Here is a 217,158-nt window from a genome sequence, read left to right as displayed (position 1 = left end):
TCGCCACGCCCGTCAACCCCGCAGCGTCGTCACGCGCGGGCCCCGCCCTCCTCCGCTTCCCCTCGGCCGCCGCCGCCGCCGTGCGCGCGCGAAGGGGGCGGGGCCTCGCCGCGCGTGCTGTCACGTGCTCCGCGCCCGTCACGTGGTGGCGGCGTCCCCCCGGGAATGGTGGGGGAAAAAGGGAGGAAAAGGGAGGGAAAGGGGGAAAAGGGCGGCGGCTTCCGCCTGCCGAGAACCGGGACGGGCACCGGCAGCGGGAATGGGCCTCCCCTCCCGCCACTGCGTCATGGCCGCCGCCCCCCCTCCCCTCCTCACGCACTGCGAGCAGCGCCCCCTGGCTGCCGGTGCGTGTGAGGGGAACCGACCCGTGCGTCATTAATTAGTGACGCTCCTAATTAAACAGAGAACGTGTGTCCCCAGGGCGGGACAAAAGCGGTGCCTGGAGTCGCTGTCGGGGTCAGGGCGTGACAAAAACCGGGATAAAGCGGTTCCAAGACAGTCACTTAATAAAAATGCGGTGGGCGAAGGGAAGACGTGTTTGTCAGAGTCACTTCAATGACGTTTAATCAAACTTCCCCGGGAAAAGTTGCATTTGTATCTTGTATATTGTCCTGCCTTTCGAGGCTTTTCAGGATACGGGGCTCAGCTTTTTCCAGTGCTAGCGACCGAATAAACTTTATAAAAACAGGGCAGAACACTCGCATGGATTCTCGTGGGATTCCGGGCGGGAGGAGCCTCAGATCCTTCAGGGAAGAGTCATTTCCCTTGGGCCTCACACACCTGAGCAAAGCAAACAGGACGCTGATCATCAGGGAAATCAGGCAAATCCAAAGAAAAGGCTGGAAAACACCATTCCTACAGGGGATGAGGTTGTGGTGGCTGGGGAGCATCATTAGGGTTACTTAGGACTAATTAGCCCAATCAGCACAGGTTGAGCCTTGGAGCTGATACCCACAGGGCTCAGCATCATCTCCCCAGGCCATAGGCAAGGAAAAAAATCGTCCAGGAAAATCTGGACTCGAAGGAAAAATCCTGAATTTTTGGTTAAATAATCTGGGGTGAGAAATGGTGGTTTTGGGACAGCACATCTGGGGCCCGCTGTGCCCACCAAAGGGAAGCAGAAGCATTCCTGCTATTTTTTTCAGCTCCCAAATATTATTATCCCAAATGAAAGTTGCATTTCAAGAGCGGAAGAACCTCTCTCTGCAAATTCCAACCTCAGGAAGTCTGAAAGATGCCGGAGCAGCTGCTCTGGGTAGGGAAAAAGTCTCCTTTAGTCAACTGGAATGGCAGCCAGAGGTTGAGAAAGGCAAAGAGCCGAACTTAAACTTTTCCAGGGCTGGAAGGGAGAAACCAGCTCACCCTGGCCTCGGGAATTAGGAAAATGTTGTCAGTTTGGGATGGTGCCGCAAGGAAAAGCCTCGGGAGTGTGGTCCAGGCGCCCGTCTCCAGCTGTGTTATCCGGAGAAAGCAGCAGATGGAAACTATTCTGCCCTGTCAGGAGCTTGTCCTCTCCCAAATTCCTGGTGTTCAGCTCCCAGATTTTGTTATCATCCCAAAACGGGGTCATGGCCTGTTGGAGGAACATGTCCAGCCAGGCAGGGAAAGCAGCAGCCATGCTTCTAGAAAAGCATTTTCTAGAAAAACATTTTCTCCTAATTTTGGGGGATATTTTTGAAGCACTCTGGAGTTTTCCCTTCCCTCCCCCAGCACAACACTGGGATGCATTTCCCTGCCCAGCTCCACGTCCCGCCAGAGCTCCTGCCAATCCAAACATCCTCCATCCGCCGACAACAGCCCTGAATGTCCCTTCTTGTTCTGCTGGAGAGATCCAACCCCTTCCCAGGCTCCTATACCCCCCAAAAATCCAGGAGCTCAATCCCTCAGAAGAGACAGATCCATCTTGGGAAGTCTCTTTCCCTGGGACAAGGAGTGGGAATGGTTTTAGCGGGTGCCTCTCAGCAGGATATAATGGAGGGAGGGTTCCCAGGGGAAAGGATGCTCAGGGATGAGGATTCCCAGGGTGAGGATTCCTTGGAGGGAAGGATGCTGCAGGCTGGAAATGCTCAGGGATGAGGATGCTCCAGTGGGAATGAGCCCCCTGCTATCAGCCAGCCCCTCCCAAACAAAACAAAGCAGGAAAATAAAACCATGGATAACGGGTTCTTGCTCTCCCACACCCCAATTCCCCTTGGACTGCTCCGGGTGAGAATTCCCCCATCCACACATCCATCAGGTGCTTCACTCCAGTGACATCCTTTACATCATCCTTTAATTGTACTAAATCCAGTGGGATGAGGGAACATGCAGAACATGCACAAGCAGGAGGGTGAATCCTCCTGGGAAAAGCTGAATCCCAGCTCTTCCCAGCATTCCTATGCCAGGATGGAGGCTCTGACTGATGGAGCAGGGAATATTCCCACTTCCACGCGCAGCTAAGCTCTGCTATGAAGAGGATCCATGGGGGATCCCCATTTGAGAGGTTTAAGGAGCAGGGATAGCCCTGGAATTCCTCCTTTGCCCCATTTGCCAAGGAGGGCACCCAGGTGGGTGTTCATGGAGTGTTCCAGCCCTGATCAATCCCAGGGGATTGAGGCACCAGGCCTCAATCCCTACAGGCTGCCAGGGGGATTCTCAGCATGCAGAGGGAAGTGGAAGTGTGTTTTTAGGGAGCAGGACCGGGCGCAACAAGGGAGGGGAGCAGGAAAGGCCATGAGCCTCCCTCTTCCCACACACTTGGCTTCACCGCTTCCTAAAGGAAAAAACGGGAATTCAGAGAAAATCAGGGCTGCGGTTTCCATCTGCTGTTGCAGGACATCATCTCTCTGGAGCTGGGATGAGGATGAGCTTGTCCACCTCATTTGGTGGCATAAATCCACATGGGAAGAAGAACTTTGGGACAGAGCTGAGAAGGCCGGACATCTGCAGAGCAGCTCCAACCCGGACATTCCCCATGATCCACGGGATGCTGAGCAGGGAGCAGGACCCACCCCTAGAACTCATAAGCCGAGACAAAGAGGGTGATTTTGGACAGGTGCTTGGCCTGGAACGCCCTGTCCAGGTACTCGGCCATGTCCACGTCCACGTGGACGGTGCGGGGCCCGCGCAGGCTCTGCAGCAGCAGCAGCTCCCCGGTGTGCCGGTCCGAGCGCTGCACCACGAAGTGCCCACGCTCGTTGCCGCCCGCGATGCCGAAGCGCAGGCTGTCGGGGCCCGGCCGGCCCGGCGCCGCCGCCGTGGCCATGCGGAACAGCGGCGCCGGCGTCTGCAGCCCGGAGGGAAGGGGCAGGTAGTGGAAGGAGATGGTTTTGGGCGCCTGGTGGCACGAGCGGCTCTCCATGGGGCACGGGTTGCGCTCGCACTGGCTGTGGAAGGAAAAGCAAGGAGAGGTTTTTGGGGATGCGGCATCCATGCCCACCTCGTCGGCGTTGGATCCATAGGGATGCCGTGCCATGGATCCATAGAGATGCCGTGCTGTGGATCCATAAGGATGCCATGCATGGATTTTATGCCCCGCACTTACAAGGGGGAGGTTTTGGTTTTGGATTTTGTGCCCCACACTTACAAGGGGGAGGTTTGGATTTTGTACCTTGCACTTACAAGAGGAAGGTTTTGGATTTTGTGCCACACACTTACAAAGGGGAGGTTTTGGATTTTGTGCCCCGCACTTACAAGGGGGAGGTATTGGATTTTGTGCCACACACTTGCAAGGGGGAGGTTTTGGATTCTGTGTCCTGCACTTACAAGGAGGAGGTTTGGATTTTGTGCTCTGCACTTACAAGGGGGAGGTTTTGGATTTAGTGCCCACACTTACAAGGGGGAGGTTTTGGATTTTGTGCCCCACACTTACAAGGGGGAGGTTTTGGATTTAGTGCCCACACTTACAAGGGGAAGTTTTGGATTTTGTGCCCCGCACTTATAAGGGGGAGGTTTTGGATTTTGTGCCACACACTTACAAAGGAGAGGTATTGGATTTTGTGCCCCGCACTTACAAGGGGAAGGGTTTGGAATCTGTGTCCTGCACTTACAAGGAGGAGGTTTGGATTTTGTGCCCTGCACTGACAAGTGGGAGGTTTTGGATTTTGTGCTCTGCACTTACAAGGGGAAGGTTTTGATTTTGTGCTCTGCACTTACAAGGGGAAGGTTTTGGATTTTGTGCCCCACACTTACAAGGGGGAGGTTTTGGGTTTTGTGCCCCACACTTACAAGGGGGAAGTTTTGACGTAGGAGACGTTGCCGGCGGCCGGGGGACACTGGGGGGTGACGCACTGGAATCCCCCCCCGGTGTTGATGCAGGTGCTCCCGCTTGTGCAGTTATCCTGGGATAGGGAGCACTCGTCAATATCTGGAAAACAGGGGGGGGAAGCGGCGTCAGGGCCTGGCAGCCCCCAACTGAGCTCAGCTTTCCATCAGAAGATAGGCAAAAACACATTGAAACAGGTTAAATGTGACCCAAAAAATACAGAAGCATCCCAGAATTCCATCCCTTCTCCCCAGGCTCTGCCCCAGGCCAGCATGGGTTAAGAGCAGCCCTCTGCCAGCAGGAAGGCAGCTGCTTTTCCAAACTTTCTGCTTGATTGTTTGGAAACACCGGTCCCTTTTTATTTACTGAGCACCCGTGGGACGCCTGGCAGGAGCTGGAATGCAGAGGATTTGCTGGGAGCATTAGTGAGATGCCATGCAGCACAGGAAAACCAGGGAGGAATGGGGAAATAGGGATTTTCTCACCCTGAACTGCAGCAATCAACACTTCAGGGCACAAAAAATTCCCTGTTTTTCAGGAGGCTTTCGGCAGTTTTGGCCTCCCACCATTCCTACCCGCTGCCTTCCACCTGCACCCCAATTCCCTTGGATTGGGGGAGATGCTGCCACCCTCTGAACTGATCATGGAATTCTGGAAGTTTAACATTACTTTTGGCTCTTCCCAGGAATTCCCTGCTCCAGGAACATTCCCCACAGCCACAGTGGGGTTGTCTTCAAGGAGGTGCAGACCCAAAGTGTTGCTCCATCATCCAGAGAGGTAAAGGAGAGGGGAGAGGGAAAAGGAGAGGAGGAGAGGGAGAGGAGCAGCCATGCTTCCAGAGAAGCATTTTATTTTCATTTTTAGGGATTCTTTTGAAGCACTCTGGTGGAGTTTTGCCTTCCCCAGCACAACCCTGGGATTCTTTTCCCCACCCAGCTCCGCATCCAGCTGGAGCTCCTGCCAATCCAAACATCCTCCATCCGCTGCCATCCTGCAAAGCATCCCTCCATCATCCCCCTCCCCTCTACACCAGCCTTTCCCTTGGATATGGAGAAAAAAGTGGGGGAAAATGGCAGAGCACTTGGGACCGAGTGGATTCCAGCCTCCTCACCTTCGCAGCTCTTGCCGTCGCCCAGCAGGACGTATCCAGCAGGGCAGGAGCAGCGGAAGGAGCCGGGAATGTTGACACAGGCGTGGGCACAGAGCCGGGGTCCCCCATGCTGCCGGTACACCTCGCACTCGTTGAGGTCTGCGGGGACAGGGATTCACCGGGATCTCGCTCCATACTCCTGGGAAAACCCATGGAGCGAGCGAGGGCCGGAGGAGCGGGCATGATGCGGGTTGGGAAGGGCCGATGGCAGATTCCCGGGAATGGGAGCGCGGCTCGCGGGCTGTGACCGGCGGTGTCCCGCAGAGGGCGACACTGGGCCCGGCCTGAGCTCAGCCATCCATGGATGGGATGGAGGCCTTGGAGCCTCCCGAAGGAGCTTGGAGCATCAGCCGGTCACTGGGGATATTCCAGAACCAGCTGGGCACAATCCCGTGCTGTGTGCTCGGGGATGGTGGGGCCGAGCCACTGTGCTCCCTCCCGATGTGATTCCGTGACCCTGGAGCCCCGCAGCGCTGCCGTGTCCCGGCTCACCCTGGCAGATCCCGTTGGAGGCCGTGCCGCTCATGTGGAAGCCGGGATCGCAGCTGCACTGCTGGGTCTGGGCGACCTGGGCACAGCGGGGCTGCCGGCTGAAGGCCGGGTCGTCTGTCACGCTCCAGGTGGGAGGAGCTGCGGGAAAACGGCGGGATGGGGAGCTGGGATGAGCTGGGGGATGAAATGCTCCCATTTATGCCCCAGCAAGGGTCACCCACCAGTCTGAGCCTGGTACTGGCAGGTGGTTCCGGTCCACTGCGGGGGACAGAGGCATTTGAAGTGGTTGAGACCCTCCAGGCACGTCCCACCGTTCTGGCAGGGGCTGCTCGAGCACTCTCTGATCTCTGCGGGAAAAGCAGGCACGTTCTGTGTCATCTCCTTTTGGGAAGCAAGGCTCAGGAATGCTGCACACACCGGGATGCTTTGGTACCCTACACCAGGCACGTCATAGCCATGATACCATTTCCCCTCATCTCTCCTGCTGAGCTGCTCCAGCTGTAATTCCCAGTTTTCCTTAAAACAGAAAAATCCCAAAACCATCGCTGGAACTTTATGGGGGAGCCGAGATCCCTCCCCACTTTGAGCACCCCGTTATCCCCCCCATGTTTATACAAATCCACTTTTCCAAGGCACATCCCAGGGCGGGCAACGAGCAGTACCTGCACAGCGGGCCTCCTGCCCTGTCCAGCTGCCGTTGGCCTGGCATATCCGTGTGCTGGAGCCCAGGAGCTGGAATCCTGGGTCACAGGCAAAGTGAACCTCGTGATCCACCAAATATTTGCTGCCGAACTTCCTCCCATCCGCAGGGGCTTGGAGGGCAGGACAGGCGGCTGCGAGGTCATGGGAAAGGGATGAGTTTGGAGAGGGCCCTATCATTCCAAGGCGCCCTTTACCTGCAGTTTCCCTGGAATGCTGTCCCAGGGACTCACCGGCGGGCGGCTCGGGGGCGGCCTTGGCCAGGGAGGCGTGGATGGTGCTCAGGCGGCTCCTGACAGCGCGCAGCCCCTCGGAGAACCGCGTCTCCTGCCCCTTGAGCAGCTGCTGCATCTGCCGGATGGCAGCCAGGAGCTGCTGCCTGCTGAGGCAGCTCTGCGGGACACAGGGATGGGGACAGGGATGGGGACCTCCCTGTGCTGCCTCTCCTCCCAGGAGCCAATCTGCTGCCCGTGGGAGGAGGCTGGCGCGGGAGCTCCGCAGCATCCGATGTTCCCTGAGCGCCCTGACTTTGTGTTTTCCCCCAGATCCAGGAGTTTTTTCCACCTAGGCCTGCGCTCCAGGCAGGGCTGGGATCGCTTTGTGGGAGAGATGCTATAACTCATGTTTCATCCTGCAGGAGCTCCAGCCCTGTCCCACTTCCACATGACAAAAGAAGAGGAAAACAGCTGTCTTGTGAGCTCTGCCGGGGCCAGGAACGCTGGTGGGACTCCTGCCTGCAAACCGATCGCTCCCACGGGACTGACTCATGCCGGAGACGGGCACCGTTATTATGGGATTCCTGCGGAATTGACTTCAAACCGAGGAAAAAAGAGCAAAGCCGTTCCCAGAGCTCAGAAATGTGGGGAGAGAGCGCACAGGGACCAGGCTGGGGGCTATGGAATTCCGGGAAAGCCAGCGGAGGTGGTGGGCTCTGCCCCACCTGGTCGAAGGGATTTCTCCCCCCCTTTCCACAACCGCCCTGTGGAATGATTCCCGTTTCCAAAGAGCTGCTGAGGGTTGAGAGAGGACAAACACAGCAGCGCAAGCAAGGCTCTCGGTGTCCTCTGCTTCCCCGGGAGCGGGTCCGGGGGTCCCGGGCTGCCGGGGGGGATGAGCCGGGCTGTGCTGGCAGCTCTGGGATACCCCGAGCCCAGAGGAAGGGAGGCAAAAGCAAATAGATGCTGGCGCGACGCTGGCTTTAATAAACAGCTCTTTGTTAGGGCTGGGTTTAGCTCCGAGAGCCAGCGCGAGCTCCGGCGGGATGCTGAGCCATCGGAAAGCTGGAAAATCCCCCCCCCCAAAAGCCCCAAACGGGGATTCTTTGCTCGGGGGCAGCTTCAGGTGTGGGGTAAGAAGGGCGAAAAGAGCCCAGAAGCAGCGAAAAGAGCTCATGTGCAGTTTAAGCGCGGCTTGGGGCTCTGCCCACCTGTTTGCCGGGGCAGGAGCGCGGGCAGCGCTGCGGGGCTCTCGGGCAGCGCGGAGCGAGCGGGAAGCGCAGAGGAGCCCCCAAAGCCCCTCCCGGGTCCCGGTCCCCGCTCACCTGGGCGGCCGGCGCGGCCGGGGGCGGCAGCAGCAGCGGCAGCAGCAGCAGCAGCGGCGGGAGGCGGCCCCGCGCCCCCCGCGCCCCCCGCGGCCCCGCCATGGTGCGGTGCGGCCCCGCCGCTCTCGGCACCGGCTGCCCCGCGCTCTCCCCGCCCCGCCCGCGCCGCCCCCGCGCTGCCCCGTGCCGGGGACGCGGCGCTTCCCCGCCCCGGCGCCGGGCCGGCCCCGCGCATCCCTCCCCCGGGACACCGGCCGGGCATCCATCCCCCGGGACACCGCCCGGGCATCCCTCCCCCGGGACACCGGCCGGGCTCCCTGTGCATCCCTCCCCCGGGACACCGGCCGGGCATCCCTCCCCCGGGACACCGGCCGGGCATCCATCCCCCGGGACACCGGCCGGGCATCCATCCCCCGGGACACCGGCCGGGCATCCCTCCCCCGGGACACCGGCTGGGCATCCATCCCCTGGGACACCGGCTGGGCATCCATCCCCCGGGACACTGGCTGGGCATCCCTCCCCCGGGACACCGTCCGGGCTCCCTGTGCATCCACCCCCCGGGAGACACCGGCCGGGCATCCATCCGCCGCGGCTGGGGTGCCGGAGGGTGACTTTTCCCCCAGCAAAGCTCTTTCTGGTGCTGCCAGGACAAGCGGGAGCCCCTGTCAGCCCCCCGCTCCAGCGGTGCCAGGACCAGCCTTTCCCAGCCCTGCACCCCCTCCCCAGCTCAGCACCCCGTTTTCCAGCTCCTGCACCCCATCTCAGTCACTGCATTCCTTTCCCCAGCCCCAAAATGCCTTCCCCAGCTCCTGCAACCCTCCGCCCCCAGTTCGGTACCCCCTTCAACAACTCCTGCACCCCCTCCCCAGCCTGGTCCCCCCATTCCCAGCCCGATCTCCCCCAAGGAGAGGCAAGAGGTGCTGGGTCTGGCTCTGGTTGTTGCCGAGCAGCCCCAGCTATGGAAGCAGCAGAATTCCCCCCGAAAGAAGGGGCAGCAAGGAAGGGCCAGGCCATGTCTGGGGGCCTCCAGCCCTTCCAGGAGCCCCTCAGGCTCCTGTTTCCCTGGTGTTGCAGCAGGAGCGATGGGATGGATGGAAACCCATCAGGGAGAAGGGAATGTGGGAGCACCCGCTGCTCCCATTGGAGCTCCCATTGCTGTTTTCCATGGGGATCTCTTGCAGTGTGAAATCCCCCAGCAGGCTGTAGAGCTGGAGCACTCACCATCCAGGGGGATGCCCATCCCACAAACCTTAACACGGGATGGAAAAGGGGGAAAACACCAGGCCCTGCAAGGCCAGCTGCCCCCTCAGCACCATCCACCCCACCCTGCTCTGCTCCTCCTGGAGAAGATGAATAACTACAGCAAAATAATTCCGCTGTCAATTCCAAACCCCTGGGACTTCAGCCCAGGAAAAAGCTCCTGGGGAGAGCCAGCCTCCACCAGGCAAACCGTGCAGGAGATAATAAATAAAAGAGACGAGTGTTTATTAAAATATTCCCTCTGTGTCCTGGCTGTGGTGCCGCTCACACCATTCCCGGCGGCGCTTCCGAGTCCTGCCCGGGCCGCTCCGACGCCGGCAGAGTGCTGGCCTGGCTCCATCGGCTCCCGGGCTCCAGCGCCTGGCAGGGCAGCAGCGGCACGTAGGGCTCCTCCACGGGGCCAGCCAGCTGCTCCTCCACAATGTACCTGCTGTCCCACAGCTCGCTGGGATGCACGTCCACAGCCACCAGCGCCGCCTCAGCCCCGGGGGAGCCGGGCTCCGACGCCTCCCCGGCGTCCAAGTCCGAGTCCACCTGCGGGAAGCCGGAATCCTGCGTGGAGTCCGGGCTCTGCTCGGGAAGGCCGGTGTTGATGTAGATGATGTCCCCGCATGCCTTGGAGCTGGGCAGGTTTTCCAGCAGCTTTTCCAGCTGGACTTTGAGCTGGGAGAAGGTGGGGCGAGTGGCAGGGTCGGCTCTCCAGCATTCAGACATTATTTCATACCTGGAAATCGGGAGAGGAGTGTGGTTAACAGAGGATCCCAGAATGGTTTGGTTTGTAAGGGACCTTAAAGCTCATCCAGTCCCTGCAGGGGCACCTTCCACCATCCCAGGTAGCTCCAAGCTGTCCTTGAACAGGGATGGAGCAGCCACAGCTTCTCTGGGCAGCCTGCACTCCTCTGGATTAGGGGAGGCATGGGGGTTGATTCCCAGTTTTCCTCCAAGCTGGGCAAGCCTTGAAATTCCCATGAAATCAAAGTGAAACCAACTCCCTCTGCTCAGGCTGCTTCCCAAGGGCATGGATTTATCAGCCCAAGCTGTTAGAAATGTGAGAAGTTTCTTCCAGTGCAGCCCTGGGATCTGTTCCCTGGGAACATCCCAGCTCTGTGTGTGGGATGCCCAGTCCTTCCCTTGGCAGGTGCCTGCTCCCAGGCTGTATGTCAGGGAGCCCTGGAAGCTCCCAGCATGGCCCTGCCAGCCTCTCTGCCCTCCAGCAGGCTGGATTCGTAGAGGTTCCTGCACTGCTTCCTTCAGGAACAGGCCATGGAGAGAAGCCTTTTAGGAAATGTACAACTCTGGTTATTCAGATGGGATTCAAAGCTCTCAGCCATGGGGGGTTAAACATTATCAGCTCTAGCAGCACTGGAGAAAAACTGAGCAAAGAAGCTTGGGAGAAAGGCCTTTGCTGAGCTGCTCAGAAATCCAAAGGTTTGTGTACTCTGCATTTTCCCTTTCCAGAGGGACACAGATTTATAGATTTGAGGCAAGGAAGGGACCTAGAGGGAGTTTTGTGGAACAAAGAGGAGCTTCACCAGCCAGGACCTTTTTGGCCAAAACAAATCCAAAGATAAATAAAATACCAAAAAGTCCTATCACTGACTGCTCCTGGTGACTTTGCCAGCCCTACAAACCCATTATTTCCCCTGAGGATATTTGTTGGGATTTTTGCCTGGAGTTCAGCAGATGCTGGCACATGCTCTGCTCCAGGCTCCAGCTTTCCTTAGGCATGTTGAGCAAACATTAAGGGGTTTGTTTCTAGGAAAATCCATTTTCCCAGCTGGGATCCCAGGACTCACAGCTCATCCAGGCAATCCTCAGGCTTCTTCAGGCGCTGCCCATGGTAGAGGTACTCGTAGATTTCGTGGTTCTGCACCCCTGGGTACGGCGTCATCCCGCGCGTGGCAATCTCCCACATGGTGACGCCAAATGCCCACTGCCGGCACAAAGGGAAAAGGGCTGAAGGGACACTTCCAGGAGGAATGAATGGAATGAAGCTTTTCATGAGGAAAGGTCACTGCCTGGCATCCAGGGACAACAGGCAGAGCTGTGGTGCTCCCAAAACTGGAATGACCAGGATGGAAACGAGGGGCCTACTCAAGGAACCGACTGCGCTCGCTCTGGCAGCCCCCTGCACTTCCAGGGAATGACACCAACAGGAGCACGGCATGGCTCAGCCCAGGGGACTGTCCCTCCAGGCACGGGGACCTACCACATCACTCTTGGTGGTGTAGACACGGTCAGCCAGGGACTCGAGGGCGATCCACTTGACGGGCATCTTGGCGATGCGGCCCTGCCGGTAGTAATCGCCGCTGTAGATCTTCTTGGAGAGCCCAAAGTCTGCCACGCACACCGTCATGTCATCCCGCAGCCTGGGGCAAAACAGGGATCAGCACAGCCCCAGGGATGAGCACACAGACCCCAGGCTGAGCTCTGGGTCTCAGAACCAAGGGAACTTTCATGGAAAGGAGCAGAGTTGTGCTGTAAATCCGCAGGGTTCATCCCGCAGGATGGGGCAGAGGAAAACACTCACATGCAGTTTCGAGCTGCCAAGTCCCTGTGCAGGAAGTTCCGACTGCTCAGGTATTCCATGCCCAGGGCGATGTCCACCATGAACTTCACCAGGGTCTGCAGGGGCACAAACTGGGGAGGGAAGGTGGGGGTTACACAGTGCTGACTCAAAAGGCTTCCCTATCCAGGGCTGCCATCCCAATGGATGAGCCCACGGCAGCAGACGAGCTCTCATCCCTCAGACCCTGCCATTCATTGACCAACGAGCCTGCAGGAGCTGCAGAAGGGGATTCCCTTCCCACCTCGATCCCACCCCATTCCTCTGCTCCTGGTGCTCCCTACCTGGGGGGCCATTTCCAGCCGGGAACGGAGCAGGAAGCTGTGCAGGTCTCCGTACTTCATGAACGGCAGGATCACCATGGGCTTGGGCACCTGCAGGGAGCTCAGCTCGATGCACACCCCTGGGAAACATGGACACCTCACACAGTGCCCTGGGAAAAGGATCCACCCAAATCCCAGCTGGAGGGTGGGAAGGGGGAGCCCATACCGAGGAGCTTGATGACATTGGGATGGTCAAAGTCCTTCATGCACGCTGCCTCACTGAGGAACTCTTCAATCTCCCTTTGGGAAAAGTTATCCACTGGGAAGCAGAGAGAAAGAAAGAGCTTTAGAACCCCAAAATGCTGCCAGGATGCTGTTCCTGAGAGAGGTACTGGGAATGTTGGTATCCAGTGGGGCAGAGAGACAACTTACACTTCATGGTCTTCACAGCCACCTTCTGTGGGGGCCCTTCGGGCTGGCTGAGCCGTCCCTCCATCACGGATCCAAACTCCCCTGCACCACGGGAAAGAAGGAATCCCTTTATCCAAAGCACCACCTTTCAGGGCATCACCAGATTCCTAAGATCTGGAATGCTCCAAGATGGAGCCAAAAGGCTCGTTCCTCATCAGTGACAGGAGGAGGACAAGCTGGGCTCATGGAGGGTTCCCTGCCCATGGCAGGAGGTTGGAATGAGATGAGTTTTACTCAAAGGGCTCGTTCCTCATCAGTGACAGGAGGAAGACAAGCTGGGCTCATGGAAGGTTCTCTGCCCATGGCAGGAGGTTGGAATTCAATGAGTTTTACTCACCCTCTCCCAGGACCTTCCCCAGGCTCAGGGCATTTCTGTCCACGACAACATCCTGCAGCTTCTGCTGCAGCTCCCTGCTGACACCCAGGCTTCCCACTGCAAGAGAGGGGGACAGGAGGAGCTCAGGCACGTCCTGCCTGCTGCCATTTGCCCCTCCAGCTCCTTCCAGAGGGTAAAAACGTGTCCTTACGGGTCAGTTCCACGGCTCTCCTGCAGTAGGACTTCTTGGCTGTGTAGCTCACTATAAGCTCCGAGTCGCTCCTGCTGAAAGCATTCCTAAGGGAACACAAACACATCTGCTGTGGCTGCTTCAGCTGGATGAAGGAATCAGCATGGCAGGGGAAGGAGCCCAGGGGATGCACAGGAAAAGGAGAAATGCATGTTCCATTTCCTTTTTCCTGGATCAGCACCATCGCCTGCAATGTCTGAGCAAAACAGCAGCTCCACAAACACCACTGGACCATCAAGGAGTGAGTCACAGAGGTTTTGGGGAGGAAATAGGATACTCATTTCCTACTCAAGGAGCAGGAATGCTGCTGGAGCCCTGCAGAGTCCAGCTTTGGGAAACAAAACCAGGGCAGGATGCTCCAGAACTGGGAAAGCAGGGAAAGAGTGACAACAACCAGTTAGGAAAGGGATCCTTACTCGGTACCAGTTCCCAAACTGGGAGCATGGGGCAGTTAAACAGCACTTGGGAAGTCACGAGGATGAGTGAGGAGTGTTGGGTTACTGCAGGAGATAACAGCCCTTTGTCTGTGTTTTTAAACAATGCTGGGCCATTGAACCCAGGCGTGGGATGAGGCAGGAGGGTTTCTCCAGGACATGGGATATGATGGAATCATGGAATCGTGGAGTTGAAAGGAACCCACAAGGATCATCCAGTCCAGCTCCTGGCCCTGCACAGACACCCCAACAATCCCACCCAGTGCATCGTCCAAATGCTCCTGGGAACATTGTCCAAATGCTCCTGGAGCTCTGGCAGCCTTGGAGCTGTGACCATTCCCTGGGGAGCCTGTTCAGTTCCCTCTGGGGGAAGGATCTTTTCCTCAAATCCAGCCTAACCTCTCCTGATACAGCTCCAGCCACTCCCTTGGGTCCAGGTCACCCTCTGGTGACCAGTGACACCCTCTGCTCTCTCATTTCCGTGCCAAAACATCTCCCCCACCAAGTTGCACAAGTTCACTTCCCTTTAAAAATAGGAATGATGAGCAAAAGGTGAACTGCTGAGCTAAGGAAGGGAGGGGAAGGAAAAACCCACTTAAAAAATGTCATTTGTGGTAACAACATCAGTCCTGGAGACAGAATCCTTGTCCCCAAATCCAGCACAGGCTGCTGGCCCCACACCCCTTGGGAGCCACCCTGTTTTCCATCCCCTTACCCATATTTTGTCTCCACACATCGTTTGTGGATGACCACGGACAAGCACAGGATGATTCCAACAGCAATTGTCCCGCAGATAAATCCCAGGGCCACGACAAAGGAGTCGGCATTCCCGGAGGCTGGAGTCGAAGAGGGGGCTGAGGTTATTAATCCTAAGAAAATATCCTGTTATAATGGAGCCGGTGAAAGAGTCAGCCTGCACCACCTGGGGCTTGGGGCAGGAATTCCCAGGGGTTTTCAGCAGAGCCCAAAGGGTTACACGGGAATGAGGAAAAAAGGGAATGAGGGGTGAGGCTGTCCTGCTCCCCAGTCAGCATCCTTGGCTGACACGGAAAGCATCCGAAGGAGTGATGCTGAACGGCCTCATGGAAAGCACACCCTGGGCTATTCCCAGCATCCAGCCCTGCATCTCCTTACCACTGGCAGGGATGAAGATCTCCTTGGGACTGCTGAAAGGTCCCACTCCCCCCTTGGTGACAGCGGCCACACGGACGGAGCAGGTGGCATTGGTGGCCACCACGGGCAGCACGGCCACGCTGCCGTTCAGCCGGACCTTGTCGGACACGATCTGCTGGAGAGAGGAAGGAGAAGAACATCCTGGGCTGGGGAAGGCAGGGAAACCTGGGGATTTACTGAGCACTGTCCCCTTGGCAACCTTTGGAGCTGCTCTGCTTTCCCAGCTCAGAGGAAGTGCAGCGCCCGGCTATTGAGAGAGAAGAATGGCCCTGTGTGCGAGGGCCGGATGGGATCGGGAGCGGGGCTGAGCGGCGCTTCCCGTTCAATCTGAGCATTCCTGGCCCTCTCTGCCTCACAACAGCAGCAGCCAGAGCCAGAAAAGAGGCAGGGAAGGAGCTGGCTAGGAAGGAAAAGGCTCTGGTGACATGGATTGTGACTCTCAGCCTTTGTTGTGGCCAGTTTGGCTACTGGAGCCCTGTGAGCACCCACAGGATCCGTGTGCTCCTGGTAGGATTGTCCAAGTGCTCTAGAAATAGATCCTAAGCTCACAAACCACTCCTTCTGTGGCTTTTGTGTCCAGCTTATTACAGTCCCGTGTATTTTATGCATATTTTTATGTATTTTTTTATCTATTTCCTTGGCTGGTACCATGGCAGGAGTCAGCATGGCTTAGTAAAAACATAGGAGCCTTTCCCTGCAAATTCCATCCTTTCCTGGTCGTTTCCAGCTGAGAAAGTGCTGCTGCTGCTCCCTGCCGATTTCCAGCTGCAAAACAGCTGCCCAGCTGCAGCCAAAACATCTGGCAGGCTGCTGTGCCCAGCAGTGCCTGGCTCCCTCCTGAACATCCCACAAAAAAAAAGCAGGAGCTGAGGGGGATCAGTGGGTGAGGAAATGGAGCTGAGGGGGATCAGTGGGTGAGGAGAGAGATGAGGAGAGGGATTCAGAGCTTCTCAGAGGGAACCAGTTTCTGTTCCCTGTCCCAAAAAAGCCACGGAAACAGATGTGAAACACCCATGCCCTGGGAATGCGTGGGCACCTAGTGGCAGTGACAGGAGCTGGGACCTGTTGTCACCTCTGCTCCCACATTCCTGCCTTCCTCCTCCTTGTAGCCACATGGGATCCTTTCCCTACCACCAGCCTGAAACTGGGATCTTTCCCTGTCCTAAAGGGCTCTGCTGTATCATCTGAGGACAAGCCCAGACTGTGAGCACAAAGCTGGGCTGACCTGCCAAATTTAATGGGATTTTATGAGTTTTGTGGTAGTTGAGGAATTTCTTCCCGTCCCAACTCAGGCAGCCTTGGCTTCAGCAAGGACTGCTGGTTAAGGAGGAAAACAAACCAACTTTTGGGAATTTTCTGGTTGTTGAGAGGCCTGTAGGTGGCCCTGTGACACCAAAATCCAGCTTCTTCCCGACTTTATCCTGCAAAAACTGGTGGTTATTTTGGGGCAGTCCAGATTTAGCCTGTGCAGGGCCACAACTCAGGGATGGAATTTTCATGGAATAATTCACACAGAATCATTTAGGTTGGAAAAGACCTCTGAGATTATCAGGTCCAACCTTAGAAGGAGCTTTTTGAGAAGTCAGAACTCCAGTCTCGTGTCTCAGACTCACGGAAAAAATGAGAACTGGAAAAAAATTCACTCCATAAGCTGGAAAAATGGACAAAAATTAGCAAACAACAACAGCAACAATAAATCTCTCAGGGCTTAAAGGGCAAGGCCTGGGCTTGGCCTTTTGCTGGAGAGAGACAGCTCCTGTCAGCACTTTTTTTCCGAGTCACAAGACCATGATTTTGTTTCCCTGGCTTCATTCAGGCTGGATCTATATGGGGGAGCAAAAGGAGAACAGAAAGTGCAGCATCTGACAAAAAAAGGGCATGAGTCACTGTTTCCAGCTGGGGTCACTCTGCCAGCCTGGCACAGAGGAGCCCAAACCACAGCTGGATCCATTCCTGCTCTTATCCACAGGCTCTGCATGGGATCTTTTGCCCAGAGCCCGGGCCAACCTTGCCCTAGCAAATTCCTGCAGCTGCTTCCCAAATCCTAGAAAAGGCAAGCACGGTGTGCCAGGTGATTTCATGCACTCACAGAGAGGCCTTTGGGCCAAAGAGTTCCTCGAGCTCTGAAATTCTGTGCTGTGGGTTAAGGAAGGGAAAAACCCCTTCTGAGTAAGGAACAGCTCAAAATCCAGGGAATGCAAGGCCAGGAGTGGATTGAAGCCCACATGAAAGCCCAAGACAGCAAAGAACTCCAAAAGAATCTGTGGAAGCACCAAAACCCATCTGGACATCCCTGCCGGGAATTTTTCCAGGATTTTAGCCATTCTTCCCCACTTCCTGGTGACTCACCATGCCCTCAGAGTTGTGCCAGCTGTACCAGATGTGGTAGCCCTGGAGCTCCCCATGGATCCTCTCCAGGGGTGGCTTCACCCAGTGGATCTCCAGCGAGGAGCTGGATTCGTTGAAGGACACCGTGATGTTCAGGGGTGGCGTGGTCGGAGCTGTGGGAATCAATGGGAAAGGAGTGAGGGAAGCTGCAGGAATGGGTGCAGAGATGTGGGAATCAATGGGAAAGGAGCTGAGGGAAGCTGGGAGAAGGGGTGCAGAGATGTGGGAATCAATGGGAAAGGAGCTGGAAGAACTGGGAGAAGGGGTGCAGAGATGTGGGAATCAAAGGAGCTGAGGGAAGCTGGGAGAACTGGGAGAAGGGTGCAGAGATGTGGGAATCAATGGGAAAAGGAGGTGAGGGAGAAATGGTGCAGAGATGTGGGAATCAATGGGAAAGGAGTGAGGGAAGCTGGGAGAATGGGTGCAGAAATGTGGGAATCAATGGGAAAGGAGGTGAGGAAAGCTGGAAGAGATGTGGGAATCAATGGGAAAGGAGCTGAGGGAAGCTGGGAGAAATGGTGCAGAGATGTGGGAATCAATGGGAAAGGAGCTCAGGGAAGCTGGGAGAATAGGTGCAGAGATGTGGGAATCTGATGGAAAACGAGCTGGAGCTCAACCAGAAAGCCCATGAAAAAGGGAGAAGTTTCCTTTCCCACCCTGGGAGCAACCAGGACTCGGGAGGTGCCTCTCCTCCAGAGGGATTGAGGCAGGGAAACCCTTCTCAGCCCTCACTCCCCATTTCCTACCTCCCTCTGTGGTGCTGGCCGTTATCCAGGGGCTGAATGCCGACCAGCCCACCTCATTCCCGCAGGAAACACGGATGCTGTACTCCTCCATGGGCTCCAGCTGCTGGATGTGGTACACGTGGGGAGGCACCGAGGCGTGGAAGGCCTGAAGGGAGACGTTGCCTCTTGGAACGACTTCCTTGACCTTTAATTGGAAAATCAGCCCACAAACAGGGATTAGTCAGCAACAACCTGCAGCGAGAGATGTTGGAAAACAGGATCCAGAGCCCTGCCTCCCATCTGAACTCTGCGGGAAAAGCTCCTGCAGGGAAAGCTCATGGCAGGACATTCACAGGGCACAGGGAGAGGGCTCCAGCACATGTGGAGCTGGGAACATTCCAAGGATGTTGGGAAGGAGGGAGGAATGATTTGGAATTTCTTGTGGCATGGAGCAAAAGGAGGCCTGAATAGAACAACCCAGCAACACATTCCAAATAAACAAAATACAGCTCCTTTTTTTGTGCAGCACATCATTGGAAAACAGGATTTATCTCCATGGGATGTAACGGGACTATTCCCAATCCTTGTCACATTTAGCAGCATGGATGAATTCAACATCCCAAAAACAAGTCCTGCTTTTCACAGAAAGACAAATTTATGGATGTGGAGTCCCCATGGAGCTGCCCACAGAGCCACTGCAGCTTTCTAGGAAGCATCTCATTTTGTAGGAAGCACTTCCTGGATTGGGACAGAGGGGGGAAAGAGGGAAGTGCAAGAACAAGGAGACCCCAATCCATGTGGCCAGAGCTGTGCACTTCTCTGAAAAACCCCCATCCATTATTTTGGGATGGCAGGACACCCATCCTTGTGCTCAATCTAAAGAGTCCCCCATGGTATCCCAGGATGGTCCCAGCATCTGTTTTACAGCCAAAATATAAAGGAACAGCCCTCATTCTCAGGTTTTCATGGAGAAATTCCCAGAAATGCTCCAAGTAGTTCTCTGGAAGACTCTGCAAGCCTGGGCTTGCTGCTGTCCTGGTCACACACTTCCCAGCCAAGCAGCATTCTCAAAGTCAGGATTTGGAGGGACAGGTTTCCCTCAGCTTCCCATTCCTTACAAATAATGGGAAGGGTTGCCTGTCTCCTGAAAAAGTCAGGGAATGCCACCTCCATCCCCAAGCTGTCACAAGATGCTCTGAGAGAGGCGAGCAGCGACCACAGGAACACACACAATGCTTCCAGGACCAAACTCCTGAGCATCCAGCCCAATCCTCAATTGTCTTCTGAGAATAACCCACCAAATCCATGGATTCTGGGAGGAAATCAGGATGTTTGCAGGCTGTAGCAGTTGGAACTGGCAGGTGGGCCAGCTGCAGCCCTCGGGAATGAGTCACTGGCTCGGTGGGCCCGGGGATTATCCAAGGGGACAGCAGCAAAAGGGCTGAGTCACTGCTGTGTTTTTGCCAGAAACCCTCTCCTGTTTTCCACTTTCAAAGGCTATTTCCTACAGACACACCATGAATGTTAAGTCATAGGAAATTCCTTGGCTCTCCACCCCGCTTCCCAAGCTCCGGCTGGAAGGCAGCAGCAGGACATGGTGCTAATATTAGCCCTGGTACCTTTCTTCCCTGAAATTCCTTTCACTTTTACCTGGCTTCAAAGGTCTCCTCTCTCCATGTGTTATCCCAGCTGGAGTGGAGATTTTTCCAGGACAAAAATCATATCCATGAGACAGCAAAGCCAGCCACGTGCAGCAGGGTGGGAAATGCCTGCAGGCTCTACCCATGGATGTGATGTTCCCTGAGTTCTCCAGGAATACAGGCAATCCCCCAGCTCCTTCCCAGGAGTGGGGAGCTGAGGGAAACCTGCCCCTCCAAATCCTGACTTTGGGAATGCTGCTTGGTTGGGAAGGGTTTGACCAGGTGCATAAAACACATGGCAACCTGACTGTGTTGCCCAATGGAAAGGGGTTCCAGGAGAGCCAGAGAGGGACTGGAGTGACAGGACAAGGGAGAATGACTTCCCACTGCCAGAGGGCTGGGATAGATGGAATATTGGGAAGAAAATGCTCCCTGTGAGGCTATGGCAAAGCTGCCCAAAGAGGCTGTGGCTGCGCCATCCCTGGAAGTGCCCAAGACCAGGTTGTAGCAACCTGGGATAGTGGAAGGTGTCGGAAGGGAGCTGGAACTGGATGATCTTTAAGGTCCTTCCAACATGAAATCTGTGCAGCTCATGCCAAACACCACCAACTTCCACCTGCCTCGGAGCATCCGTGTGGGGGAGCTGCAGGGATATGGGAATTCTGGATGCTTACCTGGACACTGCAGTTGTTCAAGGCAGAGAAGGCGTCAAAGCCTGGCACCCAGGATATCCTGATTCCATGGGCTGTCCTGTTGAGGACCTGCACACTGACAGGAGCTGATGGGATTCCTGCAGGGAGAAGCCAAGGGCAGTCAGTCAGCTGGAAGCCCAAACACAAACCTGGCACGGTGGCTTTTCCCTGGAGCTCCCAGGGCTCAGTGTGTGACCCCACATCCGAATTCTGCGGATGTGCTGGACCACCAATTAGGGAAGCACAAAAATGTCACTTTCAGAACTATTTTGGCCATTTCTATATTTGTGACCACTCTGGGCAGCTTAAAGACCATGATTTATTTTGGGGAACACCCTCCTTACGTTGCTGGAGCGGCTCCCATCAGGAATGTCAGCAATTTCCACTGTTTCCTATGGAAAATTCCTATGGAGCACCGCCCTGGTTATGAAGGAAGGAAAGGAGCGATGCAGCCCTTCCGAATCCTGCTTTGAAGCTGACAGTTTTGCTTTCAAATTTAGATTTTGGCTCTCCCTCCCCCATCCCAGTGCTGGGATGACCAAACCAGGATGACCATGTTACAACCAGATCCTGCTGGATTTTAATTGCAGGATTGGAGGGATCTCCCTCAGCTTGTGAAGGATGAGTGCTGGGATGTGTGGGATTGCACAGGGGTTTAACAGGGAATGGGAGCTGACCTTTGATGTTGACCTGGCCGGGGCTGGATGCAGTCAGGCCTTTGCTGTTGTGGGCCTCGCAGCTGAACAGCGCCGACTTGTTGAGTCCTGCCGGAAAACACAATCCCGTTCCCTGGATATCCCAAAAACATCCCAATCCCACCACCAAACACTCAAGGTTTTAGCCTGTTTTCACTTCCCTGTGTGACACTTTTGGTGCCAGTGCCCGGGGGTGACCCCAGGCTCCAGCTGTCCCACTCCGGGGGCACACGTGTGCCATCCCTGCCGGACACAGCAGGGACGGGATGTCCCCGCGGAAACCTTGCACAAGCTCCTGAGCAAGGGGCTGTTCTCCCTCCAAAAGGGGAAAGGCAGAAAGCAGAAGAGCCCCTGCCACGGCCTGGTCAGATGATTTAGTGCTGGTCAAGGATTGCTCAAATCCCGCAGCTGATGGCAGGGAAGGACCACTGGAAATACCCGAGGGCGGATTCTCCCGGCTGGGTGAGGTGACCCCGGGTTTGGGATGCCTGTCCCGTGCCAAGGTGGACGTGGGGAGTGCTGGCTCATCCCAGCAGGGTGCCAGGGCTCCTGGGCCAGGAGAAGCTCTGCTCCAATGACCCATCCTGGCGGGTGCCAGGCGGATGTGAGGACATCCAAGAGGAATGAGTCACTCCTTCCGGCTTTCACTGCCCTTTAAAGGCCGCCTGCCGCTGGGTGCCAAGACCAGGCAATTATAGCCCAGCTCTTAATTAACCACCAGCCTCCTCCTCGTCAGCAAAGCAAGAAGTACCCCTTCTTTTGCCTCTGCAGCAAAGACAGAGTGGGGGTTTATGGGACACCAAGGATTTTTCTCCCTGTGTCCCAGCAGCTGTCATGGACATACAGCACAGGGAATATCCCAAACTCTTCAGAAAGTGGGGACCAACATTCCAGCAGCCCAGGAGAGCAGCCAGGTTCCTGTTGGCACAGCCAGAGGCTGGCGGAAAAATCTGCTGCTTGCTCAGGAAAGAGTTGGTTGAGTTGAAATCAAGGAAGGGATTTCTGGCAGCAGCCAGAGGGGGTCAGATGGGGCTTCCTGCTCCAGAGGGGCCCCAGGACTGTGCATGGCATGGGAACAGCCCCTCCTGGCAGGGAGCAGCTCTGGGACACATTCCCAGCTGTGGTGTCCTACAGCAGGGACACTCCATGGCAGGGACACTCCCAGCTCACCTGGCACAGTCAGGACCGACGGGGAGATCTGGGGTTCGTGGTAGACCTCGATGTTGTTCCGGAACCAGCGGATCTCCACAGGCTCTGGAGGCCCCACAGCGTGGCACGTCAGGTTGAAGGGGCTGTTCCTGGTGACATTCAGCTGCTCGGGCTGATGGATGAAGTGCGGGAGACCTGCACGGACACAGGGAAGCAAAGGATTCCCCAATTCTGACTCCTGGTCACTCAGCCAGGACACAACTCCAGAGCTGCTCCAGCTCACCTTCCAGCAGCACCAGGATGGGGTCAGACACCACCTCCACGCCCGAGATGTTGAGTTTGCAGACGTAGGAGCCGTTATCCGAGCGCTGGGCGCCGAGGATGCTGCCGGACACAAGGGACACCACCTCAGGGATTGCGGCTTCCCACCTTCCCTGGGAGCCAGCCGTCATCCCCACCTGCCCCAGCAGCACTCACCTGAAGGTGGAGGTCATGGCCACCTCCTCCTCAACAACGATCTCAAAGTGGCTGCTGGCGATGCGATCCAGCACGTGCAGCTCCCTCCCGTCCTTCCAGAGGGAAATTCCCGGGGCATCGGGCCGCAGCAGCTCCTGAGGCACTCGGATGGAGCAGTTGAAGGTGACGTCCTTGTGCTCGTTGATGACCACGCGTGGCACCGTGGGGTTGAAGCTGAGCTGTCCAGCAGAGCTGCCTGGAGGCTCCTCCCCGGTGCTCCAGAGCAGGCTCCGCTGGGAACGCCGGGAATGTGCCAACAGGAATGGCCTCACACCTCCTTCCCCATCAGCATCCTCTGCAAGGCAACACCTGAGGCTTGTCACCACCACCAGCAAGTCTGGGAGACCTCGCAGCAAAACAACCCCAAGAATAATCAAAGGCAGCTCATTTCCATTTCCCAAAATGTCGTCCCAGGATTCTGTACAGGTAGCAGCTCTAAAAAAGTCCTTTTTAAAACAAACAGCAGCAGCCCAAGCTAGAGAAAACACTCAGCCACGTTTCTTTGGGGAGAGGCAGGAGCTATTCCTGCTGTGTTACACCCCCGGGACTGGAACATAAAAGGATGCCTGGGCAGCAGGAATTTGGGACTTTACGGGACTTTACTCGGCAAACCCCTTGCGGGGCCTCATCTGAAGCATTTTCAGCTGGGGCAGAGGAAGAGCTCCCGGCTGGAATTTTGCTGATTTTAGGCTCTGCCAGGAGCCTGTCCCTTCCCAGGACAGGGAGAGCGGGACACGCTCTGAGTCAACTTTCTCTAAGTGCCTCCACTCACTGCCTTTCCCAGGAAAAGAGCTGCAGACAGATGAAGAAATGCCTTTGGACAGTGTATAGGAGCCAGCTGCTGCTCAGTGCTGCTCTCCCAGGGTCTTCTCCCACATTTTTTTCCCAAGGGAAAGCTCTTTTTGAGGATTTCATACCCCCACCTCCAAGTCACCAAATGGCATTTTCCCCCTCCTCCAAGCACTTCCCACCCAGCCACGGCTGAGAAGAAGAGCAGCTCCACTTCAAGCAATTCTCTTCCAAAAATGTGTGTGTTTTTGAGATCACATCTAGGGGATCCAGCACGTGGAGGCTGGTTTTTCTGGACCATTTCTGAGCTTCCTGAGGCATTCCCAGCTATCAGCAATCCCGAGCCGAGTGGTAAATCTCCCTTTCAGTGAGGAAAGGCATTGTGCCAGACAGGAATTTCAACTAAATTAATTCCCTTTTCCAAGAAAGAAAAGCCAAACAACCACTCACAGTTTAAAAGATAAAGAAAGCACAGTTCTTATTGAACCTGATCTCAGCTGAGTTTGTTTTTGGGCAGGTTTTAGCCCTCAAACATCAAACAACAAGTTTTTACAGCTACGTCATCACTGTTGTGAGTAATGGTGCACGAGCCTGGTGTGCTTTTCCCAGAGCCAAGAAACACAGCCCAATTTTGAGGTTGGATATATCCCTTTGCTAAATCTCTTCCTATTTTTAACCCTCAAGAAATGCTGCTTGAGGACAGAATGCCAGCAGGGTTTTTAAATCCAGAGAGAAGGGGGAGGCTCTCTCTGCCTCTCCCGCAGCACAATGGGTTTCCCTTTCAGAAAAAAACAAAACAAAACACAAAAAGAGCTGCAGCTTTTCCAACCTGCGTCCCTGAGCCTCCCAAAGCAGCACAAACAGAGCCCATGTGACTGCTGCAAAGCTGCAGGGACAGCCATGGATGTGCAGCCACGTCTCCAGAGCTCCCAAAGGATCTGCCAAACACAAACAAGCAGCGACCCCAAATTCCCTTCCCTCCCCTGCTCCTCCCGGAGGTCACAGAGGCTGGAGCTGCTCCCTGCCTGGCACAATCCAGGCTCCAAGTGCTATTTTCATGCTCCATTTGAAGGGGTCTGGCTCTGGCCAGAGCAGCTCCTCCGGCACAGACCCCTGGCTGGGGAGGACATGGATTTGTGCTGTGTCCTGGGACGCTTTCTGCTTCCCCGGGCTGCTCCAAGCTTAAAGGCAAAGAGCAAGGAGGATCTCAGCCTTGTTTTCACGCTAATTAAGTGGGAAGAGGTGTTTGCTGGCCGGGGAATGAAATACTTTCCTCTCTGACTCACGAGAGTTCAGGAATTCCTCATCTCCAGCACCGCCTTTGGATACCCCACAAGTCTGGGATGGGGATGTCCTTCCAGCAGCTTGGAAGGGACTCGCCCTGTGTGACAGGAGAGCTCTTGCTTGAGCCCAGAGCAGCTAGGCTGGCTCTAAAACCCCGGGCTAAAGCCAGGGAGTTGCAAGCCTGGCGTGCCTGTGTGGGTGCAGGAGCAACTCCCGTCCCAACCACAGCCAGGCCTGAGGCAAAACCTGGCGTGGAAATCAAACCACTCGCAAGGGCACTGCTGCTCTCCTGAACACCTGGAACTGCAGCAAAACTCCAGGGCCAGCACAGGCAGAGCTTGCTGCACAGGTCCTCTGTGCCTTTCTCCCTGGAGGGAGAGGAATTTTAGCAGGAAAATCGGGGAGAATACTTCATTAGGAATGAAGTAACCACGACTGAAACAAGGTCTTTACTGCAGTCATGATGCATCCAGGTCTGCCAAAACACTGGCTGCATCCCCAGCCCTGGAATTCCCACTGCTGGGAGTAATTCACCTGCTGACAAGAGCTTCTGCTCACTGAGCAGGAGGAATGAATGAGGAGCCCCTGCCTGTGGGGAATCCAACCTCCCATCCCCTGGGAGCTGTGGTAGACCTGGAAGTGTCAGGTTAACGTTGGACTCAATGATCTTTTCCAAGCCAAACAATTCTGTGATTGTAAGAAATTAATTTTCCCCGAGGCCACACCTGAATCCAAAGAAATCTTCCTTATTCAAACACCTTTTGTACAAACCAGCCCAGGATTCCCGGTTACATCCACAGAGGGTTCTCCTCACTGCAGGCTCCTGCTGTGACAATCAGGACTTTAACTCCTCCCTGCCCAAAGCAAACACTCACATTCCTTTCTTCCCTGCTAAATTCCATCAGCACAGCGACTCCGAGACCCCCCAGCAACCCTGAGGTCACCCAGCAGCTCCCAAAGGTCAGGCAGTCCTGATCACAGGATTTTTGAAAGTTCAAAAACTACTTTATCTCCTCATTTCTTTCTCCAAATGGAGTTGAAAATCCACCAAACTGCCTGCACTGCAAAGCACCACAAACCGTGGTGATTCCCGAGGATTTTCCTCAGCATCACTACGTAGCTGGCTCAAGACTAACGGGGCAAATCCCACCCCGATCTGCCACAATTTGTGGTCCCTGCCTGTCGCGGTGTCCCCGGCAAGCAGAGGCACATCAGGCAGTGAAGTACTGGGGCAGGACCAGGCTGTGGAGGCAGAGCTTTGTCCTGGGACAGCCAGATTGTGTGCCAGGACATCCAAATCACGTCCCAGAGGAGCCAGACCCTGTTCTCCCGGACAACAAAATCCTGTGTGGCAGGACAGCAAGACCGTGGGTCCGAGGACAGACAAACCGCGTGTCCCGGGACAGCCAGACGCTGTGTCGCAGGACAGCCAGACTGCGTGTCCCGGGACAGCCGAACCCCGCGTACCACAGCAGCCAGACCCGCTCCGGGTTGCGATCGGCCAGAATCCCCTCGGGACATCCCTGCGCAGCTTCTCCCCGGCACCCACCGGCCGCCCGTGCTGTCCCCGCCACAGCCGGCCCGGAGCAGCCCCCGCGGGCAAGGCGCTCCCCGGCCAAGCTCCGCTCGTCTCCCCCGTCCCGGTGCCCTCCCCGGTCCCCTCCGTGCCCCTGCGGACTCACCGGCCGCTCCGCGGGGCGGGCGCAGGGCCGCCAGCAGCGCCCACAGCAGCGCCCAGCGCCCGCCGCCCATCGCCCGCCGGCACCGCCAGCGCCGCCGCCGCGCTCCAACACCGACACCGGACCGGCACCGCTCCGCCACCGGGACCGGGCAGGACTGGCAGCGGCCCCGGGAACGGGACACTCTCGCTCGGGGGCCGCCGGCGCCGCCGCTCCGCCCCGGGCCGGCCCCGTCCCGCCTCCCGGCGGGGGAGGGCGCGGGCAGCAGCGGCGCGGCCGGGCCGAGAGCGCTCCCCCCGGACTGCGGAGCCAGCACTGAGCCCTGTCCCCAAGGGCCGCACGGCTCTTACACCCCTGCGCGGTGGGGAGTCGCCATTTCTCTGCGCAGCGGTGCCAGGGCTGGACAGTCTGGACAGTCCTTTCTGTGAAGGAATTTTCCCAATGTCCAGCCTAAACCTCTCCTGCCACAGCTTGAGGCAGACTCCTCTTGTCCCGCCACTTGTTACCCCGGAGCAGAGACCGACTCTCACCGTGCTACAACTTCCTCTGCCCCATTCCGACTCTCACCTACAATGGGGCTTGGAGCAACTTGGGATAGTGGAAGGTGTCCCTGCCCGTGGTGGGGAATGGGATGAGTTTTAAAGTCCTTCCAACCCAAAGCATTCCATGATTCAGACACTTATAGAGAGTGACAAGGTCCCCCCTGAATCTCTTTGTCTCCAGGCTAAGCCCCGCAGCTCCCTCAGCTGCTCCTGGTGCTCCAGACCCTTCCCCATCTCCATTCCCATCTCTGGATACACTCCAGCCCCTCCAAGTCTTTCTTTTCATGCAGGGCCCAAAATTGCCCTCTGGGATCTCCCCATATTGCCCTCTGGCCTGTCCAGCATGGGAATGCTGAGCTGAAGGCACGGCTCCTTCCCCCCTGGCCCACACCAGCAGGACAAGAGGGGACAGGGACAAAAACAAGAAAAGGAGGAAGACCCAGGTGAAACAAACATGAGCTGTTAACACAAGGCAAACTGAACACATCTCCTGTGGCATGGGAAGGAAACAAGGGAGTTCTGGATATTCAGACCCGGCCCCAACACTGGCCTTGCATGGGGACATTTGGGACCAAGGTGGATCAAGGCCATGGGTGTTCCCCCCTCCACGGGAAGGGACTGGGATTTGGGGAACGAGCATCCTGAGGGTGTGGCTGAAAGGCATTGGAATTTCTCTGCTCCAACCTCTCTGCTCCCTGAACCTGTGACACGAGTCACTGCCTGCTGCACTCTTCCCAAAGAATAGAACCATTCCTAATCCACTTTGAAGCCTTTTCCATCTGGGAAGAAAAACCTCCGACAAATCACTCCCAGACTTCTTTGACTTGCAAAGCTGCTTATTCACTGCACATTCCCAGGCTTTGGTGGCAGGGATTGAATTTTCCTCCCAGCTTCCCACATCTTGAAGCCATCAGCAGCCAAGGAAGGGCTCCTGGAGTTGGAGGCCCTGAGGAAAGGGGAGAAGGAAAACTCACTAAAACTGCTGCAAGAAGTTGGAGCATCTTCCATGCAGATCCAGCAGCACTGCTTTTCCTTCAGATGTTGGGTATTCCTTCCCTGTGGATCTAGCATCTCCCAGGGAGCAGGACGAGACCAGGGACAGACATTTGTCCCATGCCTGTCATTTGTGGTCAGCATTTGCCACACGAGTGCACTTTGATCTGGCTGCATTCCTCACTGCTCCTGCTGGCTTTGCAATTTTTGGGAACAAAGCAATGGAAAAGCCTTTGGATTCTGTGGGCTGCAGAGTGGAAATGCATCAGGATGCAGTTGTCCCACTAACACGGGGTGAGGAAGAGAAGCAGTTTGTGCAAAAGAGGAATTAAAGAAATAAACAAGAGCACACAGGACCATAAAGAGGATTTCAGCAGCTCCCCAAAATCCCCTGATTTGGGTCATTTCTTTGCAGCAGGTTGGGTTCTGCTCCAGCTCCAGAGGGCTTGTTGCACAACCTGACGTGAGGAAGAGGCTGGTGCATGGAGAGGGAGGAAAAAGTCAGAGGGGAGAAATCAGAGGAGAAGCTCTCAGGTGAGGTTTGTGATAGGAAAGGCCTGGAAGCAGCTGGCAGGAGCCAGTCTCACCCTTTGGCACTTGGATACCTCGCTGCCATCCTCCTGCTCCTCATGGCATATGGAACACTGGAGTGGCCTTTTTTGGAGCAGGTGACAGATTTCCAGCCTCACAGCCCAAACTCAACAGTTGTTGGGGGGTATCCACACAAACCACTCATGGTTTTTGGCCCCTGACTCACCAGATCTCCCCAAGCAGCATCCCCCATTCCCGCTGCCCAGCTTTGGGAATCAGGTGGCATTTGGCCCTAAGAACACCTCCTGGGACAGCAGGAGAGGGAAAAGGGCAACTGATGTCAAAGGAAGGAGAGGAAAACCTTTCCTGGACACAAAGCCTGCCTGCCTGAGCAGCAGGACTGGCCCTGAACCAGCTAAACCAGTCGCTATCCAAGGTTATCCGATCCATCAGCAGCAAGGTGTCTATCTGCTGTGTCCTGCCCCAGAGGGAGAGATCCTTATCCTCACAGCTTCTCCTCCCACAGGATCCCTCTCTGCAGGGATCCCCAGCTCTCCCTTGGCAGGATCCCAGCAATGCAGGTGCCTGAGTCTGGCCCCTTTTCTGCAGTTTCACTTCAGAGCATCGACTCTGTTTCCTCACCAGACTTTTGGGAGACCTCAGAGTCAACAGAACCTTTGGGAAATCAGATTGTTTAGCAGAAATGGCACTTGGCAATCAGACTGGTGGGTTTTTGTCTGCTGAGGGTTTTCCCCCCCTGGCTATTTCTGTGTTTTTATTTTCATTTTGCTAAATCATTCCTTTATTTCTGCTTCCTCTTTGGGCCTATTTTTATTTCAGTTTGCAGGGGCTCCTGTTCTCTCAAATGGCAAACTCCTTTGGCAACACGTCCTTAGCTGAGGGCAGCTGGCCCGTTTGTGCTCAGTGCTAAACCCCAGGCACAGGATGCAGCTCCCAAACAATTTGCAGGGGAAAACTGAACATTTTGTGATGCCTCTAAAATGCTTTTTTCTTGCTGTGCCTGCTCTGGGCACTGGGACACGCTGCAGCTCTTACCGGGCACATCCTGTCCCTTGGCTCAGCTGGTTCTTCCCAGAACAATTTCTCCTGCTCTGCAAATCACTTTGCAGAAACAAAGGTTGGACATTGGCTTTTCCCACCCTGCTTCTCCTTTCTCAGAAGTGCTTCTGTCCCAGTTTAAACCAAAGAACCCCAAAGCCCAGTTTCAAGTATGTTTTCGATTCATCCACAGCTTCTCCCTTCTTTATTATTGTGAAATTCACGTCATGAAAATAAATAATTTGCCCTTTCAGTTCCCATTGAGCTACTCCATTCAGGTTTTAGAGGAGGGTTTGATGGGATATTGGGGAGAAGTCCTTCCCTGTGAGGGTGAGGAGGTCCTGGCATATCTTGTCCAGAGATTCTGTGGCTGTCTCATCCCTGGAAGTGTCCAAGGCCAGGATGGATGGGGCACAAATCCTATGACAACAGAAAGGGTTGTAAAGAGGCTGCCAGGGAAGTGGTGGAATCATCATCCCTGGAATTGCTCAAAAAAACCTGTGGATGTGGCACTTGAGGACGTGGTTTAGTGGTGAACATGGTGGTGGTGATGCCTGACGGTTGGACTTGATGATCTGAAAGGTCTTTCCCAAGCTTAACTCCCATCCAGGAGGGAGAGGGGATGGCACAACCTCCCTCCACTCCAGACAGAACAGCCCCTCCTGTGTGCCAGAAGCCAGGATTTTAGCTGGGATAAGTCAGCAGAGCCCAGACTCACACAGATTTATGCTAATCCATGTCACGAGCACATGGAATGTTGGGAACAGGGCTGTACCTATGCCCAGGGGTGGCTGCAGAAGCCCCATCAGTCCCACAAAGTAGTTTCTTAAGCACCATATCAGAGAATTCCAGAATCCCAGAATGTTTTGGGTCGTAAAGGACCTTAAAGATGGTCCAGCCTCACCTCTTGCCATGGGCAGGGACACCTTCCACTATCCCAGGGTGCTCCAAGCCCTGTCAGCTTGGCCTGGAACACTCCCAGGCATGGGGCATTCTCTGGGATAATGTTCACAGCTCAAACACAGACAGCCATGGAGCCAAAGGGTTATTGTTGGGAATAATGGACAAGGATCCTTGGTGGCAAATGCCAGGGAAATGAATAAGATGTGACTGGAGAAGGAGCCATGCAGAAGTAGGGCAGGGCTGTTCTGGAACAAACACCCTTGTTCCAGTTCACGGGGACACAACAACAACAACAACGACGACAACAACAACAAAATGAGAATGTCAGCACAGAATTCTTTCTTCCTTTATTTTGGAGCCCCTTCAGGCACTGAAAGGGGTTCTAAGATCTCCCTGGATCTCTCTTAGATCTCCTCCTTCTCTTTGTCAGTTCTGATGCAGATTGACCCAAAGATTGGATACATCTTCACCCCACCTCCTCTCTGAAAAGGAGTTTAGGAAACAAGAGGGCTCGTTCTCAATCTCCTTTACCCTTTCCTCCCTTTTACACCCCTGGCTTCCATCACAATCCCCCTACATGGATTCTGATTATTCTTTATCCTGGGATGATTTGGGTGGGAAGGAACTTTAAACATGACCCAGTTCCTTGCCATGCACTGGGAAACTTTCAACTATCCCAAGTCACTCCAACCTGGCCTGGAACACTTCTGGAGATGGAGCAGCCACAGCTTCTCTGGGCAACTCTTCCAGTGCCTCGCCACCCTCACAGGGAAGAATTACTTTCCAACTTTCCAACATCCCGTCTAAACATATTTAAAGACAGTCTAGCACAGCCCCAGGCTGCGAGCTGGGCGATCCATGACGGAAGCGGCCACGGGAGGACAGCAGTCACCAACCACCACCAACAGCGCTCGGCGGGACTGTGGCACTTTGAAATGGCAATTTTGGGGGGAAATCTCCCCTCGGGATGCGCCGAGAGGCGCAGGATTCCCGCCAGGACACACCGGGAGCAGCCGCGTTCCCCCGGCAGCGCCGCGGGCGCCCCGTGAGGCGCGGCCATGGCGGCGCGGGCGCGCGCGGGGCAGGGCGGGAGCGCCAAGATGGCCGCGCCCGCGTGAGGGGCCGCCGGTGCCGCTCCCCGCGCGTCCCGGTGCCCGCGGGAGCCGCCGGAGCGTCCCGGAAATAATGTGGATATCGGGGCCCCATGTCGGACCACTGTGACGAGAGGGCGACGATGATTGCGGCCGGCGACCTGCAGGAGTTCGCGCCGCGGGGCCGCGAGCAGAGCCGGAGGCACCCGAGCGCCCTGAGCCTGCAGCTACGGCGGCTGCAGCCCGCGCCGGAGCTCTGCTCCTCCGACGGCGCCGCGGGGCTCGTGGGCTCCCTCCGAGAGGTCACCATCCACGACCGGCACCGGGTACGGGCCTGGCTGAGCCGGGGGTTGGGAGGGAAGGGAACTTAAAGCCCGTGCGGTTCCCGCCCGCCGCCGTGGGCTGGGGCAGCTTCCAGCAGAGAGGGTTGCTCCAAGCTTCTCCAGGCTGGCCTTGACTTCCAGGGATATGGGGCAGCCTGTGCCAGGGCCTCAGCACCCTCCCAGGGGAGAATTCCTTCCCAGTGCCCCATCTAACCCTGCCTCTGGCAGCAGGAAGCCATTTCCCCTTGTCTTGTCAGTGTAGACTCGTGTCCAAGTCCCACTCCAGCTCTCTTGGAGCCCCTTTGGGGTTTTAAGGTCTCCTTGGAGGCTTCTCCAGGTGAACATCCCCGGCTCTGATGGAGATCGAGCCTAAGATTGGATCCATCCATATCCCAGCTCCTCTCTGAGAAGGAGTTTGGGAAGCAAGGGGGTTCACTCGAAATCTCAGAACTCTACAAAGGGTCTCCCTTACCCATTCCTCCCTTGCTTCCATCAAAATAAATCCAAATGGATCCTGATTATCCTTTACCATGGAATGCCAGGTTTTTTTGGGTTGGAAGGGATCTTATGGATCACCTCATTTCACCCCCTGCCATGATCAGGGACACCTTCCACTATCCCAGGGTGCTCCAAGCCCCGTCCATCCTGGCCTGGGACACTTCCAGGGACGGAGCAGCCACAACTTCTCTGTGCCAAACTCATCACATCCATGGCTCTTGTGGCTTTCCCTTGACAAACCTCTGTTTTCCAGGAAAGCTGGCAGCTGAGAAAGGGCATCAGTGATGTTGGGGAGGAGGTGGACTACGACGAGGAGCTGTACGTGGCCAGCAACGTGGTCATCTGGAGCAAGGGCAGCAGAAGCCAAGCGTCCGCCGTGTACAAGGCATTCACCGTCGACAGCCCCGTCCTGCAGGTACAGAAATGTGGGAGAGGGGCACTGAGAGAATGCACAAACCCTTTCCAGACAGGGAACACAGGAAGGTGATATTGTGTGGGAGCAGCTCGTTCTGGAGAATTAATGATGTTGTGTTGGGTTTCAGGCCTTGTGGTGTGACTTCATTATCCCCCAGGAAAAGTCGGAAAAAGCTGATGGTGAGTGTCCTGCTTCTTGTGCTGCTGGGCAAATGCTCAGAGCTCGGCTCCCTTGGCTTGGAATCATGGAATTGTTTAGGTTGGGAAAGCCCTCAGAGACCGCCCAGTCCAGCTGTTGCCAAAACCACATCCCCAAGTGCCACATCCATGTGACTTTTATAGCCCTGTGCCTGTGTCAGGGCTGGATACTCTTTGGGGGAAGAGATTTTCCCAATATCCACCCTGAATCTCTCCTGGTGCAGCTTGGGGCTGTTTCTTGTCATCCTGTCCCTTGTTCCCTGGAAGCAGAGCCTGGCCCCCACCTGGCTGCAGCCTCCTGTCAGGGAGTTGTGCAGAGCCAGAAGGTCTCCCCTGAGCCTTCTGTTCTCCAGGCTGAGCTTTCTCAGCCAGTCCTTGTTTTCCAGCCCCTTCCCAGCTCCATTCCTTTCTCTGGACACACTCCAGGAGCTCATTCACCACCACTTGAAATGTCAGAATTTACTTTTTGTGTATAAGGGATGTCTGAAACAGAGTAAAACTTCACTGTGTAATTGTTTTGTTCCTTCCTTTCCAGTGCCAGGCAGTGAGGAAACACTGGAGAAATGTATCTGCATTTTGCAGAATTCCTGCATAAACGTGCACAGCATGGAGGGGAAGGATTACATCGCTGCTCTGCCTTTCCAGGTAACTTCTGCCACGCTTTTTGTCCACAACTGTAACATTTTTATCCACATTTATGTTTCCCTGCTCTGCATAAAAACCCTGGACATCTTATTTTCCTATAAGACATCATCAACACACCACATGGTTGATTTTTTTTATCCCACCATAAATCCATTTTTTTTTTATAGGTTGCAAGTGTGTGGCCAAGCAAGTATGGGTTGTTATTTGAGCGCAGCAGTTCTTCCCATGAGGTGCCTCCAAGTCCACCCAGGTATGGGATGAGGAATGTGGGTGGTTTCCTGTTGGATAATCTAATAAGGAATGGAGGAGTTGGAGGGCAGTGGTGAAAGATCCGTGTGTTTCTGATGGGAAAAGGTAAAATTGGGTGGAAGAGGAGGAAGTTGTGTTTGGGCTGTTCCTGGAAGTGTTCAAGGACAGCTTGGATGGGGCTTGGAGCAACCTGGGATAGTGGAAGTGTCCCTGCCCATGGCAGGGGGGGAAATGGGATCATTTTAAGATCCCTTCCTACCCAAACCATTCTGGGATTTTATTGATGTGCTTCTTCCAGTCTTTTTATCCCATCCCAGTGACTCTGAATGAGCACACTCAAAGCTGAGTGTTAAAAACTGTTTGGGAGTGCTGGTCCTGGGAATAGGATCTGGGAAGCACCAGCCTGATTCCATTGAGGTTTGTCCTAGGAATTGATTCCAGGCTGTCATGGACAGCTGGGAGAGCCACTGAGGCATTGCCATTGAGACATTTTCTCTCAGCTGCAGGATCCCATTTCCTCTTTGGTGGGGATCCCATCCCATTCCCTGTAGGCTGAGGCTCCCAGCCCCTGTGGAAGCCCTCTGTGGATCCCAAAGGAAGCAGTTGGACAATGCACTAATGAGTAGCTTTCATCCCCTCTTTTGGGTTTTCCCCTGGGATTCTCTAGTCCTCAGAAGAGCTGGGATTAGGAACAGAGATCCTGAAAAAGTCCACTCAGTGAATCCAGCAAGCTTTTTGAGATGGGATCTGTGTGCCTGCTGTCACATTCCAGGCTCTGATTTGTGTGCCTTTCCCTAGGGAGCCTCTGCCGACGATGTTCAGCATGCTGCACCCCCTGGATGAGATCGCCCCTCTGGTCTGCAAGTCTGGAGGTACATTGGATGTCACTGGAGTCCCTCGGGGTGGCAGCAAATCCCAGTGTGTCCCTGTAGCAAAAAATTGCGGGAAGAGTCACTTCCAAGCATGCAGTTAGAGTGGCTGCATGAGCAGGGAGGCTGCCCAGGGGAGAAACCCAGAGTGTGGAAGGGAGAGAGTGTGGGAGATGCTCACAGTATCATTGTGGGGCTGATCTTTTGGGATGAATCCCTGTTTTCCAGGAGTGTTCGGGTCGTCCCGGGTGCAGTACGTGGCTGACCACACGCTGAGGATCGTGTTCCTCAGCGCTGACCCTTCCATTGTGATGACCTACGACACTGTGCAGAGCTTACACACAGTCTGGGCCCTCAGGAGAGTCAAGCCAGAGGTACACATTCCCTGGGGAATGAAGATCCCTGGAAAACAGCTCTGTTCATTTCTGTGCCCTTATGTGTGTTAGGAATGGCTGGGATTTGGGATTTGTTTCATTTATAAAAGTAAGATATCTAATGAGGCCGGTTCTTTTGGTTTTTAAGAAAATTTTTCCATAGATTTGCCTGGAGCAGGGGGATCATGGGGTGGTGATGGTCATGGATTATATTATTAACATATTATTCCATACATTGGACCAGAAGGCTTAGGAAAAGTGGAAAGTCACTTAGTGCCATGAAAACTTTGACAGTGAGGGTTGTGAGGCCCTGGCAGAGTTTCCCAGAGAATCTGTGGCTGCTCCATTCCTGGAAATGTCCCAGGTTGGACACGGCTTGGGATAGGGGAGGGTGTTCCCATGGCAGAGGGTGGAACTGGCTGGGCACTAAGGTCTTTTCCAACCAAATCCTCTGATTTTGTGAAAAAAAAAAAAAAAAAACAAAAAAAACCCCAAACATTGGAGCAGTTTCTGTGGGAGTAGAGGAGCAGGGTTAATGGGATTAACTCAGTAGGCTGAGCATGAATTTGTAACACGTAACTGATGGGAGAAGCTGTTGGAAAAGCCTCTCCCTGGCTACCCTTGCCCACATGCCATCGATTTTCCTTCCAGGAGCAGAGCCTGGTGCTGAAATTCCCAGATCAGGGGGGCACCCCCCAGCACATGGCCACCAGCAGCTCCCTGACCGCTCATCTCCGCAGCCTCTCCAAAGGAGACTCCCCTGGGGGCTCTCCTTTCCAGAACTACTCCTCCATCCACAGCCAGAGCAGATCCAGCTCCTCTCCCAACCTGCAATCCCGCTCTCCCACCATCTCCAACATGGCAGCTTTGAGGTGAGCACCCACAGCAAATCCCAAAGGATGGCACCCATGGAATAGCATGGACACGTTTTGCTCTTGATCTTTCCGTGCAAGGCTCTGGTGCCTCTTTTGTTGCAGCGCCTGAAATGTCCCTTGGAATGCCCTTCCTGTGCCATTATCCCAGTAGTACAGGAGGGTGGTGCCTGTGCCAGAGCCATGGAGTCTGCTCTGTCATGGATCAAGGAATGCCTGCAGGGTATTTGAATCCCAGGATGTTTAGGGCTGGCTTCTCTAGAGAAATTGGAGGGAAGAGTTTGGGAGGGATTTTTGATGGAATGGACCATCTGAAATCTTTTGAAATCTCATCTGTTGGATTTGGACAGAGATGCCTGGAAAATAATTAAAGAATCATTTTCTTGTGCTAGAAAACTAAAGGACATCATCAATGAGCTTTTTCCTGCTTTAGCGTTTGGTTGGGTTTTAAAGTCAGTGGATGGGCCCCCTGGGATTCTCCCTGATTTTGAGAATCCACTTTTTGGCCATATGACTGATTCTATCCCAATTTCAAAGATCCACTTTTTGACTGCATCAATATCTGATTTTTCCGTGAGTTTGAAGATCTCCTTCTCATCCATACCCTTTCTCTGCCTGCAGCCGTTCCCATTCCCCAGCCCTGGGAGTCCATTCCTTCTCTGGAGTGCACAGGTTCAACTTTTCCAGCAGTGCCCAGTCCCCAAGGAGACCTAGCGTTACCCATTCCCCAAATTCCATTGCCAACGACTCCTTCCTCGTGCCGGAGACGGAGCCGATCGTTCCTGAGCTCTGCATCGACCACCTGTGGACAGAAACAGTCCCAAGCATGAGGTCAGCTGGTTTTCTTGGGATAAGAGTTGGGAAGCAGGAATTTAAGTGAAATCACTGCTTATTTGAGTGGTTTTTCTTCATTTGGAGCCATCTTGGAGTCTTCATGGACTTGCACTCCGTGATTTTTTTGGGAAATGATGTTCCCTTAGTGCCTGGCTCCCTTGCAGAGAACTGAGCACTCAGACCAGTTTTTCCTGGTGTGTTATTCTAGGCTTTCTGAATGTTTCATGGAGTCTCCAAAGCAAAGCAGGTTCTAACCTGGTCCTTGTGCCTCTTTTCCAGAGAGAAGAATTCCCAGGCATCCAAAGTGTTCATTTCCACTGACCTTTGTGGGCAGAAATTCCTGTGCTTTTTAGTGGAATCCCAGCTCCAGCTGAGGTGAGCATTCCTTGGGGACAGGTGAACCAGGAGAAGCACTCCAGAAATTCCCAGCTGGAATCCATACATCAGGGGTTTTAATTAACTAGAAAATTAAAAATAAGTTGATTTAGTTTGTGCAAAGCAGGGAAAAGGATGAAGGAACCACAAAACCCACAGAAAATTCACTGCACTGTTGGAAGTCTGTGGTTTTTTTCTGTAACAGCAGCCAAGACAAATCTTTTATGTTTCCTGTTCTCCCTAATCCCTAGGTGTGTAAAATTCCAAGAGAGCAACGATAAATCACTGCTGATCTTTGGATCTGTCACCAATATTCCAGCAAAGGATGCAGCTCCAGTGGAGGTATTGTTACCTGTGGAATGTCCTTGTCATGCAGCTGGTGCCTTCTTAATTAAGCACAAGGAGCTGAATGTGCTGCTTGATTATTCCAGGGAATTGACACACTGCTGGTTCTGGAAGGCAGTGGGAATCTGGTGCTTTATTCCGGAGTGGTTCGGGTAAGCGACGCCTTTTCCATCCCTAATTTATGAGCATGCTGGAAAGGGGAGCTCTGAAGCATCCATAGCATTAATGGGGCAGTTAAATAATTTTTGTGAGGGTTATTTTTAGAGAAAAACTTAACTTTTTGTTTCCCTTTTCCACCAAAAAGGTAGGAAAGGTTTTTATTCCTGGGCTTCCTGCTCCATCCCTGACAATGTCCAACCCAATGCCTCGGCCAAGCACTCCCTTGGATAGTGTCAGTACTCCATCCAAGCCTTTGAACAAGCATCTGGGGCCCCTGGAAGAGGTAACAAATAAGGAAATATTCCCTTTTTTTGTAATGATCAATGTTTTTTTATCTTCTAAGGTGACTTTTGCAATTGAATCTTTCCTGCTGGTTCTGTAAATCCTCTGAATAAACTGTGTTTAAAGAAGATTTCTGTGGTGCTGCCCTGTTTATTTATTTCTGTTTGCCATAAAACTTCCAAGGCAGGGATTGGAAAGTTTTATAGTAATTTCCAAGATTCTTGTTAGTACCTCAAACCTAACAATTCTAGCTGTTCTTTGCTCAGATCCACTTTAATTCTGAATTCCACTTCAATTTGAACTCTAAACTGGGCTCATTTTTCCCACTTTCCAGAGCGTGATTTTGTCACCAGTTCCGGAATTAAGGGATTCTTCCAAGCTCCACGACTCCCCCTACGTTGAGGACTGCACTTTCCAGCAGCTTGGGACTTTCATCCAAGCTCTGAGGGATCCTGTCCACAACAGAGTAACTTTAGTAGGTATTTCCCTGTCATTTGGGGCAACGCTTTTCATAACAAAGATTATTTCAAGATCATTCCAAGATTTCCAGTGTTTCATAGAGCTGGCGTCTGAATTCCACATCTTAATGTAGCAAAAGCCGGGATTTGGGAATATCTTTACCCACTAAGGAGTTCTGAATTGATAGAAAATTGTTCTGCCTGCACTTGATGCATTTCCTGATTTATTTCCACTTTTGTTGGATTTTCCAGGAGCTCAGCAATAACACCATGGTTCGGATCAGTATTCCTGAAATCGCCACCTCGGAATTAGGTAGGATTCCAAAGCCTTGGGTGGCTTTTGCTTTGCTTGGGGAAGGGCTGAGGTGCCAGTTCAGACATGGCTGGTTTCAGTAATGAGCAAAAAAAGGAGTATTTTTCCTTATTTTTGTTCCAAATTGGAGGATTTGTGCTCATCTCAGGGAAGAGCTGTTGGAGTTTTGTGGCTTTATTTTGAGTTGAAAGCAGGTCCAACCAGAGGAACCTGTGGAGAATTCCACCACTGGTGAAGCAAATCCCAGGAAACCAGAGCTGATGGATGGTTTCCTTCTTTTCCAACAGTGAAAAGATGCCTGCAGGGGCTGAAAGCCATCCTGCCCAAGGAAACAGCTGTGCAGATGTTGGTGAAGTGGTACAACGCCTACAACGCCCCGGGAGGGCCCAGCTACCACTCAGAGTGGAATTTATTTGTCACCTGTCTCATGAACATGATGGGGTACAACACTGAGAGGCTCTGCTGGACACGGAATGTGAGTAAATCCATTCTTCACTTCTAATTTTCAGGCCTGTTTTACTCTGTCTTTGTCATGAGGTACATTTACAGGGTGCTTATTATAAAAATAAATGATGAAGATTTGATTCCACCTCAACATGTAACACTGCTGTATTAAATTTGGTTAATCTCATCCATATTAAATCAATTCTGAGTTTAAACACAGGTCACAACTCAGATTGTTGTTTCCTAAAGAGGATTTTGTATTTCTGGGGTTTGTTCAGCAAATCCAGAAGTACCTCAAGCCACATCATGTCCTACTTGGCTTGAGTTCAGATGTTGTGATTCACCTAGGAAACCTTGGTTCCAAAGAAATCGCAAGAAACCCTGGTTCCTAAGAAATCACAAAGAAACCTCTTTATTTAACTTTTCTATTTATTTCTTCTATTTTTATTTCTTTTTCTTTAATTTGTTGCAGCTTGATTTTGAAGGATCACTCTCCCCAGTCATTGCTCCAAAGAAGGCAAGGCCATCAGAAACTGGGTCAGATGAGGTAAGAAATGGTTCCCTCTGTTATATTTGGATTGGTTTTTAGGGAAAAAATTCCTCTGTAACAGTGCTTTGGAATTACCTTTCTGGAAATTATTTTCACCATGGATCCTCCGTCTTTCTTTCTGTTTCTTTGCTCTAGGACTGGGAATATCTCCTGGGCTCTGACTACCACAGGAATTTCGAGTCTCACCCCATTGCCAAAGCTCTGCGCCTGGACCCTCTGGAAGTTTCAGCTTCCAGGGATGACTTTTCCCAGAACCTCAGTTTGGATTCCTCCACCCTCCTTTTCTCCCACATTCCTGCCATTTTCTTTGTTCTCCACCTCATCTATGAGGAGCTCAAACTGAACAGTCTGATGGGAGAAGGACTCCGCTCCCTCGTGGTTCTCCTGGTTCAGCTGGCCAGGTATTCCCACTGGAAAATTGTTTCTTTTGATGGGATTGCCCAAATTTGAGCAAACTTGCCCTGTATTTGAAGGAAAAGAATATTTAAAACCTTTCCTGTTTGTTCCGTGGCTCCAGATTCTCCCCCAGTAGCAGCAACTGCCCAAAGGTGGCATCTAGGAGGTTGGAATGGTTTTTTCCCAGTCTGTGACTCCCCTCTGTCTCATTCCAGGGATTTGAAACTGGAAGCTTACATGGATTATTACTACAGGGACTACCCAGCCCTTGTCAAAACTTCCAGGCAGACCTGCATAATTGACCAGGGTGAGTTTAAGCCTTTGGCTATTCTGTGATACTTGGGTATTCCCTTTGTTTTTAACATGATCCTCATTCTGGAGGACTATCCCCTACGTATTCCTTTGAGATAATTCTCCTTCCTTAAATAGATGCCTTGAGTTTTCCTTCCTGTCATAAAATCGCATCTGACACGAGGGATCTGTGACATTTTGTGGGGAGGTGCTGGATTTTTGTTTTTGAAGGAAACGCTGGAGGAGTTGGGAATGGTGAGGAATTCTTGTGCCTTTTCCCTGAGCTCATGGTCTTTGCTGTTCATCTTAAGTCCAAACAGGTTTCATGCTCCATCCTTCCTTTTTTTCTGCTGAGCCTCCAAGTATCTTCCAGTGGCTGAGTTCCTGCCTGAAGGGAGAGGGAGTGCAGCCTTATCCCTACTTACCAGGGATCTGTGAGAGGAGCAAACTGGTGGTCCTGGTGAGTACTGGGGGACAGGGAATACAGGGAATGTGCCTTGTTCTGTCAGCACTGCCCTGTGGGCAGGGCTTGCTCCAGCTGCTGAATTTCCTGGGAGTGAAACATCCCTAAAGGAGGGTGAAATAATAGAGGGATTCATTTACTGGATGTATTGGAGCTGAGCAGCTTCACCACTTCTGTGTTTTTCTGTGGTTTGTGCAAAGTAATAATGGAACTTGGAATTATCTATATTTGGGGAATGAGAATTCCCCAGTTTTCTCCTTGGGCATGCCTCAACATCAGTATTTAGTCCTGTGAGTGCTGATGGTATCTCCTGGTCAACATCACTTCCTGAGTCATTGATGGGAAAACCCTTCCAACTGGGAGCAGAGGTGTCAAGCCTGAGGTGCCTAAGGAGAAAAACAGGGAAGAAAAGCCAGGATCTATTTTCCTCCTCTCTCTGCCTGATCTGTCCTTGTAGAGCTCCGAGTTAAAAGATCTTCATAAAGCCGACAAAGTCATTTTACCTGGATATGATTTTTCCCAGAATTTTCAAAATGTAGTGACTGATCCCTTGGATTTTGCTGGCTGGACCCAACAGCTTTTCATTTGGAACCTTCACAAAATAGCCAAGATGTGGAGGAGACCAAGTGGAAAATGTGTGTGTCCTGCAAGAGAAATGAAATATGAGAAACACAAGAAGGATAACTGGGAACACGTTTTTCTGTTGGGAAGATATTTATCTTTTATCTCTGAAGCAATGAGGGAAAATTCAGTGCATTGTTTCGGGGTGGATTTTTTTCCCCCCCAAAATTTAAAGCTTCAAAGTTTGTTGTTGTTCAGTTGTTTCAGTCTCCTTTTCCCCACAATACACCTGCACCATTTCTGAGGTAGCATTCCAGTTACTTCCTGCCTGTTTTTCTGGGAAGCAAAGGAATATCTGGAATATAACCCCAAATATATCAGGAATATAACCCCAAAATGATGGTTTTTTGGTGTCTCTCCTCCCCAGAGTGTGGCTCTGTACATCCTTGGGGATGAGAGTGCTGTGCTGAATGAAGCCTCCCATTATTTGTACAAAATCACATCAGGTAAGGATGCTTTCACTCCATCCTGGGAGTGCCTTGAGCTTGGAAAACATTGAATTAACACAGCCTTGTCTTTCCTAGGCCAACGGAAGCAGCAGATGGAGCAGGATGACAATTGGTATGGAAACTTTTTTGGTGTTGTTCTATTGAGTTAGTGACTTCCTGCTGACTTCTGGATGAGCTTTTATTGGCTTCTCCTTAATTTTCCAGGTGCAATTTCAAATCCAGCACTTCTGTTTCCAGCCTGGCTGAAAAATTGGTCCTTTGGATGACCAGTGTTGGTAAGAGCGGATCAACAACACTCCCAAATAACCACGTGCTTGGATAACGGGAAACACTCTTTTGTCTGGGATTGATAACACTTATTTAGGGGTTTTTTTTTTCCTCCTTAATTTTAAGGTTTCACCTTGAGGGATCTGGAATCTCTTCCCTTTGGCGTGGCCCTTCCCATCCGGGATGCCATCTACCAGTGCCGGGAGCAGCCGTCCTCGGACTGGCCGGAAGCCGTGTGCCTCCTCATCGGCCGCCAGGATTTGTCCAAGCAGGCCTGGGAAGGGAGCCTGCAGAAGGGAAAATCCGTGAGTATGGCCACAAAGGGATTTCCCAATCCCAGGGTTTGGGCACAGCAGGCAGCTCAGGGATTTCCAGCTTAATTCCCAAACTGAGGGCGACAAAATGGAGGATTTACACGTACAAGGGTTTTGGTGTGAAAAGCAACATCCAGCAGGGATGGGTAATCATGGATAGCTGGGAAAAAACTCAAGATAAATCACATTTTTAAATTTAGACAAAAGTTTTACCTCCAGAGCTGTTGGATTTTTCCTCCTCCTCCCATTCTTTGATGCTTTCTCAGAGGCTCTGCCATCAAGCCATGACAGAAGGAGAAGGAAGTGAGTATTTGTCAGAGGCTCATTGTGTTGGCATGGCTGGCATCCTCCTTTCCGCTAGAAGAGCTGGATTTGGAAATACACTTGCCACATTTCTCTTTTTTTCCCCAAAAAAGGTTTTAGTTATTTGTATCCTGAGGTAAAATGATTTAAAAAAACAGTGTGATGTTTTTCTCTTCAACATTTTCTTCTGATAGTGGCTATCACCAGCATCCCAAGGAATTGTATCTCACTGAAAGCCCTTTGTTGAAAACCAAAATTGTTCTTTAGGCTGACATAAAACTCTATCATGGCAGAAGATTGGAGCCTTTTCCAAAGTCAGGAATTGGAATTGAAATCTGAAGTTCACCTTGCTCAAGATCCTGTTTTGCTGTCTCAGCTTTGGAAGGGACAATAAAGTTATTCCAGTTCTCTGCAGCAAAGGCTTTATGACTAATTGCATATAAAAACTGTAATTAATTTGGCAGAAACGTTAATTAACTCCAGGTCAGACCCCACCTGCCACCACACGAAAAATCCTTTTTGTTTGCTGCTGGTGGAAGCTGTGCCCAACCGAAACCCTCACGAATCATCGAAAATGATGATAAATTTGATTTTATCACTGACTTTATAACAATGCCTCGAATTGATGTGACCTTAAAAGGCCAAAGTGAGCTTCAAACCCCAAATTGTTTGTCATTTCTCAGGAGGGCAGGGTGGAGTTTCCTGTTTCAGAACGGACGCTGCAGCTCTGGGTGGTGCAGTTGTGTGTTGAGATTAAGTGTGGATTTACCAGAAGAAATTGGGTTTCATTCATCAGCTCTTCACTTACTTGCCTTCCTGGGGCCACACGTTCCCTGAGAACCATGGGAAGATCTGTTCCCTTTGGGTCCTCTCATCACTTGTGTGATGTGAGCAAACAGGAGAGCAGAGTTTTAGAAAAGCATTTCTTAAATCTCACATAGGAAAAGGGTTTTCCAAGAGTGCTCCTAAGCTTTGGTGCTTTTCTGGTCGTGTGTAGAAGTTCCAAAACCATTCTGGTGCTGTGATGAATCCCAAGTCTTCTGATAGTGAGGAATTTTGGGATTTTCTGCTGTGCAGGCTGCTTTAATGGGTAATTAGCTTTTCAAGGTAGTTGTGGAGGGAATCCAAATTGATGTGTGAAAACATCAACACTTTGAAAAATAACACATGGTTTGGAGCAGAATCTTCAGAACAGCAGCTGAGATTGGACTCATCACAAATTGGGATCATCACAGACTGGGCTGATGGAGTAGGCAGGGAAAGGAAAACCCTTTCCTACAATTGCTCCAAAACAAGGAAAGATTTTGAAAGGGCAAGAACTTCATCACACGTCACCTCCTCAATGCATTTGAGGTGTCATATCCTCTTGTCTTTAGTTATTTATCCCATTTGGTTGTGCAAAACGACTTGATTTCCATCTTTGGAAATCCTCCAGGCCTTTAAATTCCTGTGAGGAACATGGGAATGCTGTGACCCTCCATCAGTGTGTCCATCCCTTCTGTGTACAGACCCATCACATTGTGCTGGCTGAGTTCAGGCTGTGGTGCCTTCCTGGCACTTTTTCCCCCCTGGAATTGTCTCTTCCCTTTCCCTTGCAGTCCGTGGGCACGGTGCCGTCCTCGGACATTCCGTCGGCAGCCGAGTCGGAGGAGGATGAGGATGGCATGAACGACATGAACGAGGAGGTGATGTCCCTGATCTGGAGCGAGGACCTGCGGGTGCAGGAGGTGAGGAGGCTCCTGCAGAGCGCCCGGCCCGTCCGCGTCAACGTGGTGCAGATGCCAGAGGCCAGTGACCACGAGTACATCGAGGAGAAGGAAAACAGGTAGGGAGTCCTGGAAGCATGGAATGGCTTGGCTTGGGTTGGGTCTGGAAGGACCTTAAAGCTCATCTCATTCCAAGCGTGGCCATGGATACCTTCCACTATCTCTGATTGCTCCAAGCCCCATCCAATGTGGCCTTGGAAATTTCTTCATTTCCAGCTGTTTCTATTTCCCAGTATTTCGTTCAGCTGAAAGGTTGTGGGGATATTTTTGGAGGCTCAGAATCTAATTACAAGAAAAACCCATAATCCAAGTCTTTGGAGTTCCATTCCAAAGCACTGTTGGAATAGGGGGTTCTTGGGAAGGGCAAACAGCACACTGAGGTCAGTTGGGTTTGAAGGGATTTTGTAGCAGTTTGTTCTGCCCAAAAAATGTGAAATATAAGCAGGACCTATTTTGTAGAGACCAAACCATCCATGCCCTGCCCAAAGCTGGAGAACCCTTTATGACAGGCTGGTCTTCAGACAGGGGACCTTGGAATTCCGCAGAAAGCACATTCACTGTCCCATGCCGTTCCTTTGAAACCTGTGTCCAGTGGCCTTGATTATCCCTGTCCTGCTTTATTCAATTTGGGGGGAGTTAAAAACCTCTTCTTTAAAAACCAAATTGAAAAGCAAACCTGAGAACACCATTATCATGCAGCATTCATGGTTCTGAATCTGACCTAGGGAGCTGAGTAATCTAAGGAGTTTAGAAAGTGTTTCCAGACTAAGTCATAGAGAATTGTGGTCGGCATTCTTGGAAGCACCTTATCACCTCTGTACATGAGTTATTACTCGGTGTTATCACCACTCATAGCAGGATCCCACAGGGCAACCACTTTTACTTGACTTTTTCCCCTCACCTCGCTTCCAGCACAGCTGGGAAGTGTCTGTGGAATGGATTTATTGAACCGGCTTTAAGGGAAAAATAGTGCCAGCAGCAGCAGCTAAAAGGTATCTTGGAGATGAACCTTGTAAGGACCAAAGATTTGGTTCAAAAGGAGAAGGAAGGAGCCACAGTGAGGGGAAAATGGTTCTGTCCAGTGCCTGTTGTTTGTAGGTGTTTATATTTGGGAAATTTTTCCATGTCATTTTTGGATTCACCTCCCCACCAGGTTGCTGCAGCTGTGCCAACGAACCATGGCACTCCCAGTTGGACGAGGAATGTTCACCCTGTTCTCCTACCATCCTGTGCCAACGGAGCAGCTGCCCATCCCTAAGCTGAACCTCACTGGTACGTTGGTCAGGGCTTCCTTCCCAGTCCATCCCAGAGCAGGATGGGCTTTCTTCCAGCTGTTATCCCATTATAGTAATTTTTACAGCATCTTCTCCACCAAGAATTTCACGGCTCAGGTGTGGGTTTTGTGAGGAAGCAGCTCCTTTGGGCTTTGAATCTGCCACCTGGAATGGTGGAAGATCCTGCTGGAATGGTCAGGGCCAGTGTTATCAAACACTGAAACCTTTTATTAGGTGCAGAAGGAGAGAGAAGTGGAAAAATGGCCTAAGCAGTGCTGGGGTCATACAGGATCCTGCAAAGGGCTGTCCTGACATTCCTGAACAGAGCTGTTCAGAGCTGTTCCCTCACTTGGCCCTGGATGAAGAGCTTGGCTTTTCCTGACCCTGTTACCCCCTCTCCCATGGCAGGCCGTGCCCCTCCGAGGAACACCACTGTGGATCTGAACAGCGGGAACATCGATGTTCCCCCCAACATGGCCTGCTGGGCCAGCTTCCACAACGGCGTGGCCGCCGGCCTGAAGATCGCTCCCGCTTCCCAGATCGACTCCGCCTGGATCGTCTACAACAAGCCCAAAATTGCCGAGCTGGCCAACGAGTACGCCGGCTTCCTCATGGCCCTGGGCCTCAGCGGGCACCTCACCAAGCTGGCCACCCTCAACATCCACGACTACCTGACCAAGGTGAGGAATTCTGGCGCATCCAAGAGGCAGATCCCAGTGGGATTGGATTCTTTAGGCAAAACAAGGAAGGTTGCTTTGAACTGCTGCTGCATTGGGAGTTTCCTGGTGTGGGAGAATGTCTGAGTTGCTTCGTTATGGTTGGGGTTCATGGTTTGGGTTGGGTTGGAAGGATCCTTTCTCAATATGAGGAAGGACTGCTTTCCAAGAAGTGATGGAGAGCTGGCTGTCCAGGGAGGGCATGGAGCCTCTGAATAAACTCCATTCCAAACCCACCTGGATGCCTTCCTGTGTCACCTGCTCTGAGTGAGCAGAGGGGATGGACTGGATGATCTCCAGAGGTCACTCCCAATCCTAATTTCCACAGAATGAGTAACCTCCATTTCCATCCTGCAGTGTTACCACCAGACCTCTCCACCCTGCACTCGGCTCATTGGGATAGGCCAGTGGAACACTGGGACAGGGGTTTTTCCATTCCTCACTGGGAATGTGCCTCACTGCTCCTTGTCCCCTTGCCCAGGGCCACGAGATGACGAGCATCGGGCTCCTGCTCGGCGTCTCCGCTGCCAAGCTGGGCACCATGGACATGTCCATCACCCGCCTGCTGAGCATCCACATCCCTGCCCTGCTGCCTCCCACCTCCACGGAGCTGGATGTGCCCCACAACGTCCAGGTGGCTGCCGTGGTTGGGATAGGCCTGGTCTACCAGGGCACTGCCCACAGGCACACTGCTGAGGTGCTGCTGGCTGAGATAGGTGGGTGCCAACACTGGAAAAACAGGATGAGGGCTGGGATGGTCGCCGTGTGCCCCAGGGAGTTGGGATTGTAACCTTGGCACCTTTTCCCACCACATTTTCTTCCCATTTTTTCAAACCTCATGGTCCCTCTTGGGAGCTTGTGCACCATAAAAAGGAAAGTCACTGGACTTAGGAAAAGAAACATGGCAGCTTTGTTACTGTTCCTACTTATTCCACCTGGAAATTTGGTGTCCTAAATTCCCCTGTTTGAAATTTTAAGGGTTTTTAACCACTAGGCCTTAAGAACTGATGTGAGCAGCAGATTTGTGATCTCACTTGTGCTCTCATTCTGAGTTAATTTGTAACAGCTTTTCTCCATGTTTACATGGGACTATACTTGGAGACTGTGTGGTTTATTAAACAGGGAATGGGATAAATTTTAAGGGGAAATCGTTGTGTTTCTAGAAATTGGATATGTGCAATCCTTTTTTAGCAATAGCATTTGGATTGGTTCAGGATTATAAAGTATCCTCAGTTAAACTTGGCATTTTCACCATGGCTCTGAACTCCAACCATAACATTTAGGAGGGAGTTGCTATTTGGGAGTGGATGGATGAACTGGCAGCTCCTTGTCATTCCAATGAGGACTTCCCTAAGGAGGGACAGATCATTTTTTCTCCTTTCACTAGGAATTAAGCAATAAGCTGGAATTTTCAAAGGTGAATTTTGCTGGTTTGGTTTCTCCAGGGCGTCCCCCCGGCCCAGAAATGGAATATTGCACAGACAGAGAGTCCTATTCCCTGGCATCAGGGCTGGCCTTGGGAATGGTGTGCCTTGGGGTAAGTCAGGAGACTCATTATCCACTGGGATGGCATTCCAAGAGCTGTTCTATCCTTGGCTCCCTGCTGCCTGTGGGTTTTTCTCCTAGAGGAAGGCACTTCCATGTTTTCCTTCTTTCCCTTCCTTAGCATGGCAGTAACCTGATTGGGATGTCAGACCTCAATGTTCCCGAGCAGCTCTACCAGTACATGGTGGGGGGACACAGGAGATTCCAGGCAGGAATGCACAGGGAGAAGCACAAATCTCCCAGTTACCAAATCAAGGTACGTGGTGCCAGTGCTGCCTCATTTAAGTTGGAATTCTGGGAGGTGTCTCCATGACTTTGGGAGCATCATTCCCTTCCAAGTGAACCTGTGGGAAGTGTTCCCTGTGTTTTCCCAGGAAGGAGACACCATCAACGTGGATGTGACGTGTCCAGGTGCCACCCTTGCCCTTGCCATGATCTACCTGAAGACCAACAACAGGTATTGATTGACCAGGGAATTCCTGCAGGGTTAAACTGCCCTGGTGTTGGCTCTGCTGAGGTTTGGAATTGTTGGAATGTGACCTGGAAACCCTTTTCTTTTGCCATGCCCTGCAGATCCATTGCTGACTGGCTCAAAGCACCAGACACCATGTATCTGCTGGACTTTGTCAAACCAGAATTCCTTTTGTTGAGGGTAAGATTTCCCTTGGGTTCCTTCCTCAGTCTATTTAAATGATGTTTAGGAATTCCAGCCCAACATGCCCATCATCCAGAACCCTTTGCTTCCCAGCCAAATTCACCCCTTCCAAGAATTCCTCCTTGTAGTGTGGCAGCTTCCTTATCATGGAGACAGAATTTGGGGAGAAATAGATGAATGACACAATTTATGGGGAATGTTACATTAAATTTTAGGTGTATTTTTATAGCTTTTCCCAATTCCACAGATACATTTTCTCCCTTTTTCCAGACCCTGGCTCGATGCCTGATTTTGTGGGATGACATCCTGCCCAATTCCAAGTGGGTCAACAGCAATGTGCCTCAGGTGGGTGTTTGTTTATGTGTGGTGTGTTTGCTTCTCAATTTCACACCTCCCTGGATTGTTTTCTGTATGGGTATTTCCATTGTCATGCCAGGAGCACAAGGAAATGAGCATTAACATGACACAGGTGACTGTCCCCTGGGATCTATGGATTAGGAGCACCAGGGACTGGAAAGGAGATGATTGAGATGGGATTATTCCAGACGCAAAATGATATCAGGGAAAGAAGGGATTCAACTTTTCCCTGCATTGCCAGGTCCAAAACTGCTGCATGGAGTTGAGCATTAGGAGTAACTTCCCAGCAGTGGAATCAGTGATATTCCAAGATATTGTATGGAATTTTTAAGAGCTCAATACATATGAGAACTACAGGATGGTGATGGTCTCTGTTGGGGGAAGAAACGGCTTTTCCTTCCCTTATACCTGTTTGGTATCACTTACGAACTCTTGGTGGCCAAAGTTTCAATGAGCCATCAGTTTTCCCTTGGATTTATTTTCCTTCCTTGCTTTTTACAGATCATAAGAGAGAACATTATCTCTCTTCATGCAACAGAGCTGCCTTCCTCTGAAGACCTGAGCTTGGAAACGCTGGCGTGAGTAACATCCCAAAAATCTCCTCCCAGGGAATTTTACTGTCCTGTAAAGGAGAGTTTTGTTATATGGGATATCCTATAAAGGATGAGTCTTCCCTTTTATTTTTAAGGGATGAAGGGGTTTGTGCTGTGTATTCAGATGAGGAGAAGAGGAGCATTTAGTCATTTCCCGTTTGTGTTGTTCCTTAGGCAAGCTCACGTCTACATCATTGCCGGAGCGTGTTTATCCCTGGGATTTCGTTTTGCCGGCTCGGAAAATCTGGCAGCATTTCAGTGCCTGGTAAGAGGAGGGTTATTTGATTCCATTCACTTCCCAGGGAGCTGTCACTCACCTTTTGGATCCATATTCACTGGCCATTCCTTTTCTTTCTAGTACAAATATGCCACGGATTTCCTGAAGTGCTTGTCGGCTCCAACGGCGTCCATAGTAAGTTTTTCCGATCAAAAAGATGGCTTTGTGGGACCCTCAGCAAAAGTTCAATGGGAACAAACCCAGCCCTTTTAATTTCCTGGATTACACATGATCTATAGGATGTGGCAGAGCTGCAAATCATTGAAGGACTTTGCTGGCTCTCCCTCCTTCTGGGGAATGTGGTTTTCAAGCTCTGGGGTAGAAAGTGGTGGATCATCCCACCTGGAATGTGCTGTTGGCCATGGAATTGTGATGAAACCTCTCTGTTGTGCTTGAAGACAGGTCACTACAACCTGGAAACGTGCCTGAGTGTCCTTCTCCTGGCCTTGGCCATGGTGATGGCTGGCTCTGGGAACCTCAAAGTGCTCCAGCTTTGCCGTTTCATGCACAAGAAGACGGGGGGAGAGATGAACTATGGCTTCCACCTGGCTCACCACATGGCTTTGGGGCTCCTCTTCCTGGGAGGAGGACGGTAATGGGCCTTTTCCAAAGGCAGATCTCTGCCCTTATTTCCATTTCCTCTATTTCTCTGTTTTTATTATATGGATGCATAAAGGCGTCTCCTGTTGGCAGAGAGAGTCTTGTTGTCTTTGTGCACTTTTGGAAATTCCTTTCCTTGTCCCACCAAATTATTTTGGCCTCCTGTGTTTTTTAGAAGGAAAACTAAAGGACGATATTGGTTTTTTCCTACAGATATTCCCTGAGCACTTCCAACTCCTCCATTGCTGCTCTTCTCTGTGCTCTGTACCCTCACTTCCCTGTTCACAGCACGGACAATCGGTAAGGCTTTCGTGGGGATCCCATTTCCTTCAGCTGAACCATCTTCCTACAAAAGACAAATGATGGACTTTTACCAAAAATCAATTTTTAGAGGTTTTCCATTAAAAAAAATGTGGGAAATGGAAGAAGTAAGTGACAGTGGTAGGGATCTTTGGGTAGTGAGGAAACACCAGCTCTGCTGTGATGAGGCTGCTCCAGTTTGCTCAGCTGGAAAAATTTTTGTAGAAGATCTGTCCATTTATGACCCTTAATTACTTTTGGTTCTGCTCCATTAAGCCCTGTTACATTAATTAACCAATACCACGGCTACACGAGCTGTATTTGGGTGTGGAGCAGGAATTGGGTGTCTGGGATCATTCCTAGCCCGTGCTGAGCTCCTGGTTCCCACCCCAGGTACCACCTGCAGGCTCTGCGTCACCTGTACGTGCTGGCGGCCGAGCCCAGGCTCCTCACTCCCGTGGACGTGGACACCAACTCCCCCTGCTACGCCCTCATAGAGGTCACCTACAAGGTAACGTGCCTGGGAGGCCCTGAGGAGCTGTGGGATGGCCAAACACTCGGATTTATCCCAGTTTTCATTGGAGTGGCCTCCAGTCTTGGGTTTGGTTTCAGGCTGTGGTGGAGACGAGGTGGATTCTGCACAAATGAGTGAAGGGTTGGGCTGAACCCACTCACACCTCAGGTGTGCTTTGGTGGCACCTGGAGAGCAGAAGGGAGGACAGGGAGAGTCACCAGAGTCTTCAAGGGTGTCCTGACTGACCCAGGTTCTTCTTCCTCTTCAGAAGAATTTCCAAAGGCTCAGAGGTGGCTGGAAGCATTTGTGGTGTTCTAAGCCTTCTCCTAATTCTGAGATGAGCAACTTGGTGTTTCTCCTTAGCGCTTCCATCAGGTGTCCTTCAGGGAAGAGTCCTTTCTGTGGGATTTATTTTTATGGGAGAAGCTCAGAACTGATTTCTTGGAACTTTTAGGGGGAAGAAGTGCATCTCTGAGATTCTGACAAAGAGTTCTCCATGTTCCCATTACAGCTTGTTTCCCAAACCTTCACGTTTCAGCCTTGCCCAGCATTAGGTGTTGGTCCCTCCATCCATGGAAAATACAGCTTGGGTAGTCTGTGTTTCCTGACATGAGTCCTGTGTTTACTTAGGAACAGAACCCCCTGCCTGCTGCCAGGGCAATTGTTCCCCACAAGGTTCCCTTTTCCTTCCTTTTCCCATGGAAATGAGCTTTTCCAACCCATGGCTGTCGTGATGTTTTGCAGGGCACGCAGTGGTACGGGGAGGCCACCGAGGAGCTGATGGCACCCACGCTTCTCCCAGAGCTCCACTTACTGAAGCAGGTAGAGGAAATCTCTGTTTTAATGGAAAATCACCTGGATTTTGTGTCACAAATCTCAAGAGCTGAGATCTGATGGGTTTTGATTCCTTAGCCTGACTCTGGATGACATTGTCCCATTATGATTCCAAAGACAATTCTCTGTCTTGATCAAGATCTTCCAAGATCTGATGCAGCAGGGAATTCCCTGTAGGAGACACAAACCTCCTCCTGAATTTTCTGTGTGGGCAACACTATAAACCAGCCCTGAAAAAAAAAAGTAAAAGCCTCTTAATTCAATGATTCTGGTTATATTTAGTAATAAAATGTTTCTATTGACAGATCAGAGTGAAGGGCCCCCGGTACTGGGAATTATTAATAGATTTAAGCAAGGGAACGACTCATCTCCAGTAAGTGTTTTTAACGCTCAACTGAATCATGACCTCGTAGTAATCGTATTTCATGTTTTTTTTAAACCCTCCCACAGCTCTGGGTTTCATCAAGTCACTGTTGTGAATCTGACAACACTTTAGGGGTAAAGGAAGAAACTTCAGAGTTGGGTTTCACCCATTGAGGTGAATAATTCATGCAAAAAAACAGGTCGGGGAAAACCTGATAGTAAAACCCGCAGAGACTGGCAGTGGGATGGAGGCACCAGAGAGCAGCTACTACTCATGGTTTTGGTTTGGTTTTGAGTGGTGGTGATATCACATTTCCCAGACTGTTGGGGACTGTTACAAAGCCCTGTGAAGTGCTTTTTCTTGTGTCACCCCATGTCACAAAAGTGCCACCCGCCCTCGTGACGCACTCGAAAGGTGGCGGGCAGCTGTGGGAACCAGAGATTTTATCGGAACACAGGATCTGGGGTGGGGGTGTGGAAATCATTCTCATCTTTGCACTCCCCAGTGAGGGGTGGGAGAAACCAGCTCAATCTTTGCTCAGCAGTGGGGTGCTTTTAGGTCATTTACTTGCCATTGATCAATCCCAGAATCATTTAGGTTGGAGAAGACCTCCAAGATAATGAGTCTAATCGTTGATTGCCCCCTTGTCAAGTGGAAGGATTAAATTAAGCTCAGTCCGTTAGTACAGCATAGGTTGGGAGGGATTTAAGGATCACCCAGTGCCACCCTGCCATGGGTAGGGACACCTTCCACTACCCCAGGTTGCTCCAAGCCCCATCCAACCTGGCCTGGAACACTTCTATGGATGGGGCAGCCAGAGCTTCTCTGGGAAACCTGTGCCAGGGCCTCCCCACCCACCCTCACAGGGAAGATTTCCTTCCCAATATCCAGCCTGAATTTCCTCCTGATTCCATAAATCAGCCCCATTGTGCCATTCCAGGTCGATCCTTTCCAAGGGTGGCATCCTGTACGTGAAGCTCCGGGCTGGGCAGCTCTCCTACAAGGAGGATCCCATGGGATGGCGCAGCCTCCTGGCACAGACCGTCACCCACCGCAGCTCCGAAGCGCGCGCCTTCAAGGTACTGCTCCCAGGGTGCTTCCTGCCAGGAACGCTGCTGAGGGAGGGAATTTTGGTGGCTTTCACAGGAATTCTTGTGTAGGTGCATCTGCATGGGCAGACATGAGTGTTGGACACGTCCTGCCCATGAAGTGCTTGATCATGGAATCATTTAGGGCGGAAAAGTCCTCCAAGGTCATGGAGTCCAACCTTTACATGATTAAATCCAAATTTTAGATCATGGAATCCAGCCTTCAGATCGTGGAATCCAACTTTTAGATTGCATCCAGCCTTTAGATCATTGAATCAAAATTTTAGATCACTGAGTCCAGACTTTCAATCATCTAGTCTAGCCTTTAAATTGAGTCCAGCTTTTAGATCGTTGAGTCCAACCTTTAGACATTGATTCCAACCTTTGGCGTGGGTTCCAGTTTTCTCCCCTGTGTTCTGGACGCTTTGGAAATCAGTTGTTGCTACCTTTGTGCACAAATTCAAAAAGTTCACTTTAGGAATGTGTTTTAATCCCTTATTTTTTTTTTCCAGCCAGAAGCAATTTCCGCTTTCACTTCCGATCCCGCTCTCTTTTCCTTCGCCGATTATTTTTGCAAACCAACTATGGACATGGGCCAGGTAGGATGTGTTGGTGTGGACCAGCACTTACTCCATGGATAAAAAGTCGGGAAAACCTGCCTTAAACTCTAGAGCAGAATTTAGCCCTGCAACCAGCAGGAGCAGGGAATATCCTGCAGGATGTACGAGGATGATCCTCTGATTCCTGTTGGTTGATATCGGGATTTTTTGTCCCATTCCTTGAGGAATGTGTTTAACAAACCCAGAGAGCCATGAAGCATTTAGGGGAAGTCACAGAAGGTGCTTTATATGGAATTTCTTTAAAAATTATTTAAGGGAAGGCATAAAACCCAGTTTAATTATCCCAAGGATGAAGTCAAGTGGTATCACTAATTATCCCAAATTCCTGTGATGCCACTGCATGGATTAACTTCAGTCAATTAATTCCAGGCAGGGACCTGGAATAAATTGTGCCTGACGCCTGTCTTTCTTCAGAAACAGGAAATCCTGGATCTTTTCTCCTCCATCCTCTACGAGTGTGTGACCCAGGAGAATCCGGAGATGCTGCCCACCTACATTGCCATCGACCAGGTAGAAAACTCCTGTTCCTGTTGGAAACAACACTTTTCTCCACTTTTTGGGGGGCACACAGTGGCCATTCCTCACTTTTCCAGAAGAGTGAGGGCAGGGGTTGAGGAGTCATTTACTTGTTTCATTCCTGCTCCAATTCCCACTGCCAGGCCGTGAGGAGGCTGGAAAGGAGGGAAATGTCCGAGACCTTTGAGCTGTGGCAGATGAAGCTGGTGCTGGAATTCTTCAGCTCCCGGAGCCACCGGGAGAGGATGAGCAGGAATCCAACCCGAGGGCTCTTCATGAACTCGGAATTCCTGCCAGTGATGAAGTGCACCATAGATAACACCTTGGATCAGTGGCTTCAAGGTAAGGAGGAATTTCAATCCAAGAATCCTGAAATGGTTTGGGTGGGAAGGGACCTTAAAGACCATCTCATTCCATCCCCTGTGGCTCACCTGGTTCTTGTCTTGTTGATTGTTCTTGTCTTGTCCATGTTGATTGTTGCCTCAAAAGTGTGGAAAACTGATGAGGGAAGGGAGGGCATTTTCAGTGCAGTGTGGAACATTCTCTGGAGAATTGTTTTTGCCTGGAGTGATGGGAGTTTTTAGCAGGGAAGGTGATGTTTCCCAGGGAAAATTCCTTCCTCATCTTGCACAGGGAGAATTTTCCCAGAGCAAAAGCAAACAGTTACCACAGCAGGGTGGCCATGGCAGAAGGAAGGAGGTGGGAAAACAACCTCCCAGCCCACCTTCTGTGGGGAATGGAGACTTCAGTGGGATCTATCTGTGGAAATCCTGCTTCCCAAATGTCACCAAGGGTATTCCTTGTGCCTTGCAGCCGGAGGGGACGTGTCCCTGCATTCCTACCTGAGCGGGCAGGCTCCAGAGGAATCCCAGCTGAGCATGCTGGCGTGCTTCCTGATCTACCACTCTGTGCCCACACCAGGGCAGCTGGCAGCTGGAGGCCTGGAAGGTGAGTCTGGAACTGGGATTTGGGGAAATCCTGGATCCTTCACTGGGCAGCTTCTCCTTGCTCTCCAGCAGCCTGAGAATACACCAGTCCTGAGGTTACTGAGGGAAAAGAAAGGCAGCTGGACCTTAGTTTTGGGAGCTCTGTTCCTTGCTTAGGGCTGGGGCAGAAATGTCACCATATCCATGAGGGATCAGGGGCCTATCCCAGGAATCCTGTGCTGGCCTCAAATTCCTGTGTCTGGGCATGGAAGATTCCAGTTACCTGTTACAAATCCCTTTCTGGCTGTTCTTTTCCTCTGTGTTCTCCTTCTTCCTGGATTTGGGATCTCTTTTCAAAGAGATTTGAGGTCTCCTGTAGAATTTCACTTTCCAACCAGCACACAACAGACAGATCCATGGGATGACACCTCCAGAGCTCTCTGGAGCTTCCCCCTCCAATTTTGTGCAAATCTTTGCTCATTTTTACACCCTTTTCCTTTGCTTTGGATGTTTTTAGGGAGCAGGAACTTCTCGGAGCTGCTGCTGAAGCTGAGGAGGCTGCACGTGCCCGTGCGGGCGCTGCTGCGCCTGGCCCCGCTGCTCCTCGGGAATCCCCAGGCCATGGTGCTGTAGTCCCACCAGGCTTCCCAAAAATCTCCCTCTTTTTGTACCTTCCCAAACAGCAGACTCGCCCCCAGCTGTGGCAACCACGACCAGGAGTTATTTATAAATTGTTATGAGGAATTAAAAAAAAAAAAAGAGCTATAAAAGTGAGGTCATAATAAATTTACTTTTGTAACGAAGGTTTGTTTGCAGATGTGTGGTTTCTGTGGGGGATTTGGGAAAGACCTTGGCTGGGAATGGTGCTTTTCCTTGGCTGTATAACTCCTTTGCTTGTGGTGGATCTTATTTCCGGACAGTGGAAATAATTCCTGGTTTAAACACTTTGTGTTCCCTTCCTTCATGTGCATCCCCCTGGATGAACTTGGAGCAGGGCTCATTCCTTGTTGGTTCTGGGCAGAGCAGATCCTTAATTTGTCACCAAACACATGGAATTACTCCATAAAAAGCAGCCAGAAGTTGAGGGATTATTCAGGCAGAGCCAAAGGCTTGGATTCTGATTGTTGTTGTTCCAAATTTAATCCTGTTCTGTGGGATTTGTGCCAGTTCCTCCCTGTTTTTCTCCCAAATCCTCAAGGATTTTGCAAAGGGTCAAATGGAGGGAGGAGGACAACCAAGAGTGATTAAAAATAGAGCAAAAGCAGGAAAATTATGCAAACCTGATTCTTACAAAAAAACAATTTATTGTGTATTAACTGAGGTTTTCCAATTGCTTGAGGTGTCCTGAAGGAGGTGGAGCCCGTGCCAAATTCCAACCCTCATCCTTTTTTTTTTTTAAGCTGTTCAGAAACTTCTCTAATTTAATAAAAACAGTTTAATTAATTTAATTTGTCACACCTCCTCCACAAGCACATTTAAGTAATTTATCACACCTCCACAAGCACAAGCACCCAAATTCAATGGACCCTTGAATAGATGGGAAATCAGAGGAGCCAGGAGGTCTCATGGGACAATCCTGGATGTTCCTTCCCCTAGGAACTGGGTGCAGCTCAGGGAAGTTCCTTCTAAACTGAGGAAATGGCAAGCATGAAGTGCTAATTTTCCAGAGGGAATGACAGTGGGATATCATGGCATCCTGGAATGGTTTGGGTTGGAAAGGACCTTAAAGACCAGCGGCAGGGACACCTTCCTTAAAGCCCCATCCAACGCTGGCCTCAAACACTTCCAGGGATGGGGAATTAAATTCCCCACAAGTTTTCCAAGGACAAACACTTTTTTGCCTCCTCAAGCCTCTACCCCAGCCCCAGAATGAACCTCCGGGTTTATCTCAGCTGGACAAAGAGGCAAAAATCCAAATGCTGGATTTGGGGTGGAAAGCTAAGGTGTCCTAAACCCTCTGGCTGTCCCGATGGATCCATGGGGTTTATCCCGCATTCCCAGGGTGATGCTGCCTTGTGGCCGAGCAGGCTGCAAGGCGACGATTCATTTCACCACGGATACGATGAAAAATGACAACACGAAACCGATCATCTCCAGCAACTCCCCGCCGGGACCCCGGCGCTTCGGGATGCTCCCGGTTTCCGCCGGATGCGGGAACAGCCCCATTCCCCATTCCCGGCGTCTGGCGATGGGGAGAGGCGAGCTGTGGGCGGGGGTGGGCGCGGGAGGCTCTGGCGAGGAGCTCTGGGGCTTCCTGTTTCCTTCCGAGCGCGATTTGAAAGCAGCGGCTCCGTGAGCTGGACCAATGATCGGGGCACAGCGCGCCCGGGCCGCCCGCGCCCGTTACGGCCCCGCCGCGGCGCCGCCCGGCTCCAGCGGGAACACCGGGAACGCCGGGAACACACACCGGGAACACACACCGGGAACACGCCGCCCACTAAGGTAAGGCGCTGCTCCCTTCGCCTGCTGCCAGGAATTGCGAGGCGGGGGAAAAACAATCCATGGAAGCAGCGGGGTAGGTTTGGGATGTGGCGCGGGGTGCATCGCCCCGCAGGGATCTGCTGGGAGGGATTTAGGGATGCTCCGGGAGCCACAATGGGGGAAGCAGCGCTGCTCGGGCACGGAGAAGGGGGAGGTGGGATGTGAAGGTTCTCCTGCACCCGGGTAACTCCATTCTCCATCCCTGGAAGTGTCCCAGGAAAGGTTGGACAGGGCTTGGAGCATCCTTGGCGAGGGGAAGGTGGCCCTGCCCATGGCAAGGGGTGGAAAGGGATGGGCTCTATGGGACATTCCCACCCCAGTCATTCCGTGATAACGGTGATAATGGCACAGCTGGGAGCGGAGTTTGGGCTCCGCTGGCGTCATGCTGCCCCCACAGTGCTTAGTCACCTTTTGGGGTGTTTTGTGCCGCCTCCTCCCGCTCGTTCTGCGCTCTCCTTTGGGATTTGCCTGGGGAAGGCAGCAGCGAGATCCCCTCCTGCCTCTCCCGCTCTCCCGCCACCCGATACATCCCAAACTGCGGCTCCCTGTGTCCCGTGGGCTGTCCCGGAGCTGAGGGGCTCTGCCAGGGCTCAGCATTCCCGAGCTCCCTCCTTTTCCTGCTCTGGCTCCGCTTTCGCCCTCGGGATCATCCGGCGGCAGCACATTCCCTCTCCACGGGGGAATTATCCTCCTGATCCTTCTTTAGTCCTGGGATGTCCCGCGGTGGCTGCGGGCAGAGCGCGGCTCCTCCAGCCCAGCCCATCCCATGGATCGCGGTGCTTTTCCCGCTGCATCATTCCCGGGAAGTTCCCACACAGCTGGGACGCGGTGCTGTTCCAGCCCGGCCCCATCGCCGCCTTCCCCACCGAGTTCCCTTTGGGTTTTTTGGCTGGGCCTCGCAACTTTTCGGCAACAGTGACCTCTGTCGGCATCGCCACCGCGGCCCCGCTGTCACCCGCCTGCATCCCGCAACTCCACCGCAATTCCCACCTCGGGCACGGACGGGACGCGGTAATTTGGGACCGATCCCGCCGTTCCAGCCGCTGCGGGATCCCACGGAGGCGGCTGCGAGGCCCGGGCACCGCTTACCGAAAGGTGTCCCCGGGACAACCCCGGAGCCGGGAACCCGAAAATCCCGGGTTTACTGGGCGGCCAAACCTCCGTGACTCATGTCAGCCCCGGTGACTAATCCCGGGAGCGCTCTCTGCCCGGGCTCGGCTCCATCCCCGTCCTCACCAGCGTTCGATAGCAATAAAAATAAAAAATCCAGGTGAGGTTATGGGAGAGAAGGGATGAGTGGAAGCTGCCAGGTTGGTTTGGGCATCCCCTCAGCTCCTCCATCCATCCTGTGCGCTCTCAGAGAGGCTTTCCCTGCCAGGAAACACTTCCCAGCCCCTTTGGAGCGGCCCTTTGGAGCACGGATCAGCGGCTGCAGGTGGCGGCGAATTTTGGGAGGGCTGTGGGGCCGTGGCGGCGGCCGGGGAGTGACTCAGAGGCGCTTTGGGGCTCTGTGGTTTTGCTTTCATGGTTTTGCTGTGACTTAGCAACTTGTTTGTGCGCTCTGCGGGAAGGCAGGTGCCGGCATGCCCGGCAAAGCAGCCGGATCCCGTGGGATCCCAGATATCCCAAGGGATCCTTTGGGGTGCTGCGTTGCCCAGGTGGATGTGGCTGAACCCTACAGGTGATGCAGGCAGTGGTGTGACATGATTCTTTTGGGATCTGCATCCTCCACAGATATTGCATCCCACTGGGAAAATCCAGCAGGAGCAGTTCTCACCCCTTTCTCTTTAGAAGGAAAATGGGATTTTTGACGATGATTCTGGCATTCCCTACAGCTCACAGTCTCTCTGGGGGTTTCTGGAGAGTTGGATCTGGAAGCTGGGCTGGCATTTTCCAGGGAGATGCTAATGACTGCCAGCACATTTTCCTGTTTTGTTGCAATATTGGGGAGAATAAAATGTGGAAAGGGAGCAGGCTGAATGTAGAAAGTACTCCCAATCCTCATGTTTCTCCTTCCCATAGGTTGCTTGTGATGGGATTTCTTCCAGGCAGGGCATTTCCCACCGGCTTGTGCTGTGCTGGGAGGAGCTCCAGGGATGTTGGTGGGAAGAGGAGGAAGAATGTTGGATGTTGGACAAAGAGGAGGAATTTTCCATCCATCTCCCAGTTTTTTGGGGGGAGTAGCCAAGCTTTTGGTGCCACTGTAGCCAGTGTGGTGCTCCGATGCCTCCAGAATTCCACAGTTCCTGAGTTCATTTGGAGGTTTGTGATCCCTGGAGTCTCAGGCAAGGGAGCTGGATGGGAAATGGGTGAAAGCCACAGATGAGGACAAAAAGGGATGGTTTTGGGTGGTTTTCCTCCTTCAGCTAAGCCAGGCCATCGCTGATCCCATGTCAGCTCCCTCAGGCATTGCTGGGTTTTTCCTTGCGCTGCAGTGATGGTGCTGGAAGGGTTAAAGCCACCAGCAAGTCCTGAAGACAGGGATTGAGGTTGGAATGCTCAGCTGGACCATGGCATGGCCATGGAGCACTCAGTGCCAACCCCTCTGCATCCGAGCTGCCTCTCCGGTGCCATAAATCCGAGTGTGATTAGCGTGGATTTGGAAAAGGCTGATTAAAGGTTCCCCGAGCTTTCCTTTCCCCTTGTCACCCCCTGGGGCTCCCCCTCTGCACTCTGTCACTGCTCCCAGGGCTGCCGGTGCCCCTGAGTCATCTCCAAACTCCAGCTGTCTCCAGCAGCACGGCCCTGCCCCAAGCAGACCGTGGGGCGCGTTGTTTTCCCAAAATACATCAGCTCCAAAGCACATGGAACAGAAACTTAGTGGGAAAAACCCAAAGTGGGGACAGCAGCAGGGTGACAGCCACCCCCGTGCTGCAGGAGAGGGGGAAAAGGGCCCTGAGCTGGGAGGGAGAGGGCTTGGAGTGGGGTGAGCATCTCCGGAGCTGTTCCCTGGGGAATGGGGATGGTTTCCATCCCTCCCATGCAGCCAGAGCCTTTCCTGGGGGATTTGCTGGGAGGTCACGGCTTCTTTTAGATGGCAATGGGGGAAAAATGGGGCTTTCCAGGCTGGAAGAATATCCAAGGTGCTTGAGAGCTCAGGGATGCCTTCCCTGGGTGAAAGAGCCTCCCACTCCCATCCTGGGATTTCTCATCCCCTTCCCAAGCTCCTCAGCCAGCAGTCCCCATGGATTTGGCTCCAGGCCCTGGGAAACGAGACCTTTCCCAGCAAAAGCTCTTTCTGATGAGAAAAAACTCCCTGATCCTCTCCCGATGGGGGAAGTGGGAGAGCCCCTGGGCCATGGGAAAATCTTCCTCCCCACATCCTGGCGGGAGGGACGGGGCCATAAAAACCCTCGGCACATCCCGGGCTGGGAGTGCGGCGAGGAGAGGCCAGGTAGGACGGGGCATGGATTTGGTCTGCTCTGGGATCCACGGAGGGATCCCATGGCAGGGGATCCAGGGGTGGCCTCGGGAATTGGGGTGTGGGGAATTTGCTCCTGTGCCTGGGAATTAGGGGGCTCTGAGCAGAGGGAAAGTGAGACTGGAATTAGTGGAATTCTTACAGTTTTCCCTGGCTGATGGATTTTTTATCTGTTCTTTGCTCTGCCTGCACAATTCCTGCAGCCCAGGGAAGGATGCTGGAGCCAAGGTTGCTGCTCTCATCCCAGCATCCCCCCACTATTCCCATTAATCCTCAATATCAAAGGATTCATTCCAGCAGCAACTGTGCTAGATGGGACTGGAGTTTCCCAGGGAAACTGATCCTCACCCCTTGCCATCAAACGACTGTGGAAGGAGAAGTGTGGGAAGCACAGGGGTGAATCCCTGTGGTGGAGCATCCTGCCTGTGATCCCAGGGGCACAAAGCCATGGATCATTCCCACCCTGCAGCCCAAAACCCACCGGCATAATCCTGGGAGCAAAGAGGCAGAAATCCTGCTCTTCTCCTGCTTCCAGCATTCCCAGTGCTGCTTCCTCCGTAGGTGATTCCCTGCTTCTGGAACAGAAGAAGCACCAGAGGTTTTTGAAGCAGCATAAACTAAAAAAAGCCTTTATTCCTTATTTTTCCCCAGGGAATCAGCAGAAGCATGGGATTAAGACTGGAAAGGGGGATCTTGTCCCCTTCCCAGTTATTTAATGGTGGGAAACAAGTGCAGTCAGCACTTTGGGATTTTTCCACCCACTGCCATGAAAACATACCCAGTTCTGGATGTTCCCTCTTCCCGTCTCAGATGCTCCAGAGGATGTGGGGAAGGAGCCGTGCATCCGGTGAGTGCCTCCATGGGATGGATAAATGTCTCTGTGGGAAGGGCAGGGAGTGGCTTTGGGATGAGTTTTTGGGATGAGAGTGCCGAGCTGAGGGGCCCAGCCTGGGAATGCCAGGCGCGCGATCGGTGTCGCGCTGCCGGAGCAAGGCTCTGGGTGCCACCAGCACTTCCAACAGCACCAGTTCAGCTCCTGGGCTGGAAACCGGGCTGTGGGGAGCTGAGCAGTTCCTGGAACTGCAGCCCCACGTCATGGAGGGGTTGGGTAATTCGGTGGCCGAGGAGGAAGGGAAAACCCCACGGAGCAGCAGTGCCGGGAGGCTCCGGCAGAAAATGAGTCAGCAGCGACTGGGTGGCTGCCAGGGCTGGGGATGCTGGGGCTCCTGGGGCTGCTTCTGTGGGGGCTGCTGGGTGTGCTGGGGCTGGTTCTGGTTGTGCTGGGTGTGCTGGGGCTGGTTCTGGTTGTGCTGGGGCTGGTTCTGGTTGTGCTGGGTTTGCTGGTGCTGCTGGTGGTGCTGGTGATGCTGGTGCTGGTTGTACTGGTGATGCTGGTGCTGTGGTGCTGCTGGTTCTGGTTTTACTGCTGGTGCTGGTGGTGCTGGTGTTGATCTTGGAATTCCTCATCTCCCAGCTGCTCCTCTCCCCCTCCCTGTGCCCATTCCCAGGACTTTTAGGCAGCTGATCTTTTCTCTTGCCGGCCATTCCCAGGAATCCCATACAAGGATTTTGCCCAGCACCCAGATCCAATCCAGGTCCCCCTGGAGCCCGTTCCTGTGGTGTTGTGATGCCAAGGGCACCCAGGCCATGTTTTTTAGGGATTTGGGGCTTTCCAGATGTTTGGGATCTATTTTCTTTAGAAAATATTAGCCAAACTTTTAGGACTACTTCCTAGCACAAAAGTGCCTCTTCCCAGGCTCTCGGAGCTCTTCCACACTTTCCCACGGCATTAAAATCAGGGAGGGGAATTTAAGTCAGGAAAGACAATTAAAATCCAGCAGGACAATTAATTAAAATCTGTCAGGGCATAAAATCTATCAGGGCAATTAGTTAAAATCCAGCAGCTCCCAACATTCCCCTGCTTTTTATATTTGAATAAATCCTCTATTTGTATATTCATTTAAAAATTAAATTTATGTAAATATATCTCTACTTATATGTAAATGTATTTTTCTATATTTATATATTGCATACAAAGACATTTATTTCTGTTCAAATAAAATTATTAAATGTATTCTCACACATAAACGGTTTGTATGTTTATTGAATAATATGCTGATTAATACATCAAAATATTTGTTTATTAAATAAAGTTAAAATATAAAAATATATTTAGTAAATTTAATTTAATAACAGTGTGATAGAATAGAATTAATGTAATGTGATAAATATAATGAAAATAATATAATTCATATAATAGCAATTATATTCTTAATGATATAAATAAGGCCAAGTGAGGGGTTAATTAAAAAAAAAGTGAAAAAAGAATTATTTTAAAAGGATTATTTTTATAATGGGAAAGGATTGGGAATAAATGGAAGCATTGGGAGTAAATGCAAGGATTGGGAATAAATGCAAAGGTTGGGAATAAATGGAAGCACCCACAGATTTAATGGCTAGTGCTGAGAGAATCATGGCAGGTGGGTTTCTTTGTATTGAATTTTCCAGATTAATTCCTAGAGGCAAATCCCAGTCTCTGGGAAAGGCCTGTGTGATTTTCCAGCAGGATTTTTTGATATTGAATTTTTCAGCTTAAATCTCAGAGGCAAATTCCCAACCCCTGGGGAAATCCTGCACGATTTTCTAGGTGGGACATTTTTAAGCCAACTGTTACCATTTTCCTGGGATAAAACCCCTTCCCCCTCGGGTCAGAGTGATCCCTCTCAAGCATCCACTGAGAAATTATGATGGAGCAAAATCAGATCAGCCACAAATTCCCTTTTCTCCCTTATTTTGCCATTCAGCTGCCCAAGGGATGCTCAGGGAGCAGTGTGGGCAGGAGGGCAGCCCAGAAGTGCTGGAAATTTGACTGGTAGAATATCCCGAGTTGAAATGGACACACAAAGGTTATCAAAGTTCAATTCCTGGTGTTGAACTTCCCAAAAAATCTCTTTTCTTCACCCGTGGTAAACGGAGTGGAAAAAGCCTGAGGATTTTGGGGGCTCTCAAGTGTTCCACTCTCCCCAAGCAGATTTGCCTCGATTTTCCTTCTCTGCAAATATTCCCAGCCTGTTTGTCCCCAGCACGGGGAAATGGATGAGCCAAACCCCAAATTTCTCCCCTGTCCCCCCCTTTTGCCGCCTTTGGCTCAGGTTTGAGATCAGTGACGTGGGGAAGGAGGGGGGAAGGAGGGGGGGGGAGACGAAAATAGCGACGTGGAAATTCAGCCCAGCTCGAGATTTGCACTGAAATCGTTTGAAATGACACATTCCGTGCCTTGCTGAGGCTGCCCCGTGCTCAGCCCGGGGTGTGCACGGCTCGGGAAAGGGAGCAGCATCCCGGCAGGGCTTGGAGGGCGCTTTTGGTCATCGCTTCTCGGCACTAAATAGAGGAAGAATGAGTTTCAAACGAAGCGTGTTTTGTTTTGTCACAGGAAGTGGAGAGAGCTTTGGGAGAGCCCTGAGACATTGACTTGAAATTCTGTATTTTCGCGTTTTCCCGGCCCAGCCGGTGGCGTGGATCGGTGCCTGGGGAAATCCGGGGGATAACGGGATGGGATGAGCGGGGAGACGCGACCCCCCCATTCCCAGTTATCCCGAGTGGGGAGATGTGGGGCCGGAGGGGTTTGTGGGCTGAGGGCAGCCCTTCCTGAGGGAGCTGCAGGCTGCTGCTCCCGCTCGGGGGAGCCCGAAATTGTGCCGTGTTTTGGGCACGGGCCGGGCTGCCGGGGGTGTCCCGGCCCCGGGAATCCGTTTGGAGCCGCTGCCCGGGATCCCGGGGGCTCCCTCCCGCCGGCAGCCGCAGCGCCAGGAAAAGGAGCCGCGTTTCACAAAGGCTCAGTGCTCCCCCGGCCGGGCAGCCCGGGCCGGGCCCCTGTTGCCCTGGAAAAGCCCGAAATTGGTTTTTCCCCGTGCCCGGGGCCGCTCGGCGCGGCGCTTCCCCCGGCGGCGCTCCGGGACAGCCGCGGCTGCTGCGGCATCACCGAGCCCGGCCCGGCGGGGGCACGGCCCCGATCCCTCCCCTGCAGCTCCGAGCCCCAAAAAACCCCTGGGGTATCCCCCCTGCTCCTCCCGATCTGCTGCTGCTGCTGGCCAGCATCGCCTCCCACACCGAGCGTGGCGCGCCCCGGGGTGACTCTGCTTGAATTTCAGCCAAATCGCCGAATTCCCGCTTGCTCCTGCGGTATTAATTTGCTTTTTGGTTTCGCTATTAATGTTGAAGGGCTGCGAGGTCGGCGGCGTTGGCTTTCGGTGGTAATTGACAGCCCCACTGATTTAATTCACGCTCTGCTCCCCAAAAGCGGGGCTCACCCCGGGGCGTTTGGGGTATTTGGGGGTGTTTGGGATGGGGTGGTGCCCGCTGGTGTGAAAATGCTGGGAAATGCCGTTTGGAATCAGGAAGAATCCAGTGGGTCAGGCAGGGCTGAGTTTGGCTTCTCCTGCGAGGGGGAGATGGAATTAATTCCAATTAAACTGAGGGGGTGGGCAGGGGCAGGTTTGGTGTCGCCCAGCACTGCCCTGGGGCTCGTCCCTGCCTCGGGGGCACAGATTTGGGCAAACGCTGATTTTGGGGTTAAATCTGCCCTTTTTCTCGTTGTGCTGTGGTTCTGCTGTGCCTGTCCTCGCCACTGTACTGCAAGCACTTTTGGGAACACGTTGTCTGCTTGAAACATGTCAGAATCGGCCACAAATTGCAGATGAGACTGATAACAAAAGCCAACAACAGAAAATAGGTAGAAAAACAACACGGTGGAGGCTGAGACCACTGAAGGGCTTTTTTGTGTGTTTTTTTAACCAGCTCTCTCACGATGGAAGTGAAAACACATGAAAAGAGAAATGTCTTTTGTTCTCCCACTCGAATTAAGATGCTCCAGCACCAAACCAGGGTTGAACCCTGTGGCCAGAGCTGCTGCCCAGTCCAGGGACTCACAAATCAGCATTTTGGCACCTATGAGGTTGCTTGGATGTGTTTTGGGGGAAGTTTATGGTATTTTTTAACCTTAAAACATGTGCCCTGCAGCACGTGGGTAACACAGCTCATTTTCTCGACCCAGGCTGCTCTACCTGAACGTCTCTGCTCGAATAAATCAGGCTCCAGCTCAGAAATTAGGATGAGGTTTTTGTTTTCGTTCTACTTATTTCGTCTTTGTTTTTATAAATAAATACAAATCACTCAAACTGAAACTCGATGGCTTTGGTGATAATCAAAGAGCAGCCCTGGGGAAATTTTTCTTCATTACCATGTTCTTTCACAGCCCACACTTGGGGTTTCGGGAGGAAAACTTCTTAACCTTTGCAGAGCAGCAGCACCCGACACTTTTTGAAGTCCCGGCACGCTCAGACATCGCGGAGCTGCTTTGGCATCACCTTTATTTCAGGGCCATGTGGGGAGCAGAAATTATCTCAGCCCCCAGCCTTTTTCTCCCCTCAGTTCGCCCCTTTTCCCTCCTTCAAAAAACATTTAAAAATAAACCCCCAAGAAAATGTTGGACTCCCCCCTCGCAGGTCTTGGGTTCTGTTGTTGTTTTTTCGGTTCTGTGGGGCAGCTCTGTTCTCTACCACCTTTGTACAACATGTTTTAGTATTTGCAGCTCACTTCCTGTATGAGGTTACCTTGTTTATCATAAAACCCCTATTTTTAAACCCATTTCTGCCAATAACTCATTTGAATGGCAATAGCGGGCGCGTGTGACTGTCCCCTCTGCCCCTGGCTGACAGGGGGACTCTGGTGGCTCCAGGAGGGACAGGCTTTGGAATGTGGGCCTAGGGCATCCCGTGGCTCTTCCCTCAAATCTCAGGGGGATTATTTGTGTGAAAATCACCAGGATTCCTGAAAATCCTGACTTTTTCAGCGTGGGGTCACACGTGGTGTGAGGATGTGGATAGGCAGAGCTGCAGCGCTCACCATCCCTTCCATCCTTAGGGAATGGCCTTGTTGCCATCTTCCAACTTGATTTCCATTAATTACCAGCCAGGAGAAGTGTGGGATTGTCAAAGCAGGGTTGGCTCGGCCCTCTCTGCCCATAATTGAGGTGTGGGTTAATGAGCAGCCTGCCAGGCCGGGAAACACTGGATACCTGTGTGTGCTCCTGGGAAAAGGGATGGAGGAGCCTGTCACAAACCCAGCCAGGAGAAATCCATCAAATCCAGGAACAACAGGCCCTGTTATCCCCACAAGGGCTGTGTGAGGCCCCCGGAGCTTCACAGGACCAGCTTGTGTTGGAACAGCAGTGTCTCCATCATGGGTAACCTCATTGTCTGCCTTTCCTTGGGTTGCAGGGCTTAATTTTTCAAAATTCCACAGAAAAGAGGTTTGGGGTGCTCAGGAAGGGTGGCAGGAAGGTCTCCTTGATCCAGCCATCCCTGAACTTATCTTACACCCTATAAAAACCCTGCTAGAACACTTTTAAGATCCCTTTACTGCTTTTAGGAACCTCCCTGGTATCCAACACTTCTGTCTGCTCCAGGTGTGACCCCAGCAGAGCTCGAGCATCCAAGGAGCTGCCAGAAAGGCAGAAAAGCTGCTGGAAAGAGTGAGCTTTGTTGCAATATGAAAATCAAATGCAAAGCTCTGGGGGTATTTTTAGCTGGTTTAGGCTGCACAGGTGTTTGAAAGGTCAGTGGCGAGTCATTGGAAAAAAAATTTCTATTTATTTCTGTGTGTGGGGAGAGCCTGGTGTCGCTCCCGTGGCTCTGGATGACTGGAATCATCCTCAGCTTGGGTTGCTTGGCATTCCTGAGGCAGGCAGGGGTGTGGGAGTGCAGGAATGTCCCAGTTTTGTGTGTCCCCACCAGCATGAGCACATGGCAGCCATGAGTGTCCAGCTCTGACAGACACAGGGAGCTGTGGCTTTTTCTATGAATAAAATCTGGGAGTTTGCTCCTTTTCAAGGAATGAAGGCCTCCTTTTAAAACAATTGTGTGGGGGCCTTTATGAGCTCCTAGAATTTAAGAGCATGGAAAGGGCCTGGCTGGTGATGTGGCTTGGTGGGCCTGGGCCATGGCCAATGTGGCTGAGGCCAACCTGAGTTTGGTGGAACTGTGACCACTTTGGGCTTGGCCACGACAAACAGGCCACAACCACCTTGTCTGAGCCAGGAACACCTTGGGCTTGGCCTTGGCCAACCTAAACCATGACCCCCTTGGATTTGGCCATCTCCAGTGTGGGCTGAGGCCAGCCTGAGTTTGGTGGACCATTTTGGGCTTGGCCATGACCAACAGGCCACGACCCCCTTGCCTGGGCCAGGAACACCTCCAAGGTGGCCATGAACCCTTCGGACTTGGCCTAGCTGGACCGTGACCACCTTGGATTTGGCCACATCCAATGTGGGCTGAGGCCAACCTGAGTTTGGTGGGCTGTTTTAGGCTTGGGCACGACCAACAGGCCACAATCACCTTGTTTGGGTCAGGAACACCTTGGACTTGGATTTGGCCAACCTAAACTGTGACCACCTTGGATTTGCCCGTGTCCAGCGTGGGCTGTGGCTGTCCTGAGCCTGGCCATGGCCAAACTGGGCTGGTGACACCTCCAAGGTGACTATGAACCCCTTGGACTTGGCCTAGCTGGACTGTGACCACCTTGGATTTGGCCATGTCCAGTGTGGGCTGAGGCCAGCCTGAGTTTGTTGAACCATTTTGGGCTTGGGCACAACCAACAGGCCACGACCACCTTGTCTGGGCCGGGAACACCTTGGACTTGGATTTGGCCAACCTAAACTGTGACCACCTTGGATTTGGCCACAGCCAGCAGGGGCTATGGCCAGCATGAGCCTGGCCATGGCCAAGCTGGGCTGGGAACAACTCCAAGGTGGCCATGACCCCCTTAGACTAGGCCTTGGCCAGGCTGGGCCTGGCACGTGCCGAGGGCAGATCCCAGAGAGGGGCTTCACTACCCTCCTGTGGCGTCACCAAGGTCACCAGGTTCAGGCAGGACATGAGCTCCTCCCAACCTGAGTGACAGCAGGGCCACCTCCATGAGCTCCCAAATCCCAACAGGAGCGCAGAGGCACCAGGAGAGCAGAGCCAGCAGCTGCCACAGGCTCGGCTGGGCAATTAAACCTTTTTTTTGTGAGTTAAAGAAGCCCCCTAAAATAGCACCTGAAACCAATAAACTTCCCTTTCAGGAACTTCTGTAATTTGAAACACACTCAAGAACAAAACAAAAAAAAAAATCCAGAATTTTTTTAGGTTGTTTATCAAGTAGGACTTGGTGGGGTTGTTTTTAAAACCCTTCCATGTGGTGACTGCTGAGGAATAATATTCCTTCCTGAGGGATAGGAAGGCCTGGAGGGACAAATGGGATGGAGGGTCCAGGCAGAAGAAAGGTGGGATGGGAATTTTTAGGAGCAGATTTTAAACTACGAAATAAAAACTGCCATGTGAAATAATAAAAGGGAAAAAATAGTGAGGCTCCATAACAAAAAATAATGCTAATAAATGCATTAAATAAAATAAAAATAAAAGAAGATACAAAGCATAAAATAACCCCCAAAACTTCTTCAATGCCAGTGAAAACCAGCTGGGGACAAGCATTGCATGGAACGTGCCCATCAGCTGGGCTTGAGCCCACAACCACATAAATGTGAGGAAAAGCAAAGAAATTCCAAGGAATCCCCAAATAACTTCCAGCTGGAGCAGACTTTGGGGTTGGGAACACTCAAGGCAGCACCTGACAAAGCAAATTCATTCAAGAGCTGCATTTTGGGTGGCCTGAAGCATCTTGGAGCTCCAGGACCAAAATGGAGAGGGGAACACCAGGTCTGGAGGGAGAATGGGGGAAATTGGTGATAAAGCCACAAATATCCTCTTAGGAGAACCTCAATCCCCACAAAGAACGATCACTCGGGACAAATAGTTGGAAGTTTTTATTCATATAAAACTCATATTAAAGAACATAAAAGATTCTTAAAAACAAAACCAAAAAACAACCCCCAAAAAACAAGGCTCTTGCAATTATTTACAGCAGTATTGCACAAGTAAAGTGGCAATTACCCTGTCCAAAATTCATCAGTGCAAAACACAAGGAAGGCAGGGAAATTGCAGTCAAAAATGCTACATTAGCTGGGTCCTGCGACACGATTTAGTGATTCACGTGATCCCATGGGATGGCTGCTCCAGGAAAACCTGGCTGAAGCAATCCCGGGGGGTGGAGGAACCAAATTCCAAATTCCCACTGAATTTCACTAATGCTGAAGTCTTTGATGTGCCTAAATCACTCCTGGGAAGTGGAGACTTAGGCACTTGGAGAAAAATAAGATTAAAATCTTGTTATCCACACCACGATGGCTTTGGAAGGGGATCCAACACTTCTGGCAGGGAGGAAACCGAATCTTCACAGGAACTTAAATAAGCAGGAAATAAATATACAACATTTCTACAAGTTACAGCATTAAACAGTAGAGTGCATTAATTACACAGGGAAAAAAAAAGAAAAACAAAAAAACAAAAAAAAAAGGACCTACAGTATTTACCAATTCCACTCTAAAAAAGTGTAGGAAAAAACAGGAACTTTTTTAAAAATTTTTTTTAGGTTTTTTAAAAGTATTTCTAAGCTGTACAAAACTTACAGGAGAGAAAGGAGAAGGAGTACATTGCACACAGATATTTGGCTCAGATGATGAAAATAATACGGTACTCTACTCTAATAAATATTTGAGTATTTACAGTTTGGTGCAAAAGAGGAGAAGCAAGAACAGGAACAATCTGGTTTCCAAGGAAAACTCTTCATCCTTTTGGTGCAACACAGAGCACAGGCTACACTTAAACATGACCCAGAGCAGGCAGCCAACGTGGCTGAAAGGAGCAAAAATCCCTATTTTATATCATTCTACTGTTTTGAGGCTTTTTTGGGGGCTTTTTCTCACTAAACCTCACAATGCCACAGGAATCCTATTTTTTAAGGGTTCCTTTTCCTATGATTTTTGGCTGGGAACTCCTCCTGTGGAGAAGGCCCTGGGAGACTTTGCCAATTTTTTTTTCCTTAAAATGAATCTGTTTTTTGTCTCCATGGGAGGACAGGGTAAAGTGCTCTTTGGTGATTCTTTGGTGTACTCCAAGGGACACATTCTGGGATGCCCAAAGCTGGGAGATCCCAAAGCACCATTTCATCCACCAGCAACGATGGAACTCAACTGGGAGGAAAAAAAAAAAATCTCACTGGGTCTCCCTCCCTCTGCTGCTGAGTTTTATCATTTTAATTTTACCAGTGGAATTCCATGGGAAATCCCTGATGGTAGGTCTGGCTGGGGCAGCAAAGCCACGGAGAGCCAAAGCCAGAGGTAAATCCCAAGGGATGAGGAGCAGGATCTGCCCTGGCCAAGCCCCCTCGATATTTGAACCGCTCGCTCTCCACCAGTGCAAAGTTTCCCCCCAAAGGGCTCCAAAATGCCCTTCCCAAAACACCCCCTGCTCCTGCAACCGCTGCTCACCTTGCACTTCCAAGGAAAAAAAGGGAATAAAATTGGCAATCGAGGTTAAAACCAGCTCCATGATCCTCCAGGAGCAGGAGGGGAGGCCCTGCCCCACCAGGCAGAGAGCTCCCACTGGGGTCTGTCCATTGTTAATTAACACTAATTATCATCCATGGCACTCAGCAGCTTCTCCCTGTGGGAAGAACCGCTCCAAGGAGGGGGGGGCTTGGGATGGGCTTTTCCTTCTTGTCTTTTCCTATGCTGCTGGTGAGACCAGAAACAAGCCCGCAGCTTTTGGGGAGCACCTGCACCAGCCTGAGGGAAGGGGATGTTTGTGCATAGATATGGGATGGCTGGAGCAGCCAATCCCCCAAAAACATCTGCTGGGAAGGGGAACACCCACGGATCCATGGCTCCAGGGGGGAAAGGGGAAGAGGCCCTGGGACATGGAGCACCTGGGAACTTCTCTGGGAGGACACAGAGCAGTCAGATCCCCTTGGAAAGTCCTGGATAGATCCATGTCGGGCTGGCATCCTTCCATCTGCATCTGGGGGCTCATCCCCGTCCGAACACGGAGAGGATCCCAGGAAAACACAATCTTGGACACCTCTTTTGACAGCCACGACTCCCAACAGGTCCTGCTGCCGTCGCCTCCGGCTGCGGCGTTCCGGGAGCTGCTCCCTGCCTCCGGAAGGGTTTATTGCTGGATTACTCAGTTCCCCACATCTGATAGCAGACACTACAGAAGAGTTTTCACACATTTTATAGAAAGAATTTCTTTTTAAAAAAAGGCAACCTGGTGGCTTGGGGTTTGGTTGGTTGGTTGGTTGTGATGGTTTGGACCCTGGAGTTTGACAGCGAAGTCTTGAAATTCAGAGTGGATCAAAAAAATAGAGATATCAAAAAAAAAAAATTAAAAAATCAGTCAGCAGGAAATAGGCTGATTTGCATTATGCAAATGAAGTTGGATTTGGGATAGCATTAGGTATTTACAGGTAAAAGAAGTGCTGATATTAAATCCCTCTGCCCTTTTTTTCCAGCCTTTTTTGGGAGGCAAAGGGAGAGGGGAGGAATCCGAGCCTCTGCAAGGCAAACTCCGAGGGCTCTGCCCATCAGCTGGCTCAGGTTTCCCTCATTCCTGCCATGGGGCTCATGCCACAGAATTCCAGGAACGATGACAAAACACGATTCCACATTTTCGCTGAGACTCTTTTGGGGGGAAAAAAAAGGCAAAAAAAATGAATAAAAAGAGTGGAGAGAAACAGTGAGTAAACACCACTCTGCCATAAAAACGCCACGCTCAGAATGGGATGTCCACCCTCATCCTGCCACGTGTCCTGGGGGAGAGGCAGGGTGGGAGCCCCACATCCATCCATGAGTCCGTCCTTCCCGGGCTTTCCCAGCGAGGAATTCAGTCCTGGCAGCTCGGGATGCGCCGGGCGCTCTCACTGGAGCCTCCAGATGCGGCTGATGATGTAACGCAGCAGGCGCAGGATCATGACCTGGGGGTTCCCCAACTGGTGATCCAAGAAACCCTGAAAGACAAGGGAGGGAAAAAAAAAAGAGAAAAACCAAACGAAGTGGTGATTTTAAATCCCACCATGAAGCCCCCCATTCTGTATAAATGGAAAATATTCCAGAGGCACAAAGTGTTCAACACTTAGCAGCCAGCGGAGCGTGGGGCTCATGACAGTATCAAGGGACGCCCCCTCTTCCAGGAAAAGCCCAGGACCCACGAGCCTTGCTGGGACAAGGAGTGTCTGGATGACGAATTGCCCCATTTCCCGGTGTCTTGTCCGAGGAACGGTGCCGGGGGGAGGCCCCACCCTGGGGAACGTGACAGGGAAGGCGCCGGCACCGCGCCGGGACCCGTCCGACAGCCCCGACCTGCCCGGCGAGTGCGGCTCTGGCACTGCTGCAGTTCCCCATTTCTAACCTCAGGCTGAAAGGGCAAACCTCAGAGCCAGGCAGGGCCGGCAGGCACGAGCCCTTACACCCTCCCCTCCGGAGCCCAGACAGCTCAGGAGCAGCCAGAATGCTTCCAGAAGGAAAAGGGACCTTTCCACCAAGTGCCTCAGGGATGATAATTAAACAATGGCTGAAAAGCTCTGAAACCTCCCCGGTTTTGCGTGCAGGGAGTGAGAATTTGTCACATGCTGGCTGCACCAGGTACAAAGTGTTTTTAGGGTCACGCATGACGTCTCCTGCTCGTGTCACCTGAGCAGGCAGGACGTGTCCTCTGCGTTCCAGTCCTCGCCCCGGGCCAGCCCTGGTTGGAATTGCAGCCACAGCACTGGGAACAGCCTCGTGCAACCCTGGGGGATGCTCCCTGCACCTCACCCTGCTGCTGCCTGGGAAACATCCCCATTCCCATTAAATTCACCCCCTTATCCACCACAGGGTTGTGGGGAACAGCAGGATGTGCCCAGAGACTTCCAGCACCAAAGGAGCCAGGATAATGCAGGAAGGATGTTCCTGGTCCTCACAAAGTGCTCCAAATTTAATGCACAGCTCTGGGAGGCAGGCAGGAGGTGGGAGATGGGTAATCCAGCACTGAACAGGCTCCCCAGGGAATGGTCACAGCCCCAAGGCTGCCAGAGTTCAAGGAATATGTGGACAATGCTCTCAGGCACAGGGTGGGATTGCTGGGGCTGTGCAGGGCAAGGAGTTCGCACTTGGATTATCCTTGTGGGTCTGTTCCAGCTCAGGATATTCCAGGGCACTCTGCATTTCTCCCAGCTCCTCTGGATCTGCCTGCTGCTACCAGGTGCCTCCAGCTTTCTGGACAGCCTGATCCCTCCCTTTCATGGAAAAGATGTCCTTTCATCCCAAAAAGCAGCCACTTTGCATCACAAGGGATCAGCCTGGGTGGGGGAAGTCTGAAGATGCACATTCTGGATTTTGGATTCTGGACTGGGGTATCAGCTTATCACCATTTTGTTGCAGGTCAGGAATGCCAGGACATGTGGGAAAAGTGGAGCAGGTGGAGATGATGTGGAAAAAGCAGGATCACAGCAGCCTGATCCCCCTTTTGTGGGAAAGCCAACCCTGGGAGCAGTGAGAAAGCACTGCAGGAGTTATTGGGGAGCTGAAGAGGATGGATCAGGATCCAGCAGCCAGTATTCCATCACCAACACTGCTCCTGGCCCCTCTTCCCACACCCACTCCGCCTGAGTGGATGGAGCAGAACCCACAAGCAGGGACATGCAGGAGCTCATCCTGGCGAGCCCAGCTTGCTTCACCCCCTGGGCTGGGCTGCCTTGGGATTGGGATTGGGCTCCTCTGGGGCATTACTGCATCGACTCGGGTTGCAACATCCCAAGGTGAGCGAGTTCATGGGCTTATAAAAGCTCTGTCAAAACAGTCTTTGCCAGAGAAGTAAGTTCTAGGACCGAGTCTCTTCTTTGCAGCAGCTGGGATTTTGGAGCTGGGCTGGGAATCCCACTGTAAGCTTCCCTAAAAGCGATGGTGCCGGGCAGTGCATCCCCCAAACTTTCCCTGCCTCTTCCTTTCTAAAAGTTTCCTCATCACCATCTGGTCCAGGCCCAACCCAACACCTCTTCCCCAAAACCCTTGTGCAAACCTGGTGCCCTAAAGCTTCCAGCCCCCATTTCAAGGTTCTTTTCAATTGCTTTAAAGGTTATTTTTCATTGATTTGAGGCCGCCGCCGCCGCTGATTTGCCTGGTCCAGGCCACCCCCCGCCCGCGCAGCCTTTTCTCGTCTGAGTGAGCGAAATGCTCGCCGCAGAGAGAGTTTCCAGAAATGATTCAGCCCTCCCCTTCGAGAGACACGGGAGGTGAAGAGGGGAAAGTTACCCTGCGTGGACAATAGGAGGCATTGAACTCGTCGCCGATGCGCCGCAGCTCCTGCGCGATCCAGATCTCCGGCTGCACCTCCTCGGCTGGAGAGTGGGATTGCCACCGGGAAGCTGCAGGGGATGGAACAGGAGAGTTAGGAACACAGGAAGAACAACAAATTGTACAGAATTTACTACATAAAACTCTCTAGCAACCCATCAGCTCTTGCCATCTTATGCCTATTTTTTATTACTATCATATTTAAACTCTCTTAAATCCCAGGGGCGCATGTGGGGGCTCACTGCGTACAACAAACAGGCTTTTATTCCTGGTTATTTCTGTATTATTATTACTACTATTAGGCTTTTATTTATTTGTTGTACACTTTCCATGGGAGCATCTCCAAACTTCGGTCCTTCTTAAACAGAGATAAGAGACAAGATGCCACTCTCCAATTTCCTTCCCTCACCAAAGCTCCTCTTCCCCCTTTTTTTTCCTTCAGCAGCAACTCCTTCCCTAACCTTAAAAACCCTCTGCCTCATTCAATTTCCACATTTCTTCCCCAAATCATCTTCAAGTGCCCAACAAGGAAAACCAATGGGTTTGTCACAGGGAGGAGAAAGCCACAGTTGGATTTACGTGTGGAGAAGAAACCACACTTCCAGCAAATCCAAGAGCTGGCTTGAAAGAGAAAAGAAAGAGTTATTGTGTTTATTATACTGCAAGATACTGTAATTATTTAGGTCCCCATCTTAAAAAGTTTTAAATATGTGATAAATCCTCCAAAGAGCCAGGGGGGGGGGAAAAGAAACAGGACCACGTTTGATACCCAGCACCACCTTATCCCCCCTTTCTTAAAGTTCAGGATCCAAGTGGGAACTGCAGACTTAAGGAATATTTAAAAATTAAAAAAAAAAAAAAAAAAAAGAAAAAAAAGAAGAAATAACCTAAAAAAATAAAACAACCAAAAAACCAAAAAATACTGCACAAAACAAAGCAGTGTTTTGGCACAACAGCTTCGGAGGAATCACAAGGGAACAGGAATAGCTTCCAATCTTCCAAACATTCAAAGGATTAGTAGGGCAGTTAGAGAGAGACAAAAAAAAAAAAAAAAAAAAAAAAAAAAAAGAAAGAAAGAAATTAAATAAAAGCCTGGCTCCAACCTGATTGGAAAATGCGTTTCCGAGCCAAGGCGCGCCGCTTGGCCGGCCGGGGGCTGTGTTGCTGTGTTTTGTTTTCGCGCTGTAGTAGCAGCGCCCGCCGCCCGCCCCGAGCGCGTCCCCGCCGGCCCCGGGCGCGCCACGCGCGGCGCTGCGATCCCGGCGGGAGCGGCCGGGGCGGAGCCGCTTCCCAAATCCCTCCCCGAAAAACAACAACACGCGGCCAGCCCGGGCAGGAAGCGGCCAGCAGCGCCGGGGACGGGAGGAGCACCACGCGAGGGAGCCGCTGCTGTCGCCGCTCCATCCTTCCCCTGTGCCATCCTCCCGCCCGCCCGCCCCAGGGACTCGGGCTCGGCTCGGTGGCTGAGAGCGAAATCGGGCTGAGGTTTTCGGAAAGGACTTTCTGCAGCGAAAGGGGCCAGTCATAACCGGGTCTCCGAACCAGTCACGGGCGCTTTCGGGGGCGGGGGGACACAGTCATAGCGGGAGCCACCACCGAGGGTGACAGCCCCGGGCACCGGGACGTCACCGACGGGAAGCCGCGCCTGGCTCCGGCCCCAGGGATGCTCCAGCATGGAATTGCTGCGGTTCCGGCTCGGAAGGGCAAAGAAAGCAACCCCGAAGTGCAACGTCAGCTCCTGGGTTAGGTATCCAATCCCTCAGTGAAGGAAATCTTGGAGAGCCGGGAGAAAACAGCAGCGATTCCAACACAAGAGCATCAGGACATCACCAGCAGATTCCCAGCTCAAGGTTTTCCCCTTAAATCCAACTATTTGGAATCTCCTTTGAGAGCAACAGGTTTATACTGCTCCTCTCCTCATGGGAATACACACCAGGATCAAACCAGCACTGGGAAAAGCCATTTCCAGAGCACCTGCTCCAGCCACATTCCCAAAATCCGCATGCAAACAAACACATTGCCTTCAGACCAAAAATCCAATGGAAGGAAAGGAAGGAAAGACATGAAATACCACGAACAGAGTCACCCAACCCCTCCAGAAAGCGTGAGTTTGTCTTGGGTGACTTACGCTCCCAGCTGGGAATTCCCCATCCCTGCCAACCTCTTCCCCCAGAACAAACAAATCAACTCACCCTTGCTCCTATCTCTCCCAACCCAAAAGCATCATCCTGGATATCCAGGCTGGCACTGCAGCCCTTGTTCCCTTCTATCCCAGAGCATCCCCTCGCTGCTTTTGTCTCGTTTCCCAAAAGAAACAGCTTTGGAGGCAGCTGGATGTGTCCCTGGACTGTCAGAAAGGCGGCACAGCCCAAAGCATCACTTCCCAAAACCTCCACACCAACAGCTCCTCCTTACACAACCCAGGGCATTCCCAAGGGCTGCCTCCACCTTCATTTGCCCTCATCAAAACCTTTGGGGAAGGTTTTGCAAGATTTAGAGAGGGACTTTTGAGGCAGAGCATGAGCTTGCCGTGCTGGAGCAGCCTTGGAGCAGCACTGCCCAGGGGAGAGGCCGGGAGCATCCGTCGTTCCTGCTCACAGGAAACGCCTGCTTATTTTAAAAAAAATAATTATTATTATTATTATTATTGCTTATGCTTCCGAGAGAAACTCTCCACCTTGTGAGCCTCTGCTCACAACAGATAAAATCAGTGGGTAAAAGCACAACAAAAATATCTCCTTTGCTTCCTTCCCAAGGGACTGACCCGCTTCCATGTGGAAAACTCCACGGCACGCATCCAGCTGGACACTGCCAAGGCACAGGGATTGAGGAGGAGGTGTGCAGGGCAAAGTCATGGATATTTCACAAGGAGAGCTGCATGGGATGTCACAGCCTGGGAGCTGCAGGCCTGGATGGGGATAAAACAGCTCTGTAGCTCCATGTTCCCAGCTTAATCCGTTCAGGAGTATCCAAGAGTCCCAGTGAAACAGCACTGAGGATTTTCCATTTGCTTATAGCTGTTTAGGATGATGCCCCTAGCAACACTCACAGAGCAAAGGCTCCAATAAAACAGCTGATGAGAGCACAGGAATTTGGGAAAAAAAAAAAAAAAAAAAAACAGGGAAAAGGGAAAACTTCCATTTCTTCCCAGATAAAAGAAACTGAAGCCTTGGCTCTCCCGGCGAGGAATTCAGGGAGCATCCCTGCCCAGCCGTGCCAGGGCAAGGTTGTGAAACACGAATTAAGCTGTAATTACTGCAATAATGTCACAAAATCTATCCTAAGGGCACGTTACAGCCAGGCCTCCGCAGCCAGAGCCAGGAGGGAGCAAAAACACCACCAACCAAAAAAGACTGTGTTGAGATCCCAAAAAAAGCTCGGAGCTGGTGTTTGTTATCCCCATGCCTCGCTCCCACCGTGCCCTGGTGCGAGTTCAAAGGTTTCCTCCAATTCACCAGGGAATTCATCAGGAGAGGGGAATGCTGGACACTCGTGCAAGCTCCCGCGGGCGGGTTTTCCCTGCTGGAGAGGCTTCACCTGGCAAAGCCAGTCGCAAACACGCCCCCGCCCGCCTCCGGGCCGCTTCCCAGCGGGATTTCGGGATGCAGGACCCCAGCACCTCTGCCACCGATCCATGGGAGAGCCGGAGCGGCACACGAGCCAGGAGCCACTTGCTTGCTTGGCAAAACACCCTGGGACAGCGAGCCCCGAGCAGAAAACTGGACTCAACAACTCTTGTCCCCTCCTCCCCTGGCAGCGGCTGACCGAGCCCGGAAAAGAATAAACATCATAGTAATAAAAACCCCGGCGCTGGACGCGCGGGAGTTCCCCGGCGCTGTGTTTGCCCGGCCAGCTTCCACAAATCCCAGAGCGCCGGGAGAGCCTCCAGCCCTACTCCAACGGCACGGCTGCTCCCAAAACCCACGGGCTGGGTGGGATGTGGGAGCTGCTGCAGGTGCCTGGCGTGGATACCCGCGTTCTCCATCCTTCCAAGGGAAGCCAAAGGGCAGGACCCCTCATGCACCTCTCAGCAACCCCCTGGCACCGTGTGCTCACAGCTTTACACACTCCTAACTTTACTCTGGCACCTGTGCACAAACCCCAGCACTTCACACACCCCACGAGAATCCGTGTTTTCCGCGGTGCTGAGGAAAGACGAGCCAGGTGAGGAGGGGAAGGCGAGGAAAGCCAAGCCAGGTGAAGGGTCGGAAAAGCGGTCCCGCACTTTCAGCCTAGCCCTGACCCGTGTATTCACCCTCCACACATTTCCCCGGCACTTCACTTTCACATCATCGCACGCCCCCACAGCAACTCGGCTCTGAGGGAAGCCACGCCAGGTGAGGAGGGGGAGCGAGGAAAGCCACGCCAAGTGAGGAGGGGGAGCGAGGGCAGCGGAGTCCGGCGGGGAGGAGAGGCGAGGAGGAGGAGGATGGGGAGCCGCGCCCCGGAGCTTACCCATGGCGCTGAGGCAGTGGCTGAGCGCCTGGCAGGGCGGGCTGGGGGTCTGCGTGGCCTTGTCGCAGCCCAGGGGCGCGGGGCTGCGCTCGGCTTCGAACGAGAAGTACCCGCTGGAGGAGCGCGGCAGCAGCGGCGACCTCCGCACGAAGATGAAGAGCGGCGAGCGGGTGGCGAAGGGGCCGGGGCTGGCGGGCGGGCCCCGCGCCGCGGACACCGCGCCGGCCCCGGGCAGGGCGGCGGGAGCGCCGGGGCGCAGCTGCGCGCCCGGGCCCGGCCCCTCCGCCGCCGGCAGCCGCCCGCCCTCGCCGTCGCGTCGCGCCTTCACCTCGGGGGGCTGCTTGGCCATCGGGGCTGCCTGCGGGGAGCGGAGCGCGGTGAGCGGCCGAGCGCGCCCAGGCCGGCCCGGCCCCCGCCCGCCCGCCCCATTGTTCTGCCGAGCGCGCCCCCGCCCCGGCCCGGGCCCGGCCCCCGCCCCGCGCCCCCGGCCCCGCTCACGGTGCTGCCGCCGCTGGAGCGGCCCCGGCCGCGGCTGCGCTCGGGTGTGCGCGGGAGCGGCCCCGGCCCCGCTCCGCCCCGTGTTTACAGCCCCAGCACCGCCCCGGCCTCCCCCGGCCCGGCACCGCCCCGGCCCCGGCACCGCCCCGGCCTCGGCGCCGCCCTGAGCCCGCCCCGGTCCCGGCCCCGGCCCCCGCCCCGCCCGCGGGGAGCGCCCGGGCTCGGGCACTGCCTCACACACGCTCGGGGAGTGATAAACACGGCCCGGGGCACGGCGCGGCCTTACACACGCACACGTGCACCGCCAGCCTCACACACACATCGCACACAAACACTCACACACACACATATCCCACACAAACACAGCCCGGGGCACGGCGCGGCCTTGCACACGCACACGTGCACCGCCAGCCTCTCACACAAACACACACACACCGCGCACAAACACAAATCCCGCACGAACACACATTGCACACAAACACAGCCAGAGCGCTGCGTTCTGATACTTTCGCCCTTCCCACCCTGCAGCACACACTCACACCGTGCACACACAGTACACACCCCGCAGGGTTCACCCCTGCACGTACCCCGTGTACTGTGGCTGCTCCCCTTACCTGCACACCCCTTACACGCCCCAGGCACTCCTTGTTACACCCCATGTGTGCACACACTTCACACCCGGGTGCTTGCTCTTCACACACATTTTACACACACACACCCCTGCTGCAGGGCATCTCCTGCACCCCACAACCCCTCCTGCTGCACCCCTTGCACACTTGTGTGCACACACACCCAGCACTGGTGCATCCCTCGAGCAGCAGCAGCAGCATCTCCAGCCTGTGGAGAAACACAGCTGTGGAGAGGAAAGGCCATGGGAAGGAAGAAGGACCATGGGGTGGAAGAAGCCTTATGGAGAGGAAGAACCCGGCCCATGCAGCAGAGGGGCTGAGCGCTGCTGCTGGAGCAGATTCCGGGATATCACAGGTCCCCCATCCCACCCCAGTGTCTCTCACCTCAGCCAGGGATGGTCCCACACACTGCTGGAGCTTCCCTGGCTGCTCCAGCTCTGTTCCCATCCCCTTCACGCCTCTCCAAGGCGAGGGGAAGGAAAAGTGTCTGCAGGTGTTTGAGTGGGCAAAAATAATTAGGGAAACTTGCTAGGAGGGCACATTAGGGAAAAACTTGAAGACAGGGACCAGCAGCAGAAAGGAAGGGCTCAAAATGTCAGGCAATCACATTTCCACACCAAAAAAGTGAGGGAGAAGCAGCACTGAAAATCAAGCTTGTTCTCTTTTCCCAGCTCTCCAGCCGTGGTACCCAGAGCGCTCCACAAGGCCCTGCTTCCCTCACGCTTCCCTTGGATCCAGGAGCCACCCGAGGCTTTTCCCCACGTCTGGGGCCTGCAGAGCATCCTGTGCTGGTGGGGCAGAGCGAGGGGCACACTCTGGAGGCACCTGGGCTGCCGGGACACGGGGCCAGCCAGCAGATGTTGAGTCTATTTTCTCCTCCTGGGTCGTTTTCGTTTCTGCGTGGGCGGCTCACGCGAGCAGAAAGGGGATGGGGAGCAGCCCGGCCTTTCCAGCACCCTGCCTTGAGCTGGCGCTTCTGCTCCTGCCCTCGGGATTCTGGAGAGCCAGGACAGGCACCAAGTGCATTTTCCCACCGTGAATCACGGCTCCAGCCTCACGTAAGAAATCCGTTTCGACGTTATCCTTGTTCCTCTTGTCGTGAGCCATCTCGGAGGAATTTGCACCAAAGCCCATCCCAAAGTCCTTCATTTTCGGCACTGTGGGCACAGGTTGAGGGAGGGGGAGTTGAAGCCTGCCCCTCAGGCCCTGCAGCATCCATTCCCAGCTCCCTGGGAATGCTGTTTGGGACTGCCTCATCCCAGCCCTCCTTGGCACCCATTAGCATCCATGTGCAGGGAGCTTTCCCATGTCCCACATGGAAATGAGGGAGAAAGGACAAGGATGGAGGAGGGTGGTGGGGGTCCCATGGTGCAGCAGCACTGCAGTTGTGGCATCTCCCACCCCGCCTTCCCTCTGTGCCATCACAGAATCACTTGGGTTGGAAATGACCTCCCAGATGATGGAGCCCAGCCCAATCCCAGCAGGTTGGGAAGCAGACTGGGAGGAGGCTGGAGCAAAGATGATGGAGCCTGGCTGGAGGGAACAGGCTCCTCACAGTGCCCTGAAAACCCCCAGGGAAAACCACCCCCAAGCCCTCCACCCCAGCCAACAGGTGTTCACCAAACCCATTCTGACCTGAACAAAGTAGCAACGGAAAAAAATGACACCTTGTTCTCCTTCTCCTGCACCCATCATGATAAATGTTACTTCACTCGTGCTGCCAGATAAAATCAGGTTTGAGCCTCAAGCACGAGGCTTTGTGTGAGCCAGTCTTGGAGCCTGACCTTTACAGAGCTCCCAGTTTCAAACACCAACCCAAAATCAAACCCTGTGTCATCAGCGTGGGGGTGCTCGTACAGCAAAGGTTGGATTGAGATAAGAACAGGTGGGTTTTGTTAAAAAAATGTGTATTTTAGTTAAAGAAACCCCCAAACCCTCTCTGGGGGATCCCCACACATGCACAGTGCTGACAGTGATGTGGGGGTGAATCAAGTGACAAGAATGGTCCTGTTGTGATCTGAGTGGTCCCTGGGCTGAGCACAGGGGAGACACTTGGATTCCCTGCTGCCACCAGTGAATTTGGCACATGTTAATGTATATTTAAATTTATTTATTGTTCCTAATGGGGCAAGTGACATTGCTGTGGGTGACCCCAAGGAGGGAGACCAGCCCTGCTGCTTCATTAGCGTGCACCTGACTAATTACTGAGGTGGCTGCAGCTTTCAACAACCTCACACTTTATCCCTGTTAATGCCTTCACAGCCAAAATTAAGGATTTTGGCCAGGAATTGCAGGGAGGTTGCAGCAGAAAGGGCTTGGCCGGGGCTGAGTGGTGATGGGCCAGAACCAGCAAGGGATGGAGAAGCTGGAGGAGAGCCTCAGAGCCCAGGGGGGGCCCTGGCTCGATGGGAGAGGATGAACGATGAGCAAAACCTGGGTTTTCTGCAGAAGAAAGGGCAGAGGCACCCACCCACGCGCCAGGAAATCTCTCCTCTCCCGTGTGGGTGGTGGAGGCCCCGAGATGGGTTATCTCTAAAGGGCGACTCTGGGGATGCCTCGAGATCTGCAGCGGCGTGGAGCCGGCGCGTGCCGGCGAGGAAGCAGCGCCCTGCCAGCCGGGCCCTCCCGGGCTCCACTCTTGGGACTTTCAGCAACTTGGTTTAAATAAAATAAAATACAACAGCAGAGCCTCCACCCCGCCTCATCGCCCCACTGATCCGTTTTTACCCCTTGTGGGGTGGTTTTAACCTTTCTCCTCCCTGCCTCTCATGGGGTGATGGTGGGACGGGGGCAGGAGCAGGTGGCTGGGACAGGGGGCTGGTTTTAAGGGTGTTTAATGTGAAATAACAGCATTTATTAAGAGCAGAGCTGCAGCTAAAAGCTCCATCGTGCTCATAATGTTCTGAAAAGTGCTCCTCCACATATCCCTCTGCATTATATGAGGAACTAAAAATATATAATTTACAATATACATCTAAAAACTTAAGCCTGGCAGAGATTTTGGCCTGGCCGGAGAACAGCTGGCTCCAGCTCAGCTCGTAAAAAAAATGCAACTAAGGGGAGACAGGGAACAAAAAAAGCCACCCCAGCATCCAGTGTTTATGTTTCCACCAGCTCTGAGGTTGCTCCAGCTGATCTGCCTCCTGGTGCAACTCACTCCAGCTGAGTCAGGAACCAGCTGCTTCGGATCAAAGCCCAAGGCTTTTCCACGTGCCACAGGAAGCAGGCTGCTTCCAAGGGGAATCTGAGAGGTTCTGCCATCAGGGCAGGGAGAGGAGCCCCAGCTGGAGGGAGAGCAGCAATGCCTAGAACACATCTCAGCTCCTCCTGACCATCCCAGATCTACCAGGTGCTCAGGCTCACCATGGTTTTCCAGCTGAACAATTTGAGCAGAGGAAAAACACCCCTGAAACAGAAGTAGGAGGAGGGAGAATAGGAAAGGCTGCTGTCTCCCTCCTGTGGGGAGATGCAAAAATCAAATTAATGCCCTCTCCTACCTCGTGGGGGTTGTGCTGCTAAAATATTCCTTTTAAAGGAACACTTTCTTCCCAAAATTCTGCTGTTACAGTCAAACAAGAGACATTTGTCTTCTGAGTTTCCCCTGAGCTTGAATAATGATGTAGAGAGAGGTCAGAAGTGGAGGTGCCAAGGGTGGGTTCAGTCCTGTCCAACTTACATCTGACCTGCAAACCTCCATTTCCTCCATCTTAGAAATTCCTAAGGACAGGCAGAGCAGAAAGAGCCCAATCCAAGTACACCCATTGCCTCCCAAACCAATCAACTACTCAATTTAGCTTTTTCTTGCCCCCAAAAAAGGCACAGAAAAATGCAAGCCATCATTGCTGAAGTCAACCCCAAACCCGTTTATTATTTGAAACCAAGTTATTACAAAAATATTCCACACCCATAAAACCCCAAGTCCTTGGAAACTGGGCAAACTCAACCCTTATTTCCGTGAGCGTTTGTGCTCGAGGAGCAACACAACAAGTCTGTTCCGAAGGAACTTGATTTCCTTAGCGTAGGACCTGCAAAATAAATCCTTGAACTTCTGGCGCAGGGCTCGGAGGGAAGGCAGGTTGTGGCAGCTGGGAATGTTCAGCAGGCTCTCAAAGAACTCCTTCCACAGCTCAGCGTTGGCAAGCCTGCAAAAAGGGACAAAAATCATCAAAAAAAGGCACTAAATTCTGCTGTTAAAATACTCATTTTTACTCTGCTCCCAGTTAGGAAAGGTGTGACAGAACCTGACCTCAGAGCAATGTGGTACTAACGTGGGTTTCTAGGAAATCTGGGCAAAGATTTGGGGGATATTTAGGACACCCACCTCCTGAAGGTTCCATCAGGCTTCCAGACCCCGTTGTCTTCCTTGAGGCGCATGTAGGACCCGAAGAGCAGGCAGTACACGGTGGCTGCGATCCCAAAGTAGTCTGTCTAAACCAAAACCACACCAGTCTTGTGTCAAAAACACACCCAGAGCACTGAAAATGAGCTGAAAACACCCCGTGGAAGAGGAGAGGCTCTAACTCTGGTACCAGGGTCCAGTTGTTTGGTGTGCAGTAATTGCTGAGATTCCAGGCCGTCCCTTACCTGGTAGTTCCATGGTTTGTTTGTCAGCATTTCCACGCACTGGAACCCAGATGTTTCACACCTGGCAGTGAAGGCTGTTCCCTCAGGGAAGAGCTTCATGTCGATGCTCTGTCCCAGGTCAATGAGGGTCAGGCCGTGGCAGAGCCCGTCGATGTCACACGTGTCATTGTCCAGGAACCTTCAACCAGGACAAGAAACACCCCCTGAGTGTCTCCATGCTCCTCCCACGTGTTGACACCTGGTGACAACAGGACACACTTGCCTTTCTCCCAGGATGAAATTGTCAGGCTTGATATCCCCGTGGATGATGTGGCAGCTGTGCAACTCCTCCACCATGTGAAGGATTTTGACAGCGAAGTAGATGACGAGGGCTTGGGGCATCACCTTCTCCGGGAGCTTCTTGTAAAGGTTGACGGCATTCTGGAAGCCAGGGACACACAGCATGGGTTAAGCCACAACACACATCCCCAAAGGAGGTGAAAATCAGGAGGAGGAAAGGCTCTGTGAGGGCAGAGCAGAAGCTGCTGGCACTCACGAGCAGCGTTCCGTAGTTGTGGAGCTCCCCCACCAAGACGCTGCCGTTGGGGAAGAAATGGGCGGAATAGAAGCGGATGTAGAGGTGGTGCAGGCTGGGGCTCAGCCTCTGCTCCAGCTGGGTTGCAATGTAGAACTCCCAGGGGTTGGCTGGTTTCTGGACCTGGAAGAAAGGAGGGGGTTTTCCTGGGAAAACCTGGGAGCGGTAAAAGCTGGGGTTCCTCTCAGGTTGGGCTTTTAGTGGCAGATCAGGCATCCTCCCTCTTGAACTTATCCCAAAATGGTTTGGTTGAAAGATGATCCAGTCCCATCTTCCATCCCCTGCCACAGGACACCTTCCACTGTCCCAGGTTGCTCCAGGCCCTGTCCATCCTGGCCTTGGACACTTCCAGGGATCCAGGAGCAGCCACAGCTTCTCTGGGCAGCCTGTGCCAGGGCCTGCCCACCCTCACAATAATTAACCTCAGCTGATAAACTCCTCATGATTAATCCTCTCAAATCTAGACTTCAACCCCATGCCACAATTCCACACACTCCTTGTGAATCCCTGATGCTCCAAAGAAAGCATAAATCACCTTTGTCTCCTGAAAAAGTTTCACTTCAGGGGTTAAAGAGGAGTTTAGTTTTTCCTGAAGGGCTAAATGTTGGAGAGGAGATCCACAAAAAGGTGCCAAGGCAGATCTGACATGGAAAGGCCAAGGATGTGTGTGAATCCACCCAGGGGGAGGGTCAGACTCCAGGATTATTCCAGGAGAGCTGCTGTGGCCCAACACCACTGACCTTGAATATCACTTTCTGGTTTTTCTGAGGGTTACTGGCATCCAGGATGGAAGCTTGATACACTTGGGCAAAAGCTCCTTCTCCAACCAAGCAGTCCACATGGAATGAGCTGGAACCTTTAAAAGATTAACATTAAATCCTGCTTGCCAACTCCACAGAGGAAAAACAGGAGAAAAAAAAAGAGAAAAGTACCAGCTCATATGAATGGTTTAATCCTAGATCTAGTCTTTCCCTACAAATCTCTTCCTGCTAGGAACAGGAGAGAGCAGGAGCGCTAGACGTGCCACACACTCGACCCCAGTGTTTCTATTTTTGCCTGACCCCCTGGAAGCAGTCAAATTCCAAAGGGCATGCCCTGAAAAGTAAACACCAATGTTTAAGTCCCACAGGGATGTTGCAATCCCTGTCCTACAGCTTTTGTTGACATGGGCCCGCTGCTCCTCCACACAAAGCTGGAGAGCTGTGGCCCAGTTTGCAGGGAGAACTGGGAAAAATGCCTCATCCAAAAGGCTCGTGCTACAAAAGGCAAACAAAGCAACCCCAGGCCTAATTACCAACCTGAGGCTGAGATAAGCTGGAGATACACACACTCAAGGAAGCTGAATTCCCACACACTTCCAAGAGGTTCTCCTGGAAAAAGCTTCAAGAAATGCTTGGCAGTGATGAGTTGGAAGGAGCTCTTACCCAGTGAGAGTTCAGCCTTCACTTGGATGAAGGGAAGGGGAGATTTCCACTCAAAGTAGTTGGCGCAGGTGTGGAGCGGCTCTGGGAGCTCCGACAAGAATTTGCCAATCAATTCCTTGTCCCAGGGGTTCTCAACAAGGACTTCATGGAAAAAGGGAAAGTGTTTAAGCTCTGGCTGTCATTCCAAGGAGGTAACACAGTCTTGGGCTTGAGAGAGCATCATCGATTTAAAGAAAATAAACCAAAACCCCCAGGAGGGATAAGGATACGTGAAGTATTCCTTGGTATGTGAAGTATTCCTTGATCTTTTGCACCTGCCCAGAAATCCAGAGTTCCCCAAAATGCTCTCTGGAGTATCCATGGCAATGTGCAATCCAGGTCCAGCCCACACTCATCCCTGCTCACATCCCTCACAGGAATCATGGAATTGCTCCCTCCAGTGCACAGAGCACAGCCCTTGGAATGCAGGGAGGAGAACCAGGGGATGCTGTGTACCTGCAGGCCTCCCGTTCCACGCTGTCCTGTCCTGCCCAGCTCCACAGAGCATCTCCTGGGAAGGTCTCTCCACCCCAGGGCAGGAGGAATGTCCAGTTCTGCTCTGAGCAGCTGCAGCAATTCCCTGGATCCCAGTCCCTTGTTTCAGGACGTTACCACGAAGCCCTCTCTGTTCTGGGACGTGTTCGAGAACAGGGCTGTGGATTTAAACAAAATATCAGTAATTATTAATAATGTTATAATAACTATATTATATGTAGTTATATAAAATTTATATAATATACTAACATTTATATTCTATAAATTATAAATCATTTGTATTATATATATTATATTAATATATTATTAATATATATTGTATCGTATTATATATATTCTATTCCATTCCATTCCTTCTGCCTTGGGGGTTTGGCACCTTTAGGGAGCAAAAATGTGTCAAATGCCACCATGGCCAACGTGGAGGTGAATAAAATGGAATTTTTAAAGGAAAATTAGATTTGATCCAGTCACTTTACCCATCCCCTAATAATTCTCAGGTTCACCAAGAGAAGAAAACAGCGGATTTTTGGCCAGTTAATTTTTAATTTCCATGGGGCAGAACTTAAATCTTGTAAGGATTTTGGGGGCATGGTCACGAAACCCAGGTCCATTTATCCCCAGAGTGCTGGGCAGAGGCAGGCTGATACAGTGGAAAACCTTGGGACACTTACATTGCAGCAGCATACCTTAACTTCTTGGGCCTTGGCTGCCTGTGCAGTTCTCCAGAGAATTCCAAATTCATCTGGGGCAAATTTTCCTTACAGGCTGAGCAAAGGGAGCAAGAACAAGAGCAAATCAATGTTTATTTCCCCAAAAGCAGGAATATTTGGAGTATTCTCACCCAGCAGCTCTGAAAGCTGCTGCCTCAAAAACCAGAGCACAACAAAGCCTCATTTCAAATATCCAAGTTAAAATAACACCTGGATTTCTCCAGGGAGCAGATCCCAATACTTATAAAGGGGCAGGAGCAGCATAAAGGTGCTCCCAGATGTGATTCAGCCAATGTTTGGATATTCCCAACCCCTTGGAATTGTTCACAGCAGCAGCAGCTGGACACACAAAGCCTCTCTTGTCCCTCACCACCTCCTCTTATCCCAATTAAAAATCCTTGGAGAGCTTATGAGCTGCTGTTCCACAGGGAATGTGGATTCAGGAATGGCAGCCACACCTGGGTGGGATTTGGATTTGGGCAGAAATGGAGTCACGAGGCACCAAATTCAACGTTTTCCCCACAAAACATTCCTTATTTTACCTCTGTCCTGCAAAGGGGGCTGGGAAGGAGCTGCCAGGTAATTGAAGGGTGTGGACATGAGCTGGGCAGCTCGGGCAAAATCCCTGGTGTCGTCTGGACTGGGAGCCAGGGCTTTGTTGCTGCAGGGGCCATTCCACACCGTGTAATCATCCCGCAGGAATTCCGTGGTCCCTGTTTCTTCCTAGGCAGGAAAAACAACAAAAATCAAAGATTGAAAATGAAATCATCAAAATTATCCTGAAATATAAACAAAATCCCATGTTTCCATAGGTTTAGACTAGGTCTGAATGTTGGTAATAGTCAAAGCCACAGCAAAATGTCAGACCACCAGAGATTGCTGGGGGAGCCTGGAAAAGCCAATCCCATGGGAAGGGATCTCTTCTATCCAAGTTTTATCCATCTCCTTGGCTATGGAAGCTGCAAGGTGGCTGCAGGAAGATGAAATGCCTCTTTTTCCCCCCAAACTGATGCCAAGTCCACACATTTGAGAAGTGGAATTCTCCACCAATTTTATGTCAATCAACAATTAAAAACGCTCAAGAAATGGGAAGAAGTATCCAGCCTCCAGCAGGCATCATTCCTAGGAATATTATGGGGTTGGGACAGAGCAGAGGTGAATCCACCCACCCTGGTAACCCTCCCAAGTGCATAATCCACTTCCAAGGCTGATCCCTGCAGGATCCCCACTCACTTCTGCTGCACAGTCAGTCATGGGATGTTCTCCGAAAGTTCTGGGCTCTTCTGGTTTGTTCTTGTGCTGTGGGATCCTGAAAAGTGACCCAAAGAGTTCAGAACAGCTTTTCCCCAGGAGCTTTCCCAGGCACACTGGTCACAACAAAGGTTGGTTTGCTTTAATGTGAATTTTTAATTTTATATTAAGAGCCCCATTTGCAGCAACTTGGAGAAGCTGCAGCAGCTCAGAGTTATACCCAAGTTTGCAGGGAATGGAAGCACTGTCCAAGCACTGTCCAAACAGGGAAGTTGTGCAATCCCAGAGCAGCTTTTCTCCTGCCACTCCACCAGTTGTGCCATCCTGGCACAGCCACAGCAAAGTCCCATGGAATGGGATCCATTTTTCCCATAATTTTTAGGGAGCTGAGCTCAGCTGCTCCTTTTTCCCTCCTTACCCTCCATTCTCCTTCTCCTCCTCATCCTCAAAGATGGCAAAGGCAGGAGTGGCAGGGACAGCAATGCTCGTTTTCAAACCTCCACCAGGCTCTGAAATTAAAAGATAACCCCTGTTATCTTCACCCCATAAAGATTATTTACACAGCCACCTTCTCCCCCTCTCCAGGCACGTGGTGCTCAGGGCTCCATCCAGCTGCACCTGCACAATTCCCACCCAAATCACCTTTCCTACAAACTCTTGGAAAGAAGATTTTTCCAGCCCAGCCCCAGGTGTGAAATCTCTCTCTGCTCACTCTTGTAAAGCCCCTGGGTTTCAGACTGGCTCAACTCTCACAGCAAGGGCTGGTGGGAGGTGCCAATGGGAAATAAGGGATGGAATTCCATGGAAAATAAAGAGCACGCACCACTTTTTCTGCAAAAGGCTTCAAATTGTTCCTCACTGTCTTCCAGGGCAGATGGCTCAGGCAAGAAGGGTGTTTGGAACATATCCATGAGAACACCTAAGAAAGGAAGAAATAATAAAGGAATAAATAATGAAGGAATAACACTCCCAGAAAAAGAAAGAAATTTTCAGAGGTTCTTCCATTGTGTAGCAGCCAAATCAAATGCCAATTAACTCTAACAGCCTTAAATGCCAATTAATAATATTCTTATAAATTATCAACAGTCAATAACCAATTATTCCTCCCTCTTGCATTTAAAACCAGACACAGGAAGGGCCAATTTGGCCAACACACACTTGGTCATGGCGCTTTTTATTCCCTGTCCAAGGGGAGATTCCAAGTTTCCTAAGAGAGCAAGTTCTCCTTTAATTTTTCAGATTTTTGGAAAACTTAGATATTTGTAGGACTAATGAATGCCACAGGCTTTTTGGGTTTATTTTCTTTTCATTTTTATTCAGCTCAGCACCAAGCAGAGCTGACTGTGAATTGTAAATTAATGTGGTTTGGGTCTTCACCTCCCAAACAGGATTCCCTGAAAAAGCAGCTCAGACAACACACTCCCAAAGAAGCCTGGCAGTGATTTATCCAGGAACTGATGGGAATTGTGGGATGTTGTTAAAACATCAATTTCTGGTCAGAGGTTTTGGGTCACCCAGATAATCCCAACAGACAATTAATGACGTAATGCTATTTTCCTCTTTGTTTGGTGGACATGCCCATCCCTGAGCAGCTCCCTTGGCTGGAAAAGGCTCCACTAATGTTTCCAGGGATGATCCCAGGGATTTCAGGGGAGGGAAAACATCATTCCAGCCCTTACCCAAGGCTTCCTTTGTGTGGACCGTGGGCGATGGCTGCACCTTGAAGGGCGTTGTCATCCCCATTGCTCCTCCCAGCGAGGTGTTGGGGGTGGCCTGGGAAACATTCCCATAGGCAAAGGAGGAATTCCCAGCTCTGCAGGCTGGAAAACACAAGGGCAAGATCATTCCTGGGATTGTTTATGAGCATTCCAGAAAAACGTTGGTGAGGGAAGTAAACAAAAGGAGCGGCAGCGACGCAGGATTTGGGGAGAGATTTTGGCTTGTTCAGAGATTTGCGTGGCAGAGTCCCAAGGGAGGCTGCCCTGGGGGGCAAGAGGGACCTGGGACAGCTGGGTGGCTTCCAAGGAATCCATCTGCCATTCCCAGGAATGCTTTATCCTGACACAGAAAGTGAAGCAGGACAAACAGCGATTCCCAGCCATGCTCCAAAAGGAGCTGCTCAGAACATGGGAACAGGGGCTGGATCCATGTTCCATGGAAGGGATAGGATAGAGAAACTCTGGACAGACATGCAGGGATGGAGGCTGGGAAGTCAAGAAACTTTGCCAGGGTTGGAATTGGTGTCCACACACAGTTGATGATTCCCAGCTGGGAACAGCCACACCAATCTCCATCCAAAGGCTCCTTTACCTTCCTTCACATCCACAGCAGGAGTTAATCCAGTGCATCCTTTGTTAGGAGACCTTCAGAAGAAAGTCACAACATTACCTTGGAATAAAAGCTATTTAAATCCCCTTTTAATCTCTGTTTCAATGAAGTGAGAGGTCCCTTAATAAAGATCACCCTGGAAAGTTTCTCCTACAGCTGCCAATAACCTGGGAGGCAGCAGAGTCCTTTAAAAATGTTTAAATGCATTAAAAGCTCTCGTTGGACACAGTTTGCCTCCAAGGAATTCCAGAACATGAGTGAACAATCTGTTCCCACCTTGGCCAAGTCCACTGAGCCACCCTTGCTTTGCCAGCCTGGGTTTCTCCCTCTGCCCCCCCATTTTGTGGCCAAGTCCCACAGCAACAGTGCAAGAGAGCAATACCAGCACTTTTTATCTTTCTCTGGAGACCTTGGAGTGGGATCTGCAGGAGCAAAGCACATCCTGGGGTTTATTCCAGGCATTACACACCAAATTCCCTCTTACTGCAATTAAGTAAACCTGTACAATTAAACCACAGGGTAAAGGGAATTAAACGTGGCTATGAGGACCAAGTTTGATTTAAGTCTAATAAACAATGGCTTCAGGTCAGGTATTTTTTCCAGAAGGGAAAGAAAGGCTCATTTTTAGCTAATTCTCACAACTCAGAGGAGGAGCCTGTTCACACTCACAGTTCTCCCGCGCTCCGAGGGTCAGGACCAGCCCGTTCCTGGGCTGGAGCAGCACTGAAGGCAGGGTGCAGCAAACTCTTCTGGAGCTCCCCAAGCCCTGCCCGAGCTCCAGCTGGGTCCTTGTGCTGTGGTGTTTCCCGAGGTCCAGCTGGGTCCTTGTCCTGTGGTGTTTCCCATGGGGAGGTTTTTGGGATGTGGTTTCCGAGGGGCTTCGCCGGCCGCAGGGCAGGAGCGGTGGCTGGTGGTGCCTGGAATTGGGGCTGCTCAGGCACCAGAGCTGGGTCCTTTGGCACATCCAGCCCTGCAGCAGGGGCCATCCAGCTCCCTGGGATGGGAGATGTGCTGGGCCTCGCAGGTGGGGGCACCTTTGGGGATAAGAAGTGTTCTGTGACACCCAGATTCCCCCCACATGCAGCCATTCCCATTTTCTCTGCCAGCTCCACGTGACCAGAATGTAATAGAACCTTTAGGTTCCCCCAAATACAGCCATTCCAATTTTTCCTGTTAGCTTCACATGCCCAGAACCTGAGAGAACTTCTAGCTGCATCTCAAACTCAACTGTGGAGAAGCAAAGCCACAGTTCAGGGTAAAACCTTTAAAATTCGGGTGCTGCAAGTTATGCCAGGTTTCCACGCTGGTATTGCAGCCTCAGCCTCCAGGCTGGAGAAAGACCCTATCCCACAGTGCTGTCTTAGGAAAACATATCAAACATACTTTTACTCCTTTTTTTTTCCCCCCCTCTCCTCTTTCCTTTTTGTAATAAGCTCTGAATAAAGCCCAGAGCCAGAACCTGGTGCCTGCCTGGGTCAGTGACACGCACTGGATGAGCTGAGCCCATCCCAGTTTGAAGGATGCATTCCCTGGAAGAATTCAGCTCATTTTGGGGCTCTGGAAGAAGCCTGCAGGCTCCTCCTGGAGCTGGTGGAAGCTGTGGCTCAGCTTTGTGACACCCTGAGGGGGGTTTATCCCATCCAGGAGGATTGGGCAGCTCAGGGTCACACCTTGCTCTGCGTGGAGCAGCAGATCCCAGCTGATGGGGCTCTGGTGGGGCTTCCTACCAGGGAAAAACCAACCCTGGCTCCTACAGCATGGCTGGATTTTGTGGGGAGAGCCTTCCTGTCCATCCCAGAGCCACTCACCACGCTCTGGCCTGGCTCAGCTGCTGGCTCCAGCCTCGTTTCCTCCAGGCTCCTGGAGAGTTGGGTGAGCTGGTCCAGCTTCTGCTGCAGCGCCTGGAGCTCCAGGACTGCCGACTCCTTCTTCCTCATGGAGTCCTTCTGCTCCTCCTCTAGGGATTAAACAGTGACACTAAATGAATATGTGTGCTCTGCATGACCCCAAACAATGAGATTAAATGAAAATATGAGGCGCTGATGGCTCACTGTGCCTCCTCAGGAGAGAGGCACAAATGTGGCACTGACAGGAGAAGCCCAAGCCATGAGCTTGGCCAACAAAGAGCCATTTGGAGAGCTGGGAAAAGGAGGATACCCAGTGCCTGCTGCCTCCTGAGGAGCTCATATTTCCTGAAGTATCTCTTGGCCCTGAGCTCCTCGAAGGAGAGCTCTGAGCCCGGGCACAGGAGCAGGTTCTTGTCGTACATGGGCACCTGCTCCCACCCGGCGGCGCCCGACGGCGGCTTCGGAGCAACCTCGGACTTGGAGATGTAGGTGATGTAGTTCCTGGCAGGGAGAGGAGAAAAGGGCCAGGATTGGGGGGTTTGTCCCAGCTGAGAGCTTGTTTCCTCACTGTGGGGGCTTTGAAAGGGACACCCAGCCACTTACACTTCTTTCCCAGCAGCACAGGGTTGAGAACCAGCAGCGTCCAGACCCTAAAGCAGGGAAATAAAACACAAAAAAATAAAATAAAACTAAGTTCAAGCAGCACAGCTGGGACAGAATCCACTGCTTATATTATTCCCGTGATTCTGGGGATATGTCAGGCCACTGGGTGTGTCCCAGTGCTTCCCAGACGAGACATTCCTATGGAGAGGTTTTCCTGCTGCAAGCATCACAGCAGCAATATCCTCTCCACATCAGTTTTGAGATGCACCAGACACAGCCAGTCTGCCCCGTTCAGCCAAGCTCACCAACCCAAACTCTACATGAAACATCTCCCCCAAATAATTCATAACGATTTACCTGAGTTTTGCAGGGATTAGGACTTGAGACACCTTTTGGAGGAGCCATTTGATTTGCAACATGGGAAGGCTGAAGTGGTTTTAGAACAGCAGCATCTGGGACAGGAAATATAATGCAAGTATTTTCTAGTCATTAATGAGTAAAAATTGTTTGCTCCTTTGTGAATTTAGATTAACTTGAAGCACTAGAAAATTAATAACTTGTTTTGAATACATTGCCCTTAAGAATTTTTCACATAAAGAGGGAAAATAAAGTGATTTCTATGGGGAATTTGGTTTTTTCACTCACTGAGGTAAAAAATTCATTTAGAGGAGCTACAGATCAAACAGGACTCTTCATCCTCACCTTGCAAAGGAGGATTCTGAGGATCATAACTCTGCAGGGAGCTAAAGTGAAAAAAAACCCTCAGTTATTACCATGAAACCACCTGTCCCTCACCCTTCCCACCTCTCAGCAATGTTGGACTTCCTTGTACAATCATGCCATGAAATGCAACACTGAAAAGCTAGATTTTTACTGGATATGGACACCTCCACAGCTGCAAAACTAAAAAAGCCTTCAAGAGGCAGCAGGAGAACAGACTTGGGTATTGGTTTTATGTTTTATATTACATTTTACTTTTGGCTTTTTGCATTTAGCTTCCCAGAATTAAAGGCTTAACTCCAAGGATCTGCTTCACTCTGGGATGTGTTTTTTTTTTTAATACACATCCCAGAACATCCAATAAATATTCAGCAGCAAAGAAACGTTATTAAGTTTAAACCTCCCTTTACCAAAAGTAAGAACACTGAAAAAAGAAAATATTTAAAAAATAAAAATATGGTTAATTATGAGCAATTATGAGCACTGAGTAAATGAGCAGAAGAGTTACCAGTGGAGCTGCTGCAGGTTCTCGCGGGGCTGTGCCTGGTTCAGGAGCCCTTTTTGGAGCACGGCCGCTGCTCCCTGCACGTTTCCGTCCTGGAGCAGCAGCCGAGCCCAGGCCAGGTAGAAATCCGAGCTCCTGGCCCCGATGCCCTGCCCGTGCAGGTACTCAAAGTACTGGCCCGGGGAGGAGATGAACTCTGCCTGCACGACAACAATTTCTGAGTCACCATAACGGGAAAGTATCAGAGAAGTTCAGGCAAACCTCTCCAAACTACACAGCTTAAAAACCACACTCTTCGTTCTTTCTGATCCCCTTGCCTCCTCCCAAAGCTCTCCGCAGTGCCAGACCGCGGGGTGGGTGAATCGGGATAATTTAATTTAATTTAACTCCCAGAGAAGCGCAGCCGTACCCACCAGCTTGAGGCAGTATCTGACGAACCGCGGGTCCTGCTGGTACCGCCGGTCGCTCACGAACAGCTCCACCAGCCGCTCCAGGAGCCCCGGCCAGCGGCTCTGCCTCTCTGGGAGCGGGAGGCATCCCTCTGCCCACTGCAGGTACCTGGAACGATCCCAGGATCAGCTCCGGCCCGGGAAGGGGCAGATCCCGAACCGAGGATGGGAAACACCCGAACCGGGGATGGGGAAACACCCGAACCAGGCCCAGCGCTCACCTGTCCCAGGGCTCCAGAGGGTCGGGCCCTCGGTAATTCCGGATCTGAGCCTCGTAATTCCTGCAGGGAAATCCCGCGTCAGGCCGGCATCAGGGAGGCTGGGAAGGGCCCGGGGCGAGCGGAGGCTCTGCCGCCCCCATGGCGCCGCTTGGCCACGGCACCCGCAGCCCCCGGTCCCGTTCCCCATCCCGTTATCCCATTCCCCGTCCCGCTGTCCCGTTTTCTCTTTCCCCGCTCACCGCCCGGGCTCGTCCATGCCCAACCGCTCCCGCCGATTCAAACTGGCCGCGCGCGGCCCCGCACCGCCTCCCCATTGGCCAGCCCTCGGCCCGCACTGCATCCCCATTGGCCAGCCCTCGGCCCGCACTGCATCCCCATTGGCCAGCCCTCGGCCCGCACTGCATCCCCATTGGCCGCTGGCCCCATCAATCACGCAGGAAACACCGCCCCCCCGGGTGCAGTTCCCGCCGCGGCCGCTGGACGGCGCCCTGGGGCCAGGCCCAAGGGAAATGGGAGGGAGGAAAAAAAAGAAAAAGGGGGAAAAAAAAAAGAAGGGAAAAATGAGGAATTGGGAAAAGGGAAAGGGCTGGGCCAGCCCTGGGAGCAAGGAGCAGCCCCCACTCCTCTCCCTCCTCCTCATTTCCCACCTCCAAGCCCCGCAGGTTATCATGGAGCAGCCGCAACCCTCTCCCATCATTAACTTGGAGATATTCCATCGTTTTTCCAAACTGCTGAATTTATTGTACTAAAGAGCTGCTTCATTCAGCGTACACCGCTCCAGAGCTGCATATAAAAGTGCTGCGATACAATTCCAGTTACAAAAGTAGTTATTTCATAACATGCTGCCTGCGGCACCGTCCCAGCCCGGGGACTCCGACTCCTGCCCGCATTCATTCCAGAGGTTTATATGAGACTTTACATGAGATAAAGCTCCTGCACAGGACAGAGCTGTTTGTTCCCACCGTGTGACCCGGGCCGCACGCATGGGAGCGGCCAGGGAGCGCCTGGACAGCCGGGAATGAGCTCCATTCCCTGATCCCCCCTCAGGCCGCGCTCTCGGAACTCGGGCTCCTGGGAACGGCCGAGCTGGGGGACAAGTTCAGGATCTCCTCAAAGGAAGGGCCTTCGTCCTCCAGGGGTATCTCTGCCTCAAACATGCGCTGGAGCAGAGCATCCACTGTCCTGTATCCTGGTGGGACAAAAGAATGCCCTGTGAGCACCAGATGTGCCCCTCTGGATGCCTTAAAACAGGCAAGAAAATCCCCCAAATCACACTCCCTGCTGCTCCATCCCATGTACTTTAAGTACCCCAAGCCCTTCTTGAAGGTAAGGCCATTATTTGGGATTTTAAGCCCCTCTATTCCCACACAGTGGAGAGCTGAGGTACAGCAGGAAAGCCAGGAGAAGGAGGGAATAGTCACCGAGCCAGAAGAAAGGATCCAAGGCAGCAGGAATGCAAAGCCCACAGAGGAAGGAGAAAGGCAAACAGGGGTCTTGGCACAGCAGGATCTCATCCAGCAGGGCAGTGTCTCCAGAGGGAGGCTACTGAGGACAAGGAACACAGAAGGGCTGAGGTAGGACAGGAGAAATACAGAAGTAAAAACAAACAACAAACATCACACATCCACAGCTGTCCCAAAGTTTCCAGGTGGGGTTTAGCTCCTTTGTAGCCCCAAGGGAGCAGCAGGGATTGGGAGCTTCCCCAGGAACAGCTGGGAGATTTGGGCCTGGACACCCTGGAGGGTCACACTTACGTTTGGAGGCAATTTTGAACACCAGCCCTTTGCTCTGTGCCTTGGCTCCACCTTCCCCCTCGAGCTCCTGCTCTGCACTCTCCATGTTGTCGAGGAGCTGCTCCTGCTGGAGCTCATCCCTGCACAGCAAGGGCCAGGAATTACCCTGGGAAGGGGCCACATCCCACCCTGGGAGCCCGCAGTGATGGGCTCTCAGTGGGGCAGGACAAGCACCAGCCATGGGGTTATTTTCCAGCATCTCTCCTGTCCTCTGGGCTGGAATTCCAGCAGAGCCAACACCAGTGGCCTTCTACTGGCACCTAAGCCAGCAGAGGAGCCAGAACTTCAAGACAGGGAAGAGGAATCTCCATTTTTCAGAAAGATGAGCCAGAACTTTGTGACAAGGAAGGGGAATGTCAGCTCACACCTCGACACAGAGAGTGATTTTCCCCCATCAGTGGTGCCAAACAGGCCACATCCAGCTTGGGTACATCTGGGGCCTTACTCTTGAACTCCCATTCCCAGCTCCTGGATTTTCTGCTCGATGGCAGTTTCCACTTCACTCTTCTCCAGGGAGTACTCCACAAAGAAAGCTTCCAGGATGAACGACACGAAGATGCTGCAAGAAACAACGAGCAGAACTGAGACAGCATTTCCTCCCTGGCTGTCCCAGCATGCCCAGGCTCATTCCCCAGTGCTCCATCCCCTCCAGGTCAGAGCAGCACCCAGTGGTGTCACCATGATATTTTCTGAAAAATCCCTTTGCCAGGGTTTTTCTCCTGAGAAGCCTTAGAGGAAAAGAAAACCAATGATTATCTGCTGCTGTGGAATGCAACAGGTGATTGGTCTCATGTGGTTGTTTCTAATTAATGGCCAATCACAGCCCAGCTGGCTCAGACTCTTTGAGAGTCACCAGCTTTTATTATAATTACATTCCTTTCCTTGTAAGCCTTCTGATGAAATCCTTTCTTCTATTCTTTAGTGTAGTTTTAATGTATAATTTTCTTTTAATATAATATATATAATAAAATAATAAATCAGCCTTCTGAAACATGAAGTCAAGATTCTCATCTCTTCCCTCGTCCTGGCACCCCTGTGAACACCACCACACAGTGGGGACAAGAGTGCAGCAGATCCCTCTAAACCCATCCCACCCATCTCCAGGGGGTGACCCCAGCAGTGCCCTGACAGGGCAGATCCCCTTTTCCCCTAAAGCAGAGGAAATCACCCAAAAAAAACGTACTTGACAATGATTATCACCATCACAATGTGGAAGGCGATGAAGTAGAGCTTGGCAGGCTGAGCTGTCACGTTGGCAAATCCATTGGCAAAGAGTGGAGTGGGAGTCAAGGCAAAAGAGCAAAGGAGGAGCTGAGGGGGGAGCCAGAAGCCCAGCCAATGTCCCAAGGGAATTTCCAGCTGGGAATGTGGCCCACAAAGGATATCATGCCACTGGTTGACCACAGTGAGCTCCATGAGGACGATGAAGGACGAGGCGAAGTTGTTGAAATTGTTCTTGCAGTACTTGCCACGGGCAAACAAGGAATCCTTGAGAGCTGGATTCCCACACTCCAGGGCGTGAGGAGCACTGGAGCTGGCTGGGAAGTACTGGATTTTCCCGTGGAATAGCTCCATGCCAATGATAGCAAACACACAATACACAACCTGGGGAGAGAAACCCCATCACCTGCTTCTCCAGTAAGCTGCAAGCCCCAGGGCAAGCTCAGCACCCCAGCAGGTTTCCCCGTTTCCACAGGCACAGCAAGGGGCTGGAGGGCAGCACAGACTCCAAGAGCCCCAAGCCACCCAACAGCAATCACCAAGCAGGAATAATCAGCCAAGAACTACAAATACACGGATAGGAAATATCCCCAAATCACAACAAAAGCTCATTTTAGGAAATCATTTGAAATCCACGTTTCTCATTCAGCCTCTTGCCCAAACCATGATTTGATTCCTCATGATGCAAAGCCCAGGCTGCCAGAACACCCCATGGATCCAAGGAGGATGTCCTGATCCAGGAAAAAGCAGGAATGCAGCGCTTTGCTTGCACAATGGCCACGACTCAAACAGGTACTTACAGTTCCAAGGGCCTGCCATCCAGGGAATTGCATTTATCCCCTTGGAAACAGCATGAGCGTGAGATTTATGACACACTTCTGTGAAACTGGAGTGCTTTGAGCCAAGACATCAGGATTTCTTACCAGAGTGAGCCCACCAAAGGTCAGCATGGTCGGGACGATGTTTATCAGGGTGTTCATGATCACCTGGAACCTGCAGAGAGCCCACAATGGTTACTGTCACACCCTGGCCACCCACACCCCCACGTCCCCAGAGAGGCTCCTGCAGCCCCTGGGATCCTCCCAAGGCCTTGGGAAGCTCTGAGGGGTGGCCATGGTCAGTGTGGGCACACAGAGCACCAACCCCTCCCCAAAATCCAGCTCCCACTTCCCTCCTCACCTCTGGATGCTGTCAACAATCCGGATCAGCCTGAGCACTCTCAGGATGAACACAATGTCCAGGATCTGCTGGCTGTTGTACTTCATGGCTGAAAAACAGAACAAAGACATTTATTTTTTGTTATGAAAATAAAGCAGGGAGGTGTTTAGATAAAGTTCTTTCATTTGTTACGATTGTGTCCTTGTTAAACACTATGACAGGGAGCTAAAAAAAAAAAAAGAAAAGAGAAAAAAAGAGGAAGACTGGGTTAGTTCTTAGAAACCCTCCAGAAATTCCTTGTCTGGTCACAAAGCCTCTCAAGGCAGAAGGCTGGGGAGGACACCAGGGTTCCCAAGGCATGCAGGCTGCCCAAGCTGCACTTACTGGACTTGAGGGTGGCATTGAGAATCGTTGCAGTCAGGGCAGCAAAGATGATGAGAGTATCAAACCTGGCATGAGGGAAGGCACTGCTGTTAGATTTGGGGGGACAGGGAAAGGAGTGGGGTTTAATCAAGGAGTGACCCCTGCTCCTCTCATCAGGGCCAGCTCAGGCTATGGGCACACGGGAGAGCTTTGTCACAACATCCTCTGATTCACCTTAAACACAACCTGGCACAGGAGTTCGGAGCCTTTCAGTCCTTGAGGAGCTGAGCACAGCACTCACCACACTCCACACAAACCTCCAGCCCACTCACCAGTTCCAGAACTGGGTTTTGCCAAAGAACTCCCTGGGTTCATAGGTGTAGACCTTCAGGAGGATCTCGATGACATACAGAGCAAGGAACACCCACTCTGCATAGGAAATGTAGGGGCTCTCCTCATCCAGAGCAATGAAGACAGCGTTTATCAGGATGATGGCATCAAAAGTCCAAACAAAAGCCCTGCAAGAACCAAGAGAGATCAGTCTGCACCTCCCAGGAAGGCCAAAGCCACACAGTTATTTCAGAAGCTCTTTGCCTCCTCTCTCAAAAATCCTTTACCCATCAGTTCTCCTCAAACCTGAGAATCTGAGGGAGTCACTGGACAGTTTAGTTTTGCCCTTGAAGTCCAACACAGAATTTGGTTAACAGGGGAAGTGATTTTTCCCCACCTACTCAGCACTGGTGAGGCCACACTTGGAGGTACTGGGGGAGGAACCAGGGTGAGCTGGGCTCCCCAGCACTGCAGAGGCCTGAGCACACAGAGCTGGTGCAGCAAAGGTCACAGAGCTGACAGAATGACAGCACAGTGCAATGGGATGTTGGGAGAGCTGGGCTAGTCCAGCCTGACAGGGAGAAGGGTCAGGAGCAGCTCCTGTGCATAAATACCTGATGGGAAGGTGCAGGGAAGATGGAGCCAGACTCTTCTCAGTGATATCCAGTGGAAGCACAAGAGGAAAGGGGCACAAGTTGAAATTCAGGAACTTCCATTTAAACAAAGAAGTTGCTTGGGCTTTTTTTTTTTTTTAACCAGGGGTGATCAAGCACTGGAAGGGGTTGCAGAGAGGTTATGGAGCCTCCATCCTTTGGGGATACTCTAGACCCAGCTAGGACAGCCCTGAGTACCCTCCTGTGGCTGACCTTGCTTGGAGCAGGGTCTTCCACTAGATGTTCCTTGCAACCTCAGCTATTCTGGGATCCTGGGAAGGCTCAGAGGGGAAAGAGAGCTCTAGGGAACTCGCAGAGCTGATGAGGCAGCAGGACAGAGCTCTGCAGCAGACACTGCTGAGCTAGGAGCAGATCTGAGTGCGCGGCAGGGCACAAAGCAGAGCCTGATGTCAGCAAAACCCAGCTCGGGCAGCGGGGCCTCGCCCACAGCCACAGCTGGTTCCTCCACACTGAGCAGGAGCAGCAGCAGAGCGCTGAGGGTCTGTCAGCACATCCAGGGGAGCCCTGGGCCGTGTCAGAGCTCACCTGTGCCTGACGAGGCCGCGCAGGAGCCGGCTGGGCGCGGATCCGTACAGCGCCGGCGCCCAGCGCGCCAGGGGGTGCCTGCGGATCTTCAGCGTCACCACCTGGATGTTGAGCAGGTCTGCCAGCTGCACGAAGGACTTCTTGTCTGCAGCAGTCAGAGGGTCAGTGTCAGCCTGAGCTCATGGCAAGCAAACAGTGCCTGCTAAAGGCACATCTGAGCCCATGGGAGCAGCTGCTGTCTGGGCTCCTCGGTCTCTGCTCCCAGCAAAGCCAATCCCAGAGTGGTGTCCACCACAATGGGCTGGACTTGGAATTCAAGCGGCTTCTCCGCCCCATTCCTGGGGAATTGGCTCGAGCCATGGGCCAACAACTGCCACAGAAGGATTCAGAACAAGGAGAGTGACCCATCTCTCTGGATATTCCCGCTCCAGAGGACTGTGTGGGAGCCACATTGCATCGGATAACAAGGGAGGCTTTCCACATCCTCTGCTGAGAGCAGGAGGGCCCACATCCCATGGAGAGCCTGGCCTGATGTCAAATGGCCATGAAGAGCCAGTCACAGTGTGTGGGACATGGGCTATAGCACAGGCAGCAAGAACAACCTTTAGGGACTCCAGGAATCTGGAGGGAAACAGGAAGAGGGGCCCAGAGACCTCATTCCTGGAGGGGCTCAAGGAATGACTGGAAATGGCACTCAGTGCTCTGGGCTGGGGAACAGGCACAGGTTGGACTCCAAGGTGGAGTCTTTTCCAACCTCAATGACTGTGATTCTGAGTCCCTCTGGGGCCGTTACAGATCAAAACTCCCAATGCCAAACCCCTGGAAGGATCAGGCTCCTGGCTCCTCCCCAGTCCCCACTGCTCACCTACAAACCCTTTCTGCTCGTCATCCGAGATGCGGAGCAGCAGCTCCCGGTGGGAATTGCTGGTGTCAGGAGCCACCAGCTTCACCAGCTGCTTCCAGTGACCCTCCCGGACCACGAACTGCTCTCCCTCCTCTTCCTTCAGCAGGTTGAAGGCCTCGATCATCTTGCGGCGCTTCATGTAGGCGAGTTTGCGGATCTCGTTCTGGAGAGAGCGCTGGGAGTCAGTCCCAGGCGCCTTTCCCCCTTCCTTAACAAAAAACTCATTTGCACAGCACAGAAATGCAAGAAGAGACCCAGAGGAATGGCACTGGACACAAAGCACAGTTAATGTACGTAGGCGTGAGGGTGAGAATTGGTGTTTAACAGGCAGCTGTGGGTTCTCCACACCGAGCTCTGGAAGGATCAGCAGATTGCTGGATGCTGGGACAGCACTGAAAAACCGGAAGGAAAGACAAAGGGTAGTGTGAAACAGGAAGGAGGTGACAAAAATCACGGGATCTGCATGGCCACAGAAGCAAAGAGGATGTGTCCACACATGCTTCCCATCCACAAGTGAATCCTGCTGAGAGCAGGGCTGGGGATCACCTTCTGCACATGACTGTGAGCAGAGGGACATCCAGCACTCTGCTTCCTGAGAAAGATCCAATTCCCTCATGGGAGCACCCAGGAATTCCCAGCTCTCCTCCTTTGATCACAAGTCCCAAACTGCCCCTACAAAAATTCTGATTTACTCAGACCTCCCATTTCCAATTCACTTGCTCTCAGAGCACAGGCAAAGATGCTGTGCAAAAACAGTTCCCTGCATGGAGACAGCATTCCTGAGCTAGGACTAAGCCTCCAAGATAATGCAGAATGTGCTTCTTATCAGCGGGAAACACCATAGAATGTTTCAATCAATGCCAACAGCAGAACTCCCAATAATCCCATGATAGGAGAAGTGGGACTGTGCTTGTTGTTTGCAAGAAGCTCTTTCCCCTTCTCAAAGCTTTCCAAGGGAAAGACAGAGGTTCCTGACAGAGAACAGCAGGAAGGCCACAAGCCCCTCCAGGCATTACCTTCAGGTGCTTTTTGTAGTTGTTGTAGACCACAGCCAGGAAGAGAGACATGAAGATGTAAGTGTTGACGATGACGAAGGCGATGAAGAACAGGGCGTACCAGGAGCTGAAGTCAAACGCTGGCATCCTAGAGAAGGGAAGAGGGATTGCTGCTTGCCAGACTGACAAAAGTGAGCCCGTGAGAAAACAGACTACCACGTGGATTTCCAAGTGCTGTTTTGGACTGCCAGATCAAACTCATCAGACAAAAGCTAAAAACTGCATTAGTTCAGTTAGAGAACGCTTTTCTTCTGCTGGGTTTTCATCCTGGTTTGTCAGGCCCTGACTGAAGGGTTGCAGAAGACAGCACAGAGATGAAATCTCTGCCAGTGCAGCCAAATTTAAGAGCACACATGAGGCAATGCCTCAGCCAGATGCTATTTTTTGGCCTCAGACCCTTGCTGTGCTCACATCTGCTTTTCCACTTGCTCTAGGATGAGCAGCATTTTATTTCTCAGTTTAAATTCCCAGGGTCACTGTACCATCACAGTTGTGCTGAAGATATTTCCAGCACATGGATGACCAAGCCCTTCCTCCCTGCCCTACTCCTAACAGCATTTCCCAGCACAAACTACAATGGGAACCCAGAAGAGAAAGGGATGAAAAGCCCAACACCCACAGAATTTTAACTCTGCTGTGCAAATTAGAGGCTGCACAGAGAGCCCTGAGAGCACAGTGATAGAAAGAGATCTGATCATCCACACGTGACATCCATACATGACATCCGGGCTGTTTGCTGTGGTCACCAGCACGTAGAGGTCAAACACAATCTCCAGGTAGTTTCTGAAGTAGGGGAGGCCTTCTGCTGTCTGGAGATTCCTGGGAGGAAGAGGAGAGCCTGGAGTTAAGCACTGGGACCACATGTCCCTTGCATTCCCTAGGAATTGCCTGGAGTGTGCCCAGAGTACCCCAGGAGCAAAGGAATTACCCACACCTCTCTCCAAACAGCTTCAGGGCCATGAGGGAGAACATGAGGAGGCTGAACATGAAGAGCAGGAAGACGTAGGTGATCTCGGGCAGCGTGTTGCGGATGCTGCGGAACGCCCTCCGGATCTGCCGGGACAAGGGAATGTTCAGAGGCAACGTGGCACCCCTTTTCCCCCAGCCCACCTGGATCAAACCCCTGAAATGGGGTGCAAGAGACCCAGGCCTTTCCTCCTTGCTCCTCAGGGGGGATCCTAGAAGGAAAGGCCTCAGCTACGAATCACAGTGAGCTCAGGAGCCAAGGGACAGAGGGCCCCAGGGCACCGCCGAGATGCTCTTGCTGCAAGGAACCACTCAGGGACAGAAATCCATCGCTCCAGGCCACAAAACACAGGCTCTGAGCCCAAATGCTGAGCTGCTCCCTCCCCCAGGCCTCCACATCACAGTGTATTCATTTGTAAGTCAGGCCCAGACCAGTCTTGGGCAGCAGGACAAAGATCTCTCCATGCTGAGGGGAATCAGAGTCCAAACCCAGACTACAGCAATTGTTTACCCAGGAGACTTCCAGCAATCAGTAACCTGGTCCCTGACTCAGGGAGAAACACAGGGGTTTTTCCTGTGATACTGTGTGAATCCACCCTTTTGCCCACCTCAAATTATTGCTTCAGGCCACTTCTGAAACAAACCTTCTCTCACAGGATCCTAAATTCTGCCTGAGGGTTTCTCCTCCCCAGCAGAGAGCCCTGGGCCATGGCAGAGCTCACCTGTTCCAGGGCTCATAGAACCTTTCTGCTAAATCCCCTGGATTGTGGAAAGCAGCAGGCTGTCTGAAAAAACCAGGACCCTGGACATGCCACCAGACCTTTTCTTTACCTGGCGGCTCTCTGCGAAATTGATGAGGAAGATGGGCCTCACAATCCTTGACCACCGGATGCTCCTCACACCATACAGCCTGAGGACCCCATATATGCCCAGGTCTGTCAGGGATAGCTGTGGGAGAAAGAAGGAAAGCTCCCAGAATTAATGCTGGAATGTGTCTAGACAGTGAAATGTTCATTGATAGAGGAGAGGTGACACATGACAGGTTTGTGAGATCTGGTTGGCTAGGCCATGGCTTGTGTATGCCACGTCTGGGATCCCAGGAAAGCAACATGAGGGGGGAGGGGAAATCCATCTCCTGAGGGCCCAACTCACCAGGATTGCCACCATGATGCAGATGTTCTTGGTGTCCTTCCAGAAGACGTTGTGCAGGGTGACTTTGGCAAAGTGTGTCAGGCGGCCGAGGAACACCAGCAGGCACAACACCTCCAGCACTGACGTGGCCTGCAGAGAGAGCAGGGCTCAGCCAGCACAACCAGGAGCTGCAATATTCCTTTTTGCACAATAAAAAACAGGCAGAGCAGTATTTTCAGACTTCCTTTTGCAGAATTCCCTGCCACAGGCAGGTTAAAGCCAGCAAGTCTGTGTTTGCTTAGGATTCAAGGAGTGCATCTTTCACAATCACACTGGTGCAGGACAAATTAAAAGGCTACAGAAAAGTCTGGCCTGAAGTAAAACTTGGCTTCTACTTTCATGCATGAGGACTGGACTTGAATCCCAAAGAAGGCTGGAATTGGTCTCTGAGAGGGAGACCAGCAATATGACTTTAACCACAGTCACATGGGCCATTGCTGGTGGCCACAATGGCTCCTACAGTCCCTGGCCAGCTCCTGTGCCTTTTTTGTCCCCATTTCAGACAGATCACAGAATTATGAAGTCACAGAATCACTTGGGTTGAAGGGGACCATAAAGATGATCCCATTCCACCCCCTGCCATGGGAAGGGATACCTTCCACTATCCCAGGTTGCTCCAAGCTCTGTCCAGCCTGGCCTGGAACACTTCCAGGGATGGGGCAGCCACAGCTTCTCTGGGAAACCCATGCCAGGGCTTCACCACCCTCACAGGGGACAATTTATTTCCGATATCCCATCTAATCCTGCCCTCTAGCAATGGGAAGCCATTCCCCCTTATCCCGGCACTCCATGCCCTTGGACTCTTTCTCCGTCTTTCTTGTTGGTCATTTCAAGTACTGGAAGAGTCAATTAGGTCACTCTGAAGTTTCTCCAGGCTGAACAACCCCAATTCTCTCAGTTTTTCCTCACAGCAGAGCTGTTCCACCCCTCTGATCAACTTGGTGACCTTCTCTGGACTCACTCCAACTTTCCACATCCTTCCTGTGCTGGGGACCTAGAGCTGGATGCAGGACTTCAGGTGAGGTCTCACCAGAGCAGAGGATCAAAGACACCCACAAAAACATCTCCATCCACTGTCTCTTGGCACCTCTGACAACCACTTTGAAGCAACAGTCCCTTGCTGGCTCCAGCAGCTGCATTGGCTGCTCCTACACCACAAACTCACCAGGAAGGGGAGAGGATACACAGCAGGTTCCTCAAACAGGGCAAGGGACAGGTTGAGGAAGATGAAGAAGTAGGTGGCTGTTCGCATCATCCAGTGGTTGTAGAGGTGATAGAGCCTGGAGGAAGAAGGCACAGGCACCGTAAATAAAGGCTACAGGGCACTTCCCCAGGGCATCACCAAATGTGTCCTGGAAGAACAGCACTTGCTGTCCCAAACAAACATTACTGCCAGCAAGGAATTTGGCAATTTGCTTCCAAATCAGTCTTAGAGCTGATGGATATGGTACTGCCTTCCAGAGCAGGGTTAATAACAGAATATTTACTATAGCGAACAAAAAACATTTAACTTGATTCTGCCACTTCGGCACCTTCCACACAGCTGAGAGCTGACCAAGCCTCCCACACCCTTCATTGCCCCAGAGGCTTGGAAGACTTTACGTTAGTTTTATTTTCTCCCCTCCAGCAAACCACAACTTTTTAATGTCAATTCCCCATCCACAACATACAGATGTGCTGAGCTCCGTTTTCAGCATTTCAGCTTAAGTCCAGTTTTTAGCACCCCACCCATCCACCCCTCTCAGCCCCCCTGACTTTTCCGGGCTGTTGCTGTTTGCCCACGGATGCCGCTGGCTCTCCGCAGGTGCGGTCGGGGCGGGGGCGCATCCCTGCTTACCTGACAGCCTCCGGAGAGGTCTTGAAAGGAATATTCCTGTTGTACTGCGCGTCGGACACGAACGCCGCTGCCAGCAGCAGATCCTGGGGGAAACACAGGACAGCGAGTGAGGAGCTGCGGGGGACTCCGCGGGGTTATTGAGGGGAAGGAGAAGAGGGAGAAAGGAGGCAGAGTGCCTGGAGGCGAGCCGCTACCTGCGCTGCCGCCTCGGCCATGGCGCGGGCGGACGCGGCGCCTCCCCGGCCCCGCCGCCTTTAACGGGGCCGGTCCCGCCCCCGCGGCGGCGGAAGCGGGAGGCGGCGCCGGGCCCGGCGGAGCGGGAGCGGCCCGGGATGGTGCTGGAGGCGCTGCGGCCGCGGGTGGTGCGCTGGGCGCTGCTGGCCGCCTTCGCCGCCGGGGTGGCCGTGGGCTGGCAGGCGGGCCGGGCGCGCCGCCGCTTCCTGCGCTGGCGGCAGCGATACCTCCAGCGCCGCCTCGCCGCCGCGCAGGAGAAGCTGGAAGCGGCCTGAGTCCGGCATGGCCTGGCAGCGGGCTCCGAGCGGATCCTCCGATGGGTTCGGCTCCTCCGGAGCTCCCGTGAGCGCTGCCTGAGCCGCTGGGAACGGGGGAAGCGCTGCTGGGGGAGGTCAACGTCCCCGGCAGGGATAGGCGGCTGGACAGCATCCGTGGAATAGCGGCAAGGAGAGCATCCGTGGAATGGCAAGGCTTCTGGGGAAGGACATCATCCGTGGAATAGCAGTGCTGCCAGAGAGAACAGTATCCATGGAATGGCAGGACTTGTCTTCCTCCCTTCACAAAGCAAGATGACGAACTGTGTCAGACTAACCTAAGAACTGAGGATATGCAAGCAGCGATCCCAGGCCTGGAATGGACTGTTCAGGGAGGTTTCGAGTCCCTATCCCTGGAGGTGCCCAAGGAACAACTGGACGTGGCACTCGGTGCTCTAGGCTGGGTGACCAGGTGGGGATCGGTCACGGGTTGCACTCGGTGATCTCGGAGGTCATTTCTAAGCTCAGCGATTCCATGATTCTTGGATTTCCATATTCCACAGAAGGGTTGTCTGCACTTGTCCGGCTCTAAGCCTGCCGCTCTGCCCTTGCCAGGAAGCGCTGCCAACACAATAAACTAGCAAAAGTCATCGCATGGTGCTCCTAGGTGTTTATTTCTGGAATAAATGTGAAAACGTGCCTTATGGGCACATGTAACAAGTCCCATTATGGGTGTGCATGGGGACAATTAAGTGGTGAAAGAGCTCATGCTTTGGCTGGGCGAATGAACAAGTGAAATAATAAAGGAGTAAGAATTCCTCCTGGCACTTTGGATAAGGAATTGCGAAGGTAGCTGTAGCAAGTTCCTTCTTCCCATTGCTAGAGAGTGCCAGGAGATGGGAGTGCTGGGGGATTCATTGCAGGCTGCTAGTTTTCGGACGTACTATGGAGTTCTCAGATCTATGGGGGGGGGAGGGGGGTGGGGGGAAGCACTGCCCAGAGCCCCTTTAGGCTTGGTCTTGATCTTGGACCTCCTTCCCAAACATAACGATCCTGCCATCAGACTGGGGGGTCTCCAGAGGTGCCTTCCCCACCTATTCTGTGATTCCGTGGCTTGGATCACAAATCGTTTGTCCCCAGATGGGCCCCGCCGGGGCTGCTGGGGGTGCGAGGGACCTTCCCGAGCTCGGGGCTGCGGGGGCCGGGCCGTGGAGCGCTCCGGCCCCGCCCCGGGCCCGTCATCCGGCGGCGCCGGGGCTGCCCCGTTGCCCGGCGACGATGTCGGAGCGGCGGGCGCGGGGGCCGCTGCAGCGAGTGCAGCGCCGGAGCCGGGAGCTGCGGGCACAGGTACCGGGGCTGCACCGGGGCCGTACCGGGTTTGTACCGGGGCTGCACCGGGGGTGTACTGGGGCCGGTCCCGGGGATGCACCAGGGTTGTACCGGTGCCGGTGCCATACCGGGTGTCTTGCCCCATACCGGGTGTCTCACCCCACACCGGGGGTCTCGTCCCCCCTGGCCCTGACCGCCCCGTCCCCTGTTGCAGGTGGAGGCGCTGCGGGCGGAGAGCGAGGCCGCAGCCCCCGGGCAGCGGGAGCGCCTTCGGCTGAGGTGAGGGGATCCCGACCCCCATCCCGCAGCCCCTATCCCGAGCCCCCATCCCGAACCTCATCCCGATCCCCATTCCAAACCCCATCCCGACCCTCCATCCCGAGCCCCCATCCCGCGCCCAATCAATCCCTCGATCCCAGCGCCCCGGCACTGCTCTCACCCTCTCCTCTGGCGCCCTCAGCAGTGTTCGCTCCCTCCATGCCCTTTCTCTCCTAATCGTACAGTTTTCTCCTTGCCCTTCCCGCTCCTGTTGTCCAGGCTGGCTCTTTCCCAGCCCTCTGGGGCTGAGGACGGTCTGGAGAAGGGAAGGCTGAGATGGGACTTCACCAATCCATATAAATATTTCCAAGGTGATGGTGCCAGGCTCTTTCCGGTGTTCCCAACAGCAGGATGAGGAGCAATAGCCATAAATTAAAACACAAATCCAGCGTGAGGGTGGCAGAGAATTGGAAGAGCTGCCCAGGGAGGGTGTGGAGTCTCCCTCCCCTCTCTGGAAAGATCCCAAACCCAGCTGGATGCATCCCTGTGTCACCTGCTCTGGGTGATCCTGCCCCCTGAGCAGTGGGGTTGGACTGGATGAGATCCAGAGGTCCATCCCAGTTCCAGCGATTCTGGGATTCTGGCAATTGCTGCTAGTTGGGCTTGGATTTCTCAACCTGAAGGGACACACAGCACCTAAAATGACACCTTTCAGCCAGCAGGTGTGGTTTGGGTCAGAATTTTAAGAAAATAGCATCTGCCTGTCTTGCTCTCAATGCAGATGTACAGAGCTGAAGGAATTGGTGGAGGAGAATACAAAGGCTCTCCATGCTTTGAAAAAAGTAAGTATGGAGATTAATTTGTGGTTTCCTCCAAAATTCACCATGGAAAGTGTTTAAAAAAAATCAGTGTTCCATTTTAGATGCCTCACAAGAGCAGTGCCCAGCACTGCACAATCCCTGCCTGTCATCTCTCCAATTTATATTTTTTATATCCATTATAATTTAAAAACTCAGTGCTTTATTTTGTCCAAGTCCCGTGTGAAAACAGAGAATTTCATCTTGGCAGAGTGAAAGGGTAAGAAAATTGTCACTGAAGAGGGTGTGACAGCAGCCCAGGAAGGGGAAAACTTGTAAGGCATGTCTGGAAAACTTAATTTATAGAGGGACTTTGATTCTTTGAGCAATTTATTGGGGAACTTTGATTGTTTGGGACATTTGTTGGGTTCTCTGTCAGGCTGATGAGCCTGCGCCGGTGGGGAATTACAGCCAGAGGAAGGAAGAGGAAGAAAAGCTGTTGCTGAGACTCTCCCAGCAGCTGCAGAAACTCCTTCTTGTCTTGGATCAGGATAATGTGACAAGAAATTATCCAGGGTGAGTAGCTTAAACATACAAATGCTACTGTTTTTTTAAAGGATGGCTGGAATGGACCTTGAAAAATCATTATCTCACCCCCTTAATTAGCTGAAAAATAACAGAAGGATAAAAAAGTGCTCAGGAATGAAGTCATTTATGACTTGTTGGGATTTTCTCAGGGTGCTGGATATTCCATGGCTGGAATATAAGGTTTGGAGGAGTTTCTTCAGGACAGAGAGCAAAACAGAGGAAGTGCTGTTTCTGAATATTGTCCTTGCAGAGGCTTGACAGCATTTCAGAAAGTTTGGTGGGAATGATACTGAAAAACAGTTTGATTTGTTTTGGGTAGGGGTGAGGAACACCAGAAAGGCCCTCATGCAGAAGAGGGAAATGAAGAAGAGGAGGAGAGTGAAGATGAAGAAAGTGAGGAGGAAGACACTGAAGAAGAAGAAGAAGATGAGGAGAAGTTGTTGGATGATCCAAATGTTAGAGAATGTGTTGCTGTTGGGAACTTTGATGCCCAGCAGGAAGGGGATCTCACATTTGTGGTAAATATCTCTCTGCAAAGGGTTTTTACTGCAGATCACTCTGAGTTAAGCAGTAACCATAATGAAATCCTGTGCTTTTGGGATTCAGCCAGCTGTGGGATTTGGGGAGAAACTGGAGTTAGGTCCTTTTTCATTTAAATGTTTGCCTGTTTTTTTGTCTCTGTCTCTTTTTCCAATGCCAAAGAAAGGTGAAATCCTGCTCATACATGACAAGAAGGAGGATGGATGGTGGGTAGCTGAAAATTCCAAGGGGGAGAGAGGCCTCGTTCCCAGGACCTACCTTGCGGTGGGTGTGCTGCAACCTCTGTCCTCACCTCTGCTATTTTGTGTAGATTAATGATCTATAATCAATGATCTGGCCACAATGCCATGTGTTGTTTGGAAATAAAGCCAGGTATTTGGAAATAACCCCATGGTTTTGTCCATGGGGCTGGAGGTATCCATCAAAAGCAGCATTTCTGTGCCTTGGGAAGTTGTGGCAGAGAAGTTTCCTGAATATCAAAGTCAGAATCTTTGTCACTTAAAGATCAACTCTGAAGACTCCAAGCTGCTGTGATTTGGGGTTTTAATAATTTATCTGAAATGGGAGTCCATGTAAATGTGGGAAAATTTTCTTCATCACAGGGTGAAAATCTCCTTTTCTAAACTTACTTAATTTATTCTAAACTGACATTAATACGGGCTGTGGTTGGAGAAAGCATTTTAAAGAACAGAACTGGGAACAAATCAAGCCTTTTGCCATTTTTAATGTGAATTCCAGGTTCCTAAGGAAGAGGAAGAAAGCCAGGAGGAGTCAGAAGAACACATAGAAGTGGTGGATGAAACAGCAGATGGAGCTGAAATTAAAAAAAGGTAAATGGAATGCCTCAGATACGGTTGTGAAGCTGCTGCCCTTTGGAGACAGAGCAACATTAAGTGGCTAAATTTTTGTTCAAGTGAGGATTTACTATAAATCCCTCTATTTTCTTCCAGAACAGATTCCCACTGGAGTGCTGTCCGAGCCATTGTAGAGGTAGGTGCCCCTCCTACAGGGCAGCTTCACCTGCCATAATCTTCATTATTTTGTAGAAAATCCGTGCCTTTTCCCAAACAGTGTGCCTCATATCAAAGACCATTGTTCTTAATTAACATCTGTGTTTTGGGAGTTTTTGGTAGCAAGAAATGCCACAAAAATGCTTCAGAAGAGGTGACTGATACCCCAAGTTTCTGGTTGTAAACAGAGCTGTAATTTAGGATGAATTTTGCTGGTAAATATCAGGACCAGTAATTTCTTTTCTCCTTTGTTTTTGCTAGAATGACACAGTGGAGGTGCTGACCACCACAGGGGCAGTTCCTGCAGGGTTTCGCCCATCCATGCTGTTCCAGCTCCTGGAGGAAGGTAGGGATCTCACCTGGCAGGATTCTCAGGTCTCTGTGATGGCTTTCTCACCCTGTCACCAGCCTGCTGGACCCCAATCCGTACTGCTCCATCTTAATTAATTGGCTAACTGGCTATGTTTGGCCCATTAAAAAATGTATAAAAGATTTTTTTCCCCTTAAATTTCAGTTTATCAATGTGAAATCCCGACAAATTTCCTCGTGATTTCAGAGAGTTTCCTCTTTGGCAGTTTGTTCCTGTTGACTTTGCAGGAAATTCTGATTTTTTTTATTTTATTTTAATCTTCCCTTTTTCTCAAAGGTCTTTTCTAGTCTCTTCACCAAATACATTAAGATATCTCATGTTTTGTTAGTCTTTCTGTTTAAAGCTGTTTAATCTCTTTTTAAAATTAAGTTATTGTGCTTTTGAGATGAAGTACTTCAGAACACTCACAAATAGCAGACAGTGCTCATGACAGATAATTCCATAGTTTTGTTTAGTCAAACATTCAACTGGACATGAATTTTGGGTGTTGTCCTTTTGGGCACAATAAAGATAATTTGAAAAATGAAGAGTTTTTAAATTTACTCTTGTTGTAGGTGAAGAATTTCGAGCAAGTTACTACTTGCAACCCAAGCTTACTCCATCCCAGCTGGCTTTCAAAGACTTGGTGTGGAACTCTGAGAGAAATACTGTGAGCATTGCTGCTAAGGGGAACACAAACTCTATTTGCCTTCTTTCCTTTTGGCTGGTGATTATGTCTTAATTTGCACCACTTCTGGTGCAAATATTTCTTCTGCTGGGACCTTCTGTCTGTCTCTAAAAGATCCTTGGGGCAGAGCTAAAGGCTTGTGAAGAAATCCTGCTGCGGCCTCTCACTGGGTTTGTGGTTGGGAGAATAACCTCAATCCACAAACACAAGATGAGACCACGTGCAGAAGGGCCTGTAGGTTTAATCCTCCTTCTGCTGTGTTTCAGATCCATCCTAGAGCCACCAGAGTGTCCCTGATTGTCACTTTATGCAGCTGCAAGATGATCCCTCCCCCTGGGAGCGGCGTGCGCGTCCTCAGCCGGCACATCCGGCTCTGCCTCTTCGATGGCAGCCGGGTAAGGAGCGTGTCTGCTTCCCAAAAAGGGACTGCAGGAGGTTTGGAGCTTCCAGCATCCTTCAGGTTCTGCTTCCTCTCTGTCTCAGAGACACACACACCTCCCAAGCTGCTTAATTTATGCTCAGATGAGTCTGGTTTGAGCCCACTCACCCAGAAGAATGGAACTGAATGATAAACAGGCCAGACTGCATTGATGAGCATTGGGCATGGCCAGGCAAGCCAAGCTTCCCACCCAAGGTGCTCCACAAGGCACTTGGACCCCTCCCTTTTTCTGCCTTTGGTTTCTCCCCTCTGCTTTCCTCTCGTGGTAAATCAGGTGCAGCCTCAGGATGCCCCAGAGCAGAGTGAGGTGAGGCAGGAGCTGCTCCTGACTCAGGGTGACAGTCACACCCTGCCCCTGGGGCTGTGCTGGGTGGCCTGGGAGGGGCTGGGTGGGAGCTCCAGTTCTCTGAGTCCCTAATTTCGGGTCCCCCACCTGCCATTGTGCCTCCTGGCTCCTTTGTGTTCCTGGCAATGAATGTTTCCTGGGCTGATCTGTCTCCTGGGATGGGCCTGGAGCAGCTGGGTCAGGGGCAGATTCCTCCATGTGCCCTCAATCCTCTGTTCCTTTGGGTGTGTGCAGAGCAGCTTTTTGTAAAAACAAAACCCTGATTATCCAGCAGTTTTCTTCCAGTTGTCTTGGTTGTGTGCAGTGTTGGATCCATCTGGGATAACCCTGCACTTTCTGAAAGGGCTTTCCAGAAAAACTGACCTTAGCTTTTTTCCCCACTTTAGGTGCTGAGTAACATTCACACAGTGAGAGCCACGTGGCTGCCTAAAAGTCCTCAAACTTGGACCTTTTCTCCAAGGGTAGGTGACACAGCCCCTGGCTGTTTACAGCTTCTTCCTTCAGTGTCACTAAGTGTTCTTTGGTGGCACAGTTATGCTCCATGGAAAGACAATAAGGGGAGCAAGGTTTTGACTGGAATTTGTTCTCTCCTCATTTTTATATGGATTGGGATTGGGTCTGAGATCTTGTGTTGAGTGAGGGATGTCCTTGATGGCCTTTAAAAATCAAGATTTTTTTTATAAGTATATTAACTTTTTTTTTTCTCCTCCTTCTTTCTGTACCAGGTGATGGGCATCTTACCCAGCTTGCTTGATGGTGACTGTTTTGTCAGGTCCAGCTCCCTGTCTGCGGACATTGGGATCTTGTTTGAGCTTGGCATCACGTACAAGTGCAATGTGAGTGTGGGGAGGTGCAGTGGAAATCCTTCCAAGGGCAGGTTTATGAAGGGAACCAGCTGGTCCCAGTCAGAGAATTGGACTAGAGAATATCTCTCATTAGAGAACAGGATTGGAGAATAGGATTACCTGGAAGGAGCCTACAGGAAAGATGGAGAGGGACTTTTCACAATCTCATGTAATGATAGGAGATGGGGGAATGACTTCCCACTATCAGAGGGCAGGGATAGATGGGATATTGGGAAAGAATTCTTCTCTGTGAGGGTGGGGAGGCTGTGGTTTGCCCAGAGCAGCTGTGGCTGCCCCTGGATCCCTGCAAGTGTCCAAGGCCAGGTTGGACAGGGCTTGGAGCAACCAGGGATAGTGGAAGATGTCCCTGCCCATGGCAGGGGGTGGAACAAGATGATCCTTAAAGTCCCTTCCAACCCAAACCATTCTGGGATTCTCTGATGGGACAATATCCCTAATTAGAGAATAAAAATCCCCCTGGCTCATGGACATGAGTGTCCCTGTACCAACACTGAAATAATTTATGCCAAAGATCCCATGCCATGGGATTACAATGGACCCCTTCTCCCCTCACTCCTGCAGTTTTCCATCTCTGTGATTTATTTCAGACTAATGTCCTGTACAGTTGGAAAACTAAAGTTTTAACTGTTTCAGCAGCATGGGCAGTGGTCTCCAGCTCCAGTTTACACAGATAGAGCCTGTCCATCTGGGATATGCTGCTGGAAAGCACAACAGGTAGTAAGACAATAGATGGTAAAGCCAGAAAAACGACCCTCAGAGAAGGCAGGCTGTGATTTTTGAACACACAAAGGTGAAAGAGGAAAATGGGATAACTACAACAATTTTCATGTGGTTACTGTAATTAATTGTGGTTCAGTCACTCATTCTGGGTCAGCTGCTGAAATAATTTACATTTCTCTTTTTTTTTCTAGTCAACAGGTGAAAGAGGAGAGCTAAGCTGTGGCTGGGCCTTTCTGAAGCTTTTCACTTCCAGTGGGATTCCTATTCCTTCCAAGTGTGTTTGTTGCCTTTTCCTGCTCTCCCTGTATTTACACACAGATGTAATTTATACATCTGGTTTAGACTGAGAGTAAAGCCCATCTTTCATAATTACACACTGCTGGGGCAGGGGGCATCCAGCCCAATCCTTTGGGATTCTGGCTCTTCTTTGCTGCATTATCCCTTTCGCGGGTGGAAATTGGGAGACTGAAATAATTGGAAATTATTGTGAATGAATCTCTCACTGCTCTTGGAATTATGATTTATGATTAGTGGGTCCAGACATCTGAAAGAATAATGAAGTGTGTATATTTTTATTTTATTAAATGTAGAAAACTTTCTGTTTATTGACAGAAATAATTCATTGTACCTCAGACTTTCAAGACTTTGTTTTTGCCAAATATTGGTAGACACACACACATATATATATATTTATATATATAGTGTGTATGTATTCTGAATTTATCTGGGTTACAGCTCAAAAAAATACCCACAGGACACCTCTACTGTTCTAGAACTCTCTAAATCTCTTCTAAGTCTCATATTTTAAATATTGTTCTATTATTTCATTAAGTAAGATGGTATTACAGATTCAATTTCATGCTTGTTTCAGCAGTGACTTACTCTTGGCAGAACTGGGGTTACATTATTCTTTAACAAATTTTAAATCTGAAAGATTTTAATTGTTGAAGTGATGATTCCTCAAAACCATTGTAGAGAAACAATTGCTAAATTCCATGCAAGAAAAATATTTGGGCTGTGGAAAAGAAACAATGTTGTTAATGGCTTTTAAAAGAATTGACCTCCCAGTACAATTAAATTTCAAAAATAGTTGAATTCCTAATATCATACAGGCTTCAAATTTATCTTTATTGGCAGGATGCATGAGCTGGTCCTGAGTGGTGGAACTCCCTATGAGAGAGGCGTTGAGGTTGACCCATCAATATCGAGGAGAGGTCTGGCTTCTTTTCAATATAATATAACATAATAATGTGATTGATGCTGCATCTCATTCACAACAGTCCCCACAGCCTGGCTTGGGTTTGTGTCTTCTATTTTTGCATGCATTTCATTATTTATCTTCTTTTGCCTTGGCTGTGGGGAGCTGAGTGCTACCAGGCTTACTAAACTCGAAAGAGTTCTCAACCCACAGAAATGCCCATTTTTGTAATATAATTGTTACTGTTGTTTCAAACTGACTGTGTGAACCTGGGCTCTCTTCCTGCAGCAGGCTCTGGGGTTTTTCAGCAGTTTATGAGCCTCAGGAAGCAGCCTGTGCTTCTGGTGAAGGTGAAGTCACCGAGTGTGCACTCAAAAGACATCCTGAAGTGAGTCCTCGTGCTTCCATAAAATGAAAAAATATTCTAGATAGCCCAGAGGAGTCTGCAGTGTTTGCAGTGAACACCTCAGCTGCTGTCCCTTATTTTCCCAACAGTTTTCTCCCTGAAACATTAGTTGGGGGCATGTGCTACATCCATCTCCTGGTGTTTTATCGGCAAATCCTTGGAGATGCCCTCCTGAAGGACAGGATGAGCATGCAGAGCACAGGTGAGCACTGCAGGAAGATCAGGTTCATCCAGAGAATGGTTCTTGCCAGGTCTCCCTTTGGTAAGAGATGTTTTTGGCACCCAGGCTAAGTTATCATCTTTATTTTTAGTTTTTAATTATTATTTACTTACTGACAGTAGGGAGAGACAAAGTTGGAGAATTCTGGATTTAGAACTCAGTGTCTTGCCCTGATTATTCAACAGAACTAATGATAGTTCATAGCCTTCTCCATTTTAAAACCAACTTGAAATAAGGAAAATTTACATTTCTTAACTGTACTACATATGAATTTATATAGGTGTAAGGTGCCACACTTACCTGATTTGATCTGAATAATTTATGACAGTAGATCAGGCTGATGACCTCTCCTGGAGTTAAATTGCATCCCTTTGGATTCAGACTCCGTGTGAAGCCATTGCAAGGCTTTATCCCAGGAGTTGTTCTGGTAGCTGTGCAACAAAAGAAAATTTCTGTTATTTCAAAATCCACAATCACTTTGGGAATAAACAAGTGACAATGTCTGTGCTCCTTCCCAGAAGTCATCAGTCCTGGCTCTCTTCCCCGAAATGTTTGGGCATTAGTAAATGCTTCATGTTTACCAAACTTACCATCAGCTTCAAGGTGAAGGGACAAGTGTACATTCAATATTTGAAATCACATGATAAAGAATACACTTCAGCCAAAACCCTGCTCTCCGTCACTTGGAATCTTATCCACAGTCTCATTAATTAAAATAATCACAGGAGCAGAGTGATTTCTCATGGAAGTGACCCAAAAAGCACACCAGGACACCTGTGCAGTGGGATATGTGTATTTCCATTGGGAAAATTCACTGTGCACTTGGTCCTTGGTTCTCCTAAAATGCCACACCAGGCTGAGGTAGAACCCAAGTGTGTTTATCCATAACATCCAAACTAAGCAGCACAATTGCAGCTGTGTGTAAAAAAGGCAGGTGCAGAAATGAGGGAAAACATCTCTGGCAGGTAAATCAGGAAGGGTTCATGTTTACTGATGTTCCCAATAAAGAGCACTGGGGCTTGTGTGTCCCCTCTCCTGCTTTAACTCTCTCAGCTACTGAGGATTGGCTGCAGTCAGAACAGTTTTTAGGGAGTTCTACCTTCCCTGCTCTGGAGAACTGTCACAGCTCATTTTCCCTTTGGAATAACCTGACAGGAGGGGATGTGCTGAATACCTGCATGTGCCAATACTTTGCAAACTGATTCTTCCTTAGCCTTGAATGTGTTTGTTTTCTGTTTCAGACTTAATCTGTAATCCTGTGCTAGCTACTTTCCCTCAACTCCTGGATCAGCCTGACCTGATGGATGCACTTCGGGTATGTTACCTTGTCAGCATTTCCAGGCTGAATTTGAGTTTTTCTTTTCTCCTGGGAGAAAAGTTCTCCAGCCTTGCTCTGATTTTTCATTTAATTTTAGAGTGCCTGGGCAGAGAAAGAAAGAACATTGAAGAGAATTGAGAAGGTAACAAACCACAGGTTTTTCTTTCCATATATTCAGGGTAATTCCATCTAGCTGCTCCCTGCCAGTGCAATTGCTGCTTAGCTTTTCCTCTCACCATACAGCTATTTAGAAAACAGATATATGTAAATGCAGTTCTTAACATTTCTCACCCAGATTTATAACAGTAAACCAGGAGCAGGAGGAAAATTAAATTAACTTGTAACTTTATTTCAGTGTTGTTAGGGGTTACCTGTTAGAGATTGGTACCCAGAGTGGCTCCCTGTCAAGATGTGCTTCTAACAGTCACGGATACAAAAAGGGGCTGTGTATGCCCACAAAATCATCTTCCCTTCTCCAAACTCTGAGCTTCAGTCCTCCCACAATCTGCCTGGGAAAAGACCCCCTAAATTCCTGAGATCTCCCTACCCCAGAGAGTTGTGATCCATGTTTTGGCACAAAGACTGCTGGAGAATTTACCTGGTTGTCCCCAGGCTCACCCTGACCTTGTCCTACATCCTGTCCCCTGGACGGAGAGCAGCTGCAGGAACTGAATGAGAAAGCCATTGCCTCTCAGTGCTGGATTTCCTGGAAGCAGCAGTGGGATATTTCATTCCTGTGCATGCTGCTGAATTGATGCACAAGGATGGCTCCCCGTTTACGCAGAACAAACACCCGCTGAGTCAGAGCAGCTTTGTCAGGGCCATTCATCCAAGAGGAGAGCAGATCTGCTCATAGAATTGGCAACTCCCGTGGCTCCCAGAAGCATCCAGTTCTACCTGACTGGCATGTGCCACTCCCAGGAGAGGATTGCTGAGGGCTCACCCCTGGTGTGGCTCCGTGAGGCTGAGCTGTGAAACGCTCCCTGCCAGGCACAGCGCTCCTGGGGCTGGGACACTGTGGACTTGGATCTTTCCCATGGGTTTGATAATTGACCAGGCTGATCCTTTGTCTCTGGGTTTTCCAAGCTGATCTTCACAGGGGAGCACACAGGTCACACCGTGCACACAGAGTGGGACAGCAGTGCCCAGGGGCAGCATCAGCTCTGGCTCCAAGGAGCGGGATCAGAGCCATGCTCCACCTAGGACAGCTGGGAAATGAGAGGAGTTTGGGTTTCCAGAGCAGGGAGGATGTGGCATTGCTTTTAAGGAATATAAGTACCCCACAGCAAGGGGCTCTCAGTGCCTGTAGTTTGTGGGAAGGCTGGCAGAGTTCAGGTTTGTGGATATACTGGAGGCTTATCCAAGATAACGGATGCATGTTTAGGAAGGTCAGATCTCTTCCCATTGTTTTCCTAGGAACTGGGAATGAGTTGTTTGGGGTTTTTTCCCATGTACAATACTTTGGAAAGTGCTTGACAACACCACATGTTGGCACTGAGGTATTTTCACCACTCTTGTCTGCAGAGAGATCAAGAATTCCTGAAGGCTGCATTTGTCCTGGTGTACCACGACTCTGTGTTCCCTCTGCTCTGCTCCACGTCCCTCCCCAGCTACAGATGGGCTGAGGAGGAGGTGGAATTGTCTCGCTGGAAGGTGATCCATGACTTCCTGAAGAGGAGCCAGGAGAAAGATGGTGCCCTGGAGTACCTGCTGTCATCGGAAAACACCCACAGAGCCTTTGACATCTCAGAGCTGGCCTATGATTTCTTAGGAGAAGTGAGGGAAAACAATCCTGGAGAATGAAAAATTCAGGCTCTCTAAGGACATGGTAAAAATAAAATTAAATTCTTACCAAAGAATTACCAATTCAGCAGGAGCTGAATTGTAATGGATATTTTAGCACAATTAAGATTTTGAGAGAGATTAAAATTATTTTATCTGTTTATCTACTGGAAATTGTATTTTAAGTTTTTAACTTTGCAGCGTTAAACAAGGCTCTGGTTGCCTGTTACTACCTGTTGTAGCCATGTCAGGTGTCATACTTTGCCAAAGCTGAGGTAGCCCTTTCCTCCTCTCATGCAGCTTCCAATTAATTTCCAGTGTTGTTTTAATCAGGGTGAACAAAAGGCTCTTTGTCCCAGTCCCCCAGCAGCCTGGGAGCAGGGAAGGGAAAGAGCAGAGATCTCTAAGAATGCTGCTGAGCAAGGCCAGCCAGCTTAGGGGAAGAATCCTCTCTTGCCCAACCAGTGACCAGCAGGTTGCTCCGTTTTTAGGCTGTTTGCCTGTTCCTCTCCCCCACTCAGGAGAAGGCTGGGTTCCTCCCAGGAATGTGCCAACACAAATAGCAGCAGGTGGGAATCCTGGAATGCTGTGTTTCCCCAGGATTGTTTCCTCTGCTGACCCCTGAGCACCTTGTGACCACAGGCTCTGTGTGCTGCCCATTCCCACAGGGAAGTGATTAATCCACTTTCTCTTCAGTGCTGGAGCATCTGGAGCTTCCTGCAGGGCGATGGGGACATTGCCACCGAGTCACACCTGGATTCAAGCCCAGGCCAGGCTCAGTTTTGTCTGGCAAGATATGAAACAAGATTTTTGAAAATGTCCACTGCATGGAGCCAAAAACCAGCTCCCACTGGAGTATCTGTAAACTGGAGCCTCCAGAAATACCACAGGACACTTCCCCCAGCCTAGGAAGCGCTCAGAGACATGGATTTGATCTTTGCTCTGTGTTGTGCAAGAGCTTGGCATAGAAGCCAAGTTCCTGGGGCATCACCTGTCTCGCCTAGCAGAGCTGGGATAACTCACTGGGACAGTGTCTTCCTGCTGCTGTAGTCCATTGCCCTGGTTAATGGGGTCAGTCTGTCCTCTCTGGGCCACCAGGCAGAAGTGCCACCCCCAGCCTTTCATCCCACCCCTTATCTGGGAGTTCTGGGGCCAGGCAGAGTGCACTGGATGAGACAGCAAGCGCTTCCCGAATACAAACTGCATTTGCCGGGAGGCAGAAATTCCTGCAGCTCCCCTTCACACCTTACTGGGCACTCGGGAGCACATTGCCAAACCCTCCTGGCGTGTTTGTAAAATTTACCTGCCAGTTTCTGAAGGCTGGATGTGCCTGGAGGGTGTGGAGGTGTCTGACGTGACCGCGGAGCAGAAACCTGAACAGAAAGGGGAGGAGGCTACAACAGTGGAAGCTAAAATATTTCAGGATTGGAAGCGTGCCAAGAGAACTGTTCGCAGGAAACATTTCTGTGCCGGCAAGGTGTAGGAAGTTTTTTCCTTCCCTCTCTAGTTAATGACCTTGCCCTGGCGCCCGGCGGGGTGGGGTCCCGTGTGTCCCATCGCGGCTGGCCGGGGGATGCACCAAGCGGCGCGGCCTCGGGCGGTGCCAGGGCTCGGCGGGCCGGGCCCGGGGCAGCGGCGCGGTGCCAGCCCGGGCCGGTTCCTGCGCTTACGTCCCGCGGGCGTGTCCCTTAAATCCCGCACGGGAGCGGCGCGGGGCAGGCGAGCGCCGGCGGAGCCGAGCGGAGCGGAGCGCTGTCGGCGGGGCAGAGATGGCCTCGGTGGGTCCCTCCGCAGCCTCCGCGCAGCCCGCCCTGCCCTCCGGACCCGCCGTCTTCAAAACCATCCCCTACGCCTTCATCCTGCCCGAGATCGTGAGTATGCCTCGCCGCGCCGCCTCACGGAGCCCGCTCCGGGCTAAAATCCCCCGAAGACATCCTGAAGGCATCCTGACTGGGGAGTGACAGCTTGGCTTTGAGCTTATGCTGAATGCACAAAGTATTCCTGAAGGGGATTTTAGGAGCAGCTTGAGGACAAGGCACGCTCGGCTCCATCACAGCCTGCGTGAGGGTCACCGGCTGCCGTGGGGCTGGGAGAGGCTGAAGAGCTGCCCTGCTAATCCAGGGCAGACTGGCAGCTCTCGTTATCGTGAAGCAGCTCTCTGTAGAAATGGCTGGAAAATCAAGGCAATTTTGCTCTCTGTATCAAGTCGTTCCAGGGGTTGAAGGCAATTGGGCGTCTGGTAATGTGTGATGACATTCCATGATTCTTTCAATTGCTTCTGGGTCCAGAGGGCATCCAGTGGGACCGGCCAAGATAGCACCTGATGTACTTTGTCATGGTGCACGGGGCTGGCAACCCACACACCCTGTGCCCCACAGGCACAATCCCTGGCCGTGGTGGTGGGCTCAGCTCCCTGCTGCAATTCCAGGGGTCTCACCCACAGCAGCTGGGATGGCACAGGGCGGCATGGGCTCATCCCAATGACCTTGTGGGCTTTTTGTGCTCAGTAAATATTTTGGGTGGATCCAGAGCGAGCAACTCGCTCCAGGCTGGTGCGTGGAGCTGAGAGGAGACTTCCTTGTGCTGTGATTCCAAGCCCTGGAGATTAACGAGCAGGCAGGGCTGGGTTGAGGCGGCCGCTCACTTTTCCCAGATAAAAGCACATTTTCTGGCTTCTCCACCAAATCCCTCGGGGTGAGACATTTCCTTGTGTGCAAGGCGGCAGCAAACCCTTCCCTTTCGTGTGAACACTCATTTCCCCTGAGTTTTCAGGGGAACCGGTGCCAACTTGCTTCCTTGCTTCCCTTAGCACTGGGATGCTCTGGGAAAGATGCAGGGGTTCCGCTGGCTGCTGCAGCTGGCTCAGGAGGGAGGGAGGAGGGAACTGGGGAGGAAAAGAGCTTTTCCTCATCCCACACTCATCAGTGGCGCCTGTTTGTCCCCGGCAGGTCTGCGGGACCTGGGTGTGGATCCTCGTCGCTGCTACCTCTGTCTCCTTGCCGCTGCTGCAGGGATGGGTGATGTACGTGTCCCTCACCTCCTGCCTCATCTCCCTGCTGCTCCTCTTAAGCTACCTCCTCGGCTTCCACAGGAACAGCGAGAACTGGAAAGTGCTGGTAAGGAGGGAATGGAACACGGGCAGATGTTGGCAGCAGCAACGTGGGCGTAGGATCACCATGGCTGGTGACCCACCAACCCTTTCTTCCCTTTGCCTCGACTGGAAAGTCCAGGGGAGCTGTGCAGTGAAACCACTGCTTGGTTTGGTCCCAGGCCTCTCCAGGCACCTGTCCCCCTTTGGGGCACTCACAGGTGTCTCGTTTTGCAGGACAGTTTGTACCACGGCACCACGGCCATTCTGTACATGAGCGCCGCGGTCCTGCAGGCCAACGCCACCATCAACTCTGAGTTCGGCGTCAACGCGCCCCTCAACTACCAACTCAACAGCGCTGCATCGGTGAGTCCAGAGCACCTGCCGGGCTGCAGGACACACGCTCACCCCTGCAAGGGCAGCAGCACCTGCTAAAGCCACAGCAGAGCCACCCCAAGTGCCAACAGGGCAGAGTTTCAGCTCCTCAGCTCTGTGGGTCGTGCAGCTGGCGTTGTCTTCTTAGAGTCCACCAGTTCACGGACAGCCTGATGTGGCTGGATGATGGGAAAAGCTGAGGCTTTGCCTCTCCTTTGAGGCTGGAGGGAGCTCTGTGCTGGGAGGCTTCCCCACGCTGAGAGCACTGGGAAGAGATGGGGTTTGACTCTGCCAGCTGACCCTTCCTCTTCTTCCTCTCGTGCAGTTCTTCGCCTTCCTCACAACCTTCCTGTACATCCTCCATGCCTTCAGCATCTACTACCAGTGATCCTGGCAGCACCAGATTGACCTTGACAGGACGAGGGCTTTCCCAGTGCGAGAGACCTTGCTGTCATCCCAAGGTGTCCCTGCTCCAGCCCTGTCACTAGGCCTTAGGAACAGCAAGTCCTTCTGCACTTCATCACAGGAGGGATTTTGCTGGCACACCTTGGTGTGCCTGTGGGACATTTCCTGCCTTGCCTGGGGGAGGGACTTGTGAGGGGAGGGACTGGGTGCAGGCCCCAAGCCTCCAATACCAACATTCTGCCAAATATTGACAACCATGGGAAGAGGAAAAAAAAACAAACCACTGTTCCTTCAGCAAACAACCTCCTTTCTTATGTAATTTGACTTTCTCCAGTTCAGCTCCATCCCTTCCCAACACAAGTTCATAACAATGATACAAGATTGTGTTCCTTGACTTTCAGATGGTTTCATTTGGTAAACGCTGTATTTGGAATAAAGTGTCAATGGGCAGATTTTGACTACTCTGTAAGCTGTGTTCACTGAAAAAGCTCATTTTACTTCCCAAGAGTTAGAAAAGAAACAGAAAATGTTCACTTACAAAGCTACAACAGATTGTAAACAAGCAAATCATAGAACCCATAGGAAATTTCTAGATGTGGTACAAAACTACAGTGTGAAAAGAATGATTACACGGGAGGAGAAGAGACATTTACAGCAGCTCTCCTCCCGTGTCTCCTGATTCCCATTACAAAACCTGTGGCTGTGGAGTCCAGGCACCGGCACCGCCGTCACGGAGCGCTGGTGTTACTGCTGTCCCTCCTCCGTGTCCTTTGCCTGGGAGTGACTGCAAGGAGCTCCCTCCTGCCTCTGCTCCAGGCAGTCCTGCAGCTCTGGGACGCTGTGGGCTCGCAGCACATCCAGGTAGAGCAGGTAGTCCTGGAGGCAGGCTGGCAGCGGCAGCTCCCGGATCACGCGCTCCGAGCGCAGGCGCTCGCTGCCCAGCAGGGACCGGATCTCCAGGCGGCACAGGTGGGACAGGGGAGGAAGGAAGGCTGGAAAATGGAATCCCCAGTCAAACACACAGCAGCTCTTACTACACCAATGTATTTACTACTAAAAAAGGAAATAAAGAGAGAATTTAACCTGCATTTCCCCAAATAACTCCCATTTTTTTGACTCCAAAAACATCCTCATTAGCATCAAGCATTCTAAAGGAAATATTATTAAATGACATTATCACTTGGACAATTTAAAAATTATTACAGACTCTTTTAAAGAATAATTTCCTTTGAAAGGAATCATTAAAAAAGACACCTAAGTGCAGTTTCTCAGTCACATAACACAAGACCTGCTTTTCTGAAGGCTGAACTATGAAAAATTCCTGCACAACTAATTGAATCTTTTTGGCTGGTCACATTTTGATTATGTTTGATTTTTATGGTTTGTATTTAGTTACTGTCCAATGCTTACAAAAAAGGACAGATGCTTCATTGTAAACACAAATCAAATTAGAAAAATAAAACATAACTAAGTCCTATTGTCATCTTCTCCTAAATGTCTCCATCTGCAGCCTGGAAGCTGGACACGTGGAAACATTATTTTCCTGCCTGTATTCCTTACCAAAATGGCTCTTGGAAGTCCAAGTGAACTTCTCCTTGTATTGGGAAAGGTGTTGCTCCACAACTGGAGGAAGTCTGCTCCAATTCGTGAACTCCAGGACAAAATTAAGGACATCCTCACTCATGGAGAAAATCCTGTGTAACAAAGACTTCTTTACTTTTAAATACCTTTTTAAAGTATTTGTAGATTACAGAATAAAAGACCAAAAAGCATCACATGTAATACACAAGGACAGTGACATTCATTCAGTCATTGAGTAGCAAGCTTGTAATGTGTTTACTACAGCCTGCAGAAAATACAAATATTTCACAACTCTAAGTTAAGCCTGTAGTGCCCAATTAAATATAAAACATCATCAAGCTGTTGTTTATATGTAGAAAAACTTCAATAATAATAATAATAATAAAAAAAATCTGACTGGAATTTTTGCCACATTGTGTTAAACAAAACAGTCTCGAACTGCATCCGTTTCCTCTCCTCCCAGCCTTGGCCCAGCTTCATTTCCCATTTGTTTCACATCCCTCCTGACCTATTTCTCCCATTGAAATTTCTTCTTACCATGGCTGTATTAAAGTCTCACACACACAATTTGCAGCTAAATATGGGGGTTAAGTAGAGATGTTAGATATAAACTTGGGGAGTGATGCTTTATTGCTATTCTAGAGAAAGAAAATTTCCGGTCTGGCTTTCTTCCTAAGGAAAATTGTTTTACTGCCTCCAGACCTGACGTGTGAATGATTTATTTCAGACTTTCCACAACCACTCCCGTTCCTGATGGTGGCAACAGATTATCAAGGGCCATCCTGTAGCAGCTTTGCACATTAGCATGGGATGTTTGAGTTAAGAAAGACCAGGCTCCCTGCTCTACCAGAACCTGCACATGAAATTCATGGGGTTGAAGCCAGCCAGGAGCAGGCAGGGCAGCCATTCCTTGTATTCCTTCTGCACCATGCTGCTGTAGAAGATGAAGTCTGTTAACTCCTCCTCTGAGGGCAGGGAACAGCCAGACCTCAGGAAGCGCCGGAACAGAGCAAATTTCTTATGGCACAGGCAGTGAGCCAAGTTGATGCCACGCAGGGTGATGCCATATTTCAGCAGGACATCAATAAACAGATAATACCTGTGAGCAGGAAAAGGAACAGGGCATCCCATGAGCTTTGCCTCAGAAAGCACCCACCACTTGTTATATCTGTCAGCAATAAAACGTTTCAAAATGTTTTTATTAAAATCCTTTTACCATTATCCCCAATAGGATAAGGACTGAGACTGTGACTGGTGTTGCCTTTTAGGGATTAGAGGGCACATTACTCCACAGAAGTGGTGACATGTGTTACCTGCCTCGTTCAGAGCAATCACCTGCTCTGCATCCCTTCCTAAGTTATTTATTATAAAGCAGCATCAGGATAGAAAGGGAAAAATGGTGTCCAAGGATTTTTAAAAGCAGCTTCCTAGGAGCAGGCCACAAACTAAATTCACTACTAACAAACCTTGTTAATTTAAATGGCAGCCTACTAACAAACTAAATTAATTACTAACAAACCTTGTTAATTTAAATTTTATAATTTATTTATAAAATAAATAAATTATAAATAATATAAATATTTTATATAATTAATTATAACTATAAAATATAGATATTTATTTATTGTAAATATTATAATAAATATTGATTTACTATAAATAAATAAAATCCATGTACAAAGAAATAATCTGTTAAAATCTGAGAGGATTCAAAAGCCGTTTTTGAAGATGTTTTCCTTAGTGCTGCACGTGAGTCACACTCCAGGCCTTCACATTAATATTCCCAAGGAAATGGGAATAATGAGGAGTGTCTGCAAAGGGGGAACATACTGGAATTCTGGAAAAATATCAGATGATAGACAGCAGTTGAGAGAAGAAAGTGGGAAACGACACGTTTAAAATAAGTTAATTAAAGCAAATATGATTACGAATAACTCCAAAACAGAAGAGGTTTGCTTACTGCTTTTGGAAGACCATGCACATGGGGGACCTGCAGCCAAAGTCTGGGCACTCCTGAGCATCTGGGCTGAAGCCCTGCCTGAGCAGCATCTCCAGGCACTCGCCGTCCCCGCCGTACAGCGCCGAGTACACCGGGCTCACTTTGCCCTCGCCCTTGTCACACACACGGTCAGTGACTGGAATCAGCAGCTCCAGTATCCTGCAGGTGTTTAGAACCACTGCTTTCTGATCTCATTGCAATCATTAATCTTAAACACACAGCCATTTTTTCATTGCAGCTTTGGAAGAAAATGATGTTTTTTCATTCTTGAATTTGCAGCTTTATAATTCCATACACAGACCCCTGGCAAATGTTGTGCTTTGGGATGGATTTGGGCTAGAAAGAAGTATTTTAAACCAAACCAGGGACAGCTACTTCCTATTACTCAGCAACTCTTTTTACAGCAACAGAACACCACTGCACATTAAATCCCAACTCCAAGGAAGTTTGGAAGTAAAATGTAAATGTGAATTGCAAATTAAATGAATTCTTAGTTCTATGAAACAGAAAAATCATTCAGTTTACAGCTCACACCCCAGGCCACATCACATTAGTGACAAACACCAGTTCCTGTGCTGCTGGCACCTACTGGCGCTGCATAAGAGTTGCCAGTGATGCATCATCATTTATGTACTTAAGTGCTGTCCATGTGTGAATCATGGAGTTCCTGAGAGATCCTTCTCCCCAATGGTCTACTCCCAAAACTTCCTTCCACTCTTTGCTCGTTGCTGTGGAGCTGACTTGTATATCTGAAATTGGGCAAAGCTGCAAATGCATCTCTGGAAAGATTAAAGAAACTGTTTTTGTGGCTTTGATTTTTCTGGCTGGTCCAGCTAATTCAATATTTGCATATAATTACTTCTGCTACTTAATATAGAATTCTAATTAGCAGCTGTTCAAGTCATGTATAATGTATAACATGTTTATTTGCATTTTTAAATGGAAAGTAAAATGGCCATGGAGTGAATTGGTATCTGGTTCAGCACTGTAGAAAACCCTCTAAATTCATCAGGCTATGGATCAAATCCAGGTTAGATGCTGAATTAAAAATCATAAATCATAGAATGGTTGGGGTTGGAAGGGATCTTCAAGGTGATCTAGTTCTACCCCCTCCCTGGACACTTCCATTATCCCAGGTTGCTCCAAGCCCCATGCATCCTGGCCTGGAACACTTCCAGGGATGCCACAGCCAGAGGTTCTCTGGCAAACCTGTGCCAGGGTCTCACCACCCCCACAGGGAAGCATTTTTCCTTAATATTTCATCTAAACCTACTCCCTGTCAGTGTGGAAGAAACTACTAAGAGACATTTAAAATACAAAAATAATCAGAACTTCTAAACTACTGATCAGTTTGAACACTCAATATTCCTCCCTTTTAGGTTTGAACTTCCTCCTTTGGGGATCAGATTTGTGTGACCAGGACCTTCTGTCTGAATGCCTCTGCAACCACCTACTTTGCATGGCCCATCTCAGCTGCTGCATGGATGGGTAGCTGCCAGTTATCATTGTTGCAGTAGAGGTTTGGGTCTGCCCCTGCAGCCAGCAGCAGCTTCACACAGTCCAGGTGTCCCTCCTGGGCAGCAATCAGCAGGGGAGTGGCCCTGTCCTTGGCCTGGCAGTTGACGTCCGCACCTGACACGAGACAAAACCAAAGTCATCTCCATCAGTCATTATCCTTCACAGGGTGGCTTCCAATTCAGCAAGTTCTCCTCAGCAATAAGGAAATAAAACCTCTAACGTTTGAAATGATGAGAGCTCCAATTGCACTCAGTGGGAGTTGCTGGGAGCGTGGCCAGGGAAATGGAGGATGTGGTTACCGTGGGACAGCAGCAGGCGCAGACTCTCCAGCTGGCCATACTGAGCAGCCACAAACAGAGGGGTGATTCCAAAGTCATCGCGACAGTCCGTGCTGGCCCCTTTCTCCAGGAGCATTTCCATTATCTCAGTGGAACCCTGGAATCAAGGTTTTTATTCTCAACCAGCAGGAAAACAAGTAAATCACACTACCCGTTTTTCCCCACATGCTCCAGACAGAAATAATAAAGCCCACAATATATTCAATATCCTAAAGATACACTTAAAAATTTATGGTAAAAGAAATTAGGCAAGTTCAAATTGATCACTTTTGCTCATTTACATGATAAAGTAATTTGTATGTGTTAGAACTATTAAGCCAACATATTTTTAAGAACAAGCTTATAAGTGCTAGGGTAGGATAGGAAAAATTACCTGACAAAAATCCAATAATTATTAAATAAGTATTTATCCCCCAGAACATACCAGTTACACAAAAATTACATGATGTGCTCACAGGTTACCTGAAAGGAAGCTTGGTGCAAAGAATTCCATCCAGACCAAGAATGAGACCCTTCAATATTTGCTCCATGTTGGAGAAGGAACTTGACAACCTCTGTATGTTTATTTTCAACAGCTTCCATAGAACAGTAATAAAAAGAAAAAAATATTATTGAAAATTTTGAAAAAGAAATAATTTAAGTATTTGTGTTTAAAAGCTCAAAAGGTCTCACTGCCAACTTCCTGAAACAACAACCATAATTCCTTTAAACTTGCCCATTATATACTGGTTTGCCTTTTATATTTAGATCCCCAAAACAGTGTTGGGGAATGGAAATTATGCCAAAATTCCCTCAAACTTGGAAAAGACTTGGAATCAAAGTTAACATGGCATACATGATGTCTGGGCAGAGAGGCAAGTAAACCAATAAATGTATTTAATCAGATGATTTAGAAGCATTCAATTAAGTCAAACATAAGTCATAGAAAAAAATGCTCAAATAATGGACCTTAATTGCCAAACTAGGAATGTCAATAATAATAATAAAATAATAATTCTTATTTTTTACATAAGAATTAGGAAGGAATTATAAAAATCAAAAAGGCTTTGAAAGAGGCTCATAGAGATGTAATCCTGAACCTCCTAAAGTTTTTCTGCGCTTGATGGAGAAAATATATTTGCTTTTATAATTTGTTTTAAAACACTGTCTGAAGCAGATTTACCCATGAACAAAAGGTTATTTCCACACCTCTGAATCTAAAGCCTGGTTATTTAGGGCTACAAAAAGATGCAACATGGCAGGCAAGTAAGAAACTCCGGTGAGTTTAAACTCAGAGAAACTTGAGTTTTAACTGGTGAGTTCAAGCTCTGCGGCGTGAGGAAAGCTTGTGTCACCTAGGAAGAGTGGGGTGGTGGCAGATTCGGTGGTGACATTGTCCAGGTCAGCCCCAGCTTCCAGGAGAATCCGGAGACACTCCACAGAGCCGTGACGGGCCGAGAGGTGCAGAGCACACATCCCTTCAAACGTCCTCGAGTGGATGTAGTCATCAGCTGGAGCTGCAGAGGAGCATAATGAGGGGAAAAAGGGATATTTGGCAGTGAATTATAAAATACAATTATTTTAAGAAAATAACAAAGTTATTTGAGATATGTGATCCATGAATATGCTGTTATCACCTCAAGTATCACCCATGAACTGCAATATGTCAATTTCTACTTGGCGCAGTTGGGAAACTACACAGAAAAATCCCCAAACAAAATAGGATAAATCTATGTAACTTGTATTTTCTGTGACAGGGTAATTTAGCACAAAACCACAGCGTTTCCCATTAGGTTTTCCTTACCTCTATCAATGAGGAGCTTCAGGCACTCACTGGAATTGTGCGCTGCCGCTTCGTGGATGGGCAGCCACCTCCTGTTATCCGGGACGTCGACGCTGTATCCCCGATTTATCAATTCCCTCAGAATCTCAACGTTTCCTTCTCTGGCTGCAAGGCCCACAGCCGAGCATCTGTCTGAATAGGCTTCTGTGAAATCCATCCCTGGCATGGAACTCTGCAGCAGGAGGAAAAGAGGGGGGGGGGGGGGGGGGGAAATAGAGATGTGTGTTGGTACAATATAGATCTGGAGGATTTTTTTGTTGTTAGTTTTACAGAGGATTTGGTTTGGTTTGTAGGGAGATGGTGGTTTGAGGAGCTTAGGGAGAGGTAATTGCCTGGTGTGAAAAATGCCAATCACTTATTTTTAATTTTTTTATAAGTTTAATAGTAATAAAATGGTTATAAAAATAGTAATACAATTAGAGTAATAATTTGGACAATTTGAATTAGGACAATATGAGACAATAGAAACAAAGAGTTATGGATGTCCAGGTATCTTTTTCTGGGCAGCATAAGCCTGAAAAAGGACACACGTTAACAGAGGATTAACCCTTAATAACCTATTGCATATTCATACATGATGCATAAATTCCATTCAAACACAAGATTCTGTCTGGTCATCCTCACCGTTTTCCTCTGAATCCTAAACGGCACCTTCAAGCCTGAGCAAGGCAGGAAGAAGTTAAGTTCTCCTGATAATGGAGCAATAAATTCTCTTTCTCAGAAAGATTTAGGTGTCCTGTGGCTGCTATCTCAGGGCGAGTCCTTTCTTTAAAAAAAAAAGTATCCTACATAGCATAGCTTCTATTTTAATATTTTGTTATAACCTAAAACTAGATTTAACACACTACTTAAAAGAATTAATACAGTATTACTTTCTAACACAACACATATAATATTAATTTTAATATTTGCGAAAAGCCAATCATAAAATACGTATTTTTCACACCAGGGGTTGTGAGAAATGAAACCAAATTTATCACAGGGTGGGCTGGGGAAGGTCGTTTGTGGGTTTTGAGAGGAGGTGGTTGAGGTGTAGAGGGGAGATGGTTGTTTGGAAGGTGTTTGGGGATTTAAGGGGAGGCTGAGTTGGAGGAGAGATGTTTTTTGTGGGGTTAAGGAGTAGTTCTTTGTGGGGTTTGAAGGCAGAGGTGGTCGGGGTTTTGGGGCGAGGTGATTGTTTGGGGGGGATGCGGTTGTTGGCAGGACTGGGGGCAAGGCAGGTGCTTGGGGGAGGTCGTTTGTGGGTTTGGGACGTGGTCGCTGGGGGGTTTTGGGGGACACGATCGTTTGTGGCCTTGGGGGAGGCTGTCCAGGCCCAGGACCGGCTCCCTCAGAGCCGCCACAGCGCCGGCCCCGCCAGGCTCCACACCGGGGCCGCCCCGCCGGCGCTCGGGGCCGCCGCCTCCGGCCGGGGCCGCCCCGCGGCTCTGCGCAGGCCCCGCCGGGCCGGGCCGCCATGTGGGTGTTCGGCTACGGCTCCCTCATCTGGAAGGTGGATTTCCCCTACCAGGAGAAGCTGGTGGGGAGCATCCGCGGCTACAGCCGGCGCTTCTGGCAGGGCAGCACCGACCACCGCGGGGTGCCGGGCAAGGTGAGCCGGGGCCGGGGGGAGCGCGTCGGGCCCGGCTTCGGGCCCTGCCCCGCGGCCGGAGCCGCCCGCAAGGGCTGCACAGAAACACTCGGACAGCAAACACACCACCAACAAACACAACCCGCTTTAAACAGGGCTCCGAAATGCCGCATTTGTCATTCAGGGCGTTAAATACCCTCGGTGAGGGGCGGGTGTCAGACTGCGCACAGGGAATAGGACAAGCCAGAATTATTGATCCAAGTAACCCCCGGCTGTGTTTTGACTTATCTTACTCTCAGGTGAAAATTAATGCATTAGGAAATACTTGAAGTACTAAAATTCTTCACTGTTTGGAAAAGGAGAAAAAAAAAAAAAAAAAACCAGCGAGAAAAAGAAACTAAAATTCCCAATGTCATGGTTTTTTAAGCCACGGGGATAAGGTATAACCTTGCACCCAGGTAACTCCACTGTAAAACCTGAAGCGACTTTAAGAGAGAAAAAGCATCAGGATTATTTTAAAAAACACATCTTGTTTCTTGGAAGGTTCCAGAGGAAACAACACATTAGAATATCAAACACCATAAAATAACTTGCACAGAGCTCAAAGAACACGGCTTGAGCCACCACTGACACACAGTAAATAACAGCAACAAGGGAAAAAACAGCTCTTACAAATATACAGCAAATTACTTGTTAGCTGCGTTTGAAAAAATATTTTCAGAGGATTATTCCCAGTAGTACAAACAGTACTTAATTCCTCTGATCAATAAGTGTTTAGTAATTTGTTTGTTAATGTTTGTTTTGGGTAGTTCCAGGCAAGACAAGGACTCTGCAAGCAATTAAGTAAATATCTTGCCCTTCCTTAGGCAAACAGATCCTTCTTCCTTCACACAGCCCCCTGAACATGAAGTTCACCTCAGTACTGTCCTTCATATTAAATCAAATCAGATTTAAATGAAATTTAATGAATTTAGGCTACAGTTACAGACATTCCTAGCAAGGACAAGAAAGTTGATTTCCATCCACCACAGAATGTCTCTTTAATCCATAATTCACAAAAATCTTTGTGACCCATTGCAAGTGCACAAGTCAAAGAACTATCAATGACTATGGAAAAAACAATCCAAAAGGAACACTGAAGTTATCTTTGGTGTATCATGGGAACAGACTCATTTCTGCTCAGGAAATAGGAGTCATTTAGTGTTCATGTAGCTTTATTGCCTTATTTTATCAGTCAGATCAGGAATAAATTGCTCACACTGGGAGAGAACTAATTTGATGCCAAAAGCAGCAGTTTTAAACTGCAGATGTAGTTCAACATAGGGTTTTATGTTTTAAAGTTTTATACAACAAACTTCACTATTTTATTTCCAGTGTTTACAAACTGGATTCTTACTTTTTCCTACAAGAATTGACTTCCTGGGGAAAACAAGCCATTTGGAAGGTATCCTCCCTCCATCCAGTGAGGCTCCAAGGGCTCCTTGAGGATAGTTTTACATTAATGAAACTCTTAATTAGCACTGTTATTGTATTGTTAATTAATTGTCACTTTAAGTTGCAGTGGAATTGAGTCTGGACAGCACATGTAAAGCAAGGACATTCAAACCCTCCCAATTTCTGACTGCCTTTATTTTTGTGTTGGACAGGCACTGTCCAACCCAGAATTTAGCATGTTTATTTTATTTAATACACATCCAAAGCTACTCCCCAAAAATACTTACGCTGGATCTGAACCTTACTGGAATTGTGCTGGATTAATTCTCTGAGCATTTCATTCCTGTTCCTTGTTTTTTTCTCGTTTTGGTTTGCTTTTGCTCGTGATTTAGGGCAAAAGCCTCTGACTGATTGATGATTTCGTCTTTTAAATTTTAGCCTGGAAGAGTTGTGACCCTGGTTGAAGATGCTGAGGTACAGTACTTTGCACAGAATGTCCTGTTGCATTTCCAGTCATTAATTTTTGCTTTTCTACGAGCAGATAACTGTCTTATCTTAAGGGAAAAGTTCTCTCAGTGTTTCCCAGAGTTACACTAATGATTGTTTCAAATTATCAATATAAACCTGAAGTAGTTTGGGTCTGTTATTACCACAGGGATATTTTAAAGTATATTCTGGAATAGTCACTTTGGCTATCCAGTTGTGAGATGTAGAATTTGACAGAAAGATATATCAAATATACATTATTTGATATCAACATTGAATGATAAATGTAATTGCTTTAATTTCAGCTCCACAAGGTTTGACCACATTGTGGAGGTATCTCAGCACACCACACCAGTTCAGGTGTGTAACAGGTGCAGGTGACCCTCAGGTCCTTACCAAACTGTCACTAAACACAAGGAACCTGATCAAAATTCCATCAAATTCAGCATTATTTAAATTTGCCATTTTCAGACATAATTTTTATGAGGTCAGGGAGAAACTGTGTCCTTTTTGCCAGTTCCTCAGTGGCCTGTACCAAGGCTATTTATTACTCCAAATATTAACAAAACAAGATGTTGCTCTGTTAGGAAAACCTTAAATGCAGAGGATAAACCATTTTATTGTAAAGGAAATAATTCCTTCCCTTGGCTGCTGATGTGAGCCCCTGAAAACCAAAGCTCTGGGCGCTCTGACTCAAACAAGCCATAACCCGTCAGTGCCTCGTTTTAATTTTTAATCCTAATATAAAGAACAACCCCAAAATAGCAGAAAGAGGATGATCACTGATAATTGCCTGAATAAAGCAGGGACTGAATACTTTGGGACTCTTACAAACACTGCAAAAAGCAGCAGAAGGGCAGGTGTGACTGTGTTTACAGGGGTTTCAGGTTGAGGGAAGCGATGAGGATGTGATTCTATGTTTCAGAAGACTTGATTTATTATTTTATGATATATATTACATTAAAACTATTCTAAAAGAATAGAAGGTTTCTTCAGAAAGCTAGCTAAGAACAGAATAAAAAAGAATGATAACAAAAGTTTGTGGCACGGACTCTCTGTCCAAGCTAGCTAAGCTGTGATTGGCTCTTAATTAAAAACAACTAACATAGCCCAATCAAAAATCTACTTGTTGCATTCCACAGCAGCAGATAATCAATGTTTACATTTTGTTCCTGAAGCCTCTCAGCTTCTCAAGAGGAAAAATCCTAAAGAAAGGATGTGTCCTTTTTGCCAGCTCCTTAGTGGCCTCTACCGAAGCTGTCTACTACTCCAGATACTAACAAAACAAGAAACTGCTCTGTTAGGCAAACCTTAAATGCAGAGGATAAACCATTGCAGAGGATAAACCTAAAGAAAGGATTTTTCATAAAAGATGTCTGTGACAGGCAGGAAATGGTTTTCCTGAAAGCTTTGCCTAAACGCGGCCATTCCCGAGCATCCTTTGACCCTGTTTCCTCGGGCAGGGCTGCGTGTGGGGCGTCGCCTACCGGCTGCCAGCCGGGAAGGAAGGAGAGGTGAAGGCCTACCTGGATTTCCGGGAGAAGGGCGGCTACAGGACCACCACGGTGATCTTCTACCCCAAGGACGCGTCGGTGCAGCCCTTCGACGTGCTGCTCTACATCGGCACCCGCGACAACCCCAACTACCTGGGCCCCGCGCCGCTCGAGGACATCGCGCGCCAGATCCTCGGCGCCGCCGGGCCCAGCGGCCGGAACACCGAGTACCTGTTCGAGCTGGCCAACTCCATCAGGAACCTCGTGCCCGAGGACGTGGACGAGCACCTCTTCTCCTTAGAGACACTGGTCAAGGAGCTCTTGAGCAAGCACCAAAATCTCAACTGTCTGTGAAGTGACCTCGTAACACGCCTGGTTCTGGTGTTCTGACCCCCGGGAGGAATGCTCCTCCATTGTGCTGGCCTAATTAGTGCTGCATATCTTAATTAATGCTGCGTTCAGAATAGGAGTTGGTTACTTGAAACTGCCAAAATCATTCTCCCATTCTTTCTCAAGAAAGGAGAGCAACAAAAATCTTCTAAGTTCAAATTGGTATCTCAGCTTTTCATCCAAAACTACACCTCAAGACAACCACCTAAACTTCTCTTTATGTTTCATTATTATTTCAGGTTTAAAATACATCTTTAGAATATTTTTGAGATCAAAATCAGCATGGAGAGACAAGTTCCTTAGATTTAAGTGATAGTTTGTTCTGATCCCAGACCACAGTGCAGGAATTTTAAGTGGTTGGCCTAAATTGTGTAGTAGAACATTTATATCAACATTCAACTCCTCTGAAATAAAGTTAAGCTACTGAATTAGTCATCTCACCCTTTATATGTTAATTTATCCTTAAATGCAGAGGATAAACCATTTTATTGTAAAGGAGATCATTCCTTCCCTTGGCTGCTGATGTCAAGCCCTGAAAAACCAAAGCTCTGGGCGCTCTGACTCAAACAAGCCATAACCTGTCAGTGCCTCATTTTAATTTTTAATCCTAACATAATATAAAGAAGAACCCCAAAACATTAAAATTAACTAAGAGCATGACTTGAAGTCACAACACAGCAAGAAGAGAAACTTTCATCTCTGTTACTTCAGATGCTGTTGTGGTCCTCATCTCTTCAAAGATCCCAGCTGCAAGGATAGATTTTAGTTTCAAGGATTCACCAACAGAAGGAACCCTCTGGGAGGTTCCCAAAGACAAAATTAAGGAAGGAACCCTCTCTCCAGCTACCTTAGGGATTGTTTGGACATCCCAAGAAGGTTGGGAAGCCCCAGTTTAGGCTGGTAGGCTTCCTGATGCAGTCCGTCCCAACATGGACTTGTCTTGCTCCTCAAAACTTTATTTTTATTAACTTTTAACCGAGTATATTTTTATATATTAATATAAAAGGTCCTGTTTCAAACACCATGTAACATCCTGTTTTCCTGTCCAGGGAATGTGTAAGTGTTTAGTAGCAGCCTGGCAGCCTGGATTCTGCATCAGTAATTGCAAAAAAAGTGTGGTTTTCCCCTAAAAAGTTTGACCCTTTCTGTCCTTTACATCTTCCTGGTTTATATTTGTGAAGGTAAAAGTGTTCAGTGGCATTCTCTGCTTTCTTGAAAATTCTTTTTAAATTTAAAAATTCTTTCCTCAAAGACTTATCCTTGTTCCTTAAAAGAGGGCAGGGGATTCAGAACCATCAGGGCTGATCCTCCCTTTAAAATGCTAATTATTTAAGTACTGTGATTCTGTGTAGCTCCACATTCTCTGTCTTTGCCTCCAAGATTTTGTTGGTTCTTTGCTTCTTAAATGCATAAACCATTGCAATAATACACGTTCCTGTGTATGACTTCAGTGCAATAAAAAAGCATTACAATGACTAACGAGGTTGGAAATTTCCAGAAATGTTATGTCTAAAGTGTGTCTGTGTGAGGGGGGACATCAAGGGGTGTGTTCATTGTGCCTCACTATAAAATTGTTGTTGGGGCTGAGAATGACAAACAACACACAGGGTCTGCTATAATTTGTGGCACATTAGGAACTAATTAAAGCATGGGAAATATAAATAGATACATTTGTCCTTGCTGTGTGGGATTAAAGCCACTGCTCTGCCCCCAGCTTTGGTCCCTACCAAAAGCCTCCCAGATCTGCTACCTTAAAAATTTTAGGCCATTTAGGCTTCATTTTTTTCCTGACTGGTTAAAGTCAGTCTCTATTTATGCAAATACAGATTCATATCTGTAGGCTTCACTACACAACCACGCTAAACCTGTTCTCAAACAGTGTCTGGGGAAACAACAGGCACATCCATGACTATTTACAGGAGATAATGCAGAGAGGAGGGAGAGGGAAGTCCAGACTTTAGGGCTGGACTCCATCATCTCCAAGGTATTTTCCAACCAGAATAACTCCAAGGCTCTGTAATAAGGGCATTCTCTGTAGCATGACCAATTAATTTCTCACTCTCACATCCTTCAATTATTTATCTGCTCCATGTTTCCCATGAATCAGATGGGACGGGCCTAACCTGCTCTGATGTGAGGACTGTTTGGGTTCTCAGGTGTATAGATACCCACACACATATATATACACACACGGGTGTATAGAGAAACACACAGAGGAGCCCTTGAAGTGCTCTTTTACACTCATAACCTCGGACCTGTTGGCTGTGTTTAACCCTTAGCGCTGCCACTGATGACCAAAGTTCACTACTCGGATCCCACTCCCCCACTCTTCTTACTTGCCCCCATTTTACCCCTCGCTCGCTCACTCCCTCATTCACACTCCTGCCTCCCTCACAGTCCTCCCTCACACTCATTCCCTCACTTACACTCCTCATTCAAATTCCTCACTCCCTCACACTTCTACTCACTGCCATCACTCACTCACTCACTGACTTACTTCCATCACTCACTTCCATCACTCCCCCACCCCTCACCCCGGTCCTGGGCTCTCTCCGTGCCCGCCCGGCCCCTCACCTGCGGCGGCGAGCGCTGCCCCGGATGCCGCTGCTGGCGCCGGGCGCTGCCCCGGTTGTTGATCGCGGCTGCCGGAAGCCGACGTGGCGGCGGCGCGGCGCGGCCTCGGCGGAGCCGCCGGCCGGCATGAGGGGCTGCGGGCTGCGGCCGCCGAGCCCGGCCCCGGCCCCGCGGAGGGGCTGCGAGCTGCGGCCGCCCTGCCCGGCCCCGGCGCTGCTCTGCGGGCTCCTGGCGGCCGTGGCCGCGGTGGCCGAGGGCGGCCGGGCGCTACCGCAGCTCAGCGACGACATCCCGTTCAGGGTGAACTGGCCCGGCACCGAGCTCAGCCTGGTGAGCTCCCCCCTCACCGCAGGGCCGGCAGAGGGGCTCGGAGCCGCCTCGGCGCTCAGGGGGGCTCGGGTGGGGCTGGCCCGCCGCCGGAGGGAGCCTGGCAGCTGGGAGAGAGAGAATCCCGGGGGATTCTGTGCCGAAAGCGGCGGGCGGAGAGCTGGGGGTGGAGGGCGGATGGCTGGGGCTGGGGGCTGTAATGAAGGTCTGAAATGGGAGAGCAGGAGTGAGGGGGCATGGAGGGATTTAGGGATCTGGAGGGGATCGGGCATCTGGAAGGCTTTGGAGATCTGGAAGGGATCGGAGATCTGGAAGGAATCGGGCATCTGGAGAGGATCGGGGATCTGGAGGAGATCGGGGATCTGAAAGGGATTGGAGATCTGGAAGGGATTTGGGATCTGGAGGGGATCGGGGATCTGGAATCTGGAGGGGATCAGGGAATGGCTGGAAGTAGAAGGTCCAAAGCGAAGGCAGCAGCAAGCAGCTCCCAGCCAGCTGAACCACCAAACTCGAGCCTTGTGGTGTAATTAAATCCCAGGAAATACTCTGAAGCACCGTTCAGGAATTCAGGGGTGTTTCTAGTGAGTAGCATTAAAAAGTTCCTGCCTGGCTGATCCATGGGTTGGTTGTTTTCTCAGCCGACCACCGGTGTTTTGTACAAGGAGGATAATTATATCATCATGACCACTGTGGATAAAGAGAAGTACAAGTGTCTCCTGCCATTGATAGCCAGTGGCAACGAGGTGAGTTCAGACGAGTTATTCTGTAAATATAAACTGTAGCTGAGTCTTTACATTGTCAGTTTCAATATCATGAGATATCCTTTTGTTGCAGGAAGAAGAAAAGGACTATAAAGGTCCTACTCCAGGGGAACTGCTGGAGCCTCTCTTTAAGCAAAGCAGCTGTTCCTATAGAGTATGTTACTTTTGTCCTGTTCATTAAATGCCAATTAAAAGGTTACAGGCCAGTGCATGTCAAGGTTTTAGGGTAGTAAATTAAATACTAATACAGTCTGAAACACGGTCTTTACAACTTTATGCCTTAATATTGCTGACAAAATTCTGTGTGATTGAAGATGTCAGAATTCAGATAAATGTGTTGCTATGATAGCAGTTAAAAATATGGATTTTTATAAAAAATTAATTTTTTCCTTTATTTTATTTGTGTGAAAGTCAAGGAAGTCTTCTCTGGTGTGTTTGTTTGGGCAACACTGAGACCACTCGCTGTGCTCTTGTTTTTGAGGTTGCTCCAGCATTTTGCTGCAAAAGCCAACATTTGGTGGTTTTGTGGTGTGTAAATACATCTAAAGATAATTTTTAAAATGTATTTTATGTCTCAGATTGAATCCTACTGGACTTACGAGGTGTGCCATGGGAAGCACATCCGTCAGTACCACGAGGAGAAGGAAACGGGACAGGTAGGCTGCTCACAACCCCCTTCCCACTGGCACTGCTGAATTGCTCCAGCAGACTTGAATTTCTGTAATAATTTAGCCATGATTCCATTTTCTTGATACAGAAAAACTGCATCTTTACTGTACAGGACATATTTTTATAGGATTATCAGAAGGCACTGTGTCAGATCTTACTGGTTCGCAGTACACACTTAGTTCATTGCTCAGTACATGGCATTTTGCATGTCTATTAAACTTCTGTGTTTTTAATTAGGTTACATACTGTTTTATTGATTCTCATGAGACAGCTCTCTAGTTATTACAGATTCCATTTGTTCTTCACCCTAGAAGTAGATTGTTGTGTTAATGAACTCTCATTCCCAAAATTGTTTTGTATGGGAACTTGCAGGCTATCTGCACTTAGAAGTGACAGCCTAGCTTTGGCACTTTAGCAGAGCAAGGCCTGATTTCATAAGACCTTTCTTTTATAATTTCTTTTATCTGTTTGCAACATTGAATTCCTTGAAATAACTTAGAAAGTGTTAACTGATGTTTGTTTTGATTGTAGAAAATAAACATCCAAGAATACTACCTGGGGAATATGATAATGAAGAACCCATTGTCAGAACCAGGTGTGTTTTAGATTATTTAATTCTGCTGATAATGATAATTTTTGGGTTTTAATTATTCCTGTCTGACCAGTTTGAGAGCCTTTTTTTAGGGAACCTGAAATCCTCAGAAATATTCAAGTGCCTAGAGTGGGACTTGGGTGGAAATGAGGTTGCTGAGCCCCAAACTCAAGGGGCAGTTTAGAATAACTGATTTTTGGAGCATTTTTTGCCTGTAAATTAGTTGAAAGAAGTCTTCCAAATCCACAGACTAAGTGTTAATTCAGGATTGAACAGAACAGAATAGAACAGAACAGAATTGAACAGAAATAGAATAGAAAGATATCACCTAGGCTGGGGTGTTTGTTTCATTCTAGGCCAGTGTGTGAAAGGCAGACACCATTGTTTTCCTAGAAGGGATGAACTGGAATGGTGCAGTTTCCTGGGGGGGGGGGGGATTTAGTGCTGTTCATCCCACTTCTGGATCTCTGGCTGCAGCCCTGAGTGAGGGATCTTAGTCCTGGAAAGAACCAGGGCTCCAGAATGTGCCTTGTTTGGCTTTTCTGGGTGCAGCCTCTGGGCAGGGGTGCCTCATTCTGCTGCTGCTGCACAGAATGTTTGATTTGAGTCACCCATTTTGTGGGGCTGGATGTTGAAGCCTGATGGGACCTCAGGTGACCATAGCTGAGGCTGTCAGGCTGTTGTCCCTCTGCCCTTCCTGCTTGGGTGGCAGATTTTGTTCTGTGTCCTTTCCCTGCTTCCTGTCTGGCAGCTCCTGCCCCTTCCAAAGCACCTGCCTGTTTCCTGTCCAATTCCCACCCTTCCCAAACAGCTGCAGTGACGTGTTCTGCAGCCCTGCCTTACTGTCAGGGCTGGATTTGGCCTGTCCTGCCAGCTCCAGGTGGTTTTGTGATGAGCTGACGTGTAGTTTGCTGTGGGCCTCAGATCACTGGTTATTTCCTTTCTTTCCTCTTTTGCACCTGCAAGTGGCTCTTAGCAGTGTATAAAGCACCAGCAAATACACAAACCAGAAAAGCTTCTCTCTGAAATTCCTTTTTTTTTTTTTTGACAAGTGTACAAACTTACCTCATTCTTAATTATTCCCTAGATCAAGAAGAGAAGGAAAATTCCAAAGACGGTGCAAAAGAGGCAAGTGAAAAACATCTGTTTTAACTTCTGCCATCAACAGTGGAGGCAATTTATATATGATCATACAATCCCAGAATGGCTTGTGTTGGAGGGGACGTCTAAGGTATCCAGTGCCACCTGCTATGGGCAGGGACACTTTCCCTATCCCTCATCCAGCCTGGCCTTGGACACTTCCAGGGATGGGGCAGCCACAGCTTCTCTGGGACACCTGTGCCAGGGCCTCCCCACCTTCACAGGGAGGAATTTCTTCCTAATATCCAATCTAATGATAAGATGATGTAATTATTCCCCTCACAAAATTAATATCAAGAAGTGGAACTGTTCCTGAGCTGCACTTCTCTTGCTTTTAATAATCAGTCCTCAGAAAATTTATTTTGTCTTGCTGCTTAAATTACTTACACTTATCAAAGCTCTACAGCACAGAATCCCTAAGAGATGGAGTTGACTTGCTGACCCATCCCGTAATAGTCTGTGCTTCCCTTCCCCTTAGAGGACTTCCCCACTTGTTCAGGCCCCAAAACTCAACTCTTGAGCAGCTGAGCAATGGGAGTACCTGAAGCACGCTGGAGTTTGGAATTAGTGAGGGCAGGTTGGACCTTGCTGCCAGTTCCCCTTGATTTTCATGCTGAAGTGAAGTTTTTGTGTCTGTGGCCTTTGGAATAGCCCAGGGTTGTGTAGGGTTCTCAGCAGTACCCAGGCTTGAGGAGCATTTTGAAAGTCATGTGGGGGCAGAACGGGGCCTGTTCTGGTGGCAGTGGCAGCTGTGCCTCCTGTAAAGCCAAGCAAACCAAGTGTTTTGCAGTGCAGCTTTTTTCCTTCAGCTTCAGAAGAAATGAAGTCTTTTATTGCCTTTTTCTTGTGCAGTATTTATGATGCACTTGCCGTGTCAGGATTTCCTGGAATCTCTTATCAGGGAAGGGCATGTAGGTTCCCTAATCTCGTGAATGTCTTCACTGGTGGTGCAGCAGTTTGTGGGAGGAGTCAGTGGCCTGGGACAGGGTGACGTGGCTTGGAAGCCAGAGCAGGTGAGGGGCAGAAAGGTCCTGGATCCCTGGAGTGTCCTGACCCCAGGAAAGACCTCTGTCTTTTAGCACACACCCCTGCCTGTTCAGCACTGAAAACCTTCAACAGCTCAAGCAACCTGGGTAAAAAAAGAGTCAGTTTGTGGGTTTGGGCACTTTGGGAAGGCAGGAACTCCAGCTAATTCCAGGATAGAGATTTACCACTTTAGGGAATTGATGTCTTAAAGAGGGAGCTGGATGAAACACAAAGGGGCAAACCTGAAGGGAGCAGACTGGAAGGTGTGAAAAAATGGGATTTACATTGTATACACCAAATATTTGTTAGCCACAGCCACTGGTGCTGTGGGATCCTCTGGATAAGGAGCAGCCTGGGCTGGGAATGCTGAGGGGTGTAGTGCAAGTGCCAGGGTGACTTTGCCGGGTTTCTTTGGATTCTTTAGGGCCTGGTGCTGCAGGTGATGAGCCTGGCAGATCCAGTTTGGGGGTGAGCACCAGGACAGTTTGGATGTTGCAGAAACACTGAGCAGCCACACAGGCTCTGATTTTAACCTGGTAATGCTGGCTCTGCACACAGGAATAACATTTTTTGTTTCAGAGGGGTGTCAGGAGCTCTGCTGTGGTTATGACCTGTTCCTTTCCCTCACCCAGATCCCCACAAAGAACATCGAGGGGCAGATGACTCCCTACTACCCCGTGGAGCTGGGCAATGGCACTCCCTGCAGCCTGAGGCAGAACCTGCCCAGGTCCAGCACAGTGATGTACATCTGCCACCCCGAGGCCAAGCACGAGATCCTGTCTGTGGCAGAGGTCACCACCTGTGAGTACGAGGTGGTGATCCTGACCCCGCTGCTCTGCAACCACCCCAAGTACAGGTACAGAGCACCTCTGTCTCCTCCTAGTTTGGGATTTCTTGAGGGGTCATGTTTGTGGTATTTGAAGACTGTAGATGCCATGTGTGTATGCTTTAAAAGTCTATAAAACCAAAAAGTATCTTCTCCAACCATAACCTTGACCTTAACTTTAGCTCCTCCCAACATGAGGAGCTCTCTAAAGCCATTTCCTTATGGAGAATTCACAATTTCAGTGTTATTTTCCAAAAATGAAGTGCAGGCTTCTTGTTTCCTCCCCTTCCCTGAACTGTACCATGTATCTGAGGGTCTTTAGACCTTCCAAGGGATGTAAAGAGAACTGCAAAGGGAATGTGCTATACAGACAAGGGGGAATAATGGACAGGATTCCTGGATTTACACAGATGTTGGGACAAGTGAGTATTTAATCAGGGATCTGAAACAGGCCACAAGGGCTGAAGGCAAAATCCTGCATTTTGTAAACACATGGCAGTTGGAGTTACTAAGTGCTAAAAACATTTTTAATGTTTGGTATCCACTGTAAATTTTCTCATGTGGATGGGTTTGGTCATTCTGCTGCACTTATCTGGGGCACTGTTATCTGTTTAATGTGCGAGTCTCTTAAGCCTCTGTAGCAGTAGGAAAAAAGCATAGAAAGTGCACAGGGAAATTGTTCTGTTGCTTGATAAGGGTAAAATCTGGAGCTGCTGCCTCCTTCCAAAGGGTTCCTGGCCACCAGCAGGAAACACTGAAAATAAACACAGGATTATCATTGGTAAAAAAGGAAAGGTGGAGGTGGCAGCCTGGGAATGCTGCCCAGTGACATCACAGGGATCACAACCCAAATTCCAAGTTCAGTGCACCTTTTTTCCTGTTGTGTGTTCCCAAAGCAGCCCTGAGCAGTGCCTCAGCCCCTGGGCTTTCCCTGTACACCTGGCATCTCATCCAGGGATGCACCTGCACCACCTGGGCAGCAGCAGATCCAGAAGCTCAAAGCACTGATTCCTGTACTGGAAGGTGTGACAGTGACACGTTCTTACCTTGCTGGGCAGGTTCAGGGCTTCCCCTGTGAATGACATCTTCTGCCAGTCCCTGCCAGGATCCCCACTGAAACCCCACAACCTGGAGCAGCTGGAGAAACAGCAGGAAATGCTGAAGATGCCTTTTAGGAGGGTTAAGGAGGTAGGATTTGTTTCATTTACTTTCCATCTTTAGGACATTTTGTAAGATGATGTCAGTCTTTCATTGGTCTTTAAGCTTGTTGAAACCATCTGTAACTCACCCTATTTGGAAGGAAAACAAAGCAAGTGTGGGCTACTGATTTAAATTTTTGTAGACTTTGTAGCCTACAGTTCACAAATGTGTGAAAATTTTGAGTGGAATTTTCTTTCTTTCAGCTAAAATTGCCCAAAACAGCCAGCCTGATTCAGTGTTCAGTAATTTCATGTAAGTTGTAATTCTTTGTAGGGGACTTAATTGTATCCTTTAATTGCAGGAAGAAATGCCTTCAACAAAGGAAGAGAAATTCTCTTCCATCCACAAGCCTGTGGCTGTTGGGAGCCACCAGCTGCTAACGGTGGGGACAACCCACATCTCCAAACTGACCGATGAGCAGCTCATCAAGGAATTCCTCAGTGGCTCCTACTGCTTCCATGGGGTGAGCAGCAAAGCCACCTGGAATAAAGCTATGTGGAGTACATTCTAATTTGTGTACTTGTTTAGTTTTTATCTTTAATTTTTCTGTTGAAATTCAGTTTATTTGAGCAGACAGTAAAATGAAAGTAGGTAACAGAATTAGCCATGAAAGATTTTTGTTAACCAACAGAGTTTTACAGCTGAAACAGCTGGTTTAGGGTCTGGGGGAAAAGGATGGGTTTGTTTTGGGGTGTTCTGTTAGTTTTAGGGGTTCTGTTTGGTTCTTTCTAACACTGAGGTTGTTCCTCTCCCCAGGGCGTTGGCTGGTGGAAATACGAATTCTGCTACGGCAAATACGTCCACCAGTACCACGAGGTGTGTTCAGAGAGTTCTGTTCGTTCCTTAAAGTTCCTGTTAAGAAAATATAATCATCTTAATCATCTGGACGTGGTGTAGTGCTCAGCTTTTCCTGTTTTAGGATAAGGAAAGTGGCAAGACCTCCGTGGTGGTGGGCACGTGGAGCAAGGAGGAGCACATCGAGTGGTCGAGGAAGAATGCAGCCAGGACCTTCTACCTGCGAGAGGATGGCACCCAGACAGTCAGGTACCAACCAGGCCCTGCCCTGCTCTCACACCTGGGACACAGGGCCCAGCCCTGTGAAATTTGGGTTATCAGCAGGCAAAATAAACTGCCAAGAGCAGCATGTTCAGATTTGCCCTCCAGTCAGCATCACAAATAAGGAATTCTGCCCTTCGGATGTGGCACAGAGGAAAATCTTTCAACACTGAACAACTTTTTCCCTCTGCAGTAACTGCAATACAACCTATTGCTATATAATAATATAATAGCTGTATAGAGCAGTAGGATAATATACAGTATAATAATACATAGTATAGTACATTATACTTGTTGCTGTTTGTTAGTATATTAAATACTTTTGTTAGTATATTAAATACTTGAGCAATGATGAGGTGCTGGATCACACCACTGAACTGACTGCTTAAAAATTGTGTTTGATACTTCCCAAACTCTTGCATTCTGATCTTTTGTGGCAGGATGGTGTCTCATTTCTATGGAAATGGAGATGTTTGTGACTTGACAGACAAGCCAAGGCAGGTGACTGTGAAATTGAAGTAAGTGAACTTTTATTACAAGGTGATGTTTTGTGTCTGTTTCCTGGGTCAGGGAGGAAAGCTGCTGCTGTTGTCACAAGGCTGGGATGGCCTTAGCTGTTAACTTAATAAAATGTTGCAGACAGCAGTGAAATACGTGTTACTGTGTGTTTATTGCCTACCAACCCCCCAATTTCCCCTCTATTTTCAGATGTAAAGAATCAGACTCCCCTCACGCTGTGACCATTTACATGCTGGAGCCTCACTCTTGCCAATACATCCTTGGGGTAGGTACAGACACGCCCTGAGGTCAGGGCTGGCAGTAGAACACATCTCCAGGAGTATGTTTAAGGTGGCCCCTTTCTCCCAGTGACTGTTCCCAAGATTCCTGCAGGGCTGAGTTCATGGTTGGGTCTCTCTGTTCCAGGTGGAATCTCCAGTCATCTGTAAAATCCTGGACACAGCAGATGAATACGGGCTCCTCTCAGTGCCCAGCTGAGGACAGCAAAGCCCCCAGGGCCAAATCCTGGCATTCCCATGGGAACAGTGTCTGTGAGCTGACAAAGGCCTCACCAGCACAGCTCTCCAAGCTGAGGGACTCGTGAACCACTTTGTGTATAACTATGTGTATATAAGAGCTTATTGATAAACTTTTAATGATTAAAACCTTGTCTTGCACTTCCTGCCTGGCTCGTGTGTGGCACGTTCCCCCCTCGCCGATGCCATTGTTAAGGTGTAAACTCAACTCAGAAAAGGCACAAAAATTACTGAAGCTTCAAGGGAGGAGTTCAGCTGCCAACAGAAGGAAAAAGTGAAGCCAACACTTCCTGCTCAGGAGCCACAGCACCACTCATGGTTTTCCTACTGTTCCTGCTGCCTCCCAACATCCATGTTACCTCACTGTAACTGCTGGGAATTGTATTCTCCGGTCACTGTACCTCACCCCTCTTCAGCTGCTCTTTCTGGGCTGCTTCCCAGGGCATTCAGTTTATTTATTTATATTTAACACTGTGGGGACTTATTTTGCTGAACATCATTCCTGCCACCAGGTCCAGTTCCCTGTAATGTGTCTACCTCGCCAAGAATATTTGGGAAGTTTTAATTTGCTGGCACTAGACATTCCTAGAAGTAAATGGTGAGGGATCAGATAAATTGAAATACTGCTGACAGGAGGATCTGAAGTAGACTTACATTATATTTTTGAACAAGTTTGTAATGGCCAACACCCAGCAGAGCCTGGAATGTCTGGGGCTGTAGCAACAGTGTCCGGTCGGTGCATGTTGGTCACTTCCTTGTGCCCACCGTACTTCTCCTTTCTGCAGCCCTTGTGCAAGGCACAGGAATTTCTGATGGCTGCAGGGCAGGAACCTGCCAGCCTCGTGGCAGATGAGTGGGCAAATAATGCCCAAAATACTCCCCTGGACTGCTGGGCAGTCTTGGTGAGACATTATAGTGTCTCAGCAAGCAGAAAACCCAAACAGCAGCAGCAGCATGATTTGGCACTTAAATTGACACTGCTCTTGCTCATACCCCAATTTCTGAGGCTCAGTGAGGTGGCAGAGGGAGCTGGAAAGGGGGAAAAATCTTTTACATAGATAATTTCCCCATAGAACAGTCTTGTACCCAGATTCCCCCATTCCCAGCCTTCCTGCCAGCACAGAGCAGGAAAAGATGGAATCATTTCACCTTCTGCTGCCTGTGCCAGGGGCTGGCTGGATCCCCTCGTTGTGGCTTTAAGCTGCACAATCCCTTGGGATGGTTGTAGTTTGGATCAAGGCTGCCCTGATGGAAGGCTGGAGCCCCCCAGCTCTGGGCAGCCTCAGCATCCCTCAGGCTATGCCAGGGGAGGGAACACAACACAGTGACTCCTCCTGCTCATCCCTCCTTGTGCTGATTAGATCAGAGGGCAAGCCTAAAATAGTTATTTTGTAGAATGTCAGAATTCCCCTCGTGGGGGGAACTCCCTGGAAGGAGGGGGAAGCACATCCCTGACTCAGAAGTCACAGCACCTGGTGCCTCCCAACAGCAGCTTTTGCCATGGTGTGAGCAATCAGGCTCTTGGCAAACCCTTGACTCAAGGGTTTCCTCGAGGTGTTCCTCAGCCCCGACTTCCCCTTGCACAGGAAGCTCCATGCTCACAGCTATTCCTGCCTGGAATCTGGGCTGCCCCAGCACCCACATCCACCTCCAAAAGAAACTTGTTTTGCTCTCCCATCTCCTCCTGACCAACAGCTGGCTTAGATTTGCTCCTACACCTCCAGGAAGCAGAGCTGTTTCACACAGACAGGTGCATTTCCAGGTCATCAGTACCTTATATTTTTATCCAGCACCTAAATCCAAGCCCACCTTAATAAGAAAAGCTCCTGTGAGGTTTGGCCTCCTCAAAGCTGGTGCTGATCCTGTTTGGATTTGAGCAGCTCCTGTGCAGGTTCAGCTCTCCTCCATTAAGCAATATTCCCAGGGCACAAAAAACCCTTTTCCTGCAGAGAGAGACAGAACAAGTGGCGCGTGACCTGTTTTGGGAATTAATGTGCTGGTCCTGCTCTTGGCACATGGTGCGGACCTTCCTTGCTCACTCAGACTTTTCTTGTGTCCTGCTCTTCCCTCAATTCCCAAAATAAGACATTGCTTTAAAAAATATACAGAGAATGTATTGGATTAAATAAATGGTAGAATAATTGCAGCACAGGGAGTTGGTGGAATAGCTCTGCTCATAACACAAAGCTGCCTTTTTAACCCTGTCCCTTCTAACCATGATTTGGCTGGCCCCTGTGCTAGGATGCAGCTGTCCCAATTTCCCAAAGCAAAGCACAGCCCCAGGCTCATGAGCAGGACTGCTGTATTCAGCTGGAGAATTGTCCAGCTACGGGGCATCACCCCACACTGACAGCAGGAGCAAAACTCTTCCCTGACATCCCAACTTATCAATTTCCCTTTTATCAAAGCAGGTTGGGATCTGTCTGAAGAAGGGATGACTGTGGGCAATTCCCAGAACCTGCCACAGCAGGGAAGGGCACGGTCAGACCAGACAGACAAACAGCACAAACCACCTTGGGTTTTCCAGCCCCCAGGGCAGGACAGAGGGGCACCTGCACTGCTGTGAGAGATTCCAGTCACTGCTGGTTGCAAAAGAGTGGAAAAAACCACAATTGGAAGCGAGATAAAGGCAAGCTCTGGCCCCAGTGAAAGCTCCAGGTAATAATTTAGAGTTTTTATCCAGGTGTCCCTGTGGGGCATCAGCTGACCCCAGGATGTGTGATGGCCTCTCCTCCCCACTCAAGCTGTTTTTACATTATTTTCTTTGAGGGAGAGGCAAAGGTGAAGTTTACAGTTGATGTCATTTCATGGTTATGAGGAGTTTGAGTGCCTTTGGTCACCAGCACGGGCTAACAGCACAAGTAACCTGAATTTCTGAGATAATGAAGGCGGAGTCAGCTTTGGCTGGATCATTCCTTTGACTCTGTTCCCCTTAGCAGTGTTGTTTTTGACAGAGCATGACCACAGCACCAGGGTGTTGCTCCATTCTTTGCTCTGTGTTCTCCTGGAAGGATCACTCCAAGCTCCCTCAGCATTCCTGCAGTCTGAATCCCTGCTGGATTCTGGCCAGCCCATGCCCTCCTCGCTGAACTCCATTTCTCACTTTTTCCCCCACCTAGGATGCTGAGGCGAGGCAAACCTCGGGACCACGCTGTGATGCATTAAACGAGCAACTTCCACCTTTTATTTCCCCCTCGGGCACGGGTTGGGCAACGCCCGAGACCGGCACGAAGGGGAAAACTTGGCGAATTTCCGCGGGGAGCATCATCTCCGGCCCCTCCTCCTCCTCCTCCGGCGGGCACAGGGGAGGGGGCGAGGCTGGGCCGTCCCGGGGTGTCCCCTCCGCTCCAGCCCCACAAAAGGCACCGGAGGCAGCGGAAAGGGAGAGAAGAGCATCCAGGAGAGCAGGTACAGGGGGCAGAGGGTGGCTGGAAGCGAGGAGAGAGCTGTGCGACAAGTTAAAATGCTTATCAGACCCCGCGGGTTCCTGTGGGCTGGGCTGGGGGTGCTGCTGGCAGTGGGGACAGAGCTGGGAGGTCACTGGTGTCCCTTCCCTTCAGCTGAGCAGCAAGGGGGACTGTGGTGACACAGGTTACTCACATGGAGCTCTGCACCTGCCTTTGCAGGGAAAGGCTGGGCTGATCCCATGTCCTGCTCCCAGGAAAACTTTGACAGGAAAGGCCAAACAAATGGCACTGGTAAATCCGGGGCAGGGCAAAGCTCCAGGGCTGGGCTCAGGGGAAGATCCGGGGTCACAGAATGACATGAAGCTCCCTGGGGTGACACTGGAGTGGCTGAGCAGGTTTGTTGTTTTTTTTTTAATTTGGCTGCCGTGCACTGGGATGGGAGACATAAAACCTGAGTCCCACAGAGCCATGAAGGGCATTACAAATTGTCTTGGTTTGAAAAGACAGGCGTCTGCTAAGGAAGGCAAGAGCCTCTTTTAAAATGGAAATGCAAACCCTCTTCCTCCAAATTATTATAAATTAATATGGACTTCAAGCAAATTTGGATTATTTTAAAGGGTATTCATTAACATATTATAATGATGGATTTAACATTTATTTTCTCCAGGATGAGGATCCTTGCTGGCTACCTTCATTTCTACTTCATTCCCTTCTTACTCAGCGGGGCACATGGATTCCTAATGTGGAGAACACCTCCAGCCTTCCTGGTTTATAACTACTCCTATTCAAATCTCTCCTCTGTCTCAGAAGCACAGGCTCCAAAAACAGCAAGAGCTCTCAATTTCTCACACAATGCCATTGAAAAAATTACCAAGGGGGACTTGGAAGGATTTGACTGGCTGGAAGTTCTGGACTTTTCCTACAATCGGATCAGGGCTGTTGAGCCCGGAGCATTCCAGAGTCTGCTCAGCCTGGTTTCTGTGGATTTATCATTTAATGATGAGAAGCTGCTTCTGTCAGATCTCCCACCCCACCTGAAGCTCTCACCTGCTGGCAAAGCTCCGAGGTCTTTGCAGCTTTCCAGGAATTCTGGCAGATCCTCAGGGGCTGCTCTGGAGCCTTCTGCTCCTGCAGAGGAGCTGTCACGTTCTGGAGTTCGGTCTCTCCTGCAAATCCTTAGCCCCAGGCTCAGGAGAAGCCCAGGGAATTTTCTTAGGAAGGGAGAGAGGAACACAACAGCCCTTCCCACAGCCCCACCTGAGCCCACCCTCTGTGGAACTCCCATCAATGGGACACTCAACCTGTCCCACAGCAACCTCACCCAGGACGAGCTGATGTTAAAACTGGACGAGGATCTCTGCAAAGCCCAGCTGGACAGGATTTTGGAGCTTGACATCAGTCACAACAACGTGGAAATGGATCTTCTGTATCTGTTTACGCTGTTCTTCCACATGGAAAACACTCTGTCCATCGATGCCAGCTTCAACAAGTTAACCATTAACATCCTGGATCCTTCATCCTTCTGTGAGTTCCCATCCCACCAGCTTTTGTTCCTAAACATCAGCAACAACCCCATCAACAGCCTGGATACGCTGTGCCTCCCTTCCAGCATCAAGGAAATTGATTTGTCCTTCACCAACATCAGCCAAATACCCCCGAATTTTGCTAAAAAATTGGTTAACTTGGAAAAAATGCATGTTCAAGGCAACCACTTCATCTACAGAGCATTCTCAGAAAGCGAGAATGCACTTCCAATGTGCACCCCTCCCCCTGGAACTGTGCACATCAACGCCATCTCCTTTGTCAGGAAGGAGGTTGGGACACCCATTGAAAGCCTTCCAGACAAAGTGAAACACCTGAGGATGTCCAACTGCTCCATTGTGGAGCTGCCAGAGTGGTTTGCTGACACAGTGGAGGAACTGCTATTTCTGGACCTCAGCAGCAACTTCATTTCTGTACTTCCCAATTTCCCCCCCTCCCTGCAGCATCTCGACATCAGCAACAACGACATCAAAGTCGTCTCCCCCAGCCTGAAATCCCTCTCCAACCTAACAGTATTTAGGATTCAAAATAACAAAATTATGGGTGTACACACAGAGCTTTTTCCATCAGCCTTAAAAAAATGTGATCTTAGTAAAAACAAGGTGAAGGTGTTGTCCTTAACTTCTGCCCTGGAGAAGTTGGAACACCTCAATGTTTCTGGGAACCTGATCACACGCCTGGAGGCTGCTGGCCACCTTCCTGCACTGACCAGCCTGGACAGCAGCCACAACCTGATCCCAGAGCTGCCCGATGGCTTCGGGGCATCCCTCCCAGGGCTGAAGTACTTCAACCTGTCAGGGAATAAGATCTCCTTTCTGCAGCGTGGCTCTCTCCCAGCCTCTCTGGTCGAGCTGGACATCAGCGACAACGCCATCACGACCATTGTGGAGGCCACGTTCGGCCCGCTGACGAGCCTCAGGCTTCTGGCTGTCCAAGGGCACCACTATTTCTGTACCTGTGACCTGTACTGGTTCGTGAACGTTTACCTCCACGATCCCCAGCTGGAGATCAGGGGCAGGGGGGCCATGAGGTGCAGCTTCCCCCCGCAGCGCCGTGGCTCCCTGGTGGGCAGCAGCCGCCTGACGCTGCTGCGCTGCTCCCTGGCTGTCCAGCTGGCCGTGACCGCTGCCGCCGCCAGCCTGGCCGTGCTGGCCCTCACCCTGCTCTGCTGGAGGCTGGACGGGCCCTGGTATGTCAGGATGGGCTGGTACTGGTGCATGGCCAAGAGGAGGCAGTATGAGAAGAGGCCAGAGAACAAAGTCTATGATGCCTTCATCTCGTACAGCGAGCACGACGCCGAATGGACCAAAGAGAACCTGCTGAAAAAGCTGGAAAATGATGGCTTCAGGATATGCTACCATGAGAGGGATTTTAAGCCAGGGCATCCTGTGCTTGGGAACATTTTTTACTGCATAGAGAACAGCCATAAGGTGCTTTTTGTTCTCTCTCCCAGCTTTGTGAACAGCTGCTGGTGCCAGTATGAGCTGTATTTTGCCGAACACCGGGTCCTGAACGAAAACCTGGATTCCCTCATCATGATTGTGCTGGAAGATCTCCCACCCCACAGCGTCCCACAGAAATTCAGCAAACTCAGGAAACTGCTGAGAAGGAAAACTTACTTGAAGTGGAGCCCTGAAGAACACAAGCAGAAAATGTTCTGGCATCAGCTAAAAGCTGTCCTAAGAACAACCAACGAGCCGCTCGTGAGAGCGGAGAACGGATCTGCTCTGGAGATGCAGGAGCTGGAATGAGACCTATGGAACTCTGAGGGCTGTGACTGGAAAGCCTGTGGTGAGATAAAAGCATTTACCTCCTGCAAAGGCTGCTGTCATGCCCAGGGGTTTGTCTGGGGGACTGCAGCACACTCGTTATTCCCTCTGATAAAGAATTGTGACGGGATGAGACCCGAGCACTGATAAAAAGCCTTTTCCTCCTGGATGCTTGAATTTGTCCAGCTATTCCCAGCATTTCTTTAAGTGCTGTGGGTGTCACCTGAAAGGAAGAACTGCTCAGGTCATGCTGCATGTCCTTGCCGCCTTCCTGAGGTGGTGGCAGTGAGGAGTGGTGTCTTAGGACTGATTCCCAGTTCTGGGACAGCTTGAGGTGGGAACACGCCCTGTGTGCAGGTAAGAGAGCCACAAACCATGCTGGTGCTCAGGGAGCAGCTCCTTTCTTTGCTTTGGCAAGGAAAGAGTAAAGATTGACTTAATGTAGCCCTCTGAGAGAGGCTAAACCCACTCTGCTACAGACTGTGGGTTCAGTGACTGCTGCAAGAGATGAGACTTGAAAATCTTTAGTAAATTCATAATAAAATATACAACCAGACAGTACAAAAAGAACCAGCTAGTGTGGTGGTCTTTACTGTTAAATGACTGGGGTGAGCCTTGTTTAATCACAAATCTCTGGGGAATAAGCAAGTTGTGTACATTATTGTTTAGATTTAGGAAAGTTCCATCTCACACAGTCACCCTGACCCATTTCCAGTGGACTCAGTACTACCTCTGCATGGGCCTTGCCCTCACCTAGTGCCACTTGATAATTTTATTTATTGTGCTTGGGAAAAAAACAAAAGAAATTCAGCTGATCCAACTCTCACATTCAAGGGAAATCAACAGACTGTGACAGAAAATAAACACCAGGTGAGGACAAATTATTTGGTTTAGCATGACTTGGACTTGCTCCTGTGATGAGCAAACACAAACAACTTCCCAGTAGAAAATCCCCAGTCCAGGAACGCAGCATGTTTGGAACACAGACTATGAAAAATTGCTTTTCCAATTCCAATTCCTGGCTCTGCTGTGACAAAACCAGACCAACACCAACCTGTTTGCTGCCAAAAGGGGGAACATGCAACAAACATCTCCACTGACAGAGATCCCTTGGAACTCAGTGCAAACCCACCTTTCCTCAGCAAAATTATTTGGCATCATCAGCTTTGAGGTTTTATATATGAGGATAAACCCCACAATCCTGCAGGCCAGCAGCTGAAAAAGCCAACTCTTCACCACAGAGCTCTAGGGCTTAAAAAGACTGTGAATTATAGAAATATTAAATATTTTTGTTCATTTAAGCAACCAGAAGTCGCTTGTTAATTAGATTAATGAGCCACAAGTAATTAATCTGTTGTTTTTCTAATAACCTTTATGCTTTCCTCTTTCTAAAGCACTCAGTGGTCACATTTCTCACTTCCTCTCTTCCCACACATTTCCCACCTCCACATTCTGCTGCTTCCCTCTCAATTCCACTGCTGCTTGTTAACCTTGCAGTGACTCTTTACTGATTCTTTACTGGTTCTTTACTGGTTCTGTGCTCAGCAGGCTTCTGATGGAAGAGACTAAGGGAAAAAAAAAAGGAGAAGTTATACTCCAGGACAGTCTAATTCAATTACTTTATCAAAAATTTGATTATTTCAGTTAATGATTCACTGCAAAGTTGTACCTGCTTTCAAAATCCAATCTGGATTTATTACACCCATGAACCTCCCACAAAACAGCTATTTAGTACAGCTGCAACTGTAAGAGCAACTTAAATGAGGTTTTGTTCCTCCTGCAGATGAAAAGGTGCTGCACTTTCCTATCTGGCACTGTGACACTATACAGATTAACACCAATGTTAATTACACAGGTGGTGTTAAGGGCACAGCTGGCACCAGGGGTTACCTGCCAAGAGCTTTGATGGGATTTCAGTTCTTTTGTCACACAAAGGCAATAAAACCTCCTGCTTGGCCCCTTCTTGCTTTACTCCCACATGAAAACTCAATGCAAATGTTTAATGAGGTGTGAGTGGTTTAATTTCAAACATGTGATGAATTCATGTGATCTAATGGCACAGGAGAAGTTGCACATACACACAGCAAACCCCCAAAACTCCCTCATGTGTATTTTTTCCCTCCAGTACGGTTTGTACTGAAGAGAAATTCAAATACAGAAAAGCCAAACAAGATCTTTTCATTATCTATTGTGCCTAGTTTAGAAAGAACCACATTATTCATTTAGAGAAAAAAAAATCTGGGCAGAGAGAAAAGATTTATGGAAATAATTTCCATTTTACATTTGTATTAGAAAGTTGTTCACACTGATTTTATTGCAAGAAAGCTGTTTGAATTATTCAGAATTAATTAATATTCAGTGTTAAACAAAGAGCAGTGTTCCAGGAGAATCTTGAGAACAGTTTGGTTAACAAAAAGCCTGAACCAACAACTCACAGACAGCAATGATGTGGACATTTTTTGTCTCTAAAGTAACAAATCACGTTCCCATCACTGTCATTTTCCTGGAGATGTGGCACTTTTCTATAGCAAGCCATCAAAAGCCTGTGGCACAATTATTTTGGAGACACTGAGACTGCTGAAGTCCACAGAAGCTGAAAGGTGATTGCTTGTTTAGAAGAGATCTGGCCCACTTAGAGCAAGAAATGTCTAATTTAAATTAGACAGGGGGAAATTCAGGGGAATTTAAATGCCCCTCAATTGTTCTGTCTCCCATGGAATTCCCACAATAAGATACAACACAAATGGGTGAATTTATTAAAAAATACTTAACTTCTGTTATTTGCTCACTGTGTAGACCAACAGACAAAATTTCTAAGCAGACAGACGAACTCAAACTGATGTTGAGACTTAACAAAACTTCAAAAACTTGTCATTCTGGTTTTAGAAATGTTAGCAGCTGTCAGTTCTGGCTGTCAGGAATGGCCAAATCCCAATGCATACAAAGTCGTGGGCAAAAGAGCAAGCAGCAACACGACTCTGTGCCTGACAGCTGACCAGTTAGGGAATTCCAGAGGTGACTGTGCTCCTCCTGGTGTATCAGTCACATAATATTGCAAAACTCATCTTCATACTCAAGTAAATGCATATAATTAGGTAGTGCATGGTTATTTCTATGAGATGTAAAACACTTCTCCAAATTATTTTGGGATACAGAATGCCACCATCATTAAAGTCAACACCCAGCAGGTATATATATAAATACTGCAGAGGTTTGTCCCAGGGCCACACTTCCCAAATGTCCCTCCCAGTGGAAATAGAACACTGACCAGACAAAGAAGCCAAAACTGAAATCATGAACTTCAGCTGAGTTCATAGAAATTTTGCCATTTACCTCCACAGAAGCAGGGTTTCACCCTGTGAAGATAAAGGACTTTTGTCAATACTGAAAAACATTGATTCTTCCAACCTCCTGCAACGGGAAGAGTTTAAACTCAAATACTACCAAGCATCTCCCCAGTTCTTCCTTCCTGAAAATACAAAATAAAACTTGGTGTTGTCATAGGATGGTTTGGGTTGGAAGGGACCCTAAAGATGATCCAGTTCAGGCATCACCTTCCCCTGCCCCAGGTTACCTTGAGCCCTGTCCAACCTGGCACAATGACAATGAACCGCACAATCATGGCATCTAGGGTTTTTTTACTCGCCCAGCAGTAAAACTTAGTAACAAACCCAAAATATCCCCCTTGCTGGCTCTCCACGGCAACTCCAGAGCGCGTCAAGGAGGCGACAGCCCCGCGTTCGCTTCCACCGCGAACGGGAGCGGTGTTTCTATTCACTGGCAGCAGCAGCAGCACGGAGTTCGGAGCAGTTCCTCCCCAGAGCGGAGCGGGAGGCCCTTTGGAAAGGCCGGGAGGTGCCACGGCTACACGGAGGGCAGCGGTACGAGCCTGGCAGCGCCGCATTCCCGCCCCGCCGTGCTGCCCGAGGGATGGAGCGCGGCGCCGCAGGGCTTGGCGAAGGCGGAGCCGGCGGGCTGCAGGCTGTGCGGGGTGCTGGCCTCGGCCGAGGGGCTGCTGTTGTACACGCTGTAGTAGGGCTCGATCCGCGTGTTCATGGGCGTGGAGCTACTCTGCCCGTAGTGCTGCTGCTGCTGCCCCGCGGACGTCTTGGGGCTCAGCACGCTGTCCTTGGAGTGGCTGCCACCGCACGCCTGCTCCAAACCCTTCTTCTGGGCCTTCGGGGACAACATGTAGGCCGAGTTGGTCTCGTGGTGGGACGACTTGTTCCTGTTGACCTCCAGGCTGCCTTTGCCCATGGCTCGAAGCCTCGTCTTGTTCTTGCAGCAGAAAAAGACCAGGGCCACGCACTGCAGGCACCAGAGCATGCGTCTCCGCAGCCCCGCGCTGTTGCGGGAATATATAAAGGGATTTAATCCCGACTTGAAAAAGATGAGGGTAAACCCACATAGCTCGAACTGGTAAAGCACAAAGCCACCGCTGCCGGACAGCATGTCCTGCACCAAGGAGATGGCCAGGGGCAGGCAGCACACCAGCACCGAGAGCACGATGACCACGCACGTCACCACCGCCTTGGAGTCTTTGGCCGTGGCCAGGTTGACGGCCGAGGCCAGCGGGAGCCGGCCGGGGAGCTTGGCATGGCCGTGGGGCGGCTTGCCGCAGCTCTGGGTCCTGTAGAGAGCCGGCACGGCCCCGGGCCCCGCGAAGGGCTGAGCCCTGGCGCTGCCCACGGCCACGGCGGCAGGAGGGCACCGCCTGGCCCGCGCGTTCCTGCGCAGGGCCTGGGCGATCATCGCGTACGACACGGACACCACGGCCACGCAGCAGATGAAGTCGGTGACATAGAGGTAGAGGATGAGCCTGCCTTGCCCGCGGGGCAGGCTGGCCATGGGCAGGCAGAGGCGGGAGCCGCGGGTGCGCAGCGTGGCCAGCGTGGCCAGGGTGAAGCTGGCGGCCCAGAGCAGCAGCGTGAGCAGCAGCGAGCAGGGCGCGGAGGCGGCGCGGTGCGGCTGCTTGCCCAGCACCATGCGCAGCCGGTGCAGAGCGATCACCGCCACCGTCTTGAGCGACATGATGATGAAGCCGGAGCTGGTGAGGTGGAAGGTGAAGCAGAAGGTGCTGGGCACGCCGCGGGCCGGACCGAAGAACAGGACGAAGGCGAACATGGGGGCGGCCACGCCGCAGATGAAGAGGTCGCAGAAGGAAAGGTTGAGGATCATGAAGTCGAAGTCGGTGCGGAATTTCCGGAGGGCCGGGTCGAAGAAGGAGAGCAGCACGATGAGGTTGCCGTAGGAGCCGAGGCAGAAGACGAGGGCCAGCAGGGAGGCGCAGGCGGCCAGCGTGGCGGCGTGGGTGCCCTCCCGCAGCTCCGCGGGGCCGCTGCCGTTCGCGCCCAGCTGCTCCGCAGGCCCGGCCGGCAGCCGCCCCGACCCGTTCATCGCCGCCCGGCCCCTTCACAGCCCGCTCATCGCTGCTCGGCCCCTTCACAGCCCGCTCATCGCCGCCCGGCCCTTTCACAGCCCGTTCATCACCTCCCGTCCCCTTCACAGCCCGCTCATCGCCGCCGCGGGGCTCCCACCTTGCCTCCTCACCGCCCCCTCAGGGCTCCCGCCCGGCCCCCTCACCGCCCGCTCGCCGCCGCCTCAGCGCTCCCGCCCCGCCATGGCGCCCGGCCCGGCCCCTCCCCGCTCCGTTCCGCTCCCTCCGCCGCGGCGGGGCCGAGCCGCGGGGACAGAGCCGCGGCCTCCCCGCACCGCCGGGCACGGGCGGCCCGCGGGAGGCGGCACCGAGCTGGCTCCAAAGCCGCGCTGGCGCTGCATGTCCGCCGCTGCAGCTCGGGGAGCAGCGGTGATGCGAGCGGGTGGAGCAGCACAGAGAGTGGGCTAGAGAACCACAGGAGCGTTCGGGTCGGAAGGGACTGCAAGAGCATCTCGTTCCTCTCCCTGCCATGGGCAGGGACACCTTTCACTAGCCCAGGTTTCTGGCCATGGACACTCCCAGGGATGGGGAAGCCACAGCTTCCCTGAGCAATCTGTGCCAGGGCCTCACCAACGTCTCAGGGAGGAATTTCTTCCTAATATCCAATATTAGAACCGACTGTCTTTCAATTTGAACCTATTCTCCCTTGTTCTGTCACATGCCCTTGTAAATAGTGTTGCTGCATCTTTCCTCTAAGTTTCCTTCAGGTTGCAATGAGGTCAGCCCGAAGCTTCTCTTTTCCAGGCTGAACAATCCAATCCCAATTCTCTCAGCTTTTCCTCACAGCAGAGCTGCCCCATCCCTCTGAGCAACTTGGTGCCTCCTTTGGCCTTGCTCCAGCAGCTCTGTCCTGTACCAGGACCCAGAGTTGGATGCAGTGTTCCAGGTAGGGTCCACCCAGAGCAGAGGATCTGTGCTCACTGTGCATCAACAAAACACCTGCCTCAACCCAAAACCTGCTCAGCATCAACATCAAAGCTCTGCATGCTGCTCCCGCCCTGCTTGCACTTCTGCATCCCTTTCCTGAGCCAGCTCAGTGGGGCCTGGGTGCCCTTTGTGTTTGCTCAGAAGAAAAGGCAAAGAACCTTCTGGGTTCCCATGGGGAGGGAAAACATTCAACATAATTTATCTGTTAACTGCCAACTGCTATCACAAATATAGTAGTGATGGATAGCTGAGCATTAAAGGGATGGTTTTGAAGTACTTACAGGGATGTGAACGTTCCATGCCCGTTCTCTGAGGCAGACACAGCTGAAGGGCCACCATGGCACTGGAAATCCAGGTGGAAAAGACCAAAATCCAGCCAGGAAAGGCACAAAAGCATTATGAAAATACAGTAGAGCCAGTATTTCTGACTTGTGCGTGTACTTGTCTTACAATCATTATATACACATTAATCTATTGTTGTAATAACCATCCCCTACCCCAGTGCTTGGTGCTTTGCAGAACCATCCAGACAGCCACAAATGTGCAAGCTTGATACCTGAAAGCTTCCCAGTGCCGCCTGCCTGTTTCTTTTTCAATACCTTCATTTCTGAACCCCAGAGCAATATTTTTATATTATGCTGTCTCCCTCTGGCTGGTGACAGCAGCCTGGCCTGTGAGCCTTGCCCTGCTAAACACACTCCCAGTGGTAATGGGGGTGGATTTGTTCTTGGGGCAAATGCCAGCAGCTGGCTGCAGCAGTGCCTTGCAGCCTGAGCAGGTGCATTTTGGCTTGATTTAGTCCTTAAACTGGTTGTATACAAGAGGGAGAAGGTTCAAAACACAAAACATGGTTTTCTGTGGCTTCAAATTATCTCCTCTCTCAGCTTGGCTGGCTCTTTATTTTCCCTTACTTGTATTTTTGTTGTCATTTGCAGTTAATTTGAAATCTGTGGGTGAATCTTGGCCCTCATTGTTTTTTCATTGACAAACTGGATCTCCCTCGTTGAATTTTGTTATTTATAAACATTAGAGGACACTTAATTATGGGATTAAACAGGACTGACAAAATGTAACCCTAGTGCAAGAGTGGGGTTTGGTTGTTTTACCCCTCTACAGTTATTAACTGTGATTTGAAATGGAGGGGAAATTGTAGCTGGTTCAAGGTTGCAAGCCTTAGACATTCCAGCAGAAAATGAGAAGGGATTGTTCTCAGGGAGCAAGGGAATGAGCTGAGGCAAAAAGGATCTCTATGGGAGCACAAAGCCCTGCTCAGCCCCTGTGGCACAGCAAAGTGTCTCACCCGTCTGTCCCTTTTAAAAAGAACTTTTTAGCTTTTAAAAGAATTACCAAAGTTTGGGTGGGGGAGAAAAGTAGTGGGGGAAAGTGTGTTTTGCAAGGTGGGAATCACAAGAGCAAAACTTACCTTGCACAAGGTACAAGGGTATTTACTCTTTGCAGCAGCCAAGCCTTCCTTAAACTTTAATTCCTTTAATTACTTAAAAAGCACTTTAAAATCCAGTGCTCTCTAGAACTATCAAGCTTCTCATTGTTCTGTCTTGGAGTTCCTACTGCATAAGAAGAAACATTGTTCCCAAGGCATTTTTGACAACGGTGTTCTGCAGATATTTGCTGGAAATTACTTTTAATTGTTGAAATCTGTCCTCATCTCAGTCAAAGATTTGAGTGTTATGATTTTAACAAAAGAGTTCTAGGAGAAAACAGCTGGAATAATAAAAGGGGAAATTAACCCAGAAAAAAAAAAAAGAAATAAAAGCCAGGAGAGAATAAATAAGAGTAGCAGTGAAAAGCTTTTAACAGAATACTTTCAGGGTGAACTCAGCTGGGCTTCTACCTGGATTTATTGTAATATGATTGCACTTATTGCTAGAACAGATTTATTTGATTTATTGCTGGTTTTCCTAAGAAGCCAATCAGAAATGATGGCATCTCACATTCCCCAAGGGAAGTGTGTGTCCAGCTCCATCTGCAGCAGCAAAATCTGCTCAGCAACATCCTACATCTTGCACAGAGTTTGTCTTTGACATTAACCAGGCTGTAACTACCTCTGCACCAGTGCCCTGAGGGCAAGGATGAATCACCTGGAACCCCCTCCTTGGAGAAGGGATTCCTCTGCCTGCTGGGAAATCTAGAGCAGGCTGAGGTAAAATCCCCCTCCTTTTATTAGAAACAGAATTATTAGGCAATTAGAAGTTGCCTTTCAGGTACTGCAGGATGCTATGAGGATGCAAAACACATCAGCTGGTAACTCACAGCAGGGTTAGAGTTAAAATCTTCCCAGGAGAGTGGCCAGCAAACCCTTCTGCTGCCACAGGGCTTGATTTTCCCCTTATATCTTACCAGATTATTGTGTTTTCCACAGCCCTGGGGAAAAGGGAGCTGGAGGCTCTGCTGCAGGATTCCAGGAAGCCTGAAGCTGTGGAAGGAAGTGTGAGACTGAGCAGGGTGTGGGATGCTGGGGATGCCTAACTGTGAAAAACTGACAGGAGACATCATCACATCATCCAGAGTACCCAGCACAGCAGTCCCAGCAGCCTGGGAGAGAAGTGAGAAGGGGGAAAGGGAGATACCTGGACATAACAGGAATAAAGTCATAATATACCAGAAATAAGGAACTTCATCCCTTTGCCTCTTTAATTAAAACCCAAATCCATTCATGAACTTGTTACCAACACAATCCCCCAACGCTGAAACTGTGGTACCACCTAAAAGCACAGGTTAAAAGTCTAATTTGCCTACTTGTAATTTTCTTATATATCAAAATAAACGTCAAATATACCCACCTGATTATGGAAATAGGGGACATCACACCATTTAATGGTCTAGCAAGAGTCACTGAGCAGTAGATCACTGGCATCTTGAGTGTTTAAAAACCAAACCAAACCCCCAAAAAATCCAACAAAAACCCCCAACCTCAACAAACCAAACCACCTCCCAAACCTCCCAAATTCTGCCTTACATCTTTTCTTTCTTTGGCGCTTCCCCATGATGGTCACAGGTTATCTGTGCAGTCTGACAGGTGGTCACTAAGGATGTCGAGGCTATCAAACTATGCTCAAGACATTTTTCCCCTCTCCTCTCCTGTTCCAAGGGGAAAAATTCTCTCTTCTCGTGCTAGAAATCTCTCCCTCTCCAGACTGAGGCACTGCAGTTGGTTTATCTTGACAGCTTCAGGGAAGAGACAGTAAAAGACATCAGTGGTGAAAGTTCAGAATTCAGGATGTGGGTATTGCTTGGGGAAAGTTAGGGAATAAATCCAGTAATGCAGTTGTGGTGTTTGGTGAAGATTTGGTGGTAAAAAATTGTTCCTGCATTTTCAGGACAAGAGACTAACAACGCTTCCCTCACCAAAACTCAACCAGCACAAGTTTGCTCACACTACCACAGATGTATTTCATCCTATAGAAATGTATTTTGGATATTTTGCTGTATTTACTGGGGGATCTCTTTGGGTAAAGCAATTTACTGTTGATTTATGAGGTGTTGGGAATTAATATCACTCCTGACCAGAGCATGATTCCCTACAGTGCACTGAAACCTCAACCAATTCCAGCTATACCCTGACTAAGGAAAGAGAAAAGAGATCCCCAAGTACAGCACAAAGCAACAGAGCTGTAGAACAACACATGCAATATGTGCTCCAACACTTCATCAGCCAAGGATCCTTTAAAGATGACCCTCTTCAGCAAAGGCTTTCCATCACCTGTAAAGACTTAATTCCATCACTTGCAAAGATTTCATTCCATCAGCAAAACCCTCTCCAACAAATACCAGTTTCTCCAGTTCTCAGAAGTTAACAGGTGTTTTCCTGGCACAAGGTATTTTTCCATAAATGTAAAAGCTGATTTCCTAGACATTAGAACAAGATCTTTAATTAGTCCTTAATGATGCCTTAACTCATTAGCAAATCCCAGGACAAACACAGGCCTCATCCAAGCTCAAAAGCACTGTAAAAACCTCAAGTTACAGTCTCAAACCAACACATTTCCTCTTTAGAAATACAGGAAGATGCAGTAGTTACAAACAGTCCATTTATTGGGTCTTAAACTACGTACACAATTGAAATCATAATTTTGGCACTACGCTATACAGTGGTTACATCCATGTGCTGACACTTCTTAAATACAGCCCCAGGAGCACTGCTGTGCTTGGAAATCTGGGATGAGCCACACAAAGGTCTCAGTGCTCCTGGGGGATTTTGCATGAAAAGATGAAACACACACCAGTTTATGAGTTATTTCCATGTACCTCACGTTCTATGAATGGATCACACCAGAATATGTGATGTCAGCATTGAGAAATGGCCACACGTGTTGCAGTAAAATCTGAATGAGACACAGACATGAGATACAGGAAAAGCAAAACAAACCCTCTCAAACACAAAGAGATATTCTGTTAAAGAAAATAATTTAAAAAACTAAGAATGGCATTTGTTTTGATACAAAAGCCAGAACCACTACTGTATTAACATCTAAGTATGAATCTTTACAAATTAATCTCACAATGGTGTTATGTAAAAGGTTGCAAACTGTACAATGTTTTGTCAATGCAATGCCTCTACAATTTATACAGTCTTTTACAACTATGTAACACATATTAAACAGCTTGTTAAACAGCCAATTGATACCAGTCTCTTAACAAAGCTGCAGGCAAGAAAACACAGAGCTTCCACAATCTTCAAACAAGATATGCTTGCTCAATCTTTAGGAGAATACACTGTTAAAAACTGCCTTTCCACACTGTGCATACATTTCATTCTGTGAATTCAACCACCACTAACAGTCCATCATTTCCTATCTGTGGGTTCTAATTACATGGAAACACCCATTTCCCCCTTAAAAATGCAGAGAATCATAGTTTTTTTTTTATTCCACACGTGATCAAGATACCCCTGAAGGCCTGGCCAGGCAGCAGGAGCTGCCCATGCTGCATCCTGCCATCCCTGCACTGCACAGAGCTCAGCTATTTACATTTGCACAAGGGAGAGAATACAAAAAGGCAATGCTGCCCTGAGGTGGACTGGATGGTGCTCAAATCCCAGTAGTGAAAAATAAAACTCTGAGGAAGGAAGGAAGGCTCCCAGGGCTGTGTATGGACTGGGGGAGGAGTTGCATCGGCAGAATTGGAGAGCTCCACTGGGAAATTCCTGTTTGCAGCACTCTCTGGTTCTGCACATCCTTAATGTGGGAACAGGGGGCAGGAGGAGGGGGTGAGGGATGTGCAGTGTAGGTCACTGTGTGCAAGGAAGCAGAAACAAGACTGATGTGTGGTGCAGGCCAAGGAGAAGGGTCTTGCCATGGACTCACGATGAGGCCCTGCAGGTGCAGCCTTGGGGCTCCCCCAGCTGCTCCCTGGGGAGGTGAAATTCCTTTTGAGTAGAACCAGGTCTCTATGTTTGTATTTAACAGTAGTTTTGATTAGGCATCAGGATTTCCAGCACAAAGTTCTCTACATGATCAATTTCTTTTGAGTTTCCTTTATTTCGCAGAAAAATTCCTACATCCTCGTTTTCCCCAGGAGAAGCCTGAAAAGAAAGAAGAAAAAGAGTTCAAAACACAAATATTGCCTCATGCTCTTGTTCATATGAAAAGATAAATTAAAGTTTCTCTTGGAATACTGTCACGAAACATCACAATACAATAGAGATGGGAATCTTGTGGTGTAACAAAGAGAAACCCCAGGAATGGATTCACTCTTTGGGGACATGCCTGTGTGAAGAGCCCTGGCAGCAAAGCCAGAGTGTGGAAGAGGAAACCCAGTGGTAGCAGCCATTGCCCATCCTGAGGTGTAGGTGATAGCCTGGACTGGGTGGTGTAAAGTCCTCAGAGGCATCAGAAGTACAAAGCAGCACTTTAGGGGCGCTGCCAGGCATTTAAAAGGCAGCCAACTGGCAGAAAATGGAGAAATAAATAAAATAAAAGAACATCAATATTCAAGAAAAGAAGTGTAAATGTCTTAGCAAAGTACAGGGATGCACAGAAAGGTGGGCAATATTTTAAATATTTAACCAAAATAAATCTGACCGAAACCATTGGAAGATGCAAAGGGCCAGAAATTTGGCTGCAGCATTCTCCCTGACTCTGGAGCAGAATTCCTAATAGTGAAGCTAATGGCAAAACCCATCAGCAGACCCACCTATGCATAATAGCAGGGTGAAACCAGGAGGTCAGTGAGCACCAGGAGTTGGTCATCTGTGAACTGCTGCTTGTGCTCCTGCCAGTTGTCGTGGTGGGTCCTCCGGAAATTGGACAGCGTCTTCTTCACCGTCATCTGCCAGCACAAGTGGGATGGAGCTGTCAGCCAGGGACACAGCTCCACACCAAAACCAGTGTAGGACACAGCAAACACAACTGCTCAGTGCCACCAAGGCTTGGAGCAGACCCAGAGGAGAGGAGGGCTCTGGGGAATTCAGCCCACGGTTTTAATTTTCACAGTTCTGGTTAGTCTTTTGAGCAGGGTCGTGACTCCAATATTCTTATAAAAAGGATTCCTGGGTCTACAATTTTGAGCTAGGAAACATTCACAGATTCTTATAAAATAAAAGCCAAGCGATTTTCCCCCACTGCCTTTTTCAAAAGGGTGGTTTTGGTCTGAAAACATCAAAGGAATTCTTCATCTCACTCTGACTAAAACAGTCACAGTCAACAAAACCCAACAGACAGGGCAAAACAGTAAGAGTAAAAGGCAATGATTTCTTTAAAAACTTATTTCTAGGGCAACTCATAACACTTCATTTTAAAAATTCCAGACTGATGTTTTGGTTCAGGTTGATGTTTCCTAGAATGGCATGCACAAAAGGGACATCTTTAATGAAAAAACCCCACTTCCTCATTATAAATACAGCTCTTGAAGCTTTCAGTTTAATGCTTTACATTTGAAAGCAAGGACAGATCTACTACAGAAAATAGTTAAAAGCAGGTCATGCTTTAAAACTATTAGGAGTCATTTAGTAAAAAGCAGCAGAAATTAAATTTCTTAATAGGTTCCTATGCTTTTCCAGGAAAAGAGAACTAAGAATGAGTCACAGGTATTCAGCAGTGTTCCGTTGATTGAGAGCTGCTGTATTTTTACCTCAATAGGCTGGGGATCATTGAGGTGGGCACTGAGATCCATGAGGAGCTGTGGCATCCAGGTGGGCACATCGTAGGGACTGGACAGGATGCAGGCACTGAGCCCCAGGACGCCGGCGTGGCGCTTCACCAGGTCTGCAAAACCAGGGCAGCAACCCAGCTCAGCTAAAGGCAACCAACAACAAACCCCTGGCACTGCAGAGACCTCCAGCTCTGCAGGAATCCAGAGAGCTCTACAGACATCAACTTATGGATCTCCAGATTGGCTCTGATTCCTTACTCAGAATCCCAGATTCATTCTCGTATCTTTAATTTTTTACATCTTCTTCCAATAGGAATCAATCTGCAACTGCTGGACACTTTATAAACATTTCAAATGAGCTTCCCTCTCTCAAAGAAACTAATGAATAACTCATGAGTGACATCTCCACATTCCCTCTTTCTGCATTCAGAGTGTTTTCCGAAATCCCAGAACTACTGGACAATATGGAAAGCAAACTTCTGGGTCAAATGACCGTGACTCAGATGCATTTAATGCCCAGGCAGAAGCCAAAGTTCCAAATCAGGGTTAACCAAGGGGGTTTTTGTTCCGGTTTATTTTTTGGTTGGTTGCTTTGAGTTTGTTGCTTTGTTTTTTTAGAATAAAAAACCCCACTGCTAACAAATAGACGGTAAGGTGGGCAAGAAGTGAAACTATGTTGTGACTTTATTTATTGAGGAACTTGCTATCCCTCATCTGTGAACTGGAAACTGGAAAAACTTCTTTAATGTTAATTCTAAAAGAGTAAGAAATTAATTTAACATAGGAATACATAATGAAAATATTTGCCTTTGCTGTGTATTCTTACCATTAACATTGCAAATCAAATTCTGTGGCAGTCTATGCTACCCAAACCACCGATTTTCCTCCTGAGCTGCTTTCTTACCCCCTGAAGGAATTGTGTCTCCCACTGAGGCCAGGTCCCTCTTCCTTTTCTTGGGGAGCCTCATCTTGCAGAGCTGCTCGAAGTGAGTCTGCATGGGCGCGTCCATGGTGAGGAAGTTGCACTGCAGGAGCCCGCTGAGCGTGGTGGCTGCCATCTCCCTCACCTGGCCACACGTGGGACACAACACAACTCATTCATTTATATTTATTTATTTGTGCCATTACTGCCCTTTCAAGCGCACCCCACTAACCCAAGTGAGCAAATCTTGCTCAGCAAAAGCCTTTAAAGTATTATCCTGCTATTAGTAGTTTATTAGGTGGCTCTTTAAAATTAATCAATATGCTTGGCTGTAATACAGAACTACTGTCACAGAATCTGCTATAAAGTGAGCTGCTACTCAAGGAAATAATGTAATTTAACTCCATTGTCAACAGAAGAGCTTTAGAAAGTTTATAAACAAACATTGACCAAGACCAAATAATCAACCTGCTTCACAAAATTCCTAACAGGCTCTGCATTGACATCAGTTTTAAAGTGTGCTTTATTCAAAAGCATTTAGTTCTTCACAAAAGCAGAAGAGCTTTTCCAAGAAAAGGCAGGAGGAATGTTCCAGAGACTCCGCTGAATCTGTTCTATCCATAGCACAAGTATTCTTTGAAAGACACAAGAGATGCTGGATTAATAAGCAACAAAACAAACTTTACTATCAACAACTCAGTTCTGTAATGCTCCAGCATGAGACTTCCTTGTCTCAAGTACCAGACCTCTGCACTACATGAATAACCAGAAACCCAGGCTGGAAAAACATTCTTAAGGGTAACACAGAAGCACCAAAAAACAAGATTAAACTTAGCTTTCATCTAATTGCCAAGCCATTCAAAACACAGATCTCCTTTTCTATTCTTTTTAAACAAACCACAGCACCTTGTTAGTGAATTCCAAGTAGAGACAACTCATCCTTGCTTTTAAAAACAAGTGACTAACCCATCAGTATTACTAATTTCTCTCATCTCCTCAAATCTCCCAAAGCCAGGAAGTTATAGATGTGTAAAATTATATTTAAATTGGGAGTCCCTCCAAAACTCACTCCCACTTTCCATAATTACATTCTGACAAAAGCCTCCCAACATTTACAAACCTGCAAACCAAATCAACTGGTTGAGATGCTGCCACCAAATTTTTTGATAGGTACATTCTGTCACAGGTAACTGCAAACAGATCACTTGTCTCTGTGGAGCACAAACACCTGCTCTGAATCCAATGCAGCAGATTATAATAATAAATTACGTCCTTGAACATGATGTTCTGAGCCTCACAAGGCCATAAGTACAGCTGCAAGAGCTGCCATAATTAAACAGAGGAAGTTCAAATCAGCTCTTGAGACTCTGACCCATTCCATTTAAATTTCTACAAGGCACTATTCTAACGTGATCTACTTTGCTGCCAGTGAAGGAGGAAGGATGAGGTGAGAGGCTGGCAGTGCTGTTTATCAGCAGATTGTGAGTCCCTGAAGAGCTGAGCTATTAAATGAGACAAGATGTGCTAATACAAGAGCCAGACACAAAGCAGCTCGGCTGGGAAGTGAGCGAGCTCTCAGGAGAGCTGGGCTCATTTACATCCCTACTCCCTGTACTACAACCACTTTTATTTCTAAATTAATCACCCAGCCAGAAGGAACACTTTGCTGTGAGGACCACATGGAAACAAAGCCTTTAAAATCATCCATGAAGCAGCTGATCACTCACCACCTCTGGCACTAAGTAATTTATAAATGATCACACTCATGATGAAATACAAAAAATAAAAACAAGAGGAATCTCTCCATCACCTGTGGGGTTTTTTTGGTCAGAAAGGACTGATCACTGTCTATAAAAGTGCAGCCATATCACAACAAAACCACTCAGCATGAGCCAAACCAACTGTAGAAGTTGCAAGGAGAGAGAAAATACAGAGAAAAAATACTCTCATTCCTGTAACACTGCAGTGCAATATGAAAAACGCTTATCAAGACATTGAGTGCTGTGCATATTAAAACAATCATCATCAGCTCTGGCCCTTGCTATCAAAATATGCAAAAAAAGTATCTTAAAATCAAAGAACCAAAAGCTCAATTCTACATTGCAAAGACACCAAATCCTAGTCAAAGCTAATGATTCTCATCTTAAAAATCCAGCATCCAAAAACTACACAGGAATTACTCAGCAGGATACTGTATCTTGTCAGTTATTACCAAGAAAGAACAAGATTACTTTTCAGAGAAAAGTGAAAGCTTCCATGGCAACAGCATGATCCAGAGTGGTTATGAACACAGGTAGGCTTTTGGATTTGCACCTCTGCTGTGCAGAGAGATAATTTGGTACATTTAAAGTAACTCAATAAATTGCATTCAAGTGAATAAAAGGTATTTTTCAAAATGGTGTGAGATTATGAGGTAAGTATTCTGACAAACAACTTCTGTAAGATTGCAAGGTGATGCAGAATCTTTCTTTTAGAAGGAAAAAAGCATCCAAAAGTAGGATTTCATTGATATTTGGCAACTGCACAAACACCAGGGAAAATGATGGTGCAGGGGAGATAGGCCAGGCAGGAGGTTAACAATAAAGATTCTTCACTTTGTTAAACATGACTTAAATTCACATGATTTAATGCAAGCTCCTCAGTTCTAGGTAGTTCTTGATGGAAATATAAAGAGTATTTTTGTCATTAATATGGTAAGATTATATGTGAGGCAGACCTACAGAGTGATAAATAGTGGTTTTACACACTTTTCACACAGGAAGGGATTTCACCTTAGATGTGGAATTTTCTACCAACACACATTTATAGTGGAATTAATAATATCCCTATTTTGTGCACAGAAACCAAGCTCCAAGCAATGCACCATTCTGTGAAAAAGTGAAAGCAGTGGAACTTTTAAAAATCATAATGGAATATTTTATTATCAACTGTTTCCCTGGAATGAATATGAAAGAAACAAATCCCATAAAGCTCATTTTCAAAGCAGGAAGAATGCTGAGCTAGAAACACCTTTCTGAATTAATTCACGTCAGCTTTTCCATAAAACTTTGACAAAGGCAAGAAACAGTGGTGTGAAAGCAGTGCACAGAAGGGATCACTTGCCTCGAGCTGTTCATCTTCCAGAAGTTTTATCACCAGCCACCTGATGTCATTGACTGCCTCGCTGTTGTTGAGGAAGATGAAGAGATTGTAGAACACCATGGTCTGGAGGTAGGTTAGAATGGTGTATCTGGCATGCCAAGAATTGCTTTCTGCTGTCTGCAGTGAATAAATCAGGGTGAGAAGGCAAAAATGTCAAAGAAAGCAGGCCTCTGATGGAAAGTGAACAATATTTAAGAAAAAAGCTTCTGGGAGAAGTTGCAAAGAATTTCCTTATTCAGGTAATTTTGTTTCATTGACCTTTTATCTCTAAAGTAAGCAGTTATTATTTGGGGAATAATTTTCACAGGCTTCACTTCCAAAGCAGATTGTTAAACAGAAATATATTGTAAAACCCTAAAAAAATCAGATTCAAGGACAGTTCTGTAGCTGAAGACTCATTCTGAAACTGGATTTTAAATTGTTATGCTCATGAGGAGATTTAAAGTGATCCACTACTGAATCAAATGTTAATATATCAAAATTCTGTTCCATTTGTTATCAAAAGTAAGTGACTTAAATGTTAAACAAAACACACTTACTAAGTGTTTTAAAACACTTTAAATAAAATCTTTCAGATCTAAATCAGTATTTGACTTGCTTAAATCAGTATTTGATTTAAGAGTATTGTATACTCTTAAATAAAAAGCAGAGGATGCACAAGATGAGAAGAAGCTTTAAGGTGTTTAGACCACACTCACTTGTTTTAGCACCTGAAGTACCAAAGGCACTTGCTGAGGATACAGCAAACCCTGAGACATCAAGGACAAACACATCTTAGCATCTCTTTTGAGCTCATCATAGCTGTTGTCGTTCTCCACAGGTGCAATCTAAATCAGAGCAGGGAGGGAATAAAGCTCTGTTAGTAAATAGGCACTGGTGACAGTAAAATCCTCAAAACAAGGGTAATCTCATGAAAGGAGAGTTGTCTAGGAAAAATACATTCAATATAATGCTGAAGGATTAGGTTAGCTGGGAAAAACAATCAATATTACAATAAATATTCTCAGTAAATGATCAAGATATCCTGGTGAGATGCTGGTTCCCCACTGCTGCTCTCTTGGTATCAAACCCAATTAAGTTCATATTTTAGATCCAGGTTCAAAACTGAGAGAAAGCTTTACAAAGGTCACTTTCACTTCAATAGACCTTTATTTTATGGTCACATAGATTACTGTGGGGTAATTTATTGATGTTTGTGCACTTTGGGCACACAAGCATGGATTATTTCAGAGAGGTAGGACTGGATGACACAGATTCAAAGAATACAAGAATCAGAGGAACAAGAGGAGCTGCTTAGAAAGAATTGTGTAGTCAGGAAACAAAAGAAAATAGCTCAAGGTCCCTTAGAGAATCATGGAATGGTTTGGGTTGGAAGGGTGATCCAGTTTCCCCCCCCTGCCATGTGCAGAGGTACCTTCCACTAGAGCTGGTTGTTCAATGCCACATGTAAATTGGCCTTGGAATATTATAAATATATTAGAAATAAAATAACTTCATTTTATTTATACAATCCTTCTTTAATCAAACATAACCAATAAAGGAGAAACTAAAGGATGTACCTTGAAAAACAAAGGTAGCAGCTGGAGTTGCTCTGTGACGGCCGTAGAGAAAGAACGTCCTGCACTCGCCATCAACCACTTCAGAACTGTTTGAATAAAGAGAAATTATCACTGATCAAGAAGAGAAATATGAACAACTCTGCTACACAATCTGCAGACCTCAATCACCATGTGCTAAAACATCCCCCATTCCGTGAGCTCCTTAACTCACTGGTTTTCAAGAGTTTAATGCCCTGAGTTCGCTCGTCTTGTTCGCCGACTCCATTCTCTTCCATTACATGATTCTGGATTTCTTCATCTGCTTCCATGAGGGGTCTGAGGTTTTCAAGTATCCGGGTAGTAAATTCATGGACACGAGGAGATTTAGTTGCAGCAGTGTTTGGCAAGGAAACATCTATCATGAATATGTAGGTCAACACACTAAAAAAACAAACAAAGCCAGCAGGAACACACAGTGAGCACGACTCTTGTCCAGAGAACAGTGACCTGTGAACTCCAAATGATCCAAGATCAATTGGGTGACCCTTGAGGTTAATACTTAGAGAAAATTTCCTCTCATCTTCAATTCAAAGTTATTTACAACCAAATGTCTCTTCTAAGAGCTTTAGAGATGTCAAACATAAACATAGACAAGAAATTAGTGAGGCTCTGGCACAGCTTGCCCAGAGAAGCTGTGGCTGTCCCTGGATCCCTGGAAGTGTCTGAGGCCAGGTTGGACAAGGCTTGGAGCAACCTGGGATAGTGGAAAACGTCCCTGCCGATGGCAATAGATGGGACTGGAGGAGCTTTAAGGTCCCTCTCAATCCAAACCATTCTATGAATAGACAAATGAAAAGATGAACATTCTATGAAAAGACAAATATAGAGAAGTCATCTGGAATTTCTGAAGCAAGTCTCTTAAATTGTAGATCTGATTTTTGTTACAGTAGCATTAATGCTTTTCAGGGTAATTATTTAGCTACCCAACTACCCAAATAAAAATGCAGATTTAAAACCCAAGAGGAACTGCAGCAGACAATACTGACCTTCCTATTCTCTCTCGGACGTTCTTGTAGACCTGGGTGAGTTTGGGCTCCAGGTACTTGAGCAGCCTGTGCAGCAGCTCTGGCACTCTCCACTCCTGCTGGGCAAGGCCCCCTTGCAGCACATAAAGGCGGCTGGGAATGAGAGCAGCTCATTTTTAATCACACAGAACATTCCTCCTTCCCCAGTCCCCTCCAGGCTTTGTTTGGGAATGTGCACAAGTCTGTCAGTGCACCAGAGTGTCCTTCAATGAGCAAAGATGGGTAAAAATTGCTCTCTGAAACAACAGAACTGCTGCTCTGCCAGCCTCAAACCTTCCCATTCTCTTAATTGAGTTATATTAAAAATATTATCATGAAGAATCTGCCATTGTGTGGGGAAAGCTGATTGGAGAGCATTGCCTTTGTTCCCCTCCCCTACAAGGCAGCTGGCACAGCATCCTCTCAATCCAGCTTATCTAGGCTGCATTTCCTACTCTACTGAGCCACAATAAAACAGTACAAATTCATTTTACCAGGCATCTACAAATGATCCTCCTTCACCACTCAGTGGAGATTCCAACAGCAATTCAAACAACCAGTGCAGTTTCCTAGGATCTCTGCTCTCCTGGAAAAGAGCAGGTAACAGAGATGTAAGTAAATGAGGGGGGTTGAAAATGTAAATAATGTATAAAATAAGGTATAAACAAGGAAAGTGTTGACAGATTTTTTTTGCATCCCCTGGATTTATTTATTAAATAAGGGCAATATTCAGGATGTTTTCACAATGAACCTCAACAGAAGAAAAACCCAATAAAACTATACACAGTTTTAATTAATTGGTAAATACAATCAGAATAGAAGGAATTTTAGCTTCGTTTTTGAGATATCATGCCTGAATTTTGCTGATTAGGGTTCGGGTTGACAAGCTACACTGAGTTCTGCTGAGTGATGTAAAAGAATTATTGGCCCAAGATATTTGTGACCTATCACTGACCCTGCTGCCCACCCCACAGCTCCCAGCTCACTGCAGGAATGTTAATCCACAGTGGATCCAGCTTTAGAAGACAAAAAATGGGATACTTACACAGGAGGTGGCAATGCAGGTGCCCCAGTCATTGTATGTTTCCACTGTGATGTTGGATAAAGCTGTTCGAAGCAATGGACACAGAAGGTTCCAAAGTTTTTCCACCTGCCCAGCAAACACACAAGAGAAAAGATTTTACTATTTGTACTATTTTTTACTATTTTTCCTATTTTACTTTTGTAAGATTTTACCCAGTCCAGATATTAAAATGTCTTTATTTTTGTACTGATTCTCCCAGGATTATTTTTTGGCACAGACAGCTAGGCCTGAATTAAATAAATATTTAGCAGTCCAAGGAGTACATAATCACTTATTCCTATTTGGAATTACAAACCACATCAGCTTTGCCATCTCCTTAACACCAAACTGCTCCTAGTTTTAATACTGGAGCATTTTCCCAACACCTGGCAAGAACAGGCACCAAACCAAGCAATGAATTGTGCTCTGAGATTGTGAATCAAGACCTCAACTTCTAATTGAGCTAATTATTCAAAACTACTCTTTAACTTCCAAGAATGACTCAAAAACACTGCTCCAGCACCTTCTCAAAGGTCCAGTGTTTAGAACCTCTAATGAGGCCAGCTATGATTTCAGCCAGACATCTCTGGGTGCTTTCGTGGGAGTCTGCGACCAGTTGCTCCAAGTGGGGCTGAAGAACTGGCAAAAAGGCATCATCAAAGTTTCTGAAAAGGCCCTGGAAAACAAGAGGGGAAAGGGTCTTTAGGAACTATCTAAAACACTGTCTTCCCAAGAACATCACAGAATTGTCAAACATTTGAGTTTGAAAGTGGAGAAAGTGAAATTACTTTGCTTTTTTTAAGAGCATTATACACCAGTGTCCTTCAGACCATTACAATACTCTAAATATGTTTCCCTAAGTAGTTAATCAGAAGAGAGGATTAATAGAATTACCCAGAGCAGCTTTAAAAATCAATGTTTTGCAACAGTATGAGCCCAGAAGTCTTTGGCTTTTCCATGCTCTGGGAATTGTCTACAAAATGAGAGCAATTTAGTGATTGAACTCTCCTTACCTTGAAGAGGCAAAATCTGCGAGGATTAAATTTGTCCTTTCCCTTTCTGTCTTCTAAAGACAAAAATTTTATTAACTGCTCAACAAACTTGGGATCAGAAAAGTGATCATATATAATTTGTTCTTCCTGTAATGGGAAAAAAAAAAGGATTAGCTTTGAGGTGTTTGCTTGTCACAGTGATACCCCAGTCTTTACAAGTCCCATGTTTCATTTGCATTCTCAAGGAAAGAAATGTCTTGCTTATCCACTTCCCCTTTCATTTTATAGGGAATTACCACAACCCCTAAAAATTAGTCCTTTCATTGTCATTAATGACTTTGTTCTCAAGTCTGATCATGATTTGAAAGTGCTCATTAATACAATTATTTCATGATCTCTGAGAGAAAAACTGCAAAACATTAAAACAACAACTCCTCCTGGTATGCTGATACAATAAGAATTAGAAAAATACAATTAAAAGCATCTTGTGGGGGTCTCCACATTAATCTTAAGAGAAGAAAGGAGGAGTAACATTAATATTTAAAAAAACCCACAAATTTGCAACTTTTACCTCTGTCAGCTCATCTCTCGTTCGCCCAAGCTTTGGCTGCTGCTCAGCTGGAGCATAAACTGTCATAGTTCTGAATATTAAAAACAAAAGATAATTAATAAAAAGCTGAAATTAAAAAAAAAACACTAGCACATGATGTTGCTTTCTATGTTCTCAATATTAAATAGAACTTATCCACAACTCCAAACGATTGAAATTTAAAGAAGAAAACTTACAACAGAATGAAGTTTGTTATTAAAAATTTTGCTATACAAGCAATTCAGAATTATTAGGGATAGAATACTCTACATATTTCTAATTCCCAATATCTCATTTCAACAGCAGCCATGTGGAATTTGTGCCTATAGCTCATATAGAGAGAAATGGGTAGAAAAGAAATAATAAACAAAAATCCCCAAACCAACCAACACAAAACCCAGCCAGAAATGGCACAACAAGCAAGGAGCACAAAGGAAAAAATAAACTGCATTTTTTTGGGGGTTAAATTAAGTTAAATACATATCTATAAGAAAAATTAAAAATCATAATAAACCAGGATTTTATTTCCCACAGAATTTTCCCTGCTGACTCTCCCAGCTCCACCTCAATGCTAATGCCACTCACTGGGGCCAGGTGTAATATCCCCAGTGTGTTTTCTCCACAAAACAGCAGGATTCCCAGGCTTCCTTGCTCTTTGGTAGGCTCTGGCTGTCGTAGTGCAGCCACTGGTTGTCAGCTCTGTCACCAGCTTGGATGCTGGAAGGCTTCAGGGTCCCACCTGATCCAAGAGGAAAATCAAAATTAACATGCATAAAAATAAAAAGTAGACATAGAAATTGTTCTCACAAATCACAGGGTTTTTGGAGAGGAAATAACCCCAAAAGCAAAATAAACCCCAAACTGAAAAATTACCAATTATACTACTTCTGTATCATATTTAACTATTGGCTTAGAACATTAACAACCAGAGAGAAAATAAAAGGTCCTGATTTTATGTTTAATTAAACTAGAAAAGCTTTGAAAAACATTTTAGGATAAATGTAGGATATGTCTTATATTAAATAAAACATACTTATTTCGTAGGGGCAGATGGGCACTTTCTTGTGTGGTCTCTTAAGCTGTTTAAGAATCCCAGCAACAGCTGAGATGGCCACCTAAAGAAAAGTAAAAAATGGGCATTAATGGGCATTCATCCCATACATTTCCCTTAGAAGGATGAGGCTCATCATCCCTAAAAAACCATTGAATTTTGCAGTGAACCTGTAAGGAAAGAATCCTGGTTATTTCAGGGGATAAAGGATATTAATTACTTTACAGGCCAGAAAATTCTCACTAATAATTTTGGTTTAATAATTTGAATTTAATATTGTTTTAATAATTTTTTTGGGGAAAAGAAGGTTTGTTTTGAGCCTCACTGAGGCAGCAACAGAACAAATGAAACACATTGATGACTCCCTTCAAATAACAAACTGCAGGTGGGAAAAGCAGCCATCTGCAAAAGAAATTCTGCAAAAGAACTCTGAAACAAATAAGGACTCAGTCCATCCCACATCTTCACAGTTTACAGATTTACACATGTCATGCTACAGCACTGCCAAGATTGCCATTTCTTGGACTGGAAATTTTGTACACGTGCATGGCTGGAAGGGGGAGGAGGGAGTTCCACCTCAGTTTTTGTGTTTTATCCCAGCAAAACCCCATCAGCATTTGATGTAAAGCCCAAAGAGCTGCAGACCCAGAGGAAATCCTTCCCTGGGCTCACCTTGCGAACCACAATCGCGTCGTGGTTGAGACACTGCACGAAGAATTTGATGGCACGGGGGGGCAGGATCCTGTCATCCCTCAGCAGCAGGGACAGGAAACCAATGCTTATGTGTTCAAACTTCCAGGGCCTGAAAAAAACCCCAAATATTTAAAACAGAGTGTAAATACCAAAGTTTATGCACTGGTTTTACTCAGAAATTATTACATGTGTTAAGATTATGGAAATACATAAATTAATGGCACTGTTGTAATCAATGAGCTTAACTCATTTTGGGAAACCTCTAGTGTTCTGGGAACATACAGGTGGAAAAATATAAAAGACATGATGTAAAATACCTGTAGGGATATTATTTTACAAGTTTTTTAACACAAATACTATGGAAACATTTAGAATCTATTCTGATGTCAGTGTTACAGACAGAACCAGAGCTTTTTTAAATTAAAAAATTATTAAAAACCTCAGTCACAGACCGGACTAATTAAGGAAAAAGCTGAACTCCAAGATGTGATGATGCCTTATATTAACAAATCAAACTCCCAGTGCAAATAAGTCCAAGACCATGGTAACTGTCCTCCTGGATATTGATCCATGCAACCAGCTCCAATCCACCCTGAAAAACCACTTTCATGCACAAAAAGGGGGGACTTACAGATTTCTCTGTTCCACACAGTCCAGCAGCATGTTGACCAAATTTTCATAGTTCCTGAGAGAAAGAGAGTGAGTTACCAACCATATGGTACTGAGAGATCCATTGAAACAAAGAGGAGAAGTTCCTCAACAAAAGGTGTGTGAAGGTAAAAAGGAAGAGGCAAAGAGGAAATAGAAGTGTAGAGAGAAGATCCAGAATGTCCAATGATTGTTTGGCTGCATTTTTCAGTTTAGCCACTTTGGATGATGACATTTAATGTGCAGTTCAAGGAAGCTGAACTCACCTCAGAGCTTCAGCGCTCTTCTCCTTCTGTCGCTGAATTCCCAACTGAATTTCCTCTGATCCCAGAGCTGGGAACTCTGAATTTGGCTCTCCTGACTTCTGCAGCAGAACAGCCACCTCCATGCACTTCTCTGGAACCTGTTGATGGACAGTGCAAAGATATGGGACTTGAACTTACAAGCTTTTAATGTCTCTGCTTTGGAATCAGCAGAGAATTTCCTTGTCCATAGAGACAAGCCTGAACACCAAGGAATTGATCACTCACTGCAAAATCCAGCCCAATGGTTTCATACTGCCGATGGATTTTCTCTGCCAGGTCATCAAAGAGTCTGACAATGGATGGTTTTTCCAAGGACATGGCTTTGCTAAGCCCAGAAGAGACAATTGCTGGCCATGTCTGTGCTATACAGTCCCAGTCATGCAGATTGGCCAAGCAGACCCCACTGTGGTTCCCAAGCAGACAATATAAGGCACCCTGTGGGATGGGAAAAGGGGTTTGGGAAGGTGAAACTCAGCTCATCTGTGAGATTGACACATGCACCCACACAGAATAAAAACTCAGCTACCAAATTATGAAAATGTCCATAAACATTCAGCCTCACAGTGCAAAATCTTCAGTAATTTGACAGAGTCCTCTTCATTTAATGAGATTGGAAGCCCTGCCAATTAATTTATCCACAGATTGGCTGTCTGATTTCTCAATTATGTTAGAGGAGATGATTCACAACTGCTTCACCTTGACTACAGCTTCTCAATTTCCATTCCATAACTTAAAAATAGGTGCTAAGTCACATTTTGGTAATACCTGAGCACACAGGGACATATTTAAACGCAGTATTTCTCTTGAAAATAGATCTAATGCAAATAATTCCTTCCACCAGTCATGCCTATTAGCCATGAAAATACCAGTCATGCTGATAAACAAGCGAATCCCACTTTCCCCATTAAAAATTCTCATCCAAACACTTTCAAAAGACAGCCCAAAACCAAGTTAATGAGGCAGTACTTTAAATTGCTTCTGAGTGACATCTTGCCGATCAGGACGCAGGAATTCCAGAACTAAGGGAATGATATCTCTGCAACAGAAATTGTAGGTTCCCAGAGCTGTGAAGAATGCTTGCTGAGCTTTACTTCTGACCTGAAACAAAAAAATTACTAGATAAAAGTAACATCCTCATCCATTTCAGTTATTTATGCATAAATTTTTTATCATGTGTTTGTGCACAGAACAAAATTATTTGTGAAAGGTTGTAAACACCCCACCCTGATTATTAAATCCTACTTCTTGTTTCTGGCATTTACATGGGAACAGCTACAAAGTTACAGAAGATTCTCTATGTTGCCAGAAACGAGGTGTTTTTAAGCACATTTGAAAAGCAAACAGCCAGAACAACAGATTTAGGACGTAGAATCACTTGGAGAGACCAACAAAATACTCCATAAATTTAAAAGGGGCTCAGTTTACTCTGTTTAAAAGGGGCTGCTCCTCACCTGCCCATAAGAACTCGTGGACAAACACAGAAGGTCCCTGATCATTTCCTGGTGGGAAGTTTTGTATTCACAGCCTTCCATCGTCAGAGTTCTCAGCTGAATCCATGGGAAGCACAAAGAAAGGACAGATTGTTTTTACATTTCACACATATAAAAACACCAGTGCAGGAATATTGTGATGATGACATTTAGCTAAGTATGCAAAGCAGCTTTTCAAGCAAATTAGTGGGGACTGAAGGGGAAGAATTACCTCATGCTGCAGCATAACCCTGTCGATCAGCAAGGCTCTGATGTGCTGTTTCTTTCCTTGAAGCTGTAAGAAAAGACATCCTTTGGGTGAGATTTCAGTATCAGATCTGCAAACCAGCAACCAAAGCTTCACAAAGCCAAGTCACTGACCCTGTTCTCCATTGATTTTTTCACTAGATTGAAGCTTTTCCATCGTGAATCAAACTCATGCTTGTGAGACCCTTGGAACTGCAAAACATCACTGATAATCTGTGGAAAGAAAGAGAGGATAAGAGTGATTGTTTTGCAAAACAAACCATGTGGCCTTAAGTTTCACAAATGTAAAACATACCTTTATTATTAGAAACAACGACTTGGTATCATCTTCTGAATTATCAAGAATGTAACCTACAATTGGGAGAAATGAAATTTATAATCAGACAGGAAAAGAGCTTTAAAAATTAGCAATGATATTGTTTCTGCAAAGCTTAACTTTCAGAATTACAGGCAAAGTAAACAAATACAATTTCCAAATCAATAAAATCATACTGAAGTATGACAGAGCTGGTTGTAGTTACAGGAGTGGTCAAACTTACGCAGCAATTTCCTTGTAACCCTTGCAATTGCTTCTCTGTAATTCTCCCTGGATAAATCTAAAAAAAACCAAAATATTTTCTATTAATCATACAATAGTATAAAAATCAAATTTATTGTGGAAAGCCAGAGCAGACTATTCAGAACTAGCAGTATGAACTATTATAAAAATAACCAATTGTTACATCTAAGGACATGGCTCTCATCAGTTTATCACCTCAGCTGCTTGGGTTTTATGGGTACACAACCTTCTTTACCTGCCTTGACAGTCAGTTTTATTTCTAGAGTTCAGGCAGTTCATTTAGCCTATAGGAATTGAGGAACACGCAGAGCTCCCCTCCTCAGCTAGATCTGTATCTCATGTATCACTGCTGAAAATGAAACTGTGTGTACACAGAACTCTGGTGGTGGTCATAAAAACCATTTTTAGGAAGAGAAGAATCAAAATTATGGTCTCCAAAAGAACCCATTGTTTTTACAAAAAACCCCAAACAACAAACCCAAAAACAAAAAAAAAAAAAAAAACCCACAAAAGCAAACCAAACCAAAACAAAAAAAGCAACACTTAAAGCCTACCTGAACAGACAGGGATTTACTCACCATATTCAACACCAGTGTACAGCTTTGTCTCTTCTAAAGACACCAGACTTGGGACCCTGCATGAAAATGAATTAATTATTACTACACATAACACAAATAATGAGGTATGTGCATTTCACTGGCATTTAATTAATTTTAACAAGTTAAATTTCATGGCTGTAGCACACTGACTTCTGGATTTAGTAGCAGTGTGTTGCAGTGTGTCTTAGTCCTCACATTTATAAATTAACCATTTCATGGTTCATTTAATGGGTTAATTTAATTAAACTAACCATTTAATGGTCTGACCCTTTGGGTCAGACTTTGTCAGAGGCAGGGACACCATAAAGACACCTTGAACCCAGAATTTTGATTTTCCAGTTAACAGAACCTCATCAGTTCTATTAAACAGACAGGAATTTGGTCTCTGCCAAACCTGCGAACACACTCACTGAAACACACATGGCTCCCTGTTGTTGGGAAGGACAGGAGAGTTGGAGTCCTTTCCTGACAACTGAATTTTCTGGATCTTGGTATTTACTATGAGTGTTCCACAAAAGCAAGCTTCTAGCAGCAGTTGTGTGACAACAGCAGTAAGAAAGCACTAAAACCCAGCATGAAGGAACATAATCACTGAAATTGTTTGGGATACAAAATAAATGTTACTTACAGATGAGCCACCTTTTCTCCTGTGAGAGGAGGCAGAATGTTCCCAGAGCCAATCAGGCAGTTGTGCACAATGGCAAGACACTGCTGCACATCATCTCTTAAACAAAAAGGAAAACCTGGTTACTTATCTGTTCATTGCTTGAAAATACACAAATGACAAACCATATATTTTTGGTGAAGTTTTATGGAAGGTTTTTCTTTAGTTGCATCAGTTCTAAACACTGGAGGAAGCCCTACAGAAATCAAACTGGGCTTTTTGGAGACAACCTAATTTATTTACAAACCCTAATATTTAACTTCATTTTCTGGAAAATATGGGAGATTCTATATTTCAAAACTGTGCAGGTAAGATAAACTAGTGTGAAAACTGCTTTGAAGAATTTTATTTACATCTCAGCTAAAACCTATGAAATAGCTCCTTACCCCAAGGCCAAGACAATTCCTTCAGTCCAGGCGGAGGATGAGGGAATACTTTAGGAGTGAATATTTTACAGTCTGAAGATAAATTAAAATGCAAAATGTGAACAACTTCTTTCCTGTGTTTATTTAAGGAAATTTTGATGCTATCTCAGCTGAAGTAGAGCTTTGGAAATCTTAAAATAACATCAAAATGCAACATTATAGTATTTCCCTCTCAGTTTTTGTACTGCCTGTGTGAGTGGCAGGAACTACCAGGAATGGATACATGCACCTTTCTCCATCCTACCTGGACATTTCCAGCTCTCCAAGTGCATAGAGCTCCAGCCTGGCGAGCTCAGGCTGCAGGAATGTATCCAGCAAATAAAAAGCAAAGTTTATTTCCTCAGATGAAGGAACGTGCCACTGGATGTCCAAGTTCCGCAGGTCACCTGGCTTACCCCAGTCCTGCAGCAAATAAAGATTCTTCTTATTAATCCAGCTATTTGAATTGTGTTTTTAAAAAAACAGCATTTAATATTATTAAAAAACCCCAAGCACATGGGAACTGACTGCTGCTATAAAGTTAAGTAGTTATTCTGACAAGTCTAGGAAAAACACCATTACCATAAAATCAAACAGAAAACCCAGTCCTATGTATGTCTACACATAGCTAGAAAATAACACATCTCTGAAAGCACTGAAAGGAAAAGGACTGCACTGGTCTAAATGAAATATAAATTATTCCTTTGACTGGATATAAATTCAGACACATTCTTAAGTACAACTTAGACTTTTCATACTCCCATAGAGAACAACAAAGTCATTGTGAACTTTTTCAGTTTCAGAGGAAGAATTTAAAACGATGGTGTGATTGTCAGTTTTTTGGGGGTTTGTTGATTTGTTTGTTTTGTTGGGGTTTTTGGGGCTTGGCATTTAGGACATTTTTGCTTGTTTTTAAATGATTAACTGGCCCAAATGGATGTCCCCATCAGTTACAAAACTGGACTAACTTTCAGTAACAAGAGATTATCTGCAATTGGGAATTATGTAAAAACACTTTTCAGCAAAATGCAGTTGTATATTGAAACAAGTCAGTTGAAAATTGCTGCCTTTAAACTGGAATATTGATGAATTGACCTCAAAGTCTTAACAGCAGAGCAGCACATGACTTCTGACAGTTTCAGTAACTTTTAATATTGACACCTTTGCTTTCATTTTATCTCAAGCTCATGGTAGAATCATTATTTGTCATTCTGCTGACCTGTAAAACACCACATCTCCTTGCTGTGTATTAACTTACAGTAATCATGCAATCATGGTAAAAAACACACATCACAAACCACCAGTAAGTCATATAAACTACTCAAAACTACTCAAACAACAGTCAGTATTCATTTTTGCTACCAATATACTTTAAATCAATTGTCATTTGCTCTCTATTTCAAAGCCCAAAGCATCACTTCCCATTGCTGCTACCATCATCCAGAAATCTCCAAATAAAACCATAGAGCGTACGACCGCTTTTAAAATAAAACAAACCAACAAAAAGTCAAATCCTCTAATCCTAAATAAATGAAAATCCTTGCCTTGATAGGAAAGTATTCAGAAAGAGGCTTGTCAAAGCCACCTGGCACACTGCAGTACTCTGTGGGGTAGATAAGTGTAGCAGAACGAAGAAGATGGTGCAGTAGGTTACAAGACAGAATGTAACCCTGCTTACAGGTTAAGTGTAGGGTGCGCTGCAGTATCTTCCCAAACTGCTCCCTGTACAGTAGCAGCTTCTTGCCATCCACTCGAGTGATCTGGGGGCACAGAGAGACATTGCAAACATCAGGGTCACTCTGCTCAGCCCAGCTGGGCCAGGCTCCATTCTCCAGCTCCCACTGAACTGATGCTTCCACAGCAGCTGAAAAGTTTCAGTGACACAATCTGCTCGACCCCATGCTGAATTTTCTAGCAATACTTCTGTGTTTTCTTAAATTAACTTTAAAATATTTCTATTTACCAAAAAGCTTCTTATGTTTCTCCCTGCATTGATCCCTGTTCTTTCACTCCCCCTCAATAATTGCTTTAATTTCATCCCACATACAACACTGTGTTTATTTGCTTCAAACAACAGCTACTCATGTTGCATTCAAAGTTAGGTAAAAACCAGAAGCTCTCCAGTGCCATTCACACAATATTTACATTGTTTTAACAGAAGTTTGTATTTCTCTCCTTTTAGGGGCAGGATTAAGCAGGATGCGGTGACACACAAGGATGGGAGGAACATTTTTGGGAATACCTCTGATAAAAGTTGAAGATTCCAGAGCAGTTCCTTATCTAGTTCTTCATCATGTAACACATCATCATCTAGAGGAACAAGGGATAAGCACTGCTGTCACCACGCTGCAGCCAGGTTTTCCAAGCAAGCTGCATCAGAATCCAGACGCTTCCATCCCAAAACCTGACTCCCAACCCTCCAACTCACACTGCACCCATGTCCAGCTGGAAGTCACTTAAGCTGATGTACCATCCTGAAATTGAGGAATGTCTGGAGACATTTCAAACTGCCACATATTTAAGGAATCATGGTCTTGTAGCCAAACAGATTTTAGCCTTGAAATTACACAATTGTCACTTTGGGATTTTTAGAGAGAACAATGGATTTGTGCATTGCTGAAATGAACTTGTGGAAAACATACAGAAGTTTTAGACATTCTTTTCATGCTTAACCAAAAATCAACCCAAAAGCAAGCCAGTAACACAGGAAATGTTAGAAACTTACTGCCTGTGAGGTGAGTTATGACATTGCAGCAATGTGGTACAAAAAGCTTCAAGGACTCCTCAGGGCGGCACTGCAAACAGCATCACAAAAAATCCATTTTAAAACAAAATATCTGAGGCAACTCAGCACACACACTGATAAACATCTAAGATCAGATTGCATCCCAACTCCAGTTCAACCTACAGGCAGCCTGACTGCATGATTCTCAGTCAATAAAACCTAAATTTAACATAAATGCAAGACAAATCCTGTGCGAATTAACCTCCTGAAATACTGCTATATGCAACAAGCCAATTCTACAAGACATAATATTAAGAGTCCCCTGTATTGACATGAAAAAAATACAGATATTACACAGGAAAAATCAGCAGCATTAGCTATTTTCTTTTTTAAAGAGGGAGTGAAGAGGATTTTCTCTCACTTTTACTGCAGCTCGGCACATATCGGCAACCATCCGACCAGCAACTCTTGTCTCAAATATATTTGAAACAGCAAAGTTAAAAACCTTCTCCAAGGCAACCTAAAAATGAGGACAAAAAGATGGAGGTTGCTTTAAAAAAAAACCAAAACAAATTAGGTATCCCTAAATGTTTGATGTTACAAAGAAGGCACTATCTCCATACAACCCTGTGTTTTTTTAAACCAAAACCCCACAATCCACACAGAAAAAAAAAATCAGAATAGAGAGCCAGAGAAAGCAGCTCTGTGGAAAGCCTGAAATGTTCTCTTTGGGAAGAGAGGAGGTGGATAACTCTTGATGACTAATGTAAGTTCAGGGTAATTCTGGAAAACTACACAGAAAATGTTTTCCAGGAATAAGCCACAGGCTGATGACAGGAAAACTTATTGCACATGTCACAGTGAAGGAAAGCCAAGACATCCCTCAGTTAACAAGTAAATAGGGAATTAAATAGCAACTATTTAAGTCGTTTTAAAGCAGATTATTTCCATCCAACACCTTGCAAGGCAAGCTCAACTATATACAATGTGGGTCCCATGAATACTTTAATATTGGACAAATGGGAAAATACAAATTAAATACTTAATGACAATGAAGAATTAACTTAAGACTTGCATTTACCAAAAGTTTCTAAACACAAATCATATCCAAGTGCCAATGTTCAAAATGTACAAAACCTGGCATCTCCAAGTATATATTTATTTAAAAGAAATATAGGAAAGAAGCTGTCCATGTAATAACCTGGATTCTCCACCCTCTTCCTCTGAGTTATTTCAATCCAGGTAATTTTTCTGATCCCATTAACCACGCAGCTCCTTGAACAGCCTCTTTGGCCCAGCTGAAGAAGTGGCAGGGAAGGGGAGAGAAAAGGAACTCAGGGGCTTGGGTGGGTCAGCATTATCAAGACAGAGAAATCTACAACCTAAACTGTTGTAGGGATAAAATAAGTGGTTGGAATGATCTCTTTTTGTGTTTATCATCAGTTTGCAGGAGAACTCTGTAGGGATGTAAATAAAATCATGAACCAAACTGACACAAATTCAAGCTGCCCCCTCAGCCCTTTCCTTGGTTAAATGTGGAAGTTCACATTCACAAAGGAAGGAAAGGATTTGAATGCTGTCAACCCAGAATTAAGTTTCCTAAAAGGGATGAAGCCCATGTTCTACATACCTTAAAGATATCCTTTGAACACTGGGTAAGGATTGTACTGAAAGTAGAAGAGAGACCCAGTTCCACCAGACTCTCCAAATGAGTCATTTTCTCTGTTTCAGTCTCCTCTCTGGTTTGTTCTAATGTGCTGCTCTCTATAAGTCCAAAACATCTACACAAATAAACCAAATAAGTGCAGGGTTAGCAAGTGAAACTGGAAAGTTTTATAGAGTTCTTCATGCAAAGCTTTCCCCCATCCTTAGCTCACTCACCTATCCATAAACTGCAGCACAAAATCCTCAAATTCAGCAGATGCAGAGCACAACTCTCTCTCCACCTACAATTTTCCAACACAAAGGAAACACATAAGGTTGGCTTTGATGAAGAAAACAAAGTTTATTTTCTATATTAACTATTCCAATGTCCAAGTGCTCCATGGAACAGTTATTGCAGGTTCCTGACACTGTCCTGTCCCCATTTCCTGGCCTGGATGTGTATCCAAATAACCTCTTGGTGAAATCAGGTCTGCCTCCATGGATACAACCTTTGGCCTCACCACTGATCCTCCTTTGCAGCAGGAGGTCAGTGAGTGCCAGGGTGCTGCCAGACCTGCTCTCCTGGCAGAGATTTACATGAAATATTCACTGAACAAACTCCTCTTCGTTTTTGAGTGCTGCAGCTCTGGAGCAATGAAATTCACCTTTTAAATTGGGCAACCTGCAGCTCTCTGAGCTGCAAAGTGTCCCAGCAGCAAACAGGTGTGGTGATAAGGGGGATAAAACTCCCTGTCTAATGCTGTTACTATCTCCTGACTGGAAGAGATTAACAAGTATCTGGAGGCAGAGCAATAGAATCTCAATCAGGGAAGGGAAACAGGACTTTAAAGAGGAGCAGGGGTTTCTTTAGGAAGAAAACAGCCCTGAAAATGAAGGAAAAAGCCATCTAATGCACTATTTAAAATAACTACAGAGTCCAACATTCTCCTCAAGGCAGGGAAAGCTCCAGGTTAAATGACACCACACAGGGCCCTGAGCAATTTAGTTTTGACATAAAAACATTAAATTACCTGAATTTAACATTCTCTACAACAAGCTGTGACTAAGAACCACTGCTAAAGCATATTTGCACAATGGTACCAGCTCCACTGATAGAAACAAACAGGATTCATATCTTTGCATACACTTTGCATACAAAAATTAAATTGAAAACTAAACTAGAGCTTTGTTTTTATACCAACCCAGCAGTCTTACCTCTGAAAGATCATCTCTTTCTTGCAATACAGATGAACAATCTACTAAAGGCACCAGAGTAGAAAATGTTGCAATGAACTGGAATGTAATCTGTTGAGAGGTACAAGCAGCTCTTTAATGAGTGTTATTGTATCTACAATCTACAGTTAAGGTATAGGATCATTCTTTAGGATGTCAAGAAAATGATACTAAAAAACCCAAATAAATCCAAAACTCAATTCTTCCACCCTAAAACTTCAACAGCTTTTTCAGATTTCATACATAAAACTTAACAGTCAGCACTGTAAAAACAGTCACAATTTTTTAAGGAACATAGCCATTATCCTGTGCTGAAGCTGAAAGCTACAAAACCCCAATATTTACATTGTTTTAAGTAAATTAATATGAATTTCTGAAAACATGGACTTTTATAACTTAATATAATGAAAACCTAGTGATAAAGGGCTTCCTTTTGATCTTAAAAGACTAAGAATATTTGCTAGGAGCTGTGGAGCAGCTATTTAATCCTGTTGTTCAGAACAGCCCAAAAAGTCAGTACAATGTTTATCACAACTACTTTGCCCTGTTAATAATATTAAACTGCATTTGCCCTGTTGTTATATTAAATTTTTAGGAATAAAATTGTGCAGAAAAAAAAGGCTGATAAATTCTGATAAACAGCAGTTACCGGCTTTCAGAAAAACAGAAAATATTTCTCTATAAAATATTAGTTGGCTGGTTATGTTCTAAAAAGGCAGTATTTGTACACTCACCATGCACTTGCTGAAGTCATTTGGGTCCACCCCAGGCAAGGCTCTCATCAGCAGAGGTAGCATGTGTGTGGGACCCTCAGGGAACCACTTCCCCCCGGACACCAGGCTCCGAGCCACCCCGATGACACAGCTCAGGGTGGCTGTGAGCTGATGGGGCTCTGTCAGGGTCTCAAGTGCGGGATATGTTCTGGAAAACACAAAGATATGTTGTGTAAAATGGGAGACAGGCAGGTTGGCAACAGTAATGTTTCTAAAACCTTTAAAGAAAATAGAAGTGCACTGCACGTGGCATTTTCTGCATTAAAGACAAAAAAATGTCATGTTTCCGAAATTGTTTTCTTATCAATTTCTGAAAGATTTAATATTGTTTTGTTACAATGCTCCTTGCATTGGATCAGTGCTATCCACCACTGGTTCAGGATTAAAGACCATCTGAGCAGCTGCAGCACAGGAATTAAGAAGTGCAGCCAAAGCTACCACGATTTCCCTGTTTGGACTTGGCAGCAACGCCAGCTCTGAGGTCCTTGTGACAAACATGAAAACGTGCTTTGGCTGCCTCTAAACAGAGAGGGGACCTCTTACTTCATGTAACATCAAAGTCCAAACTTCTTAATCAAAACCTGGGAAGTTACTGGGATTTTTAAACTATTTTTTTTCCCAACATTTAACACTTTTTAAGCAAACTGCATAACAACATTTCCTGCTGCTACCAACAGCCTCCAGCTCAGACAGGAGTCACAGTGCTCTGCCCTACGTCACCCAGAGCACAGCTCACCCAAACCATCTGGAACTGCAGCCAAGGCAAACATTCCAGGGATAGTTTGAACTACAGAGGAGAAGTTGAGTCTGCTCTCAAAACAGAGAAGGCAGCCCTGCCCAGCCCTGCTTGCAACTGCTGGGCTTGGGATGTTTTGCAGAAGAGTGGATTTATCAAGTTTTCACAAACAGCTGAGTCAGGGAGCTGTGGAACACAGGAAGGGCTCTTCAGTCAAACTCATTTGGCTGAAGTACAAAAGACTGCACAGGGAACACAGACGGGGGTAGGAGGAAAGCTTTCAGAGGAACAGGAAGGAGCACTGTTTTTCTTAAAGAATTTTAGGCCTCAAGGCATTAGAAATAGTACAAACCAAGTATTTCACCAGGGCACATGGTCTGGCAATTACAAAGTCGTCAATGGCAGTGATTTTAAAACTGTAACATGCTCTGAACCAAACAGAAATAGAAAATGTATCTTTATTGCTACACAATAGCAGTGTGTAGCAATATCTGGAACCCACCAGGTGGCTTATGAACACAGGACACAAAGTTGCTTTTTCAACTGATCCACCCACTATCTGATACAAAATGCTCCCAGAAACGCAAGCCACCTGAGGACTGCCTACCCTAAATCACACGAGCTGTCAACAGCTCCCAGAACTATGCCACTTGCCAGGTGTTTAACAAAAAACCAACCAAACAAACAACAAAACAAATCAAATTAATTAAAAACTTGAGTTCTCTCTTACTCCCACATTCTGACTGAGGTGATTGCTCAGGAGGGTGTATCAGCAGCTTCTCTCACTGCAGGCATTCATTCACAGCAAGCAATTCATTTATTATTTACTATGACCGCTTTTCCTATTTACACCTTGGGAAGGGCACACAGATGTGGCAACGCTCCTCCAGAACTTACTTCTCAAGTACAGGTGGAATTACTAACTCAGGACGCATCAGTGCAAGGTTCTGCAGGGCTTGGGCAGCCTCCAGGCTTCCAGTTTTGCTGAACATGGCCAGGAGAACAGGCTGGATGATGCACTGCACGAAGTCTGTCACGTCCTGGTCCGTGAGCTTGTGGCTCTCGGGGACAGGAGTTAACCAGGTCACCTTCTTGTAGCGCTCGCGGTGCAGCCGCCTCACCACGCCGCTGGGCAGCCTCTGCAGCAGCTTCATCAGCTTGTTCTGGGGGCAGAGCACAAATGCTGGTCAGGGCCTTGGCAGCAGCACAGCCTCAGCTGCTCAGGGCACAACAGAACATGAGTCAGTCTGGGAATTACACAGGCACAATGAGGGAACGCTCAGAGGGGCTCTGAAATAGGACGTTCGCAATTTGTCGCTAAACTTCATTTCCCAGGATATCAGTAATTGTGCTGCCAGCACTGTGCCTCATGATTTAAAAAGTAATGAAAATCACATAATTATATACTCAAGAATCAAGATTATTTATATTATTTATTATTATATCTCTGGGAGCATTCTTTGCATATTCACATGTAAGCAAATACCCTGTTCAAGAACAAGCCACCTCCCCTGGCACTGCTGTGACTAGCCTTGCTGTTTTAATCTCTATTTTCCACCAGCTATCACAGGGAGACTCTTGCATTCTTTAACAGAAGATTCCTCTAGCTACCCCATCAAAAATTACATTTCAAACTAGACAATGCACCAAAAATCCTTTTTGCTTTGTTTAATAGAATCACAGAATGTTTTGGGTTGGAAGGGACCTCAAAGCTCACCCAGTTCCAGCCCCCTGCCATGGGCAGGGACACCTTCCACTAGACCAAGTTGCCCCAAGGCCTACCCCAGATTTTCATAACTTGAAGGCAGTAGGTCAGCAAGAAAAAAGCAACATCACACAGGTAATACTGATGGCGCGTCTGAGCCTCATTTCAAGTGCCAAACAATTATTTTTTCAGGCTATATCCAAATTAAATGTCTTGTTCTGGACCTCTGCACTGACACAAGAATAGGAGTATGGTTTGAATGACAGTGCAATCGTGGATCTTGATAATCCAAGGCTCCAAGCACTATACATCAACAGACAATCTGGAGCACACAGAGCTGACAGGTTGAAATCCCAGCCAAAGTTCTCATCTTAACACCCAAAGCCCTTGACTCACCAGCCAGCGCCCATTATTTGAGGGATGGTAGAAAGAGGCAATGCTATTGAACAAGCCAGACAAGTGCTTCTGCACCAGCTTACTTGGTCCACCCTGAAACAGATAAATCACAGAATTTTATCACACAGACCAAGATCAAATGAACAGGTAACAGCAGCATGAGGCATAGGAGTGTTCTCCCCACAGCAAGACTTCAAGGCAGCAAATCACATCCCATCCTCAGCTCAGCACTAAGAGCAAATTCTCTCCATCCCATCTGCTGAGGTTCACACTAAAACAGGTGCCTGTTCCCTTCCCAAATGCCACAGGCAGCAGCTGTGACACAAACCTTTCCAGCCCCATCCCACACTGACAGTGCAACAATGGACCTGACAATATAATTTGGGAAAAAAAGCCCAAAACCACACTTCTGCAGTGAGCTCAGCAGAACAAATATTCATCTTAAATATGTATTTAAGTATTTGCATTATTTTTTGTTTCATTTTATGAAGTAGTTACTCACCATCATGGCTGTGATCCACATGACTGCATGTCCTACATCATAAGCATTTGTTAAGAATCTTGGAACAACAACCTGATTGCTTCCCACTGGCAGATTTAAACTCCTTAAAATCCTAGTAAAAATCTGACAGGAAGAAAAACACACATTGGTATAAATTAATTTTCAAATCCAAAGGTGTTTTAGAAAACCAAACCCACCAAGGAAGATAAGTGAGGCATATCATGAAAAGAGCACTGTTACCTTTGGTACATATGGATCCCAGTCTATGTACCCAATGTTATCAGTGGCCAAGCGAGCAAAAAGATTGACTAGATGCTGAGAATAACCAGAAAAAAGGGAATATTCATTAGAATATATTGAGAATAAATCTTCACATACACAAGATAAAAGTTACCCATGGCACTAAAATCACTTGGGAAGGGAGATTTCACTCCATCAGAACCACCAAGATGTGTTTCACTGGCCTAAAACAGCATTTATACAGAGACATGGAAGAAAATTCCACCAACTCATCCATCTAGCTTTTCCCAATATTTAGCTGTTTAGGACAATTAGTTCCTGCAGGATCCATCCTACTCAGTGTGTGCTGCTGGCTGCCACATTTGTGTGCTTTGGTTTAAACCCATCAGTGTCTTGTAAAGGTCACAGGCATCAGCTGTCAGCTGGGAGAGCAGCCTGTGACTGCCCATGAAGAATTAGACACTCCATCACCAGAGGACAGCCCCAGGAGTCAAAAAGGGAACTGGAAGATGTCCTCAGGAAAGACAGATATCAGGACTGAACAAAAAAATAGGAGATGAAGTCTCACTCTTGTATCCTAATGATGATAAGCACATCACCCACCAACTCTGCTTTTCAGAGCTTCTCCAAATCAGGAAAGACCCACCAGGCTCTCGATGCTTCTATCAGTATTTTGAAGCAATGGCAAAGCCAAAAGGAAGGGCCTTAAATAATCCTGCCTAATTCTGAGGCAGATAGCCCAGAGGAACAGGTCACCTCTCAGGCTGAAGGACATGAGAGCTTTGGAAAACCCCCAAGTTCAATCCAGGACATCAGATACAGCCTGAAGACAAGGGTTACATTTTCTTTAGTGATCTGCCTTTTTCATTTGGTATGAGGAAATACACATTGAAAAAAAAAATCCTTACTATGCACACAAGGAATTGATTCCACAGCTCCCCTTCAAACAGCAAGTCTAATTCCTGCCAAAGCAAGCTGAAGAAAAGCTTGCAGCATACAGAGGCTTAAACTGGATTGCAGAGTCAGAACCCATGTGTCTAATTATCTGCATCCCAACCTGATGGAATGAACCTGACTTTAGGAAATGGACACGACAGAAAAGCAAACAAGAAGTGAAAGCTTTGGGAAAAAAAGTAAGCAAGCTGTCAGAATACAGTGGAAGAGGGAAAAAATATCAGAGATAACTTGTGAAAGGGTGCTGATGATTATTTGTTACACAGTTTGACAGAAACAAACTAAATCATGATGTTCAAGTGAGGCTGCCACAGTTCTGTCAGAAGGAATAGACAGAATTATGGGGTTTTTTGGGGGTGAAAGCCATAAGAAAAGTGCAAAAGTGAACACAGAATCTCAAAACCAGCTTTGGCATCACCAGTGTTTGAATCTGGACAGGTGCCAAGTGCTGAGCCCAGGGCTGCCTCCCTGCATTTGTGATGGAAGGCAAGAAGACCCATGGAATGTGTGACCATGGTGGTTTAGAAATCAGCTTTCTCCTCAGACAGGGAAGTTCTCTCTGTGTATCCAGGCAGGAGATTAGTAAAAGGAGACAGATGGCCAATGAGCTTATGTTCATACTGAGCAGGGGAAGAAACTGGGGATAGGCCAAGTTTCACTGCAGCAAAGCCAAGGCACAGCTCAGCTGACACCAACAGCACCTGAGCTGCTGCTGGGGCTGCCTTCAGACAGTTTTTCATTTCCCAGCTCTGGATCTCCTCACATGAGGCACACAGCAGGGGCACACAGATACATGGCAGACTATTTGCCTTGAAAGATACAGCCCATAGGAATTTTTGGCCAAGGGGAGTGCAGGTTCTTTACTGCAGCTCATTGCAGTGAAGGCAAAATATCACCACTCAAATTTAGGGACCACCCAGGATGTATTAAAAGACAGAACAGAAGTGGAATTTCTAGCAATCACAACTGCTCTTTGCATAATTCTAAGTATTAGCAGGCAGTCTGGAAAATGCCAGCATTCCCAAGGCTGGAATGAAAAGCTGCCTGAGCTGGCCATTAAACAATGCTCACCAAGCACAACTGCAGTCTCATTTATTTAGACAGTAATTGCTTGCTAACAATAATGAAAGTATTGTCTCTGCTTTCTTGTACTAGTTAAAGCAGAAGGGAGAAAATCCATTAAATCACTGTTTGGCTTCAATTCCTTGCAAGCACATTGTAGGAATATTTAAATGAGGATTTCTTCCAGTGTAGATGAAAAGCAAATACTTACCCCTTCCCACTGGGGAAGATTTTGAACTGACACCCAAAGGCCTATAAATTCATCAAACCAAAGCCTGAAAGAAAACAGAAACAAAATAATTTTAACACTGAGAAAGCAGCTCTCTCACTGAATATTTATCCCTCACTTTGCCAGGTGGTTGCAGGAATTCACCTGTGCCTCAATTCATTCTGCAAGAACAGAGATCAACATGGACACGTTTTTATCAATTTGCAGCTCACAGAGTATTCCCAAATCTGACTTTTAGTCCTTGTTTTTCTTCTTTATGTCTCCTCTGAGTCTTTTTTGATCCCCCTTTCACACAACTGTCTCTCCAAGACTTTCCTTATTTACCTCAGCTCTACCATTCCAACAGATAAAACAAATGACACCTCATCTCCCTCTGCCTTGCACTGTGAAATTTGTCCCTTTTGATCACAAGTGTCATTAGCCCCTTCTCTGAATTCACCTGAGGCCAAGGATGCAAACCCTCCACAGCAGTCTCTGACTTAAATTCACCTTTACAAACTCCACTTAATTCAATTCAGTTTGATTTGCTGTGTGCTTTATTCAGTAGGGAAGAGGGACTAAGAATCCTGCAGGTTACATTTACCAAAGAAGCAGGTTGACAGCGCTCCTGTCTTGAACTCCTGCCAAATATGCTGCTGAAAGCCACCAGTGACTTCCAATCACCCTGTAAAAGATGATTCCTTGCATTTGGAGCAGAGCACTCCTCAGTGACACCTACTTGAAACCCTTGTGGTGAAGTTCAGGGGGAAGGGTGGTGGGCAGGAAGAGCTCGAAGTAGGTGATGGCCTTCTGCATGGTCACATCAAAGGGACACATCAAAGGCCTCCACTCATCCAGCATTTCTGCAGTGGCATCTTCGGGGAAATACCTGAGAACAAGGAAACCACTCAATATACACAGACCTGGCTTTAAACTTTGGCTCTTTTTAAGCATATTGAAAACCAGCTATGAATTTGTCATCAATGCTCACTTTAGAGTAAAACCATGTGCCCAGGGGCCATAGGCAGGCAGCCCTCACCTCCAAAAACCCTCACAAAATACAGTAAAATCGAGGATATTGTGGTGCATCATTAAGACACCAATTAAAAAGATTCTTGTCTTGTTGAATCAGAGAAAAATCTGTACAATGCAAAACCATTTCACTGTGAAGGCTGGTCCAAATCAAACAACTATTACTCATTTTTGATGCAGCATAAAAAAAAATATCACTTCAGGCACAAGGATCATTTATAGAAACATTACAGGAACGCTGGTGATTTAATTTCTTTTAAACACACTAAGTATGCATGCAATGCAGTATTTAAAATGCGTATTAGATAGACTTTTTTATACAACAGAATTATTGCAACCAAGGCTGCTAAAAAGGAAAAATAAACCCCAGAAAAGTCTCTACCCTCCATCTTAAATTTTTGAACAGCAGCCAAGCAATGACAGGTAGAGTAGGGGTCTTTTTTCCTCCTTCCTAAATTAATATAAAAGGTAAAAAAAAAAAAAAAGAAAAAAAAAGAAAAATCAAGAAACAAACACTTACGGTCTGCAGCTCTTCACGAGTGTTTTCAGAACACTTTCTACAGAGCTGAAATGAGAAAAGGAAATGTTAGGAATAATAGATTACTACATTTCAGAGACAGCATAAAACAACCAACCATTTGCTGACCTTTCCCTCCAGAGCTTAAGATGCAATTAGATGTCTTCTTTGAACATGCATTAGCTACCTGCCTTCTCCACAGACCTAACTACAACAATTAAAATTGTTCTGCTCTCTCTGCTACTTCTGGTTTTATTTTTAATACTCTGGCATTTCCTGCATTTAAGTGAAGAATTAGTATCACTTCATGGAAGTGGCATCCTGCATTTTGTCCATGAACAACCAGCAAAGTGACTTCTGGGGGAGATGAAAACACACAAAAATGGGTTTGTGGAATTCATGAATATTTGTAAGATAAATAAAGGCAACTTGTTGTTTTTAGGCTCCAAACACCATATTTGTCCTTTTCAATGTGGTTTTGGGCTTTGTCCAGTGGTTGTAAGAAGGAAGGAATTATCTGCAAATCAAGGGTTATTTCATTGGAGTCCTTCCCAAATAACAGCTGATTTTAAAAGTGCTTTTATCCACAGCAAGAACACTTCTTTGAGAAATCATTTCAACTCCTATTGTCACCTATTGTCACAGGATGCCATCAAACCTTTAAAAAGACTGAATCTGAGAATAAACTCAAAGAATAAAAGGGAGGGGGAGCAGAGAGTGATCAATCAACGCAAGCACCAAGGTAGTAAATTGTCACGTTCTTCAAACCTTCCATTGATTGCACAACCACCTCAAGACTAACTTGCACTTTTACCCAAAAACATTCCCTGAATGGAAAAAAAAGTTCTGGCAGAAGAAATTCTTAAATTTTTTAGACATGCTTTCTCTAGAAACGGAAATATTGCAGTCTTTCGTTCATCATCTCAAATAAACGTTAAAAATGCTTTTCTGCTCAGAAAAAGATGATGCAAATATATAATCTTTAGAATTTCGCCAAGAACAATTAATTTTGAGACACACAAGTATTCAACATGTACTATTGTCTCTCCAGTCCTACATGAAATAAACTGACCCCATACAGCCAGGAGAACTAAAAAATAAATAAATCACCAATTCCCTTCAACACTCAATACAAATCAGCAAAAGCCCACCCAGCCCTCAGAGCACTGCTTCAGTCAAACAGTGCCCTAGAAGATGCAAAATTATGTATAATTTATGCAACAGTGACAAAGGCAACTCAGGACCTCTCCCAGAAAGAAAATTTCAAATGTGGAGAAGAAAAGCCAACCAGTCATTGAACAAAAAATAAACCCAAACTCTGCAGGAAGCTCAGGAAGATCCTGGGTTCAAGTGAATATTGTCCTTGAAGGAGTTAGAAAAAAAGATAACAGTTGTTCCAAGAGCAGATAAATAAAGCATGAACCAGCACATTCCTTAAGAGCATTAAAAATTCACATGATAAATGTTTGGGTGACATAAACAAACAAGCTCTCCCCAGACTATCAATCATTCCACTCAAGTCAGCTCTCACTAAGGAAAACCTGAAGGACAGGAATTTTAACAAACACTGAGGCCAGAGATCAACAAATTGTTTAAATTAATGAATTTAAAGTCAGATCTCAGCATTTGTTATTGTGAGAGAGTAAAGGAGAAAGATTGGGACGTTCTCTCCTCTATTTTGGTTACAAATTTAGTAAGGCAGAAAACAAAAAGCAACAGCAAGACAATTTTGTACCCAAGAAAAATTCCATTTTCCATTCAAGAGTGTTCAAGTTACAGGAGACATCCTGGAATATTCCCATTAGGGGACTGTGAGCAAAGGGCAGGACAATGCAGCTGGGAAGGTTCATTAAAGAACACCCAGCACCATTTTTAACACCTATCACTGTTCTCTTTTTTGGCACTACAGGATTATTTTCTTCTTTTGGAAAGGGTATGATGATACTGATTTGCAAATTGGTTTTTTTTTTCCTGCACTTACACAGAGAAACATGTTTCAGTTAAAATTATTACCATGTAAACTGAGAGAGGTGACAATTACATTGTCTAAAAGCAGTAAGACAAATTTCAGTTTTTCAGGAGAAGGTCTGAAGGTAAAGTCTAGTCCTGAAGTGGATACAGAGCTTAAATTAAGACAATGGAAAGAGCAACCAGCTACGGTTTCACAAATTATTTTAGTGATCTCCTAACTAGAGTGAGCCATCTCTCACTGGATTAGTACAACTAAGCCCTTGTTTCTAAAAAAAACCCAAACAAAGCAAACCCCACTGCAATCCCACTGCTGCCACTTCCAGCAGTTTTCTGCATTTATCATACACCAGAACTCCTGATTACTGTTTCCCTACAAAAATTCCCAGTGAACTCTTCACACAGCAGCTCTTCACATCCCCAAGGTTGTTGCTGGGTGGATTTTCCAGAAGCCATTACCTCACTGCTAAAGCACTTTCCATGATTTCATTGGATTTAAGAGGAAGGTACCTTCACTCCACAACGTGCTCCTGCACCAATGGTGCTTTTATCCAAAACCACACACAACAATTGCTCCAATGGAAAACTTAGCTCTCATTTAAACCCCTGAAATACATTTGCTGGTTAAATAAGTTAGAACAGAGCCCTGGAGAGCCACTCCACACACACTGCCTGGGTCCCCAATTAGCAAGGTTGACATCCAGTGCGACATTCTCATAACCAGTGGTGTCAGGTTAAAATTGGCCTTCCAAATACAATTATTTATGCAGAGACTTCCACCTGTGTGACAGTGTTACAGTCCAACAGAACATGCAGAAGGGACATTGGCCAGAGCTCAACAGAAAAAAAAAAAAGAATCATTCTTACCACCTATGTAATACATTAAGCACAAATGTTTTAGGTGAAGACCAGCCTGGTCGATATGAACTGAATGTAAACAAAAATAAAATTCAATTAAAACAGGAGATAAATGAAACAGCTACAAATCAGCTTTTAAAACCTTGACTTCCACCAAAAAGGTACCCCTTGAAAAAGGATGAGCACTGTATGAGAAGGAATCGCACTGCATGGAGTGGCTGACATGGAATAAAGTTAATAAAATTGAATGCTTCAGTCAGATCATCACAACAGAAATCTTCATTCCTGCTTAAACTCCTTTATCCTCCTGGAAAAGTTCCCTCCCTCCTACACAGTGAGCAGTTACTCAACACCATCCCGCCAGAGCAAGGTGTGCAGGTACAAAAATAAAAAAATAAAATAAACCAAGGAAGGCTCTACTCTTTCACATTTTACCTACAATTACCAAAATACTTCAATTTAGCAAACTGATTTTTTTCAGCTACACAGCCACAAGAGAAATTCAGCCTGAAATGCTCCATATATTTCCTGTTCATTTTCCTTATCAGCAATAGGATCTTCCCCTCAGGAATCAGTGGCAGTGCTTCAGTATAATTCAAAAAATCATTTTTTTAAAAGCAAATGAAGCACTTTCACCTGCATTTCAATTCAACCAAAGATAATGCATTATCCATGTGCTATCTTTTATAATTTGTAATTTATAGAGCAGGACCTTCACTGACTGGAATAATTATGAAAATTTTAAGTCTGAAAATCTGACAGATGGAGAGGGATTGACAGTGCAGAGAAAGCAAAGAAAACAAGTTTTCATTTTTAAAATCAGCAGAACATGTCTAAAATTCTTAACTGGAGAAAATAAATTATTTCTCCCTATCATAGCAACACTCTGAGTAAATACCTGTATATCCTACAGAAAATATTTCACTTTTCTTGGACAGCAGACTGATTTATACATGGATTCCAGATCCTGGGAATGATTACATGACAAATACTGAAGGACAGTACTATTTGTATCTCTTTCCCCACAACTTTACTGTGTTATAGAAGAGAACAGCACACATTTAACTTAGTATCTGTGCTGGTTTTGGCTGGGCTAAGTTAATTTCCTTCATATTATTACCCATCTTTAGCTCAACTCACAAGTTTTCTCACTTTTACCCTTCCATTTCTCTCCCCAGTCCCACCAGGAAGGGCATTAGTTGCCAGGCTGGGGTTAAACCACAACAATACTGTTAAATTTTTCATACTGAATTTATTAAACTGTAGGTTATCACCCTAAAATAAGTTGAGTGAGACCTCTGTTGCAGTGTATTTAAAAATTAATCACATTCATAAAGAAAGAAACAGCATGACAAACACAAGCCACAGGCAGAAGGAGATACATGATTCAGTGCAGCCCTGCATGCAATTATTGAAAGGTGCCTCATGAAAATAGAAACAGAATATTTCCCATGTATCAAATTCCAGATATTAAAAGCACATTACAAAGTACTTTAAAGCAAGTACTAATGGCCTATAAAATGTTTGAAAATGTGAACTTACTTAGGAAACCAATTTAATCCCAGATGTTCTGTTTTGGAGTATAATATCCTTTCCAACATTTCATAGAGTGGTCGCCATGGTAACTCCAAATCATCCCTGGAAAGCAGTTCCTTTTTCCTAATAGGAAACAAAACACCCAGCAGTTCAGGATCCAGCACTGACATGGACATGCTGCCCATGGGAATGCCCCCATCCCTGCTCCCAGTTTGGCACAAACTGCAGGAAGGCCAGGCAGGACCAGGCTGGTCACTGGCAGCCTTCAGCACAAGTGACACTGTCAAGATTTTCCCTGACTAAGTGAAATAAACATTATTGAGTCGTGAGCCAATTCTCATCTTCTCACTAGATGAGATTCAGCCTTAATTCCTGGCTCTCTGTTTGGCTTTCCTGATATGGGGAAAACTGGCATTCTTCCACTTTCAGCCCACTCCTAAAGCTTTGAAGGTGCTTGCACAAGAGAACCCTTTAACCAGAGCACTGTGTAGGGCAGATAAGTGAAATAACCTGTAAGAACTCTGCTACATGAAAGCTACAACATTGAGCAAGAGATCAACTGTTGTGAGACAGAAGTTTCCACAGTCAGCAGAAATCTTTACTCACTTTAACAGGTTGATTAGCAGGCGTGCAAATCCTTGCATCATGCTGATCTCCAGCTTTGGAATTGTCACCAACTCGTACAATAGTTTGATAAAGAGCACGTGATCTTCCTTGCTGAATTTTCTGCCATACAGTCGGATGTATCTGCAAACCAAACAGAGGGGGAGTCAGCAATATTTTAAAACATCCCATTTATCCAAGACCTGAGCCAGAATCCCTCTGATTTGCTGTTTAGGGAAACAAAACTAAAACCTGGTTCTCCAGCCCAACAAGTAAGAACCTGAAGATACACACAAAAGGAAGATTTACAACTGCAATTACAGGAAGAAAAAGAATGACCAAATAAAGTTTACAGCCCTCTAAGAGTCTGTAGTCACAAGTACTGTAACCTGGACAGGACACAATCCAGAAGCTAAAAAAACAACCCAAAAAGTATCAAGACAAGCCCAAATCCAATAGCTTCCAGCAAGGATGAACAATTGATTTAGACACTGAGCTCTGCTAGTGGTGTGTCCCACTGCCTTCAGCAAGGGGAGATCATCAGACTCACTCCAGAAAAACTGTTTGCCGGTTTTAAGTTGAGATTGAAAAAAAGAAAAATGTTTTCAAGTCTTGAAAGATACTCTGCACCAGAAAAACCCATATAAGGTGCTATCAGAGCATTTTAGGTGTGGCACAACTGTAAATTACTGTTCACTGGGAGGCAACTTCCCTTTTTATTACTGCTCTGACACTATTCTTAAAGATGCATAAGAAAGCTGCTTTCCACTTCCCTTTTCCTGTCAAATTCAAGGGAGGGATGTTTATATTTGATGGGCAGTGTTTTCACTAATGTTCATTTCAACATGTTGTACTTATTTTAAACACAGAAGGAAACAAACAAAATACAGGATAACCCACTTTTCCACCACAGGAACCTAAATAATCTGGATTGGCCAGAGACACTACCTACCTACAGAATTACACCACCAAGAGCTTAACACCTACACTTTTCACATGCCTAAAAAAGACAGGAAAAAGAATCCTCAGGGAAAGAAAATGGGTGAAACATGTTTGATTAAAAAAAAAAAAATAAGGCAGAAGAAACTGCAGAAGCCTGGGAAAATAAGTTTTAACTACAAAGAAACACAGAGATCAAATTTATCTGCCAGTATTGCTATATATAACTGAAAATAAAATGTTTGGCTGGTTCTCCTTCGTGACATTTGCTAACAACAGCTCTGCTACACAAAATGCTGTTTAATTAAGAAAGGAGTAAAGTACACAGAAACATGCTGAACACAAAGATGTCACTATGCCCAAGCAGCAGGACTTGATGCCAAATTGCTCCCATATTTTACAGCTTCTTTATGTAGGAGGGAGGCAGAGCTGAAAGGGGTCAATTATTTGTATTAATCCAGCTGAGCATTAAGGCAGTGTCAGAAAATAAATCCTTCTAGAAAGGGGTGTTCAGACTTTTCCTCAAGATTAAACAAGAAAAATCTGTCAGAGGGGAACTGCAATATTTTCAGACTATCCCTTCAGAAGGGATGAAATATCACCATTACTAAATAAAAGAATATAGGCAGAACTTCATGAACCCTGAAGGGTGTCCAGGGGCTAATCACACAGATAATTTTCATCATAGAAATGGTGTCTCTTCAGGATAATTGGGTTACTGGGGGAAAAAAATAATTGCAGAACTAAATTATTGTAAGATAAAAGAGTTCTGAAAGCAGATAATACTATGCTGAGATGACAGCTGAAATCTTAAATGCACTGCCTTTTTGATTCCTTTGAGGCTTTACGAGTTTTCATCCTGCAAAAAGGACAAAATTATTGCCCTTCATTGTTCAGCTACATGGAAAAAAAAAAAAACCCAAACCAAACAAATAAAACACACCCACACAACATGAAAGACATGACTAAGAAGTGAAAATTCTTTTTCCAACTTCAGCCTTTCTGTACAGAGTACAGGCTCTCTGGAGATTACAAAAAAAAAAAAAAAAAAAAAAAAAAAAAAAAAAAAAAAAAAGAAAACCATAAAGCCAATTCCCCAGTCTTGGAGTGCTGGGTATCAAATCTCTCCCTCCAAAAGTACAATAGGCCTATTTTTAGGAAGTGTACTATCATATCATGTGGCCACCCTAAACTGCCCTAGAAAGTTGGCTGCTCTGCTATAGTTAAAAATTACCTCTCCTCCAGAAGCTGAACAGCACACCCCCCTAAATTCCTGGCTTTCCATCTGCATTTGCTAACACACAGAACAGGATCACGACTGGTTTAAAGCTCAGTTTTTGACAAATGATGTGAAAAGCAATGAATCACGCTCAGCAGGACTGCTTAAACCACATGTACATGTACACAGCACACACATCCCTCACACAGCCAAAGAAAGCTTCTGTTTCCCTGATAAAGATGAGAGAAAGATGTCAAACAAGACTTTTAGGCAATAGTGATTAAAATACTTGGCAAAGTCCCACGGAGACATTTCCATGCTCACTGTAACTTTGTGCCCTGTCATTCCCCTTCCAAACAGCTGAGCTGCCTTTTTTCCACACCTTACAGCAAGACACTTGAATGTCATTTTATAAGTCTACACCTGACAAGCACATAAAATAACATTGTCAGGGACAGCAATTGAGTCCTTCACCCTCCCACACCCGTGACTGCTGGAGCAGGAAGCACAGAAAGGCATTTGTGTGTTTGTGTGTTTGCCTGGCTGCAGAGTTAATTCCATATACAGTAACCATGAAATGTCCATATCATATTAATATGTTCATTGACTATGTTTAGTGTTTTTTCATTTTTAGAACAATCTATGAATCCTGAAAGAGGGGGAAGTTGAGAATATGTATACTGCTGACCTGAAGACCACAAAAAATTATGGAGCAAGAGCAGTTAAGCAAATTATTTCAATGTAACCTGCTTTTCCCACACACACTGTGGCAAGCTGAGATTCACCCTTCTGCTTTCACAACTGGTTAGTATTTTACAAGCTTTTACCAGACAGAGCTGGAGGAATCTTTGGAGCAATTATTACAGATTTAACTGCCAGTCTTTGGGGCAAATTTTACTTGCTTCAGAAACCTCATCAAATCAAAAGTTACTCTCCTCATAGGAGTGAAAGTTCACCACAGTCCACACACATCCCAGAAGAACCAGGTGTCACCACTGAAAATGCCCCATAAAAGAATTATACAAATCAGCTTACAGACATTTTGTCTGATAAACTCCTATTCTGCCTCCTTTCTGTCCCCCCTCCCTCCTCAGCTCGTGACATCAGACAGCTGAAACAGCTGGTCTGAAGATAAATATGTGCAAGTCATGGTTCCAGCTGTGGGGGGTATAAAAACTACACAATTCAGCTGTCACCGTGAAAGGGTACTCAAATTTTTAATTCAAAAAAAGATCTGAGTTTCACTTTCATTCTCTCCTGTGGCACAGAGTTGTAAAAAGCTGAGGAGGTGTAACTAGGCAGGTGTATCATCTGCATGCCACTGTTTGCTTCTCTCATTTGTACATACACATATCTGTATTAACAGCTGTATCTCTACAATAAATGTAGAGATGTAAATTAAAGATGTAAATTATTTCACAGAATACTGCAAGAATTCCAGCCTTTGCAGTTCAGACACTAGCAACAAATATAAGCAGCTATCATGCCATTATGAGGATTCTGAGCATTTTCTTTTTATTAATTATAGCTTTTTTCAGGAGGGGAAAAAAGGGAGCCAGTAAGTTTGGAGATGAGTCCCTGACTATTGAGAGACAGCAGAAATTGGATTCTATAGTCACGAACACCACAGGGCTGGAAGTGTTTTATCTACACCTGAACTCCTGCTACTGTATTTCACAGAATGATAGAATGGTTTGCGTGGGAAGGGACCTTAAAGCCCATCCAGTGCCACGCCCTGCCATGGGTAAGGACAATTTCCACTGTCCCAAGGTGCTCCAAGCCCCATCCAGCCTGGCCTTGGACACTTCAAGGGACCCAGGGGCAGCCACAGCTTCTCTGCATTCTCACAGGGAAGAATTCCTGGCCAGCATCTCATCTAACCCTGCCCTGTGGCTGTTTGTATCCATCCCCCCTAGTCCTGGCACTCCAAGTACTCCACTATTTGTATTTTGTTAATACAGATAGTCCCTCTCAATTTTTTTTTCTGCTCCCTTCAGGTACTGGAAGGCCACAATTAGATTGCCCCAGGCCTTCTCTTTTGCAGGCTGAACAACCTGGATTCTCTCAGCCTTTTATCCCTAGAAGTACTTTGTCAAGTCAAACAGAGCAGCAGCACATCTCTCACATTAATTACACCAGCTTATTTTTTTTACACCAAGCCCACTGTTTCCTTCCCTGCCCACACCAAACACACTCAGAGCCTCCCTGTATCTAAAATGCCACAAAGAAAATCTGGGTACTAACAGGCATCAGACAAGCTGCAAACACTCACAATGAATTCAAACTTCAAAGTGTAGGTGGAAAACCACAAATTGGAGCCTGCTGACCTTTCTGTGATTCATAAAGCAGCACAGCAGTGCTTCCCAACAGGCCAAATTCACTGCCCTGGAGCCTGAAGTGGTAACAGCAATTGCCATTTACAGAGTGAGTAACAGGGTGATTCTAAGGCACACTTAGAATGAATTTCTGCGCCTATTGAGCCTGTTTAGCTAAAGCTCATCTTTCTCACAGTAGGGACTCCTAAGTTTATTTCAGCTCCATGGGAAAAGGAAGTTCCACCACAGGTATGGGCAACAGGTACCACCGAAACCAGTATGAGTTGGCAGATGGCTGGGAAGGGAAGCAGTGCTGAACTGGCTCCAAGCAGGTTCAAACTGTCACATAACACAAACAAGTGAGTCATTTTGCAACCACCACTGTAATTCTATCTAAGACTGCCTCTTGGGAAACAGAAAGACACTTACATTCCAATACAGTCGAATCTAAAAGGCTTTGACTGATAAATGTATATTAATTTCTCAACTGATATTATAAAAAAAGGACTTATGTAAGGAGAGGAGTTGTAAGCAAGTGAGTGTTTCAAAACGGTTCAAACACACGGACTTTGTTGTTTCTGGCACACAGGAAACGCTGTGTGTGAAGGCACACACAGCATTCAGCAACAAACATGATAAACATCCACAGAATTTACTGATTGCAGCTACAGGACTCACTGTCATATGATGCCATACCCAGTGCCAGAGTTTCCCGAATAAAACAGGGTCAAGTGTAAAATTCACGACAAGTAACCTATGTCGTACTCGGTGCTATCTATGAAACCAGCGCGGGTTCATCTGTACAAAAACCACCCTGCCAGCACACACAGCAGGGCCAACATCAGCACAAATTACCCCGCGCCAGAGTTCAGCCAAGATATCAAGGGCACCAGCGGTGTTTACACAGCATTAAGCCAGAGTTTAATCCTGCCAGCCCTGACCCAACAAACGGCCCGTCTTGAGAAAGACTTCGTGTCCCTATAGCAGAAGTTACACGGAGATTGTATCAACCACGACTTGCTTAAGAAGGGGAGAGGTAAAACAGGTGGCCACGCAGGCATTAAAAAATATACACGTATTAAAAACAAAAGCACGAGTTAATCGCACAAGCGCTTAAGTCGTGGAATTCGGAAGTTTCAGAGGCGGTAGGCGAGCTCTCGCGGCCGGAGCCACCTTTGTCCCGGTTTCCGATGTGGAAGTGCCGGCCTTGCGCAGGGCAGGGACGGGACAGCGGCCGGGAGCGGGGCCCGGCCGGGTGCCAGCGGTTCCGTTATGCGGGAGGCGCTCCCGGCGGGCAGGGCACGGCTCGGCTCGGCACAGCTCGGCAAGGCAAGGCAAGGGACGGGACGGGACGGGACCGACGCGCCGCTCGCAGCCCGAGGCCCCGCTCCCCGTCCCGCCCCGGCACTCACGTCGAGAGCTTCCTGGTCCAGAAGAGCCCGCCGGGCCAGAGCTCCTGCAGCTGCACGGCGCGGGCCAGGTTGCCCTTGATGTGCTCCAGGAAGCGGGCGGCCTCCTCCTCCAGGCGCTCGCCGTAGGGCAGCAGCTTGTTGTAGACGATCTCCTTCTGCGGCGGCCGGGCCATGTCGGCGCTGCCCGGGAGGGCCGGTGACCGCGGCCGCCGCGCCCCGCCCGCCCCGCTCGGCTCTGCGCCGCTCACTTCCGGCGGAAGGCGGGCCCGGGGCGGCTCCGGGCGCTCCGCGGGCACGGGGCCGGGCCGGGGGCGCGGGGCCGGGGCCGGGCCGGGGCGGCGCTCTGGGCCCCGCCGCGGGGAGGGGCGGAGAGGCCACGGCGCCCGCCCGAGCTCGGGGTTCGCGCTCTGCGGCTTTGCGGCTGGGGGAAAAGCCCTGCTGGCAAAGCTGCCGCCGCCCGGACGCGGAATTGGGAGTGAAAACATTCACCCGCCGGCTGCGCTCATCGGGAGGGAACCGAGCATTGCTTCTCGCCCCAAAACACTTGGGGTGAGGTGGGGACGGAGGGGACAGAGCGACACTCAGTGCCGCGGTCTGTCGGACTCGGTGACCCCGAGTCTTGAAAGCCCAGTTGATTCGGTGGTGCTGTAATTAGCCCTGGAGTTTGATAGCAGATTGCGCGGCTGCCTAAGAGGCTTATTTGAAATAATAGCGCTAGTCAGGAGCGCAGAGCTCGCCCGCGGGCCCTGGGTGTGGGATAAACTGCCGAGGGATATGTGATAACAGCACTGATAGCTGTTATCTCCAGCTGTCCTAATATAATTGAATTTCCCCTCAAGAGTTACATCGTGGCCATACAACAGCTGCAAACTGATTAGATTTAGAGCTACTGACAAGGGCAAATCCTGTTTTCTGATCTTTATGCTCAAACTAGCTCTGCTTAAAAAAAAAAAAAAAAAAAAAAAAAAAAAAAAAGACGGCTAACTAAATTCTGGAACACGACAGGGAGAGGAGAAACTCCACGGAAAACTTAAGTATGACAGGCAAAGGCATCATGGCATCTTCCCAAGGAGTGCATCATCTACTTTCCTCACCCTCCTAGACCTGTATTTTTAATAAAGGAAGCACCAGGATTTTGTGTAGTGTCCCATCCTTCTGAAATACCCTTCCATTCCTAGAAGATTTTGTATCACATGATCTCATGTGGGTCACATCTATCAACTTTTACACGATTACAAAATAGCTGGATTTCACTCAATTTGTTGCCATCTTTCACAGGGACTTTACGCTTGTGTTGCCTCATAACTGCATGAGGCAAAACAATCATAGATGAATCTCTGCCCTTTCTGGCTGGAATTAAAAATGAAAACTTGGTCATGGTCAGCTTTCCATGGGGATAAAGTACGTCTTGGTTTAGCATTTTTCTGGGGAAAACAGAAATAAACAATATGAAATGAATAGTTTTATCACCAATTCAGTAAAGGATAAATTGGCCTAAAAATTAATAAAAAACCAATATCTATAGTTAGTGAAAATATGTATGCATTGAAATTGAAAAGTCTAAAATTACTTATTTTCTATCACTTAGAGGAAATTCTTGGTAATCACAATGGTAATTTGTTCAGACATTTCCAATGTGGGAAAGTGTTTGTCAAATTTGAAGCATGCAGTTTGTTTGTTTGGTGAGGGAAAAAAATTCAAAATTCTACCCCAATTTTCTGAAATTGAAGATGGCAGATACCTCAGGAGCTTCTCAGCTGTGTTCTGTTGCTTTGTAGCCATGTTATAAAAAATGACTCCTGCCCTTTCTAACCCAAGTTAAAACTAAGCCTTGATTTTTCAGGCATTTTGCAGTATTTGGCATGTGAATGAACACCTCTGACAGGGAGCCTGTTCTGTCTGAGCCTCCTCAGCTGTGGCCTCAGACACATGAATGCCTTTCAGCAGGATTAAACACTCACCTTCTGGGGAAAAACACACCAAATTATGCCATCAACACCTCTGACAGCCATCCTACTAACTCATCTGATCTCTTCCATTCTTGTTTTCTGAGTCTGAAACAAGGGGAGAGGAGATTCCTGCTCCATTCATAATTACAGTAGTAAGCATACTTGTGGTACTTGCTTTTTGAATGTATTTTCTGTTCATTTACTAATTACATTTAGTAATAATTTAAAAACCTAATCCTTTCCCCTCCCTGCTATGTCGCCATTCTGCTCTTTAAAAAGAGAGAGAGAGAAAAAAAAGAGAGATACATTTTGCCAAGTGAGTCAAAAATAAATGTGTTGTTCAAGTTTGCAATATGTTTTGGCTGCAGCAGTGTGTGAGAGCACATTTGGTTCCCGAGTCAGATGATGAGGGACAGGGCTTTCATAACACAGGACCCGTCTGTGCCACTTCACATCAACAGCTTCTTCCTCTCCCATTAAGTAGGAGGAATATGAATTGCCAGCAACCCAAATGTGGCAGCCACCTGTTGGTTTTGGCATTGCCTCCTGAGAGCTGATGAATCTGAGTGGAGTAGTTGTGAGAAAAACACAATCTCCCCATTCATGAGGAACTTTGAGTGCTGCCAGTGGAGTGGGTCACGCTGGGGTTGTCTGTGTGTTCCCTCCTTGGGTGATGCCCAAGGGCAGCCAGCACCAGCACTGGCATTTGGGATTTGGGAATCTTGTCACCCAGCCTTGCTTCCTGCTGCCTCAGCTCTCCAGGGACTACTTAGCACAGATGTTTTCCTCAGTGACCCATCTGTCCTTTTCCACCCAAGTTGGATGATGTTTGAGTAACAGATTTCCATCCATTTTTCAGTACCTGAGGCCCTTCCAGCACCTGAAGGGAGCCTACAAGAAAAATGGAGAGGGACATTTCACAAAGACCTGGAGTGATAGGTCATGGGGGGATGGCTTCAAACTGAAAGATAATAGGTTTAGATGAGCTATACACAAGAAATTCTTCTATGTGAATAGGGAAGCTGTGGCTGTGCCATCCCTGGAAATGTCCAAGTTCAGGCTGGACAGGACTTGAAACAACGTGGGATGGTGGAAGGTGTCCCTACCCATGGCAGGGGGTGGAACTGGAAGGGCTTTAAGCTCCTTTCCAACCTAAACCACTCTATGATTTTCCAGTTTGGAGAAGAATAGCCAATACAAGAGGAACTTCATATTACCTGTATCATACCTGTCCTAGTCTATGACCCCCATATCTCACAAAGCACCACTACAGGAATAAAGAGGAATAACTGATTTTAGATGAGGATCCTCAGACTTTCCCTCAGCCACGTGTTTCTAAACTGGTCAGTTGCTGAAAGGTGCCAAAGAGGCAACTCAGAAACATCCATGTTACATAAACTTCTATTTTACAGAGAATTTGTCTCTTTGGGGGACGAGGGCAAGAGTAATTACAGCATCTGAATGAGGAACTTAAAGTTTCCTGTGTAGTATGGGACAAAAATAGGTTCTTCTAAAGTGTGATTCAGAGGAACTAATTTTAGGTCCCTAAAATAAGGCTGTCTAAATACTCCATGACATGTTTCAAGTTGGATGGGGAGGCGGGTTCCGTGTCACCTACAGCACACATGCTGAATATTGTTCTTTTTCTGCAATGCCTGTTCAGTTCTGTGTGTTCTAATGTAAGTGGAACAGTTCTGTTGAGCAGAAATAAGAGGTCCTTGTGAAGAGGATAAAGTGTTATTACTGGCACCTGTATAATTTTTAAAACTCTATTACACAGACAAGCCTGACCAAATAGGTACTGCATTGTTGTCCTTCGCTTTACATTCCCAGAGGTTCTGTTTATGAGTTAAATCCATCCTCAATTATATCCATTCACAAGATATTGTTTGGCCTCTTCTCTATTCCAGCTGAACTTAGTGGGTCACCGTGCTTACAATGGACAGTCTTTGTACAAGAACAGGACCTCAATTCTCCTTGGTGAAATAAATTAATTTATAGCAAAAGTGGTTTTTCCTCTCCACTCCCTGGATTTGTTCTCTTTTGGTGCCTTATTGCCTAAGATTTGGAAAGCATAATTGTCCCAAATCCACAGCAGAGATTCTGTCTGTGACAGGCTATTTCCTCCACATGTCTGAAACTCCCAAAGATATCCCTGGAAACTATTGTGCCTGTGGGGAGAAAAAGCAATGGGCTTGAGCCTCTTTGTAAGAGGTTCTTTCCAAATTACTCACAGCTATTTGAAATAAATAATAATTCCTTGGACATGACAGAAATGCAGCCAGCTTTGGGTAAAGAGACATTAGGGTTACTTTTCTGTTCCTCTTGAGCCATTGAAATGGATTTTTCTGTCTCACCCTCTTGCCAAACAGAAAGCAGCCCCAGAGGAGCATGTGATGACAGTGAACTCACAGAGGTCATTCCTAGGGATTCTGCTGTTCTAGGAAATCAAGGCAATCCCTTGGCAGCCTGCAGTAAGTCACACAGAAACTGCTCATTATGGACTTGGGAGTCTCTTGCAGCTGCCCTGTTTGCCAGAGAGGATTGTGACACACCTTACCCCAGGTGCCTGGGTGGATGATCATATTTATTGGTTTTAAGTGGCACATGCATCTGTCACAGCTTCATCTGCAGTTCTCTGGTTTGTCTACTCCTTGTCAAGATGAAATACTGGCAATATCTATTAAAAATAAAATTAATAAAAATATATAAGGTCTGCTTTCCCAACTCAGGATAAATCGAATAACAACGAAAAATCTTTGCTCAGGTTTTCAGTCTTATTTCAAGCAGCATTCAGCACAAATAATTGTGTTTATCATGGCCATGGCTCAAGTAGTTGCTCTGGCTTTAGTTCTGTGGGTGGATTGTGTGTTCACTGTTTGGACGTGTGGATCAGAAGTATTTAAATATTTATGAATTCTGGAGGAGAAGCAATCTCACTTGAATATTCCCTTAAGCAACCAATCCTTTCTCTCCTGCTGAAGAATTATCTATCCTTTCCTTTCTGGCTGAGTGGTTTTGTGCATGAAATCTGCATGGGAGACTTTTTGGCACGTTTCTAAAGCAGCAGCTTCTCCCATGGAGTGTTAGGGAGACACCCAGCAGATTAAGAAACCTTTGGGAGGATCACACGGCACAAACTCAGAGCTCTCTGGTGTTCATTTGGTCTAACCTGGCTTGTTGTTTATGTCTATGCCTTGGTAATAAGTGGGGATAATAAGTGTAATTATGTCAGGGGCATGATTATGGTAGTGCTGGGCCTGCTGACTAACACCAGGATTCAAGGAATTGTAAATTATTTTATTATTGTCCCAGGTAGCCCGTTAAGAAGAGTTCAAGGTGAAACAAAGACTGTAAATTAACACTTCCTTACAACCTTGGAAATATAACTGTCAAAAAGGCCATTTAGGATAGAAGGAATGTTCCAATTAAGGAGCACAGGAGGCCTGTAAATTCAGGGATATCCCTGGGAGAGGAAAAAGTTGCTTTTGCCACATTTGTGTGTTGTTACTTCGAGGCCAAGCCCAATGGAAAACTGAGCCTTGCATAGTACAAAGGCAGCAGCTGCCCTTCTGCTGGGCAGAGCACTGAGAACTGGGTGAAAGAACTCAGGGGGTTTAGAAAATTCAAGTGAGAAACAGAACAAAAAGAGCAGGAAAAAGACAGCTTGTAATCTCCTGAGAGGGCTCTGCAGGACAATCCAGTGGGCGTTCACTGTGCCTGTGATACCACTATCTACAGCCCCCATGTGTTTTCTTTTTCAGTAGCGTTGCAATGGATGGATACAAAACCTGATTCATGCTTTCTTGGCTTTGCCAAATGCCTGCTCAAATCCTGTAGCCATGCTCTGAATTAATCTGCTTACCCAAGGGCATTGCTGGAAAAATGGTTGTCCTTGGAGATTCCAGCCCCCTTTGCCTGGGAAGATAGAGCCATCAGCATCTGGAGTGGTATTAGCTGGAGGCTTGACAGGCTCTGAAATGAGAAGAAACTGGGCCAGAATCACTCTGCTTACCCCTAAATATCCCCAGGAAATTAGCACCTCTGAAAAGCAGGGAGTTTTGAGATGGGAAGTCAGGAGCAAAGTGAATTTGGGATGGTATCAGGGGTGCCAGAGGTGTTACC

The 217,158-nt window shown here is 48.3% G+C and overlaps 15 protein-coding genes across 20 annotated transcripts; 7 read left to right on the top strand and 8 right to left on the bottom strand.

The window, feature by feature from the left end:
* Nucleotides 1–2,255: 2,255 nt before the first annotated feature.
* On the bottom strand, nt 2,256–7,805 carry FBLN7 (fibulin 7). The gene is made up of 7 exons (XM_058020474.1): nt 6,818–7,805; nt 6,548–6,718; nt 6,107–6,232; nt 5,886–6,023; nt 5,355–5,492; nt 4,207–4,345; nt 2,256–3,365 (listed from the first exon to the last, which is right to left on the bottom strand). The coding sequence occupies exons 1-7, from the start codon at nt 7,086–7,088 to the stop codon at nt 2,993–2,995; spliced, it is 1,356 nt and encodes a 451-aa protein (XP_057876457.1). The 5' UTR covers nt 7,089–7,805; the 3' UTR covers nt 2,256–2,992.
* Nucleotides 7,806–9,592: 1,787 nt separating this feature from the next.
* Nucleotides 9,593–26,487, bottom strand: MERTK (MER proto-oncogene, tyrosine kinase). Its single transcript, XM_058020413.1, has 19 exons — nt 26,418–26,487; nt 22,624–22,957; nt 22,430–22,530; nt 22,168–22,341; nt 20,980–21,066; nt 20,285–20,400; nt 17,992–18,175; nt 17,207–17,358; nt 14,819–14,972; nt 14,400–14,553; nt 13,212–13,297; nt 13,022–13,117; nt 12,646–12,726; nt 12,440–12,532; nt 12,235–12,353; nt 11,915–12,024; nt 11,594–11,753; nt 11,181–11,317; nt 9,593–10,108 (listed from the first exon to the last, which is right to left on the bottom strand). Exons 1-19 carry the CDS (start codon nt 26,485–26,487, stop codon nt 9,649–9,651), a joined length of 2,868 nt encoding a protein of 955 aa, XP_057876396.1. The 3' UTR covers nt 9,593–9,648.
* A 5,075-nt stretch (nt 26,488–31,562) lies between these two features.
* Nucleotides 31,563–56,561, top strand: ANAPC1 (anaphase promoting complex subunit 1). The gene is made up of 47 exons (XM_058021014.1): nt 31,563–31,859; nt 32,608–32,769; nt 32,897–32,948; nt 33,502–33,611; nt 33,779–33,861; nt 34,659–34,732; nt 34,958–35,103; nt 35,755–35,975; nt 36,597–36,806; nt 37,089–37,184; nt 37,436–37,526; nt 37,616–37,681; nt 37,834–37,971; nt 38,305–38,445; nt 38,681–38,741; nt 39,029–39,216; nt 39,658–39,732; nt 39,871–40,136; nt 40,347–40,438; nt 40,734–40,882; nt 41,874–41,952; nt 42,031–42,067; nt 42,160–42,230; nt 42,349–42,527; nt 44,438–44,664; nt 45,759–45,877; nt 46,288–46,559; nt 47,077–47,311; nt 48,041–48,132; nt 48,262–48,396; nt 48,515–48,597; nt 48,714–48,792; nt 49,066–49,140; nt 49,654–49,730; nt 49,920–50,010; nt 50,104–50,157; nt 50,421–50,614; nt 50,836–50,922; nt 51,316–51,433; nt 52,181–52,258; nt 52,576–52,643; nt 53,575–53,713; nt 54,235–54,321; nt 54,757–54,852; nt 55,002–55,200; nt 55,672–55,806; nt 56,302–56,561. Exons 1-47 carry the CDS (start codon nt 31,647–31,649, stop codon nt 56,415–56,417), a joined length of 5,856 nt encoding a protein of 1,951 aa, XP_057876997.1. The 5' UTR covers nt 31,563–31,646; the 3' UTR covers nt 56,418–56,561.
* Nucleotides 56,562–73,539: 16,978 nt separating this feature from the next.
* Nucleotides 73,540–80,771, bottom strand: BCL2L11 (BCL2 like 11). Its single transcript, XM_058020626.1, has 3 exons — nt 80,408–80,771; nt 75,911–76,023; nt 73,540–73,629 (listed from the first exon to the last, which is right to left on the bottom strand). Exons 1-3 carry the CDS (start codon nt 80,754–80,756, stop codon nt 73,540–73,542), a joined length of 552 nt encoding a protein of 183 aa, XP_057876609.1. The 5' UTR covers nt 80,757–80,771.
* Nucleotides 80,772–85,379: 4,608 nt separating this feature from the next.
* Nucleotides 85,380–97,540, bottom strand: BUB1 (BUB1 mitotic checkpoint serine/threonine kinase). Its single transcript, XM_058020987.1, is given in 25 exon segments — nt 85,380–85,676; nt 85,856–85,962; nt 86,119–86,296; nt 86,381–86,538; nt 86,654–86,815; nt 87,433–87,548; nt 88,117–88,257; nt 88,612–88,808; nt 89,337–89,415; nt 89,903–90,083; nt 90,594–90,669; nt 91,030–91,120; nt 91,435–91,530; nt 92,291–92,431; nt 92,922–92,974; nt 93,609–93,973; nt 94,748–94,896; nt 95,097–95,287; nt 95,390–95,436; nt 95,747–95,841; nt 96,092–96,132; nt 96,618–96,814; nt 97,028–97,283; nt 97,285–97,344; nt 97,524–97,540. Coding segments are annotated over 25 exon segments (3,390 nt in total). The 3' UTR covers nt 85,380–85,480.
* Nucleotides 97,541–98,035: 495 nt separating this feature from the next.
* On the bottom strand, nt 98,036–109,539 carry LOC131081385 (two pore calcium channel protein 1-like). 3 transcript variants are annotated; one of them, XR_009114254.1, is made up of 20 exons: nt 109,496–109,539; nt 109,302–109,384; nt 108,630–108,744; nt 107,426–107,554; nt 107,105–107,221; nt 106,242–106,360; nt 106,025–106,126; nt 105,269–105,395; nt 104,214–104,415; nt 103,349–103,493; nt 102,152–102,337; nt 101,841–101,905; nt 101,478–101,565; nt 101,222–101,291; nt 100,463–100,682; nt 100,261–100,351; nt 99,523–99,636; nt 99,039–99,157; nt 98,706–98,829; nt 98,388–98,473 (listed from the first exon to the last, which is right to left on the bottom strand). XR_009114254.1 is itself a non-coding variant. In XM_058020487.1 (19 exons), exons 1-19 carry the CDS (start codon nt 109,514–109,516, stop codon nt 98,328–98,330), a joined length of 2,259 nt encoding a protein of 752 aa, XP_057876470.1. In that variant the 5' UTR covers nt 109,517–109,539; the 3' UTR covers nt 98,036–98,327. The 3 variants fall into 3 exon arrangements, 1 of the variants encoding a protein (XP_057876470.1); XM_058020487.1 differs by lacking the exon at nt 98,706–98,829 and having other exon boundaries at nt 98,036–98,473; XR_009114255.1 differs by lacking the exons at nt 98,388–98,473; nt 98,706–98,829 and adding an exon at nt 101,099–101,138 and having other exon boundaries at nt 99,070–99,157.
* Nucleotides 109,540–109,633: 94 nt separating this feature from the next.
* MTLN (mitoregulin) lies at nt 109,634–110,509 on the top strand. Its single transcript, XM_058019420.1, has one exon. The coding sequence runs from the start codon at nt 109,634–109,636 to the stop codon at nt 109,808–109,810; it is 177 nt and encodes a 58-aa protein (XP_057875403.1). The 3' UTR covers nt 109,811–110,509.
* A 558-nt stretch (nt 110,510–111,067) lies between these two features.
* Nucleotides 111,068–122,712, top strand: NPHP1 (nephrocystin 1). 2 transcript variants are annotated; one of them, XM_058021569.1, is made up of 20 exons: nt 111,068–111,136; nt 111,333–111,397; nt 112,158–112,218; nt 112,613–112,749; nt 113,081–113,279; nt 113,464–113,565; nt 114,040–114,131; nt 114,252–114,291; nt 114,573–114,657; nt 115,236–115,330; nt 115,615–115,743; nt 116,520–116,594; nt 116,859–116,969; nt 117,911–117,993; nt 118,857–118,933; nt 119,209–119,305; nt 119,413–119,525; nt 120,785–120,858; nt 120,959–121,003; nt 122,386–122,712. In XM_058021569.1, the coding sequence occupies exons 1-20, from the start codon at nt 111,068–111,070 to the stop codon at nt 122,662–122,664; spliced, it is 2,028 nt and encodes a 675-aa protein (XP_057877552.1). In that variant the 3' UTR covers nt 122,665–122,712. The 2 variants fall into 2 exon arrangements, with proteins under 2 accessions (XP_057877552.1, XP_057877551.1); XM_058021568.1 differs by having other exon boundaries at nt 119,206–119,305.
* Nucleotides 122,713–124,412: 1,700 nt separating this feature from the next.
* Nucleotides 124,413–126,963, top strand: MALL (mal, T cell differentiation protein like). 2 transcript variants are annotated; one of them, XM_058021566.1, is made up of 4 exons: nt 124,413–124,514; nt 125,592–125,759; nt 125,969–126,097; nt 126,432–126,963. In XM_058021566.1, the coding sequence occupies exons 1-4, from the start codon at nt 124,413–124,415 to the stop codon at nt 126,492–126,494; spliced, it is 462 nt and encodes a 153-aa protein (XP_057877549.1). In that variant the 3' UTR covers nt 126,495–126,963. The 2 variants fall into 2 exon arrangements, with proteins under 2 accessions (XP_057877549.1, XP_057877550.1); XM_058021567.1 differs by lacking the exon at nt 125,969–126,097.
* Nucleotides 126,964–126,986: 23 nt separating this feature from the next.
* ASB3 (ankyrin repeat and SOCS box containing 3) lies at nt 126,987–141,757 on the bottom strand. 2 transcript variants are annotated; one of them, XM_058021561.1, is made up of 10 exons: nt 141,717–141,757; nt 133,731–133,941; nt 133,282–133,443; nt 132,410–132,522; nt 131,909–132,044; nt 131,546–131,723; nt 130,053–130,250; nt 128,940–129,191; nt 128,072–128,205; nt 126,987–127,503 (listed from the first exon to the last, which is right to left on the bottom strand). In XM_058021561.1, the coding sequence occupies exons 2-10, from the start codon at nt 133,933–133,935 to the stop codon at nt 127,256–127,258; spliced, it is 1,626 nt and encodes a 541-aa protein (XP_057877544.1). In that variant the 5' UTR covers nt 133,936–133,941; nt 141,717–141,757; the 3' UTR covers nt 126,987–127,255. The 2 variants fall into 2 exon arrangements, with proteins under 2 accessions (XP_057877544.1, XP_057877545.1); XM_058021562.1 differs by having other exon boundaries at nt 128,946–129,191.
* Nucleotides 135,210–140,618, top strand: CHAC2 (ChaC glutathione specific gamma-glutamylcyclotransferase 2). Its single transcript, XM_058021565.1, has 3 exons — nt 135,210–135,360; nt 137,212–137,247; nt 138,723–140,618. Exons 1-3 carry the CDS (start codon nt 135,226–135,228, stop codon nt 139,104–139,106), a joined length of 555 nt encoding a protein of 184 aa, XP_057877548.1. The 5' UTR covers nt 135,210–135,225; the 3' UTR covers nt 139,107–140,618.
* ERLEC1 (endoplasmic reticulum lectin 1) lies at nt 141,741–150,488 on the top strand. Its single transcript, XM_058021564.1, has 14 exons — nt 141,741–142,046; nt 142,682–142,786; nt 142,878–142,958; nt 143,383–143,460; nt 144,005–144,068; nt 145,153–145,193; nt 146,864–147,087; nt 148,116–148,245; nt 148,559–148,720; nt 149,014–149,073; nt 149,177–149,301; nt 149,754–149,831; nt 150,022–150,097; nt 150,238–150,488. Exons 1-14 carry the CDS (start codon nt 141,741–141,743, stop codon nt 150,307–150,309), a joined length of 1,602 nt encoding a protein of 533 aa, XP_057877547.1. The 3' UTR covers nt 150,310–150,488.
* A 3,934-nt stretch (nt 150,489–154,422) lies between these two features.
* On the top strand, nt 154,423–157,047 carry LOC131081690 (toll-like receptor 2 type-1). The gene is made up of 2 exons (XM_058020948.1): nt 154,423–154,895; nt 154,935–157,047. The coding sequence occupies exons 1-2, from the start codon at nt 154,423–154,425 to the stop codon at nt 157,045–157,047; spliced, it is 2,586 nt and encodes an 861-aa protein (XP_057876931.1).
* Nucleotides 157,048–158,770: 1,723 nt separating this feature from the next.
* Nucleotides 158,771–162,590, bottom strand: GPR75 (G protein-coupled receptor 75). Its single transcript, XM_058020378.1, has one exon. The coding sequence runs from the start codon at nt 162,460–162,462 to the stop codon at nt 160,930–160,932; it is 1,533 nt and encodes a 510-aa protein (XP_057876361.1). The 5' UTR covers nt 162,463–162,590; the 3' UTR covers nt 158,771–160,929.
* A 4,869-nt stretch (nt 162,591–167,459) lies between these two features.
* Nucleotides 167,460–211,291, bottom strand: PSME4 (proteasome activator subunit 4). The gene is made up of 47 exons (XM_058020335.1): nt 211,085–211,291; nt 205,203–205,343; nt 204,603–204,719; nt 200,238–200,282; nt 199,425–199,574; nt 198,689–198,752; nt 196,462–196,536; nt 196,222–196,344; nt 195,720–195,812; nt 194,516–194,781; nt 192,844–193,030; nt 192,092–192,181; nt 191,114–191,178; nt 190,863–191,013; nt 189,654–189,752; nt 189,233–189,302; nt 188,750–188,817; nt 188,052–188,267; nt 186,773–186,930; nt 186,068–186,163; nt 185,419–185,474; nt 184,821–184,877; nt 184,577–184,632; nt 184,396–184,494; nt 184,247–184,309; nt 183,997–184,092; nt 183,512–183,643; nt 182,771–182,980; nt 182,507–182,643; nt 182,224–182,277; nt 181,572–181,701; nt 180,882–180,963; nt 180,434–180,587; nt 179,831–179,900; nt 179,281–179,406; nt 178,791–178,943; nt 178,250–178,354; nt 177,699–177,790; nt 177,187–177,318; nt 176,373–176,581; nt 176,162–176,247; nt 175,301–175,429; nt 174,564–174,719; nt 171,444–171,606; nt 170,519–170,652; nt 169,583–169,717; nt 167,460–168,971 (listed from the first exon to the last, which is right to left on the bottom strand). The coding sequence occupies exons 1-46, from the start codon at nt 211,255–211,257 to the stop codon at nt 169,583–169,585; spliced, it is 5,463 nt and encodes a 1,820-aa protein (XP_057876318.1). The 5' UTR covers nt 211,258–211,291; the 3' UTR covers nt 167,460–168,971.
* Between the last annotated feature and the right edge of the window lie 5,867 nt (nt 211,292–217,158).

The sequence above is a fragment of the Melospiza georgiana genome, chromosome 3 (assembly GCF_028018845.1).
Source record: "Melospiza georgiana isolate bMelGeo1 chromosome 3, bMelGeo1.pri, whole genome shotgun sequence".
In the NCBI taxonomy this organism is placed as follows: domain Eukaryota; kingdom Metazoa; phylum Chordata; class Aves; order Passeriformes; family Passerellidae; genus Melospiza; species Melospiza georgiana.
Note: the sequence above shows the minus strand (reverse complement) of the source record. Positions and strands in the feature narration are given on the sequence as shown.

Bases quoted from the DNA above. Each gene is read 5' to 3' on its own strand.
- ASB3 (XM_058021561.1), bottom strand. From the start codon at position 133,935: ATGCCAGGGATGGATTTCACAGAAGCCTATTCAGACAGATGCTCGGCT. The intron at 131,724-131,908 runs GTAACCACATCC...GTCTCGTGTCAG, and splicing joins GCGCCTGCTGCTGTCCCACG to GTGCGGACGTCAACTGCCAG. The intron at 127,504-128,071 runs GTAAGGAATACA...TCCATTTTCCAG, and splicing joins GACTTCCAAGAGCCATTTTG to CCTTCCTTCCTCCCCTGTCC.
- MERTK (XM_058020413.1), bottom strand. From the start codon at position 26,487: ATGGGCGGCGGGCGCTGGGCGCTGCTGTGGGCGCTGCTGGCGGCCCTG. The intron at 14,973-17,206 runs GTGAGTCACCAG...TCCTCTCTCCAG, and splicing joins GGCACAACTCTGAGGGCATG to CAGATCGTGTCCGACAAGGT. The intron at 12,533-12,645 runs GTAAGTTGTCTC...TCTGCTTCCCAG, and splicing joins GGCTGTGAAGACCATGAAGT to TGGATAACTTTTCCCAAAGG.
- GPR75 (XM_058020378.1), bottom strand. From the start codon at position 162,462: ATGAACGGGTCGGGGCGGCTGCCGGCCGGGCCTGCGGAGCAGCTGGGC.
- PSME4 (XM_058020335.1), bottom strand. From the start codon at position 211,257: ATGGCCCGGCCGCCGCAGAAGGAGATCGTCTACAACAAGCTGCTGCCC. The intron at 188,818-189,232 runs GTAAGTTTCTAA...TTGTTCCTCTAG, and splicing joins CATAACTCACCTCACAGGCA to ATGATGATGTGTTACATGAT. The intron at 181,702-182,223 runs GTAAGTCCCCCC...GGTTTTTTTCAG, and splicing joins TGTGTGGAACAGAGAAATCT to GCCCTGGAAGTTTGAACACA.
- MTLN (XM_058019420.1), top strand. From the start codon at position 109,634: ATGGTGCTGGAGGCGCTGCGGCCGCGGGTGGTGCGCTGGGCGCTGCTG.
- ANAPC1 (XM_058021014.1), top strand. From the start codon at position 31,647: ATGTCGGACCACTGTGACGAGAGGGCGACGATGATTGCGGCCGGCGAC. The intron at 37,972-38,304 runs GTAACAAATAAG...CCCACTTTCCAG, and splicing joins ATCTGGGGCCCCTGGAAGAG to AGCGTGATTTTGTCACCAGT. The intron at 42,231-42,348 runs GTAAGAGCGGAT...CTTAATTTTAAG, and splicing joins CCTTTGGATGACCAGTGTTG to GTTTCACCTTGAGGGATCTG.
- NPHP1 (XM_058021568.1), top strand. From the start codon at position 111,068: ATGTCGGAGCGGCGGGCGCGGGGGCCGCTGCAGCGAGTGCAGCGCCGG. The intron at 116,595-116,858 runs GTAGGTGACACA...TTTCTGTACCAG, and splicing joins CTTGGACCTTTTCTCCAAGG to GTGATGGGCATCTTACCCAG. The intron at 119,306-119,412 runs GTGAGTCCTCGT...TTTTCCCAACAG, and splicing joins CACTCAAAAGACATCCTGAA to TTTTCTCCCTGAAACATTAG.
- BCL2L11 (XM_058020626.1), bottom strand. From the start codon at position 80,756: ATGGCCAAGCAGCCCCCCGAGGTGAAGGCGCGACGCGACGGCGAGGGC. The intron at 76,024-80,407 runs GTAAGCTCCGGG...CATCCCCTGCAG, and splicing joins CCACTGCCTCAGCGCCATGG to CTTCCCGGTGGCAATCCCAC. The intron at 73,630-75,910 runs GTAACTTTCCCC...CTTGTCTTTCAG, and splicing joins CCTCCTATTGTCCACGCAGG to GGTTTCTTGGATCACCAGTT.
- FBLN7 (XM_058020474.1), bottom strand. From the start codon at position 7,088: ATGCTGCGGAGCTCCCGCGCCAGCCTCCTCCCACGGGCAGCAGATTGG. The intron at 6,719-6,817 runs GTGAGTCCCTGG...ATGACCTCGCAG, and splicing joins CGCCCCCGAGCCGCCCGCCG to CCGCCTGTCCTGCCCTCCAA. The intron at 6,024-6,106 runs GTGGGTGACCCT...GTTTTCCCGCAG, and splicing joins CCAGTACCAGGCTCAGACTG to CTCCTCCCACCTGGAGCGTG.
- MALL (XM_058021566.1), top strand. From the start codon at position 124,413: ATGGCCTCGGTGGGTCCCTCCGCAGCCTCCGCGCAGCCCGCCCTGCCC. The intron at 124,515-125,591 runs GTGAGTATGCCT...TGTCCCCGGCAG, and splicing joins CCTTCATCCTGCCCGAGATC to GTCTGCGGGACCTGGGTGTG. The intron at 126,098-126,431 runs GTGAGTCCAGAG...CCTCTCGTGCAG, and splicing joins AACTCAACAGCGCTGCATCG to TTCTTCGCCTTCCTCACAAC.
- LOC131081385 (XM_058020487.1), bottom strand. From the start codon at position 109,516: ATGGCCGAGGCGGCAGCGCAG. The intron at 101,906-102,151 runs GTGAGTGGGCTG...CCCTCATGCCAG, and splicing joins AAAACCCAGTTCTGGAACTG to GTTTGATACTCTCATCATCT. The intron at 100,352-100,462 runs ATATCCTTTGTG...CTCCCACTCCAC, and splicing joins TGTGGTCAACCAGTGGCATG to TCTTTGCCAATGGATTTGCC.
- LOC131081690 (XM_058020948.1), top strand. From the start codon at position 154,423: ATGAGGATCCTTGCTGGCTACCTTCATTTCTACTTCATTCCCTTCTTA. The intron at 154,896-154,934 runs GTCACGTTCTGG...GCAAATCCTTAG, and splicing joins TCTGCTCCTGCAGAGGAGCT to CCCCAGGCTCAGGAGAAGCC.
- CHAC2 (XM_058021565.1), top strand. From the start codon at position 135,226: ATGTGGGTGTTCGGCTACGGCTCCCTCATCTGGAAGGTGGATTTCCCC. The intron at 135,361-137,211 runs GTGAGCCGGGGC...TTTAAATTTTAG, and splicing joins ACCGCGGGGTGCCGGGCAAG to CCTGGAAGAGTTGTGACCCT. The intron at 137,248-138,722 runs GTACAGTACTTT...TTCCTCGGGCAG, and splicing joins CCCTGGTTGAAGATGCTGAG to GGCTGCGTGTGGGGCGTCGC.
- ERLEC1 (XM_058021564.1), top strand. From the start codon at position 141,741: ATGCCGCTGCTGGCGCCGGGCGCTGCCCCGGTTGTTGATCGCGGCTGC. The intron at 148,246-148,558 runs GTAGGATTTGTT...CTTTAATTGCAG, and splicing joins CTTTTAGGAGGGTTAAGGAG to GAAGAAATGCCTTCAACAAA. The intron at 149,302-149,753 runs GTACCAACCAGG...CTTTTGTGGCAG, and splicing joins GATGGCACCCAGACAGTCAG to GATGGTGTCTCATTTCTATG.